The 252,557-nt window shown below is 36.1% G+C and overlaps 1 protein-coding gene across 1 annotated transcript; it reads right to left on the bottom strand.

Annotated features, from left to right (window-relative positions):
• Positions 1 to 60,068: 60,068 nt before the first annotated feature.
• On the bottom strand, positions 60,069 to 235,034 carry KCNH8 (potassium voltage-gated channel subfamily H member 8). Its single transcript, XM_053979069.1, has 16 exons — positions 234,959 to 235,034; positions 178,383 to 178,616; positions 164,502 to 164,633; positions 149,527 to 149,654; positions 147,393 to 147,633; positions 132,474 to 132,631; positions 127,265 to 127,472; positions 105,035 to 105,232; positions 100,192 to 100,391; positions 98,244 to 98,493; positions 93,636 to 93,850; positions 79,583 to 79,621; positions 77,533 to 77,888; positions 73,522 to 73,628; positions 72,350 to 72,426; positions 60,069 to 61,601 (listed from the first exon to the last, which is right to left on the bottom strand). The coding sequence occupies exons 1-16, from the start codon at positions 235,032 to 235,034 to the stop codon at positions 60,891 to 60,893; spliced, it is 3,330 nt and encodes a 1,109-aa protein (XP_053835044.1). The 3' UTR covers positions 60,069 to 60,890.
• Positions 235,035 to 252,557: the final 17,523 nt, after the last annotated feature.

Raw genomic sequence — 252,557 nt, 5'->3', positions numbered from 1 at the left:
GTGTTTTAAAATTCCTACTCAAAAAAGAAAATCTACCTGATATTTCAAAGGTGGAAATGGTTGGTGTATTGGGTTTGTGTGGCCAAGCTTTTGTGGTTGGAGGGGCTACAGGGATGGCTTCTGTGGAAAGCTGCCAGAAGTTTCCTTCATGGAACAACTCTGCAGACAAAAGTCAGTGGAACAGAAGGCACAGGAGGTGCTCCAGGCACTGGAGCGGAGATTCCACTGCAGGCTGTGGTGCAGCTGTGCCCCTGCAATGCATGGAGGTCAGTGGGAGTGCAGAGATCCACCTGCAGCCCATGGAGGAGCCCATGCTAGAGCAGGTGGATGCCTGAGAGGAGGCTGTGACTCCATGGGAAGGAAGCCCATGCTGGACCAGGGTCCTGGCAGGGATCTACAGACCTGTGGAGAGACAAGCCCACGCTGGAGCAGGTTTCCTGGAAGAACTGGTGACCCTATGGGGAGCCCATGCTGAAGCAGCCTAAATGTCTGTACCCCGTGGAAAAGTGATCCACGTTGAAGCAGTTTGGGGGGAACTGTTGCTGATGAAATGAACTCACGTTGGAGAAGTTCATAGAGAACTGTCTCCTGTGGAAGGAACCCCATGCTGAAGCAGGGGAAAAATAATACAGAATGGATTGACCACAACCCCCATTCCCATCTCCCTGCTCTGCTGGAGAGGAGGAGGTAGAACTGGGAAGGAGCAGGGGGTGGGGGAGAAGTGTTTTTAAGAGTTTATTTTACTTCTCATTATTCTGCTCTGATGTTGTCAGTACTAAATTCAGTTAATATCCCAAACTCAAGTCTGTGTTGCCTGTGATGGTATTTGGTGGGTGATCTTTCCTGGTCCTTAAGTCGTGAATCTTTTATTTTCTCTCCCATCCTGCTATGGAGAAGAGTGATAGAGAGGCCTTGGTGGGTCTGGCATCCAGCCAGGATCAGCCCACTACAGTTGCAAAAGGCCTTTAAGATCAGCAAATCCAACTGGAAGACTAATTGCTCATCCAAGAGTATAAAGATGCTAGAAATCACAAAATATTAGAGTGAGACGGGGATTGTCAGTCTCTAGTTTATATTAAATTTTTCTCTTTCTTTCATGTACTGTACTCTGTCACTGAGAAATAACTTGTAAAAACAGAAACAAATGTAATTTTTGCTAGGGTTTTCAGCATCCAGCCACAAATTTTGTACAAAAGAAAAAAAGCAGCTGTAACTAAAGCATGTGCAAGCAATTTGCATTTGCTTAGTGATGCTCTTTTTAAAGGCAGAGGAATGGTGTTTGGGTTTTTGAATACACAATTCACCTGTAGTATCAAACTATTTAGGTTCCTTTAAGAGTTTGGCATTTTAACTTGCCTGTTTTACTTCCTCAGGCCAATATGGGATATAGGAAAAAAAATGAAAATTACCTGACTTTTTTGTAATAATACTTCGATGCTCCACTAAAGTCAAAATACAGACTTTAAATTTTATAAAAGGAAAAAAAAAAAAAAGTGTTTCACTGACAGCATTTGCAATAGGACAAACCAAAATGAACAAAATATCCAAATCAAAACAGGTGACAACTTACAGAACAACTTTCAGGGGGCAAATGGGGACCAAAAAGCTATTTGGCCATATGTAGCAGCTAGTGGTTTCAGAACACCATTTCTCTATTAAGCCTCTTACAAATGTCTTACAAAGTAAACATTTGTAGTAGTTGTGTTCCTCCGGCAATTCCCGTGCCCTCTCCAGTGTAAAAGGTGAAACTTGTGTAGTTGTGACTCCAGTGTTGCACTCAGGGTAAATGGATGTTAACTGCCTAAGACAATATGCTATGAACTGTGACAGCTGGGCTCTGGGAGCTGCTTCTGGGTTTTTGAGGTATGTTTTAACTCCTGCTATGAGGACTGCAACTGCAAGGAGTAAAATACAGAATGAAGAGCTGCAGAGAGTAACACAACAAGCTATCACAACCATATTTACCAGGTTGTTGCATCTGTAATATTCATGTTTCTACTATTCAGGAGTAAGTAGATGCATGTTAATGTATATCAAACTGAGATATTCACGGGGCTGTGAGGAATTTTCATTTACTATTATTAAAACTTTTCTGAATGTTCACAGAGAAATTCTACTAAGAACTGCCAAAAAAACTAATATTGGTTGCGATTTTCTTTATATAAAAAGTCTTGCAAGTCTGGAGAAGTTCCAGGAAATGGGAAGATCTCATCAGCACTTAAACAAAATAGACAAAATAACCTCGGCAACTGGGCTGGTTGCCTGGACACCACCACTAGACAAGATGATTGAGACTGATATGGGATGCAATCAGACAGTAATGTTAGCACAGCTAATGCCAATCAGCATGGTGTATGGAAAACAGGCTGCCTGTTGTATTTTCTGTTGAGTTGGATTGGAGGTGCTAAGTGAGACAGTCTTTGCTTACATTCACATGTGAAATGGAGCTTGTATGCAATGTGAATTTATTGAAGCAACATATGTACTGACAGCAGATATGAAACAAATTAGAATTATGTCAACGTATATAAAAATAAGATGTGGAAGCATCCAGTAATGTGGATATTTTTCAAATTAGAGTATTCAAGTAGGACTTGTTCCTTTAATTTTAATGGGTATTTTGTTGTGAAAGCATAAAGTCATTGCTGGCTTAAAGGGGGCAGGGAGAAAATGACAAAAGCTGGCCCTGTGTGCTTCTGAAATGGACAGTGAAATGGACTTGAAAGCAGTGAGGTTTTGGGATGCAGTGTATTAGCAATAATAATTACTTAAGAGAGTATTTTTGGACACTTAATACATGTGCTACACTGAAATAGAAGTCTCTAGGTACACCTATAAATGCGTTTATAAAAGCACCAGTGGCAAATATTTGATCAAAGTTTCTCCTTATAAAGACATCAATATGATATTACTGCATGCAATGTGATTTTCATTTTCCCATTTGTGTGGGCATGCAAGTCATAGAACACCAGCATTATTAAGAATGCCTTTGTTCATCAGACAATAATTAGTAGGTAACTCTTAATTCACTCACACCTACTCTCTAGTACCCTTTGTGGGCTAACCCAAGCTGGATGCCCAGAGGCTGCCAGACTCTAGAGACCTTGTTTCCAGCAGGCACACAAATATCCCTGTGGCTTTATCTCCACCTGGTCTGCTTTGCACAGCTCCTTGCTGGTGTTGGTGAGTGCTAGTGGCCTTGTACAGGTTGGGCTGAGCCTTGTGGTCTGATTTCTCCAGTCCTTGTCGATTCAATGGGGCCATCAGTCTCTGGAGCTTATCAGTCTTTGGGAGATGGTCTCACACTATCTTCCTGCAGAAGCCATGGAAACATGAGTTATTTGTTATTCAGAGCCTTCAGCTGCAGCATGTGTTTTATCTCTTTCTGAAAACATAACACTATTTTTCAAGACAATTTTTATTGTATTTAGAAAGACTCAAAAACAAACAACCCTGCTGCCCAAAGCTTAACTGATACTTTTCAGAAAAAAAAGGCGCCAACAGTTTTTTTGTGATTTTTACTAAACAACAGAAAATAATGTTTGCTGCTGACAAATTGGAGATCTAATTTATATAGTTACATTTGTGCAAGGAAGTACAAAAGCTTTCAGATATATTGAAGCCATAGTAGAGACATTTTTCCATTTCAGAGAATGAGCAAAAATAACTTTGGAGAAAGAAAAGCTGTGTGCTTACTGAAACTATTGACTCATTCTTTAAGAGAAAACATCTCTGTTATAAGTTACCTGTTAGTCCTTCCACTCTGTGGTTTGTTGGTCTGGGGATTTTTTTAATGTTTAAATTTTGCTTCAGATTCTCAGTCTCATCTCAAAATTGGGTTTTGAGTGGTTACTAGTTGTAGACTGCAAATTGTGATAATCCATCAAAAGCCATGTGGAAAAGGTTAGTAGTATCCTAAAATGAGACAGCCTGAAACAAATCTCTTCAAATTCTACTGTAGCTGCTTCAAGTAGGAGCAGCTTCCTCAGTTCTCTGTGGACTGAGTAAACCCTCCCCAAGGGTGGTGTCATGACTGCTTAAGAAGAGGTTAAACCCTTTTTTTAGCAGTTTGAATTACTTTGTTCTAAATATATTGTCAAACACAGGGCACTGAAACCCTGGCCAGAAAGAGACCTGTAAGGATATATATATATATATATATATAGAGAGAGAGAGAGAGAGAGAGAGATAATATCACAGAGAAGCTGCACAAAACAAAATATATGGTCAAAACAAGAGCTCTAGAAATGGCCCTTGGGAGAAAAAATTCAGAATGTCATTGGTGTAAGTGCTGTCTGGAAAGGTCCTTGTAATAAGGAAAACTAAATTATAGTATGCCTCTTTTTCCTGAATCTGGAAATATTTGGACTATGGTATTTTTTTTTTTTTTTTTGTAATGAATGCAGTGAATGTAGGAAATGGCTACATAAACATCTTCTTTTTGAGAGTGCTTTGAGGGAGGTAGGAATTATTTTCTGAAAACAACAGAAATAAACTTCTGTGTGGCTCTTAAATTGATCAGATATGCCTGAGCTTTTACAAAAATTGTGGAGAAAGGGTGAATGAGATTGTGTTACATATCTGAATTTACTTATTATATAATGTCCACAAACATCTTCAACTAAGCATTGACATTTTAAGCTTTCATAGGGATCAGGAAGTTTAATTATATATTTCTGAGATGTGGAGCCATGCTATAAAAGTGAGCCACAAGAGTCAGCTTAAAATATAGACAGCTTGCAAAAAAAAGTGAACATCACAAGGCATGATTTAACCTAGCTTGAAAATCCTTGCTTTGTTATAGCTTTAGGAAGATGACAAACTTTAAAGGTTAAAAACTGGATTTTACAGAAAACAGTTTTTTCCCAGTAAAGCTGATGTGGAAAATGCTGGTATTAATTGTGGTTGGTTGAATGCATCTTTGGTTATTTATGATTACTGTAATTATTAGCATCTCCAGAAGTATTTGCACATGATATGGTTCATAACAATAAATTGCAGATGCCAGTCTTCAGAGCAGTGTGAAACTCCTTGAACACATGTAAAGGTTACTACAGCCTGGAGAAGTCGTGGTTGAAGAAAATGGTCCCAGGGCCCTTCATTGCCTTGGGAAAGGCTGTGCTTTGCTGAGTCTGTCACCTATAAAGGAACTGTGGCCTTCAGATGGTAGCAAGAGCAGCTGCAGCATCAGTCACTGTCTCTTTCCACACCCCTTCTGGCCTACACCTGCAGTAAGGGAGAACACAACCCATCCCAGTGCCAGCTACTGCTGTGATAAAATGACAGCTGACAGTCACAAGCAGTGGGACAAATGGGAGCTACTACTTGTGAGCAGCGGTTCTCTGAGGCAGGAGAGAAAATTGGCAGGTGGGGTGCAGCAGGAGACAGGGCTGGCCTAATAGGAAACTTCCTAGAAAATGGACTTATGTCCACTTTTTCCCTCCTTAAATGCAAACCTCTGGCTTTGTCAACTACTGTAACAAGATTGATTATATTTTCTTCTACTCTTCTTTGTAGAAAGTGCCCAAATTTAAGCCTCTGTTCTCCTTTTTCCTGAACTTAACTGTAAACATAAATGATATTTTACTTCAGAAATGTGGTACTACTGTGAACAGAATTTTTCATAGAAACTGGTGAACAGGACCATATGTCTTCCTGTAGACAACTAAGTATTAGATGTTTAATTGAGAAAAATCCCCAGAATATCAACTGCATTCAGCTGCATTTCCAAAAGCAGTCTCCAAAAACCCTCAACATTTAGTATGAATGCTTTGTTTCCTTTTGTGATTTTATTCTGCCTTTTTTTTTAAATCAAAATTTTAAAAAGTGGCATAAAGAGTGGGAGATTTTGAGGAAGTGATTCATATCTAAATGACACCGAGGCAGATTAAATACCTACAGGGGTTCTTGCAGCTCAGGTTTTACACAAATAGCAGAGGTCAAACTTGTTAGAAGGATAAATGTGAGCGCTCCATGGCAATCACTTGGTTATCACATGGTTATCACTTGTAGTGTCCAGGATGGATTTAACTGTTAAGTGTATGAAGGTAAGGCTCTGTTACCCCCTGTTATCCCACACTGGGGAGCGTTAGTCATTCTGGGAACAGTGAATGGCTTTTGGTTTTTTATGAAATGAGGCGGGTGAGGGGACAGCTGTGGTTTGACTGTTGCACGGAAGTAGTGCACAGCATCAAGCAGGACCAGTGAGTAGGGGTGAGGGAAAGGGCCAGATCTATATTCCTCAGTAAATCCATGTCTGCATAAAAGAAATTCTCTGAAATCCTGTGGACTAGAACTGCTGCCAACAGGCAAGATCTGGTGATTAAAGAAAATAATCCTTGTCTTTTGATGGCTTGTTCAGAATTTGTGGAGAGGATGAAACAGAGCATCAAGTGCACCTAAAAGGCAAAATAGATATTTTCTGTTGGCTGACATTTATTCTTATTTTCTTTCATTAGAATGGCTTTAAGCATCCATTTGCTCAGGATTTTGTGTGACATTATGTGTGTGCTTCACATGTCTGTAAAAAGAGAGGTAACCTTTAAATCCATCACTTTTGTACAATATTAACTCAGCAATATCCTCATGGGGGCAAAGGCTCTGGAATTTGTAAACAAAAAGGTTGTTGTTGAAACTCCATATGCTCTAACTTAATTCCTTCTGCATTGGAATTACATATGTTCCTAGCTTAAACCATGCTTTTCCAGTGGCTTAGAATGGTCTAGCTGATTTTAATAACTCATTGAAGTGTTATGGGGATGTATAGCTACAAAATTAGCAGTATAATAGACTGTTCCAATTTTTCTTTCCATTGGAATGTGGCTATTTTCTACCATATTAAATGTTGCATCTACCTCACCTGAGGTGACACATTCTGTGTTTAAAAAATTATAGTTAGGCATTGAAAGAATAATTAATCATTTGTCATTGCTCTTATGATATTTATAACAAGGGTGATGTTTGTCTGCCTTTTGCTCTTTGTAATTTGAAGGTAGTAGTGTGGGGTTAAGGTTCTCAGACTACTGCTCCTTATAGATGTTAAGAAATTACCACTGGAGATACCCAATTCTACTAAAGAATGCTGCTTCTCTTGTATTGTGCTGTGGTTCAGATTACTGAACTTCTGCTGAGATCCAGGCCAGCCAGAAAACTAGCAGTCTCCATTATATGCTACAAGGCTTGGAGGGACATGAGAGGGATCTTTATTACCTGTCAGCTGGCTTGGTAGGGAATCCACTCAAATTAGCAGGTTGATTTTATGCACAGGACGATGGAATAAAATCTGGCTCTCTGTGCTGACATTTTATACCCCTCAGGTATTTGAGGGGTATTCGAGGGCTGAGTTGGCCCTACTGCATGTTCTGTTTTTCCACATGACTTTGGGAGTGCTTGTTGTTGTTGATTTTCTTTTTTTTTTTTTCTTTTTTTTTTTTTTTATTTCCAGACAACAGTTTTGAATAGGATTTGGCTGTCCCCACACTGTGTGAGGACAGTGTGAAGAGCACTCTACTTGCCATTCGAAAGATTTTTACTCTGTTCAGAAAATTTTTCAAGCTAAACAGTTTCTCTGCAATGACAATGCGTGAAACTGAAGAAAATGGTGGGCACAAATGGTACAGGACTGTTCCTGCATCCTGTTACTGCTTATCTGAATCCTACTGCACATCTCAGTACAAATTGCATTTCAATCTCTTTTCAGGCACTGCAACACAAGCCTCAGCTGTCTCAGTAGGAGTTCAGCCCTGAAAAGACTCTTGGTCCTAAGACCAGGGTCCTGGGGAGCCTATTTGTAGTCAAAGGCTTTCTGCAACAAAGGCAGCTGATCTTTGCAAATGTGTGGTAGGATTTCCTTCCCCTGCCCCTCCTTTTGAGAATGATGATTCCCTAGGATTAAAGGTGCTGCTTTCTGGTGTTCTTCAGAGGGGTAATGTTGATTTGTTTGGTTTTGTGTTAGGTTTTTTTGTTTGTTTTGTGTTTTTTTTCCTTGGTTTTGTTTATAAATTCCACCTTCCCCAGCCCCAGCTGTTTCCTCAGTCTGGAAAATAAAGGACTAGATGAATCATTGTTTCAGCTTTCCAATCCTTATTTTGCCTGTGATTTTTATAGCTCCTAATAAGCTGTAGGACTAAACTGTTGAGATTCCTAATAGGGAGACAAGACATTGGTATGACAAAGCAAATCAGTGGTGCTGTCTCTCATGGGGCAGGTTTCACTGACTCTAACTCCCAGAATAAGCATCAGTAATTTTATTGATATTGGCCATCAATAACTTAATTGGATTTAACTGCATACTAGTTAAATCCACTGCTATGTGCTTTGTGCTTGCTGTTTTTCATAGTATGTCTTGTTCAAAACAGTGTTGTTAGCTGTACAAATTTAATTTACTTTAAATGATATTTCAGCCTTGTGGATAGTTGCCTGCAGGAAATATCTGAGCAATTTTTTCCTTCTTTCTGTGAGAATGGAGTGGCAGTGTGGGTGGTAATGAATATTTAGAGTGTTTTTATTAAAAAAAAGAACAAAAGAAACAGCACCCACAACCAAACACACTTTCTAACAGCATTCATTAGAATTTAATTGGAATTTTATCAAGATGAACATGGTTAAGCACTACATTGCACTAAAGGCAAGGGGGAGCTTCCAATGGACCGTGGAACTATACCAAGAATGGATTTGGCATGTTTTCTATATATTTACTTAAGGTTGTTTGGGGCAAGGATACTCAAGAGTTAAAGGCATGAGTTTAGACAGCATTATGGAGAGAAAAGTACATCTGTCCTTGTGACACTTTATAGAATTCTTAGCTTCCATTTTGCATTTGTTTTCTGGATACACATGTAAACAAGCGAGTTCTTTTCTGGAAGCATTTTATAGGCATGGAAAACCTTACAGCAGCTGTGAAGGGACTGCACATAACCCTGGAGCAGTCATTCTGTACCAAGAAGTGCACAGTAGAGGAAGTGGTCTCCTAAGACTCTGAATCCATGGCAAAACTCCTTTGTGCTTAACCTTTGAAACAAATAATGGCTCCCTACATAGCAATAATATGCTCAGTAAAATTTTGATTTACATTCACAACTTTTATTCTAATCTGTAAAGCTGTGGGAGCCTTGTGAGGGGTGTAAGTGACCTAATGAAAGGCTGGAACTGTTTAAACAAAGCAGATCCTGTTCTTGTCAAGCAGTATGGTCTCAAAGTAGGGCACTTGGCTGCAATGCAGAAAAGTTTGGTTTCTTGCCATACAGCAATTCTGTGATGTTTGGGAAATGATCTCTCTTGTATCACCATGAGCTTCACAGCTTAAAATCTAGATAAAATAGGATATAATCTTCAGAAAACTTGCTTACAGAATTTCATGGAACAAGGGACTTTATGCATGGCAGCCTGTTGCTTTGGAGACAGACAAATATGTTCTGTATCCTGCTCAATTTCTTAAATTAGAAGAGTCAAATATTCTTATGGTTAAGAATCAATACTGTACATATTTGAACAAAACACTCCAATCTGAAGCTTGCAGGCTGTATGGTTTGTTTAAAAATTTATTTTGAATGGTTTTAGACAGTTTCTTTTTTCCTTTTTCTTTTCTGGGACTCCTCTTCTGAGAGATGCATTTTCTGACATCTCTTGAAATTTGATTCCAAATAAGAAGTTAACCTTTCATTCCAGAGCATCACAAATCCTAATGTTTAGCAAGGCCACCTTCCCTCCTGTCTACCTAACCCTTAATAGCCCTTGTTGTGTTAAGTTCTTTTAATGTTGCCTTTTAACATCCACTTATTTGAGGAGGTCCCAGGGACACCTTTTGTTTCCCTTCTCCAGCTAAGCCACCTGCTATTCTCTTTTGAAACTGTCTTGTCTTACCTCATTATCTAGAGCCTTCCTGAGCAAATGTTTAGCTAATGAGGCTCTGGCACTGCACAACAAAAAGGGGCTACTTAAGTCTTTTTAAACAAATGTTCAAATTTTTAGTAACTCCACAGAAAAGCTATTTTTCAGTGGAAGCAAACTCGTATCTTTTTGAGGAGGAGAGAATTAAAATTTGACACTAAAACAAGTAAAAGTCCTTTATGACATTGTGGTTGGATTCCAGCATCAGAATCCTAGAAACATCTACAGTATGATTATTGATAACTTATTTTTGTGCTAGATGCTACATGTGCCAGTAAACTTGTAAGCTTTTTAATCACATAAATATTGTCTGGATTAAATCTGGAAGAAGGGTAGCCGGAGGTTGATTCTTAGAGATTGCCTTATTTCCTTAAAAGTAACAACTCATAAGGAAAAACTCTTGCAAAATTCAGGTTTTTTTCAGCTGAATTGCTCAGCTACCCTTTAATAGAATAAAGTCTCTGAGTCATGGTTGTCCTCGGGGTTGCACTCAGCAGCTGTGTGCATATGTAATAGGTTGAGGAATTCCTTCTTGAAAAGTCAAATCGCTCAATTTTCTCATGAAACAGAATTAGTTCTGTGAGTTTTAAATAAAATGCAGTGAATACACTCTTACTGCAGTGGCAGCAGTGGTGTTGAACCCTCCCTTGTAGCCAGCATTGGAGAACACTCAAGATTAAGAGCAGATCAGCTTGGTTCACAGATTTTTGTTGTCTAAGTCAGAACACAGACCAAAATGCAAGTTTATTCAGATAAATGGGGACTAAAGCCCCATGTTCTCTTCCTGAATTTGACAAATATTTTATTCAAAATGAACTAGAGGGAGTTCAACACAGGAATACCATGTGTTTCATGCAGGAATGTGTGCTGAGATAGAGAGAGGTTACTTAATTTATCAGTTTAATTCTGTGAGTTCTGTAAATGTTACATGAAAGGATATCAGAAGGCATCTCCACATCACTGCATTTCTTTTCAACGAAATTATTCCCAAACTGGACTTGACAATTACTCTTGCAAAAACTCTGAATCAGCCATTTGTAGTTTTTGATGGATAAACTGTTTTCTAAAACAGGATGTCTATTCCTAGGTATCCTAATTTACAATCTAAACAGTTCTGTGCTAAGTACTAACAATTATATAATGTTTTATCACAGATGGAAGTTATATTTCGTACTGACGTGACCATGACATTGTGATTGATCACGTTGGTGATATTATAATTTTTAAGCTTTTGTGAAGTTTGTGCTCTTTTTTCAAGCTAATCAACTTTTCTTATTTCTTTGAGCTGTCAAAAACACTTGCAACCACAATTGGATCCCTTTTATGACACTAATTTTGTATTGCAGAAAACTACTACTCTTTAATAAGGTCTAAGATTTACTGAAATATAACTCTACTGTAGAATCACACAGAATCAGATATTAATACCTCCTTGTTACATATTACTTCCAAAAATATGCCACTGGAGAAAAGAGAATGCCCTACTCTCTGAAAATGAACATATTGTGGCATGTTTAACACATGCCAGAAATTAAATTCCAACTAAGCCACGTCTCTTTCCCCTGCTCCTTCTGGTAAGAGTGGGACCAAGGTAGAGACTACGGGTTGAGATAAAAATTTACTGAAAGCAAAACAGCAATGGGGTAAGAAACACACACTCTACCCCTTCTCTGCAACCAGGACAAGCTTGTAATACAGTTTCAGTCTTACACAGTGGCACAAAATCCCTCGAACATAAACCAACATCCTTTATGTGGTCCGAGTCACCTAAGCAAGTTTACTGTTGTCTCTGTTTTGCATATCCTCTTGTCTTCCCTGGTTTAATAATGATTAAAACTGTATGTTATAAAATTCTTCATACATCATGGATAAATTCCTGTGAGGCAAAGCTACTTGGCACATAAGATTAAAAAAAAATAAAGAAAAGAAAATAATAGGAAACACCAAGTCAAGGCTCTGGGAAATGCATGTTCAGTGGTGATATCAAAATAACTGTAAAGGGAGACTATGAGAGTAAAGTCTATTTATAGAAAGTATATGTCAGGAGCACAATGCACTGAATAGAAGAAGAAATCATTGAGTTAGCAATGTGCACAGTGGCAGTTATATATATATATATTGCAGTCTTCTGTGCTCTACAGAGATTTTGTGACTTTTGAGAAAGTTGGTATAACAACATCATTAGAAATAAAATTCTTTTGGTTACCTGCAAACAGAGGAAAGTATGAAGAAATGTCATGTTCAAGCTTTCTCTGTTAGTACTTGTTAATCCTTTTTTAAAGGTGCAGTATGACAGATTAAACCTTCTGAATTTTACACAATCATTTTACAATTCTAGAATTTCAGGGTGCCCATGGAGAATGACTTTGACCCAATGCCCTTCTATTTTCTTGGCTAGTGCCCATGGCTTTGGAGAAGGAACATTTTAGAGCATTTATATTGGTGACTGAAGAGAACTTTAAATCTGAAGTTTGTAATGATGACAGTGCTGTGAAGAAAGCATCTAAACAAACAAAAAGGCTTCAGAGGAATTGTGATGTCTATGGCTTACCAGGTGTATTCTTGCTTTTGGAGGTAGGAGAAGGCTAAAAAAAAAATCTAAATTTGATAATGAGTGTCTCTCCTCTTCCTTCAAAGGCCCTAATAAAGGAAAGAGACAGAGGGACAGAGGAGTCACTATGTCCTGTCTGTGAAGTAACTTGGAGGTATCCCATCCTGAAATGTTGAGACTAGGTCTCAAAATATTTTGGTCCCTTGACAAAATGACTTGGAGTGATCAAATTGAGGTCTTGGAGTAGCATATGGTCTGAACACTTCTGCTGGTTTGCCATACTTCTTCCGTCCCTGTCCTGATGGCTGTCACCTGCTAGGAACTGGATTATTTCTGAAACATTGTACTATGAAAACAATTGGGTTTGGCTTCAATGAGAAAAAACAAAACTTTTGCATTTAAAAGAAGTCAGTGAGCATTTTTATTTCACAGTTCTCTCCTCTTACGTGAACTACATCTTTGCATATTGGTTTGGTTACAAAATACAATCCATATTTTTCCTCTCTCTCTTTCAGCCAGGTTAATGCTCATGTTTGTCTTTTTACTGTGTTTGCTTCTAATTACTAGAGTTGCATGAATTAGTCTTAACGTTATATTTTTTACTATGCCTATTTTGATAGACTAGTAGAGAGCATTGTAGGGCAGTGTTCTGCACTGCAGTAAATATTGCAGTGAGTGTGTTTAGCATCAGTAGTACATCTGTACTCTAGAAGATGGTAGTGGAGTTGTTTTACAGCTGCAATTGCCAATGAAGTATGAGAATTACCCGTGAAAGCACCTGGATCCAGATGCTCCTCTTCTACTTTACGGATCCTTCCCTTCAAAGATGAAGTTTCAGTGTCTGAACTCACACGCTGTGTGGGAAGTTCTTGATTCAAGCAACCATCTTTGTACAAATTATTAACGAAATTGGTCTTTATGAGTGTGGCAAAGTAGGGGATATTTTCTCTGTCTCTTAATTAGTCCAAATGTAGCATTAACCCAATATGTTCTTAAATTTTGTGTTCAGGATATTCATCAGCAATTGAAGGAATCAAAAGGCTGGCTCTTTGTAGCAAGTTCATTTGGAGCGTTTACATTTCCATTGAGGAAAGTTGTTCCTGCACAAGCAGAATCAAGACAATCAGGACAATTCAGACAATCGGGAAAGATTAGTAAGTAGTAGCATTAAGACAGCAGTTCAAGAAAGAGCAGGCTCTAAAAGCCAGAGAAATAATTGAGAGTAGCTGAGCAAATCACAATTTCAAGTGTATTGGTGCCCAAGTCTTTTGAGATACTGTTTGAAAGGGAGAAAATGTAGCTGAAGAGCTTTAAGTCAAGAGCTTGGGACTGTTAAGAGTCTAGGTGACTTGGGGTGCTGGCAGTGGAGCCCAGAACGAGCCACTTAAACTGACTTTCCACAAGTGCCAGGAAGGCTTGGTCTCCTTGGTTCCTCTTCTATAAACCACAAATATCTAGAATTTGAGAGGACAGTAGAGATGGGTACCTTAAAGTTGGATAATGTAATATGTATATTCTATGAATGCTGTAGTTATAAAATTTGTAACATAAACTAGAAATCTGGTAGAAATGGAACTGTAAGTCTGGCCTGGGACTGAAGTTGAATATATGGAGTAAAAGAAATCTAGGACCTCACATTAACCAAACAACAAGAGAACAAAATATTGCAATGAACATGTGTCCATCTGTTGCACAGAATAATGTGTGGAGACTGTAGGAAGAAAAGAGAACAATGTGTTTTTGCTAGACACTGGAATTCAGGATTCCTTTCATTCTGGTGTTTCCCCAGTTCCCTTTCAGCTTCAGACTACTTCCAAACATAAGCGATTCAATTAATTTTTCTGGAATTGACATTGTTCAGTCTTCTGCTTTCAGAGGGAGGTCATTATATGAGGATAAAGGCTACACTTCAGTTGTCATAAGGGATACACAGGTTCCCAGGTTTCCTTGGTTTTGCACAGTTGAGTGGATTGTGCAGGTGTTGTGGAAATATGTTTTGAAGGGAATTTGCAGCTCATCATCACGGGAGTCAACCAGGTAGTAAAACCTGGTAAATGGAGCCTGAACAGGAAAAGAGATAATTTTCTAAGAATGAGAATAAAACCCATACTGCCTGGAAATAGGAGACAAATGAGCATGTAAAGGAGTTTTTGAGAAGCTGATAAAGATGAACCAAAGGAGAGAAGTATAGGAGGAGCAAGCTTTAAGTTAAGTTTATTAGATAGAGAGTGCAGGTAAAGGGATTAAGTAAGCAGGCACAAGGTTTGTCTGGCACGATCAGAGGTAACACAAAAGCAACACAAAAAAAGGTATGAAGGGGAAAACAGGTCAATTTAATCATCAGGTACTTTTTACCACTGACCAAATAGCAGAGAAATACCACTGCAGAATCCTTCACAAAGACATAATATGCTATAGCTTATAGCAATATGAAATTATATTATTTGAGTACCACTGCTCTTGTTTGAATTGTGAAGTAAAAAACTGTAAAAATTGTTAACCATCAGTACTGCTATAGTGTTTATGTTGTCCCCTGCCCTGTGAAGTTTTGTCTTCTACTCTGAGCCAGATGTACCCAGGGCAATCCACTTTTGCAATATACAAACTGCTCTGGCCACAGGGAGAAGAAGCGGGAAGAGAGCTGGAAGTTAATTGTGTTCACTCTCTTCTTGCTCTTTTTTCCTACTCCATCTTCTCCTTGTTTTATATCCAGCCAGAATCCCTCTCCCTGCCACCCCAGCAAAGTGAGAGAGCAGAGAAATGCTCTGCTCAAGGGATCTGAGTCGGAGAGAGAGTGGAAAGACAGGAGCTATGTGTTTCATGGAAGGATTGGGATCCAGGTGCTGCAGAGGGCAGTGTGCCTCTGGCAATGAAGACTTTTGGAGAACAAATTCCATCCTCTCTCTCCTCTCTTGTCCTTCCACCCACATTATTAGGTCAGATGTCAAGCAGGGCATTTGAAGTCACAAAAGGAAAAACTTACATTTTCACCTTCTTCCAATCCTCAGTTATCCTAAACGTTAAATGGTATTACAAAAGGGTTTTTGGTATCCATGTGGCAGAAGATTTAAGTATTGGTCTTGGGCAACTGCCTTGATGAACTGAGACTCTTGGAATAAATAATTTCTTGCTCATGTTAAGTTTCCTTGTGTATCATTTGTATGAGCAATGCATCTATCTTATAAACTGGCCTCTTTCTGACTGGAGAATTTCGAGGAAATGCTGCATTGGCAGGATAGGGAACAAGTGGTGGGTAGGAGCCTTGTGCCCTGCTGGTAACAAATGTTTTCTACTATGTGTTTTTGGCTGTTGTCTGTCCTATCCTTTGTTCTTCCTTTCAGGCCAATGAAGCAGAAGTGAGAGAAAGAAATACATGTGCAGCTCAGAAAGCTGCATTAAAAATAAAGAGGTTGAAATGAAATAATGTTGAAGTTATTTCCTTTTTTATTTGCTGAACTAATAACTTTTCTTGAGAAAAGTTACTTGAATAACCAATATAAAAGATAGACATGAACACTAAATCTATACTCCCATAAAAAACTGAAGTGTTTAGTGACTGGAAAATATCTTTTGATTTACCTAGGGTATTTTACTTCCATAAAATACCTTGCCTTCTCTAGTTTCTATGGGTCCTGGATTGTTTCTCTCTTTTGTTTTTGTAGCAAACCTGACTTTTAAACTTCCATATGGAGGAAATCAAAATTAATTCAAGCTTCCAGGCCTGATACTGTCCACTTGTTCTCATACAAGCACTATAATTTATACATATTAAAGCAGTTCAGCTCATAGGTGAAAAAAATCAGATTACAGTTTCAGAGTGTTTTATCACAATATGAAAAACTCATTTTATTGCCATCCCTTTTGTTTTTTTTTCTTAACATTTTTTGAAATTTAATTTCAGGTACTCTTTATTTCCTTTCCCTTGAAGAGAATGTAATAGGTATTTGTCAACTTTTGATGCTGGCATTAGAAAAGCACAGACAATTGCATGTCTATCTCAGACCTCCGTCTTCATCTGAATAAGACACATTGATTACAGTAAAATATTTATCTGTGTCATGTAAAGCATGATAAACTCCCTGGGAATCTGAACTGTAGGATATGGTATGAGACATGAGGAGCTATCTGCTCCTTTCTCTTAAACAGCTTTTCTCTTCCAGTACATTGCTAGTTTCAGATGAGAAATCTGCTTTAGGTGTTGAATGATGAAATCTCAGGTGTTCAGGTCAGTGAGGATTCATTTTTCTCGCCAGTTCACAAGGAAATGTGCATGTATACATATAGATGAGTCAAATTCGTCTCCTAAACAACTGTTGATGTAAGGTGTGTACAATCAAACCACTGTGAATTTTCTGATCCAGGTTAATATGTTTAATTCTCTTTAATTTATAATGACTTTCTATCATACAGGCAGGCAGACAGGAAACATGGTAATTTTGACTGGCAAAATCAAATGAGATTTTTCCTAACTGTGAGTTACAAAAACTTCTAGTTGTGAATTTCAGTAGATTTTCTGTTTGAATCATATTAAATAGCATATAGAGATAACAAGGTAAAAGAATGTTAAATGGTTTATTAGTTTTGGGATTAATTTTGATTGTTTAAAAGTGTGCTTCAATTCTCTTTTCTGGTACCTCAGAAACTACAACTACTGTGGGCTTCATACTGTGTTTGATGTGGACAGTGACAAAAAATAGATAAGGTTTGTTGGTATTTGTTTGGTTTTATGTTTTTTTTTTTAAAGTAACCAGCTAAAAAGTACTGAATTCTGAATGGAGTTGAGATCACAGCTTTCCCCATGGTGGGCCGCACATATATTGCCTTTATGGGATGGTTGCTGTTAGACAGAGATTGGATGCTCCTAGAATAAGAGCTGGATTCCAGCAGAGAATTGTAAAGTTTCCTCCGGAAGAAAATGTAGACACTGATGGTGGCCTGTGGATGTTACCAGCCCACCAGTCAGTCAGGACCAGATCTCCCTTTCTGTGACTCTTGTAGGCTTTGCAGTGAGTGGGGAAAAATGAGACGGATGGGATAGGCACAGACAGGAAAACTGTCTTCAGTGTTATCACACAGCATGCCTGGGTCTGCTGCTGACACACCAGATCTTTGATCTCCAGAGTAAGGCTGCTTTGCTTTTCTTTCTTATTAGAGCCATACTTGAGTCTGAATATGGCTCAAATACTTCTGATCTTCCTTGGATAGAAGGGGATTAAATGGCATCCAGGCAAATGGTTTGGTTTTAGAGCCACATGTCTGTGTACTTCAGTATTTAAGCAGGTATTAGCTAAGTATTCTTCCAAAGCCCTGAGATGGTGACGTAAAATTACCTAAATGTATGCAGTTTTGGAATGTCACAATATTCTGTGTGGTCTGTTCAACTCTATACGTGCTGTGTGGGAGTGGTACAGATGGAGCTAGATAAAGATCTTGCTTTTTATTTTATGGGCTCTTCCATCTGAAATGCATAACTATTTTTTTCATCCTGTTTATGTGAATTATTAAACTACTCTTAGAAAAGTTTGTTGATTTTTGACTTACGACATGACAGATTCTGTGTGTGTGAGTGTGTATGCGTATTTTTTGTTTCTTTATTCCTTTCCTGAAATAAAAAACTGCTGTCAGAATTTTATATTCAGAAAAATAATTTTGTATTTCTTAAGAACATAAACCTTTAGCCTCTTATTTTGTGAATTGTTATGCTGAATGTATCAAACTCTTTTTGGGGTAAATCTTATATTTCAATGTGCATATCAGACTTCAACACAGACTAAATAATCTGTTCTGATCTGTACTATATAAGGCTTTTACCACTAAAAAATCTAGTTCTGTATATTTTTGGGAGGGAGTTAATGTATTTGTGTTTTGTGAAAGAGTACAACGTCTTTAAAGTTTTTGCAATTTTATTGCTAAAGTGTTTGCATAAAACTAATGCAAATGGCTCAACAGAATTTATATTTTGAAACTGCTTCTAGGGTAGACATTGTATCCTTATTATTAATATTTCAGCCTTGTTTTTAAAATGTTCTATTACATTTTTTTCCTTAAGAAGCATAAAATATAATTGTCATACTCTCAAAATACAAAAAACACCCCCCCTCAGACACTTTCAATCTTCAGGGGTTTTTATTTTATTTTTAATGGATTTCTTTGAATGCTTCAGAGGATAAAGAATTAAGAATAGAAGTTTTCATTGCAAAGATTGTAAAGCTATCTGGCATTTTAACAAAGCAATTGTTAGTGCTTTGGAAAGGCTTTTCTTTAATCAGATATTTAATGCTGCAGCAATCAGAAATCAGGATAATAGTGAGTCTTTAGCAGCTTGGAAAATTGGGACAATGGCTATTGTAGTGTGTAGCAGTGGTCCTTAACTGTCTGTCTAACACAGCTAAACACCTATTGAGAGCAAAGGAAAATGTGTTTTTCTCCCATTTTGAAGAGTTTCCATCCTCTATTACATTTTGATGTAATACATGACAAGAATTTACTTGTTATTGCAATGATGAACATCTTATCTTGCTGTGATGGCTGAAATCTTTCCTATTTAATGGGGTAAAACCTAGAAGGGCTGTGAAAATCGCCAAATCCTTTTATGACTGGGGACCATATGCCCCTTTTTTTTTAATAACTACATATTGAATGTCCACTTCAAACTACTTAGCTATTTGAATTACAGGTTGCAGTCTGACCCTAGAATTTTCCCAGGGAAAATTTGATTAAAGTGATTTCTACGTTTTCTGGTTTACATAATATCTTCTTTGTTTGTAACTTAAGAAGTAACAGAGTACAGCCAAACTGTTTTTGCCTTCAGCAAGCACATTACAGAAGATCTTCACTGAAATCATGTACTTTTGTCTGAAGTTCTAACTTTGTATGGTTCTATGAATAGCCACAGAAATAAGATGCCTGTGGCCATGAGGGACATAGTGAATACAGGTTTCTAAGTATTTAATAATTGCATAGAAAGGAACAAATTAAAAACATGTTGTTGAAGGAGATACACCACAGAATATCTTAGAGCCAAATCAGGACAAGAATTTCTTCTGAGAGTAGAAAATTAATTTTCAAATGCTTACTCTAAATAAAACATGAACTTTGGGGACCTAATTTAGATTTTTAACTAGTAGTAAGTAATGGAAAGATTACATTTAATGGAAAGACTACATTTAATCGATTTTTATTTCCAAATTTCCTTCAGCTTTTTTAGTTGTCTCATTTCAAAATGCAGTAAGTAAAAAGTGGTGTTAGATTCACTTTTCACTTAGGCTAACAAAAATAACCAATGAAAAATCCCAATTCTTTTTGGAACTGAAAGTGAATGGAGGAATACATTGCTTACAGGCAAGGCATTCCACTCTCTGCTACTGGGTTAAAGATCAACACAGACAAATCTTCCAGCAGTGAAAGTCTCTTGGGATCTTCTGCAAAAATTGGAAATTGTATGGCACTAGTTTGTTAAAGGGGAAGGAAATCTAATTAATGCTCTTGAATGACAGAAGATAATTCAATTTAATCTTTGCTATACTTTAAAGACCTGGACATGATCTACACATATTGTATCATGTCTCCCTTTTTAACATTGGAACAAGGAGAAACAGCAGAGAACTTCAGACCAGTAACTAAGGAGGGATTTTTTTTGCAAGTATTTGACTTGCTTTATACCTTTATTAGCACTAGGATAAATAAAAAAGGTCAGGTGCTTTGTAAATGGGAGACAAATATTATCCCAACTGTGATCTTCCCCTATGGGAATAATTGAGTCTCCTCTGTATGATGGCTGTCAGCTGTCATGTGGGATAATGGTCAGTCAGAGCAACATTCTGGTAAAACTAACTGGATCCTGTTGGAACAAGAGTTGTAAAGATTACAACAGCAGAATTTTCATACGCTGAATTGATGAGTTTCCCTGGCTGAGAGTGGAAACTTGATTCAGTATTTAAGAAGAGATCTGTGTTTTAAGTAAAAAGAAGGCTGGCTGATGATGAACTCTTTCAGTTTTGTGTAAAAGTTTTCTTTTTTCAAACAGAATATCACCTTTTCCTCAAATGAGACATTTGAGACATACTTTTGTGCGTTCAATAGAGGATTCAAGCAGGCAGGGAAGTATCTATCAAATCACTAATAATGTTATAGATAAGGTCAAAAACAGTGATTCACATGTTGAACATAAAAGAAAGCATCAAGGTAATAGGAACCTGTCTATTAATGCTGTCTGTATGAACTTTTCAGTAATAGAAGCAGTAACTTCATCCTAAAACTTTGGCTACAGGAACAGGAAACCTGGTGTTTCTCCTTTGCCCACGCTTCTAGAATCTCAGATTGAACAGCTCCCTTGCCATAAAATATGCACTAGATTGGGTAGCTCTGTTAAAAAGAAGTGTGGAAAATGTCTTTATTACCTCTGGGGTGGATTAGTGACTGTTACATATGTGAAAAAATACTTATATGTAGAGTGATATTATTAGTGCATATGTGCTGTAAACCACACGCAGACAATGGTGCAAAGGATCCTGTGAGTGGACAGAGTGGGTGTCTAAAGTGAGCTTATCAGGTGTTCCTTCCTCAGTAAAGTACTGAGATACCTTCATAGCCAGAACATACTGTCAAAACTCTTGTTGCTCCCTTTCCTGAACCAGTTGCATGGCATCTTGAGCAAGTTTATATGATGGTACACAAAGCATTGCAAACCTAAAAATCCACAGAAGGAAGGATATTTAGACTAATGTTTTTTAAAGGAATGTCAAGCAGAGAAAATAACTGCTTCAGTCTGGATGGGCTAAAGAAGAGATTATTGCCCTTTAATGTAAGATCTCTGAAAGTCAAGCTAGCAAACACATTGTAAGAAAACATAAGGACAGCTGGACAGCTGGGTTAGAGCATGAATAAAAAAGACTTAACCTCTAGTTTTGTGCTTAGCTAAATCTAAAGAAAGCCTTAAAAGAGAAGAAAAAAAAAAAGTCAGCATTACTGTGCACATCAATTCTGTCCTTCTTTTGTGCAGGTTTGATGGGCTGTAATTGTATTCCTGGCATTCACAGTGAATCACATTAATTTTGCTTTTAACTCTTTTGAAATTCAATAGAAAAATATGCAAATTGTTCAGAAGAAAGCATGTAATTCAAAAGAAGTGTTATATGCTGGGTTTTTTTTCCCTAACTGAAAGAACAGTAGCTTCATTGTCTTTTCAGGACTCCTTTATTTATCTTGATAAATCAGGAGTCGGTTTCCTCCACAAAATTTGAAATTAATTTTTCCAGCTTCTGATTCTATTCTACTGTTTCTAGTGTGTGTGGAAGGAAGAAGGGGTTCTTGTTACCATTATTATGTAATTGCATTCATTACTCTATGACAAAATGAGTTGTTCCCTTATGGATTTTCTTAAAAATGAAATCATCACAGTGATATTAACTGATTTAGTCGGCAACATAGAGACGAGATTAACTCTGCTCTTAGAGTCTCGTTGTGAATAAACTTGCTACTGTAACTTTGAGATGTCAGGGCTCCAGTGTGACATCAAGTGCATCTTATGGAAGTAGGGTTTATGGGGAGTCACAGGCATAACAGAAAGACTATAACCCCAGAGCAGTGGGATGGTTTAACAATGCTCCCATAACTAACCATCAGATAATTTCTAGCCCTCAGATAATTTCCGACAATTTCTCTCACATATGGTCCCCCAGCAGTCCAGTAGCCTCTGCTCAAATACTGATTCCAAACCCAAATGAGGACTTTTCCTCCCACCCCATTTTGAGCAGGATGGGATATGGATGAGATAAGGAATAGAAAAACACTCTGCCAAACAAACCAATTCACAAAACCTTTCCCTGTGCATGAATATTACCTCCGGAGGGGTGGTATGCATCTATTCAAACTCTAATATTTAGCTTGATGTCAATGCAAATATCTATTGAAATCTATTGCTTGCTGCTGAGCGGGAACAGCAGAACAGGAGATCAGGCCACACAGAAAGGCATTGGCCTCTCATTCTACGTGACCTTCTAGAAGGTACTCAGTACTATATGGACACATTTGCTTTGCTTTTCCAGCTTAATTCCAACAGCTGCCTTTGCCAGAATATCTTGTGAGCTGGAAAGAGAGAACAGTCTTACTGCCCCCCACTTCCTGCCAGAGAGTGTCCCCCTGGAACACTTGTGTATTTTTCTCTTATGAAATGAAGCGAGGAAGGACGGTAAAGACACAGAAGCACAGTAAATGGCTATTGATAGTCATTTTAATATCTCAGCTTTGACCTAGGAGCAAGCTATTACCCATCAGCTGTACTGCACTAAGGACAAAATAGAAACAAGAAGTTACTGTGGAGAAAACACCTTGTGCTAACCCTCCATCCTGTGGGAACTTCTGTTCTTAAAGCTTTGAGAAGAATGAAGCAATTAATGTCTGAGAGGCTAAAGTGGATATTGCTCATTAAGGTGTACTTCATGTGTATTTCTCCTGTTTGTATTTGTGACTAGCACTGGCCCCTGGGGGCTACCTGAGGGATAGTGTTGCTGCTTTACGCACACTGCAGAGTAACGGCTGCTGTGGATGCCACAGGAAGCTGGTAATGAAGGGGAACGTAGGCACTGAGTGGGGGAAAGGAAGGAGATGAGGGATAAATTGGCAGTGTGCCTACTGAATAGGGAGGGAAGCAAGAGACATTTCTGCTTGGCAGGTGTGTTTAGTGTACCAAATCCCCCCAGACTGCATCACCTAGAACCTTTTGTTTTAGCTCTGTTCCCACATTTTGAGTTGCTTTTACTTACGAGAAAGGTATGTCTGGTGTTTTTGTGCACTTGGGGATAGGTGTATGTTTCCGATAAAGTCTGCAAGTGAGGTGTGTGTGGGAAATACTGAAAAATTACTGATGCTTCTAAAAGGTTTTTAGCCTTAACGCTCTTTCAGTCTGTTTCTGCTCACACCTGAGGTTCTGGGTTTGGTTGTAGAAAAGGCCTAAGTGTTGCCTTTCCCACCCATTTTCTGAAGCTATACAAGAATAGCAGGAGGGGTGTAGGGGGGCATATGCAAACTGAACTGACTCAAATTTAGAAGCTATTTAAAAGTATTTTCGTGCTATGAAGGGAAGAGAGGCAATATATTACTCCACTGACAAAATTGTTTCTGTTTTATTTGGGGAGTGGACAGTGAGCAGCAATATAAGGTTGACATCTCTCCAAGTTAGCATTCAAAACAAAACATTTCTGCTTAAATTTGTTCTTTATTTGTGTGAGAAGCCTTTGCTGTTTGTGCTGGAATTTTTAATTTACAGTGTATCACTACCTTCAGCCCTTCATCCTAACTACAAGTATGTTCCTTTAAGCTTACTGTTGTGTCTTCAACCATTTGTATAAATTGAAAAAATAGATTCATTGGCTTGCATCATATGGTGGCTTGTTGGTTCCTGCATGCTGCACTTATGCGCAGGTGTATTTGCAAGTACATTAGTCTGAACACTTAGATCCTACAATTTTCCATAGCTAAAATTGAAATTTAATGTTTGATACTTCAAGGGATTTTTGTTTTGTTTGGTTTCATTAAAAAAAAAAAACAAACAGATAAAACCCAGTTGTATATAATAGCTACAGTGCATAAAACTCTTTGTAATGTGCAGTTATGTTCAGAGTCTTTCAGGTGGTATTTTAAGATGGAAAGGTTTCTCAGAATACATTTCCAAACGTGACCAAGAAGCACAGCAGCTTCAACTTTGATATTGTAATTCAATGTGTATAAGAGTGCCATGGAAGCAAAGTCAGTTCTCTGGCATCTTCATGGCCATTTTCACACACATTTTTCTATCACAGCTATTAAAATGGAACAATAACAGTTAGGATGAATGAAAATTGCAAAATTTTATTAAATATGTCAGTCAACTTCTGCAATTGGCTACCTGACTTGTTGCTGTCTGTGGAAAGTTTCTACACACCTGAACAGTTTATGAAGCTTTACCATGGTTGCCATTTTATGTAAGCAGTGTAAAAGCTGCAGATTAAGGCCACAGTTATTGTTTTGGTGAAGGCAAAGAAACCTTGAATGAGAGCAAGGTGATAGCTTTTACAGGGAAGTGAGGAGATGGGAAAGGAGAGAAAAACGTCACAAACTGGGCTATCATTTTCCAGAAAAACAAACATACTTGTGCATGGAATTTAAAAGCAGAGAATTCACACCTGATTTAAGTGAAAGAGCGGAGTCTTAAAATTCGGCTCCATCCTTTCTTGATACATTCTTTTTTCACTGTCTTTCTCTCTTTGCTCATTCCCATACATTCCTGTTTTCAATAGCCCATCTCAGGAAGGGATTTCCTTTGGCATTCTCCTTTATTAAAATAAAAATCGAAGTTTCTGAGTTTACATAAATTTATTGTCAGCCTCCAGGCTTGTCTTGCTGAACCTGTAGTTCAAAATGATTTGCCATACACTACTAGCAGATGGAGAATACTCTTGTGTTTTATTTTTCTTTTTTTATCTGCTGCAATATAATCTGATAAAGAAACTTTATCTTTTCCATGCATAGTCATGGAAGTAAAGGAGGATTTATCCTTTCTCCTGACATGGAGAAAAGTCAGAGAGAGAAGAATGAAAGTGGAAAAACTGCTTTGGCCCCCTGCAGAAACTGAAATTTTATGTCACTCATAATTACATTCAAGCCCCTAGAAAAGGTACACTTGCTGAAGCTTTGGCATTCTGCAATATAGCAACATCCAATGCAGATTTCTCTTCACTTTTGTTCCTTCTAAGAATATCACTCACATTTGATCTCCGCTTTGTAAGCAGTGTGAGTCAAGGCCACTGTCTGGAATTCTTGGAGTTTTACTAAAAATCTCTTTATCTGATGGTGCCTTCCCTGGGAGGAACATGAGCTAGCAAAGAGCAAGAAAAGTATATTCTACACCTAAAAGAATATGTAGGATTTATGCCTCTAAACAGAAACACAGCAATGCAAATACCCCACAAGAACTAAAAGAAAAGAACCTCTCCACAGTGTCAGTCTTGTTTTTGCTGTATTTCATCTGTGGTTGCTGGTTTGACCTGTGTGTGATGAATCCAGGGTTCAATTCCTTCTACCTTGAGTGCAGTGTTGGTTACCAGGAGGACTTGGAGAGGTCCTTTCCATTTTTCCTTCAAGGATTAAAAGTTCCAATTCTTTACATATACAAAGTCCTCAGGCTGGTATAATTTAAGCATAATTTTTGCCAACTCCCTAGTTGTATGACAGGGAAAGGCCTCTGCCCATCCAGAAGATGTACCTACCAATACCAGAAGATACCCGTACCTTTTTGTCTAGGTATTTCAGAGAAACCTATTTGCCAGTAATCTCCAGGTGAATTTCCCTGTTTACTGTTGCAGGAGGTGACCTTTTCTGATTTATAGGATGTTTTTTTAAAAAATTGGACATTTCACTGTTATTGATTTTGCTATTTCAGTCATTCACACACAAAGTACAAAATTTTGGAGACTAGAGATCATGGACTCAATGCCCCAGTGGGTTTTGTTGTATTTTTTTTCCATTATTTTCCTCATTACAGTAGGTGGAACTATAACCTGTTGGCTGTCCACCATCCCTATTGATTCTTAGTGGGTTTTAATATATTCTGAGTTATGTTGTCCTCTGCAGGTGCTCAATACTGAATAAGTTGTTTCTGTATAAATGAAAAAAAAAAAAAAAAAACGAAAACCAAACCTTTTAATTCCCCAGCAGTAATGTAACCAGGGAGTCAGCTGAGGAAGATTCCCCTGGACCCCTTCAGGGTGATTTTTCATCTTCATTAAAGGTCATGGGTTTAATTGCTTGAAGATCTGGGTTTAGGTTTCCTGTCTAACTTTCCCCCAGCTTGGAGACACTCCCTTTTCCAATATTCCTTATTTGGCTGGATGCACAAGGGAGTATCAGGCCTGCTAAGTACAGAAAAAGGTCCTGTTTGTATATTTTACATGCATATTCATAGGTTTTTCTGAATGCATTAACACATGTTCCCTGCCCTCTGTGCATGTGTTCTTCTGTCCTGGGGGTCTCTTGGGTAGTCCCTGGTGGTTGGTGACTCCAAAGTCATACCTGATTGCCTGGTGAAGTGGTAAAAGTTGGCATAACTGGGCTGGTTGCTTTCCAGTTCTTCCTACAGAATGAGTATTGTGTGGCTTCAGTGGTTTTTGAAGAATAAGCATTGTATTAACCCACCAGGTGCAAATAATTTTTCATCTGGCATCAGCTGAGGAGTGGAAAAAATATGCTCATGGAGGGAAACTTAAAAAGATGGGTTGGATGTCTCTTTCTGTATTAACAGTCTGAAAGCAGATTGCTCTCCCTCAGCCCTATAATATCCCATGAGTATGTTTCCTAAACCAGTCTAGTGAATTTAGATGAATTAATCTCAGTTCTTGAGCAGATGGATTTATAATGTGATCTTGCAGAGGAATACATAGTCTAAAAATACAGAGGTGTCTAAATAGATTGCATGGCTTTTACACAATTCTGCTTTTTAGTGCAAGGAATGCAGAGTCAGATGCATTCAGGAGCACAGCACAGGTATAACAGACCTGTACACCTACACAGATCTACACCACAGGTGTGACAGCCTTCTCCTAAGATGGCTTTAAGTCTTCCTCTTGTTCATCCAGCTCTAAATGCTCTTTTGTCTCTGACGAGAAAAGAAAGTTGTTTGTACTGTGAGATTTGCTGCATCTAACTGAGCCTTGGTTTTAATTTACACACCTACATAATCCCTGCAGAGAAGGAGGTGCTCTGAATTGCTCTCCTGGGATGCTTATCTTCCTGTATTGACTGAGAGACGAGATGTCAAAGGCAATCTTCCTTTATATTTAGTTGCGAAGACATGAATATATCCCCTTCTCTCCCACTACCCATGCTGATAAATCTTTTATTCAAGCAAAATAATTCCCAGAACTGAAAAAAATATATGAGAAACCATGTGGTAATTTAAAAACCAAGAAAAAGAGAAATGTCATGGAGAACAGGCAAAATGCCATATGTGTTGGTTGCAGCAGTAAACCCTATGGAGAGAGCAGTGGGGACTAGAATTAAACAGCTTTGGAAGCCATTTCACTACTGGTGTATAAGCTGCAAGGTGGAGGGAGAGCCAATTCTCTTATCTCAACAGCATGAGCCTTACAATCAAAACTGTCTGGGTTTTTAGTTGTCACCTGGACTGTCAGCCAGTTTAGTGCTCTCACACAGAAAAGTGTTTGGATTTACCTCCATGGTTGCATCTGGAGAAAAAGGTGCTAATGCACACCTCTGACAGCAGGCTCCTCTGCAATGCTCAGATGTGCTTCCACAGGGATCATCAGGAGTGCTTTGCACTCAAGAAACTGCTTAATTTTTGTTTAGATCCTCACCTCCCACTTTTTTAACCTCTATCAAGGCCACTGTTGATCTTTGAATCAAGGGGGATTTGTTAGTAGGACTTTTTGGTGGTATGATTGGAAAAAAAAAAACTGTTTGGTTCTAGAAATGGAAATCTGGCCCTGTAAATTTTCTTGAAAATTCAGATATTTCAGTTACATCAGAAGAATTAAGTCTTCAATTGCTTGATTGGTTGATATATGTGTGCTTTAGGAGAGCACATAGTATTTACCTCAACCTCCCCACTGTTACTCTGGAATTCTGTGAAAAACAAAGGAAGAAATTACTATCTCATAAAGAAACATAAATGTCTTCTCTCACTCTTTAATATTAATATTAGCCAAAAATGGCTTGAGTAAAACTTTTTGATACAGTTAATATAAAAATCAGTGCTAAGTAATCCAGAGGACAATCAAGTCCATTATAAAATCAAGTTACAAATCCCCATGAGATCGTTGATATCAATGGAAGCCACTGCTGATTTAAAATTTGGATAAGTTTAGTGACTTTGAGTAGCAGAGGTGATGCTTGTCAGAATAAAAGCTAGGGTTCACTGTGGTGAAGTGGTAGCATTCAGATTTCAAATAGCTTCTTTCTGTTTGAAAAGAACATGTATATTTTTTCCTCTGCTCAAGAAAGAGTTGCATGCCCTAAAATCTGGACATTTTTGTTAAAATCACTGTTGTTTATGGGTACTATTTAAAATTCTGAGAATACTTGAGCTTAGTTCTCTTAATCTCTGTCTTCCTACAGACTTTTCTTTCATGTGCTTGTTTGGAACCATTTGAAAAGCTATTTAAAATGCAACGCGAGTAAGGTGCTACCTCCATAATACCAAGGAAACGTCTTTAATTACCTTTTATCTAAAAGCTAAAGGTCTTGATGTCATTTTTTCACAGGCACCTTATTAGCCTGTGTGACATGTGTGGGAAAAATCTGGCTTGTAACACTCTGTGTATTTGTTGAAAACAGTCATGTCAAACCAATCTAGTTTCTTCCCGTGATGAGTTAACTGGCCTTTGCATAGAAAAAAGAAACAGATGTTGAATATCTTTAGTAAAGCTGTCTTGTTGATATGCACTATATTTCCATGAGCAAACTAGATTAATACAATTCAATTGTAACTAGTAAAAAAGAATTTCAGTAGTCATTGGACAAAAAGACAGACTGAATGAGTAAACAAAGTAGAATGCTTAAGGGATCCATCCTTTCAGAAATACAATTCAATGTTTTTATCCGTTGCTATGATGACAAAATTGAGGATGCTCCCTCGATTTTAACCTGAGGAACAACTGTGTAGGTAGCAGTTCACTAAAAAATCTGGGAGGTAGTGTGGATCAGAACCTGAACGGAAGCTGACAATGTCACAAATTAGCAGAAAGAAAAAGGTAAATTAAATGGAAGAGTTGGAAAAAATATGAGATTCTGAACATTGGTAAAAACATAGTTGGAATGTGGTGGCAAGTTTTGGTTTGGAAGAGAATTGTGGCCCACAACAATCACGTGCCCAGCATGTGACAATCATGTGGCAGTTGCACATGATGATACTTGGTGTATGATGATAACAAGAACTACTATGCTGACTTTCACTCAGCACAATGTAACATAGGGATAGTCCAGAGCAGGAATCCTAGGAATGCACTGATTTCTTATCCTTGTTTTTTACAAAACTGAGGTCACTGGTGGCTAGAACTGACATTTTTCACTCACTCTTCACAGCTGTAAAGCAAGAAAAATTACTTGAAATCACAGCAGCCTACAAAATAGTACAGTTAGGCTAAAAACCACAGTAATTCAAAATAAATAGAACAATAATTCAAAATAGTACAATCAAGAGTGTTCACTATCTAATATCCACTTAGACTTCAGCAGCTCCAGAATTCTGGATTCTGCTGTTTTACTGAACTAAATGTTCAGGATAGAGGGCGTAAGTGACTCCACAACATTTATCTCTGTTCACTATGGTCAGGTTTTAAAGTAACCTAATGATTTTAGATCCAATACCTCTTAAGTAATGAGCACTGAAGGACTTAGTTTTCCCTTTACCTGCTGTTCCTCCTTCCCTTAGGACTACTGCTTGCCATGAAAACACCCACATTTTTAACTGTGTCACCAAAAAAATAGTGACTTGCCTTAAAAACGTAGACTTTAAACATCAGGAATTTAGCACACAGGTGAACTTGGGATATGGCAAAATAACCCAAAACAGTGGAAAATAATAAAAGTTATTTGTGGTAACAGCCACTGGGGAGTTCAGTGTTTGGGTCAGCAGAAGCCCAGCAGATGGATCTGTCTGTCACGTGATGAGGGAAATAAATGAAGTTAAACTTCCCAGTGCTCTGTGCTTGTGCCTCATCCTCATCATCCCAATAACCTGGCTAACCCTCAGAGCTGCTTCTGATGTGAAACTGGAGGATTGGGCAGTCTACCAGCTGGATCAGGGAATCACTTTCACCAGGAACTGTGACTTTCATTTGTTGCCAAAGAGCAACGAAATTCTTCTTTCTTAATGAGTGCCAGCAGCACTTGAACCTGCAGTGGGTAACAAGTCCACAGGAAAGGATGTGCTGGGGTTTCGCTGCTGCTCAGAAAGATGTGAATGATTAAAATTTTTTTTTGTTGAGCAACTTGCTTTCTTGTTTAGTAAACACTAAGCTAGCCAGGCTGTGCAGCATCACAGTTCACAGTTTAATTGCAGAGGAAACACCATGGGTGTGCTGTACCTGCACTGAGGGAAAGCAGCAACTAGCAAAGAAGAACAGTTGAGGCAGAGAAAAAAAATGCTGGTAAAACAGAATAAGGAAAAGAGATAGCAAGGGACTGGAAGAAATTAAACTCAGGGATAAGCGAGATGTACTCAATGATTTCCACCGGGGATTCTATACCCAAGCTTTGGCTTGGCGCCTTAAGTCTAGGTGCATGAAATTCTTGCTTGATGTAGATAAATTAAAGCTGCTTTGCAATTTGGAATATGTGAAATCTCTCAGCACCTTTTGATACTTCTGAGAGTGAAGATGGAGAAAAGTGAAGAACAGGCTTGAGTTCTCATCCCACCCCCTGAAGAAGAGAGCTTGGGCAGCCTTGCTCATGCTGATCTTACATGAATGCCCATCAGTGGCCTCAGTTGCTAGGCATGCAGAGCAGCATAACCTGTCTCCCCAACTGTCAAAGATGCAGGAAGCTGCACTCAGCTGTCCAGGTGCCGGGCACAGGCAATTTTATGTTAGCAGTGCCACGTGAGCTAAAATCTTTCTTTCCTTTGAGGCAGTAGCGACCACTGGGGAGAGACACCTGTTTTCATACTCTCTGAAAACATGTTTGACTTTGCTAGTTCTTTCAGCTCTCATTGCTGGAAGGTCATTATGAAGAAGGGCATTATCTCCTTCACATTAGTGTAATCCATGCTGCCATTGTGTTTACATTGTGTCAGGGCTTGAAGTATGAATTGTAAGATGGGTTTTTCAAGGTGTCAGATGTGTCTGCATCAAAAATTAGTTCCTTGCCTCTGTGTCTTTCTCTTCCTTAGCAAATTAAGAGAGAAGGTAAATAGGCAAAATATTTTACTTGTAGATACTTTATTATATGAATCTGAGTTGTTATGGGACTTGATCACAATTTTGTGTGTTTCCTTTCCACATGTACTCCCCCTTCATTTGAGTCTTTGAAGAATTGTGTCTCTGTATGTTTAAACCAGTTTTCAGCACCCGGGATCCCATTTGGTTAAATTATGTGCTGTGTTGCTGTTAAAGCTGTCACAGTGCTTTGTGGACCAAGTATAAGTTCAGTCTGTAACTTTTACAATGGTATCTGCCTTCTAGGATTTGCGAATTATAGCAATTCTTGTTAAATTTTTCCTTTACTCTTGGTGATGAGGAAAGTTTTATGAAGACAATTATTCTTCCATCTGTAGTTATATCATTCATCTTTGTTTTCTCTGTCCTGTGTTATTCCACCTACTACACTCAGCATCCCTGCTCCTGCTGGTACAAGCTGTTGTCCCAGTCTGTTCCAGACTTTTAATCTGTGAATCTTGGTGTTTATTCTAAGTCCTCCTTTGCTACAGTGTCCCTGTGAGTGAGCTCCTATTGCGTTCCTGCCCTGCCAATCCTCCAGATTAATTCCTTTCACTTCCATATTTCTATCTTTCTGCTGCTGCAAAGTAGATTGTGTTCCTAATACTATGATTTTTGTGAGTAACTTTATGCTTTTTATCAGTGAACCTCAGCATGGTTCCTGCTGCTTGATTGGATGCCTGTGCTGACCTAGCATGCAGCAGCAATTTCTTTCTCCCTCCTCCATTGTTATTTTTGTTTCTTGCCCTCTTGATCTTTGCTAAGTTTTTTTTTTTTTTTTTTTTTTTTTAATCAGCTAGTGCCCATTCATATAATTTTCTTTACCTCATCCCTGTCCAATAAACCTGCTATGTTTGATTTGCTCTGCCATTTATTTGACTCCTTTGGCTGTAAGTGTTCACATGCACCTGTTTTATGTGGACTTGTTTTCACTTTTTCTCAAATGGCTTTTGCAAATATGGCCTATTGCAGCCATACCTTAGAGAAGTAAAGCTATCCAGGAAAATTAAGCTTCTACTCTTTCTGTGAAAACTAGAGCACTGGAATGGGTTCCCCAGGGAAGTGGTCACAGCACCAGCCTGAAAGAGTTCAAGAAGCATTTGGACAGCACTCTCTGGCACATGTTGTGATTCTTGGGAATGGTCCTCTGCAGGTAGAGGAGTTGGATTCAATGATCCTTGTGGGTCCCTTCCAGCTTAGCAAATTCTGTGATTCGTTGTGATTCTGTTACTGTAGCAGAAGGCAAATTTTAAAGAAGTTTTGCTAATGTATGTCTTTCTCAGTTGCCAGTATATATGGAATTTGTGTAAAATTGCTGTGAAAAATTATTCAGGTTTAATTATACACAGCTGTTTAAAAAAAATTACATTCTTTACCATATAAACAAATTATTTCTTTTTCTCTGAAGGCTTGTTCAATTGACAGACTGGTGTTTCTGTCTTTTTTGCATGTACTTGACAGCTGCTTTTGACACCCTTCTTGTTTTCTCCTTTATGGGCTACACAGGCTGCTGTTGAACAATTTCCCATACTTAAGTATTCTGTGTGACTTTTTTTTTTTTAACTGCATTTATCATATGAATTTCTTTTTAACCCTTTTAATTTTTTCTCCTGCAAAAAATTGCTGGTTGAATGGAATCTCTTTTCTTTGGCTCCATCTTGCCAGAGGTTATTCTACTGAGACTGTCAGTGGAAATGCATAAAGCTGAAAACTCTGCAACAGTAAAGAGTAGTTGTAATCCTTTAATGTCATTCTAGAAGCAGTGAGGTCTTTCAGGGGTAAAATAAGTTCACAGTTCAAGCTATAGCTATATTATGTCTCATCCCTGGGATACATTAAAAAATGACTTCTGTTTCAGTACAGATTTCCTGGCATGGAGAATAGTGTTGGCATGGGTGACAGCATCTGTTTGGATGACTGTATTTCTGATTTCCAGAGCTCTTCAGAAAAGCTCTGTTACTCTGACAGTTTCTGCTAAAGCAATTCTTATTTTGCTTTGCTCCATCCAAAGGTAATTTTCTTGATCATCCATTAATTTCAGTAGTGATTTTCTAAACGGAAACTGTAAGATCTGCAGTGGGGTGATTTGAATCGAATACAGTTGAATGAAATAAAACAAGAGGCATCAGGGTAAGGCTGTGCAAGGAAAAGGCTATACAATACAGGCCTTTTGCAAATGGAGGTGAGGATGGTTGGCACAGGCTATAATGTTTATGAGGGGCAAAGCTTATCTCTACTACTAGATTTTTCCATTTTCAAATGGTCTGTCATGTACATCTTCCATCTCCTTGTCTGTAACCTCAAATGTAGATACCTTTCACCCAAAATTTCCCACCTGACATTTCAGGCAAGAGTGAACAGTTCAGCATGTTACGTGTGGGGACATGCTTAACTGTCATTCCCTGCCTAAGTTCTGTCAGGTACTTTCCTCAACACTGCCTCTTTGGTGAAAAATTATCCTTCATTGCTGAAGGTCCGACTTCAGCTATCTGTTCCAGATATTGTGAAATAGCACTTAGGTATTTCCTGTTGTCTGTATTGTCATAGAATCGCAAGGATCCTTTTCATCTGATGTCACAATGCTTTCTGAAACTAGAGATTCACAAAATATGTTCTTCAAAATTATCATATTGGAGAGGAATAAATTTCATTGAGTGACTTGCCTAACTAAAGTTCACTTGCCTAACTTGTCTTTGCTATCTTTTGTCAGTGACGGAAAGACTCAAAACCAAATATAACTGAAGTTAAGCTCTCTTTCTTTAGAAGAGTGAATAAATAAAAGAATGGAAATTTATAGTATCTAGCAGTGTGACTTCAGAATCTCTGAGAGGGATGTTTAAACACTTCCTTGCATGGTAATAATTTTTATCACTGCTGACTCCTGTGTTTCTTAAATTACCTCTAAATATGTCTATAGCAGTGCAAAACCATGCACATGCTTACAAAGCATTTCTTACACAACCCAAAGGAGAATGGGGGAAGAGATCCAGGTCTGGGTTATCTAAGGAAGGAGGAAGAAGATTTTTTTAGTGCAATGCCCCAGAAAAGGACTACAAGAAGAATAAAATTTGATATGAGAAAGTTTTAAAGATTTACATTGAACCTAGCTACAATTTTAATATCCTGTTTTATCCAGATGAGCAGTCATATTGGCAGAGTACTGTAGAGAGAAAAGATGTGGAAAAAAAAAAAAAAAAAAGACTTAATAGCATGGGCGAGACTCATGTTTATGACAGTTTCTGAAAGCTCTGTTCCCGTACCCGGTCAAAATAAAATTTCCATGCTAAGTTGCCTGAGATACATTCACGTACAATATAAATCTGAGATGAAGAGTGCCATAAACACAGTACAAGTTTGGCTTCTGTAGGAGAGAAATTCTTTAATCTGTAATGCAAATATCAAAAGCTGTATAATGAACATAAAGAGCAATACAAGAAAATCATATAACTTAAAATTGCTTTGGAGGAAATTATTTTTAGAATGGTGCAAGTAGGAACAATTTAAAATTACTGCATAGTGTAAAAGATGCTTTTCCATTAGAGTGAAAATGGTGGAATACTTACATTACAGTTTCTGAGAGGAGACTAGAAAGAAAATCTGTGTAGTGAGTCTCTGGAACAGGGACCTTCAGCCTTTCAGCAACCTTCTCGACCTCCATGGCAGAGATCTGAAGGGACTGATTATTTCAGGGGCACCCTAAAACACCTAACTCAGTCTCAGACAACTAACAAGAAACAGAGCATTTTCCATTAGCAGAGTGTAAATGAATCGGTCTGTTTTATAGCATGTCCTCTAGTAGTTAGCCTGTGAAAGCTTTCCTAATATAGTGTAAGTAAAAGTAGCACTTTTTTTTTACAGTAATCAACTATAGTGGGCTTTGTTTTTCCATACAGAATAGAAAATTTTATTTACAGCAACTTATTGCAATAATAATAATATTTCATTCAGTATTGCACATTCTGGCTACCAAGTTATAGGCTAGGATCTAACAGATACCTTGATCACAATATGTCCTTTTCACCTAAAATCATCATCTAGCTGCATCTAAGTTTTTGCTGTCACAACAGACAGCTTCCACTGCTGCTGCATTGGCATCCCCAGCAACTCATTTTGGGCATGAAGCTCCACTGCCAGTAGTGCTGGAAAGGGTAGTAACTCAGAGCCAAGCCAGCAGGCTCATAGGCCTTCCATGAGACTGAACACAAGCATGTGTTCCACCAGAGCTCCTGTCTAGCTGTACCATAAGGATGAGCTCATTTATGTTGGGAATCACAGAGGGAAGAATGCTTGGAGTATTAAGCAGCAAAAAAACTGTTGATATTTCAACGGAGGATCTGTTGAAGGAGACCAACTGTGTGCCACAAGTACTCCTGGTTTAGAGGGAATAATTTTTGTCATATGCTTTAGTAAGTAAGCTTTTGGTTTAGGTCCTGACGCAAATTTTGCTGAGAGTAAAATCAGCAGCATTGACCCAGCTGCAGATAGAATTTTTTTCTGGTTCAGTGAAAGAAAGCGAGGATGCTGAGATATGGCAAATTGTTCCCTTTCCTCCCATCGAGTGTACTAGAAGTGCTGTGAAGTGCTCAGGTATTGCCACTAGGTGTTACTCTCTCAAAAAGGAGCAGACTGACTGTGTCTTTGGTAAACCAAAAGAACATGTGGGAACCTAAGTTGACAAATTATTGCTGGAAACATTCAGATTTAAAAAAAAAATATTTGTAGCCTAATATGTATAATTTGAAAATAAGTAATTTTCAGGATTTTCACTGCACTGTGATTTGGGAGATAGCCAGATTGATAATTGAGGGAGAGATGCTATATAGTTGCAAGGATGAAGATAGGAAGTAGATTTGGCTGAAGTGAAAAATCTCATGGGGCATGGAAGTAACCCTGCAGCATGCAGCTCTTAACCCTTTTGACCTATGATGGACAGTTTTTGTGGCTGATACAGAAGGAAGTTAAATGATCTAATGGAGTTTTTAAGTGGTAAATAAAACTCGGGTGAAATCTAAAGACTGTGATACCTGAGCAAATTATGTATTTGTGGTTCAACAAAAAGTTATTTTTGAATACAGGACAACTCTTTTGGCAAATACAAGGTGGTCTAAAGTCACAGATTTTTCTCCTTGCTCTGATGAAAAACTGGGGAAGAACAGGCTCGTGGATAACTGATTTGATGTAGCTGATATACTGCAGCTATCTATAATTGCACTACAATTTTTATGGTAGTGTCTAAGCCCTATCAGTCTAATTCAAATATTTTACTTGCATGTGTGACCTAAAAGAATTTTAAGCAAGTGCGTTAAATTATTTTAGGGGGTTGATATTAGTAATTTGTAATGTCTTTACAACAGTTTTGGTTTTGACAAATTAATATTTTCTAACACTTTGCCCTCATCTGTACCAAAAATAAAAGGAACCAAGACCTAAAATATTTTGTCAAAAAGTTCATGACCAAACCAATCTGACACTGTTTGTGTTCGGAAACTGATATGTATAAACAACCATTGATTCCATGTCACGGATCTGTTTGAAAGCTGGCTCAACATCTGTTACTGTTTGGCAGAGGAGAACAGAATGTACAGATTTTTAAAGCCTTATAAAATGCTTTAATATTTATTCAATGATTGATATTTCATTGCAATTAATAACCTGATAAAATTCTTTATCAGAGATAGGAGGATGAGAGAAGTTAACAGACAAGAAGTTAACACATCTGCTAGTCTTTTGGAGATCCAAAAAACTTTTAAATGAGATTCAGACTTGGAACTCCTTTCAAATTTATTTTCACCCTGAAATCTAGAGAGGAGAGTAATGGGCTGAAAGGAAGCACACTGTATTGCCGTGAAATGCGTCCCAGAGGAGCCTTTACAATTGGTCTATCACCAGTTTCATTAGTCAAATGTTTTCACTTGAGAAATAATGAGAAGCTGGCTGTTTTCCTTGCAAGTGAATACCACCATCAATGACACTTCTATGCTTTAAAATATTCCATCTCACAAATGATAGTAATCATGTAGTCATAATCAGAGTGGATAAAGACTTCTGAAAATACTGTTTAGAAATTCTGTGAGCAAGAAAGATGTTAAATATATATATATATATATATATATATATATATATATTTCATTAAATGGCAGAAAAGTGAAATTTTGAAATGAAGAAGGATAATAGTTGCTATCTTTAATGTTCAAGTGTTCCATTCAAGACATTTTTGTTTACATTTGAGGTAAATTTAAATCAGATATTCAAACTTTAATGTAATTAGATGTTATCCTCAATAAGTTCCGTAGTATCAAAATGTCCTGTAAATGATAAGTAGATATCTCCAAGCTGATGTTAAAAGAACTCAAAACAGAGTGGTACAGTCACTCCACTAGTCTCATCCAGTCTGTTGCTTAGCCCGGAAGCAGCTGGTGGAGCTGAGATTACAGCTGGAATCATTAGCAGTATTTTGCATTGTTCCATGGATGACTGCCCGCTCTGCCTGGGGTCAGGCTGAGATCCCCTGCAAGAAACACAGAGCCGAGAGCTCCTGCACTTCCCTGTGGAGCCTGCAGTGAAGTTGCTTTGTCTTTTCCAAGGCCAACTGGCTGAACATGGCTAGATGTTGGCTAAACATCAGGTTCACGTCTGTGAATGGGGCAATTCAGAGGGCTACACAGCTATGTTCTCAGGCAACTGAATTTACAAAACTAGGGATTTAAAATTAATTTCTCATTTAACTTAGCTAGAACTATAGCAGCCACTGCTGAAAAAAAAAAAAAAGTGAAAGGATAAAGGCAGCTGGCAAATCTTGAAAAGTACATGCGTAGGTAAAAAGATGTTTCTATGATCATATTTTAGGAAAAAACCCTTAACTTTGCTACAATATAATGGTATGCAATTTAAGCTGAAATTTAAGCAGTGAAAATGGGAAAAGGCCAAGATTTAGGTTGCATATGAACTCTCGTGAGTATGCATCATGGCACAATATTTGCTTTCCTTAAGTTCTCTCAGTCTCTATTACTCCCAGTATATTTTGTAGTGGTTTTTGAGCTTGAATCATTGAGCAAGCAGCAGAGAGTGAGTTGTTTTGGGTTTAATTTCTTCCACAGAACAAATACAGGGGAAACTGTAAAAATCTGCACTAGAACAAGTCCAGTATAAAAAGAACTTACTGAGAACACATACACAACAGCCTCTGTTGATCATACATGAAGTTATTTTCCTAGAATGCTTATAGTTGTACCTGTTTGTTTAACTATTATGTGCATTGCCTCTGCTTTAAATAATAAAAGTTTTACTCAGTTGTGATAAAAAGCTTTCCAATCTGAGAAAGCCATAGAAACATGGCTTCCCAATCTTGTTCTGAACAATCACAGAACTTGTTTCATGGTATTGTCTTAAGTTAACAAATACATTTTATTTGAAACACAAACAAGGCTTTGAAAATTTTGGCACTGACACAAATTTTTATTAGATCAGTGAAGGAAAATGGGGTTGGATCCTATTACCAAATGATTGAATGGAATGTTTTTCAGAATGATATCCTCACTATTTCAACCCTTGAGTAAAATTGCTACTAGAAAACCTATTTTATCTGTCATTCTCTTCCACAATAAAATTTTTTAGTAGAAGACAAATGAATGTTTACTAGATATTTGCAGTCCATAATGAAAGAAAAAAAAATTAAATTGGAATATTTTGATTTCAAAAGCACAAACAGTTGATGCTAAAAAGTAAAAATCATTTTCCCCAAACATGGCATACATCAATTTAATTTTAATTAAAAGTAACAGCATCAATACCATCTTGATGCTTGTCAGAATATTGAAGAGTTGCTGGCAGATGCTGGCAATACAGCAGTAAGTATGAATCTTTCCCTGTTGTATCATTTAATTTTTTAATGAAATCATACCGCTTATAGACTCTTCAGGTACGTTCAGGCCCACAGGGTATTGTTTACACACAGCACAGCATAAACCAACCTGTTTTCTTAGGTGAAATCTATGCAAGTGTAAAAATAACTCTATGAACATATGTGCTACAGTATTTTGAGGTAACCTTTGTTTTCTCACAACTTAATGTAATAAATCAAAACCGTCGAGCCAAGCACATGCTGTTTCAGCTCCTCTTGCACAGCCATACATCACTTCTCTGTGCAAGAAGGAAACTTCTGATTTGTATATCACATAAAATCTGTAGAAAGTTTTTCTGGTAGGGTTTTAAAAAGAAATAGTATTTGTAAAGCACTTACCTCTTTAAAAAACTCACATGTTAACAGAAGGGATGGCTGATAGGAGAGTAACTTTCTATTGAACTTTTTTACCACTTTAAGGGTTCTATACTTATAGATCACCTGCTGGGTGGTTACTAACTGTTCATTATCTTGTGGTTTGTATTAAATGAGACCAAGGTCTGTTCACCACAAGTCTGTCTCAGAGCAACTTGAATAATATATGGGCCTTTCACATTCTTGTGGGTTTTCTTCATGGTCCAGCACTTAGCGACTGGAGCTGCTTTCATCGTCTGAGGAGTAAAGCAAATGGGGATTGAAGATGAAGATATGTTGCTCTATTCTGGCAAGTCTAACTTGTACTCTCTAAGTGTACTCTTTTCAGTAGGAAAAAGTTTGTCAGGTTATCACTCATGATTATTAAATTGGCTCAAGCATTTAAAATGTGAAAGCAAATTGCTTGTGGAAAACAAACTAAGCTTGCGAGACTGAAAAAACAAACAGCTGTTGTGCTTGACAATGAAGGGCTGTGGGTGCCAAAGAGAGGCTGTTGCTGATCAGCCTGACAGACGGACTGAAGGGAAGCAAGAAGATGCAAGGAAGCTGATACCAATGTCAGCAGTACGGAGAAACATCAAGGAGGCAAAACGAAGGGCTGTGTAGGGAAGCGTAATGCGTGTGCAAAGTCGACAAAGGCACCACCCATGCCCTCAAAGGCCTGCATCCACCTAATTAATGAGTATTAACAGCTCTTAGAACAGTAACAATGAGTAGTGCAGGAAGAGTGCTTTCAGTTTTCTGGTTTGTGTGTCTTGTATCTTGACATGGTGGAACTAAGTCAAGATGGGAGTTCAGATGTTTAGTTGTTTCAGCAGGGTTTTGCCTTTTTGTTTGGAACTGCAATAGCCTCATGCAATGTCCTTTCTTATGACAGCATGCCTTTGTCAATTAAATATATCTAAATCTGCAATCTAATATTTGTCTGCAGGTGAATGAAAGAGCAGTCATGTAATTTAGGGTTATATCTTTTAGCTGGTTTTCCTCAAACCAGCTGAATGAGCTACTACAAGTCCTCTTAAATTTCTTGAAGAAGTTCTCAATGTATTTTTTTTCAAAAAAGATATTTTAATATTACTGTTACAAATATGAACTGCTGTTAGAAGTATGCTTTATAGAGATAAAATACATGTAGCTAAAAAGGTATCAAATTCAGTTTTGGATAAAATAATTGCTAACAGTCTATAATAAATTTAAATGAAGGCATGACTTACATTCTTTATAAAATGATCTGCTTGTAAATTCAAAGTTTGGATTATGATGCATATATCAAATTAATGATATGGAGTCATTGGTAGAAGACTGATTCAGCAGCTCATTGTGTGGGACTGACATTGTGCAGGTATTTTTGGCTTGTCTTCTAGTTAAGTTTTTCAATTTTTCTCTGCATTTGGCCTTCAAATATTCCTAAAATCTGTGGAATGTGATCTTTCATATAGTAGTAGCCCCCCTGTGTGTTGTTTTCTCTTCGTTAGGGTGGATTCTGAACTTGATGTGTTCTCTGCAGTTGGAGTTTACTGCTAGTCTGAGAGGAGGACAGTGCCATGAGGCCAGGCCAGAACAAAACATGCTCATTTACTTCTGGTTTAATGGGTGCACAAAAAGCAGAAATATTATTGTGTGAGGCTGACTTTTTATCTGTCTTTAACAGCAACTGAAGGGTGTCAGGAGATCAGTCTTTTGCCTCACCAAGAACTCTGACTGAAGGCTTCAGCTTCTCCAAACAAAGTAAAACACTCCACCTGGTCCTGGGACATTTTTTTTTACTAAGTGCTGGTCAGCGAGTAAATATTGAAGTTCATGGTATAATAAGGAAGGGAGGAACAAGGGGATTCTTAGCTTTATTGTTCACCTTTTGGAAAAGAAGAGTTACTTGAAGGGAGATGAGAGCTAAGAACCCTTGTGTGACCTCTTGGGCAGCACTGGTGCTGGTTGCAGATGAGGAAGACAGGTCATCACTGTGGGGGGTACCAAAGTTGGCAGATTTTTTTGTCTCCTATCAGAAGGTCACAACATAGTGGGGTGATGCATTACATACAAATGCCATATGGCACCTCCTGACTTCTGTAGTTAAAAATAACATCTGAACACCATAAGAATACTGTGGATTTCAAGAATGTGTTTTTTTCTATCTATCCTATTAGCAAATTTTCCGTTGCGTTTAGTCTGATTACATTCATTGAAAGGAGACAAGATATACTTTTTAAAAACATGTTTTCTAATGTATGTCACTAGACATTCTTGAATACAGAAGGTAAATAAACAAACACATCTGTTTTAAGACAGTCAGTAATCGCTTTACTGCAAATGATGTCAAGCACAAAAAGAGACAAGGTATTCCACTCAGAGTATTCAATCCCTTTCAAGATAACTTTCTTAGATTAGGCTTAAATGCAGCATGTAAAATGTTAATGCAAGTAATTCTGCTTTGTTGCCCATGAATTATTCAGATCTGAGTATCTGCTATGTGTAGTCTGCAAGTTCACAGAAGAATCTTATCTAACTACTCTGACAATCAATCATAAGAAGCTTTAAGAAAGTATAATGTGCTCAAGTACTGTAACTCAGCTGATTGCACTAACACAGCTCAAAGAGATATATTTATACTATAAAGATTATTAAGAAAAAGGTAGTTATGTGTCATGAAGGCAGGTGTTTTCAAACCACAATTACATCCAATAAAGAACTGTCATGCAAAAGTCAGAGTTTTCTCTAAGTTATAGTTGTCTTTGCCTCTGCTGAAGCATATGCTTCCTTTGAATGTTTGGCACGTCTTGCAGCTATAAAAACAATTCATCAATAAGTGGCCCTTTAACAATTATTTCAAAATATCTAGATGCAGCACAAATTGATTAAAAAAGTGTAATGATCCAAGACTTGGCTTGGAACACGAAAAATTGGTTGAATGGAAACAGCAGTGAGGTGGAAGGGGCTGGACCTCTACTGCTCTCCTAGACAGCACTTTTCACCTTTCCTGTCTTGTCCTCCTTTTGTCTGCTTGTCACTTTCTTCATGACAGAGACAACCTACATGACCTGCATGTCTGCTGTGGTACATTACATTGCACACTGGGTCTTGTGACAGGGGAAGTGTTAAATCATGTCTCTGCAATATGGAAACATAGAGTACGATGGAGATAAGGGTCCCAGGAGGAGATGGGTGTCATCATGGTGTTCTGGCTTTTTTCTTATATCTTGTAACAGTCGTTTGTGTAATGTGATGACAGAAATAATTTGGCATGTGGAGTGCACATGGGTGGATGGGTTTCTAAGAGAAAGATGTAAAGGGGAAAGAAAACATATACGGAGGGAAATGTAGGAAGTTCTAAAAAAGAGAATGGATACAAGTCTGAATTTTCCAAGGAAGGAAAAATGACTGTGATTTTTTTAAGGAAATTGGCTTCAAAACTTTTTCATAACTTTACTCCTTATTAAAGATGGGAGAGTTGTCAGGGAAAGCAGAAACAAGTTTGGCACAGAATTCAAAAGGCAACAAATGTTTTGATTCACTTTCATGACTAGCTTTATTTTGAATGCAGCACTGCACATGGCACATTTATGAATGAGTGTGGTCATATGACTTTTCTCAGCATGGGGAAGAAGATTTTTGGGCAGACATCTAGAGGTCCTGTGTTCAAGGTGGCCCAGCAGTCTGGTTTGGTGCTCCCTTGATCTGACTCTGCATTCCAGCCTGCTGCAGTAAGCTCCACTATAGCAGAGTTCACCTTAATATGAAGGCCAAAATGCATTTACTTTTCAAACAAATGAAAACCTCAGTATTTTCAAAAGGTATCAAACAATGCAAACAGCTTCATGGCCTGCAACCAAGCCTGTCTCTGGTCCTTGGAAGCATTTTCTTGTTTGCTGTATCTAAATACTGTGTTCAGCTGATTTCTATGTCTTGGGTGTGACCTTAAAAAAATCTCTTTATGTATGCAGGCCCAGGTTGTTTACCTGCTTCTGGTTTCTCTGTATCTGAATTTCTCTGAATAATTTCATAAGGCAGAAAAAGGGTAAGAGGACATCACAATTCGGTTTCTAAGCTCTTTTTTTTTTTTTTTTTTTATTTTTTTTTTTTTTATTCATATGCTAACCTGGATATGTTTTCTGGATGTTCCTTGTTATCACAGAATCAACTAGGTTGAGGTCAAAAAGTCCAACCTACGACCAAATACCACCCTGTCAATTATAATACGGCAGTAAGTGCCACATCCAACGGCAGTAAGTGTCACATCCAGTCTTTCCCTTAACACTTCCAAGCACAGAGACTCTACCACATCCTTGGGCAGCTCATTCCAAAGACCAGTTGCTTTTTCTGTGAAGAAAAAGCCTTGGCACGTCTTCTACTGTGCCTTTATGGTTCATGTAGTGATTTTATGTGGTGTTTCTCTTGATAATTGGAATAGATTTTCAGCAGCAGATTAAAGATAAGTAAAATTGTCAGAGGCAATATGCAGTAATTGCTTTGTTCTTCAGAGAGCTTAAGAGAAGTGGCAAACATTCAAATGAGAATTTTCTTATCCAGGATTTTCTATGAAAGTGAGAGATGATAAATAGACATGTTCCTTTTGAAAACCACTCAAAAACGCTTCAATACACAGTATTATTACAAACCACTATTACAAGTCATTTGCTAGTGATGCATGAGTGAGTTAAAAGTGGCTTTGGACATGACTTATTCCTCTTGGTAACATCTGCTATTCAAATAAATATCAGACAGCATTTGGGCATAAAAAATGTGAAGGAAGAAAAATGGAAACGTGTGAAAGAAATACTATATATATTTATATTATCATTTATATTTATAAATACTATATATACTATACTAATATTTGAATACTATAACTATATAATAAAACTGCAGTAAGGGTGTGGCAAGAAGGAGGGTACTAAAGAGAGGAAAAGTCATAGAGAAGATGGTCATTATTTTTGTTCATTTGCTGAAGTTTATGTGCCTCTCAAGGGACATGACAGAAATGTGAAACTTCTTTGAACCTCAGCATTATCCCTCTAGTACAAAAGAAGCAAAGGTTTCTTGTGAAAATGAAAGTTCAGTTGTGTAAATAAAAGTCACGTGGATGTTCAGATTGCAAATGACTCCAGTAATGCAGTGCATCACGGCTTTCAGAGAGTGCCAGTCTGGAGGCTGTGAAGAGGGCACAGTGCTCACAGCATCAGCCAGGAGAGAAGCAGAGGCTGGAAACTTGTGTTAGGAAGAGTAAATGCTCATCCTAAGCTATGATATGTGTGCAAATTTTCTTCTGCCATGTTAAAGAGTGCTACCTGGATTTAACTCTGTGTTCATGTCAGGCTGAAAAAGAATTGTCAGTGATGGCTTTAATTAACTTGGTCTTTGCTTACAAACCCCCAAAAGGTTTGAAGTTACACTACAAATGTGATATCACCTGTTTTCACACTGCATATACTCATGTAAGTTTCTGCATATGCTTTTCATCTATGTATATCAGAACCAGATACCTTGTGAAACAGGGTCCTGTAATATTATGAATTATGTGGTATTAAAAAAAAATATCTGAATATCTAGATATATATGACTCTGTTAAATACCCTTATTTTATTTCAGGCTTTCTTATCGCTCTAACATTTCTTCCTGTTATCCATATATTGATAGAGACACTCATAACATTTTTTGTCCTTCTAGGCACATGTGTATTTTGACTGTTTTTGCCTTTTAAAATTTTACCTGCTGCTTTCTGTGTGGTAGGGTTTGGGTGTTACTAGCATACAAAATTACATTCAGGAAATGTGCAAATTGCCTGGAGAGCAGTAGAGAGAGGTTGCATCCATTTCTTACTGTAATTGAGTAAGATAACGAAGCCACAGTTTTCACCTTGAGTGTCACCAGGAACTCGGGGATAGGTACAATTTTCATATGAGTCATTTAATTCTTCAGCATTTGAATGGCTTGTGCAAGCTGTCAAGGGACTGTCTTGTTGGTGTTGGTGGCCAGCCTGTTGCTAAACAAATGCAGGATGTGCACTGGTACCAAGGCGGGTTGAATGTAAGCTGGCATGTGAACTGCTTAGCAATGTCTGGGAGATGGTATGGGCTGTTTGGAGGGGGTCTGTCCTGTGAATCCAGAGAATTTATGCCTACTTCTGCTTTCCTTGCCAGACTGCTGGGTATCTCTCATTGGCAAGTTGCTTTTCCTGTCTGTGCTGTTGCTGCTTTAGCAGTTTATGTATCTTTACTAAAAAGGAAGCTTTTGGTGGTATAGATTGTCACAGACTGTCCAGTCATGGACTATGCATTGTCACAGAGTATGCACTACGTGTTTGTGCCTTGCTGTCACAAGGCACTGCTGTGACCTGTCAAAAATCCCAGGGAATTTTCAGCTGTCAAAACCTTTTGTAATTTCTCTGGCAGAATGTTTTGCTGTGGCCATTCTGTCCATTACTGTTTTGGGATTTTTGCCTGCTTCTTTCCATTCCCCACAATTACCAGCTCCACTGACATAATTTTTTACTTATTGATTCTCATGGGGTTTTCTTTGTTCCTCTCCTCTTTGCAGTAGAAGTTCCTCCCTCCCTGGAGGTTCATGGCTGGTGCTTCTTACCTACTGCTGTGACTTTGCTTTTGAAGGATTATCACAATTCACAATTCACTAAAAATCTTTTGGGTAGGAATCAAATTAAAATGGCAGCCAAAGAATGCTCAGAGTCCTTTATATCCTGGACACTGGAGTACTAAGATGAGAATGACAAGACTTGCTCTGTGGGCAAAGGAGCCATTGAGTCTGAGTTAACTTGATGGGAGCTGATCCAGTTGTTAATGGGCTTCCTTAAGAAAGCTTAATTTGGGGGCTGTTTGTTTCCTTCTTGTGAAATGGAGTGTGGAGTAAAAGTGAAATGAAGCTGAGGGAAGATAGGTAGGAAGAATAAGAAAGCAGGAAGAAATTTCAGCTCCAGCTGAAAGAGGGAGGGTTTTTGCTTTTGAATTTTGTTTTCTTTTTTTTTCCTAGGTTGGCTTGACTTTCCAGACACAGATTTTAGTCTAATCCTGAATTATTTGTAATTTAAATGTATTTTAGTTATCATCAGCTGCAGAAGTACATAGAAGACAAAAAATAAGAAACATGCTTTTAGTTCACTGAAAATGTAAATGCTGGGTTGGGGACTATCTCACTTCGAACAAAAACAAATTAGTTTTGAAATTTTTGCTGAACTGGAAGTTTGAAAATAGTTGACTTTTAAGTAGATGTGCAATGTTCTGCTTTCAGGCTTTCTACACTTGGTTTTAAAATGAATGGAAATAAATGGTTGAAACACCACACAACTTGTCTTAACAGCACAGCTATATGTTTGATACAGCACTGGAATCTTAGAACTCCTGTTTCTCTTTCTGGAAACTGTTACTTAGTGATTTTACCTGAAGTGGAGCCTACCTCAGATAATTTTAGCTTTCAGTTATAATGACATTTACTAGCTATTCAAGTAACTGCTTTCTCCATGTGATGCTTAGTGGTTCCTTAGAAAGTTCAGAGACAGAGGTGAGGGAGGTGAAGTTTTTTATTGTTGTTGTATGGGTCTGGCCAGGGTGGAATCTGATTCTTTCCTTAGCTGAACAAATACTCTGCTGTGACAGTTCAGGCTTCTCAGGGAACTGCACCTGATGACAAAAGTATTGTACAAATAGACAAACAGAAAACTACCTGCAGGTTGGAAATTTGTGTTCCCATCCCTACAGCACATCACTTGTTAAGTGAAAGGCAAGGAATTATCAAAGGAAAGGAAATTGTTAATAACACACAATGTATTAGAAATTTATCTAAAAACAGTTTTAGAAAATCATGTGAAAAAGCTTTTTCTGGTAGCATGCTGATTGTATATGTAGAGGAGAGAGAGATTGATTACATATTATAAAGACTTACTTGGCAGCCATCTGAGTGAAGTATTCTCTTTGGATCTAAGGTCTGTAAAAAATGTTCCTCCCTAGACAATGGGTTAATATAATTTTTCAGGTGTCCTCAAAAAGTTGTTGCTTAAAGAGTGAGCTGTTCTGACTCCTGTAATAGATGAGAAATGCATGCTCCTGCTTGGGCCAGAAGACAATAGGAAAGTGGTATCTGTGGTTTGCAGACTGGCTCTGCTTGCAGAGAGAACGCACCTGTCTCTGACCTTCACACACCCAGCTAGCTGAAAGCACTGGCAGAAAGAAAATGGTCTCTTCACTATAGATCAAGAAAGGAAGGGGTAGGGGCTTTTCAGTATTCTTTAGTAGTTACTAATGGAAAAATAACAGCTCAAAATAATTTTCTGAAATGTTCAGATAGAATGAGCATAACAGAGAAGGATACTTATTTGGTGAGGCAGCATCAATAAAGTACACCTTAGCAAGATACCTGAGATGTGGTGGTCCAAAGCTGGAACTTCTGTTCAATGTGAAATATCAGCAGCTGGTGTTTTAGCTATATCTGAAGCAAACAGGAGATTTTTTTAAAAGCTTTTCAAAATATTTTCTTATGTAGTTATTTGAAATGGAATTATTTACTAGTGTGCATGTGACATAGTTTCTGAAACTTCAAAGCTGAGTTCTCAAAGTCCTTGAGATTAGAGATTATGGTTTAGGGTTCTTTAATATACATGATCTAAATTTTCAGTGCACCCACAGTTTGGTATCACACAGGTGAAATTCTCTGGTGCTGTGTATAGCATGGGCTAACCTGGAAAAGCAGACTTGGAAAGCCCAAAGACTATCAGGCTTATTGTCTGGGACCTCTCTTGGTTTTGTAAAACATCAGTGGAAACTTAGATATTTTTAGAAAGCATTTCAGGCTCAGTGATTCTAAATTTTCCAGTTAAATTTGTTTCACCTGAAAATTCCCAATGTAGCAAGTGTATTTGACAGACTTTAATGATTTATGAGCACATACAATACATTGCTGTATGTGTATTTAAGTTATTAGTCTACAGCTTTTGGCCCACCAGTTTGAGTGGACACCTAATTCTGGTGGTTTTGAGAGTTTCATATGATTGCTGTTGAGTCACATCAATGCCAATGCTAGTTCAGCCTTGCACCCTAAAAAAAAGAATAAGTAGAAAGCAGAAGAAAGATCAATTTTTCTCATTATGTGAAGCAGAGGCTATGTTAGCTTTAATATGATGGATACGGATGTTCCATCTTTGATTAGCTGGAGAATATACAAAATTTTTTGGTTTTTTTTATGGGCAACAACCAGCATGAAAGGGAGATATGCCCTGAAGGTACAAAAATGGAATAACCAAACATATAGAGAAAAAAATAGAAAACCTCCAGAAATGCTTTTATGAAAACATAAGCTAACAAACTGGACTGTAGATTAAGAACCTGTGTGTAAAAATAAAACAAGGACCCAAGATTAAGAAAACAGTGTCTAGTGGGAAAAAGTCTTTCTGAGTAGTTGCAGTCTGATGTACCCTAAACAACCAGACAACTTAAGGCAGGTCCTGGGTTTCTGTTATTGCCTTCCTTGGGTCATTAGCTGAAAACAAGGGCATCAGAATTTTTGTCTGATTCTTATTATTGACACTAACAAGAGAATACTTCAGCACTAAAAACTTAAGTCCTGAGGTTCCTCATTTATTTCAGATACCTCTTGTATCCATCCCAACTTCAGGATAATGCCACAGATTTCTGATGAACATCATATTTATAGGCTTTTGCAATCCCCTTCCCGTGTGTTGGTGATTCTTTCCCCTCCCTTGCAGATAGTCTGTCTTTGGTTGTTGTTTTACAGCTTTTTCTTGTTAAATGTTTTCCAGCTGGCAGTGAATAATTTTGTGCTACTTTATCTGCTTTCCACTGCTCTGAGAGTTTCTTTATTTATTAATAAGAACAATAGCAAACTGAAATGCATGTCCTTTTCATAGTCATTATTTGCAAAGTACATTGTTCCAGGCCACCTTGCACCTCTGTCATAAATAAAGCCTGTAACAGCCACTGAACCCACATACAATGAATATTAAAACCAGCATTCATTTGGCACCAATGTAAAAAGAATAGATTTAGACTCTGTGTAGATCAGCAGTTTTAATATTTGGCTGAATCTGAACAGGACAATTAATTCCTTTTATCTTGCAATTAAGCCATTTATTTTATACCAATGTTGCTCACATGACAGAGTTTACACAAGATAAAACAAAACTCAGGAGCTCTCCCTGTGGAGAGGAAAAAGGTTATTTCTAAGTCACCACATTCTGGTTTAAACCAAACAATAGGGGGAAAGTAGGAAGTGAGAATGGATTCACATCAATATTAAGAATTAAGAGTTCACTCAGGAAAGCTCAGGCTGTATGAGAGTCATACCCTGGCTGAAGAAATACAATAAAGCTGTAGTTAAGAAAAAAAAAAGATTAATTTCTACCACTGCCATTTATGACTGCAAAAACCCCTTAAATGTTCTTCCACCCTGCAGAACTCAGCTTAGAGCTGGTAAGGGACCCTAGAAACATTAGGGTCATAAAGCCATAAAGTCTCTAGGCTAGACTTGGATGTGTCTGGAAAGTTCAGTGCTGTTATTTGTGAGAGAGAAAGAGAACTGGGACCTGTTTCACTGTTGGAAACTTTCACTTCTCAAATATAGTTTGGAGAACAAATGCCACTAACAGTGGTAGGCAAAAAACATGTTGGAGAGACGACAGCTTGCAGATTTAATCACCAAATGGTCACTGAAAAAAACCAAGAGGAAGGTCCTGTACCTAGGTCTATTTTGGTCTTCGAACCAGGGCATTGCAGAAGGTAATCTTGGACCAACTGACCATATGTAGAGAGTTTAAATTAAATGCAAAATAAAAATCTGAAATTATATGCATATGACAATCTGAAGTTAGTTGAACCTAATTGCTTAAGGATATGAATGCTGAGGAGGCTTTGCTTTTCTTCAAATCAAAGATACTACAAAATATCTAAACTCCCTATTCCTAGAAAAAAAACATTTTTTTCGTGGCAGGTTCCAATCTTCATCCACACAAGAATTTGTCTCTTCATCAGCCTATTCAGCATCACCTGGCAAATTAGTTAAACATTGAATTATCCAACTGTGTTAACAATACGGAATTTGTTCAAATTTTAAATTTTAAGTTTGGCTGCAAATAACTGTAAAGGACCTAGTTGTTGCTGATGTGCAGAGAGCCTGTTCCCATTCCCAAAGCTGTCAGTTTTTCCTTACCTTGTTGAATGTCTCAATGGTTATTAAGTCATACAATGACTATGCTGAGAGGCAATACTGAACATAATTTTTTCTTTTTTTTCCCCCCGTTTGTTCAATTTTTTTATTACAGTGTTATAGTTTATTTGTGGTATCAGATAGGGCCTGGGGTTCTTCTGACTACTGCATGCACAATGACTGGGGGAAAAGGTGTAGAAGAGGTGAAAGCACAGGATATAAAATGCCTCTCAAGGACTTGGCTGCCTGTGGTTGCAAGGTTGACTGTAGCAGCAGTATGGCTTGCACAGCTGTGCGTGCAGAGTCAGCAGATGTGCTGCATATTGCTGGAACACACTGTCTGCCTTCTTGCCCCTGAAAATACTTGACTGAGGCAAACTTTATCCTCATGGGTTGGTATTTTTCAGATGTGATTTTTGTGTCTGATGGCAGGTTAAGGAAAGGGGCTGCTGTGCTGCTCTTGCTAACCTGGGATTGCAGGTGCAATCTAAACCTTACACAAGGCCTTCAGAGACTTCCTTTCTTTCTACCTTGCACACACAAAGCTAATTAATTATCAAACTGGCTGGCACAATTCAAGCACCTGCTCTCAGAAACTTAAGTTTGGTTACAGAAACTGCTGTTGCTATACAACCCTCACCACAGACAACCCTCCCATATGTGTTGTTTGTAGGTACTCTATTTTTTACAGAGCATAGTCCTGGGAATCCTTTAGCGTTTATGCTTGGAAACATAGTCTGCTCTCCCAGGGCTCTGTTTCTTGGTGCTCCTCCACTGCTGGGCAGGAGGGCAGGCAGGGAGTCCACCCCTGCCTGCTGCCTCCAGGCTGGGCAGAGGGACCCATGCTCAGGCAGCCAGCTGTTCTGTTCCTGCCTCCCTGCAAGCCATTGTGGGACCTTGGATAAATTTTTAATGCTCCTTTGTCTCTTTGTGCAACTCCTTTTTTTTTTTTTTTTTTTTTTTTTTTTTTTTTTTTTTTTTTTTTTTTTTTTGTTAGGTTGAAAGCCCTCTGAACTTTGTATTATCTCCATATACTGTGATGAATACAACAGACCCCTGAACTCTTTTAGGTGCTCCAGTTTCTACCACAATGTGAATAATTGCTAAACTAAGCTCCATATGATGCCATTTATTTTCAAATACAATTTTCTTATTGAAGCAAAGGGCGACCAATGCTTCAAAAGACTCTGTGCTGTGCTATGGCTCTGGTAAGGATATTGTCAAATGTCCCTGAGAGTTTTTACAATTCTTCTGTTTCATTTTTCTGCTAGTAAGTAGCTATATAGACACCAGCTTTTCATAACAGCTGGTTGCTCGAAGACTCTGTTCTTACCAATATTTGAAAGAACACAACATTTACATATTGGTATGCATCAGGAATAGGCAGCTTATCACCTTGGATGCCCTATACTTGTTACTGATGAGAATTTGTTCCTGAAGGAGAATATTAAGGATTGCATTGGGTCTGGCTGAAGCAGAACTCCTTTTTGCCTCTCCCAGTTACCATCCTTTTCTGAAAACCCTTATGTTCCTGGGTTTCAGGCCCCAAAAGTCTAGTGGGGTGAACCTCTATGCCAAACATCCTCCAAAGCTTCTCTGTCTCTCCCCTCTGGATCTGGACAGGGGAAAGAAAACATAATGAAGGGCTCACAGATTGAGATAAGGTCTGAGATCACTCAGCAAATACTGTCAGGGCAAAAGACACTCAATTTTCGGATATTATTTGAATTTCTTACTATGAAAATCAGAGTAGTGTAATGAGAAGTAAAATCAGACCTTAAAACATCTTCCCAGCTCTACCTCCTCCCCCTCAGCAGTGCAGGGAAGCAGGGTTATGGTTAGTTCACCACATATTGTTCCTGCTGCTGCTCAGGGAAAGGAATCTTTCCCTTGCTCCAGCGTGCACTCCCTTATGGGAGACAGTTCTCCTTGAACTTCTCCAAAGTGAGTCCATCTCACAAGCAACAATTCTCCATGAACTGCTATAATGTGGGTAATATTTCCACGGAGTACGTTTCCTCAGGCATAGCTGGGTACAGCCTGGGTTCTCCACAGGGTCATAAGTCCTACCTGGAAACCTTGTCCATTGTGGGTTCCTCTGTCCTGGGGTCTGCAGGTCCCTGCCAGGAGCTTATTCCAGTGTGGGTCTCCCCCATAGCTGCAGGTGGATCTCTGCATCCTTGTTGACCTCCATGGGCTGCAGGGGTACAGCTGCTTCACCATGGTCTTCACCACAGGCTTCAGGGGAATCTCAGCTATGGTGCCTGGAGCACCTCCACTGACCTTGGTCTCGCAGAGTTGTTCCTCTCACATATCCTTACCCTGCTTTTCTTTGGACACAATTCCCTCTATGCCAGAATTTTTTTATTCCTTCTTTTTTGATCTGTTATCACAGAGGTATTCCCACCATTTCTGGTTGTGGCAGCTCCATCCTGGAGCTGGTTGGCATTGGCTCAGCTGGACATGGAGGAAGCTTCTGGTAGTTCTCACAGAAGCCACCCCTTGCTACCAAAACCTGGCCATGCAAACCTAATACATGTGTAATGTTTTACAGAAGACCAAGCAGCAATTTTCTATTTTTTTTTTTTTTTAAAAAAAGCTTTTCATGTTGTTGGAAATATTGGTAATAAGGAATTTTTGCCTTCTCTGTGATTGTGGTACAAGTGCCAGTAACTATTTTTACGCTCTATATATACATTCATCAGAGATTCTCTGGCACAATCTGTAACACAAACTGGTAATTCTGTATGGGAAAAATAAGCAGGTGATTGCATGTCTTTGAACACATTTAAGCTGCTTGACAGTCATGACTCAGTAACATTTAAAAATGATGTTATGAGATAGTGTAGCATTCAGAGAATGTGTGTGTTGCTGGCATTGTTCCTGTCTATCCTGTGTCATGTCCTTTCTTCCCACAATTTCATGGCAAGCAAAGGCACAGAAGAGGCTTTTGCTGTTTACTTTTGGAAAATTTCAGACTATTGTGGGTGAGATGAAAAATATTTTCTATTAAGGGGTTAACATTTTCCTTTCCTATAAACAAGTATAATGCAAGAAACCCCTTCATTCATTTGCATACTACAGTCTAAAATTCTACTTAGAAGCTATTTGCATGGTTACAGAAGTAATGTTGGCATTTTTCTGGTGAGAATACCAGCTGTATTTCTGTGGATCAGTGCTGTGTAGGGGTGGGGAAATGAAATCCAGCAGCACTAGATATATGTGTTAAGTTAAAAAAATAATGTAAGGAAAGGAAGTAAATGATTGACAACGCTGGCCTTTAAAAAGGTATAATTAGCTTGTAATATTACTGCCTGTTGATGCTTGTGCTTCCAGTTTGTCTCAGGGTGCTGCTGTTTTTGTCCTGTGTCTGACTGCAGAGTCAAGAAGGGACTGGCACGTGGGATTTGATTGTTTGTACTTAGGGAGGTTAACACTGCGTGGGTTTTTAAAAATCTCCTTCTTGAAGGAAGCTTTGTTTTTTTTGAACAGGAAGCAAACTCTTTAAAGTGCCTTGTGAAGGCAAAACCCCTCCAAATATGTGGATTTTTAGCCACTACAGTTATTTTGCATTGTATTAGGGTAAGCCGAAGAAGAACATAGTCTAATTCCATGAAGAAGTCAGAGGTAGACTACACTAAAAATAAAGAATTAGAATAGCTACTATGTAGGCCAGGACAGGGTGAATACATACATATAACATTTCCCACTACATATGAAATGTGAAATTTAAGTGCAGATAAAGTGCACTTAGACATTTGGAAATTTGCATTGACTGTCCTAAAAATCCTTAGGATTTGTGGATGTTAAATGTGAAGGCCTATGAGATTTTAATTAAAAAAAAATTTCCTCAACATATTTGCACATTTCCCTGAGAAGTCTTCTATTGCTCTTTGATTTACTTAAAACTTCCACCATTGTTTTCGAAGACCCTAGGGTTCTTCTGCACAAAGGTCCCTGAGGCATCATAAGAGTTACAAAGAAAATGTTTGGCAACAGGCAAAACTGCAAGTTTATGCAGCTGTTCCTACAGCTGTCATTTATGACAGTGTTAGCTCTTGCACCACTTTGCATTTTGAGAGAAATCAATGCAATAGATCAAAGGCATTTGAAAAAGAGAATGAATTCAAATAGTTGTCTGAAGTTGTAGCTCTTTTAAGGACCCTATCAGAGACCTTTGAGTGTGTGAGGTTGATAACACAGCATCTAGGATAAAATAAAATTTGAAAACTGAAGAAATATTTCTCAGAGGCCTGTTGGTGGAAGCATTTATTGCATGTCATATTAATTCTGTTGGTATTTTATTCTATGGTTAAATACATACTAGCCATTTACAATTGTAATGCATAATTTGTAAAATTCAGTGTCATTGAAGATAAAGACCTTCACTATTTTCTTTTCTACCTTTCCATTTCTTGGTCATGTATAAGACCTTTGGATTTACCACAGCAAAAAAATCAGTGAGTTCCAGAAGATCTGTGAAGAGAGAACAAATTCAAGTGTTAATCTCTTGGAAATAAATGCACAGACTTAAAACACACCTCAAGGCACAAATGTAAGGATCCCTACTAAATCTTAAAATTTAAAACTATTTGAAACAGGAAGGTACTGCTTTTCCTCCTGCACAACTTTTGTGGTTCCAAGTGCTTATTGACACGAGTCTTTCAACTCTTAAACATTATTAACTTGCTTCTTTGAGAGATTTCCAAAGACTTGGAAATTCCAGTATTAAGGTACATAGATAAAATTTTCTTTTCATAATCCAGTTTCTCTAAATGAAAGGATCAGATCTGTGGCATTTCTTTGTGGTTTTGAAACCAGAAATTGCTGTTTTCTGTCATTGTTGTCGCCACTGACAGTGTATGATAGGAGAAATGAAGAGACCCTGGGAAGAGAATTTTATAAAATACACAGATCGGTGGTTGGTCTGGGAATGATGATGTGATTTTTATGCTCATCTTGAAATGAGTAAAACTGATTTTGTATGTGGCATTATCTAACAAACCTGCAGCTGTGAATTGTTTTTTACTAGTATCTAACTATTTTGACAGTTTGCAGATAATGAATGAGATGAGCTTAGATTTCTTGAGATAAGCTACTTGATTTTCTGAGTGAAACAAAGACTCAGTACCATGTAGACTGCTGGAATTGATGACAGCTGGGCAAATTCCTGTTACTGAGATAGGAGAGTGATCCAGAAAATCAAGCACCAGCCCTTTTCTTGTTTCTTGCTCCATTGCTGCCTAAATTATCAGCTAAAACCTCTTTCTTTTAAAGATAAGGTAAATTGTTAGAAATGTTTTTCTAGAACATGGGAATGTGACTGTCACTTTTTGTGGTAGTCACAGCAGCAGAAAATATCTAAAGTGTGTCCCACTGAGAGGACCATGTGCTTTTAGGTTAAGGAAAGAAGATGAAGAAAATGTTGAGATCAGTTTGTTTCAACTCAAGGCTTCATTTGTGAAACACCAGGTAGTTTGTGAAGCTACCAGGTAGGTTATTGACACAGCATGTTACAAAACTGCCTCACAAAGGGGAATGTATTGAAATCTCATGTGCAGATAGCAGATGGACTGATTAGAGTGAGTTATTTGTGGTAGATAACCAGCCAACAGTCAAAGCAAGGTTATCACAAGAGCTGGTTATGATTTGTGAAAAAATGATAAGTGATAAGCTGTGTTTCTTAAATTGAATCTAGTAGGTGCCATGGGCACAGGACAAATACATATCTATAATGATGTATCTGAAGCAGAGGACAAATTACCTGCTTTTGGTATTTTGATTTGTTTTCCAGTGCATCTTTTTCATGTTTTCCATTCTTTTTCCCATTCCCAGTGAAAGCAACTACAGCATTGTGAGAATATAACAGTGCAGGAGATTTTGGTTAAAGTCCAGTGGTTTGCTGCCTGAGTCTTGACAGAGAACAAATATGGTGTCCTATTGCACAACAGAGTTCAGTAACCATTTAGTTTATTAGTGGCAGATTTAGTATGATTCTTAATAGAAAAATTACCAGGAAATGAAAGACATGGTTGAGTTTCTGGTGAAGTTAGAAAGAGATTCTAATACTGAATAAGTGAGAGAAGAAGATGGGGAAATAAATAGAGAGGGGAAAAAATTACAGTTACTCTACAGAAGAAGAAAAGGACAGTGATGGTAAATGCAAGAAAGGAAGGAAATGTAGCAAATTTAGGAAGTAAACTGATGCAGAATTAGATAAGAATCTTTAACTTTTTTTTATTATTATTTTTGTAAAGCTTAGTGTAAAAAAGAATAAATTCGCTTGTCTGAACTGGGTGGTTGGATATTAGGGTGTGGGATGCTTGTATTGATTTTCATACTGAGAGTCTTTTGAAGCTCACATGTAAATATTACAGTGGTTGTTGCTTTAATCCCAGATATCCTCAATGGCCACTCTGTGTATAGAATTATGTCCATGGTAATCTTGCTTGGATATTGTTCCATTTCAAAAGTATATGCCTTCACATTTGTCCCTATGAATTGTCATTTCACCTTCAAAAGTGACATTTTTTGCACTGGTTGCAGATACTTTGCAACAAAAGCTGCTTGGGGAATGCTTTCCCTGGGACTTTCATACTATGATGGTGTCAAGAAGTTTAAAATAGTACCACCCTTCAAGACCTTCCTCTTTACTTGATTTTGGCCAGGTGTGCTGGTCTTGACTGGGATTTTTAATTTGCTTCACACAGCTCTTCATACCAGCTCTTCACAGCAGCTGGTATGGGGCAATGGTTTGAATTCGTGCTGAAACAGGGTGATGAAAGAGTTTTTGCTACTGCTGAGCAAGGCTTACACAGAGCCAAGGCTTTTTCTATTCCTCCCCCCACCCACCAGTGAGGGGTGCTCAGGAAGTTGGAGGGGACACAGCCAGGACAGCTGACTCCAACTTATCCAAGGGACATTCCATACCATATGGTGCCATGCTGAGCATATTAAAGCTGGAGGAAGAGGAAGGCAGGGAGGGACATTTGGAGTGATGGCATTTGTCTTCCCAAGTCACAGTTACGCATGACTGAGTCCTGGTCTCCTGGAGATGGCTGAACACCTGCTGCCCACAGGAAGCAGTGAATTCATTCCTTGCTTTGCTTTGCTTGCATGCACAGCTTTTGCTTTCCCTGTTAAACTGTCTTTATCTCAGCCCATGAGTTTTCTGGCTTTTACTTTTCCAACTTTGTTGCTTATTCTGACAGGAAGGAAATGAGTGGGTGGTGGCATGGGGCTGGCTGCTGGCTGGGGTTAAACCACAACACCTGGTGATGTTCTTGCCTTCTCTGCAGTTCCTTGAGCTTTTCCCTGGAAGGCAGTGCACCCACCTGTGTGATGCCCATCTTACAGAATCTCTGCAATTCTGGTGTGTTCCTTGAAACTATGGCCAATACAAAGATTAGAATGTTTGCCAGCTTTGTTTGGGATGTGCTTGACAGTTGCAGAAACAAGGAACAACTTAGGACAGATATCCTGGTGCTATTTCTTCATAATTACTGCACATGCTTTTTAAAAATTTTTATTTGAGAATAAAATGTACAACACTAAAGCTAAGGCTGTGTATGCAAAGAGGTTTTTTATGTTTCCACTGACCTTTTTAAACTTTTGTACAAAACTGACATAAAAACTCCAGGAAAAAACATCTGGTTTTAATCTCACGACACCAGTGTTTATACTGGAAATAAAAAAAAAAAAAAACAAAAAAAAAAACAAAAAAAAAAACAAAACCACCAAACAAAACAAAACAAAACAAAACCCCAAAAAAAAAACAAAAAAAAAAAAAAAAAACAAAACCAAAAAACAAACCCCAATGCCAAAACCTTAATGCATATACATAATGGTTTATATGTCATAAAATGAGAAAGCAAATGCTTCTCCCAGTTTATATGGGCAATGGAAATTGTTAAGTGATATTAGGAGCTAGGCATGGTGTGTTTGTGCATTCTCAGTCAATAACTGGAATACAGTAGGATGAGGAATCAGGATTTGTGGACAGCTGTACAGCATGTATCCATGCATCCCAAGGAGCTGCACCTTGGGAGAACAGGAGAAGACAGTGGCTGTAGGGTGCTGAGGTGAGGTGGGGCTCCTGCCCTGGGAGTGGGGAGCAGGCAGCCTCCCCCAGCCTCCTGCCCAGTGCTGAAGTGGGGTGGGCGATAGCAGATGGCCAAAGGTGAACCAGGACTGTTTGCAGAAATACCACAGAACTGTACTTGCTACTGTATTTGCTACTATTATTATTTTATTGGTTTTTTAAATTTCTGGGATATTCTTTATTTAATCAGTACTTCTCCATTTAACCTTAAACTAAGTAAAAACTGGAAGAGAGGGAAAGTAAGAAACCCTATATAAACACTCGCATTGAGGGGTAGACACACTGGCAAAATTCATGTAGCCCAAAATGGGAGATGACACTTCATCCCTAATTTGTACCAGTAGGAAAATGGCTGTGAAAGGATGTAGGTTGGACACAGAGTATCAGCTGGGGTTTGTATTCCCACACACAGCTAAATGTTAAAATATATTCCATCTTTGAAGTTGCCATTAAAAATCCCACCAAAACAACCTGTTAAGGAAGTTAAACCTAAATCTGCTCTCTGTAAAAATTTTAATTTGATAACCACCAGTTTGCATGAATTATTAAATATAACTTAGTTTACTTATCCATTTTAGGACATTTATTTTGGCTTGTAAGCATTTTTTTTTAGAAAGCCTGTTAAAGGATATGTAAATTTGATGCTCACTGCACATCTTTATATATAAAAATCAAAATTCCAATGCAAATCTGTAGCCTTGGTTGCACTGTAGCAATATGTTTCTAGTACATTATATACCAGAAAAAAAAAAATGTTGGGAGGGGCATTAAGTCAGATTCCGAGTTAAATAATTCACCAAACCTCTTTTTAAAAATCTTCTGACTAAAAATCAAAGCTAGTTTTTAGAGATGAAACAAAAAGATCAATTAATAAATAACTAATCTTAACTTTTTGATTCAGACTTACTAAAATTGTAATTTTTTCCTTTAATATTCCTCAGTTTGCTCATTGGTTTTCATCCCTTTTAATGTTTTTAACCAGATATATAGCCCCTAAACAGTAATGTATTTTAAAATGTTGACTTGGTCTTGCAAATGACAATGCAATACTAAGACACAAACCAAGAGTACTTAATGTTATCAGTATAACAGCTCACTTTTTAAGTAGTGATACCTTATTAGTGATACCTTATTATACGATACAACATTCCAGCTCTTTTATTTTTTTAAATAAAATAATACCTTAATTTATTTGTATTCCACCAGAATGAGTACATTCATTGAAATTGCATGCACATAAAAGGGAAGCCATTTGTAAACTACATGATATCTTAACAATAAATAGTATTTGATCTAATACACGATGGTAGTGCATTTCTTCTTAAAACTGCAAGCTTTTACCAAAATGAAGCCCAACTCTTATTCTCTTTATAAATATTTTAAGTAATTTTTAGGTACATGTTTCATACCAAGTATATAAAAATAGTATTTTTAGATAAATTAAGAAGTTTCATTTACATGACAAATAACGTGCAACATCTAAGCACTCTCTAGCAGCTCTATTTGGTTGATTGTCTAGATGACATGCAGCAAATGTCCTTTGCCTTCACAGAACTGACAAAAAGACCAGCAGGACCCACAATCACCTGAAGCAAATAGTGCCATAGATATTGTTTAGGAACAACAGTCAGACACTCAGGGAAAACCTTTGCTTTGATGAACAAAAGCCACCCATGACAGTTCTTTGTGCTAAACTTCCAGCTGCTCTGACCCTCAGGGTCTTTGGACTATCACAAAAGTCTGTCAAACAGACAAGTTATATCTGTATTCAAAATGTTTTTTCAACATGCTTCTAGAATCTAGAAATTTATTGGTTTTCCTATAGTATGAACCATTACCTTTTCTTACTTTCTATGAATCTGAATTTTCATGTTTGTAAGTCTCCATGATCGCCAAAACAGGAATCAAATAAAGCAGTCATGCAGTACTCTCTAAATTTAAAACTGACAGCTGTGGAACATGCTTTGAGTACCACTTTCCTGTTTCTCATACATCTATGGCTTGGCAGTCTTTATCTTTAACATCCCTTGTGCTTGTCACAATGTCTGTTGGGAAATCTGGGGTCAGTGCAGTAGTTATGCCGGCTGTTCCTTCCAGGTCCCACGATCCTGGCAGGTTCTCAAGGCTTAGTGAGCTGATTGCTCCTTGGCTAAAGCTCCCTTCCTCTGATCTGCTGGGCAGCACTAGGTGTAGTGATGTCTCTGATGAAGAGCATACTGAAGGAGAAAGGGTTGCTGAAATAGACTGAAGAGGAGTCAGGGTAGTGTCTGAGTGGGGAGAGGTGCATCTCAAAAATTGCAGATTGTCTTTCTGAATTACCTGATACTGGGAAGGGGAATTTTGAAGGCCTGTTGTATAATAAAGTTCACCATCCATAGAATTTTGCAGGTTGGGTTCAGTCCTTTGGGGACTGCTGCCTACAGAAGACAGACCTGTATTCCAAATGTCACATAGTGTGTTTCCACGACAAAGTTGTGCTTTGGTGCAAGTGAAATTCCCAGCTTGCATGTGCGAGCAAGGTTGATGTGCAGTCCAAGCCACTCGAGACTGCAGACTATCCAGTGTGGGACTTCGAGATATGCTGTGCACAGCACAGAATCCTGGAGGCTTCTGGGACGTGAGCAGGTTTTCCAGAAGATGCATCACACTCTTCATATCCTTACGTAATTGTGAGACTTCTTGACTTAAAGATGTCATCTGTTGTGAAAAGGCAAAATATCACAGTATTTATTTATGCACCATGCCTATAATATGTACATACATCCCTCTTTTCTTTCTAGCAATAGCAAATTTTATCTTTGGCACAGTGTCTCTACACTAAAGAGATGCATTTTGCTAGTGTATATGCGGGAAATAGTCCTTCCAGCTACTTTAATCCACCTGATTTCAAATTATTCTCTGTATATAAAAAATGGTCATAGGGTCAGAACTGAGGTGATTTCCAGATGCAGTATGACATCAATATTTTCTTGATCAATCACTAAATGTTTTAAATCATAAAAGTTTTTTATTAAACAATTTCATGCTGATGAATTACATAAAAATGAGGTCTTGTAAAATCTTGTTTAGAAATATGTGTGAAATGTACTGCCGTCTTCATAGCAAAATAAAAGAAAGCCATACTCTCAGTTGTTGGATGCAAATAGTAGCTATATGAAAATCCTGTGGACTACTGCTAAAAACAAAAAAAAAAAAGGAGGGAAAACTGAAAACTCTGAAACCCACTTGTTACCTCTAATTATTTTAAAAATATAAAAGAATGTGAAACAGTTTGTTTCCATGCACTTTTGTGTATGCTTGAAAGGTACTACATATAACAGATGTTAATCCATTGCATAGATTTCTCTGGTGCATGTGTGAAAGGAAGAATCAGATTTTTTATTAGACCTTTTCTCTTAAATGCTGAAACTTCTGATAGTATCCATTTGGTTTCATAAAGTACGTGAAGTCTTTCCTTAACACTGCTGTTTTGGGTGGGGATCAGATTGGCAAGTTCTGAACTTGTGTTTTAAAGTTGACTGACATTTGAACATTAATGGGGACATTTTTTAGGCCTTTATAAGGATGTTCTGGGGAAAGAAATGTCTGGCTCAAACATAAAAGTAAACCACTCATCATTTCAAAGGGTAGAAAGTAAATTGATCTCCATGATTGTTATCAATCTATTTTAGGTCAAAGCACCATCATTATCATTAAAACAGAGTTTCTCATACTGGTGCTACTCTGTTGAAAAAAAAGACATGACTGCACATTCATCTTCAAGCCACGTGTCAAAAAGAAAATAGCTAATTCAGGGAACCTTTCTTTGACCTCAAGTAGATGACTTAGACTAATTTTCATTGTTCTGTCAGGATAGTTCTGAAGAAATCTGCTGGAAACATATTTCAGTCTGAGTTTGATTGCATTATTACGGGCACAATAATAATAAAGAAATTCAGAGAAGAAAGTAGGAAGTTCCTATAGATCTATTTACTTTTCTCTGAGCTTAGAGGTCAAACCTCTGTTTAAAAATTTTGTAATGATCACACTGCCTCTGGAGATAAAATCCTTAAAGGGAGAAGAGTCTTGAGTGGCAGGTGACAGGATCTCTGTCATCTCTGCACTTCTCTTTTTTTCTGCCTTGTTGTCTAATTGAGTCACGGTAGATAGAAAATACCATGAGATCCTCTTCTGCCAGCAGAGATTAAGCCATGAATGCCTGGTAACTTCAGTTAATGTGAGAAATTAAAATATGCTGCCAAAGTGTTCTGTGAACAGGCTTCCTGTGGGGTCAGAGCAGCCAGTGAAGGTTCTTGGTACCATCAGAGTGTGAGAAAACGCAGTGAGATTTCTGGACAAATCAGCTTCACAAGAACTCCTATGTTCTGACCCTAGGAGATGATACTGCAAAACCTTCAAAAGCGTTTTTGGGAAGGATAGGGGAAGACAGACAATCAAAGTTATGGCTATATAGATTCACTGGTCATCAGTTCTTTTTAGAATCGTCACTGGCCCCTGCACCTAGTGAATACAGTAATGATTTTCTATGCCTGATTTCCTAACTTGCATCATTTTTTCAGGGCTTTCTGCAGGTGTGCAAATAGAAATATTGACACTACATTATGAGATGTACCTTACCTAAACTATGAATGCTGTGTGAAAATATCCACGATTTTAAAATGTCATTTGTTTTGATCCATGTTTTTGTTTTCCATTTCTCATCACTTATGAACTTTTTAGAAGTTTAATCATCATTTAGCATGTTTATTTTGTCAAATCATTAAGAAAATACAGCAAAAATCAATCCCATCAACAGCACTTGTGACAGCCCTGAATTTCTGTTCATTGCAACTTGCTCTAGTGCCCAGATACTCTATTTTTGATATATCAGCTAGCTCATAGAGTGTTTTCTTCTCACAAACTTGCTCTTGAACCAACATAGGAATTTACCTGATAAACTCTTAAAAAGTAGGCTTTAATGGTTTCCAGTAATATGATAGTCAGAGTAGTTATGCCAAACTTAATTCACCACTACCAGTGAGTAAGATCTGTTTGGACCTATTCTGGATGTTACATACACAAAAAAATATGTAGCTTTCAGGATTTTACAATGATAAGATTACAAGATTAAACCTCCAGTATCTATATCACTATTAATTATCACCTGTCTCCATATTATTATAGTTCTATACAAGCATAGCATATTATTAGTATTCCCACCAATGTTACACTGTTTATACTATTATATTTATACCCTGCAGAGATCTTTGAGCAGATGCAAATAAAAAAGTGTAACGGGGCAAAAAATGTACTATTTTTATAATAAAGGTACTATTAACAATTTCACAGTGTTTGAGAAAGTGCAAAAGAGCAGGGATTAAAAGCCAAAGGAATTTTAAGTCTATGAAAGAGAAATTGAAAGCAGTATGGTTTCTTCCTGAGGAAAAAGGACTAATTCCTGGCATGCCAGTAAGGCTGCACTCTTTTCAGGACCTCACTGATTATTGTTAGGTAAAACAGCTACTGGTACAAATGGTTCCTGCTGTGCTAGCAGACAGCTTTAAAATTATCTCTGAGATCCCAAATATACTCGAAATGCTTCCTTAACACTTCCTAGGACTTGAAAAAGATACTGCAATATTTCCGGATGTAGAAACTGGGTTTTATACAGATTTAGCTTCAAGCAGCAAGAGGTGCTTCTCAAAGTGGTTGAAAGCTGTGCCTTTTTAGTAGACTATGTTATCAGGAAAGAATATATTCAAAATAGAGGTTAAAATAAAAATTTTTGTAGATGTATTTTGTATTTTAAAATTACTTTGACAGTTTCAGAAGAAAGAGTGTTTTTCTTTACTACCAGTATTAATCTTTTTGCAGTGTATTTTGTTCCATGTAGTTAGGTAGGAATGCTGTGATGTAAGATGATGCTGCTGCTTGTTGCTTTATTTAAATGGCTAAACACATTTCTTTTTTTTTTTTTCCCATTATATATTCTAATATCTAATTTTTTTAAAGACAAATTTTCAACTGGAATGCCTAGCTCTCACCATTGTTCCTGGATAAATCTGAATGTCCTGGGGTGACTTTAATAATGAACTCTAAATTTAAATAATGGATAAGTTTTTTTCTGATTAGAAGCTGATTAGATTCTTATTTGTACATATTTTTCTCTCCCTGTGTTTAGTTCCTTTTGAAATTCAAACTTCAGACCCATATATCTTCCTGCTTTGACTCTTTCTGAACACCCAAAGAAGTGAAGATGAATTTTGGCTTCTTGAGAAATGGAAGCTACATTTTGGCAAAGTGGAGGAGCTGCCTGGCTTGCACTGCATATGACACCTTCTCTATTGCTTTCTTTGGTCTTTCATTGCTTCTTCTATTCTGGTTTTTCATTAAGTCAGGGAGATTTTCAGCTAGATGAGTCTTTGAAGGCTCAGATTGACTAACTGCTTGTATTCTGTTTCTTACTGACTGCATTGTTTAATGAATGAAATGAGAATTGAGCAGAGATAGACTCTTCACGATCATGTATCAGCCACTCTGTGGCCATTGGTATTGTGGTGACAGACATTTCTGATCTAATGGCTTTAGAAACAAAGCTAGTTGCAGAAAGAAAAAAAAAAAAAATCCAGTGCAGCTAATCTGACTTCAGATTAAATCTATAGGATTTGTGCAATGATATGATGATTCACAGTTTCAGTGAAATAAATCCAGGAATCTGGAAGGCTGTGAAATTGGCTTTACTGAGTAAGAGTAGGAAATTTGGTCATTTGTCTGTTGAATCTCTAGCCAGCTCTTTGTTAGTTCCAGTGACCAGTTTGCAGTTTGTCTGGATAAATTAGGACACCAAGATTATTGCTATTAAACACATTAGGATAAATGAGGGAAGTATAAAGGATTAGAGTATTTAAATATATTCATGTTAACAGGGGTCCCATTAAATTCAATCTAGAAAAGGGGTTCCCAAACTGCAGTTTTAATAATAATTTGTGGCTCTTCACTGGGAGTGAATCTGGAGGGGAGGAGAGGGGAGACAGAGTGGTATGAGAGGAAAGTTGGTTAGGAGTACAAGGAAAGGCTAAGATAATTGGGATTTTTCAGCCTGGAAAAGAGAAGGCTTTGAAATAACCTTCCAGTACCTAAAGGGAGGCTACAAGAAAGATGGAGAGGGATCATTTACAAGAGGATGTAGTGACAGGACAAGGGGTAATGGCTTCAAACTGAAAGGCAGTAGGTTTAGTTTAAATATTAGGAAGAAATTCTTTACAGTGAGTATGGTGAGGCACTGGTACAGATTGCACAGGGAAGCTGTGGATGCCCCCATCTCTCGAGGCATTCAAGGCCAGACTGGATGGGGCTCTGAGCAACCTAGTCTAGTGGAAGGTGTCCCTGCACATGGCAGGGGGTTGGAACTGGATGATCTTTAAGGACCCTTCCAACCCAAACCATTTCATGATTCTATGATTTTTGGACGTGAACTCTGCCTTGAGATTGGCAAAGAATCAGGACGGTGTCAGCATAATGGTGGCAATAAGAAAGTCAGGTTTGGAAATTACTGCTTCAAGGAATTAAAAACTACCAGGGACAAACTGACTGACTAGCTAGTGATTGAGAGAAAATGGAGGATTGTGGAAATACCAGGTGGCTGGGAGAGGAGAAGCTGGCAATATGTACTGGTGAAAGAAAGCCTGAGGTAGTATACATGATATTGGGCAAAAATATTAAGCAGACAATTTCTATAAGTATCTAAAGGAATAGTTAAAAGAGAACAGGCAATATTATGATTCTTAAGAATAAACCATTGCAAAACTATAATTCTCTTCTTTAACTGAAAAGCTATTTTAAAATATAAGAAGAAACTTTAAACATAATATACATCTTGTCAGAAGACTTCTATGATGTTACCATCCACCTGACATTCTTCTAGAACTACATGAAAATATGAAGGGGACATAATCACCATAAGCTAGATTCTTACATGGTTGGAATGATTTATGACCAATAGCTAGCTGTTATCCATGGACATTTTAAGGTGTTCTTTTTAGCACCCTATCCTGATCTGTTTTTATGTAATGTTTATTTTTAATGTCTAAATGGAATTCATGTTCACTTTTAAATATCAGTAATATGAAATTCAAGAAAGATAAATGTTAAACATTATATCTGAAAAGAAAATGTCAGAGGCATGAATATAATATTCTGCCTATGCATAGTATTACAGAAAAATGTCTATAGAGATCTGCTAAATGACACTTTGTGGGCATTAATCATATTCCCAGGGTATACAAACAGCGTATCTTCTTTAATTGAACTCCAGAAGGGGGTTTTCTTCACAAGAAATGACTAAGGTTGCTTGACATTGTGTACTTTGTCAGTGACTTCAAAGATGTAAAGACAATTCAAAAGAAAATTATACCAGTGTAGGACTTTTAGCAAATGTAATGGGCAAAGAAAGTCAAGAGGAATTTGGTTTGCTGAGATCTGCTGGAATAGCATGTTTCCAGAATAAACTGACTTTAGAAGGAGAACACCAATCAACTTTTTCTTATGATCTTCTAGGCAAAAAAGAAAAAGCAGTGAATTTATGAACTTGCCATATCCGTAGGCATTGACATCTAGATGTTGGGAAAATAGATCTTATGACTACTGAAACTTTTTGAAATTCTTGTTAGATATTAACTAGACAATTGTCATAATCTATCATGGCAATAATATTTGTATTCAAATTTGAAGTCAGCTTTTGGTGTCCAGTTGATTTGTATATTGCATGGCTGCCTCTTGGTTAATTCTTTTGTCTTAGGTGCCTTTCCACCAAGAAAAAGTGCCAGGGACACACCATAGCATATGGGACTTATGCCATGTATGTGCAGTGTGTTCTGCTTAAAAAAATATAATCTAAGCTTCAGAGCATCAACTATTTTTGTTACCTTCATCAGCCAATACCTATTAAATTAACATTAAAAGAAGGAAAAATTAGCTGGAACGGCTTCTCTACAGCTATCAAAGTATGACAGTAGAGAGACAAAACAACAACATTCTTTGGAAACATGAATGTCAGTGCTAAAAGAGAAGATGTATTTTTAAAAATCTCAGTAGGCAAAGTGAATTTAGTCTGCATGTATTGTTTAGAAAGCTTTTATTTCTTCATACAAATGATATTTGGTTTTATGTTTTTGCTTTAATGTGAAATTTACATGGCTAGAATCCAAAATGGATAGATTACTTTTAATAGTTTTCATCATCTATAAATGTCATTAGTTCATTTTTTGCCACATTTTTCTTGATTGAAAGATGTTTTACAAACCAAATCACTGGGATACCCTTGCTGCAAAGTAATTTCTCTTGTGTGATGATATAGTTATGAACTTCTTAAGAAGAGCATGTATGTAATTACTCTAACTCAAGCGAGTTCATTATATGAACTCTCAAGTCACAAATTGAACTTTAACAATATATCCCCTATGTAAAACTAGAAGCCTGACTGGCTTCACCAAATTTTCTTTAGTGGCCTTGATTATCATTTGCACATATTTTTAATATTAAAAATGCATTATTTCTGTACTGAGAGGAGAATGGGATTGATTTTTGGCAGCTGGAATTGAAATACATCTTAAAATAATATATACACAAAATTTATGATTTGGAAAACAAACATATTTGTTTAGGATTGTTCCTTTTGTTAGATGAAAGTTAAATATCCCCGTGAATATATTTTCTCTGTTCTGCATAAGTGCCAGATGCTTACTTTAAGTACTTGCATTTAAAAACCCTAAAATTAAAAATAGCTGAATTTCCACTAAGTGCTCCAATGTGGAGCTAAATAGAAGGCAATTATCTAGCTCAAAACCTGACCCTGTTCATATTTCCTCATGTTTGTTTGTTTTTCAGTTGAATGGGAGAAATGTGAGTACTGTGTTCATTATACTGTTTTAGTCCTGTAATTGTGTGATCTACTAATGTGGTAAAACATGGAACAGCCCCCAGATTTCTGAAACTGACGGAGGCTGCGCTGAAGCTGGGTTGCATATGAGGAAACCAGGGGACATGACAAAACAATCTGAATTTGTCTTCATGCACTGTATGAGATGACCTTTTTATCTGGGCTCAAAATCATGTACCAATGTTTTTGAGTGGAGAATGTGCACATGTAATTAGGGGGAAAAATATGACTAAATATTGGGTATTTTTCTTATTTTAACTAATCTGTTTTAAATAATTCAGGTTTGGGTTTTTCAAACTGAATCAAAGTAAAAGTATTTCTTTGCTCTTTTCATACAGTGGCATTCAAATGATAGAGAGTTAAAAGCCTGATAGGATACAGGCAATGGGACAGTGATAGGCAGGTGCTTTAATCTAAATGTCTTGTCCGTCTGTATACCTCAGAAAATCTGCTTAGTGGTTTTCTATTTTTACTTTGTGTGCTCCTTATCTATGATTGCATCAGGTAAATGATGCTTCTGAAAATATGCTAAATGTTCAGATACACTCATTTGATCAGCCTTTGCAGACAAATGCATTGGAAAGACCAGATCACGTGTAGAGATCTCTGCAAAGGAAGGACACAGACTTGTAAGGCAGAATACTCTTCCTGAATTCTTGCTCTTCCTAGTTTGGAGCAGGTCTTTGAATCAAGCTTTTCCCAGCTCAGAAAATGTACAATGCTAGTAAATATCCAGTAACCTAATCTTGAAAGTGTTGCTTAAATAACTGTGATTTTACCAGAGCAAGAACCTGAACCTTAGCTCTTGCCTGCCATATACTGAAGTTACTGAACTATAATGGATATCATGCCTGCTTTATTCAGTGATTATTTATTCTAAGAGGAAGGGACAAACACAGTAGGAGATAAAGTCATCCTATTCCACTCTACCTTGCAATACTGAACTGGAAGGAAATTCCTGTATCAGCTTGAATGCTCAATGAGCAGTGAAGTTAGGTGAGGAAGTGAAGCAGGTGCTTAACTGGCTGAGCAGCCAAACCATGGAGCTGTACAACAGCAGTTGTGTGTGTTCAAGTTTGTTTCACATCCATTGTGCTGACTCTGGAGACTACTCTCCTTAGAGGAAGTCTGTGCATCCATTACTACTAAAGTTAACAAATCTGAGAAGTGAAACCAAGGCACTGACTTCTGTTGGTAATGTAGGTAAATGAAATGGCCTTTGGATTATGAAGTGAATGCCATATACCTAAAATATTGCCAAAAGCTCAGCTGTATTTCTAAACTCGCTATAGCTAATTTCGTAGATTTTTCTCTGGGGTAACTTTTTGCTTTGCTAACAAGAGGCTGTATTGAAAGTCTGAATGGAAAGACACATGTGTTTTCTGCCCCCCCAAGAACAGCTGAAATGTTTCTAAGCTAACTAGTGAACTGTTGTAATACAATTGCCTTTCATGAAAGCAGTTATTTTTGTATTCATTCATTGATTTTTGAACTCCACTGGAAAATGTATTAATTACAGTGTTTACTGCTGCTGGCTACTTGTGACCTGTTTTCTCATCTTTTCTTTACTAGGAGGAGACTGCATGTCTTTAAAAGAGAACTTTGTTTTTGACTCTGCTGGCATTTTAACTAATTAGTAGACTGCTGCAGCATCAGCGCTAAGTTCTCATTAACTGGTCATCATTGAATGATGGAATGATGAAAGCACTGGGTCTAAAAATATTCTAACAACAAAAAACTCCAAGCAGCAGCTACTGTGGATCAGCAAGGCTACCCAGAGGCTCATTTGGGTAAGCACCAACTCTGTACTATCACTTCAGAAACTCCAGCTGGGGCATGTTTGAGTACACGTAGAATATGCAATTAAGCAGCCTTTCAGTCATGCAGTTTTTCCAATGTAAATTTTGATCCATGGGAGGACTTGGAGGATACCCATCCACCTCTGGGATTTGAGCTCAGAATATTACCTATGAAATCTAAATCTAGTCCTACTGCCTGTGTTGTGTTAATGTGAACAAACAAGTTGCATAACATTTTGTTCAAATAGTATTCTTAGGGTAAAATTAAAATTATATGCAGAGAGAAATGACCTTGAACATGTGGAGGTTTTTTTTTTCTTTTTTTGATTAACATATTACCCTGCTCCAAGATTTATTTATTTATCACTTTTCACTAGAAAAGCAATAAGAAGCCCAGAACTGTTCCAGTTGAAATGTTTGTTTAATCCACAAGATGTCTGCCATGGAACATCTGTCACCGTGATCTATTTTCCAATTGCCTCTTGCGGATAGCCACATAATACATCCTCCTATTTTAAAAATTACTGTCCTCAAAAGGGATGAATCAATATGACTTATGTGTTTCAAAAGCATATATAGGAAATATAATTTTCTGTCATGATGGTGGTGTCAATGAACATCTTGAAGATTTTTTTTTGAGTTCTTTGACCAAATCCTATAAAACCCCATAGTTTTTCATAACCCATAGTCAATGGGCCATGAGACTTTTGTCTGAACTCTGCAGTTTGACATACAAATGAGATGATGCATTCATAGTATCTAACCACACATGCACTCTTAGCTTAGGATATTTAAGTTACTTAATTAACTTAAGCTGACTCAGGATGAAGGAGGTTTACAGGCCCAATACTTTGTAAGTGGGAAATAATAACTAGATTAAATATACACAATAAAGAGGGAAAAATTAAAAAAAAAAAAAAAGGCATTTCTGATAACCACAGAGCTCAGGGAAGAAGTGAACCTGTGTGGTGGAACTTATTTAAATGTTTCCTCATGTGGAAGTATAAGGAATTGTCTCCAATCTTTTCACATTGAAAGACAGAGTAGGCTGGGAGCAGATTTTGGTCTTTCAGTACAACTGTGAAGTTAGTCTGACGCTTTAATCATGTTAGCTAAAGTACTGCCAGGGCTGCGTAAATGAAACAGTTTAGCCACAGAACATCTCCTTAGTGTTGGATTGATAGTTGATTACAGGTTTGAAGTTATTGAAAGGGAGGAATAGAAAGTGCAACTGAACACTATTGGCCCTGCATTCCTCAGATCATATTGCTTGAGCAGGAAGGGATGAAGTTCTCTTTCTTCCTAAGTAGAACACAGATAAAGTGATTTGAATAATTTTATGAAAATTTGAACATGAATGAATTTGCATTTCTTTCAAGGAAATTCTTTAAAAGCACAACAGGCATCAAGACAAGAAAATCTGGGAGAAGGAGCTTGGGGAAATAATGAAATGAATGAAACAAATAGAGGCATACCCAGAAGATACTAAATCCTAATAAAATCAGATATACTAACCTCACTCTGTTTTTAGCCCTAGCATGACACAAACTTTTATGTAGGTTTCCTGTAGAAAATTAATCTGAGAAGGAGTTAAAAGCCCCAAACTACCCTACATGTAGGAGCCTCATCCAGTTTTTTAAACTCATTTATAACACATTTATCATATTCCTGAGTTTTCACCAGCATTTCTTGAATCATAATATCCTTTAACCCCCACAAAATCTTGTTACCTCATTATTAAGCCTGCTGATCTGCTGTTTGGTCTCTTCTGCTTTGATAACAAGCACAGCAGCACCAATTTCAGCCTCTGAAAATAATTCAAATTCATGTAAATGAGAAGAGTATAATCACTTAGAAATGATAATACTGTTCTTGCACTTAACCAATCCTTTAAATTTAAACCTGTATTTCAGTTGGCTAGAATGAAAATTAAACCATATATTTAATGCTCATTTTTTAATGTTTGAGAGAAGTGCAATTAATGAAGTCCATACTGCTCACTTCACACTGGACCTGAAAGGAAGGAAGATGATAATGAAAGGAAGGAAGATGATAACCTTGGTGCCATCCACATGACAGCTTGACACTTTTTATAAATCATAAATATGACTAAACTTTAATTATTATTTTCCTGCTTGGCTTTAAGAGAAACAATATGTGTCCTAGTTGCCCCCATGATAAAGGCACTTAGCTATGTGGGAGCTGTTTACTTCTAAAAGAGGGGATATTGCAAACAGTCCCTCTGTCTCTTTTAAAATCTTTTTTCCCCCCTATCTTGACAAGTTCCATTGCTTTGTGGTGCTACTTCACCAACCTTTTCAGGGTGTAGGCCATTTAAGGCATCCTAAAACCCCTTGTTATTCAAGGTTTTCACTCTTTTAAAAATTGCTATACTTCCATACCCTTCCACTTCTCTAAATATCTTAAAAAATGTTAAGAGTCCACTTTACATATGGCTCTGAATGAATAGGGTGTGGGGTTTTTTTTGGTGGTGTTTTTGGTTTTGTTTTCTTCTTTTTTATGGCTTGTATTTTTTTCAGTTTTGTATTAGAATGTTTTTATGTTCAATTTTGCCTGTTTGTTTAGTACCTTCCATGACCAAAAGTTTGGGAGCATGAGGCAGATTCTACAATTCTTCTGGTAAAGCATAATGCATGAAAAACCAGTTCCCTCCACAAAATGTTTTATCATGACTGTCTGTTGGTCGGAAAACAACAAATTACCTTTGGGGCCTTGTTGTATTTTTTTTTTTTTTACAATTGTGCACTGAAATGAGACTCAGAGTACAACTATATGTTTAATCTATTTATGCCACTAGTGAGGATAAAAGAAATAAAGGGGAACAAAAAGCAGTTATGAAAACTGTTTTCTCTAAAAAGTGATTTTCCCAGGCAACACTCACCTCCAGTTGTAGGAGATAACCTGGATTCCTGCCTGAGCTGATCAGAGCTGAAGTCAAAGGTTTGGCTTTCTTCGTTATGGTTTCCATCCTCAATGCCATCGACAATTCTGTTGAGAAAAATTGGAGTAATGGAGCAGTTTCATAAACATCATGTTCATGTTAGTTGTAAAAATTAAATCCAAAAGGCACATTTTTAAACAATGGTAAATTTTTCACAACATTAAGTTTAGAGAAAAGCAGAACCTATTATATTGGCATAACTTCTTGTGAGTCACTAAAAATTAAAATTACTGATAATGGAAGGAATGTGAGGCCAAGTATAATTAACTGATGTTTCAAAATTTTCATGACTTTTACAGTATATTCTGGGTCCAATCCAAAACTACATGGACTATAGTTTGCTTTTCATATCTACAATAATCTGTTGCCATTCTTTCTTCTGCACAACCTAAAGAGGCTTCATTATGCTCTTGTGAAGCTAAAATCTCCCTGCACATAATCAAGCTCTTATATTAGGTTTACCTAGACAGAGACTAAGCCTGAACAGAATATATTTATGAAACCATCTCTGTAAACTTCAGTCAAAAGTGTCATTTCCATGCAAATAATTATTCTAAATTTTTTTTTAACTGGTTCAGGCAGGGAAATCTTCTTGGCAAATTTCATATAGGAAGATGTGCAGACCAGTCTCCAGTGTCCCAGTTACATTAATAATGGTATTGGATCTGACTACTAGAAAAGGTATTTTTGCCAGTTATTTCTACCTATGCATAGCAGTTATCTCTAAATTGCAGTATCAAGAAAGCCAAAGGGAAAAAAAAAAAATGTGGTATTTTATACAATAATCAAGTTCTGAATTCAAAAAAACAGGTATTGGAAGAATGAATACACAGTATTAAAAATATATATAATTATGAATATTTTCTGTTTCAGATAAAATAAATTGTGATATAAAGAGAACTATATTAAAGTCAATAAAAGAGAATCATGCAACTGCCAGTTGATTGATATGAAGCATCAATTTCTTGTTTTGTCTCAGAAAAAGGTTCATTCTGTCTTACAGCAGACATATGAGTTAAATACTAATCTGGAAGGGCTAAGATAGAAAGTTATTAACCTCTCAGTCATTGGGGATAAATTTGTGATGATAGACATTAGAATTTTTATCTAATAAAGATGTTTTCAGGAAAGCTTCTTGACTGGAAATGCCTAGGGAAGGAAAGAACAGAGAACACAAAGATATCTGTGATGTATTGGGCTTGAAAGACCCACGTAACTGAGACCTCTGTATCCATACCATGTGTTCTCATCCTTTTTGGCTCTTTGTGTGGGTTTAGATCTCTATGTCATGTCTCTCTATGTTCATGATGCCAGTTGGATGTTACTAGACTTGACTCTAATCTTAATCAGCCTCTGGTAGAAGAGGAGACTCAAATGTGCTGCTTGAGCAGCCTTGGCCTATACTGCTATCTGCAGCTGAAAACCAGAATGATTACTTTGTTTGAAATTTGCTATAAAACCTGTTTAGTGTCATTTGGCCTCACTGCTTCAAAAGGCAAATTTTAAACACCAATATCACTTTTGTAGAAGTTTCTAATTATATAAAATGCTAACATTTTTACTGCCTTTAAAGCACACAGGAAAAAGCTTACTCAGATGTGACTTGGAATTTATAGATGCTACATTCTTTATAGTGTTTAAAGATTCAGACTCAAAGGAAATTATATTAGCACAAATACCTAGTTGGGAGTGCCAGGCTTCTATGTGGAAAATACATAATGTGCAATATGCTTATTCATATACAGTGATCTGGCTGGGGAACTACATAACCTAGTAAATTGAAAACATGAGGGGACAAAAGTAATTGGTAAGCCTTACCCCTCTCTGAATCAGCTATTGTACAGCCCTGAATTTTCTCCTGAAGACAGAAAACTCCACTCTTAGAAGCCAAAAAAGTCAGAAAAGATTAACATGTGACCTCTTCTATCCATTTGCTTAGGGATTAGACCCTACTCCTCTGTGTGGTTCTAAGGAGATTCAATTACATCAAACCTCCTTCTAGGGCTGCCTTTATTATCACTAACATTTTCTTCCTTCTGGTGCTCTTCCACTGCATAGGCAGAACCCAAAAAGCAATTGACCAGGGCTCTATTCTAGAAACTACACTTTTAGCCTCTGTTCCTCACACTAAGAGCTCTTTAAAAACTTGACCCAGTCTCTAGGCTTTACTGCTTTCACTGTGGGGCATAATGAAAGAACCTGAAGTACCAGTAAAGAATTCTAGTTAATTTCCTCTCAGAAACATCCACAGCAGAAGTTTCTGAAGAAACTGTGGTTATACACCTCAGAACAGCACTGACTGGATATTTCAACCAGAGTCTTGTCTTTCCTTTGCCTTCCCTTGCCAACACCAAATGTAAATGAGAATTTTAATTGAGGTCTTATTTTATCCTTAATGCTTACAAGGAAACACTTAAGACTATTTTTTTAAGTGGTATTAACTTGTCAGTTAAAATATCCCAATAATATAAACTCCTTCTAGGAGATAACATGAAAATGTTTTGTCCGGAAAAAAAGAAGGACTGAAAAGCATACATCTTGGGCCAGTTTTCCAGCCTATTAACAGGATTAGTCTACAGTTATAAAATTATGAATGGAAACAGGAAATATTATATGTAAACATACATTTTCATATTTCCTTTTATAGCCTTGGGTGCCAATGTCTGGCTGCATACATTCAGAGCAATAATGAGCAAGACTACATTTCAGCAGAAAATATAAAAAGTAGTTTTTCCCTGAATTACCACTTATTATGTGAATGATAATGACCTTTACTCATAGCTGACTGAACCAAATGCATATGAGAGCTAGAAAACAAATGAGAAAATATCACATAGTGCTATGGTTTTGTTGGCATAGTGGTGTTTCATCAAAGGTTAGACTTGATTTTGGAGTTATTTTCCAACCTAAATGGTTCTGTGATTTCTCTGATTTTATGAAAAACTAAAATTGTTTTGTATCCTCATACTATTTGAAACGTGTCCGTACTGATAAAATATGATGAGGGGGAAAGAGTTCTATATAATCTTCCATGTCCTTTTTATGATGGCATCTCTAGAGACTGGTGCTTTGACAGAGTCAAACAAATATTGTTCAAACTGTGGCTATTTCACATTTGCAATGGCAAGTTCCTGAAACTTCCACTTTGCCTCTAATGAATAAAGGAAGTGCTTTAACATGTAAACCACTTCAATTTATAGGAGATAAAACTTGAACTGGAAGATGAACTACTGCATCTCCTTGTATATATGTCTGTGATTTTTCTAAAGAACTGGTACTAAAACTAAGATTGCACTGCAGCAATTTAGCAACAGATTACATAAATCACTTTTAAGTAGTGTACAAATTAAAAAATTGAAATATTTTAAATTTTACACTAGCAATACCTCAATAAACTATCACACAATGCTTCTTTGTGTTAAAAGATACAGCAAAACAGATTTGCTAAACTCTGTGTTTAATGTCTATCTAACTTCCATTATCAGATTTCCTGTCTCTAATGAAAAAACCCTCTAAATATTTTCCAAAATCGCTTGGCAATTGCTTTCCATTATAGTTCTATACTCCAGTAATTTTTTTGTATTTTCTTGGCTATGCTATAATTTCATTCACTTGCTTTTGAAATTTTTGTATCTCTGATGGGCTCAGAATGTTTCATAATGCTACTGGGGGAATGAATATTATAGACAAAATGATACCATAAGGCCAGACTATTTAAATAGCCATTTTTGCAGTTGCTCACTTTTTTTACTAGCCTTTTTATGGGTAAAAATACTTTACTTTGCAATAAACCTCTAAAGCCATAACATTCTGCATCGTGTGCAATGGTTCCTACAATAATGTGAGATGAACAAAAGTATAAACTATTAAAGAATAATTCTTATAGTGTCAAAATAATGGTATTTTTAATAGGAGTCACATGATAGGAAAATGACCATTCATAGCTATTACCTTGGGCTCAGATCTGGGGGGCCGCTGGTGGTCAGCGCTGACAGGTACAATTTAAGGTTTTTCTCCTTCCTTCTGGAGTAGTAATGGAGCTCTGTTTCATGTTTGGCTCTTGAGGGATTTGAACTGCAAGCACGGATGGGGGAATGAAAGGGCACAGTTCCTGAGGCCAGCTGCTTCAAGTTTCTCCCTAGGTGGCTTTTACTGCTTGCAGTCTTCTTCTGCTGAGAGCTATTTGTGCTTCGTGTATCAACTGGCGAAAGAGTGCTGCTTTCTTCTTCTCCCTCCTCTTCTTCATCTTCATCTTCCACAATTGAAGGGAGTCTCTTCTTTATATTTCCATTTCCCTTGAGCTCTGTCTAAAATAACAAATAATACATACTAGCATAAAATTCAGAGCCTGATGTTGCAGAAAACCATTTTTTCTGCTGTTCATTCTGGAACAAAACCAGACCTAACACAGCTTTCATTTCTCATTAGAGAGAGCTGTTTTGGAACTTATCCATAGCCTCAGCTATATGTGCAGACACAAGAAAAACACAAACAAATTAAAAAAGGTCACTTGTGACATGGTCAGCAAACTCACTGCAATATGTTTTGTTACCAAGAAAGGGTACATGACTAGTTCTTACAAGCCATTTGCCATCTGTACACTTGAGAAGATTAATTTTGTTTAGCTGAGGCATTATTTCTTGAATGTTATGCTACCAGAATCCAGGTGGTCCACAGAAGAGATTTGAGGCTGGTAATTCAAATAATACCACTTTTTCACATGGAACCTTTTATAAGGTATAAATGGCATTTACACCAGTTCAGCTCAAGCCCAATGATCTCTGTGTCCTTCTAAATTTTTGTAACTGTAGTAATTGCCAGGATGGTAGACAGACTTTTCAGTTCATTCCAAGTCCCATTAATGCACCAATGGTGTGATGGTTTTGGCTTCAGGACTGAGTCATCAGAAAGCAGAGCTATGTCTGGTTTTGAAAAAAATGCAATTTAGATGCTTGATGTTGGAACCATGGAAATTTAGAGGCAACAGACCTGGGCTCTGTAATTTATGTACTAATTAAAGCACGGTGTAGGAGATCAATGTTATTTTTTTGTGGTAAAAAAGTATGCTGATCATGAGTGCTGACACGTGCCAACATAGACAGGATCAGACCTTAACTCAGAAATAGTTCTATTTATTCCCATGGTACAACTTACTTTATTGGTAGTAGGTGAATGGCCTAAGGCAGACTCAGGTTCCAGGTAAAATTAACAAACCAAATGCAAATGCAACTTCATAGTTTCAAAGAGAGTTGTTGCCTTTTTTTTTTTTTTTTTTTTTTTTTTTTTACAGGCTACTCTTCTCAATCAAGCTTGATTAAAGCACTGTTAGCTTTAGATAGAAACCTCAGATGACCCTGCATAGTCAGATATCCCACATTCAGGCCAAGTCAGATTGGCCATGTGGAAATACAGATTTGGGGAATTTATCCAAATATTCTAAGCCCCTAATAGCATCTGTCTAATGTTCTCCAGGACAGGTTTAATTTTGTTACAACACACTTTCATTGAATGTATGCTTTCCTCTTGGTATGTGTTGACAGATTTAGTGAACTGGTATCTTTTAATTTGAGGTATATATGAAGAGGTAAAAATTCCAAGTTGTGACAGAAGGCATGTCTTTATAAAATAGGAAAGCCTTGTTGTCAACTGTAGTAGACACTCAAAAGCTGTCATGATGATTAAATTGTACAGGACCTGGCACTGATACTGCCTATACTCTATAGAGAATGAGTGTTACCTATATTCAAAACTTTGGCTTGGGTAGCCATGTATCTAAAATGTAGTTGCTATATATATTCAAATTTAGCACCTGAGAAAAAAGATTATAAGCTGTTACTCATAAAATGGACAGTGGCAGAACTATCTGCAGGATGCAATTTGAATTCTCATTCTGAAAAAATTGAAGTCTACTTTCAAGAAGGAATGGAAGGAGTTTGTTGTGGTTATAATTACGTGCATGTTCAAAGTGAAGCTTGGCATAATTAAAATGTGATCAACATACCTGGGATAATGTAGGCTTGTTGGATAATTTTGATATTACCTGCAAAAAACAAACCAAAGAGGTAGGAAGTATGTACATCTGCACAGTTTGGCTTCCAAAGGGATACAAACATCTAAACCAAAACATTTATGTCAATAAAAGAAAAGACACTCATGATAAAATGGCTATATTAAATTAAATGGTGACAAAACACTGAACTAAGGATAATCCTTGCAAACAGGTGCTGTGAGAGTAAAAAAAAATAGTTGTTTTATCTTAAATAAAAAGTGAGTTAATGAAAAAAAAAATATATTTTCCTTTAATAAAAAAGTAGATCAAGATTCCAAACCTGTGAATAAATGTAGATGTGTGTGAAAGCATGCCCGGCAGATTTCAGTGCTTTCACGTTTCAGGTTTGGTGGAAATGCAGGAACAAGTGCTCTACTTTGGCCCTGCTTAGCTTTAGCTCCTGTGCCAGCCTAGTCTGTATGTAAAGATGAGCTAAGTAGCTCCAGCATCTTTGAGAAATTTGCAAAAGCAGAGCAAGTAGGAGCAAGGTAGTCCTGAGGGAGAGGTGTTTAACTTGAATTGAAATACACAGAAAGTAAAACAAAAGAAAAGGAAAAAGAAAAAAAATTATGCCACTTTCAAGAGTAACTACTTCTAATAAAATCCACTGAACTGCTATGAAAATTCTGCTGTTTATTTGAATGTCCACATCTTGACCATGGGCAAGTCTCCGGCAGCTTATATACTGTATTTATATGAATATTTTAGTCTGCCAGGTAAAACTTTGAGAGATTTTTTTCAGCTTTCCTAAACCCACATATCAAGGCAAAAAGTGCTTAACCCATCAGTCAATTTATTTTTCTCCAAACATAGGTAGAAGTTAGGCATTTCTGAAAGTCATTTGAACTTCTCAGTTTGACAAACTTCTTCAGAACTGCTAAATATTTAAATTTTAGGCACAGATTTGAAAATAATAATTGTGTGTTGTTTTATAGTTTTTTATTTTGTTCCAAGTCTTTCAGGTTAACCTAAAAACTGTTCTGTAGTGAGGGTACTAGTAGCGGTATAATATACAAATACAGAATATTTAAGTTTTTGTTAGCAGAAATCCTACTGCACAACAGCCAAGCCAGTAGCAGTTGTATCATTAAATGTAGCAATAACACTCTAATAACTACCGAACAGAGCAACTGCAATAATGAGGCTATGTAAACAAAATAACTGCTCTGTACTTACTGAGTTAGATAGAGTACTAGATGATATTAGCAGAGAATGAGATATCAAATACTGAAGTCTCATAATTGCATTGTAATCTATGCCAACTGAAAAATCAGTATCTTCAAGATTAAGGATGAGAAGAAACTTGAAATGTGCTAAGATATTAGAATTAGGAAGTACTACTGGCCTGCTTTGCACAAATGTTTAAAATATTAGTTTAAAATTGTGCCCAGAATTTTGCTTGGCTTCTAGGCACAGTAGGAATGTTAAATAGCAGTCTTAACTAAAATTCCAGGCAAATCCAAAATATTAGCAACTTCACAAAAAACATCTCAGAAAGTATGCATTTTCCTGCTGAAGGCTTTAGAAATGACTTGTCATTTGTAATTCATAACATGGGTGAAGATTTCCCTCACTTTTTGTTTTAATGTTGCTGTTTTTCCCTCCTGAATACTTGTTAATCCTGACTGTACATCTTGAAAACACAAACAAAGAAATCATTATGTGGGTTTTAAACTGCAGGATCAATTGCCAGCACTGTGCCCTTGCTTCTGGACCTCCCTGCTGCTCCTCAGCACAGGAGCCACAGCCACCCATTGATCCCTCGCTGCTCTGTTTTATTATTATTATCCCTGGCTTGGTCACTGCAGCAGGGGGAACCTGGCTGCACAGCAAATGGGTGAGTGGCAGCACTTTGTTGCCTTGGGACCTTCCCAAGAGAAGGGTAAAGGAATTTTTGAAAGCAGGTTGCTTTTTGCAAGGAGGGGAGGGAGTGTTCTCAGGAGGCCATGCAGCAGAAATGAAAGGTAAGTATGAACACAGAGCACATGATGTGAGAAGCTGCTTCTCAGACTCCTCCTGTTCCCCCAGACTACCTCCTTTAATCCACTGGGGACTATTTCAGTCTGAAAATATTGATATTTTAAAATAAACTATGGACCTATAAGCTATCTTTCCTATAGAACAAAATCCACAGTAAAGAGCCTTGTAATTGCTTCTGTATAATTACACTGCAATACTCATTGTCTGTCCTGCACACACAACAGGGGGCTGGGTTTATAGCTTAGTAGTTGAAAAAGAAACTAATAGTTGGCAAAAGAAACTAATCTGTGCCCAGAGAGAATTCTCAAGAATTTTGCTTCTAAACTTGTTCCAGCACCTCCTCTCTGTCTCTCCCTCCGGTCCCAAAGAGAAAAGATGAAAAAGAACTTGGACAAAGCCAGTCAAAGTGCAGTAAATTAGAAGTCCTCATTATGCACATAGCTTTATCTTTACAAAAATTTAGTATCAGAGTAAATAATTAGGAGGTGTTGCCCTAGTTTCTAGGATGCTAAAACCTTTTATTTAGGACAACACACTAGTGCAGTCTTCTATGAAATGCTCTATTTTTTCCTTATGCAAAGAGTGTGTCAAATACCTCATATGCCTGCCTTTTAAAATAAGTACAGCTCTTAAAGTATAAGGGCTGCTGAAAGAAAAAATACAGATATTTAACTTACTACGCATTGAGAAAAAAAACAGAAAGATTGATGCTAGCATGGATTATGTGAAATACAGTCAAAGAGTCTAATTAAAGTTTTGATTTCAGCCTTGGTGTCTCTTTATGTCTTGTGAAACCAGCTATTAAATTTAATTATACAAGGCAAAAGAATAATAGATTATGTACCAAAAGCAGACTTATATAAAATTCTTACACGTATGGAATAATAAATCTACAATCTTCCATTTTTTAATATCTTAATACACAGATAAAAAAATTCAATAATCCTTAACATTGTTTATTAGAAGCACAAAAAGAATATTTCTCCATCTGAAAACTAGTGGTTTGCTGTTGAAAGCTGAGGATGTGAAAATTTTTTCAGTGTCAAGAGGCAGAAGTCATTTATAAACAATTTCTACGAGGAACTGGGACCAACTCAGGTAATAAGATGAACTCCAATGATAAAACCCTAAAAAGAAAAATGTAGAGACACAGCTAAATTGGAGGCTAATATATTATATGCCCAGTCAGTAAATTTACATGCTGGGCCTCAATAGAATGTTACCAGTGTTTGCTGGTCTGATTCTTGTAGCCTTCACAAAAAGTAGGAATAAAAATAAAAACATAATTTCACTTATTTTCGTGTAATCTTTGGTACTAAAATACATGAATAATTCTTTATATTGAGTCAAAAGGATAAAATATATTTTCAGGAAAGGATTTGAAATCAAACTGGAGTATTAATGTTCTTAGTCAGCATTTGGAAATGGGAAAAGTCCATTTAGGAACACCATCAGTGTGGGAAAAAAAAAAAAAACAAACCAAGAATGCATGCCAGATGTTCCATTCTTTGCAAACCTACTGTATGGTAATGGAAAAGATACAAGTACATAACAAGTGATTATTGTACTGCTGCAGAACTTAATGCCTCACATGTACTCAGGCCTCAGTTTTCTGTAATTAGGAAATTTTTAAAGAAATATCACAAGTCTTCTAAATCACAAAAGACTCAATCACTCACAAAGAGCTTGTTAGATATAATTGTTTTATACTGAACAATTTGCCATCCCCACCCTCTGTGTTTTTTTCTTGTTTTGTTTTTCTTTTTAAGACTTTCTATTGTTCATTGGCTTGTTCCTGTATTTTCTCAGGGTTATTCTTATCTCTCTTCCTCCCTTAATGAACAGATAAAGAATGAGTATTTTGTAGAAGCAGATGTTTTCAGCATTCTCTGATGCTTCTTACAATACAGAGTACATTTAAATAGCAGCAAAACTTGAACAACAGATCTGTCACAGGTATTTTGTCCTAGGAAGACAGTAATTGTGAATTGCCAGGAGCTCTACCGTCTCCTGTTAATTTGCTGTCCTGAGTGCTTTGTTTCTTTGTAATTAACTTGGTACTAATGTTCTATAACTGGCTGCTTGTGGTTAGCTTTCGATAGGTTTTTTTTTTTTTTTTGCAATTGAATACTTTATTGGTTGCAAAATTCTCACATAAGCTTTTATATTTGGTGTTAAAAGTTTACTTTTCATATATTTCTTTAAAACCTGAATATTAAGCTTATTGCATTCATTTTTTTTAAATTATACTTTGTTTCATTAGCAATACAGGATGTATTGCATTTCTTGTTAAAAAAGATGCTACAGAAAGCAAAAACAAATATCTCTGCCACTTGTGCCATATTAAGACTAAATAACTGGGAAACGTGGATGGTATAATTAGTAATTTTTACTTTTATATGCTTACATCCCTTTTCCCCACCCCAAAGCAGGAGAAGAAATTAGGGTCTCAACTGCTCTGAAAATGCATCTTTCACAATAAATCTGTAGCACTGAAGCAGAAAGAATTAAAAAAAAAAGGGAAAAGAAAAAAAAAAGAACAGTCTATCAATAAGATGAAAAGAAAACAAAAGAAGGAATTGTTAAAACAGACAATAAACCTGGCACTGACTGTACTGTCTGGCAGGTTGTATTTTTGGAAAAGCTTTCAGATTACTGCAGAAAAAAGATATAGTGGAGAAAGCTTGTTAATACTCCTACAGTTTGATTACAGTCAAGTAAAGACTTACATAAACCAGAAACTACAAAAAAGGCTAACACCTTCCAAAGCAGTAAAACTTATGTGCTTAACTTCAAGCAGTTCTAAGGTTTTAAACAGGCTCATAAATATTTGCATGATTGGCCCTGGATTGATATTCTGTTAGACTCCTCAGTTTGAGGCTGTAGATACAGTGAAGGAGCAGTATTTGAAATGTTAGCTTTATCTTTAAATGAAACTTCATACTAGTATTTATGTAAATATGTATATCTAATTTCAGGGAGTCTCTTGAAAAGAATAGAGAGGGACAATGAAGTGGATATTGAAGAATATTCTCCAGTGAAATTTTTATCACTGCCAATTGCCTATTTGTACACATTCCCAATGTTGGCCAGGTGTTTTGTTGGCACTCACAGAAGAAATCAGTGGGATGAGTGATAGCAAGTGCCTCCCTGAGGGCAGCAATTTATCCATGGAGAATTTTTAAGAAAATGACTTGAATTCTTTGAATTCTTTCATTATTACAGTCATGTTATTATTTACGACATCATTGAAAGTTTTCAGTGATGTGGTAAATAATAACATGATTATAATAATATAATGTAATATATGTCTTGAGTATCAAACCTATTTTCAGCATAACTATATTTGCACTTCTATAGGCAGGTTTTGTAGCTCTGGTTTTACTGGATGAAAGTATAGATAATTAAAAAGAAAAATATGCATATATATTATTTTTTATATCAGTAAAAAATTTTGTATTTTTACATGAATAATTTTTGGTTTTACATGCTTTCATGTCTTTGAGCAGAGTAGTGGGTCTAGATAACCTTCAGAGGTCTTTTCCAAGGTCTGCTATTCTACTGCTCTATGATGTTTAAAGAAAAGTTGCACTAAAAACATTACTAGCTCAAAATTGAGAATGCACACTTGTATCAATGTAAAATGCCAGTTTGATACACAACTTGCACAGGTTATAGACAGTTTTCTCAAAGACTACACTACATTTAGTTTTAGACATTTCAGCGTTATTTCCTGAGGTTATAATCACGCTGCAAGTTGTGTAGAAACTTCACCACATAAGCCACTCTGACATGAACATTGTATATTAAGGTAGTCTATGTCCACAGAACTAATGTTTTTATACAAGACATTGTGGTACTATAATTTCCTTCACTAATTAGTCCTATATTACCCAGAATAATAAAAGGACAAGTTATTGTGAAAAAGCTTCTAAATTTAAGGTCCCCAAATGATCAGTGCTTTATCAATACAAAATAAAAGGAATAATAATATAAAAAAAATTAAAAATCAATCCACTTTCCAAATTATATCATTTAAAGTTTAGCTATATTAGGATTAATTCTATTTTCCATTTTTTACAGTGTAGAGACAAAGATAATATTAATATTGTAAAAGCAATATTATCATGTTCCCTAAGGCATGGTGAGACATATTGGAAAAAAGTTATCCTCTAGCATGCCTATCTAATTAAAATAGAAATATCGTTAGATTCCAAGGCAATACTCTAAAAGCCAGGAGCTTTTCCTGTCTAAAATTCTGTTTGACACAGTGTTTTATACCCTCCTCATACAACAGTCTAAAAAACATCAATAAGCTGCTTTGCTAGCCTGGATTTTTTTCAACGCGCTACCCTCGGGTTAAACTTTATAATCTGATGTAGAATGTAATAATCCCAGGAAGTGAAATAAATGGGAATGGAGAGTGTTCAAAAAGACTCAAAAGCTAAAATTAGAGTAAAATTTCATCATTTATTTAAACATGTTAATTCTAGTTACAATGAAAATTTTTTTGTATTTGTCAAGAAAGTGGTAAGGTCTACTCGTGAAAATATTTTAATAAATAATGCAAAGCTTTTAATAAATAATGTAGAACTCATAATTCCTGTCTCTTAATCCATTCACAAAAATAAGAGTTGGAATTTGGGGATGAGTCACGTATACCTTAAATCGTTCCAGACTAATGTAAATAGGTTAATTTCCTCCCCTCCTCTTTGTTCTTTTCCAGATCTTCTGTGATTCACCCTTACAGTGAATTGGCCACTTGTTTTAGGTGTAAATTGGGAAAGATTTATAGAAGTACAGAAATGAATGAAAAACAATATTAATAGAAAAGATTTCATAATTGCTCAAATAAGTTGTGGCGGGATGAATCTGCTACCTGGAAAATGACCACAAGTCAGAAGAATAAATTACTAGAGACAAAAGCAGACAGTATAGGTGTCTGTATCATTATTTTCATAAATATTAGAATAACTGAAGGCTACAGAAATGAAACAGGAGATTATCAGTGAAAAAAGATTCTTCGGGTAAAGATACTAGGAAAGAAAATAAAAAGGCCAACCAGCCTATCTTTTTTGAATTACGTTTCCTTGTTGCATTATTTCTCAGCAGTGTACCATATTGAAGAATATATTAGAAACAGAACAGTGAGGTGATTACCTTGAGGGGTACTGGCGGGGAGAGATGGCTCAGAGGCACCACACATCAGGCTTACCAGTAACTGCTAGTTAAAAAGCTTTATGAGCTACCAGACTAGAAATAAAGACATCAGACCTGGCCTACACTATAGCTCTAGGTCACCCTTGCTCCAGTAAGTGAAAAAGTTGTCAGGCTGAGGGTCTGGAGGAAGGACTGACTGTAACCCTACACAGGGAGGAGGCTCTTGCAGCAGATTTCCTTGTTTGAAGCTAGCATCCAACTTAATAGGCAAAGATCCACCAAAATATAATTACTGTCATGAACACAGGTAGGAAACCTGTGGAATATGTTGCAGAGAGCTACTGGACAGAGCTCATTCCCAAAATACACCTCATCCATTTAATATCGAAAATGAAGTGCAAAACAGGTGAATTAACGGCTTTGATTTTTGTTTGTTTTTGCCAGTGCTCACACCCATGTACAGCTGCATGACTTGTTCCATAGGAGCTGTGTGAATGACATTGTGTGAGCGCTGCCTTGTTCAGCAATAGAGTAACTTTTTTATGAAGAGGAAGAGACAGAGTGATGGAAAAAGGAAAAAAAAAATCCAGATCATCCCAGAAGTATAAATGAAAAATCTGAGTAGCTTGTAAAATGTAAGAGCCCTAAGTTATATTTGACAGCAACCCTAATTGGAGAGTAGTCCATGCACAGAGGCAGGCAAGAGACCCACTCCAATGAACATATCAGGAATCAAAGTTAATTATATACTTCCAGTTTTAAAATTAGTTTTTAACAGTATGAAGAGCACCTTCATTCCTACACTATAATCACTGAGAAGTTGAGAAGTTTATAGACTCCACTTTATATCAAGAGGCATAAAGGAAAAATTAATATATGGTGTCATTTGGGCAGTAGCAGTGGCTGTTCAGCCATCAGTCACCTAGGGCTTCTACCAGAACAATTAGAGCAAAGGGAACCATGTGCACATGGAGTGCTTAAAAATTAGTTTAGTTGGGTTTTTTTTGGTTTTTTTTTTTTTTTTGACTAATCATTCAGATAAAGTACTAGACTTCCATTGCTTCAGGTGATTTATTCAATTCTATGTTCTACCTGTTGTGATAATTGTATAGAAACACAAAAACTTATTTATTGGTCTCTTATTCTGCAAGTTTTATACTTACTGACAATAAACACCAGTGAGTTACACCTGGAATAATAATACATGATCCTCCACCAGACAAGCTACTGACAAAGATGGGTGTTTAATGTGCTCTAAGCATATTTAAAGATTACAAGTTTTCCTCAAATTTATCCAGCCCTACTGTTAAAGTATAATTGATTGACTTTAAGGTAAACTATTTCATTTTACATAACTGCTGGCATGAAAAAAACAACTCCTCTATTAAAACATTGGTTGGAATTATTTGGGAAATGTTCTATGAAAATTACTTACTAAAAATATTTTGCAACCTGCGATTGTCCTACGGTGTGCAGGATGAACAGTGGTCTAGGCTGGAGTAGAGGAATAGTGACTAAGTATGGTAGTGTAATAAGAACTGATTTGGAAATTAATTTTTTCAATGCATGACTTTTATTATAAACATGTAGGTAATACCCATGAAATAAGATTTTTCTTTTTTTTTTACTTTGAGGTTAATCTCATCAATAAGTAATTATGTGACTGTTACTATCAGGTTTTCTTATCTTACAAAACTTGCCATACTTAAAAACAACTCTTAAAAAAAGCGCTTTTTTTCCCTTAATATTTATAGAGTAGCAAATATGATAAGTTGTTTGCTTCTTTAAAGTGAAATACTATTTGCTATGCAGACAATCAATGCATTAAAAAAAACAGAAATTTCACACTACTTTCAATGCTGATTCATAATAGATAATCAAATATGTAATAGAAAGTGTTATTGTTATATTGGAAAGCAGCATTCAAATTCAGATGATCTATAGTAGAAATCTAGATCTAGAAAAAAGATGACTAAAAAGGGAAGAATGAATTCACGTCAAATATGTAATCTACTAGCTGAAAACCAAACAGTGCAAGGCAGGATTTAATCTGAATTTTGTACTTGCATTCAAAATATTTTTTGCTATTCATTTTATGACTACAAGGACAATGACAACAGTTAGAACAAAGAAAGATAAAAGTCTTCAAATAAGCAGTCAAAATGACATGAAGAAGAATGACTCATATGCTTTTAAAATACTTAAGGCTTAGCTCGAATGAACCAGAAAGCTCAGTATATTTTAGATTAGAATTTGTAGACATTTTTCCTCCTAAGCTGTGCCCTCTATTGTATGCTCCAGAGCTTTGAGCTACTTTCACCTTTACAAACAATTGATTTGGTCTGTTGTCAGATTTTCCAATAGAAAATGAGGAGCATTCCTTGTAATTTCTTAGGTATTGCTAATAACAACCTGAGCTTTATGATATTAAAAATTCCTCACAACTCAGTCATTAAAATTTAATAAATTCTAAACACCAGCCTCTTCAAAGGACAAGAATTAATCCCTATTTTGTCAGACAATGCCTTCCAGAGGGAAGATGTGGGCAGTTTCTTCTGTTTTATTGCTTCTTGGTTGCTAGATTGCCTTTTAAAATGTATTTGTCTATTTATTTATTTTATTATCAAGGAGCCTGGCTAAGGTGCAGTAAGACTGCATGTTCTCTACTGGAGAAGGAATCTACCACATTTTCATGAAACCTTGTCCTTACATTTCACGTACACTGCGATGCACTGACGGACTCAACCCTTCCTTGTGTTTCACACTGAGTGTTTTCATTTTAGGGAGCAGCTTCTTCTTTGGGGAGAGGGGAAGGAAAGCTTCTGCAGGAGCCAGAACACTACTTTTAAGTCTACAAAAGGAAAAGTAGAGTCTTTTTAGTTACAAGTCCAATCTACAAACAGAGATTTTTGTCTTTTCAGGAATATAACCTCTTCTTTTTGAAAATGACTTATATCGATAGAGCTTTAGTGAGACAAAGATTGTGCCTGCATGTGCCTTGTCTTCCTTTGGGACTTAATTATAGCTTGATGGCATAGGATGACAAGGAGGCTTCTTGTTCTTTTTATCAGTGTGATTCTAACCAGCCTTTTTTTTTTAATCTGAAAAATGTTGTCTACACTGAAAATTCTTTTGTGCGTGTACATAAGAAATAATCAGAAACAATAAACTCTCCCAAAGCCTACAAAGATATTGTCCAAACATTTACTTATTCTGAGTTCTTCATAGGATAATTCAGAGTTATGAACAGCTGCTGCTACTCTCTAAATGCATCAAATAACACATTTTCCAGGGCTAGTGGATAACAAAATAATTTCCAGGTTCCTTCATATTAATGTAGGGGTATAGATGTATCCACATATGTTTTAAGAACCTTATTCTGAGTGCTCAGTTTTATCAAATCAGATATGGGACACTCTCACTGCCTAATACATATGCAATCTCTAATTCATAGTGAAAAATTATACAGATAGGGTGAGGCACATGTCAAATTCTGTGTCAGCAAACTATTTCTTTACTATGACAACATAGTCACAGACCTAGAAAAAATGGTTGAAATGCTGAATTGTTTTAATGTCAACTCCAGCTACCAGAAAAATTAGTATTTTTTAACTGTTTCTAATATTTGAATACATTTACAAATACAGTTATTGGTTTATTGATCAAAAGGGAGCAAGAAAAGCAAGGGGAAGAATATGCAAAATCAACAAAAAGTCTATTCTCCTAGTTCATATCTTCCTGTGATGAAAATGTATAAAAAGATGGCAAAGTAGCACTGCCAGTGTGGCTGAACACACATTAATGGTTTTAATAATAAATCATTTAGTAATTCCTGGTTTAAGAGTTATCATTAGGAATTGTTCAAACTCTATCTCTCTGGTTTTGAGTCTGTTTCTCCACCTTTTACTCATTAGAGCCTGAAATAGTTGTCTGCTCCTATACTTAAAATCTGGGCTTTTCTCTCAAGATTACTAAACAGCTCTTTCAATCAGTCTGTAACCAGACAGCTACATTTTCTGCTTGTTACTGGGAGAGCTGTATACATCTCCTCATTTTACTGGAAAGAGACACAACTATGGATGTCCTTGAGCCTTTTCCACAGTCATACCTTACTTGGAGTTTAATGCAGATGAACCACATCATTATATACCCTCTTAGACTTACAAATGAACCAAGAAAACAAATTTAAAATACTTCCTTTTTGTGTTTGTGTAGGTAGGGGAGAGATGTAATCTTCCAAGTATCCAATTTTGACATTTCAAGAGAAGGACACTACAGATGACTTCCTACCCCTGTTTTGTCCATGCGCTTCTAATTCAGTTCAAAACTCTGATTCAATTTTAATCAGAACAATGAAGGTGGAAAGGGGATAACGAACAACTAGGAATAAATTCTTATTCATCTCAGCTTTTTAATGCTGGCTTAAAGTTTTAATAAAACTTCAACCTACAGTAGATTTTGTGGACTTTGACTGAAAATGCAATAACATTTTAGGTCAAGACTGAGAGAGCTCACAAGTCGTAGTGGGAAAATTCATGTTATTTCACCCTGCAGTTCACCTGACCCTAAATACTGCTGTTATTCACAATCAGCTACAGATTTACAGTCATTTAGAACAGCCAAGAAATAGAGAGTGAGAAACAGACTTACTCAAATGAATAGATCTGCTGTTTAACTATGGAAAAGCTCTCCAAACCCAAAAATCCTATAAAACTGCAGAAGTCACAGAGACTCTCAAAAGTAAAATCTCCCTATACTAGGGAGAGGGAATCCAGATACAGTGACCTAGCTAACAAGCTCTCCCATAAAAACATTCCCAAGTGCTGTATTAAAAAAAAAAAAAAAAAAAACAAAACAAAAAAAACACCAAAAAGAAGCAAGAAGTCATATTAGCATACCCACAAACTGTACATCTGAAAACTTTCTTCTTACTTTTCTCAGAGCAACCATCAGATAATGCCAATTATTTCTGTTTGCAAGTATATTCCAGCTGCAGCAAAGACAGGGCATTTTCCTGCTGAAGCAAAGTGACTGACCAGGCACACGTGCTACTGACATAGATATCTGTCCTCATTTTTCAAACCCTGCTTTTGTGGTGGTACAATTTTTGGCTGCCTTATTTATGCTGTTTATCCTTACTGGTAAGTAAGATGGTTGGAAAATAAATGAGATGTTCTACTGCAAGAGAAATAGTAGCAGAGGGGATAGTTAAGCAGAGGATGTAGGCAAAAGTGACACTCGTAATCTGTCTTGGATTCTGTTTATCTGTGTGTGACACTGGATGCTATTCCATATCAGGATATTTTTTTCCGTTAATTTTAAGATAACATGAAAATATGGCATATATTCAAAAATGCTCAAAAATATTTTCTACTTTAAAGCAGAAGAGTTACTTGGATGTGTCCCACATTACTTTATCCCATCCTCCTCAGAGAGGCTGAGAAACACTCACCTTCAAGGCTGCTGTAGGCTTGCTCTCAGCAGAGTCTGTACAGCACCCAGCTGACTTTAATTGGGAAGAGTTGTCCCTGAATTTATAAAACCTGAATGCAGCTGAGAGGGTGATCCCCAGATTTGTCATCATAAAGAAAAGCATGAAGCAACACATTGTGGGGATCCATCAAGTTCCATAACAAAACTAGAGTGGGGAATGCAATCATCTTCAAACTCATGGAGTTTTGCTCCTTTTCAGATCAAACATTCCTCCCTGAGGGAAAAGTGTTATACAAACTGATCACCAGGCTCTCAGAACAGCTGTGTACTCTCAGCTGCTGTTTTCAGCAGCAGAAAGTTTGGAGACATTTCAAGAGACAAACAAATGAGAAATCCTGGTTATTTTCCTCTCCAGAAATACACACTTATATATGGACTCCTTTCTGCTGCAATGGTTTAACAGAGTGTTGCTGTGGAAACACTGGCACCAAATACACCTAATAGGAAGCTATGTAGAAAAATCAGCCCATATATCAAACTCATTGGGGTTTTGCACTGAAAAGTACTTTGGTGCATTCTTCCTTAGGATTATATTTGTCCCCTGTTTTGAGAGTATCCTAGTGAAAATTCATGCTTTCCCAATATTACTTCTCTCTATGTTAGGAGAAGAACAAAACAAACACCTGAACTGTTAACCACCAACTTGAAAGTTTGGCTATAACTCTCTTTGGGCATTCACACAATAAAGTCAGAAAATAGAGATATCATAAAAGCTTTTCACTATTAAAATCCAAATATACATATTTTCTATATAATATCAGTGAAAGTACTTTGGTGAGTCTGTACTGAAGCCTTTCAGGAGTGCTTTATTTGGAATTTCTTCTTGTTTTGTTTTTGCTTGGGGTTTTTGTTTGCTTTATTTTGTTTTCCAAAATAAAGTACTTGTTTAAGTGGAAAAGCACATTTTAATTGCAGTGTATGAGAAACAACTGCTTTTCATTTTCAGTGTGTGTGATGACATTCTTTACTAGAAGTGATAACCAATGATGTATGAAATGAATGTTCATTAGGCTGGCACATGAGCTTCTAGAAATGGTACAGTAAAACACCTTTATTTGGACACATAGCTTACATAACTATGAATTTTTTTTAGACATAAACAAAAAATATTAAAAAACCAAAGAATTTTTCTCTCATGGATGATGTTTGTTATGGAAAATTAGAAGCAGAGAGGTTGTTTGATATTTATGATCTGACCCACTGATAAAAAATTCATGTAGGTAATATCTGAATTATCAAACAAATGGAATCAGCAGTTCCTTTAACATAATTTACGTTATTTCTTTACTGCGACGAAATTATAGGAAATTACTGAGCTATGTGCAACACCTGAAAGATTACAATAACCGCGGAGACCTTTAAAGATACTTACATCACTTTCATGGCCTTCTCTTAGATTGTAAGTGAGATCATGCTGGATGTCTTCAACAAACTTGTGAGCATACTCTGGGTAAAGGTCGAGCACTTCAAAGAGACCTTTGAGTATAATACATTGGAGGTCACAGTATGTTAGAGCTTTAACATCTGCATTTGTTTTAATAACTTGATCCCTAATGGATAGGTTTGCTCCAATTAAATCTCCTTTACCTAAAAGAGAATACAAAAATAATTATCTTCAAAGTATGAATTCTTTACTTCTTTTTTGAATCATAAAGCTGTTTAATATAATTGCTATACCTGAACCTGAAATCTTATTGTTACTAATGACTTGTTTAATTAATAACATGCTAAAGGATCATAGACAGTTTTTTCCCTCTTTTTGCAGGTGCAAACTTATACACAATTAATTGAAGGTACAAAAACTAATTTCCAGACAGATAACTGGCTGATTGATTTAAAGAAGCAACAAAGTAAATATGTATAAAATGAAGATTTACACCAATAATTAGTAGCAGGTGCAATTATTTTTCAAAAAATATATTGTCAGGGGTTTTTGTGTGTGTCTTACAACATGCAGGTGTTAAGGTAGCACTTTAACATTTCTGTCAAGAAGAAAAAATGGCTTAAGAATCCTTGTGCTGTTTTGTTTTTTTTTTTTTTTTTTTCATTTGTGGGCATGACTGCTTTAGAGCACTGGCTGTATTAAAAACCTCAATTAACCATTGTGCTCCATATTGAGGAGCACAAAACTTTTATAATTAAAAGCTTGCATAAACATATGACCTGATCTATAAATTCCAAAGTGTAGTCATTGAACCAGAGGTTTTCCCCAAAAGTTATAGCAGTTGGTCTTCATTAAAGACCTGGACAGTATGATGGAGTGCATTGTCAGCAAGTTCATGGGCAATACCAGACTGGGGGAACTGGTTGTTTCGCTGAAGGACAAAGTTACCATTTAGGGGGACCTCAATCAAAGACAAAATAACTGCTAGGATTATCATGAAGTTCAACAAACCCAAATGCCAAGTCCTGTACCCCAGATGAAAACCCTCCCTACAGTAGTATGGACTGGGAACTGACCAACTGGGCAGCAGCTCTGCAGGAAAGGCCCTGGGAGTCCTTGTGGACAAGCTGAATGTGAGCCAACAATGTGTCCTTGCAGCAAAGAAGTTCAAGGACTTCCTGTGCAGCATTAGCAAGAGTGGAGCCAGCAAGTCCCAGGAAATGACTCTTTCCCTCTATTCCCTCATTTGGAGCACTGTGTCCGCTTTTGGGCTTCCCAGTAGAAGACATAATATTGACATATTAGAGTGAGTCAAAAAGAGACTACCAAGAATCAGGGACTAAAGAATATAATTTATGAGAAAAGGCTGAAAAAATGGGCTATTGCTCCTTCTTACAAAGAAAAGGCAAAGGAAGGATATTATTACTGTTTTCAACAGCCCAGCAGAAAATTGTAGAGAAAACAGGGTTAAACTTCTCTTCAGAGAGCACGGGGCAACAAGATGTACTGGGCACAGTGTGTAATAAATTAAATTCTCACTATAAATCAGGAAATGAAAGTCAATAAATGGCGGAACAGCCTGCCCAAAGAGGCTGTGGAATTGTGAGCATCCTTGGAGATGTTCAAAACTTGCCTGGATATAGCCTCTATGACTCCAAGATAAATTTGCCCTGTTTTAAGCAGGTTTACGTTGGGTAGCTTCTGAAGGTCTGAAGATCCCTTCAATCTTACATTATTCTGTGATTAATAAATAATAAGTTAAGACTGTCATGTTGGAAAATCCACCCAGCATGTGATTCCAACTGTATATTACACAGGAAATGGTCAGCTTGAAGAGTAAGTTAAAATAATCAGTAAACCATCCCTGAACCTTCTTAAATATATAATTTTTAGTACCTTAAAATATTTTTTTTTCTTATTTACTTGGAGTTTGAACAATTTTCTCAAAAGTACTTATCATAAACTCAAGGTATGGAGGGATTTTCTCTTATGCTAGGAATATACATAGATTAATGCTACTTTGTTGCCTCTTAAAAATCTCAGTTAGTATAAATGAGAATTGGTATGAGATTAGGTCAATCTGGGAAAGAGAAATTTAATAGGTAATAATAGCATCTGTCTTTGCTCAACATAACATGTATTGCTACATTATAAAATATAGCATAAAGTTAAGCGTAATACACTTTTACATTTTACTGTAAATATCAACAATTCCTTACATTTCTTCCATTATATTAAGCAAAGGTCTGTCAGTGTTAATTTATTGCTGGCTGTCTATGTGGACAAGGGAAAGAATATTTCAAATATACCAAAACTGACCCTTAAACATCTTAATTAGAAACATTTTAGATATATGAACAGTATTAGTATCCATACTGCATAAAGATTTTGGAAAAAAATGTTAGATTTTTATTAGATTGTAGTTAAAATTTTGAAGTATTTTCAGGCTTAAAATACTAAAATTGATCTGGTAGTGGTAATATATGTTTATTTTTCAAATGAAAATAATGAAATAAAGGCTGTAAGTAGTAACCTGAAGTTTCATGAAGAATTAATGAAGTGAGTAAATGATTCTACCTTGAATGTCAACATTTGTTACATAACAGGATCAATTCAGCTATTCTTAGTAGCTCTTTTCTTTTTTCTTTAATTGGATAACAAGCTTATATATACATGTTTCTCACAGACACATCTGTTTTTCAATAAATCAGGGACATGTAGTCAAAATTATGAATGTTCTAATTATGGATATTTTTCAAATAACTTATGGCTAATATTTTCAATAAATAAATAAAGATATATGCTCAAATAGTACATAAATCATATGAAAACATATTTTACATTAAAATGTATCCTAATCATCATTATTAGAGATAAAGTAATAGTCTCTAGAGGAAGCAGATGTATTTAATGAGAGCATTTCACTGACTTGTTGCTGCACTGCTTGTTAGTGAGAATGGTTCAGTAAACAAAAACTAATCCACTAGAATTAGAATCAGGACAGAATTATACAATATTCTGGGAACTGCAAGTAACTCAGCATTGTCAGGGAAAAAAAAACCTGCTGTCTTGAATTTACATGACATCAGCAACACAATTTCTCATAGGGACCTACATGTTTGATGCATTCACCTTCTGCTGGTGTTAATTAGGTTTAAATGATGAAGCTCCCATTCACTGTAATGAAATATTATTTCACTGTTATGTTTATGTTTTTTGCATTATGATTTCATTAACTTCTCTCAGAAACCCACTAATCTCTTTCTTATTGTTTTTTGACTGTCACCATTACACAATGATGCTTTAATTAGACCTTTCAGAAGTGCCTGAAGACGGAATCATTAATGAAATCATAGTTCCAATAGAACTACCTCTTGAACTTTTGCTGGCTTTTAGCTTATGTTTTATTATAAGTAATATTGTATATCTTTGATCTATGTGATCCAATGAAATCAAGACATTCTTAAACTTCCTAGAAACAAACAAGAGCTGGAGTGATGTGGACTGTCAATCTAATAGAATTAAAGAGTTCTGAAACAAATAGGACCTGTATCACATTTATATTCTAAAAAAGACCAATCAAATGCATTCTAGTAAAATAAAGGAAATTCAATTACAGAAGACCAGAAGCTTCCATTATCAACAGTCTAGTGTAATCCCACGAAACAGGAAGGAAAACAAAAAAGGAAATGTTCTTTTAAATTCTGTTTTATAAGAATATTAAAACTTATTAGAAACACATTTAAGTCTAAACAGATATTAAAATCATAATAAAATAATTCTATACTTTTAGAGTAAAATTTATATTTTATTTTGCTAAAAAACTTCATAAACATTAACTGAGACAGGTCTAATAATCCTTTAGCTGAAGATAAAGAGTTCCTTTTGTAGGACTTAGATTGAGGCAAAACACAGAAATTTATAGGTAGAGATGCTTAAACCTCAGTGAGTAAAAACAGTCACCTTGCAAAAAACAACTAAAAATTTATTAGAAGAGAATTTCTGGCCTTTCTCAGTTCCAATATACTCAGATAACTTCAGACAGCATCAGTTAGCATGAAGTAGCTTGGGGAGCAGAGCCAACAATTCATGTTTTTTACCACATGGCCTTTTTTGCAAGGGGTGTTCATAGGCAAGTGCCAAAGAATGAAAAAGTAGGCTCTTACTGCTTTCTTTCATTTGGGAGCATTAGTGGGAGCATTGCCCAACCACTAATTTTCATGAAAGATTTAGGAACTGATGACCAATGTTCTTTGAGCTGTCAGTACCACCACCAAATATAGCAGAAAGCAGCAAGTTGTGTCAAAAGTTTACAAGACATGAAAAGAAGAGAGAATAAGTATAAGGAAACCAGAAGTGAAATATTGCACAGCTAATGATCTGTCAATTGAAAGATCCTTATGTCAAAATATACGGAAGTTTAAATTTAAAACAAACAAACAAACAAAACACAAACAAACAAACAAACAAAAAAAACCCAGGAGTGTACATGGAATAGGTATTGCAGATTAAAACTAAACAGATTCTTTCTCATCAGACAATTAGGACACACTGGGGCACAATTCTTCCTCTTTGAGTCTATGATTGTGAACATACCAAGGATTGCCAGCACAGTGCTGTCCTTCAGGACTTCCATGGAACCTGAGCATACAAAGTAGATCGCTTGCAGGGCATCTCCCTGCCGGAGGAGGTATTCCCCAGGAGCACAGAAGGAGGTTTTGATGTGCAGAGACAGAGACCTGAGGCAACCACGACTGGCACACTCAAAAAGGGAAAGCTGCAAAATCTCCTTGTTCAAGTGCATGGTGATGTCTGAACGCAGCTCATCTGGGAAGTCTTTTAAAAGCTGTCCGAAAGAAGGAAAAAAAATAATGAAAAAGAGAAAATTTGTAAAATTATTTGTTTCCACTTTTGCAGAAGTGGCCTGATTTAGTGGAGCTGCACATTACTTTTGGAAATAATTCCCTTTGATTTTTCTTATCCCCTTGATGAGATGTGTTATTTTAACAAATTTTAACACCAATAAATTCCAGGAAAAACATGAATAAATATATGCCTTTTTACTACCAAAAAAAAAATCTCAGAAAGCCTCACCAAAAAAATAAAAAACCCAGGAACAAAAGGTCAACAATGCTGTTTGTATGAATTCCCTCTAATACACAATTTAATTTCATCCAAGTTCTTCTCTGTGATAGAACACAATAGGCTGCTTAGGTATATCATTGTATACAGTGACATATACAATGAAAACAGACAATTCTATAAAATTCACCACTATGTAATATTACTTCTTCTATAGTAAAACCACTGCAAGAGGGATAACTAAAAATTTTCATGTTATTTTCATTTTTTAATAATGTAACTGGACACTGAAGGAGGGGTGGGAAAGGAATGGAGACCAGGTGCATGTTCAATGGAAGAACCTATGGAAACTAAAAGACCATGAGGTCTCACTTTTTCCTTCCAAGCTGCAAGCCCACAAATATAATTTTGTTTGTAGTTTGAGGGGATGTGGCATCTGAACAGTGCAATCAGCCAATGCTTGACCAGGGGGGCTCAGACAAGGTGCTTTGTCCATAGGAGGGAAATAATGAAAGACTGATGGTCTCTCCAGGAGCTGTCGTTGTAGTACAGCAGTCACTCACTTTCAGTGTGACTAAAGGTACAGAGGTACAAAAGCTGAAGGTGATCATTAACCACATCTAGGAAAGCTTTGACATCTAAGTAATTTTTGTACCTTTGTAAATCTTACTAAGCTCCTTCTGTTGCTAAGATGCTGTTGAAAATCCCATTCTTTGTGCTGTGCACAACACAAAAAGAATTTACCAGGAAAAGAATGTTCCAAACCCTGAATCTTTCTGCTAATTTCCACATTATCTTTAGAGACCACTGAGTTTTATAACACAGATAACAAGAAACCTAAAGGGAGTGCTCCATTCAAGTAACACTCTAGCAGAGATAAGCCATTATTTTTCCTGCAGTACTGTAACACTGGATAAGTAATTTAAAACAAGCAAGCTCAGACACCACCAGAAATATGTCTTTTGATTTCACTCTCAAGTTACACTGTGAAATATTTAAAAATGCAGTGATATAAATAACATAAAAAAACAGCCTAAATAATTTGTTTACAGTATTGCAATGAATAAGATGAAGGAGGAAAGAAAGGTCATCATAGTCCCTCCTGAAATCCTAAAAAAGGACCTAAAATCCCCATGTAGATATTTAGTTTAGTGAAAGATAGAAATATTCATTATAGCATTTCTGCTGGCATCATCTAAAAGGTTTCTGGTGAATGCCTCTTCAGCATTTAAGAATCACAGACGACTGAATTTTACTATATTATTTGATGTTTTAAACCTGCTTTTTCAATTGTGTACCCTCTTCCTGGGATAATCCAGGTTTATTTTTAGGCATGGTTTTCTTTGCTATGTAACTTCACACAAAACACAGCACAACAAAAGAAAAATTACCCCCCTCCTTGACTCATAGTCATAGTTCATAGTCAAAACAATCAAACACAAATCCCCCCTCATTTGGTTACCTCATTGGAATCAATTCCATTATTGACAGACCACGTGGTTTGGAAATATTCAAGCATCCTTTGCTTTAGCTGCTGTGGCAGGTGATGGACCCGTATAAAGTCCTTCAAATCCTTGGTTCTTGTGTGATAAAGGGACCATCTGGAGTACATCCTCTGAATTATGGCAGTCACATTGCCAAACACCAAGGCGTGCATCAGAGCTAGGAAGCATAGAAAGTACATACAATGTGGAGTGATTTGTTGATCAACAAAATTTAACACAGAAAATAAACAGCATCTTCACAGAGCAAAAATTTCCTGATTGAGAGATATAAGAAAGCTTTTGAATATAAAACTCCTTGAGTAATGGTATATTAATACTGTAGTATTAATATGATTATTAATTTCTGGTGTTTGAGACACTACGAATCACCGTCGTGGGACAGGGTAGAACAACAACCTATTCTATCTAGTCAGGGTACCTAACAAAAGAATTAAGTCAAACAAAGTTCATAATCTAAGAGAAAAGGAAAACAGAACACAGAATCCTAGAATCAAAAATGGTTTGGGTTGGGAAGAACCTTCAAGATCATCTAGTTCCAATCACCCTGCCAAGGGCAGGGATGCCTTTCACTAGACCAGGTTGCTCAAAGCCTCACCCAACCTGGCCTTGGACACAGCCAGGGATGGGGCATCCACAACTTCCCTGAGCAACATCTTCCTGAGCCTCAGCACCCTCATAGTAAAGAATTTCTCCCAATATCTAATCTAAACCTACTCTCAGTTTGAACCATTCCCATTTGTGCTGTCACTACAGTTCTTTGCAAAAAGCACAGGAAGGAACACATGAAGGCAGGTATGCTCAGAAAATAATGAGATACTAATAATCAGTATGGAAACTAGACTCAAATGGGCAGTTGGAAACTACACAGAATGTAATAGATTTCAGAGAACTCATATACATAAAAGCAATTACTAATGGGGACCATGTGTAGCAGAATGAGGTTGTAAATAACATTTAAAAATGTATCATATTCTGGGGGAGATATTTTTAAAAAGTCAGAAAAAAGCCCTGTTGTAAAGCAGAAATTCAGGGTAAAAGAAATATTCAAAGAGACAATCTGATTTTTTTTATGTTGCTTGACAGGGTTAGTTATTGTTAAAATCATTCTGACATCCTGGAGTTTGTCTGCAATTAGTGATTGGCTTGGGAATAAAAAGACCGGAAGCAAAGTTGAAGAAATATTTACAGATATAGGTCACCTGGGTTCGTCTGTGCAGAAATGTGTTTGCTCATTTGAGTTGGAAGAATTACTGCTAAATTGTCTTCATGTGATATTGATCTGATGTATAAAACATACACATCTATAAATTGTTTATTAAAAAAATTACTGAAATCTCGATTGTTTCTCTAAAGGAACATCTGTCTTTATGGTGCTTGAAAGAAAGCAGATGGACTTCTCAGAGTGACAAAGGAAGTGGTTTATAAACAAGACAAACAAGTTGTTGACCTTGTATGTCACTTTACAGAAGTCAAATGTGAGTGAGAAGAGACAAGGGGTAACAGGAGGAGAAAATTATGCACTTTTAACTGGTAGCAATAGAAAATTCTGTAGTTTGGAGCGTTAGAAAACTTTTACAGGCTGAGAAAAATGCAAAGGAGCTAATAACAATACCTATGTCCTTATTGTGAAGGGAGTGCAGAAAAATAGATAAAGAACTGCAGTGTAGAAATAGCAGGAAAAAAAAAAGGATTATGGATGTAGTAAAAATAGTAAGCCTAACTGGAAATTTATTTCTAAAAATAATCAGCTATTTCAGCTAGGTGCTGCTCATGATGGTGCAGTGAATTGCTAAGTCATTAATGTCAGAAGCTAGAGCAACAAAATGTGAGGGACTGGTGTAATACTAGATATAGGATATTATATTAGAAATATGACAGCTAGGCCTGAAACAATTCAGCCAGACACAGATAAATAGGTTAAAGAAATAGTGTAACCTCTTTAAGGATGCAATAGTCAGTTTAAAAAGCGGGTGGAATAGAGCGTTAAGTGGTGTATGAATACAAATATAAGACTCACATGTGATGCAAGTCCCTCATCAGACTCCAAGGTTAGGAGCTGGACAGTGTAGAGATCTCAGTGACGTTATGACAGGCACAAATATCATCTAGAATTTTATTATTGTGGTAGAATCTGTCTTTGCCTATGTACATTGGAAGGCAACTGCCTCTCATAATGACAAGCTCTTCTTGGCTGTGACAGGCACTAGAATTCTTTATCAAATAATCATACACTTACCCTACTTTCTGTAAGAAACTGATTACGCCTCTGTCTAAACTCAAGTAGGACAAGTTCAAAACTTCTAGGAACTGTATTTCATGCAGTGGCCTTTATTTTAATAGATACTTTAAATCACATTTTGCTTAGGGAACAGAGGAACACCTCTGATCCCATATAAGACTGGAGCTACTAGAGTGGGCCTCCAATCTCTTAAATACAAAAATACACATTATTTGCTGAAAGAACATGGAGAGTATAAGAGAGAATATGGTATAATCACCTGCTAGAGGGCAGATCTGATCAATATTTTAGAGATGCTGGGTGTCCTCGGAATTCTGGTTACATTTTAATAAGTAATTTTTCTCTCAAACTTTAAGAAGACTTACTGTATTGAACAAGATCTTTTATCTTCAGAATACGACTTGTTAAAAATTTAAATTTCAAATTTATGCAAAAGAAAAATTAATGCGAAGAGGCCAGTAAATATGAAAAAGGTATTCTATATATAATTTATTTGTTAAGTTTACACTTTTTTTTTCTGTCTTTAACTTTTTCAAGGTTTAAGTAAATTTACTTCATTTTTTTTCAGTTTGTAGTGTCGTACATTAAAGAGATACAGAAAAAACTGCCATTAAACTAAGTCACCCTATCCATTACACCTGAAATTTCATTAACTAATGGCTTGATCAAAAAGTCTGAAAAACTTGCACCAGTTTTTCTCAGAACATCACTTTCTATTAGGAAATTCAAAAATTAAATATCAGCCAAAAAGATACACTAAAATAGGTTTTAAGAAGTGATGAGGCATAATGTCCCTAAGCATACAGATTGGCACTTTATTCCTAACTGAGTTTTCTAAGGCATGCTCACCAATCTTCACAGTATCATTCTACTCTTTCATGTTTCCTTGATTTTCCTCAATAGTATCTAAAATATAATTCCTCAAGAAAATAGCTGCAAATTGGCAGCTCTGCTCTGCTTTTTTTTACCTGGACATATCTTGTTCACTGGACCTTTGGAGATATAAATCCATTCTCCTACCTGCTTGCCTTTAAGCAACTTCACCTTTCAGTCATCAGTTCCTTCTTACTCCACTCACCTGACTAGTTCTTCACAATTTATTCAATGTACAAGCATATTACAAGAAATACATGTGAAATTGTTATAACTCGACTAAATAAATGTATAGGATACTTCTATATTCTACTCTATTATATTTATGAAAGCTCTGCCATATTAAAGTGAATTAAATATTCATCACTGCCTTATACAAGAGATCTCTTGATTTCTTGATAGAAATGAAAGCTTCTTGAAATCCCCAAAGAACAGAGACCACAGTGTATTTTAAAACTATAATTTTATGCAACCACCAAAAGAAATTAATGAGCTGCTTATGGTTTTGTGACATTGCAAAAACTAAAATTATTTCATTCTTGGATGGTTTGTTATATTATTGCCTCTCATTTTCAGGACTGAGGAAAATGAAAATGATTCATTGAAAAATTATTTTACCACTTGATGCTGCAAATATACAGCTTACAGGTAATTCATCATGTTCCCTGACTTTCAAGTGTCAAATTTCCAATTTATTGTTGCCAGGAGAATTTATTGTGCAAAGCTGACACCCAGGGCTTTACTGACTAGCCCTGGAGAAACACCTACTAGTATTTCCAGAAAAACTAAGCCAGCAGAAAGAAAAAGGGAGGACAGAGTACTCTAGCAGTGACTTGCTTTTACCCTTCATGGCCAGTGTGACATCTTTGAGCTGTGTTATATACACATCATGAAATAGCACATCCGATTTTTTATGGGAGGAAGAAGAACAAAAAGACAGAGCTTCTGGTACTTTCTCTAAAGGACTTGGCTCACAAATCTCTGCTTATTGTACCCAGGTGCCTCAGCAGAAGGAAGGGGATCATGAATGAGCGCATAGCTAACTCCAACAGTACAACTAGGCAATCAGCATAAATAAAAATGTTACTAAGAGCTCCAAATATAACAAAAAATTGCATTCTGATTCAATTCTGAATCAAGGTTTTATCAATGATAATTGAATGACCTTTTTTTAATGCTAAGGCTCACCAGTCTCCTGGCTCTGTCTTGTCCCTCTCTCTGGTCTGGTGCTTCAGATGAGGATACACACCAGCTCACAGACACTTTGTCTTGTGGGCTGCCCACCTCCCCTCATGACCATTCCCAGGGCTGCTGTGGGGATGGAGCTGCAGCTGGTGTGCTCATCATACCTGGCTGTCTGGAAAAGTGTTTGCCACAAGTGACTGAAATCCCCAACACATGGGTGGGCCACTTCCACTGTTAATAATGTGAACTTGCATTTCAGTGGGCAACACTGTCTTTCATCACCATAAGTGAACAAAAGGTTAGAAATATATCTGCTTGAGAGAGTTTATCTAGTGTAAACCAAACAAAGTTTTTTCCTTCTTTTGCCATTTTAAATTAAATTTATTAAGCTTTCCACTGTGTTTGTTTGTGGTTTCTTTAAAGAAACTTAGCAAAATTTCAGCTTTTATTTGACTTTTTCCTACTCCTTGAAAAGGTTTTAAATGACACTTAATTGTACCTACCCCCAATCAACATTGTGCAAATGGAGAAGATCTTTTCAGCATCGGTATTGGCTGAAACATTTCCAAAGCCAACACTGGTGAGGCTGCTGAGAGTGAAATATAGGGCAGCTATATAGGCACTTCTGATTGATGGGCCTCCAAGTGTATTATTCTCATAATAAGGAGATTCAATTCGTTTTCCTAGTTCATGAAGCCAACCTGCAAAAGAAAGCATAAAAAGAGTTACTTTTTAGTAATACTGACAACACCGTGAAGAATTTACATTATACTAAAAAAACAGTTCTAGAAACCCCCACAAATCTACTTAAAAACACTATATTCTCCACACAATTCCATGAGAACATTAAACTGTGGGAATTTATGCAGCACATTAAGTATTGTGTCTCTGGGATATTTATTTTTATGTGCAATTTTTTATGATAAGAATTGCATTTCTGCATTGAAATCAAGTGGTTTTGAATTGCATATTACAAGTCTAATGATATAATTTATAACCTCCATTAAGTCACTAAAAAGAAAAAAATCTTCACCTAATAGCACTGCAGTAACAATGCAACATCTTTTGATTCTTTCCATTAACTAATGCTTGGAAAGCTTTTTGACATTCTAAGACTAAATCATTATAATAGTAATTACATATTCAGAGCTTTTCACATGTTTCTTTTTACAGTAGAAAAGATTCAAAGAACTAAACATAACTTACAAACCAGAATTAATTTTCAAAACATGCTTCAGTAAGTATTTTCTAAATTGTTCATTAAATTTTTCCTTTCATTTTGATAAATGGGTCTATGTGTGCCAGAGAAAGCAGAATTAGCTACTGCCTTAGATATTTGAAAAAAACAACAAAACAACCCCAAAGCAATAATGCAGGAAAAGATATCCAGCTGGAAAACACAACCTGAATGAATTAGATAAATACAATGCTTCACAAAAATCAAGATTGGAGAAAAAAAGAAGGATAAAAATCTATTTGTGTGCCCAGTTTTGCCTGTTAAACAGCTTGCTTGGGAGATTTGGAATCTCCCAATTTTCAGGGAGAAATGCCAAAAGAAAATAATGCTGACAGAGTTATATTTTTATAAAAATTCTTTTGGGGCTCCCCCTTTTGTAAGCTGGGACCTGACAGATTGAATCACCTCCTGAAGATTATTCTCTCTCCACTTCAGTCAGCATCCATTTGGATGAATCCAAATATGAACTGGGGGAAATCTCATTGCACAGAATGTCTGCAAAAGTACGGGGTAGATTTAGAGTATCTGTCCCAGCACTTCCAATCAAGTTGGGAAAAAAGTCTGTAGGAATTTAACATCTAGAGTAGACCTGCTGAACCATGGTTGCTCCAGTGCTCAGTTCCATGCTTTCTGGCATGCTGTTCTCCAGAGAAAGCTCTGGAGAAGGGCTGGCTAATGGCACAGCAAGGTCTAGCCAATGGCCCTACTGATCCAGTCTGTGCAGGACAGGGAATTTGATCAAAAGCATAAATGAAAGCAATCTGCATTTTCATACAATGACAGTCCTGAGTAGGATGTTTTACCTTGCTAAGAGACAGGAAAGCATATGAAAATTCACTTGGTTTTGCCTGGATAGATAGTATTAATCAAGTGGGGCTATTCTATATTTGTGGCTCCCAATTATTTAAAATGAAAGTAGAGCAAAATGGGAAAAAAAAAAAAAAGAAAAAAAAAGAAGCCTAGCTGAGTCAATACCAGCATTCTGTGCACTACTGTTTTTCTGAGATTACATTACATTTCCCCAACAGTAGCATGGTCCTTTGTATGGCAGATTTAATTCCTATATTTTTATAGTAGGGAATGTAATCACAAACATTAAAGAACATAGAATAAAAACCTAAGAAAATCTCTGGCAGAGAGGAAACAAAGTTAAAAAAGGTCTATCTAAACCTAGTGTAAAGCAATACAATCATAAATTTCAAGATCAGCTCAAGATTGTTTCAGTTGCAAAACTGAAGTTTTTTTAAGTTATTTTAAAGAACTGTAGCTGATATGCCTTTTAGGAGAAAATCTCCTGCCTCTGAGTGTTCTAAAATCCACTGATTCTCAGCCTATTTCCATTTTTCTCACTTTTCATGCATTTCCAGTTCTATCCAGGAAAGGTGGATGACTGCATTCTTTAACTGAGAGATATATGTGAATTGGTTTCTTCTTTACAACTCACTTTATGTTCAAGGTTTTCATCCAACCCTACTGAAACATTATTGCTCTTAAAGGATTCAGACTCCTAGTAAAATAAGGTACAAAAATATGCAAAAATATTTTGTCAATCAGTAGAAGTCTCTATAATATTTCTACAAATATTCTACTACCAAAATACCAATATAATAATTTTACAATTTCTAGCAAACACTTCTGGCCAAGATACCAGTATTTGAGATGAGTTTAGTATTCAGTGTCTAGTTCTGTGGTATAACTGAAGGTCACACAATTCATCCCCTCAGTAGGATATATGGCTTATCACTGAGCTAAAACAGTAGCAGCTAGCAATGATTAGCAATTCTTAATGATTGCTAAAATAATGTCCACAATGTAAAGAAAAGCTGTGAAGTAAATTTATTTAGAGATTTAGACTTGGAAGAGAAAATGTATGTCTGAAAGGAAAAACCCCAAGAATGTATTTCTCTGACTTGTAGATAAGACCATGTTTGCACCTTCTCATTTCTATTTTGGCTGGCAGAGATTATCCTAATCAGGAACTTCTGAAAAAATTATATAAAGTGATGTTTCAGCCAGAGTATATAGAATGCTGCAATATCTGCCAGATCAACTGTACTTCCCATATTTGCTGATAGCACTGCATTATTTTTTTTTATTTTCAGTTTCAGGGTGGAGGCAAGGTAGGGTTGGGTGTAAATACTTCCATCAGCCAATGGAAATATTCATGAGGTAGCATCACTGACTAGTGCCTTTTCAGTTCCTGTTCTGCTCTCAGCAGATTCTCTGGCAAGCTTGAGTAATTAATTTCTGCCCTCAGGGAAGAAGAGAAAAGTAAATATACCTTGTAGTCAGAGGGAGCTTCCTAGAATTTAGCATTATGAATCTTGTCTGGTCCAGAATTAGCATTGTCTAGGCACAGCTCTCTGACTTTGAAAACATTTTAAAGCACCAATTAGCATAATTAAGAGGAAGGCCTTTCAAAGGGAAAAAGAGCACTTAAGTAATCAAGTCCCATTGGAAAAGTCAATAGGAATTGGATATCTAGCTCCATTAGGCTTCTTTGAAAATTGCTGTAAGAATCTGTATTGAGTTTCATTTACTTATATCTGGGAAGTGCTCAAGTATCAGCACAAGCCTAAAAAAGCATTTAAACCTCCATAGATGACATACTTTTAAACTGGATGTAAATAACATTATTTCATTTACTAGACATCCAGAAAATCAGTCCTTCCCCTGGCTTGGTGCTTTCTCTGCATTGAGTATGTACAATACTCCCTATAATTTATAGCTTCATTCTATGCTACTACTTAGATTTTCCTTTTATGCCAGACACTTAACCTACCAAAATATACTGTCTGGTACTTCAAAAACTTAGAAATTAATTGCATTTTCTAATGCATTAACTAACTATAGATAATAAGAGAAACATTTTCTTTTCCAGTTAAAAAAAGGCCCAAAGTCTTTAGTTTATTCTACACCACAGTGTCAGGAAGAATAAAGAGGTACCTCATAAGGAGTACCTCTGAGAGCATGCCTGAATGTCTGAAAGCAATAGCAGTGATGATGCTAAAAGAGAAAAGTATGAGACAAAGGCTGAGCTTCTCTCAGTATGATTCCATACCAAATTTAGGGACTTGAAGTATTCCTAGGGGAAATACGAAGGTATAAAAGCCTATCTGCTCTCACATAACCACTTTTTTGGATGTTTAAACAGCATTTCAACCTCATTCAGGGCCAGACCATACCTGGCCCTTTCATGTTAGTGAAGAGAGAGAGTAAGCAATACTAAGCTGATAGTAGAAAAAGAGAATATGTAGTGAGAAATGCTGGAGTTAACGAAAGGACACTGTGGATCGTATTTAGTGAGGATTATATTTAAGGAGTATGTCTGAGGCCGAGTTTTGTTTTTTCTGACTCAACTGAAAAGAAATAATAATAGAAAAATGTCTTGAACTGGAGCACATGCAGCCTTCTGATATAAACAGATTGTAAGTTTCAACACAGAAGTCACTGTCCTATGACTACTAATGTGTGTTGCAGTTAAGTGTCATTAAGGAGAAGATAAAAACTATACAAGAAAAATTAGATCCTTCATCACTGGAATGCATTTTTAAATTAAAATCACTGTGTAGCCTGAGAGCTGTGCTGGTTCCCACTGCAGTAGTCCCTGATCATTGCTGGTGGCTCCTAATTTCAGATCTAGAGTCAGGCAGCCAGGAGCTGTAGGTTTGCACAGCAAAGCACACCTCCTTTTCATCACATACCAGCACCCTCTGATCTGCAAATAAACATCTCATATTTCCATTTTAAATGGGGGAAAAATAGTCCAAGTTTCTATTGATCTCAATGAACCAAGATTCCCAGCTGTATCCATCTGTATGTTTCTTTGTATTAACCTCCACAAAATAAACCTTAAGGCAGAACAGTTGCTAAGAGAGAGTAAGTAGGTGAATTTCCTTCTTTTTAGGTAAAAGCACCTGTGATTACAGTTTCTGTGATTTTAGATGTCCAAATCACTTCCCTCAACTGTCTCTGTGGCTTCTTCAGAATGTTTCATAGCTAAAGTTCATTTGAAGAGGGAGGCCAGAGCTAATATTGTATTTGAGATGAGATTTTTTTACAACAGCAAAATGAATACATTTTACCATATCAAACCCTAATTATTATTCATTAGACATTAAAACAGTAGCTTCATTTTTAAGATTGCTTCCAAAGAATTTTGCACAAATACTCTCTAGATGTTGCTGACTGATATAATACATTCAGAATCTAAAGGTGTATAAGAAGATGAAATCATTTTACTTCTTCTTGTGTGTATGACTGCATTATTGAATAATCATTGCCTCTGTTCTCATGGTGATTACTCAGGTTCTTCACAAGAGCTTCAAAGCCTTTTTTATCCCTGTCTAGCCAAAATGTTTTTGACATGTGCAACTTCTCCCTGCTAAAACATTTGTAGTTTTCCCCCAGACTATTAATACACCAAACAGCATCATTCCTACTATTTCACCTTGTGGAATATTGCTGTTACTCTTTCATTGTCACAAAACCTGATCATTTGTTTACAGGTTTGATTTATGGTGGAGCTTTGCCTGTCATGTTAGGGGAGGCTCCCAGGTACCAGAGCAGATGGTTTTAGGATTAAAGAACCCCAGAGATGACAAGAGCAATCATACCACTGCTTCTGAAGGACAGTAAATGTGCCAGATCTTATTGAACTGGGTCAATAAGCAAAATAGGAATCAGGCTTTTCTTTCACATAAATTAGGAAAAAAAAAAAGGTACTAACCACACCCCCCACCAAACCTTTCCCTCCCCATCCAAAACAAACCGAAAAAAAGAAAGACCAAAACACAGTCCTGAACACATGACACAGTTGCATGTTGTGAGAGTGTGAAAACAAAGCTCCAGCACATGTGCTTAAATGACAGAATTGCACACTAGTAAAATACAGGACACAAATTTATGCTTTTTTCAAAATGAAGACAATAAATGAGCATGTAAGAGGAAACCAGAGGTGTATCTATATGATATGTCAACAGGGTACAAAGGGACAGCTCTGGCCAAGAGGATTATATTTGAAGAAAATTAGCTGGTATTCAAGATAAGTAAAAGTTAATTAGCAATGCATGAAATGTAAACTAGAGTAGAGAAATATTAGTACAACAGACATAACCATACTGGCTGCAGGACAATCAGGAACAATTAGCATTAATCTATTTCCCTTGATCTTTATTCTGCTAACACACTTTCCTGCAAAGAATGGACACCTAAAACGAGAAAGAAAACTAATATGCTAAAGAAAATAATATATTTCTCAAGTACTGAGACTGCTTAAAAATGTTAAAGTTTCAAAATAATTTATTCTAAATACCTCTTATTTTAGCTTTGAATTAGCTTATCAGAGTATATTCTTTACTATGATGAATTTAATGATTTTTTTTCCCTTAAACTAGAAAGATATAACATGGCTATGAATGAGACTGGTAGTGTTACAGAAGTAAAGGAACACTACTGCAGTATTCAAATTTTATGGAGGGAAATTTTTGCCATGACGTAGAAAAGAAACAGGTTTAACTTGGCGTATATAAAACATAATTTTATCTCAACTGCCTGTGAATGAAGTGCTTGTGGTAGAGACACTCTCAAGGCTGCCCTGTGTGACCCTGGGAGCAGAGCCCAGCTGTGCTGACTTGGAACTGCCATGCATGCAGCAAGGATGGGGATTAGTGCTTTGGATCGATGCATGGCAGGGGTATCTGCCCTCCACACTTCATAACATTGCCTTTCTCTTTCCTTTGAAACCCATTATCTGTATACTTTTAAATCTAATTTATGTCTATTTTAGTATTGTCCCCCATTTTTCTATGTCAAGGTCATAATCCCTGGCAACTTTCTGGTGCATTGTTACAACAGCTAACCCAGGTAACGAAAGGCTATGTTAAATTTGTACAAGCAGATTATACTTGACTTCTGGTTGCTAGGTTTTCAAGTGCCAAAATGTGAGACATGTGGATATTACTTTGATGGAAACTACACAAGACTTTCTACAGACATATATGGAAGTTTATATACATTTACTTGCTGAATGTGCCCATTACAGACAATATGTAAGAAAAAAAGCGAATACCTCAAAATCCCCTTGAATATGTAATCAAAGAGGAGAAAGATAACCCCTTTTGCATCAAGTACTCTATGCCTCTTTCTATTCATCAGATAAAATCTTCAGAGGCGAGAGGACAAATTTTATAAGACTTCATATTTCAGATCTCAGATGTTCACCTCTTGAAAGTCTAATCCATAAATAAAAATTCTATCCCTTCATGTAGGTGCTATATATATATGTATGTCATTTAAAGATCCCTGTGAAAATATTAACAGCATATTTTTGGGGAGCTTGCAAACACTGGAAATTACAAAATGGAATATTTTAAAATTACAAGTAAAATAGCTGAGAATTTCAGAGCTACATCATTCTCAGAAATGAACCATGATGAGATATCTCACTAAAATTATAGCTCCACCAGTAGCAACTTTGATGATCATTGTCATATTAGAATTCAGGTGAACATTAGGAATGGATAGATTCAATAAATATGCCATTTGATTTCCATTGCAGAGAAACTGGATGGAATTTTTATTATATCTCTTCCCAAATTAGCACATGAAGTGAGAAATGGTCATGAGCCAAAATCAAAGGCACAAACACACTCCTAATAAAGCTGGCAATTCAGACCCTTGCAACTACTTTTTTTTTTTTTTTATGGATCAAATTAAAAAAAACAAGTTTTGAACATCTATCAGATGAAATTGTAATCTTCTACCAAACTTTGGGAATTTTGCCACTGATTTTTGAGCATCTGCAACATCATCCAGGGAAAATTTGAACTTGGACATAATTCAGTCAGAAGAGAAAAACAAAGTTAAAAACTAAAGGTTTGTGTGCTGCTCATTGCTCTTGGACATTCAAGATGTACAAACCTCTGCAGTCAAAGGCAGGTAGGTGGCATTAATACCTTAATATCTGTTTCCTTTTGAATGTCTGCCTTACCCTTTGCAGGTACAATAATCTGGAGGAAACTCTATCATCCCCAAGATCCTTAGGGAAAGCTTTTGACTATCTAGAGACATACGTTGAGACAGATGTTTTTAAAATACTTTCAAAACCCATAGAACTTTCCAAACATGTGTACTCCTTGTTGTGTTAGAGCATTTTTAGATACAAGCTTAAACTCTGTCAGGTCTATAAAAAGTTAATTTGAGTTGAAAGGTGAATTCTTTTATAAGGCTAAAAAATACTTTTTGTAAATAAACTGGCTGTTGTATTTCTACTTGAATGTATACTTGGAAGGCACCATAAAAAACCCCCAACATTTTGCAGAGCTTTAACTCATCTAATTTGACAAAGTCATAACAAGATATTGACCCATTGTTTTCAATGAAAATTAAACTTTCATGGTGAAATAAATACTCCATGAATGAATCAGTTTCAGTAGGAAGAGGAGCTCAATCAAGGAATTAAAAAAGGAAAAAAAAATCTAACATCTAATTGCAATGTTCCTTATAACAAGAAAAACACAGCTGAGCCCACAGAAGTGCTGAAAACCTGAAAATTAGGCCTTAATTATCTGATAAAACTCAAGTCTAAATTGCAAGTATCTCTACTTAGAATAAAAAAGTAGCATTTCTCTTTTCTCATGGTAAAATTGCTGCCACCTTCGAGATATAGACAAAACTTCCTTGCAGGAAGTAATTTCTTGTCATTACCAAGGTGTGGTCTGTTAAATAATTTACATTTTCATTTTGGGAAGCCTTAAATGCAAGGAGAGGTACCTCTTATGAGAAGCTTGCAATCCACTCCAGTAAAGGCACCCTAAGAATTATAATGCAAAAAGCCTCTGATTAATCACTCCTGGGCATGTTCATGGCTTAAAAATAGTAGAGCAAAAGTCCTGATATTAAATATTTGCAATTATAGCATTTTATTAGAAAACAATGTTGGAAAGCTATATTTTAAAATATTTAGTTAGCAACAAGTTAGAACAGTGTGGAGTTTGGCATATCTTCCACCTAATGCAAAATGCTATATAAACGCTCTACAAAACACAGTGTACATGAATTACCAACAGCTTCACGCATTTCAAGTCCTGCACATTTCTAGCCAGAATCTAACTACAGTTGATGCATTAAATCTTAAAATTTCTAGATTATGTCCTATCTTTTTTTGTCTGCAAAATAAAATTTTGCATTTTTACTTTTTCTTCTACTTGAGAAATCCCTGAGGAAGAGCCCAGATAAGGTTTCACAGTCAGAGCCCACAGTCAGTATCTAACGCTGGTAGATAATTCATGTGAATTAGCTATTTACATTTCTTCTCCACCATTTGGCAAAATATTGTCTTTCAAGAGAAGTTACTTCATGCCTATAAGTCAGGTTTATTCTGATGACAGAAGAAAGAAAGGAGTGGTACTAGGGGGAGATATCCCTTTGGGCAGAGCTCCAAGACAGTCTCCAAAAAGCCAGCTAATGCTCTGCAGGAACACAGAGGTTATCACCTCCATAAGGCTCCGGGTGAGTTGTCCCCCTCACCCCTGCACTGCCTTGCTGTCTCATAATGCTGCAGATTGCTTCTCTGGAACATGCAGCTGGTATTCTGTGGATGGCTAAACAAATCAGACAGATCTGCTCCTCATATTTATGAGGAAGACTCCAATACACCTCCGTACCAGTCTCACAGTATAATGTAATAAAGATTCCCCTTACAGTGGAGATACATTTATTCCAAGGTAGAGACCTGTCTATATTACATATAAGAGCTATGTATAAGGATTTTAAGAGCTGACTCAGCAGACCTGAAAGGAACACATTCCTCTTGATATTTTATGACAGTTCTCTAAACATCTAGACTTATTGTTGCAAAGAAGCTCCAGCATACATGGTCAGTGCACCTGCATTCCTGCAGAACTAGGTCATAACTTCCTTCAGCCTCATTTATCAGAGTCAGTGCATTTAGGAAAGGAATGTTCTTGAAACTCTTCTCTGTGATAAGCTAGTACAGCTCTTCTCAATAGTAATTTGTTAGATGGCAGTGTTTGAATATGTGGGAGATTTAAATCCCTCTTGCTTTTGCAAGTCAGCAGTTTACTCTGCTTCCTCACATCATTGAATCACAGAATCACAGAACCAAATAGGTTGGAAAAGACCTTGGAGATCATGAGGTCCAAAGAAATTTTCAATATCAACTTTCTGCAATAGTAGAATGCAATACATGCAAAGCACTTAATATAGCTAACTATTTTTATTAAAAGTTTTATTTTTACTAGGAATAGTTTACAAACAGCTCTAATGCTCATATTTGGAGTAAAGAAAAACACTTTTTCATTTTTTGAAAATTATCTTGCTTTGTTCTACCCACTATATTTTCCTAGAGTTTTTACACTAAAAAAAAAAATCGTAGCATAAGTAAATTAACTACTTTTTTGGTAATATAGTATAATGTTAATTTAATTTTTAGATTATAGGTAAACAATACAAATCTAAACATATAGGTAATTTAAGAAATAAAATTGTAAGGTCATAATCAAAAGCATTTAAATCATGCAAATACCATCTTCTTTGAGGAAATGCTCATGGTGTCACTGCAGAAAGAGTTTCAGTATTTAATATTACTGCTCCTTAGGCATTCTGCCTGTTACTGTCTTTTTCCAGGCTATTAAATGCCTTGCAGCTAAGTTTGGAATTAGACACGTTTGTGCTGTCGTCCATTCAGTGCAAAGAGCAGGTCCATCTATGCCCTCTTTGCTTCCCTGTGCTCCATCAGTCTAAACCCATCTGTTGGAGCTTTTCTGATCTTATATTTAGACTGTAACATCCTCTTGGGCAAGAGCAGCCTTTTTATCCTTTGTTAATTCAGCAATGGAGACAAGAGGGCCTTGACCCATAAGTAGTACCCCAGGTGTTCCTGCAATAATATTTATGGTAATGAGGAGTTTTTTTATGGTGTCAGCTAAAACCTGTTTTGCAGCTTTATGTAATTGGAGTCCAAATCATGCCAAAAAGCTTTTGAGCTACTACAGGCAGGCTATTCATAACTTTTTAAAGAAATAAGTACTCTCCTCCATAAGCAATAGAGATGACTTTAAAATGAAATCTTTATTATCAAAATATGCCAAAATCTCCCACACAACACAGCCTTGCAGAATGTAAGTTTTAAAGTTGCTAGCAAAACTTTGAGTCTAAGTGTGCGCAGCATGGCATAGTTAGTAAATTAATCTTACCTCTGCCATGCTGTTCTCACCTGCTCAGGTCTTACCATCAGAGAAATACAAAATAAAGTCTTTCAGTTCTTATGACTCTTTCTCAGTCCTAAGAGTTAATATATTAAAGTTCTGACTCAGACTCTGCAAATAAATTCTCATGAAGGCAGCGACAGTGGTAATCAATATCTTAAAACCTTTTTTAAAAAAAAATATTGTTTATTTGCAAGAGCAAGATATCAAGAGGACTATATTTTTTAGAAAAGCGGTGTAATTTACTACACGTATTTTATATTTTCATTCTGTCTAATAAGCAGCAGCCTGCAAGAGTAGAACGGTTTACTTCCAGACTCCACTTTTTAAATCTGAGTAAAGCAAGAAGTGGTCCCTGACAGGTGGTACCTTCCCCTCTCCTGCCATCTTCCTCACTCCAGAAATTGAGCCAACTCTCAGCACCTACTACCTGCTCAAATGCATTCTCCCAGTTTTGCAAAATAGGGGCAGAAGCCTTAAAGCAGGGGCAGAAGCCTCAGCACAGAAACTGTTTCCTTTTGTAGGTCTAACTGCATATGAAAGGTTAATTGCAGAATTGCAATAAAACCATGCTAATTTCCATCTGAATGGCTTGCATGATCACACAGGAGATGGTAATGACAGTATGGAGTTCAGTTTGGGTCAGCATAGACTGCTGCAGCCTACATGACATCAATTTCTCCTTGTCTTCTTTATTGCTGACATCCATGCTGGTTAGATAACAGCTAAGTGTGCTAACCCTTGCTACAATCCTCTCCTTGCTTGCTCCATAGATTTTACAGCATTGTCTAAACATTCTCCTCTGTATTCTTAGCTAAGGAGCCACTGTGTTCTACAGGGACCTGCCTCTGACAGGCAGCCCTATGATAAATGGTATTAGCACTTTATGTGCCTTTGGTTTGCCTTAGCTTTTTTGTTTCTTGATTCTACAACATAAGTAACATTTTTCAATTATTTTTCTTTATTATGTGCCACTTGAATCAAGGAAGCTTAGATTCAAACATATTTGGCTTTTGTGAGGGAGAGATCAGCAACAAAAGATCTATTATTCTGGATTATATCTAAGGAAAATAAAAAAAAACCAAGAATTTGCAGTGTAATAAGGGCTTGATGTAAAGAAAGAGTAAAAAGTAAGGAAGAAAGTGGTGTCTTAATGGAAAAGTACACTACATTTTTAAAGCTGATGCAGTTCTGAAATAATACATCTGTGTCTGCAGAAGTGACAGGTCTTTTTGAAGTGTGTGACATAAGGGAATCCTAAGCATTAGCATTTTTATCTCCAGCTCTCTTAAACCTGACAATGAAAAACAATTTAAAATAATTAGGTATAATTACTTTTACAGAATGTGTCTTGTGAAAAATTTTACATGCTGCAGAATTCATTGACATATTCTCACAGCTTCACATTGGCTTCTTTGACTGAAAGTAAGTACTAGGTAACTTTAGGCACTGTCACCTGAAAGAACAAAATGAACAGAAACATTTTTTTGGGGTATAGGAAAATGGAAGAGAGACTGGAAAGAAAAGACTCTTGAATAATTTCTTCATTTCTGTACAGAAATGATTTCCTATTCTGGCAGCAGAGAACCCTTCTTTTATCAAGCACCTGCCCTGGAAAAGGGCAGGGGAAAAGGATAAATAAATAGAAAATAGGAATATATGAAAAGGACATTTCTACATTAAAAATGTAAGGCATTCTTGTGCTACAAAAGAAAAGAAAAGCTATTTTAGTCATTATGGGATGTCTTTGGAATGCAACATGGCATTCTAGCACCCTAAGATCTCTACGTATGTGATGGGGCTGAGAGGCAGTCCAATCACCTATTGAAGCAGCTGCTGGAGAGATTTCAAAATACATAGCAAAGGCTTTGTGGGTTTAAACTGGATTGAAAAGTTATAGTTTGAACAGCCAAGCCATAAGCTTTAAAACAGAAATAGAAATTTCCAAGTCCTAACAGAACTTCCTAATACACCAATGTGTAATAGACACTAATGTTTTACCAAAGCTCTCACAGGAGGGTAGTGTAACCCTAGTACAAGCTACCCAGCCAAGGTTTTCAGGACTTGGATGGAGCAAGCTGTGTTTGACCCAATTTAGTGCATGCGATAGTCCTGGTTCAACTATCTGACTGGTTTAAATAAACCCCAGAGGCTCTCTGCAGCCAAGAGATCTACAGTTCCAAGCACAGTTAAGGGTTAAAGACTCTGATGTAACTTCAGATTGATTGACCAGAGCTTCTATGCACAATATTTTCAACTTGCAATTAATTATACTCTGTTGTTCCCATTACAGAAGCCATGTGGAAAGATGCTGGTGTTATTTTACCTCCTGGGACCATCCCCTCCTCTGGGGTGTTTACGAGGCAGATTTTTCCCCTACGTGTGGCACTTAGAATTTCTATCATGCAGAAATTGGTCCAGATACATATTTTTTCTACTGAGATAAAAACTGCTTTGTAGATTTAATAAATGATACCCCGGTAATCTGTGGTTCAACACAGAAGGACACTTTGTCAAATCTCAGGGGCTTTGTCCGCACGCCAGATTTTTACCTTTGACTTAAAAACAGTCCAAAATTTCTTTTACTAGTTACAAAATCTTGGAAGTGTACTAATAATGATGTAAAAAATTCACACTCCATTTAATAAGCTACTTTCATGACTGCTTTTTTCTGAGCTACAAATACAATAGGGTATCTCAGTCCTGGGGTATTTGGTGATTGATTAAAATGGTTCAATCAGAAGGCAAAGTACGATGTGTAAAGGAAAATACAGTTTAATCAAGGAACTAAGCTTATAGGAAAGAACAGCAGGGAAAACTTACTAAGGCCCAGAACAGCTAAAATACAAATTGATGTTAATCTAAATGCAAAGGGAATGCTTCAGTTCAGCTCAATAAATGATATTTTAGTTTCATACACCTGCACCTCAAAAACACTGGTTTGGGTTTACAAATAGAATATTAATAATTTCCACAAACTTAATTTCTATGAATATTTTAAATCCTGGTAAGGTCTAGTATACACTGGTCTGAAAAGAGGGATTTTAATAAAGAAAACCTGTTGTAGAAAGTATATTGATATATGGTGTATATCTGTTTATATAATATGTATTTAATACATAAAATGCAAAGAAGCAGGGCCAGGGTTTTAGATATGCTCTTCCAAGACCTTAATTTATAAGTGTAGGTCTTTACCATGGGCAGATGGGTTTCCACACATACTTCCCACACTTTGTCTGGTGATTACAGTTTTGCTCATGAATCTCCCTTGCAGCAGTTACACTTCTCTGTGTCCAATCTAACCAACTGACAGACACAGAAAATACTATGTGCCTCTGCTTTTGTTGTACTAAAAATAATTAATAGCTATGTTTATCTGCAATTAGGATTTCTTCAAAAGCTAGATGAACTTTCTCTCATTTCTACCTTATTCAAAAGTCTAACCCAATTAGAGAAACAAAAATTCTTTCATTAATATTTCAGACCAAAAGCTTCTCCAAACTTGGCCTCAGATATAGTATTTTGCATAAAAAATTATTTTCACCATTCAGGTAAGATATCCAGAAGACTTTAAATAAAGATTCTTCGGTTGTTTTGAAATACATAGTACATTAATTCTAATTTCTTCATGATTTTAGTGATTTTATCTATATTTGTTCTAACAAGGCTAGATATCCTGAGGACTTTCACAGAGGACTAAAACTCATAAGGATTAAAAACTGCAATAAAATTAATTAAAAGTATTCCAATGTTAGATATTCTCCTGGGATTAAAATTTTCTGTTTGAATTGCTTTAGAGTGTTTCATTACTATGTAATGCTTAAGAATTTTGGTATATCCTTGTCTTTTTCAAAGTATGTGCAATGTAATAAGTACAGTTTGTAGTCATTCATAAGATGAATCCTTTGAAAACTTTCATAGCTTCAAAGTGATCATCTTGTTTTGGTTGTCTACTTTATTCCTATTTATTATTTCTGTATGACACTCCAGGGGCTAATTATTTTCTATAATACTGCAAGAAACCACCCAAACTAGTTGGCTGAGTCTCTCAGATATTGATACCCCTTCTTGCTTCACAAGAATGGTAACCATCAACCATTTCCTTCAAATATTAATTAAAAGTGATTTTTCAGCTCTGCTTCCTACAACAAAAAAACACCAAACAACTAGACAATTGAGTATACAGGTATTTCTATTTCACATAACAATGGGCCTTCAATACAGGTACCCAAGGTCAAGAGAGCATTAAAATTGATTTTACTAAATTGAAGATACCAGCACTCATGCATGACATAAGTATATTTTTAAAACACTTTTTCTTAAAGATGCATGTTCAAAACTAGAAAGGACCAGAGTTCCAGAGGAACAGGTTCTGTTATTACTAATGACTAAAAATGAAGAAAACCAATAATTGAGAACATAATGAAGCAGACTGGAAAAGAAATTAAAATCAAACATTCAGGTAGAGAGATGACAGACTGAAGTGAGCAATTGATCACCGCTAGCGAATGAGCTAGCACTGTAATATTTTATACACTATAATATCTGTGCAGTGCCGTGCAGTGTAGTCAGCATGATGTTCTTTCTTGTTCTGCACAAGGATTCATAAATCTACACGTGTCAGTTCTAACCTGATGGATGTGTGTTTGGAGCAGTGAAACCAGACCAATATTTTACAGTAGAACACAGTTCTCTTGGCTGAGATCCTTGGAAATTTACAAGTACCCTTTCTGGCAGTGAGGAGAATTCACTTAGTTCTTACAGTGCCACAAAACAAACCGAACTGATGTTCCCACTAAAGCAGACCAGGGCATGCTGGGCACCTGTGCCGAGCCTTGCCATCTGCCAGACAGCACCAGAGCAGGTGCCAGCTGCAGCCTTTCCCAAGACTCCAGTTGTAGCTCATTAGAACTACCTCTTCATAAGCTGAACATTTGTTGAAATTACTGCAAGCTGTTTTGATGTAGGTCCAGGCTCAAACTCCAGAAGGTAGGTCTGGAATACAGAAGTAGGTACATGTACCTGCATGCACCAAACATTTCCATCATCTGGGTCTTCTGTTAGCTGATTTTCCTGACAGCCCCACTACCCCACTACCTGGAGATTTGTGATCACACAAAATCTGTTTTGTTTTTTTTTTTGAAACTAAGCTCCTGGTTGGCATGTTGCTAAGAATCTGTTGTGAATATCAGTCTCAGAGGGTTCGAAAGCAGACTGATATTAACACATTTTAAAAATATCATTATTTTTCATATTTTTAAAATGTTTTTGTATGCTTAGATTTAGTAAAAAGTGCTCATGTCACATTCAAACCCAAGTTTTTAATCCTTTAGCAGAAGCAAATGTTTTACAGGGGCAAAGCTGGAATGATCTAAGATCATTAATAGTGAAGATAATTTATATATAAAAAAAGAAAAATAAACACCAAGCCTCTATCTTAACTTTCATACCAAGGCTTCTGTCATGTCTATCCATTTAAGTAATTTTTCTTTGCAAAAATACATTCATATTTACCTGCTTGTACAGTACATTCTGAGACTTACTATAATATGAAAACACTAGGATTCAAAAGTTAATTATTGCCTTGACAAATTATGTATTGTATTGATCAAGAATGGAAGTAATGGCACTGATTTTTCTGATAAAATCTCTACTGTTATTTACCTAATGGTTATGCTGGGTCTAAGAATACCAGAAATTTGTTAGTTCATTGACATGCAATATTTATGGAAGAACTAGCAGATGCATACATACCTAAAAATAGTCTTTCTTCTGAAAAGAGGATAGTCTGAGTTTTAACCTGAATAAATATACCAATGCCACAAGTATCTATTGTCAAGGATATGCTTAAATCCGTACCTTCAGAATTCCTGGCAAAATTGCTCAGGAACTTGTGAAAACTAAAACCAGCTGCCTCTGGTTTCTTAGCATAAACTAGGAAAAAGCTTTCTGGCACTAAAACTTCCCAGGCTGTTAAAACTCAAGAGAATTTCAGGTAAATGTCTCTCTTAATGGGTATTCCAGCATGATGCTGACTTACAAAACTCTGACAAGAGTGAAGCTACCTGGGGACCACAGAGGACTTAGGCAGAATTTAGAAACCTGAACTCAAGATTTTAACCTAAAGTTTGCATCTAAGATGTAGGACACCTGCACTTTGGAAAACCCATTTCAGCCAACTTCTGCATCGGGCCAGAAGCACCACAATCTTTACATTATTAAGAACTTCTTATTCCCTCCTATCTGCACCAGGTGGGGATCTTTCAGTCACCTTGTCTCTGCATCTAAATTTACTGAAGAATTCAGTGGGGAAGATAGTTTTTTGAATTCAGGCTGTTCACTTCAGTCCAACATGGGACATATAACACCTGAGTGAAAGGCACAGTCTTATTTTCAGCATTTCCTACTGGCACCATTCAGGTGCTGAGCACCTCTTTCTGTACCCTGCCACTGACAGCTAATTGTGGGTGTTCACTGGGAGTCAGCATCCAAGTCCTTTTAAAGGCTCTGACTGCAAGAGTGTGATAAACAAAATGTGTATGGTAAGTTTTACATTGCAGAGTATGTGGTTTAGTCACAATTGAGTTCTTGTTTTCAAAAGTGCTTTACATTAAAAAACTAATAGAAAAGGAGTAAAAACCTGAGATGGAACTTGAGGTATTCACCTGAAATAAAAATTTAAATAGCTGAAGAACAATGCCCTTTACAGGCCTAATTTTGAAGCTTATTCCAAAGAAAACATTTATTAACTATAAAAAACACAGGTTCTTTTTTAACTGTATTTTGCATTGATAACAACTCCTTCATAGCCAGAATGTTGTGCTACTGTAGGAATAACAAAAAGTTGCAGCTAAATTTCTGGTGGACAGGAAGGAATTTTTTTTGAGACAGTGGCACAAATTATACCTGACAGTTTTTACTATCTAAGGTAGCCAGCATCCTGACTCTTGGCCCTCTCCTAATCTCCTAGCTACACTCAAGACAGCTGGGTTTCAACAACTCACATGGTTCTCACAGAATGAATGCCTTCAGCAACAGGAAATGCTTTCAATATTACTTGTTTCTTGTAGAGACAGGTAGAAAAATCGTTTTCTCATGTTTAATAAGATCTTTAAAGGGTATAGTATATAGCTCAGTATATATTAATACAAAACAGCAAACTGCAAATAAAGAGCCCATGCCTAAATCTGACGCCAGTTGAACTATAGAAATGGGAGCCAGTGGAATTGGACTGTTAAGATCAGCCAGGAACTTAAACACAGTCTAGCCTCTACTCCATGTCAGTTAACAGAAAAATAACCTTATTTTTACAGGTTGGTGAAGATCATGCCCTATCTCAGGGAAACATTTTTTTCACCAATAAAAACAAATGGGAGGAAAAAGGTGAAATGTAACAGAGAGGTACCTGAAAATGCTAGAAGGGAAAAGCAGGATAAGAACTGTACCACCGTCTCCAGTGGGCGGGAATGATATGTCCAGGGGTCGCGGTTTTATCACACATTAGAGTCAAAATGCTGCACATGGAACAAATCTTTCCAAAGATGGGAGAACTTGCTGATGTAAAGGTTTCCAGCATCTAAAACCAATGCCCATGCTGTGTATCTTCCAAATCATGTAATCAGTTAAATCTAGTAATACTAGAGCTAAGCAAGAGATCCAGTTTTTAACATTATGTCCCAATGCCCCCACATCATGACAGTTCATCAATAATAGACCCAGACACTTCACCTTTCTCACTGTGCAACCAACGTGGCTAAATTTGTGAATGTAACCATGCTTTAAAATTATTTGCTATGGGAATGTTGCCTGAATAAAGACAAAAAGTGAAATAAAGGCTTACAATTAGGTCCAGTAAGAACAAAGCAAATGCCATTTTCTGTTCTGGGTATTTTCATAGGAACAATGTTATCACTCCCATTGCCCCAATTCAAATGCAAATTAAGCACCACATTTGTTTAAATTAGCTAAAGAAATAGATACACAGAAGCAAATGCTGCTAGATCTGGGCCATGGTGCATATCTGATGGCACAGCAAGGTTCAAAGTATTATGTTAACAGTACTGCAGCTTTAAAATGTTTGCTTTAAGTGTTAGCAAACCTCGGGGTTGAAATCTGTGCTACAGGCTTTCTGAGGAAGCACTAAATGGGGTAAGTAAAAGCTAATAGCCTTTTTCTCCCTCTGCCTCTACCCCCAAAAATAGCAGCAAACACAAAAAAGCAAATTAATCTTCTTTTCATTCCAGAGATAATTTTCCTTTCTTAGAACAAACCCATTCCTATATATCAGCTATTCCATGCATTGCAGCATCCATACTCAAGGTGCCATACTGTTTTCAAGTGGACATCACCTGAGACATTCCAGTGAAGAATAGAAAGTAGAATTTCCAAGGAAGAGATAAATTTCCTTTAATTAAAAAGTATAGGAATTATAATTTTTTGCATGGTATGTTTTTAATGTTTTCTGCTAGAAAGCCTCTCAATGGCTGGAATAAACTCTGTGTATGATGCAACTTGAGTCTCCAGTTCTGGTATTAATATATCAAAATTAAAAGTTAAAAAATTAAAATCTGTAAGTATAAGAGTAAGGATCATATTCTATTGCTTTGCCTGGAGTAATAAACCTCTTTTACATACTCTCCAAAACAGCACATATTTTTCAGTTGAGGTCTTCCTTTAGGAGAACAGAATATACTCAGTGCCTTACAGTAACATTACCTTAATTATACTCCAAGCAAGATTTCTCCTGTGTGCATTATTTGCTTATGATTTATTATGCTTTCCAAACCTCATTTTACTTTGCTTAATCACTAATACTCTAAATTATACCTACTATTCTCCCCTCAAAATATCCCCATGTGTGGATGCTATGAGGTGTAGTGAACTTGTCATTTGAAGTTTTCTTAAATGACAAAGAAAGGCTGGCTACATATAATCACCTGAATAGCAAAAAATACACAGAGGACTAAGACTTAATTTCATTGTGTTTCATGAGCAAGTAGTTTGCATGTGGAGAGCAATAGGATTTGTACTGATTGAAAAAATTGCATAATCTAAATTTTTGTGCTCATATATGTGACACATAAGCTTAACCAGAAATTTTGTCAGTGCTGGACTGGTCCTTGCAAAACAACAGCTTCATGACAGATATCTGGAATTTTCAGAGCTCTTTTCTTTCAACCGGTATCTAATACTTTAACTTTTTAAAACTTTAACATTTTAAAACCATTTCACTTAAAAAAATTTCAAACAAAACAATCCAAACAAATCCCCAAAGCTATAAATTATTTAACTTAGTTCTAGAACTAATATCTGTAGGAGCACTACAGGAGTCATTGCATAATATTTTTATTATAAATTTATAGCATCTAAATATTTTAGAGACTATCCACTAAGGTGGTGGAACAGCCTTCTAGGCAAAAATGCAGACTCACAACTTTAAGAAAGAAAATCCCCCAAAAATGCCTGTCTGTAAGTCCAATAGAAAAGCTCTTTTTCCATGTAGAAAGTGAAAGTCTGAGATCACACACCACTAAGTGCTTTGGCCCATCCAACATGGAAAAGCACTACCTACAGCTGTCCAGGGAATGGCCCTAATTGTCACAGGTTAAGGAAAGTTGGTGGTGAGGGGCTATTAAGGAACAGTTCTGGCCTGGGAAGCCCACTGGAAGATGATCAGTTTGTGATAACCCAGATCCAACCCCCTGCACTGAGATACAAATTGGACTTCTGGGGTATGTCTCCATTCCAGTTAAACTGGGATTGGTTCTTTGAGGTTGTTGGAACATTTGCTTATTACTTCTGTTGTCCAAGAAAGGATAAAACTGGTGGGTGAAGGTTAATGTTTTCATAGTAATAAATGTCAAGAGCCACAGGGTATATGAGAAGAGCTTTCTGAATGTGTCCTTGCCTCAGGGAAAAGGGAGCACGGGGAGCATGGCCAACAGCCCTACCCGGGGACCGAGGCTGCAGCCCACCATCATCATTTGGACTGCAATGCATGCTTGGAAAGCAGCTATTGTTTGTGGCCTACATAAGCTGACAAAGTGCCTTCTGAGCTGTTCCCAACAGAGAGCCATTATTATCATTATTATTATTATCTGGATTTGTTTCTCTGTTAGTGGTATTTGACCAATTTTTGCACAGTGGGCTTTCTTTGTATATTCTCCCCTAGAGCTGCAGTCTTTTCTGTCAGAAGTTTGCTCTCTATAAAGAGTCCAGCAGCAGGTCACAGACCTGGTTTGCAAAAGAAAAGACAGATCAACAATCAACTTAGAAGAATAAGAAGACTCCACAAATCTTTAAGTAACCTATTGAAAATCTAGAAACACGTATTTCTTGAACTTTCTTCTTTTTTCTTTTTCTCTTCCTGACCCAGCATCCTCACTTATCTGAGGTTAAGTATACCTTTATAAGATTGTCATTTTTCCCTTAGATTTCTCATAATTGGAAAATATTTAAACAGATGATAACAGGGATAAGAGAAAACAAAGAAATCAAAGGAGATAAGAATAGGGCAATCTGCAGTTTGAATGCAGATCACTGAGCCTTTGGTCACAGGTGTTTGCATTATTTCCCCCACACCAAACATTTTTTCCTCTTGGGGAACTATCTGATCTTTAGATAAACTTTGTTTATGGAAGATGTTTCATTACAAAAGATGAAAAGCTTGAACTCTGAAGAGTTAATGAAGAACACTCAGATCAGAATGAGGACTGGGGTAGAAACTAAAGACTGGACCAAAACTGAGCATTCCATTGATAAACACCTCATCTGCTCTGCAAAAATCTAAGCCTGCAGATCCTCTAAACAATAATTTCAAAGGGAGTTTTTAAATTGAAGACATTTCAGGGCCTATCTGTTTCAATGCATAGGAAGAAATAATCTGCACACTTGAGGGAATGTTTTGGTTGATGAATTTTCCTAATTTGCAAAACCAGGATGAGCTGTCTAATCTATTCTTCTGCGCAGTCTGTCTAGTCTTTTCCTATACAGATCCTGAATTTTCCAAACTTTGAATCACTCTTAAAAATCTAAAATTATTTTGTATTTTTTCCAACTGATTTTTATTTTAACCCTCTTCTTCAGATTGATTGGGAATTCAGAGTGCCAGTCTCTTCCTTTTCTCTACAAACAGCACTAAATAATGGTATAAGATTGAATAAAACCTGACCTTTTGAGCGACTTATACATGCACTTTTATATATTTACATACATTTATGGATATATACACGTGTGTGTATATGTCCATGTGGGGAGGAAGAACTTACCTATGTCCCAAGTAAGGGGGTTATTCTGCTCCATCTCCCTTTTCCCTATGACATACCAGATGCAGGCCATCCAGTGAGCAAGCAAGGCAAACATGGACATGAGAAGTGTGAGAACGATTGTGCTGTGCTGGGAGTAGCGATCCAGCTTCTGCAGGAGACGCAAGAGGCGCAGGAGCCGCACGGTTTTCAGAAGGTGGACAAGGGAAACCTGGGAGAACATGGAGAGAAAATCACTGGTCAGCACCTGAACAGCTTGGCAGCAGGTTACTTCTAGTTACTTCTACTTACTTTCTTGTTTCAAGAAAGGAAATTCTAAAGCTCTGTGAAATGTTGGCCACTCTTCATTCAGCTGCACAGCTGACTAGACTAAATCTTAAGACAGCATAGAACAGCAAAGAAGATGCTTTTAAAAAAAAGTGTGAAATTTTAATGTGTACATACACAATTACTATTTCTGATCTAAACCAAACAAACATGAAATACTAGGCGATCTTTCATGTTATCTTTTTTTTTTATGCAGTCTTCTTTCAGATTTAGCTTAAAAATTTGTGTTTGTGAGAAATTGATTATTTTCAGCTCTAGAAGAGAAACACAATTGTCAAACTGACCAAAGATCATTTGACTGCAATATGAAACCACAAAATAAGTATCTCCAAGCACATAATGATTTTTCAGTTTCAACTAACAGCAGACCTAATTTAACTATGTATGAGATGAAACCAGCCTATAATTTAGCCTTAACTAAAATATTATTGCCTTTCAAGTTTATGTGGCAAAAGCAGCGCCTAATCTGCTCAGCACCCTAAGTATACATCAGTTTATGAAGTATATGGCTCTGGCTTTAGAGGAGTTCCAGCATAAAATGAACAGATGACCCCAACCCTCCCAGAGCATCCTGCAGCCTACATCCATACCATATTTATTGTGCACAGCTTACATTTTTTCAGGGAATATGCTTGGCTTGTGTTTCAGCTGTTGAGTAGAGTTAGCAAACAATATATAGATTAGGATTCAAGCAGTTTTATGTATTTGTCTAAGGTTAAATAGCCATATTTTTTATTAACAGTAAGCTTTTTTTTTTTTCTTCTTTCATTAATGAGACAGTAGGATTAAGGCCTGGTTGATACAGGATACCCACATCAGCTGGAAAAGTAACATCAGACTTGATGTGTCTTGCCACAGCACTCCCAGAGCACAGTAAAGAGCTCTCTCAAAAGCAAGTCTAAAAACACAGCTCAATAAATATCCTTTTGCTTTTGTTAATCCAGAATATCCTGAAGCTCAGTTTTTATGTTACCAAAGCTAATAATCTGAAATATAAATTTTATTGGTGTGCCTTCACCAACAGCTAGATTTGAGGTGACTGATATATTCTATAACATCAGGTGGTTTTGATTTGTTCAAAGACTTAACAACTCATTGATTATATTCCACTCTCAGGAATTGAGTATGTGAGAAACCTGTAAAGAAGAAAATAAGAAATCTTCAACCATTATTTTTTTTTGTCACTACAGTTTTGGTAGTGCATAAGTAATTCTCCCATGAGCCTCTTCAAAGGGCAATATTTGCAGCCCATTATTTAGTGTGGGTTTTTTTTTCTCAAGAACCTTTACATTTTTTTTCACGTACATAGAAAGGAAGAAAAGAAAATCAACAAAAATATGGCATTTTTGAAAATACACTGCTAAAATAAGATCTGACATTTGAGCACACAAACATTTACAAGGTCGTTTCTTGCATTTCATTTCTATGTCATTCTCCATCTACAGAGCCAGAGAATTAGTTATGTCTGTGGCCTTAAGCCCAAGAATATCTGCAAATCTAGGGCAGAAGGCTGCAAAATATTTGAAGTAATTGCCATGTTTATATTGCTATAATAATTTAACTTTAATTTATATTTATTCTTTAATTGCCATGAAATTGTACCAACTGTCTCTGTTTCTGTGGTAATTAATTTCACAAAGTCTCCTTTCCTTCTCTCTCATCAGCTTGTTTGAACCAGACATGGTTCTGTTGCATTCATAACATAAATGGGTTCCTATTCATGACTGACTCTTCAAGGTGTAGCAGTAACATACAAACATTTGTATAATGATTTTGTATATAATGATTGTATATGTGCTATGGCCTACACATTGGAGCCTTCATCTTCCCATGGGAGCCTATGTTCTAAAACATCACAATTAAATAATGATAGCTTTGGTGAAACAATTTTTAAAATATTCCTACAAACAAGAAATTGCAAAAGGACTGTTATAATTCTCTGTGTGCCCTGCCAGTTTATCAGTCTAGCCTAAATTCTGACCATTTTTGTTAAGCTACAGATGTAAAGACAGTGAATCACATATTATAAATATTCTTTTTAATATGGAAGCAAGTTTCATTTTAAGGCTGAAGGACTGCCCCATTTCAAAATCATTTCTTCATAAAATTGAACACAGATGTAGTTAATCATGTATTATTGCACTGAATTTTCTCATTAGTCATGCCAAATGCTCTTCTGGTATTGTGCCCAACATGTCATTGGAAGATCTAAAATGCCATCAGGCAGCTACTTTTTCTATGTCACAAATTTAGAAAGACAAAATAAGGTGTCAGCACTCATACTTGTGCCTGCATAGATTTTTCTTTGCCCACAGGTATAAAATCATCAAAATTTTCCATTTTGTTAATTGTTTTAGACTAGCTGGGTTAACCTTTTTCTGTCAAAAGGACAGGGACAGAATTTTAACTGAGACTAACACAAACTCAGTCAGCATAGTTCTAAGAAGTACTGACAGAAATAAAGTTGCTGCAAACCAGTGATGAAATTCTCTGCTTGTAAGAATCATCTACATAAAAAATGAATTAATGAAAAAACAGGATACATTTTAAGAAATGACTAGTGGGAGAGATTTTTAATCATTTTTCTTCCACCTGGCTGTTTGCTTTTCCTGAAATGATGATACTCGTGCTCTACAACCATCGATAGCTACTCAAAAAGGAGCAATTCAATCATTATAGCTAGTGCTTAATGGCCTGGTTTTTATGGCAACTTTTGAAAACATATTTCCCCAAATTAAGGGAACTTTTATGTCAGATGAACACAAGTATGGAAGGAGCTGGGGTCTCAGCATGCACTGAGGATAAGCAGGAATGCCTGTGGTCTCAGATCTCCAAAGAGTCCCTGATTTTAACGGTAGGGCAGAATCCAGGTAAACTGTAAAGGCAGTAGAGCCAACTCATACAGTTTAACTTTTGTTTCTTTCAAAATATATACAAAACCAGCAAACGACTCCACAGCATTTACATGCACTCTGGCTCCACCAATCTCCAGCTGGGGTATGACATACATGTGCCATACATACCTATGTATGTATGGCACTATACCTATGGCTTGCAGAATTTAGAGCATCCCTAAAGATTTGGCCTTTGTGCCGGGGCCTGAGCAGCAAAGGGGTGAGATGCTCCCTGATGCCCTTTCTCACCGTTCTGTTGAGGCAACATCTGAAAGTCGATGAAGTGAAAATCTGAGAACAGACATGAGGAAATGGCTCATTAAATCATGAAGTCTGAAAACAGTGTAGTGTGATTAACACCTCCCCCCATTCTTGAGACAGCTGATACGTCATTGTTATCTTGAGGTTTATATTAACAGTTGCCAAGTCTTGTCACGACAGGAGATATGATACAGTAAGGCACTGTTTTCCCATCAAGGAATCATACAGAGGTCTTATTGAGGGAAGAAGTTTAAAAGTATGACAGGAGATGTGTATTAATCATATTACGGCAGCATTTTTAATAATGTGACATTTTACCTGTAAAAATAATCATTGGATAATACTTTCTTTTCCAGAATTAAGTACAGAAATCTTATCAGTCCTTCCAGTGGGGACAAAAATTTGTTTTCAGGTTTTTAAATTTTTTTCTTTGACAGAAAAAATAAACATGGTTAATTTAATGAAAATTATTAATAGAAAATAAACCAACAGCGCTATGCTGGCTGTTTGGTTTGAGTGTAAGGGATAAACTGAGATAGTAATATATTTAAATAGATTACCCAGCTCTTATAAAGAAACAGTGAACAATGTGAAACCAACAATCAGATTCTAAAAAGCATCTGCACTAGCATTAGATTGATAGTTCTTTATGAAATAAATGGCATGAAAAGGGTGTTCATTGAAGGAAATAGAACTAAATGACAAAATCAAACATGATACCTTATATGGAACCCTTCCTGACTAGTGTTTTCCTATGGTTTTTTTTTCTGATATGTGTTTATCCTATCATTTCTTTACTTGTCTGTGACTCACTTTCAATGAAATTGAGATTGAGTGCACCTGTTTATGAAAGATCAAAATTCTGGGAATTAGAAAGTGGATAGCTGAAAACCTTAGTCTTTTATGGCAAAAATCCACAAAATTAAGAAACCTCTGCTGACATTTTTTTCAAAAACTAAACTTTTTGATTCAGAGGGGTAGGAGCTGTTTGCATTTTGAGCGGGGGGGGGGATTATTTACTTGGCTGCTTATTGCAATTTTGCTTTGTAGATCCTTACTCTACAAAATCCAATAGGTCTAGCAGAATAAAAACCTTTGTCTTAGCATAGGTAAGCCAATGTAAATGTAATCCATCATGACTGTGACATCACCTAATTTTAGAACAAACATTTTCAAAGCAGATTAAGCTTTTTATCATTACATTCCTAAAAAAAAAAAAAAAAAAAAAAAAAAAAAAAAAGATGAGTTGAAACCAAAGTCACAGTAAGTAACAATTGTAAGCAATACGTGTTAGAACATACAAAAAATTAGTAGTCAGGCTGTAATTTTTGCATGAAAATTCCCACAAGTAAAGAGAAAGAGGATTCCTGGCTAAATAAAACATGCTGACCATAACAATGATTTACTTTACCACAGTAAAAACGTATGAGTCTTGAAAAATTAAGGACTGAATTTATGCACCATAAGAGAGCAAAAGTCATAGCAAAGTGTATTTGAGTAAAGTAAGTAAACATGAAGCTAACACAGGTGCAATCGTTTACAAAGCAAAGATAATTCAATTAAAAAATTGGTACATCCAGGGTGAAAATATACCACAAAGTTGTAAAAAACACCTAGTATTTTAGTTAATTCAGTTTTAGTCTCCAGATCTGGGGAAAAAAAACCCCACATCAACAAACCCCTCCTGAAAAAAAAAAAGAGAACAATTAAGAAGAGAGGTTAGTACTTACCACAGTGACGTTGAAAGCATAAAGAAGATCAAAAGGAAGTGCAGCAATTAAGTCAATGATAAACCATGTAGTCACATAGTGGATACAAATAGATCTTGCTTCAAATATCACTTGGCCAGACTTGCTGACATATGTTGTTCGGAAATTTAAAATAATATCTGCTTGACAAAGAATGAACAGAATCAGAGACAGTGATTTCTTAATTCCTGGGCACAACACCAGGAATCCAGAACAATGCTGATTGGTTTTCTTCTGCATCATAAATACCAGGTGAATAATCTAACACAGAAACAAAAAAACCATAGTAGTAAGAGATGCACATACACAGAGCTAATCCAATGGATGCATTATTCTTTTCAAGAAGTAAACAAAATGTCTAAAACATTTATCACTCACTGATTAAAAGAGGGTTTGAACTAAAAAACAACATCCACACACATTGATCTTTAAACTGCACAAATGTTGGTATTTTTCTAAATGAAAAAATAAGGAAATTATTTTTGTCCATAAAATTTAGTTACATTATTTTGAAATAAAAAAATCATTTATTATTTTATTTAAAAGATGTGATTTAAGCTCTTTTAGTGATAACTACTTAGCACAGATGACAAATGTCATCCTCAAGGATAACCAGTTTTTTATCAACTGAAAAATGCTGAACACGCTTGAATAAAAGGTTTTTTGGGCTATGGTGGAGATCAGAAAAGTCATATGAATTGCTTGGTGACTTGTGTATTTTGTATGCTCCCATCTAACATTCCAGGATTAGTGTCTTTCAGTATGAGATGCAATTTTGACGTGTCTTGCCAAAACACATTAGCACTCGAAGAAAAACTCAGGTCTTGACAATAAAGTCTCAATTATTTTCATGTCCTACAAGACAAAGGCCATAATCTGTCCTCAAGCTATGCACCCTGTTTCTACTAAGATTAGTGAGAACTAGTGCAACTTTTACAGTGTCAGAAAAGAATGCAGCCAACCATTAAGGCTGGTGTTTTACAGCAAGATAGCTTTAGGGGGAAAAAAAGAGATTGATTTGCATTTCTCCCTAGAAATTCTTTAGGTAGGCTAAACTAAGACTGCATAAAGCATGACCTTTTCTTCAAGCCTGCTAACCACAATATGTAAGAAGACAGGAAACAATCTTTTTCCTCCCCACTGGGGGCAAGGAGGAGAGGCTCAGCACTCAGAGAAAATCATCCTGGAACCCCATTCTTTTGGGGTATCAGAAAAGATTCATTTAGGATAAATTTTGCAAGTCCTAATGTTCTGGGTCTGAAAAATAATAATTTGCCAGGTTTCATTAGCAGAAAATTTTTATGTTGTCTTCTGCAGCTGGAAGCAAGACAGCCTGCTATGAACATTTGTCATACTGGTTAACCTGTACTTTGATAGTAATAAACCTATGACATTTCTAACAGTTTGACCTTGGTCACTCCCACCCTTTGACCCAGTACAGTCAAGCCTCTCAAACTAATGAAATCTTTGGGGAATTTCTCCATTTTTTGGCACAGTGTTGATTCTGCAATTTTTTCAGGATTTAGTGCAAAACCATAAGACAAAGTGACCTAGACACACATGGGCAGGTATCTGGTTCATGGACTGAGGGCTTGCAGGTTATAATTGGATCACGGTTTATGAACTAATGCTTTCCTTCAACCAGCTCCTCAAGATGAATAGAACATGTAAGGAAAATCAGGGATATAATAATTTCAGATTACCTCATGAAGTAGTGTCAGGTGTCCCTACATTCTTAAAGCCACAAAAATGTTTTGAAAGTTTCAATAATACAAATAAGATGGGAATATAGCATAATTTCACACAGTTCATAATGAGCAAGGCAGTGAGTTTAACTCCAGAGGTGCTTTGTAGAGACAGTTGGTTACTAGCCACATTTCCAGATCAGTATGGCAGCATCAGTCACATACAGAACACCTTCACGAAGATTTGTTTCATAGAGATAAGAAAGATAAAGATATTTGCATCACTAGTATGTTGAAACTGCTCATTGTCATTTGTGTCACAAACTCCAAAGTGTAGTTATCAAAGTCAGAAAAAGTATTTGCTTATTTATTGCCTATTAGCATCTGTGAAACAACTAAAGCTTTAACAGGAAAGGAGATAAATTCTTGCTTTAAATGTAAGTACATCCAGTACACCAAAGGCTTATCAATGTGCATATGCAATTCACTGTTCAAGATTGAAGAGATTAGAGGTTTTTCTGCACTGCATTCTTTTCTGCCATCCTATCAAAGCAATTTAAGGCTACAGCCCCAGATAATAGCTATATACAAAAAAAAAAAAAAAAAAAAAAAAAAAAAAAAAAAAAAAAAAAAAAAAAAAAGGGAAATGCTAAGTGCTTCTTCCTGCATCCAGCTTATTAGATAAAAGTCCAGAGGGTAGGAAGTAAGTGTGATCCATCTTGTATTTCTTAACAACTTTCTGAGCTATACTTGGGTGTAAACAGTTTCTTCATCTGGGCAATCTTATTTACAGCTTAACTGCTGTGCTAAAGTACTTATTGAGAAACCTGTAAGGGAAAACACAAGAAAAAGACTCCTGAGGCAAAAAACTTCTATGAGCACAATAAGATCTTTAACACAAGTTTAGAAATGACCATTTCTTCGGAGAGATTGTATTATTTCTAGGAATTATATCTTCCACAGTTTTTGGGGCCTTCTGTTAAAAAAAGTGAAGATTTACTTCTTCCTTTTTTAATAAATGTTTTCTTATCACTAATAGTATATTCACCAATGCAAAAATAGAAAATATGAATGCATTATTTAATATTTTAAAAATTAAATGTTAATCTTATTGTTCAGTAGCTTCTACAAACTGGTGACAATTAAAAGAACAATCTGAAATTCAACACAAGCATCAATAATGTAATGCTTTGGAGATTCCAGATAACTCAAGAGCTTCAAAATGAATGGTTTTCTCTAGTGCTGAGTTTGTTCTAAATGATCTGAGATGAGGTGAGCTTTAATCATTTCCTACAACATGAAGGGCAACAATTGTGAATTTACATCTATAAACCAGGCAAGAAGGATGTTTAATCTCTCAGTTGATTCTTAAATCATATATTAAGTGACCCCAATATATTTGGGTAATTAGTGGATTAAAATTTTTCTACAAGAGATACATTTGAATATACTATCTTTAAGTATGGTCTAACAAAAACTTCAGCCTGTGTGATCTTCATATTTAAAGCTGTGTTTGATTGTTTCAGGCTGGGACAAAGACTGCAATCTCCATTCTGCTTTAGCACCTCTCGGCAAACATTATAAACAAAGATTATTACTAAAGAAAAGAAATCTGAATGTATTTTATTGATTTTTTTTAAAATGTGAGATAGGAAAGGACCACTTTCACTGGTCTTGTGAGCCACACATGTCATGGGCTCAGGAAAGAAGAATAGAGAATTTAAATAATGTCTCTGACATGAGAAATATCATTACAAAGTTGCCTAAAACTAAAGCACGAGGAACAGCAGAAAATTTCAAACTGCTTAACTCATTACACCTGTCTTGAAGCACAGCACATGCATATCTAAAATACCATATTTTTTTTGATATAGAAAGGGAAAGAAGTGTGAAACGTCTTCATTTGGAAAAATTTGAATTCTTATTTTGTTACATAATTCAATTCCAGTTCAAATTAGACAGAAAAAAGGTCAGGATTCAAGCAAATTAAAGCTCAATATAAAATCTAGACTTTCCTATTGAGTTTAAGAAAGGTCCTTAAATAACGTTTAACTACATGACTTTTCCACAAGACTTATACTATGTTTAACACAGACACATGTTGTGTTAAAAAACACCAATGTGTCTTAAACCAGCCATGATCTCCTCCTTCCCCACTCATTTCTGCACACACTGCCGTGTGTGAACCTTGAGCAGTGTCAGCCTTCCAAGCAGTGAGGGGTTTTATTTGTCTGTTGAACACAAAGGTAAACTTGACCTGAAAGCACCCAACAGGGAGAACCCAAGATCTCCAATTTCAAGAGGCTTAGAACTAAGAAACATGTCATCCTTGCACACCGTGTAGGAAAATGGGCTTCTGCTCCACACAGCCTCTGTTCACAGTTCCCTGCTGATGCAATTACTTTCTGCTTTTTGAGTCCTGTTCCTCTGAGACCTCCTTCTCTCTACTCTGCAGACTGATCACCTTTCCCTACCAAGCCAACCCAACACAGACCAGAAGCCCCTTTAGGCACTATGTCCTTAAGGTGCATGCAGAGATAATAAACAGTGAATTTGTGAAACCATGACTGTGATTTTTCTCCTGGTTGGATCCCACGGCTAATTAGCTCCATCTGCATGGATTCTCTCAGTCTGTTATTTCCCCTACTGGTGGACACACATCCCTTAAAAAAAAAAAAAATCTTGTAATAAGTATGATATCGCTAAAACTCATGCAAAGATACACTGAAAGATTATAGAAAATGCATTTTCATAAAATAAACCTCAGCTTTTTCAGCCATGAAATGAATTTAAAATTGAAATCTATATACAGTTGCAGCTCCTCATTTATTTATATATTTTGCTCCCATTAAGCTCTTACACAGTATTTACAGGAATAAACACCAGAACACAGGGACCATTATTAACTGAATGTCTTCCATGTTTATAATTATCACATCTACATGGGTCTGTGATATTTTCATTCCAAATACCTCTAGCCAATAACAAGATATAACTGGAAAGTTCTAAACAATTACTTTCCTTATATGAGTGCTCTAATGGCTTTTACTCACCTATTGGTGACTATTTTTTTTTCACAAGATTCCAGTGTGAAATCCATGCCCTAGCAATGCTCAATTCCTAAGAAAGGGCAACTTATTTCATAGCTGGGCATAAAAGAGCTGGGAAATCTAAGCAAGCTCATAAGGTTTTGAAACTGGTGACCTCTCTTGGATTAAAGCTCTGTATGACATGCTACATCCTTGACCAAGTTGCCTCTTCCTAGATTTCTACTATGTGGCACATTCACACACACACATCCCCACAGTGAATAGCATGAAAACACCAATTCAGATGGGTGTTCAAAAAAGGGAAAAAAAATTATGTTAAAAGAATGGATGTTCTACTTAGGGCATAATGCAGATTGGTCTCCCAAATGATATAAAAGGAACAAAAGCCACAAACTGGTAGCCATCAAACTAACCTATTAATCATTAAGATTAATACAATTCCCCTTGTAAAATTTTAAAAGTGCAGTATGTGTTTTGTGTAATCTCAATTTCTAATCCCTGTAAAAAGAATCACTACCTGGAGGCCAGCTGACCTACTTTACTCATAAACAGGATTATTTTACCTGAAGCAGCTTATTTCCCTGTGACAACATTTTTTTCTCTCTTTAGGCTTGATTGTTTAAAAAATAAATCCTGCTGGGATTAAACATATGATCAAGTTATAGCAGAATAACATTTCAGGATTAGGCAGATGATTCAATAACTGCCCATGACATAGTCTTAAATTTCAGAAAATGCAATGTAATATACCTCAGTTTAACTGTCTTTCACTGGGAACTAAATGAAATTGAAAAACCCTGTGCCTTTAGGACAAGTAGCATACATATAAGCAATGATGTTTTGTTAGACCGCAGTCATTCAAACCTGTGCTTGAGAACTAGATGATTTAGGTATGTTAAGGCCACTGATATTCAGAGAAGACAGTTTTCTACATTATCTCCCTCTTCTTGATGGTATGACTGACTCATCTTTAATTTCTTGCATTTTTTTCACTTTCCTTTATGTGATTTTACATTGATTGTCCTTAGCTAGTAGTATTTTCCCCAAAGTCCAGGCTCTTTCATCTACCTGATTGATTTAGCAAATTTTATTTAATGATACAAGGATAATGATATTAGAATCTGGCCAGAGAGCTTTTAGGAAAGTTTCCAGGAAATATTAGTGCCATATTGTTTGAAGAACAATTTATCTGTCCCTATATAAACTCTTATTTTTTATTCTACTCCTGAGATAAACATAGAGATTCCCAGTAAATTGCCTAGGAAGATTTTATTCAAATGGAAGTGTGATTTTTCAATTCAGCATCTTCCTTCCAGACATTAATTACCACAATTAGCTTGATGATTTTCTTTCAGAGGCTGACATGATCAGGTGAGTGAGATAGAATTGGGTTCATGTAGGAAAAGAAAGTAATGCACATCTTATACCATTGTGTATACCATTGTGGATCATACTTGAGTCATTATGAAATCAAATAAAGCTTACAACAACAAAAAAAAAAAAGCACAGCAGAGGTCAAGTACCAATAAACTAAGTATTAAAATGTAGGAATTTTATGTAAAAAAATATATTAAATATAATAAAATACATACTATATAAATAATATAGTCAAAATTGTGTCTTAATAAAAACTTATTGCAGCTGGTGGAGGAACAATATTTTTTTCTTCTTTTTTAGAAAGTTATATCAAGCGATGAACAGATATTAAGTAACAACTGATATAAACTATAGAAAAATTGTAATGAAAACCTAGACCTGTTTGAGAAAAAGAAAGAAATCACTGGTGCCCATGATGAAGGAAAATGACAGTTTTAGGAAAGAAACAGAAATAGGAAACTTGAGTTCCTTTGTAAATAGTAAAGATAATGATAAATAGTTTCATGTAATCACAAGAGAAGCTAATAATAATCTTGCAGGAAATCCAGATGTATTCAATACATACTTCTTGTCTAATTTTGGAATGAAGCAGCAAAGCAAGGTTGTGTCATATCAGATGTCAAATTACAATCCAGTGTGCCCAAAATAAGAGTCAGGAAGTAGCAACATTTTAAAAGCCAAACACTTAAAGAGATATCACTTCTGCAGGTTGATGAAAAAAAACTCCAGAAATAGAAATATGTGGTTTACAAGCCACAAGTAAATAGAGTTATGGATTCTTTAAGAAGAGTTGAGGTCCTTCAGGAAAACATGCTTTATCCGAATACAGTGTCTTTAATACACAGGTTAAATATGACATCTTCTATTTAAGACTCAACTAGATGGTAAAAATTTCTAGTTCTTGTCAGAATCTTTGAGAACTGAAAGATCATACAAAACTACATATAACTGAAGTCTCAGGTATATTGTGTTGATGTAGGAAACAATGAGAAGGAAGAAGATGGACCAAATTGTCATTATCATTCATGAAAATTATGGAAAAGGATTAGAATTAGCCCTTAAGCAACTGTACATTTAAAAACATAAAATATGGCTATCAAGTATACCTCTCCCTCCTATTTTCCTTTGGGTGCAACCACAAATACCATTTTCTCCTGGTCACTATCAATTCAGAATATTGTGCAAACAACTGCATTTAGTTTGTGCGGGCAGTCACAGAGTCTGGAAAACACATTTTAGAGCCACATTACACCTCCATTGAAAGAAGCTCTTTTTTAGAAGTCTTGTGGCTTTAGCTGAATGACTAGAGTTCAGATGAACAGCAGGAACATGGTTAAAAGCTACAAATTCTTAAAATCTTTACCACAATTCACATGATATTATGTAACATGATGGACTTCTGAATAAGAGATTTCTGCTAGCATGGAATAACTATAATTCAGAGATTTTGCTGTTAAAGTCACGTTTGAATACACTGAGCTGTTTTACCAGGCAAACTTCTCCAGTGAGAAAAGTTTATTTACCATTTGACACCAAGTTGCTTATCACTGCACAGTACATGAGGAGTGGCACAGTCCCTGTCCTAAGGCAGTGCTTTGATGTATGTTTTCAGCCTTGATTCATTCAAGTTTGTCAAATAAACAACATTTTAAGTGATTTTAATGGAAGAAAATCCATTTTTTTGATGTGATGGATCATAGCAGAACTGACTCCCAAAATCCATCTGTAACTGACAGTCTGATTTGCTCTTCCTTACTATTTGTTCTTACAGTGGAAAGTATTGTAATATTGAAGTTACATCCAAGTGAAAATACTGTTTTTTTCTTGGGTAAATTACCCATTAGTATATATAAAAAAAGAAATCTGAAGGCATCTTCTGAGTGGGTATTTTTATTAATGAAAGTCACTCCCTCCAGAAGGACATGGTCAGCGATAATGCTCTAACATGATATGTTCTATCAAACTCCATCCTTTGGCTGCTGTAGACATGAATGACCATCACCCCAAAGGCAAGACAGGGGGTTTATTTCTTTTACCTGCTTCTTTGATTTTTAGCCTTTGAGGTTTCCCCTTTTTAGTTGCTTTCTTTGACTATGAGGGTGCCTAACTGTGATTAGTTAATCTTGGTCCCATAGTAGCTGAAACACCAGAAAAGCATCACATATCATGACCATTATAATAACACACTAAACTGGAAAGACCTTTTTCTTATAAACTATGCTGTATCGTTTGAAAACAGACTCAATCGCCGAACATATTGAATAGCTAAAATATGTTTTATTGACTTTTCTACGATGAAAGACTTTGGAGTCTTGAAAGAAAAGCAAAGAACTTGAAATATTTCTGAAAAATGAATTGTTAGCTCTGCTTTGAAAAGAAGCTAGTAGGTGTGACTGCAGAAGTGTGAAAATTTCTACATGGGCAATTTTCTTAATAGAACCTGCAGAAATATGGCAGAAGGAAGTAATTCCAAAGAGTGGAGAAACATCAATTATATGATGTAGCTTTTCACTAAATTCAACCTATGTGAAGAAGACATAGGTGTTGAGTATTTCATGAACAGATTTTTGTTCACACAAATGTTGCAGGAAACAAAGCAAAGATCAAATCAGTAAAATATTCAGTGAGCAGTGGCATAACAGCTTCATTCATTTCCAATTTTTGACCAGTTCCAAGGGAAAAACCTGGACTATTTTTCTCAGAACTTACCCTATTCAGTTTTACAGCAATTCACATGGATAATAGTCATAAATCATACCAAAACAAAAGGAAAAAAGACTACATGCTAATTCACAAAAAGTGTGGTAAACTACTAAGCATCAATAATTTCCATGGAAATTACCTGGATTAGATTAGCTAGAAAAGATTTGAAGACTTTAATCTTATTGAAAATACAATACTGCATTATCACTGTACTATTATAGGATAGTAAATGAAAAATACAACTTTTATCTGATTTTAGTTCTAATAAAGAGGAGTTAGTAGAGGCAATACAAGTAAAATTTTCAGGATGCCTCCATTACCATAACACTTATCTGCATCTACCTGAAGATACAGAAATACTTCCATGAAATAATCACTTGTGGCTTACACTTTTCTCCTTTAGGTTGAGGTTGATGTTTTTGTGCTTGGAAACAGCATCGTGTGTGCAGACAAGCATCTCTTCTCCTTACAAGTATCCAAGGAAGGTTATTGGAATATTTTTTAGCGTTATAGTGGTCTTGCCCACCTGAGTTTGATATTTTGAGAATCTTTAGGAAACTCTCTACTGCTTTTCAGCATAAATATTTTGCACTGTTTTTTCACATTACTAGGTAATCCATAGAGCACGAACATTTTCTTATGACCTCCTCTTTCAAACATTAGGTGTATCAACAATGTAACTCTATCTGAGTACATGCTCTATTCATATGCATTCACAGATGAGACCATTTGTTGCTTAGAAATAAATTCCCAGAGATAATTTCAAACCACTCCCTTGGTCCTTTCCTGAATTTTAGACTATTACAACCTGAAATATTTCAAGGCACTGCCATTTCATTTCAAAATGCAGTTTTCTTAGATATGAGGTCCTGCAGACACAGAAATTGTTTTAAATTACCTTCTATGCACTTGCAAAGATAGAAAATGATAATCATTATAATAATGAATAAGAAGATGAAAGAAAAGAGAAAATAAGCCTTCCATTTTAAGTCAATCTAATAAAATTTATAGCATTTAATACTTCCCCATCTTATTCCAATGAATTTCATTCAACATATGTCATTTTCAGTACAATATGTATACTTGAATTACTGTGAAGGACATGAATGATTATATTCATTTGTACAAGGTTTATACTATATTTTAAGTCTCTGCATATTAAACGTGTGAGATTCAAGGACTTCATATGATTTAAAACAGTTTTTGAAAGATTTTGAGTCATTTACATTTGTGATAGATAGCAATGGCCACACAAGTCCCCTTAGTCTAAAGCGTCATGCCACACAAATCAGAGCTTTAGCACTGTTAAACATACTGCTTTAAAACATATAAATTGCTGATAAAACACTTTGTTAAATAATATTTAATGGGAGAGAGAGAAATATACATACAAAGAGAGGAAATCTTAGTGTAAATTGAGATCAATTTTTTTCTCAAAAGTGTAAACCATAGATCAAATCTTCAGATGCCAGTGTGTATGTGAAGAGTGGAGGAAGGGATGGGTATGGGTTTTTCCCCCCACAGGTGGCAAAGTAGTATACTGCAGGAAATCACTTAAAATAACTCTGTCTGTTCATAAAAAGTATAATTTTATAGCCATAATTAGTATCCAGTGTTTGTCTTCCACTAAAAACAAAATGATCCACAAATAGAAAATTGAGCTCTTCTCTCTATAGTTGTTCCTGGCCACCTTAGATACAAAATACTCAGACCCTTCTGATCTTATTCAGCAAATAATGCATTACCATTACCTAGAAAGCCTGAGCATATTTTCACCAAACCATTGCACTGATCTCAACTCCTGTTGAAGGCCTCCTATTCAAATAGTCTTGTGAGTAGACAATAACGTACTGATAATTTTTCAGATATTATTGCTTTTGTCAATCAAGATGTTCAATAATTTAAAAAAAAACAAAATGGAAAAAGAAAGGCAATATCTGTAAACTAGAATGAAACTGTTGCAGAAATAAAAACACTGCACTGGATAGTTATGGAAGAGTAAAATTAAGCAATTGGAAAGTTATTGCTAATTAAATTGAATGAACTTGGTGAGAGGTTCTCCTGTCTTTTTTCCTCCGGAAGACAGAAAACTTTAAAAATATTATTGAAAAGTAACCAAGATCCATTATGCTTCTTAGAAGTATTTTCAGGCTCCCAGACATACCTATCCAGAAATGAAGGACCCAGTTACTATCTATGCAAATACAAGAGCATAAACTTTGAAGAAAATAGTGCATTAAAGCAGATAATAGTCCTCACCAGATAAAACACTTAGGATAATTTTAATGAATTTTTAAAATACATTAAGGCTAACAAGTTTTTCTGCACCTCTTCATAGTTTTTTAATACATATATCAATAAAAAAATCTAAAACTAAACTAACTCTATCTTTGGTGAGAGGAAGCAAAAAATTTATTTACAGGGGTATATTAGAGAAGGTTTGCACACATAACAAAGGGAAATAGATAATGGAAATACATTCAAATACAAAATCACACAAGTTATCACAGGAAATATCAAGTGAAAAATTTAGTTTCATGTGAGAAGACCTAATTACATTCTCCCTTCATCCTCTTCCCTGAAGATGTCACAAAATGGGCTGTTATTATTGTTTATCTCCTGTCTGTGTTTTAGAGAACTTTAAAGGCTAAAGCAGTTAAACCTCTAGCTAGATGCTTTTCTCATATATAATTTAATTCATAGCAATGCTCTTACTTGTAAGCACCCCAAGTCAGAAGAACAATTCCATATGTATTTTTATCATGCTTAAATATAGGTTGACACACATCACTGAATCACAGATTAAGCTGAATTGTAATGGACCTGCAAGGATCACCAGGTCCACTTCCTGGCCATCCACAGAACCATCCCTAAGAGTCACACCATATGCCTGAGAATATAGTCAGTCTTGGAAAACACAGCTAAAAACAAAGACCTTGTCAAGTCTAAATGACTGTTTATGCAAATCATGTTCATAAGAGGAATATTGTTCCATGTTCTCAGAAATATGAATAAAATCAAAGTAGATAGACTCTATTTCTTCAATCCATGACTACAAATCTGTAATACAACTGAAGATCCTCTATCAGACAGATCTCCCCACTGCATTTCTGAGGCAGTGGCATCATAAGAAGAATTTCTTTCAACATTTCTCATTGACTTTTCTCAGAGCACATAGATCATCCATCAAAGATATGCTTGTCAGAGCCACAGTGCAACAAATGCCCGGAAACTTATGCTTAAATTTAAGTATGTTGTCAATCTTACTACTTTCAATATAGTTATACATGTTCTGAGACACATTAATTCAACATTTTAACAGACAAGGGACCCTGGAGAGATGATCATAAACACACTATTTTCTTTAAATTCACTGCAGGGATTTAAATGCAGCATGACAATGTCCTGAAAATACTCCATAAACCTTTCTTCAGAGATGGAGATTTAAATCAGATAATAACTCTAGAAAAAAAAAAATTCTGGGGAAAATTGAACTATTATTCAAACTCTGTGGGAGGAATATCGGTATTCTACAGTACAGTGTTTGTGGTTACCAGTAACATGATTAGTCAAACTCTCTTCTAGTGCTCCATGCACATTTCATTGGATGCATTTAGTTACAACCATAGTGTAATTTCCTGGACTACAGACCTAAAAATCTAGAAAATATGAAATAAAATTTACAGAAAATCTTCTTTGCATTATTTTTCTTACTCAGCCATTCCATTGATCATAGCGATGTCTTTGCTTTTGACTTACTGATATAAAGACTCCATACTTCCAGCAAATATATAACTAGAAAAGTAACACTGAACAGTTCACCATCTTTCTTGTTTCAAATTAATACTACAGAAGATAAATCAGTTAGATACAGATTATACTCTCTTGTGCTTATATTCAAATAAACACATTTATAACACAAACCAGTTATTTACACCATTATCAAAATACTGTGACCTTGAGTCTACTCTTTTTACAAAGTCACCCAGGTACATCAAGTGGGTTTATTTGTTTTAGTATTCTTAATCTAACATTAACTTATGACTGACTAGAGTCATAACCTCACTCTTTTTACGCAAGACACAAGATGATCCTTGATGATCTGCATTGCAGAATGCAAGTTTCTTAATGCCCTGCTTGAGAATCTTTGAATGTGAATTGTTTGCATTAATGTGAAAGAGTCCACCAAGATAATATAGTGAGCATAAAATGGAAATTTAGACCTTAAGTCTAATGACAAAACAATGACAAAAGGAACATACAAATTGTTCATAACATCTGATTCTTCCATCAGCCATATCACCTACCAGTCTTACTGTCTACAATAAAGCTGACAGAGAAAAGGAATAAACTTTTCAAAATTTTTATAAGAAAATCTTCTGAGCTATTTATAAGTGTTTATGGTGTTTCAATTTTCTTCAGTTCTCCTAGAGAAGATTGTAATGTTGCTTTTAATGTTTGAGCTAAGCTGTATTTTTTAATGAAAAAATAAGGAAGATTGAAGTGAAAAGAAGTTTCAAAACCTGAAAATTATTTTATTGGGTTTTTTTTGTTCTCTTTCTGTCTTAGGTTGCAAATGCAAGATGTGGCCAGGGGTTTGTATTCTATTGCCATCTGTTAGAACCAGGTGAGGTAGTTTTTTTTTAATCTCTTCCACAACCAATCCTCCCTCCGGGGAGATATCTTCTGTTAATGGGTCATTGAATCTCACTGCACAACTGATAAAACTACATCATCCTGTTGTAAGATGCTCTGCCCAGAGGGAGGAGCCAAGCATTCATACCTGGATATAATCTGAGCTTTGGAACACCAGAGCAGCCTTTTCCACTGGATTCCCAGAGGAAGACCATCTACACCACCACTGAACCTTCAGAGGAAAACTACACCCTTCTAGAGGATCACTGCTTCAACAGAACCACACCTGTCACTCCAGTAGGATTGCAGCCACCATTTAATGGGACTGCTACCAACACCCTGACCAAGAGGGTGTCAGGTCATATTCTAACTTTGTCAGTGTTGTTTTGCATTACTGCATTTTTATTTTTATTTTTCATTTTATTTTTCCTAATAAAGAACTGTAATTCCCACTCTCATATCTTTATCTGAGAGCCCCTTCATTTTAAAATTGTAATCTGGAGGGAGGGAGTTTATGTTTTCCATTTCAAGAGAGGCTCCTGCCTTCCTTAGCAGACACCTGTCTTTTCAAACCAAGACACTTTCTCTCTCAGAACCCGTCCGAACCCTTTTCATGCTCAAAGACTGCTCAACTTGGCTTATTTCTTAAAAACAATAGCTTCTCCACCTGCAAGTAGCAACAGATCTGAGAGTGCTATAATACCACTCAGTGTGACAGCACTGAGTGGTATTAGAGCAGTAAAATCTTGGGGAAAAATCTGTCTGACTCTATTCAGGGATTGTTTTCAAACTTCAGAAATAAATTGAAAAAGATACTACCAAAAAAATTTAGAAACTTTGGTACAAAGCCATTATTAGATATGACCTTGTCTCCTTTTTGATTCTTAAGTCATATAAGAATTAAATGGATCACAGAAATAAAAAGTTTGGAGAATGGATCAGATGACAAACTCGAACCTCTCAAATTCTATCCTAGTTGTCAATATAGCATATTGACATTGTACATGTGTGCTATTGAAGTATGAGTTTAAATCTTACATTGATATTTAAAAAAATCTATTCAGCTTGTGGTCCATGACTCTTCTAAGTGTGAAATAAAAAAATAACCCCATAGATTGTGAAAAAAACATCCCCGTACTGGGAAGGTTTGAGGCATCCCCAGAGTGAAACAATGGGTTTCAATCTTCCGTGAAAACAAAAGTCCCTTTAGAATAACAGCAGAAATACCCAAATCAATTAAAAAAAAAAAAAAAAAAAAAAAAAAAAAAAAAAAAAAAAAAAAAGTGAAAAAGTGATCTAAAGTTCAGATAAAATATCATGCCATACAGCTAAAATTGATTTTCTTAAAGTCATGAAAGGGATGATTATATCCTTCTCTAAAATATTATTCATTCTCTGAAAATCCTAAACGTCAGAAAAGAGATCCCAAACAACCCCCAAACAAATCTTACCGATGATAAAGAGAATTTCCACTGCAATGTCACTGACAGTTGTGCTTCGAGTTGTAGACAGCTCATCATGGCCAATAAAGGAAACATTGTAAGGTACAGTCACAGCAACATAAAACGTTGCCAGTAAAATAAGCCAGTCCCAGCCAGCTTTAAAAGTGCTAAAATGCAGCAATATGAATTTGGATTTTTTTGCATCTGAAACTTTGTATTCTGGAAATGCTGGTTTATCTACGAAAACATTCTGAAAAAGAGAGAAAAAAATAAGACAAAATAATAATTCGGTGACACAGAAGCATTTCTTGCAACACAGCCCTTAGGTGGTTGATGTTATTGTAAAGAAAAACACATAATAACATATGCAGGCAAGAATAAATGTTACTTTTTTTCCTAGCCTAGACCTCACATTCATTTATACAGATGTTCATGGAATGAATTTTGTGAATATTGAGGCAGGAAGAAGACTAATAAGTTACAGATTAAATGGAGTGAGAGGGGACTGCATCTGGCAAATTATTTCTTCCTCTGTTGAACTAATTCTCACTGCAGAGCAATATTATTCTAGTAGACAGATAGGTGAGATCTTTGTATACACAAAGACATAGTACTGTAAATAGAAACATATGGAAAGAAGCAACTGGTATTGAAGAAAAACATCCTATACACAGAGCTGTGAGGAGGTTCTTTCAGACTATCTCTAGCCTGGTCCTATGGACTGAACAGCTCCAGTACTTGCAGCACCTCTCCTGATTTATTTCATCTGCAGGAATCCAGTTCATGTGAATGAAAGCACAATTAGTAGGAATAACTTTTTGTTTTTCTTTAAAATTGCACTCCTGATCTAAATCAAAATACCAATCTACCATAATATGGCTCCAGAACTGACTACCTTTCTCACTAGACTAGCTTTGTCTTGAGTCTGTGTCTTACCACTGTTTTATGCAACCAAGATTTTAGTGTCAAGCTGTAGAAATTCTTAGTTTTCACCTTTCATAGCTTTAACAAAAAATACCTACCCTCCCCAAAATCAGCATGTGGGACATGACCTGTCTTGCATTATTTGCTAACAAAATTCTTGCTCACTGTTACTGTGGTCCTGGTTAATGCTGTTCCAGTAACAAAGAGCCTCCCAAAACAATATTGTGCATTCAGCAAGCTAAGATTATTTCTGATCTTGAAGTTAGTCACTACAAAATTAAAAGGACAAAACCTGCATAACCATAGACTTAACTACATTTGCCTTGTCTGTCACAGCCTTTCTCTTTGTGCTTTGAAATGCTGATGTAATTGCCTTCTCTATTCTTGGTTCTTATTTATGAATTAAGCAGCTGAATTCTCACTGTTCTTAGAGTCAGCCCATTTTTTTAATCATGGAAAAGAAAGCATTCCTCATATTATTTCTAACCCATAGCTCCAAAAATACATGTACTAAAGCTAGTAAATTGGTTTCAGTATAAACGTTTTACCACGGTAAAATAACATCTGTGCTAGCATTTTGACAGTACAGGTAAGGCATCAAACACTATTTAAGAGTCATGCTCCTAAAAATATTATCATATTACTATTCAATGAAAATATCCCTGGAAGACCCATATTTTTCAGGGTTTTTAAAATATTATTACGCTTCTTCAACATGAAACACTGGTAAGTTTTTAAAAAATTTAATCATTTTTCAACATTTAATATTTAAATTCAATGGAAGTAGTTGTATGCCCTATGACAGATATGCCAGTTGTGTATTTTCATGCCCTAAATATATAGCAAGTCTTTTTCACTTTTAATTTGTACTGCAAAGCAGGAGAGTTATTTTTTCTCATTAACATTTCATTAGAAGTCATTCTGTTGCTATATTGTTGGTTTGTCTATGGTTTGATTTAGTGTTAGCAACATTCACAGCATGTTTTGGGAACTTACTCATTATTTATAGTTACTGGGGGAATACAGAATTAATTTGAAGACAGAAACATTACTACTTCAATTAGAAAATTAAAAGATTAATATCACAGCATAAAGTTGGAGAAATTTACATGAAAACATGCCTAAATGTAACAGGATTAAGAGTTTCAGCTAGAGGAAGTCCTTTTTTTTTTTTTTTTTTCCTGGGGTGGGTATAGGGGAAGAAAAGAATTTCACCTACATTATTAATTTTTAATTTGTTCTTTTCTCTTCTTTGTAGATGTCCAGAGATATGATAAAGGACAGCTCTACTCCGTCTGCGTGCCGACTCAAAATGTGATCCTGCCCTTCCTCTTCCTTTCCATTTTTCTGCAGAACAGAAGTGAGAGTGCATTAAAGATCAGGAAATAACACTTTAACCTTTGGGACCTGAACTACTGACATTTCACACATTGGTAGAAATGTAAATATTATGCACACCTTTTCTTTTGTTTAATCTTTTGCAGCAAAGAAACAAAACCCCCCTCTCCTGAAGGGCAAATAAAAACCACTGTAAAGTTTTAATTGTCAAATACCTTCACACAACTCAGAAGCAAGTAATTGCAACATTTGATTTCACAGATAAGATAAATGTACTCTCTACTGTTTCAGACCAGAGGAAAGAATGTCTAGAAGTAACCACTGAAAATATCCTTGAGGTGATCCTACTCTCACTTCACAGAACGAAAAAATTCCCTTGTAGTTTCGAAAAACACATAGTCTGACTTGTACTAGGCTTCCATTATGTCAGAATATGCTAATTTGTAAGCCTGCTCATTAGTAATAAGCAGTTCTTGCATTCATGTGTTTAGATTCTTTTTCCCACCACATGGCCACTGGCAAGACCGCGTGACATATTCCTTGGTGACATGAAACCCATTAAGAGTAAAGACTGAACATTATTTTGGAAAGGTTTGTGCTTTTTACCTCCATTCAGATGTCTGTAATTGTCAATCATGGGAACAAATTTTGTTCTAGCTTATAATGCAGTAAATTCAAAGTAATTCCAGTCACTCTGGGGAATTACAGTGAATTGATGCCAGAGTAAATGAAAGCAGACTTTTTGTGATGTGTCAGGATTAAGAAAAAAGAAATTATGGGACTAAAGGAAGAAGCCGTCTGTCAAGGAGGTTTAATTAAAGTCAATTGAATGCATGCAAATTAAGAGGAAAAAAAATTAACAAAACACAAAACTAATTAGCAGAGCCACAATTTAGAAGCAAGGAAAATAGCTACATTTTGAAACCTGCCTAGAAAAGCAAGAAAGATTTGTATTATACGAGACTGATGTATTTTTGGCTTAACAGCACAAAACCATACATAACAAAATGTGTAGGAGGAAAAATTTTCCAAACTTTCCAGTAAAGAAGTTTTCATGCAATTCATGCAAAAGTACTCTCTAGTTGAGGATTTTTTTTTAACTTGTCAGTAAGGAGAAGGGGGAAAAAGAAAAGTAAAAAAACAGGAAGGTAAAATCTTTGTACTGCAAAGCCAAATAGCTACTCAAAAGTTGAAGGGAGCAGATGGGGAAGCCTCATACTTTCCCATCTCCAACACATATTGGCATCAGCCATAATGAAGAGAGATAGAACAAAAAGTATTATTTCAGAAAAGACCCAACTAAATTAATGTTTTTTTAAAAAATCTCTCAATCATCAAACCGTTTAAAATCAAACTAAATTTTACGTCTTCTTAAATTCTGGGTACGAATAAAATGCTTATCTCTTTCTCTGAGGAAAAATGAATTTAAGTCAATTGAATTGGGTCTCCACTGTAGAATTGTTCAGCTATAGTGGCCTGGTTTTGTCATATGACTGAAATTCTCTTTAAAAGTATTTACAGACCTATCTTTTTTCCCTTTTTCAACCTAAACTGCCATGTTGTGTGAGGCCACTCGTTCACTCTACTGCATCCAAAATAAGTCAATAAAAGAGGCTTCAGATCTGCTAGGAGGCAGGCTGGGAAAGCACTTTTCTTGAGCTTCTGGCCAGCAATGCTTTTGAGATGCTTTAGGTAAAGGCTTCATCCTCATGCTATAAATATCTAAAACCTGTCCTTGTCCTTAGCCTATAGAGCCCGAGGTAGTCCATCCTGGCAGATGGCAGATAAAGCTGCCATGGTGACGTGATCTGTTGTGAGACCCACACTGAGCTGTGTTCAGAAGGCAGGCCTGGTACCTTCAGGTGGACTTTCCTTAAGTTCTTTCAGCATCCCCAGCAATACGAGGCCTTCCAGCGTGGAAATGGATCTTCTTACCTCTCTTTACCTTGGCTAGATCACTATGCCATTTAAAATATATTCTTTAAATGTATCCTTTCAGTAGCTATTTGCAGAACATGCAGCTTTCAAGCTATGCATACACCATTGCCTGGTACAATGGTGTAATACTGCCTTCAGGTTTTTTCTTTATAACTCCTAGCCTCAGATGTGCCTTTTTCTCATATGCTGAGCACTGAGCTGAAAGCTGTCCACAATTCCATCTCTTTCCAGAATGCCATGAGACTATGGAAACAGTCAATGTACACAAATTCAGTTATTGTTTCCTTTTTTCCCCATATATTTACTGACACAGAGTTTCACTTTCTATCCACTTTTAAATGAGGACAGGTTCCTTGTAAGGTTTTACATTTTATATGCCAGCAGCCTGATAATTTTTCACTTTACACAGATTCCATCTCTTCTACCTAGGTTCAGAGTTTCAGTCATTATGGATGTTGTACTCACTAACCTGCAGGCTGTGGGACTTGATATGGCACTTAGAATCACACCAATTGCATATTTTCACAGCAAGTGACTTCCATCACATGCTGATTACACTATTTGCAAAGGATTAATGCTACCTCTGTGTTAATATTTGGAGTCACTCAACTCCTAAAGACAGAAAAGCATGCATCAATAAGGAAAGCATTACATTAATTATGAAGTAGTAATTTTCTTACTAACCAGAAATGGCAAAAAAGTCTTTATGGTTGTTATTAGAAGTGAAAAAAAATTTATTGTAAAGATAAGATGCCATCAGAGTACGTCAGTAGCTTATAAATAAGTGAATGACATTTGTGAATTCTCCTGCTTCCTGGTTTGCCAAAGCCTTCAGGAAAGGAATCAATCCTGAGCTTTAGCAAACTACATTGTTCAGGTGTGCATCTACATGTGTGTGATTATTTTCTGTAACTTTCCTCTTTTCTTCTGTCATACTCAGTTCACAGCTCATTATTCTGAAGAGACAGCTCATTTTTTATAAACTCCCATCTGTTTCTCTCTGGTTCTTCAAAAATTTAGGTACCTGACAGACTCAATTTTTAATTTTTTTTCCATGGCTGATCTTAGGAAAAAAGATCCAAGAATAAAATCAAGAATAAGCAGAAAGTCGCTTTAATACAACTAGCTTATTTTTGCCCCATGCTTAAAATCAAAAGGATTTGTCATCTCCCCAAATACAGTGAGAAATCTTGTTCTAGAAAAATCCCAGATTTTGGAGTCTATTTCCTGGTGCTTCTACACACCCCTCCCTGTGTAATGATAAGCACCTCCCCAAGATAACTCTTAAAAAGGATGTTTGCAATTTAGTCTTATCTCCCCTTTATCAGAAAATTGATAATACATTTTTTTAATTCTTACTGCTTACCTTCCAGTTGTTCTTCTTTCAAATGAAGATAGTTATAGTACCACAACCATCAGACATGACAATTACAAAATATTTTCTAAGAAAATAAAATAATGCAACACCTCTTTGCTAAGCTTAACATTAGCCTCCTAACAGCTTAAGACTTCTTGTGAGGGAAGATTGCAGAAAAAGAAAGCACATGCAGACACAAATGTCTTTATAACTCTCGTCTTTTCTTGTGTTTTTATAAGAACATGAGGCTTCAATCATCCATTTAAGGTTAATAGAAAGGGGAGGCGTAACTCTTTTCTTGTCCCTTTGGTAAAACACAAAAGATCCACTTCTTAGGTATAAATCAGAAATATAAACCCTGACAACTTCTGACAAGCTTTCATAGGTATATGCTGCTCTAGCAATGCAGAAGAACTGGAAAGTCAGCTTTACTGACTAAATTGACACCAAATGTATGTTTGCTTTCCTTCTAAGAGTTAATTGAATCCTAGAATAATTTAGGTTAGAAAGACCCTTAGGATCACCAATTCGCAATCACTAATTTGTGAACTCCACCACTAAACCATGTCCCCAAGTGCCACTCTGATGCATCTTTCAAATATTTTCAGATGTGGTGACTCAACTGCTTCCTAGGCAGCCTGTTCCAAGCTTGATAACACTTTTGGTGAAGAATTATTTCCTAAAATCAGAATAGTCAGACCATAGCATTAGATAGAGTCCAGAATTCTTTATAATTCATAATGATCTCATTCTCCAGGTAAAGTCTGACATATTTATAGAATCATAGAATCATGGAATGGTTTGGGTTGGAAGAGACTTTTAAGATCATCTAGTTCCAACCTTTCTGCCATGGGCAGGGACACCTTCTGCTAGACCTGGTTGCTCAAAGCCCCATCAAACCTGGCCTTGGACACTTCCAGGGATGGAACATTCACCACTTCTCTGTGTGGTGCCTCTTCCAGTTCCAGTTGTTCAAGTGCCTCCCCACTCACTTAGTGAAGACTGAGTAACCCTGATATGACCCAGAAGCACTATGCTCACTCAATAGCAGACAACCTGTGGCATGAGAGAGACCATGAAATGCATTTTTTTTCCAAATACCAAAATTAACTAACCTGCTCTAGTCAGAAAGTTTGCACTTTATTTACAAAAAAAAGTCTCAGCCTTGGTAGTTTTTTGCCATTCTTCATAGCATTCATTTGTATCCCTTCAAAAGAACTGCTTTCACTTTTCTCATTCATGCATTAATTAAAACTGCTGCCTACAGTTCCCTCTGGTGTGATACATACCCAACATACTCTTGTATGGAAACATCTCCCAGTCTGATCATGGATCATTACCTATGATTTTGTATTGAAAATTTTCAATACAAGTGTGCATGGACACAAAACAGAAAATTAAGATAGATCATTTCATTCATATGACACAGGAAAATCCAAGAGATTTGCCTGTGTTTACTTAAAACATAGATAATGAATAAAAGCAACCTGCACCTGTCAAATTTAACCCAGAACTCAATATACTGGCAGTATGTGAATGAAATAGAGAGGGATGATGTAAAGTAGCCTGGGAGCTTAGCTATGGAAACACATGCACAATTGAGTAACTTTATTCAGAGATAGTATTTCTACCAATAACCAGTGTGACGGAGTTATCATAAAGGCTGTGAGGCTGCAGACCTGGATCTCTAAGCAGTATTTCTGCAGTACAGTAGCCAAGGAAAGACAAGCTCATCACTAGGAACAGGACTGTGACTCTTTGCTTCTTTTTTATATTTTCACAAGAATTTTAGCTCCATGCTCAAAATTATATTCCAGCCCCAACTACTTGATTGCCACCACTGTCCTGTTTGCTTGGCAGGAGGGGTTCTTAGGCTTAGGGAAAGATTGATTCAGGCATATTGACTATCCGCTTCAAAGAGTGTAAATATGACCATCTGAAGTCATGATGTTCCATAACCTTGACTGGGCAAAAGTAGGAAATGCAGTATAGATATAGATCTCTTAAAACACTTTCCACTAAGAGTCCTGAGGAAAAACAGTGAGTTCCAGATTTACATGGACTCTATAGGGGGTGTTCTTTGTGAAAATTCTAAATTTTAGGTTTATTTAATAAATAAACACTATTGTGGTGTACAACTTTATAAATATATTCCATAAAAAAATGAGATTACTCCATTTTAGCTATTTTGAAAGCTAAGCCAGGAGAGAGTATGAGGAATAAAAAGATAAAATTTTTGTTTTACTAGCATTTTACTCAAAGGACTAGGTAAGTTGGCATAATAGATAAGAACTTTTCATTTATTTTATTGTTTACAAAATTAAAGTAGATCATGAGATGAAACAGCAAGTAATGCCTACTCCCACCTAAGAAAATTTATCATAGAAATAACATAATTTTGAGTGTGTAAACTAGATTTCCTCTTGAACAATAACACCAACAAGAGAGTAGAACAGGACAAATGGACTCCATTGCTAAAAGGTATCCAGATTCAGACAGACTTGAAGAAATCCATGATGCTGCTCCATGCACACACTAGAAGGAACACTGTGAAAATGCATGGTAACCAGGTTAATGCTGTGATTTTTAATGCTGGTTGGACCCTTCCCTGCTCAAGACACAGTGGTATATTGTCGTATCTGTGTGGTCTCTCCTGCTGCTCTATTCTGAAATCAGGCAGGGAAATAAACCTCTCCCATTACCCTTCCTGTGCATATCTTTTTGCTGTCACAACCACACAGCCCAGTCACACAGAGAGATGTTTTTACCTGGAATATCTTACAAGTACTGAATTGTTCCTTTTTGAACCTGGGTTCAGTGAAAGATTTGTTAAAGAATTTGTCCATCATTTACTTGTCTTACAACTCCATTAATAAAAGGCTTCCTGTAAGAAATGCAATAAAGGGTTTTTTTGTCCTTTTAATACATGTCTTGAGAAACCCTCATCACTTGCATCATAAAGTAAGGAACAGCCCAACAGAAAGGATGATCTTTGAATAAGCCCCCACGAATAACCTATGTGCAATTAAATATATACAATGATGTCTACAGGAAACACAATGGTTTTCAAACATATCCAGTATCATTGACACAAAACACACTTCATAGGCAGTCCTCAGGAAAAGCAAACCACCGAGGAAATTCTGAAGGAGACAGCCGGGGTAAAGCAACTCTGAATGAACCCAAAAACCCCTTCTAAAACCAGATTATATGTAAAGTTGGTATGATTTTTTCCAGGCTTTTAAAAATATCTAGAAAATTTTTCATTTATTATTCAGGGGACAGCACACCAGCAGTTGCCAATAAATACAAAACCGATAAAAGTCTTCTAATGACAGAATAAAATCACTACCATGGGCAAAAGGCTGCAGGAGTTCTGTTGGTTGTATGACACATTCTCACTGTCAACAACAACCAACAATTCACAAAACTCTTTGCTGTATGGGGGATCCAGGCTAGCCTGGCTAGCCTCTAGCTGCTTCTTTAATTCTGTTAACTGATTAATTGATTCAATAAGAAGATGTACCTAACACATGTACCAGCTATACACTGTAAACATTATTACAGAACATTTTTTAAAGGGGCAAATTTTACACAGAATCAACGGTATGATTATCATAATTTTAGTCTTATGCCTTCAGAGAAAATTGAGCTTTGAACAGAAAAAGAAAAGGAATATTATACATAACTATTAAAGTTTTTATGAATTAGAAAGACCTTTAAATAGCTTATGAGATAAAAAACTTAACTACATTTTGGTCTGCTGCTTCTTCCACTACGAAGAAAAGAAAGGTGTGAGGAAAGAGACACACAAAGCCAAAAGAAGGGTTCTTTCCCCTCTTCCATTTTGCTGATTGATGGGAATATACCCCTAAATAAATAAATAAATTTTCCTTTTTAGATGCCTGTATTTGGGTCTATCTCATAAAACTCATTAAAATAATTGGGAAAAAAAATTCCAAAATACACACCTTTCTTCAACTGCTTCCAACAGGCTGAGTTTCACCAGAAGAATACTGAAAGTTAATTACTTTAAACTATTTTCTCATTTATTAATACTAATGCCAAAAGTTACAGAACTTTTGTAATGAAGTAAAATATTCCAACTCAAAAATAGCTATTTCATAATTGTGTAAAAATAGTTTATTTGCCAGCTTTCTACTGTTACTACTCTAGAATTGTCTCACAAACTGGAAAATTGTAATTTTTACAATGTCATCAAATTTGAGACATGTCTATTGATTCAACTGAAGTGATTAGTCATATGTTGTTTTTACAGAATAAAGTGTAGTGTTGAATTTACGGCTGGGTCATCACTCACTTCCAGCTGTTTTTAAAGTGACTGTTTTTTCCTGGAACAGTTTTCATTTCCCCCAGCAAATTCCCACAAAGCTCACAAGACAGTGATAGCCTCATATATCATTATGAACAAAAACTTAATTGTAATAATAAAGAGAATATTTGAAATATTTTTCAAGCACCCATAGAACCAAATAGTGCCAACTATTTAAGTCACCAAGAAATTTTTCATGCTCTTCAGCAAGTGTCACTATCTCTTCCTCTGAAAGTGTGTAGTATTTAAGGACATCATGTCACGGAACATGAGTGTTTTCTTTTTTCCTTTAGTTCCATACAATTTAACAATGTATTTTATCTATTGGTATTTTTTCTATTTTTTTATATTCAGAAAAAGATTACCATAATTTCAAAGTCATTAATTGCAAAAATAATTTAAAAAAATTTGCACAGCTGATGATGTTAGAGTACATCTTGCTTATTCAAGTGAAAATAGTAATACATGTACCTGAAAAAATCCTATCTTGTAATGAAAGTGTGTCTTTCGAGAATGAAGACTTGTGTTCTTAATAGATTTATGTACAATATAGAACCAGATAAGTCACCCATTAAAATATTTTATGGTCAATGTCAAAACAGCAGAGGGAGGGGGGGATATTTTAAAATATCCCCAATAGATATTTTAGAAAATAGCTTTTAAACTTAAGAAATATATAAGTTCAAAATCCTGTGATGTCTGTGTATATTTTTCATGTAGTCTTTTAAAGACCCAGCAAGTATCTCTGATTATCCCTCAAGGAATGAGATTCTCAGACTCTGAGAGTGACTGGCCCTAAGCCCAACCTGTTTTAATTGATTAAGTACGCAATTTAGGACGGATAGTTGTAAACCCATCTGTTCTACAGCTATGCAAAACTCACTTGTAATAGATCTTTACCTGCTGTGTCTTTACAGGACCTCAGAATTGCTCTGAGGAGCTACAGCATGAACTACATGCCCTATAACTGTAATTACAGTTAAATTTTGCAAATAGCCCAAGGCCTTCTAAATCTGTTTCTGAACACAAAGTACACATGAAATATGCATTCTAGTCCTCATGGTCTCTTAATAAAAAGTAAGATACCAGACTGTGTCAAGGCCAGTAAAAGTCTTTAAAGATATTTCTCCCTTTTCAGATTTTTTCCCCACAGAAATAAGAAAGCTTGTAAATTGTATAGGAAGGTTGTAAATTGTCTGACTTGTTAAAAAAAACACGTACCACACACACACAACTCTGAGAAGTTCTTCAGCAACAAATGTACTGAAGATATTCTCTGTTTCTTCCACGCTTTTCTTGTCTGTCTTACCTGGCTGAGTTTTCAAACTTTAAAAGTAATGTCTGAAGATACTTTTCAAGAATCTGCCAGCAAAATAAAAACAAAACAAAACAGAATCCGAAACAAACAACTTCTCCCTTCTCCCCGCATCTTGATAACCTTGTTTTCTTAGGAAAATCTGGAAGCAATTGCATAAATTTATCTAGGAACTGGTTTTGGTTGCAAATGTATATATGCTCTCAACCTTCCAGAATATCCCAGAATAGTCTGCTGCTCTGCATTTGCTCAAGAATCAGACTTTGCTTGTCTTTTTTCTCATTTTCATTCTGTATCTCTCACAAAGGACACTTTTCCCTCAGCTCCAGAACATGCCCTGTGCCTCTCTGAGAGCTGTTGGAATGGAACTGCCACTTGCATTTAACACTTGGTGCAAGGCTAAAGCAAGATCTACAAAGATAGATTGATGCGTCTCTAAAGATTCAGGGCTCAAATAAAACTTATTTGCTTGGATAAGAAGGTGAAAAGGTGAGAGGGAGAGCATCTACGTGCTCACAAATGCAAAAAGGAGCAGGAAGAGAAAGGCAGCTCTATTTTTGTCCTCTAATTATTTAAACTATAGTCCACAGACCAGGAGGAAAGGAGTTTTAATGATGGCAGAAGAGTATCAGACCCTTCTCACTTGGATGGTGAATGAGGGGCAAAGTCATCCTAGGGGGGATGTAACTGAGCAGAATAAAGGCTTCCTCAATATGCTCTTCCTTTGGGCAGCAGGAATATTGGGGTAAAACTCTGCTTCTGTCCCACCTCCTCCATTTATAGAACTGCATGATGCCTGTGCATCCTGAAAACAATTTCAACTGCTTTGGTTATTGTAGGTCTGGGTGACTGTATGGTTATGTTCACCATCCCAACATACTGCCTCCTGACAGGTATAAGAAGCTTTAAAATGAAAAATTGTCTCCTGAATATTCACTGCAGTAGCTTGAGCAATCATGAAGTAGCTGAGACATTAATTTAGCAGAATAAATCAAAGTGCACATTGCAGAATTTCTTACAAGAGAGACTAGTGCTGCTCCAAATAGACATTTTCAACATTAAAAATCTGGAATGTAAAATGTTTGGCACATGGTATTTCACTTCTGGCACACTGAAAAGAACAACTCCTTCCTCCAACAAACAATTTATAATCAAAATAAATCTGTCTCCTCAGAAATTCATATGGACCTAAGGATTGCTTAGAAGCCAGAAAAAGCCAGACAGTTGAACCATAACATGCATCTTAGTTGAATCTGTTGTGGCAGAAGGTGTAGTCCAACTTTTAATTCACATTATTTTGAGAGTGAAGGCATCTTTGCCAATAGGAAGACCAATCTAAACCATGAAATTCTGTTTAAGAAAACCTTTTTTCTTGCTTTATGAGGAGTCAAACACTGGAAAAGACTGCCCAGATAAGTTGTGGAGTCTCCATCCTTCATGCTATTGAGCACATATCTGCATGTGTTCCTGGGCAATTCATTCAATCTGACCCTGCTTTGAGAAGGGGACATTGGACCAGATAATCTCCAGAGATCCCACCTCAAATATTGTGTGATTCTGTGTTTACTATATATTGCACACATTTTTATAATTCTGGAATAAAGTTGAGAAAATCTGTCCTAAAATAACTGCTTTCAAACAAAGAGTTCAAAATTTTCACAATAAAAAACCAAAACAAAACAAAATCAAATGGATTACCAATAACTCTGTGAAATGAGTCAAATTAATCAGGGGAATTTTAGCAGTGACTATTGCAGTGGAACTCTACATTGACGTAATCTACGTTATTCCATTTTAGCACACAGAACAAAGGGCTAAAAGTAGTCACAGAATAATTTAATTGCTTATTTTCTTACCTGGATTCCTGTATTTCCACTAAATTCCTGCATATGGTCTAGTGTCATATGCAGAAGTGAAAAAGCACTGACCCAGCCATGCCACATTGGAGTCCATATTTGGAGAGTAGAATTTTCAGTTTAATCACTTTTCTTCCAAAAGGACAATGGAACTTCAAACTAGTTTACCAAAAAGTAGCTCATTGTAAGTTAGGATGCTAAAATAAAACTCCCATAAATCTACTTAAGAAACAGTTTAGAAAAAAGCAAACAAACATTTTCCTGTATATTGAAAAGACAATCAGTTTGCTTAAAGTGTACAGTTTTAGGAAGAAACGGTGGTGAGTTGCTTTGCACAACAGCAAAATTATTATAGATATTATTAAGCAGATGGAAAGCAGAGCATATTTCTACAGTAAACTAACAGGTAGAGCAAACATGTATTGTTGAAGGCAAATTAGCAACACTGAAAATCTGAAGCCTTTAAGAATATTGTCAAATTGACTTAAAAACTCAATCCAACCCAAACCAAAGTAGTGTGAAAGTTGCTGACAGTCACAGGACTTCTTAAAGACTGTCAAACTTCTCAGGCATGTGTTTTCCCATTTTTCTTATGTGAAAGTCTTAGAACAAAGTCTACTTCTCTCATTGGTTGATAGGGCTCTTTTCACTGGAAACTTTTATAGAGAGAAGAAAAGCAGGAAAAAACCCTGTTAAATTTGTATTTAGAATGACACATTCAAAAGAAAAGGTCACAGACGACATCTGACATTTGGGTTGGGTAAAGGAAAATAGGGTAAAAAAGTGGACTTTTGCAAAGTACATTGGCACAAAGAACCAACTGAAGTTGTGTGAAAAGATAATATAAAATTGATAAGAAAATGTCTGCAGAAAATCAGACAGTACTGGCTCCTGAGATTTGCAAAAGTAAATACACAATGCACAAGAAGAAAGAGGCTGTAAAATCAGAAGATAAAGTTCAGGAAGATGTCATTGTAAAAGTAGAAGGAGAACAAGATTTTACAGAAGAAACAGGTGATTTCAAAAGTAGGAAGGACCTGAGGAATTAGGAGTCTGGAGAAGGTTTTTGGAGGCAGAACCAGCGACAGTGTGCTACCATAAAGTGCTGGTGGGATGTCAAAGGGGCAGACTTAGGAGAAGAGGAACATGAAAGAAGTTTGTTAGATAAGTTTTCTAAGGAGTTTAGAAATTATAATGAGATGGAATATAACTATTAAAGACCCATACAAATTATAAAACTCAGTTCTGGGCAGAAAACAGAAGAGAGAGACTGAAACAAAAACATTGGTAAGGGGTCTTGCATGGGCAGAATAGTTTCACACTGAGAATGTTTGTATCCAAGTTCTCCTTCCATACACAGTCTAAGCTCAAGAGATATGCTAAAAAGGCAATAGAAGACTGTGCATAATGGCAATTACCCTGTAGCAATAGCTCAGTTTCAGTTACAAGTTTAAAAATTATTTGATTTTTGAAAGGAAAAATTCAGTAATCCTTGAAAAAGGAAATCAGTCTCTGAACATTAAAAAGGTTTTTTCATACATCCAAACAAAACACCAATTCAAGTTTTTGTTAACTCAAGGTGCATGGTACATTTCTGATAATAGCTGTGGTCTAAGTAAAGGAGCTTTTTTTTAAACCAATTACATCTAGAAGTTAAACATTCTGAAATTTCAGATACTGAATGAGTTGCACAGATTGTACTGGGAATTATTTTCTGAACATAATGAGATGATATTCACCACTGGAGGATTAGTAAATCACTCTGCAGAGGAAGAAATTTAATGTTATTTAAAAATAGCTAGTATACCCCTATATTTATTTTTATATAGTCAGGTGGATGTACACAAAATTAAAATGCTGAATTTAACAGAAAAAAAAAAGGATAAATAGTTAAATCCTGTTTATCTCACTCTATTTAATAAAACACTAAAATTGGTAAAGCCCCACACTTTCTGCTTTCTGCTTTCTGCTTCCATGATGCTCATAACATAAAAAGATTGTCATGGTTTTAAAATTAGGATGAAGGGACAGAACAACCAAGTTTCAGGATGGTGCTCAAAAAAATACATCATGGAAGAAAGCCTAGTGTCAATATTCATTCTTGTGGCAATTGAATGGGCATTTGCCGGTGTAGTGTAGTCCTGCACAAATGCATTCCTGTGTCAGCACACAGCAGAATCATATTAATTTGTAAATGTGCTACAGGAAACAGGAGTTAAAATCTGCTTAGATTTATAATTTGACATTAAACCACATCAAAAGACCATCTTAATCCATCCTAAAATAAACACGCAGCTACAAAATTTTTATCAGATAAACAATAGCTGTCATTTTGCAAGTAATCAGCAGCATACCTATTTCAAGTCATCACTGGCATACTTAATGTGATTTCTCACTGAGTCTATCCTGAAAATTTGCATCACTTGTAAGTAAATCATCAGCCTTTAGAGCACAGATGTTCTGCTATTCTCTCTCCTACACGGTTCTACATATCAGGTTTTAATAAATTACTTTCCTAAAACTTTTATAAGAGTAAGGTTTTCTGAGGCTTAAGGAGAAAAAAGGTAAAATATTTTTCATACTTTTAATTTTTTACTTCAAGAGGTAGCAATTAGTTGAAATTGAGTGTAAGGAAAAGCAGTAAAAGGTACTTGTGTACTACTTCAAAACCATTTTTCAGTCTTCCAGTTTTGAAATTTTCAAATATATTCAGTGCAAAAAGTGAAGAATGCAAAATTCCCCCCTCCAAAACCTTCTAATATTCAGAGATTGAAAAGTAAAGTAAAAGGTGAAATTATTTTTTCAAATGAACACAAGAGGCAGACATCATAAGCATAAGTGTTAATTTATAAGTATTAATCAGCACAAGAGGGCATAATATTTTACCATTTAAAGTACTAAAATTTCATAAAAGAATACTGAATCACACACCTCTGTAACTGAAATATAGCTTTTTTTTTGATAAATGAACATTTTAAACCCGAAAAAGTTGAATATTAATTGTTCCCCTACTTTAGAAATCCATGAGGAGTAAATGTGTTCTAAGGGCCATAACTATGTAGTTTTTGAGCTATGCAGAGATCAACGCTATCATGGGATGAAAAATTTAAATAGATCCCAGAGTAGTACCAGGTTGGAAAATTCAACATCAATGGCGTTTTTAAGAGTTCTGAGACCCACTCTTGGTGTCTACAGATAAACTCTTTCTAAGCAGTTCCTTAGAGACTGAAAAATTACAAAACTAAAGTGTTGGTTCATTATACCTTTACAAAATGCAAATTTGGAATAAATTCACTGCCTCTGATGCACAACTCAATGCTCACTGCATAGCCTTCATTCCCCTGCACTGACTTTGTTTTGTGTTAGCAAAATTTAGCAAACCTTAATTACACTATACAGTCAAAATTATTTTATGGCAGTTGTGAGCCATTACCATAAGACAATTTTCCAAATTCATGGAACAGAATCTTTGCAGTGTTTCCTTTCAGAAGCAAATAAAAGTGAGAAATTATTTCTTATACTATTGGATAATTCTGATGACATAATAAGTCTTATAACTTAAAGTGTAATGAAAATGAGATGACACAAGAAAATATATGCTTGTCAATAGGCAAAATAATTTCTAAAGCTGTTTTAAATTCTGCTTATTGGAAAACATGAAAAAACACATTCATTTATTCTCAGCCATACTGAAATCAGATTCATAGATGGAACTTTTGAAAAGGTCCAAAGCTTCTCCAAAATACCAAAATATATTTCTGTAAATCCAGAAAGTAAATACATTAAATCATGGTACATGAAAACAATTTTAATTTTTAGGACAAAATACTCTGTCTCCTAAATTCCATGTTTACAGAACCTGCAGCAGTATGTAAATAATAAAAAAACCCAAACACATTATTTATCATTCTATGTCATATATTAATTTCTTTTTTGGAAAAAAACTAGGAGGTCTCTATATTGAATAGTGTATGTGTGAGAGAATGCTCATGCAGGTGCAATTCTTAAAAGCATATAAATGTTGGTTCTTATCAAGTTTTTTGCAATTCTCACAAACCTTCCTTTTTGTCTTCTGCGGCAATCTTCGCTTTTGTGTCTGTTATATCTTTGAAAGAGGCCAGAAAGAGTACTACATCTCCTTTTTCATTCTTTATAGGAACAATATCCAGTAAGCACCAGAATGAAGACCCTGCAAGGATAAAGAATGAATTTAATTCAAACAGCTGTTTTTTAGCAGGGTGGGTGGGGTGGGGGGGGAAATGAACTACTGATTTAGGAGGTCAGTGGTCAGGGAATCACAGATGTTCAGCTCATGTAAATCACTTTGCATCATTGGTTGAAGCTCTATAATACTGCTTTCTTCAGGCACAAGACATTAATTTAAATGCAAAATTTATCTACAGGGATCATTAATAGAGTTTAATGAAGCTGCTTACTCCTCTGAAACCATGCTTTCCTTTGAACTCTCAACTGATGTTATTTCCTGGAATAGCTTTCACATTGTTAACTTGGCATCTGAAGCATTCATGTCTGCTATAGAATCATTCTGCCTTAATCATCTGAGTTGATACTCATTATAACCTCTTGACAGAAGACCTCATAGTCAGAGCATCATTTCAATAATTCAAAGAAATTTAAATTAATTAGATATCAGACTTAGAATAGAAACAAACTCATTGCACAGACAGTGAGATATATATAATACCACACATCAGCTCTAAAATTAATATTAGTTATCTTCTTAGCTTTCATAATGTTCACTTTTTTAAGACTGAAGTTGGACAAAACTGAGTTTGACAATATTTTTAATTCCTGTCAGCTTTCCTCTGTCCACACCTGCTTCATAATGATGCAGTTTTTAATCAATTCTCACTGTTTACATCGCATGTCCTGTTTGCGAGATATGTTGTTCAATTCCAATGATAAAATTCATAAGTTTCTTATCAACACCACTTGGAAGAAGAAAATATTTAATGCCTAGATGCAAGCATCCTAGATCTCACTCCCATCCATTCTGGGGTAACTCAGCCCAGTACCAGACTTTTGTCTCTTTCAGGTTTTAGGTATCAAGGCTAACTACTTCCATCCACCATCAGCCCACAAATATTATTTAAAAGAGATATAAGTACTGATAGAGGGTTTAAAATTTATTTTTGTACATCTTTACACTTCCACAATCTGCTGCTTCACAACATACTATTTTTAGCATTCATTTACAAACAAAAGTCTGTTTAAATTCATAGAAAGAAACAGGACTGGTTCCCTGGACCACTGCTGCCCCAGCTGACTACTGCCAAATGATCAGCTGAGCTTTGGAGGGCTCCTTGGGAACAGCAAGCAGACTAGCCACTTCCTGCTGTGCTGTCTTCTAAAGTTTCCAGTTTTGAAAAAGAACTGGGCACAGGAAGATCACAGTGAAGTTTATAATTTAGATTTTCAAGTGGAAGTTCCTTGGCTGCCTTTTGAACACTGTAGATGAGCATGATAGGTGAAAGAGCAGCTTTTCTTTTCAAGGACCATGGCAGTTAAAGGTAAAAAAATTTGCTTCAAAGGAAACTCATCTGGCCCTCTGTGCTCCAATCAAACTTTCCAAGAGTCATACAGGCACCTTTGAGACTAACATTACAAGTTCAGCAATCTAGCAGAACTTCCACTTAGGGTATTTGAAGAAGGGACATGGAGAAATTGGAACAAAATAAAAGAAAACTGGAGGACAGAAAAACCTGTGGAAAGAAGCAGACTGGATTTGTATTGGGTTTAAATATTCTTATTTTGAAGACAAAGCAAGAAAAGATTTCCTTTTAAAAGAAGGTAAAACACGTCAGAATCAGAAGCCAAGTATTTATATTGTTCTTTCTCCCACTTTAATTTTCCATTCTCTTTCTTCTTCTTTTTTTTTTTTTTTTTTTTACAGATTTGACTCTGTTAAAAATTCTGGGAAAAACTGCTCAGTGGCATTACTGTCAGAAATGTTTTAGAGAGTCACACTCTCCCAATGTGAAATGGTCCATTCAAGGAGAAGAAGCATTAAGAAATTTTGCAGCTTAAAAATAGAAACATAAGTCTTTACAAAATACCATCATAACTTCTAAACTGGCCAAACTCCTACTGGCAAAATTCCTTTATATCCAGCTGCATTCTAGCAGTAGTTTCAGCGGCAAGAAGTCTCTTTCAACTCCTTCTCCTAAAAACCACCAAGAGGGCCAATGGTCTTTTAAGAAGATGTTTCTATCTCCTCCAGAAGTGGAACAATATCTTTCTCTTTTCAATTGTTAAATGTCTTTCTTACACACACACACACACACACACACATACACACACACACACATATTAGCTATTAAGGTCTGAAAGAAAGTTGCAGACAGCAGGCATTTCAAACAAACCTAACTCAGTTACAGCAATATTGTCAGAAATGGTAATTTGTAGGTTTAAGGGAGTTATTACAACATGGTTAATCATCAGAGACAAATCAATTTAATATTTAATGGTTTAATGCATTAGCTCTTTTGTATAATCAAAATGCATTTAAATTCTTTAGAGGTTTGTGACTGAAATTGTTCCACATCCTGTCATCATTTAGTTTCTCTCAATCATATTTTCTTTTGTTTTCTTTTCTCATTCTCCTTCTCTGTAAATATATCTAAAAATATTTTGACTAAGCAAAGCAAACATATGTAAAATATGGTGTGTGCCACTAAAGAAAACACACATCCAATTCATGCACAGGCAACTTCTCTCCTGAAGAGTTCCAAGCTAATACCCTGTGTGGTGGGCTGTCAGTTCTGGCTGTATTTATACACTGAATCTTTGGAAGTTCTGAATCAGAGCTGGTTGATTTGGTGGGGTTTTTCTGTGTTTTAATTTTATTTGGTTTTCTTGCCTTTTCGCTGAAAGGAGCAAATGAATATTAAGTTTTTAGACTGGGTGAGATGTTTTAGGTCAGGATTAGGTCAATATAAGGTTGCATTCTGTCAAGAACAGAAGTGCTTTCTCTCTTTCACTATTGAGGAGCACCCTCGGAAAAATAAACTGCAATGCAAACTGTTACATAGCTTTTACTGAAAGCCACCATCACATAATTCTATAAATCAAAAGCAGAACTTTCTCCTCATCAAAAAAAGTATTGCCCTATTTTGTTACGCTTCTTTTGAATGCACTCGTCTGTGAGACGGAAATTCCTTCCCTGCTTCAGATGGTGCATACAAAGGTTTTCTGTATTTTCAAGAGTCGCCTATCAAAGAAATTTCTTTTGGAGGTTTATTTATACACAGACTATTTTTATTGCTTCAAGCCACCACTCTTGGAGAAGGAGTCTAATCTTTCTCTTGCATTATGAAGGGTCAAAATATATTTTAATATCCTCAAGGCTTATATAAGCACATCACAGGGAAGGAGAAAAGAAACCAAATGAAGCATAATCTTATCACAAAGCAATTTGGCTATAGTCCACCTTTTATATATATAAAAGAAAGACAGTGCTTTATGGTCACTCTCTCAAACAACCTTTCTACCTTTCCTCGTTTTGACAGCTAGAAGTCTGTCCTCAGACTGAAATCAAAACAAGGGTCAACAGACCAGGGCATTTAAAAGGGAGATTTTATACAAAACCCTGTCATTAGGATGCCAGTAGCCTTCAAAATCAAACACTCTTTTCACTAGAAAATAAAGCTTGCTTGAACCACGGGACAGACTGAGACCATTAACTCTGTTGATGAGCTCTGTGCACTCACCATATGATAATAGATAATCTGTAGTCATGCCCACCCCAGACAGAGCCCAATGAAATACTCAGAACAGAAATATCTTTGGTGGATATTTGGGTATTGCAGAGGTTTCATAATAGAGATATGATGTGGGATGATGGTCTGCAAAGTTTATTTAATTCTTTAATAAATAAATAAATAAACTCTACACCCATCTTGTTAAAATTTTACCTCATCCTTTTTTAGCGATACAAACATCTAAGAAATACTTGGAGTGAGTGCTTCTCATCCCAGGCTATGGCTTCCTTTTGCTCTTGACAGTCTGGGAGTAATTTTGTCCAGGAAGAAAAGCTTAAGGCTTCCTTTTAGCTTTTGATTGGTGTGGTTATATCCACTTCCAGACCCTCAATTCCTCAGGACTTTTCTTGCCACACTGCTTTCCAGAGGGACACTGAGACATTTTATGCAGTCCCTTCCATCATTCAGAGGTCAGAAATAAGAAACACACAATTTTCTGTGATCTATCTCCACTTTTCTGTGGCACAAGGAAGAGGGATCAAGCTCTTTTGAAAAGCACTGAATCTGCACATAATACATCAAATTAACTAAATGCAAGGGTTCCTAAACTAAGAGTCCAAATATCTGAAGAAAGAAAAAAGTTTAAATGGTTTGCATACTAGATATAAAAACAATATAAAAAAAAAAATAGCTCTTCAAGGAATAATTATACATATGCATAAGAGGGCAGAATTAGGCTTCACAAGCCATCATAAATCTGGAATATTTCTTTTTGTTTAAGTAGATGATTTAGTAAACTAAATGCTCTTGTAGGGAGATGCAAATCAAGCCTTAAAGAAAAAGATTAAAACACATCACCCTATTTCCAGGGATTTATGTAGAAGACAAACATAAAGATATTTTCATGTAGATGGCTGTAATAAATTGTCAACAAGATTGATGCTAAATCCTCAGCATTACAACAGTAGCTCATTGATGGTTACTAATTGTTAACAAAATAAACCTGCATCATAACACCAGAGATATTTGAGCCTGATCATTTCCACTTTTCCATCACAGAAAGTGTGCACTTCAAGACTGGCAGACTAGGATGCCAAAGACTATGTCTGAGGAAACCAAACTCTCTCTTTCATCAGCTTACCCAAAAATTCCCGGCCTCACTGATAACACATAATTTTGAAAGTTAAGTGGCTTTGACAAGTTGTCAACATTTTGTTGAGGAGAGCAAAGTGCAAAGAAAGCAATGCTTAAAAAAATTGCAATTGGACTGAACAGGAAAGGAAACGAGCTGCAAGAAAACTATAGCTATACATTCAAGTACTTTCTCTTTTGTAAATATCATAACCTTAACAATGATCAATTAATACAGCTAATGCAAAGTTCTGCTACTTTAAGCAAATGATCACCTCATTCTTCATTATCTCTGCAAAAATCAAATTTATAAGTTAACAAAATCTATAACTTATTTTTCTTGAATTCTGCTATTGCAGGTGCCAGCTTATCTGCTACACCTAGTGACATTCTTTGGTCAGAGAAAATTGCAAAATTAAGAGCTCATGTGGGCTATGATGAAGCTGACTTATATGGGAACAGGTGGTTGTATTAACATTGTCATATGAATGGTAAAGAAGACTCAAGAACTTGTTTCCCCTACTTCTGTGTGACCACAAGATCACACTTGTATCCTGGAAGTAAGCCTCCTTGCAAGTTTTAATAGTCAATGTAGGTCTATTCCAAAATATATTTGTAATCCATTAATGCAGCCAAATAGATCCATTCCAAAATTTATTCCTCAAAGCAGAATACAGTTGTGTCTCAAGAATTTGGTAGATGAAAGATGACAGTAAGATTCTGTAATAACAAAGCAAAAATTGTATTTCAGTATGATTAAGTAGGGAATTAATAATCCTGTGGAGTTGTTTTAAAACTTGTTAAAAATAGCTCCCCAATCCTCTATATACCCTATGGAGTACCATGTGCAATTGTTCAAATCTATTACATCTCATCAGAGATACACAAATCCATCCCTCCATGTCTTCCCAGCCTTTTCTGTGCCCAGCTTCAACTCATGCTCTGTCCCTTCTGCTCCCAGGTAATCCAGTGCCTCATATGTCATATGTCTTATATTGTGCAGCATGTCCAACTTTCTCTGCCATTGCTGCCATGATGGAGAGATGAAAAGAGGGAAAGGATGCCCTAAGAGAAGACCCTTTTCAACACAGCAATCTCCTATCCTTGCCTCTCCTGCAGACTGACAATGTTAAGCAGAGAGAAGCTTAATTCACAGCCCCAAAATTTCTGTTTGACACTTTTTGGACACAGACTGTCAGTGTTATGGCAGCTCCTAGTTTGAGTGTATGTCTTTTCCAGCCTAAATGGAACAATCTCTGCATGCAACAGCTAGTACAGTCTACAGTGATTGTTTTATACAAATGATTTATGAGCTCCAGCACATCTACATTTCAGCTTTGTTTACTCAGCTTTCTGGTCTTTTCTTGTATAGCTCCACTATCTTCCCTAATTAATAAAACCATTTCAAAATCCTCTAGTTACACTGAGTTTCCTTGAACAAAAGCAGAGAACTAAGCAATGCTTTTTAATGCCATGTGAGATACATTATCCTTAAGCGTACCACTTTCTTTTTGTCTGCCCTAATTTCCTTTTTCTATCTCCACCCAGATTAGAAAATAAAATGACATTTAGGGACATAAGTACTTCCCTGATGTAATACATTTACTGGGTTGCAGTTATAACAATTAGCAAAACACACAGGATTATCTAAAAACTAAGTTAAGTCAGTGAGATGCATTCTGTTTAAATAAAAGCTTCAGGGCAGACTCATAAACATTATCACTCTGCAGCTTACTTTCCCTCTCCCTCCAATGATAATTACTTTGTCACATTTATATTAGTACAGGGCATTCAGCATTTGTCAACTAACTCCTGGGAAAATACTAATTGAGACAATATTCTTATATAAACAAATATACAATATCTATGGCTAAAATGAAAAATAACCCAACCAAACAAAAGCAACAGAAAACAAAACAAAATACAATTTCTTCAATATCTTTATACAGACTGCTTCAGAAATAGTCAGGCTTGATCCTTCCTGATCAGTTTAATCTTTACTTCATTGCTTTCACTCAAGCAATTTCCAAATAAGCCAAATTTTCTTTCCATTGATTACTGTATTTTTGAAATCTATTGTTAAAACTGTGCTTATTCTTTTTGGACTTTCAGAGTCAACATGTAGATATAAAAACAGTGGTAAATATGATTTCTCAGCCTACTGAGGGATGCACTTCTGAAAAGAAGGCAAGAATTTTTTTTAAAACAGGATGATCCCTCATATACATTATGTATGTCTGGATATATATTTGCATATATATATATATATATATATATATATATATATATATATATATAAACGTATTTATTATTCTGAAATTTCATCTTATATTTTCACATCTGAAGGAGTTAAAGCACACATTCACCTAAACATAGCCATGTTTCCAAATTACATTCTTTTGCTTTTAAGCTCATTATTTTATAGTCTGAAAAGAGAGACTTCAAAGATGATGTGACATTACTGCAATCAAAAAACCCAGCAATCTCCAAACAGACCACTACACCTATGAAAAAAAAAAAAATCACATTTTCAGTTTTAAAAAACAAGTGATAATTATATAAACTAAAATATCTGCAAAATATTTTTGTGATTCTCACTTTAGTGCCTCTGGCAGTGGCAGCCCCTAGAAACAGAAGTCTGGAGTCTGCAGAATGGGAGATCTCCCAGCACTGGAAGAGGTGCTGGCTGCAATCTCATGCTTATTCATAAAGTTTTCTAAAGGCATGACATGGAGAAAAAGGGGATTCTGCTGGTTACTCATCCACTTACACTGAAAGACTACATTTTAGAAACTGATCGATTTATTTTACACTGCTTTTCCCACAGGGTTAGGTTACAGAATATTTTGCTTTATAATCCTTGTCTATAATCCTTGTCTTATCTGTTAATATTATTCAGAAGTTTTCATCAAGTTTAGAGATTTTCTGTTGAGGCTGTGATTCAAGAACTTGAACCTGTACTTCATATGCAGTCTGTGGGCACCTTTCTGGAAAGAGGGAGCTAAAGCTGGGACTTGAGATGGAGCTGAGTCATGGATATGAACTGATAATTCCATTTTGTCAGGTTTGAGGTTTTTATACAGAAGGGTTTTGAAACACATACTGAGCAATTATGTAACATGGTAGAGAGGATTAATCTTCCCAATTCACCACTTCAGTCCCTGTGAGCACCTGCTGTAAACAGTCTCTGAGCCTGTCCAATGAAACAAATTATAGTAACCCCACCAACTGGAAAGCAGCAGGTTTTAACCTTCTAGTTATTTAACTGCTCTATGAACTCAAGCTGCTTTTGCAATTCCCTACCCAAATCAGTGAGAGGGTTCAATAGACAGTGCTAACGTGAGCTCCCATTACCTTCCAAAAAACTATGGAGCTAAAGCAAGAACCCATCATGGTGGTCAGCCCAGGAGGTGGCAAATAGTCTGCATCATAATCCAGAACGTGGATTTAGGGATCAGGGACAAAATAAGGAAATGTCAGCAGAAGAGAGGTATATGGCCATCTGGAGAAATGACATCTTGAACTTTCTTTATCCAAAGAACAGCCTTAACTCATGGTGGAGCACAGGCACCCAAGTCAGCTTTTAGCCAAAGCTTGATTTAAATCTCATAAAAAAATAAAAGGCAGCAGACTCAGTGTGGCCATAAAATTGTGAGAAAAATTCGAAGAGAAAGCTGACTAGTCTGATGTCTTCTGAACATCCTACTCCAAAATTACTACTATCATCTCTTACTAAAAATGGAGGTATAAAAAGTAGCACAATGAATGTCTTTTAAAAATTTAAAAAAAAAAAAAAAAGCATCCAGCAGTACCAACAGCCATTCATATCAGGTGCAGCTGGAAGCCCAGGGTGCCTGTGTGGAAACACTAATTGCATCTGTTAGCAGTGAAGGGCATCAAGTTGTAGCAAAATAACAAGGAACAGGAAAATTTCACACGGATTTATTTACATATCAATGTGGTTCTAGAAGAACAAGTCTTTTCTCAGTGAATTATGCTTTTAATACATCATGTTGCTGCTGAAAGAAGCTATTAGCCAATATCACCGTGAATGCATCAGAACGAAGTATCAGCACTGTCAGTGAGCTGCAGTCTTGCTGATGTCTCATTAGATTCTAGAAAAAGATCTCAGATGGTTTAGATCACATTGGACATGGTATTTCGCTGCCTTTCTTTTTTACTTGTAACTGAAATTCATCCCCTTGTTTTGTCTTCTTTCAGGCTTTTGCTGACCACTTCACCCAGGCCTCTGTAAAGTCTTAGCCAGGGCACTAAAGAGGAGGACAAGCCTGCTCTATCTTCCTCTTCTGCTGCAGAAGCTGGGTCTGTCTCTAAAACATCAAAACATTTCAGAGGTACACATTGCCTCTCATCAGAAGCCATGGGTCAAGCAAACAAAGGGTTTGGAGAGAAGAGGAGAAAAATATTCCCTATTCAGTGAAACAGAGGAAAATAAGGACATGTCTTCTGTCTATATACTGTACTGCTTTTTAAAGAGGAAGACTTCCCAAAAAGCGGTGACATTTCCTAATGATTAATGAGTTATATGAAAGGGGGAAATGAAAAAGAACAAGAAAACAGAAAAAGAAAAAATGAAAAAAGAAAGAGAAGAGAAAAGAAAAGAAGAAAGAAAAGAGAAAAAGAAAGAAGAAAAAAAATTCTTTTATAAAGTTAAAAATTATTTTTTATGGCTCAGGTAATTGCAATTAGATATTACCTTCAGATTAATCTTTCAGTGTTGCTTGCTTTTTTTTATTTCCCTCCTCCTGTATTTCGTACTATAATTTAGTGAATGTGAGCAAGCCAACCACAAAAGCTTTTTAGCTTTCTTATTTTTAGATGATATTTTCAAGGCAGAGAAGCAGTGAAGCAGCAGTGAGGCCACATTGCTACAAACTGCTCTATCAAGCAACTTGTCAAGGGGCTTTCTCTACATTAGTAACTAGAAAAATCACTAAAATAGTAGAAAGTAGTCACAAAAAATTGAGGTGTCTGTGCAGATTTTTTTTTTTTTTACAGTCAGATAATTCTAATAAATGCCTCTTTTCTTACTGCTGGGCTTAACTTCCAAAAGACATGGTGTATTTCAGGAGTTTGTTAGAGAAGGTAGATACTTTCTGTAGAGAAGCTTGAGGAATTTTTTTTTCCTTTTAAAAGACATTAATTTCTCTTCAATTTCTTCATAATTATACAATTTTATATAACATTGAACTCTTTTTCTAAAAAAAACCCCTTTTTCTGTTTTCCTAACACATGGAGTGCATTAAATATAAATTATGTTGTGTAGCCTTTGCTATTCTCTAGCCACGTTATTCAACCACAAACATGGCAGAGGCAATGGATGATGTCTCATGGCCTGAGCCTTATTTCATTTACCTGTGTCTGTCATTGCTGTTCATGTGAGAACACCCAGACTTCAAACAGCCTTTTGCCTGATGAATCCAGGAGCTCAGTAAGAGGGTCTGACTTTCACTCTTTCTCTCCTCATATTCTGCCTATGTGAAATACCTTAATCCCGACCTTCCAGATATGGAGACAGCCTTATCAAAACAGATATTCTCATGCAGTGATGAGAAGAGATAAAATACTTTGATTTAATCTTACTGGCTTGTAATAAATGAAGAAATAAATACAGAAATTGAATACATCATATCTTCCTGACCTTATAATTTACTTACCAAACCTTTAGGGACCAAGAACATGCCTAAGACATAACCCAGAAGGTGTTTAAATCAGTGTTCACAGAGAAGCTGACAAAATGTCCCTTGAGTCCTGGTTAACTGTTACAGACAAAGCAAACTCTGCTTGCACCAAAGTCCTAAGGCACCTTGTAAAGATAGTCCCAGCAACACCCACTTGCTCCAGTCCTCTTACAGTGGGGATTTTAACTGTGCACAAAGGCTTGTGCAAACAGCCTTTTTTCTGGGGTGCACAGATATGATGGTCACCACAGTGGAGTCTCTCAAATGCCCATAAATCACAAGTGGCCCCTGATGATTACACTGTGTTTCACACAGCTTAAAACATACACAGAAAGAGGCCAATTTCCTTTCAGTGAAGGACGGCTGTGGAACTAGTGCATGTTTTAAAGGGTTGTGTGTAAGTACAGATCTCTTTTCAAATACTACAAACCTAATTTTGAGACAAAGGAAGTAAATCTGTTGGGGTCATAGGGGACCCAAGCTGTGACCTTCTCAGCAACTGAAGGTGGAGAGCTTAGACTAGACTAAGTCACTGATTATAGGGCTTATTGTAGCATTATCTTAGGCTGTAACAGAAAAGGAAAAATTCCACACAGCTACTTAATTGTACTTCAGTTTGAGGGAAAGTGAAGACCTCATTTAACTACTTGTACTTGCTATTGACAAATTTCAGAAGAGGTCTGACAGGGAGAAAAAGAGGGTTTTTTTAAATATAAATCCTCAGCATAGTGTCCAACTGCTTTTTAGATTGTTCTAAACAGGAGATCTAGGAGTGAGCATTTTTCTCACAACTCACTTGAATTCCAAAAGGTGAATTTGCATTTCTATTATCATAATTGACAACTTAATTTGTTGCAGATGTTTTAAAGAAAATGTAGAAATAGTAACAAAAAAAAAAAGTTAAAAAATCAGCTCCTAAGCAATATAATTTTAAAACTTTCTGAAGAAGGCAACAATCATAAAATTCCTTGTCTTTTAATAGTCTTCTTTTCTGATTGTCTTCAAGAAACTAATATAGCTCTGTCAAAGAAAAAGCAAGAAACTTTCTGAGGAACCAAAATAAATACTGAAACTATGATGAAAAGTATATTTTGAGTTGAATTTTCAAAAGACATCCCTCTCTGTAGCTGCTGTATCTGGTGCCATGGTTCTAATATTGCTCTGTTGCTAGCATGGCAGAAAATGTTCAGGATGAGGAGTTACAACCAGTTTATCCTATTTTAAGAATTCATTAAAATTCCCAAATGAGAACACACATACAAAAAAGTTCTTATCCATTTCTTGTGGTCTCAGAAGCATTGGTCAGAGCACAACTGCTTAAGATCATTCTTTTGAAATCCAAACCCGAATGACAAAGACAAGGAAATACTGTGGTTCATCCAGCACAGACAGACTTCACTCAGATTCCCATCCAACTCCTTGCACACCACTCTTGCTGCAGAATCAGCTCAGAGCAGTCTTGAATTTCCATGAAATTGCATGTGGACTGCTGGGGTTGCTTTAGTTATAGCAATCATTCCTTTAATTAACAATTACTGAGCAAAGGTGCTGTGTGAATTCTTTAATGATGGTTAAATAACTGTGAAAGGTCCATAGTCAAGTGTAATAAATTCAGATCAAAGCTGCTTGTTTAGAATGAACAGTCTAATTTAATGATAAAAACTGAATCAGCTTTGAAATAAGTTTAATTCAAATTTAAAATATTGGAAAATGTGACACTTGAGGAATAGATGCATGTTCAGTTTTGTAACCTTGAACGTCTGCCCCAAAAAACAGGACACTTATGATATACATTTTAGACCAAATCCAGAAGAACAAACGAAGAACAAATTATTGTATTCATACACCCATGTCCCACATAGTAATTTTTTATCATAATGTTTTACTAACTCTTAAGATTTCAAGAAGAATTCCATGAGCTCAGAATTACCCCTGAGGCTTGGAAGTGCTCGTTTGGTCTTGTAGTTAGGCCTACAAAGCAAGGCTGTGCTAAATAGCAGACTAAAGGCAGATGGGGGTTCCCCTCTGACACCCTAAAGCCTTAGCAGGACATTGAAATACGGCCCTGTGATAACTAGGCATTGTTAGCTACTTGTCTCCCACTGACCTGTGTTCCTGGCATTATACCAGCCCAAAAATCAGTGATTTTCCATATTGGATATACTGGAATGTATCCATACGATCTTTTCAGGGATATTATTCCCAGAGTTCTTATGTCTTAAAATATTTTTAAAACTTTTTTTTTTCTGGACAAAAACAAAGTTGAATAAGCTTAACAGCTTCAGAAGTTCAATTTTTCCTCTGAAAAAAAACCCAAACCCAACCTAAAAGACATTTAGCTAAAATGGCTGATTTGCCAAATTTGGAGCCTGCACTTTGCAGCTCTGTTGAAAAACCAAGATTATTTCTTAGTATAAATTTAGCTTTTATACAAGAAACTCTCATGTTATTTTAATACCTATTCATTTCTGTTTCCCAGTGGTACAGAAACACGTGGAAATGAAAAATATAATGGACAGTTGGGGAAATTTATTCCTATTCAGAAAATGTATTGGGGAAGCATCCAGTCAAATTATACAGAGGGATGCATGTGCAATATATAGTGGGAATTCTTTAGCCTCAACAATTTCTCTTTATCTATTTATTTGTGATTCAGCTACTTCTCTAATAATTGACCTGCAGTCTCTTTCTGCCCGTGTTAATCATACCTATTACAGATTTGAAGCACCCCTTCCAAATGTAAAGAATCACAATTTATCATTCAGGACAAAGGCAATGAAATTAATGTCTTAGCTTTACTTCTTTAATTTAAATACCTTGAAATATCTTCTTATCATTCCCAGTTATCACTATAGAATACTGGAAAGAAGCAGCTCTTATCCTTCCAGGTTAAAACAAATTTCCCCCTATATTCAGACATGTTTTACAACTTGGAACTACTTTATTTGAATAACCTTCCTGAGTACATTTCAAGAAATTGTGTGAGTCTCTTCTGTATGCCCAAAACCAAAACCAAACACACTCAGACACTCCCAAGCCTCCCCAAAAAGTCAAGACAAGGAAGCATTTAGCAGGAGCTTCCAGATAAAATTCAAACTTTCATACTATAAGGAGCAGCAATCATGAACACAAGCCAACTAAGGAACATTCTTCCTTTTCTTTGCTAGTGAAACTGAAGCTGCCTTCTCCTAACACGCCAAATCACTTTGTTGTCATTATGCAGTTATCACTTTTAGAAAATGTGTACCCTACTATCATCATTCAAATCTACTATTATAAGCTTTATTATAAGCTAAATTATTACTTAGAAATTATCATTATATATTATGTGCATTTATGCTGTTTCATTCTTTATGACTAACAGAACAGGAAAGACAGACTTACCATTCTTCTTATAGAACATGATTTCTCCTTTAAATTCTATCTTTTCCTCCAACGATTTCTCAATTTGAAGAATCATCTGCTCATTTGTTTCAGCACCAAGTAAGAATTTACAGCTGCAGCTTTTCTGCATGACTTCAGTCCGTGCAAATCCAGCAAGCTCACAGAAGCCATCAGAGCAGTAAACAATGGGGAATCCCTTAGCCACCTGAGCATTTGCAAGGATGAAGTTACTATCTGCAGAAGAACACAAAAGTAAAATATGAATTAAAGTCTAAGTTCTACACTGCTTGACACAGTACTGTCTTTAGCATCATAAGAAGGCACACCTGGACAGATATTAAAAAGCAAAGTCCCAGCTGCCTGAAAACCAGGATCTAACTTCTGATTTCAGACTAGTATTCTGAAATTAAGTCAAAGATCTAGTCCACAGATCATAATCAATAGTTCTTCATGGCTTTGTACAGTTTGCCTCATTGTCTCCTCAAGGAATACTTTATGATAGTTGCCTCTGAGATACATGCCAACACACTAAAACAGCCACTTGACCAAAGACTGGTGACAAATATCAAAATTTTGGAGAAACTTCAAATGTTATGCTGCCACTCAGACTACTCTGCAGTCTGAACAGACACAGCTACATCATAAAAACTCAAAAATCTCCATAGTCTCAATAAGATAATGTTGACCTATGTCAGCAAATTCATTTATTCTATATAATTATGCAAGAGAATCTTTAGAACACAGTTGAGTGACACACCAGGCTACGTGGAATTAGGGACATTGTAAACTACAAGGAATCATTTGTCCTTTATGGGAGGTGGAACTGATTTTGTTTGGTTTTTTTGTTTGTTTGTTTGTTTGTTTGTTTGTTTTGAGGTGGTTTTTTGTTCATTTGTTTGGATTTTGTTTTCTATGGACTTGAGGAAAAAAGATTTCATTCAAAATCAGTCACCTGCCTTTTGAAGCCCCACCAGACTTCTCCAATTCTCCCATATGAAACAGGGATTCACCATTCTGTTATACCTAATGCTCTTTATATTTTTTCAGTCTGTTTAAGTTGCACCTATCAGGTATGATACCTTCAAGAGAAGCATATTGACATGGACATCGATCAATTAAATGTGCTGTCCTAATTTTATTTCAAATGTTTGGCAAATCTAACAGTTTAACGTACTGGTAGCCTAATAGCTCATTCCCATCCCTCTCTGAAATGTTTTTGAAGGCTCTGTACCTCAGAACTTCATCTTCAACCCATGTCAACAGCTCTGACCCTTTACAGTATTTTTCAGTTTTCAGGGACACCCTTTCCAGATAACATATGAACTTCTCATACAGGTGTTTTGCCTGTGTTTCCTTATCTTGAAGTGAAAAAAAAAACAACCAAAAAACAAAAACAAACACACAAACAAAAAAAAAACTCCAAACAAATGAACAAAAAACAACAACAAAAAAAAAAGAAAACACAAACCAAACCAAACCAAAAAAAAAAAAACCAAAACCAAACACCCCCCCCCCCAAAAAAAAAAACCAAAACAAAAAACCAAAACCTTTTATGGGCAGAAACTGTCTACATTTCACATTGAGGGAGGAAAAACTATTTTTTGTCCATTGCTTGTTAAGGAATGTTTACCTTACAGCTTGCTAGCAGGAGCTCAGGAGAAGTCTAGTCCCAAGACAGACACCTCTCATTTTTCAGACTTATGTGCAAGTGAATTCATGTGTATGTATTAAGGGGAAATACTATTAACTAACCCATAATCCCTTGATAAATATTCATAAATTTAAAGAGAAAGAAATGAATTATTTTAATGGAAAACTCAGGTTGCTATACCTAATCCCCATACAGGGATATATTATTTATGATTGGGAAGGGAGAGACAGAATCCATACACTAAAATAGAGGAAAAATAAGTCTGTTTTTCAGTCTGAACTGTCACAGAGTTCTACATCTGTGAAACCCCCAAAACCAGCTATGTTACTCTAATTACCCAAGGGATAAAATACTATGTCTTATACTGCTTTCAGTATTTTAAAGACCATGGAGGTTTATTAAGTGATCAGTTTTCTCTCAAGACTTTCCTTTCGTTACCCACATTTTGTACCAATTTAATTAAATTCTTTCAATAAATGATTGTTATATTAAAACAGTCTTTTCCAATTTACCAAATAATGTGTTTCTAAAATGCATTCTGGTTCAGTGCAGTGCTTGACTTAGCCTGTCATTTTTATTTGCCTAACTGGGGAATAAGTATCATTACCATTCATGCACTAACATGCTGCTCCCCCTGTCAACAAAAAACTAAATCCCCACACTGCCAAAAGAATTAAAATCATATGCTTGCAGTGCATAATGGAAGTGTGAAGGTGCAAGACCAGCAGATCATTCATACCAAATATATTTGTAGCTAGCAAATTAATTTACTTCTCTGATTCTTGTTGCTTATGATACAATTATGGGATGTAAAGACTGCTGTGGGGTTTTGTTTTTCTTTATAATTCTAATTGTTGAGAGTTGTATGAAGCAGAATATGGAACACCAAAAGGACACAAAAGGTGGAGAAGATGTGCAGTAGTGAATGAATGTCATTATGAACAGGAACACACTGGAGCTTACTAAGCATAGCATGGTTTTATGAAAAATATAAGGTGGCCAAATTCAATTGTCAGTTACACCAAAATGAACCCAGAATAATTGTGGTTGCTTCAGCATTCATGGAATAAACCAGTTTACTTATAAATGTCAATCCAGTACTAGATAGAATAACAGCCAATCTTTCTCTTAATATCACGATGTGTCTGATAAGACTTGTAAGCCTAATTTAACTGAACTTTTTGAGTACAACAGCAAAGAAACAGGAAAATACAATCAGAATTATATTTGCTGCTCTTCTTGCACTTGAATTTCAAATAAAATAATGAGAGATGCACCTATAATCCCAAGATAAGGGACATCTCTAAATAATTTGTTGAAAAAATTCTTGTCATACTAAAAAGGACCTAGAAACATTATGCCCAGTAATTCCATGTATCATCCAATTCTTCAGTAACATTTATAAAGTAATTAATATTTACCTATTACATAAAGCAAATTAAAAAAAAAAAAAGCCCAACAAACCCATACCTTAAAATATTCTGGTCAAAAGTTTGTTTAGTTCTGTAATTTATTTTTATATCTTCAAATCTTTAATAACCCTTGCTTTTAATCATGTATGTAAAATGCTATAAAATATTTCAAAAAGTAAGATAAATAACATTTTCTTGAGAATAATTTATTAGAAACCTATGGACTGGAAGACAACACATTTTCTTATTTTTGAACTTGCAATAGGAAAGTTGCAGTGAGTGATACAAACCTGTTGGTTTGTATATTTTGGTATATGTTTGTGTGTAGATTGCAACACTTCCATAATAAAGAAGTTGTTGAATTCCACATTATGCTTTCAGCACATTGGCTTGAATATTAAGTTATTTTATTGATCAGGTTGGTTGATCAGCAGACAATATTAGATTACTGGTGAGTGTTTCTTTTTAATTTTATTTTTAGATAAGAAAATATATCCAAGCAAAATACTTGACCTATTGAGAAAGATGTAGAGCTGCTGAAAATCTGTGTAAGAAAGAACAGATTTGGAGCATCGAGTAATAAATCTACTGCAGGTAGCTCAGTTTTCCAACTGCACACTGAGATGCAGATTGAGCTCTGGGTGAGAGCTCGAGACAAGAGACTGTGAGCTGCCAACCCTTTGGTTAGCAAGGGAGCAAAGAAGGGTGGTGCCAGCTGGGTGGATGGACTCTGGGGGACACAGCGGGAGCAGAGGACTCAGGAGAGACTTGTGTGAGGAGAGACTGTGAGGGTATAAAATCCTTGGGTTTCCTTTGCTGAGGGTCCTCCCCAGAGGCACCAGCTGGGGCTGTTTCTGTGCTGCTGTGCCATAGGTAAATGGCTTTATGGAAAGAGTCATTTGAGCTCTGCTCTGGGAAACCTGGGGTGGATGTGGGAGGGAAACCTGTTCTGACTGTGTGAATGTGGGGTGTGCAGGGAGTCAAGCAGGCACCTGTCAGGTCACTGGAGCCACCCACAGGGAAGGGGCCTCGGTGCCAGCAGTGAAAGTCTCTGAGCTGGGAGTGAGACTGACAGAGATTCCAGAGAATGGGCAGATTGGATTTTTTTTAGCCACTCAACCCTAGGTTTCAGCTCAGAAATTAAGCGGTGTAAGTCTCTGCAAAATAAATTTTAAAAAATTCAAATTGGATATTTGTATATTAGCTTTGGTTAAAAATTCTTGATTGTTTGTCCAAGCCTGCGAGAGCTGTGTGAAGGATGATTTAAAAGTGCTTCTGCTAAGATGGTAAAAGAAGCCTAAGCACAAAATATCCAACATTCATGAGGTTTTCCTTTAGCAGCAAGTCAGCAGAGATGGAGGAATATGAGAGAGGTCCCTGGCTTGCCAATGCAATTTAAAAGCAGATTTCTTTCAATTGTGATTATTTTACTTTAAGCTCATTTTCCATGAAGATCAAGCTACTTTTTCACATGAAAGTTTGAAGGAAGACTATAAGGAGCTTGCATGCCTGCCTTCATTTCAGAAATAGAACATATTGGAGAGGATAGGACATTGAACAATGGAAGACTCGTGTGGTTTTCAGAAACCTCTGCCAAAAACACAGCATAAAGCCAGAGACAATCAAATAAGACAAACCTGAACCATGAAAACTATACCTTCAATCACAGGCTTAGACAATGTTGCCCTGTTTTAGTGATGTGATACCCAAAAATCGTAACTAGAGCAACAGAGATTTAAATCTCATGCCATCTGATACAGAGAATCTTATTCAGCAAACATCCTATGATAGAGTTTTAGAATTGAGATAATTAAAGAAAAATGCTTTATGCAATACTCTTCCACCTAATTAATGCCCACAATTTATCTGACTGTTTGTAATGACACTGTGTTACATTTGTACTCTGCACTCCCTTCATGAATCCTACTGTCACATCCAGCAAAAAATGACAAAAGGATTTTTGCTTCAATACTGCGCCTATGTCTGCTGTAAATCTCATCATTGTGCTTGCCCAGCTCTTTTCAGAGTTCTTTTCAATCAAAGTTCAGAAGTTTTCGTGAAGAGAACACCTGACTTCTTTTGCAACTGAGAAAAGCCAGCAACCATTCTAATTTTAAATGTTAAATTATTTAAGAATTAAAGAGGAAGAAAAAATCCTACAAAAGAAAAAATCTTTAGCAATCAAAGAATCTGCATTAAATAAGCAAGTGACTCACACAGTTACTCTACATATTGTAGAACAGTCCACAATTCTTCTAGATGAAAGGATGTACTACACTTAGATTTGATTCCACCGACTGTACACAGTCAACTTAACAAGGGAAATCTCATTCCAGGTTCATGCCAATTACCGTGATGGAGAACATGACCACATTAACAGTTAAGATTACTGACGAATTGAACAATTAAAGTGCATGAAAACATTTGGCTTTATGTCAGCACATTTAGATGCAAGTGAATTTAATTACAGCTGAAAATCATTTGCCAGCTAGTGTCCTTTGAATCTGATCAAGACCAAGATGATTTTTAAATTGCATACCCTTCCAGACATTAAAATTCCTCTTGAAAAATCTCAGTACAGTTGACTGGGTCACTAATATGAGGTGAAGATTTATCTAGATCTAAGTCAGAAAAAAAGCTGATTATACTGATATTTTCTCCCACTTTTCTCTGAAAATGAATTCATATTCCAATGAATTTATAGTAGTACAGTGAGAGGAAAAACTATTGCATTATAAAGTACAAGTATGAACTGATGAACAAAAGACCTACCACTGTAACTCATTGTAATCTTTATAATTGATTTAATTGGCCTACTCATTTCATTACAAGGATTCATAAAATTGGGTAACAGCTACAAATTTAGAGTTAAGAATCAGTATTTGAAGTACCCAAACTTATGGACTCAGCTAAAGGGGTGAGCTTCCATAGTTCCCACTTGACTTGAACTGACAGGAATAATTTACAGTAAGTAGAAAAGTTCTGAATTCAGCAGCTAAGAAATAAACCTTTCACTTTATATTTACAAAATAATATTTAGTCTGACAGTGATGCTTTACTGTATACCATATTTATAACTACAAGAGTTAATCTGCAATGCAGTTCAGCATGGAGATATCTAAGCGAACTTTGGGCATCTGGTTGCTAAATTATTTCCCAGTCTTATTGATAAACACAAGATCATAAGCCACTTAAGAGACTCAGTGTTTAATGATCTCCAACCCAGCTTCCATTGCCATTAGTGCATCAGGTCAATACTGGAATAATGACTGCAGATTTCTGCATGACCTGTAAAATTACCTACTCCTATAAGAAAGCAGACCAAAAAGGCAGACTGTATCAGAGAGAAACAAAGTGAAAAACAAAAGCAGTAGTGAACCTCATGGTGAAATGGTCTTCTGTCATCTTAGCAAGGAAAAAAAATAATTTGTTCCTCCATTAGAAATTTTTGTGCATGCTCCTATTGCTTTTCCAATCTCAGTATCATTTGAATCTACCTAAACTTTAAAATATAAGAATGAGAAGGACTTTGTTGAAATAGTAGTGCTGTTGTGGCTGCTCATTTATCATCACAGAGTACCTTTCAAATGAACAATTAGTGCAATTGTGAAGGGTGGACTATAGTAAGGGAGAAAAACTTTCAGTAGAGATGACTTTCAAATGCCTCAAAATTAAGCTCCACTAGCAGAAGCAAATAGCTACATCTTTTCCTCAGAAGGAAATATTAATTAGTCTAAAATAAATCTTTGCTTTTGATTTTATATTTACCTGGAATTGCAAACTTACATATGTCAGCTGAATCAAGGTTGCAACAAAATCTTTTCCCACCCTTAAGCTTTTTGGATATTAACAAAATTTTATTTTTCAGTAAAAAAAAAACTATTACATTATATTTGATGAACTTTATTTGTGTTATTGATTGTGCAATGACTGCCAGTGCAGAGTACAGATGTAACTTAAAAAGTTATATTGCAGCTGTCAAATATTTACATGCCAGTTTTATGGACATTGACATGTTGCAAGTAAAACAGCACATGGCACTGGGGAAAAAAATCAGAAATATGAAGACATTAGTAATCAAGAGACACTGCAACTCATGTGTCACCAGCATGTTTTGACAATGTGCCGTGTCATCCAGAAGTTACTCGCTGGGTGCTTGTTTTTCTGACAGAACTGAACCCTATCTCCCTCATGAGGGAATTCAGCTTCTCTTCAGTGCATTCTGTGAGTGCCCACTGCACAGCAGGGTGCACAGGTTCACATTTCCAAGGGAAACATGTTTTGTAATTTCTCCAATAAAATACATGGAAATTTTTAGTTCATCCACCAGGCACAAGAACCATTTGTTTAACCCAGCTATATTCGATTTGCTGTTTGGTTTTTTTCCCAACTGTTCCACTGATTTAAGATTTACCTGTAATTTAGAAATGGAATTGCTATAAATCAAATTAACACATAGGGTTCTCATAAGCGCAAATCATATAGCCCAATGATTTAAGAGCCTGGGACCGTGAGTTGCTTTCAAGTGTTCAACCGAGAAAAAGGTTTGCAGACAACACTCTTCCTGAATAGAAATATTTTCAAAGACAAGGGCCACATCATCAAGAAATATTTATTAATGTGATCATGTCCGTACCTTCCTTTGTCACTTGTCTGAAGTAGAAATGAAATAAGGAGTTGAAAGCTGTTTTGTTTACAGCTGTACTAAGCCCTGTGTCACCTACTCACAACTGGCGCTCGGTTTATGGGCATACTAAATTTTCACCATTTCAAAATATTTTGTGGGTTTAGTATTCTACGCTTGCCTTTACTACACACATGCCTGATGAACCTATTTATAATGCAATTGCAGTGGGTAACCCTTTGAATATGTGCACTCAATATATGCACAGCTACTGATCGTGCAATATATGAGCAGCCATATGTTACAGATTCTGCTAAGAGCTAGTGGAAGAATACAGGGAAAAAGATTTACCAGACATTATTCTTGCACAACTGAGAGGAAGGACATAAGCTAGACATTTTGAAGCCAGTGTGAAATGGCTTTGAAAGATCATGTTCCTGGCTCTTTGAAATCTAATGCTTCTTTCTTCTTATGAAACTGTGTTAATTATGGAGTGGTAGCTCAGGGACTTGGAAAATATCTTGATACCATCTATACTAGAAACAAGAAACTAAATTTCTTTATAATATGATGATGTGGAGTTCAAGGACTATTTACCTGTCATTGGGAAAGTTTCATCTTATCATTTGAAGTGTATATGGTCTGGAAGACTCAAAGTGTCCAGAACATTTTGCAGTAAAGAATCACATATATGAATACACAGCAAAATTGCCAGGGTTTTGAAATTAGTTTTGAGATTTCATGGAAATTTTTTTCCCCTTTAAAGTGACCATGTTAAAAAAAAGTGTGGCTTCTATAAATCCTATATAAAAGAATGTTATCAGTAAGTACATAAAGCAAATATTTTCAACACAAAAATATAAAAAGATATTAGTACAAAGAGAGTGGAAAATCTTTATGGTCTTTCCACTTGCTTCTACCATGCATGTCCAGAAGGTAGTTACTGTCCATATGTGGTAGCACATTCATATGCTGAGCTAAGAGAACTTTCAGCCACCATTCCCAAGAATGAAGGAGGAGAAATTCCACTTGTAGCATTGGAACTGACTGTAGAAGAAAGAGACCAAGCTATCCCCTGTGGAGGTACTCCAGTGAGTCACAAATCATAAACATACTAATTCTTCTCTGGTAACAGTGGGGCATTTTATACCAAGGTTCCTCACCTGAACAAAATTATGTATCCTCAGAACAAAACCTGACCCACATCTGGGTTTTAAATTGAAGGCAGAAAGGACAGTGGTCATCCTTCCTCAGCACCATCTGCCTAATGCATCAATGGGGCTCCAACAGAGGATGATGCAGGATCCTCAATTTTGCATATGACTTTCATTTTCACAGGTGAGATACCCAAATTAAAATGTCAAAACCACTATCTGTTCAGATAACACACGTCGCTATTATATTCTCTGAAAAAGAAACTTTTTTCCCTTTTATACAAGTGCTACACTAACCTGAAGTTGTTACTCAAAGAGGCTCAAAGCTGATTTGGATGTATACTAGCCCTTATACATAAGTTCTGGGCTTTTCACTGTCACTTTTATAATCCCCTATGACTCCCATGACAATTTCATGACAGCTAGTGGTGAGTTTTACTTATTGATTTTCCCTTATAAATATTGTACTTCAATATTAAGGTGTCAGAACTCTAAGAGTAACCGTTTTGAACCTTTGTAGTTTATATGCTCACCTCTCAATCCCTGAAATTAAAGGATAATCTTGATTTAATTTTAATGAGGAGAAATAGCAGACTCCCTTGTGCCTATTCCAGTGAAATGAGTTCTCTGTAAACAGCAAGGATTTCTGCACACAGTTTTCTTAGAGTAGGAACACTAATCTGAAATAATGCCGTGGAAAAGAAAGCCCATTCCAAGAATGTTATTCTGAAAAATTGAGACAAATTATATTAAAAATAGTACATAAAATAATGAACAGTGTCCAGGAAATGCCATTTCCAGAGGGGAGAGTTGTATACTGCATTATCTGCCATAATAAAGAATTACAAAGTATATCCCAAACTCATGCTTTCTGAATAAAAATATCCTAAGAATTTCAGTGTAGGGATCACTGGAATTGTCTTGAGCAAGATCTGTAAAAAAACAATATTTTTGAGGGTGGAAAATGATGAGAGGGAGGTTACAGGTAAGAATGTAATTAAGTTACCATATTCAAAGGAAAACTAATCATTTCTAGTGGATTTCTCAACTAAAAATGATCTCATAAAAAATCCAGAGGAAAAATGCTAAAAATATGTGTAAGGATGAGTTTTGCTGTAGAATCAACAAGTAGAATAACCTTAATGGAAAAGCAGATGTGGTAAGTAGACATGGGCTATTAATCCTCATGATAAAGTTTTGATGGACCTCCTGAAGGACTGGCATAGTTTGCATCAGGAGTACCTGAGCTTGGACCTCCTGATTTATGCAAGATATACAAATAACTACAGAAGAAGCTGCTTGGGGAACCAGAAAGGCTTGATGTGAACACTGCCATAAGATGGTCTTCTGGAGAAAAATCCAGATTTTGGCTGAAGAAATGAATATGATCTGAAGATATGAAACATCTGGAACTTCTTTGCAACAAAGGAGTACATATATAAATACACAGTGGAATTGTCAGGGTTTTGATTACCTTTGAAGAAGAAAAAAACAACTTTGGACTAAGTATTGTCTCAATGAAAGGAATCAGATGTAGGAAGAGATTGCTATAAAAAAACCCCGCTGAACTGAACCTCTAAGGGTTTAAACAGTCCAGATAAGAGAAGAAATACACCAAAATAATGACAGGACTGAAGATAGTTACCCAAATCTAGACCTTTTTGTGTCTTCTTTCTTTGTTCTATTTCTGGTTCTTTTTTACAGGAAATAAAGAGACTAAGTATCACAGAACCACCTTTGGCGTTTCTAAAGCAAAAGTTTTATTCTGCCATGGAACAAAACCAATACCCCTTCCCACCTCTTTTCCCCAAAGCACTACCTAAACATAAAAAACTCCAAACCTTACTTCTGAAAGAGACTCTCAGGAGAACAATAGGCCAGTGCTCAATAATTAATGCAAGTCTCAAACCTCCAAAATCCCAGGAAAATGTTACCTATTAACTGTACTGCAGTAAATCAGTATCATTAGGGAACCAGGTAATGTTTCTGAGAATTCTATCAGTCAAAACATACAAATTTCACTAGAGTTTTAAATTAAATTCTGCTAACTGGTTCACAATATTTTAAAGTAAAAAAAAAAAAAACCACAAAAACCCCAGAAAAAAAAACCAAAAAAAACCCCAAAACAAAACAAAAAAAAAACCAAAAAACAAAAACCAACCAACCAAACAAAAAAACAACAACAACAAAAAAAAACCAAAAACAAAACAACAACAACAACAAAAAAAAAAAAAAAAAAAAAAAAAACAAAAAAAAACAAACAGTTGCTGGAAGTATATTTGCTAGATAAAGGCAACACAACATTTTTGTTCTACAGGAATAAGGCATAAGAATGCTGCAGTCTAATTCCAGTGTTGTTATGGGAGGTAATTCAAAGTCTTGCTTAGTTTTTCTGGAGCCCAATCTGAAGAAAGTGATGAAAAGTATCTTTTCAAATGGCAGCAGGTGCTTGTATCTGGTTGCAAAGTTTTCATGCTAGAGAGAATAATCTTTTTCATTCTGAGAGTTTGGAAATAATTTGTAGAAAGACAGATATTTATATCTTTATCTCATCAAGTAAAAGTGGCACTGAGCAAACAGAGAAAAATACGAAAAATACGGAAATAAGGTTCCATAAATTACACTTACTGAAAACACCAAAAGCAGAAGAAAGCTATAAATTACAACATGATTATACTGCCACATTTCCTATGCAATCTGATGCTATAAATGTAGAAATTCATTGCTGCTCTGAATACTGTTTTGAAAGTAAAAAAATATTTCAGAGACTAAAAATCAGTTGGAGAATTCAACCAACAGCATCATATACATCAGCAAAAATACTATTTACAAAACAGGTGGCCAAACCATCTAAGCAGTGTAAAACCTCTCCTTTAACCTCAGTATTGGGGTCAGGAGGTTCAATTCCACTGGAATGGTAGGAAGTGACATCTTCAAGGCATTACTCAGCTTAAGGACTTATGTTTATCATATATGGAGGGTGTGATGCCCAAAATCCTTCAAGTCTGGCATCATCGTAAAGCACAGGAAGTGGGTAACATCAACATCAAGCCAGGACAGAAATCAGAACACTTCTGTACTACATTTACACAGCCAGGGCTCTAAATGTTGAGTAAATGCACCTGACTGTGCCCATGTCTTTCCTTCTTGAAAATAAAGGTCAAAGAACATATGTAGATTCATCTGTAGGTGAGATACTGTAGAACTAATTTCTTAATTTGAAATTACTCTGAGGAAAGATAAAAAAGGTACATTATTTTGTTGCTGGTTTTGGTGATTTTCTTTTTATACTAATTGAATAAGGTGCATGAAGTAGGAGTCTGAACTTGTGGATTGTACTGTGATGTAGGAAAATTATTCCCTTTCAGACCACTCCATATTTGTAAATATAAGTAAATAGGGTAATTATACAGACTGTAAAAAGCAGCATAAATTAACTTTCTCAAGTTACAATAGCAATAATGAAAACTCTGGGCAAAACTTTACAAAATCTAGAAGTCTTGGTCAAAAATAATAAACAAAAGGTATGAAGCATGACCTTTAAAGTCAAATAACCTTAACACAAGCATAGAAAACATGACACCGTGGATTTGCATCAGATATAAGAACAAATGTTTTGTGGTATCTTAGGTACCATAGTTGTAGCCTTGGCAATAACCATGGCTTTGTAACCCCTACCTGCATTATTGAGGCATTATTCAGCCTCTGTAGTATTATTTTAACTTTATTCTCCACATACTGAAATTCTTATATCACACTTCTCCCAGCCTGCAAGGATGAATAGTGATGGCCTCTTACAGTAAGCACCTAACAGTGGTTTAAGAACTACCCCTCCATTCCCACTACCTCCTTATCTCACTTTGTAAGATATCAGTTTATTAGGCATAACTGAAACTCTGTGTACATGCAAGTAATTCATACTGATCTATGTACCAATAAATGTTAACCTGCAAAATGTGCATGCACAAACTTAAGAAGTAATAAATACACATCACTGCTGGCTAATTCATCAATCAGCACTAATCCCATCACTTAATGAAAACCACTAGTGGTGAACAAAGGGAGGGTTAAAAAGGTTCTGATAAAAGTGAATAGCAATAGAGAAAAAAGAGGTGAAAAATCTACCTAACTGCCAACCACTGCACTAGAGAACTGCCCAGAGCTCTTCAATAAATCCTGTCACTGCTTTCCAAAGTGACTGCTTTGTCAGTGTTACTTACTACTTGCACTTTGTTAGATGCTTATGTTCTATGGTGCTTTATGAGCATATCTACACAAAAATTAAAAAAGTCCTCTAAGCAGCTTTAATCACGAACCAAAATTTTAATTAAGAGACACTAAAGAAGGAAACAGAGAGGGAAAACAGTTAGAAATATGGGAAAAAATGATTAAAAAATGAGGGAAATCAGGAAAGTTGTTAGTGACATAATTGGCTTGCCAATTCTAGAGGATATTCTGGGATACAGATGTCTGCACAGGTCAGATTGTTAACCTCTTGGCCTCACTTCCTCACTCCACTTCATTAAAGATATTCCAAAGAGAAAAGTGCAAAAACAGTGAGTTTTAGATATAATTAAGATATTCTTATTATTGAAGCCATCATAAGAGGTATTTTTTTTACAATAATACCTTGAAGTTTATTTTTCACTATATAAAAATATATGATTGATTAGAATCCTTCAAAATTAATTGGAATGCTGTCGTAGGATTAAATTTTGGGCCTGTCACAGAGCAGTGTTTCCCATGTTTCTAGCCCACCAACTAACTGACTATATTTCAAAGGGTTCTTCAGAAGCAGGAAGCGTATTATGCATTTTTCTGGAAGTACTACTAACTAGATTTTAATTAACATTTAAATTTACTTTTAAAAATACCTTGTCCATATAATCTCTACATTGCAAGAGCATGACTTCAAAAATTATTCAAATGCATCCATGTATTTTAAACTAAGACTAAAATGAAATTAAAATTTAATCAAAGTTTCAAGTAAATGAATTTTTATTATGAAAAACGGCTTTATGAAAAAAAAAGAAAAAGAATAAACCAAAGGTAATAAGGATAAGCTCTTTTTTCACCATTTCATGCACCATGGTAATGAAAATATAAAACAGCACATGGGGAAAAAATCAATTAAGAAAAGAAATAAAGAAATCCATTTCCCAAAGCTTTTGTTCTTCTCAGGATATAGCCTCAATAATGCATTAACCAACATTTTTGCAGCATGCAAGAAAAGCAAATATGCTTGGAGCTCTGGAAAGTAGTACACTGGTAATATTTCAGTAAAGGATTTTCAGTTTGGCTTTTTATGCCCACTTATTAATGAATGAGCAAATTGGCAATGCATGAATGTCTTTTAGAGGACCAAATTCAATGCCATGGACATTAAATTTCATTCTTCAGAGACCCTCAACAGTTTCTTTCCATTGTAGAGGTCGTCCAGGCCCTCTGCTTTAAACAATGGTCAAACTTGTTTCTCATCTCTTTACCCACCTATTCTGGCCTCCACTACCACTGCAATTCCCAGAACTATCACTATTTCTTTGGGTGGTCTGAATCCCTAGGAAAGGGGCTTTATGTTGATTATTATGGTATCTGTCTCTGACTGGATTTAGGAGACAGGAAATAACGAGAGTGGAACAGAAATAGCATTTGCCTCAAACTTGAATTTAGCAAGAATCTGAGAATCATACGTTCTTGATCTTCAATCTATGGTACTAAAAGGTTATAACACAAAGGTTAGTCAGGTGGACCTTTGCCTTTGCAGTATTTAGCAACTAATGTTCTTCCTGAGCAGTTTTCCCTTCCATTTTGGTTTTCCTAGAGAAGAATGAATAGCCTCATTCAGAGTTTGAGTCCCTTGATCTTATCCCAGCCCTCAAGAGATACAACTAAACCAGATTATTCTGTCAGCTACATACCCACAGTAGAAAAGTGAGTAACCTAACAATCTTCTGTAAATATTTCAGCTTCCACAAGAAGTGAAGGAAACTATAAAACTTTCACATCTTCCTTTGTAAAAACAGGCAATGTTAAGGATTTCACTTTACAAGTATATACCATGTTACGACATTTTCAATTAAATCCAGTGACATTCACATTTTTCAATATATTTTTATGCAATTATTTGAATATTCAATTTCTGATTATTAATTTCTCCATTTCTTACTGACATGCCAGACATTTTCAGGTACTGGTCTTAATTATGCTGAAGAAGAGGGAGCTGATGGTAATTAACTCAGTCCTATTCAGCTGCTGAAACTAAAGAGTAAGTTTTCACTTTCTGTAACTCAAACCAAACTAGAAGAGACAAGTGGCCCATTTATTTTATTTCACTTCCAAACCAGGTATGAATTGTTTCTAAAAAAAACTTAGAGAAAAATTAAAATCCATATCTAGCCAAACACTTCTGTTGCTATGTGGACATGTAAGCAAGATTTGTATTGATCATGACATCCTATTTTTGCAACTGAGGTGTTTCATTTCCGAAAGGACTTTTTTCTCTGCAAAGTCAAAAATAAACAGAGACCACATTCATAACAAGATTAATATGCAATCTATAAAACTTTTCAGGAACGTGATAATTCACAAGAAGCCTGTTTCTCAGCTGTGAGACAGATGTGCCCCATTGATGTTCCACTGCGTTCAGCATCCCATCTCAGAACACAGAATTACTGATGGTTGACTGGCACCATGCTTTCACCCAAACAATGTTTGTTTTAAAAGGAAAATGAGGTACATGCAAGCTTCCTGCTTTGCACTTGTGTTTCCTGGAGTTGATTTCAAATTTCAGGAATATTTGCAAGGGAAAAAAAAATCCTAAGGAGGCCTTTCACAATAGAGTTATAGCACGTGAGTTATAGACATTCCTTAATTATTAGCTGTGAAACAAAATTTTGGGTTTCTTTAATGGGATGTATAATAATAAAATCATAGAATTGCATAAATTGGAAAAGACCCCAGGATCATTAGGTATATGGATACACAGCTCCTACCCACAGACTTTGCAACTGCAGTACACTATGAAAAGAGCATCTTCCAAATTCCTTTCGTTATGCCATGGTACTTAAATCCTCTTCTTTCTCTGTTGCAGTCTTTCTTACATGCTCCCCTCACAATTCCCCCAGTTCCTCCCTGTCTTCTTGAGGTCCCTATCTCAAGGTTGAGCCAAGTTGAACTTCTCAGGTGCTGAGAGCCAAAAAAATGGCTCGGAATATTTTTTGTGGCTTCTGATTGTTTCTTCTGCAGGCCAGTTGCACAAACTTAATATTTTTAATTCATCCAGCAAGTTCCCAAGATTACTTCCTGGGAAAAAAGAACGGACAGAGAATAATACAGTACACATCTTGTTTTCTTGGAATCAAGGCAAAGAGAAGTGTTTGCATTATGATTTTAATTTTAATATTCAGAATTGTAAGATGATAAAATGGTATTTCATAATGAAAATTATGAAAGTGAAAATCTCTAAATAACATTGTTTTCTTGATATAGATTTAGGTCAATTCAGATTCAGTAAAGTAATTGATAAAGAGTATGCTTACTTATGGTTGGAATTGTTAAAATACACTAGTTTTGCTCATCCAGAGGTGTTAGCTTGATCACTGCTGTACCATGTTTTGCACAATATAATGTTCCAGTGTATATACTTTTGTAATTTTACTGGGCAGAAGAGCCCAAATCAAATGTGACTCTCCTATTTCAGTCACTGGGCTTTTTAGCCAAAAAAAAACCCTGCTTTTTTTGTAGTTGTTTGGTTTTGTGATTTTTGTCCTTTGTTTGTTTTGGGGTGGTTTTTCTTGTTTGTTTGTTGACGCTGTTGAGACAGGGATAGGCAAAATGACTCGTACGATTTCAGAAGGCAAATAAGCATTTATTCAAAAGCACTTGTCTCTTTTATAGAGAACACTGTGAACATTAATTCCATTGGTCTTAAAGTAAAAACATTTTACCCGATTGGTACACTGGGCTTAGGTCAGTGTAGTAGAATCTATCTATAAACACTATGAAAGGAAAGCAAGATAATAGATTGTTTACATTCCTCTCTGACTTTTTCCCAGGGTTAACCTGGCAGAAATCTTTCTCTTTTACTCTCTGACTGAGCTGAGAATATCCACAGTTCATTTTGGTTTTGTTTTTGTTTTTTTTTTATTTTTTAATTATGAAGTTTTGAACCTAATTCTTCCTTTGGGTGGTTAATCTGTTCAAAATTAAAAACCACTGGTCATAGTTCCAAGACACCATATCCATAACTAAAAAGTAGTAGCTAGAATAGAAACTCTCAAGCTTGCTATTGACTGGATATGTAAATTGTAGTTACAGTCCTTCATAAGATTCCTACAGGAGCTGTGAGAGCACTGAGGTCCTCTTTATTTCCCATTATCATTATTTCTCCCTCATTTTTTTCTTTTTCTTTACTTTGATTCCAAATGTATACAAAAGCTGTCTCATATAATCTTGTTTTTCTGTCACAATATACCTTAAAAAAGGTTGTTCTTGTGAATGTGATATTAGCAACTCAAGGTTAAAGTCTATACTTTTGCTTCCCACAGTTACTCTCCATTTAATAGATTCTGAATCTGTCTGAAAATACTCAGATGAATGGATCCCGATAAAACCTTGTTCAAGTGCAACATCTCTGGTTTTCCATTATGTCTCTTTGGAGTCATGAATGTGCAGACCAAAATCATATTATCAAAAAAAGAATAAAGCAAATTTGCTGATGACATCACGCTGTGGACTTGGCATACCTGAAGAGTGGGATGCCATCCAGAGAGAGGTGGACTGGCTCAAGAAATGGGCCCCTGGGAATCACATGAGATTTGACAGGACCAAGAGCCAGGCACTGCACCTGGGTCAGGACGTCGCTTGGTACCAACACAGGCTGGGGCATGGACAGATTGAGAGCAGCTCTGTCCAGAAGGACTTGGGGTGCTGTTGGATGAGAGGACATGACCCAGGAGGGTGCACTTACAGCCCAGAAAGCCAATTGTCTCCTGGGCCAGCAGGGTTAGGCAGGTGATTCTCTCCCTCTGCTCTGGTGACACCCCACCTGGAGTACTGCTCTAGGGTCTCCAGCACAGGAAGGATATCAACCTGTTGAGGAGGGCTACCAAGATGATTAGAAGGATGGAACACTCTCCTATAAATAAAGGCTGAAAGAATTGGGATTGTTCAACCTGGAAAATGAAGGATCCAAAGTGACCTAATTGTGGCCTTCCAGTAACTGTAGGGAGCCCACAGAAAGATGAAGAGAGAGTTTTTACATGGGCATGTAGTGACAGGACAAGTGGGACTGGCTCCAAACTGAAAGAATATAAGTTTCCATTAGATATTAGAAAGAAATTCTTTGCTAGGGTGGTGGTGAGATACTGGAATAGGTTTCCAAGAGAAATTGTAGATGCCTTGTTCCTGGATGTGCTTCAAGACCAGGTTGGATGGGACTCTGAGAACCTGGTCTAATGAAAGGTGCCAGAGGGGTTAGAACTAAATCAACTTTCCATTTGAGGTCCCATCCAACCTAAGCCATTCTGTGATCCTATGATTCCATGGTTCTGTGTACTACTTGAAAAGTACTTTACTACTTAATATAAAGGTAAGAAGCAAGGTGGGAGGGGACAACCGAATAAAAACCCTTTCCTGATAATGACCATAATTTCCTCTCCTTGATTCCCTAAAAACCAGTTCATAATGAGAAGGAATTAATGTCATTTTAATCAATATATATTTTTTCCACTTTCAAATCTTCATCTTTAGAGAGATATATATTTAAAATCACATTCTCTATGCTCTCAGTTACCCTGGTACATCTCCAGGGCAACTCATTTAACAGTAATAAATTTATCTTATTGTAGAAGAGATGGAAATCTGGAAACTTGGATTAAGTTTTAGTACTTTTGAAAGACATTTCATTTGAATCCAGCACTTTTACCCTGGCAGCTGGCAAATTAGATTCTGATTTCAATAATATTCATTTGCATTTTGTACAAAATATTTTCTCTGCATACTAAAGGAGAGACAATGATTTTAGGATCACAATCTAGCAATTAACCAATTTTACTGAATTGCAATATTGTAATAAAAGAGAACCAGTGAAACAGCAACTAAGGCAATAATCATTTTAGGTTACTGTTTTACTGTCAATAAATAGAATTTGTTTCTAAACTTCCACATTCTCTCTTTTATAAACCGTTTTGTTCCACTTTACAACAGATGTTACATTATTTATTCTCCTGCTATTCTCCTATTTGATGTTGTTTCATTTTTAAAATTCTTTCTCCCTGCAAAACAAGGGTGCCAAACAGCATTCAGCTGTCAATATGAAAATATGTGACAAGATTGGAACATGTATTGATAGGTTTTTCATCTTTATCTGTTAAAGAGAGAAATCACAATAGTATCAAAAGGACTAATTGCTTAATAAGTTAATAGGATTAGAATATTTATAAACTATAGAAGAAAAGCAATGTCAAGGACATCTCTCTAAAAGTGCATTAATAGATAGTGCAAAAGATTTTTCATAGAAAAGACATTCCAAAGATATTAAAAGTGTTCTGCAAATTTTGAAATTTAATTTATAACATGATTTTTCCAGTCATGAATGCACAGAGCATTATGTAAAGTTTGAAATGCAGTTTTTGTGTCTTCTGAGGTCTCCCCTGCAATTGCATACTGAGTATCTACTCCCTTGATTCAATCCCTTAAAAATCCCCATTTTTTTCTCTATAAGAACTGTAACAAAATCAATGTTTTCCCTGACACCAGATCAGAAGTTAATTCAAGATTCATTCATGTCAAAGGTCTGCAGTATTGCATCTGTCTGAAAATCACTAATAGAAATATGATGAGACTTCAGAGAACAAAACAATACCTTTATTACTACTTTTAAAAGAAAAAATGGATTTGTTATGCCTCTGCATGAAACTGCTGTCTGAGCTGATCCTGCTTCAGCATACAGGGCCTGCTGGAAGAAACTGCTGTTTAATACTCATTATACAAGTCTGGTTATTAAAGATTATTTTGCAATTTTAGCATCTCACCTTTCACCAGAAGTTAAGTAAAACAAAGCTGAAAAACATGAAATTCAAAATTGATCAAAACACAGAAACTATTATCATAGATTTTTTCATAAGAATCAGTGCCCAGACTGAATTATATAAAAACAGGTTTCAGTCTTCCCCAAAAACACTCCACTGGATTCATATGAATTATTATATTGGGGACAGTGATAGTTCTGGGTTTTTGTCACGTGTCTTATACTTCTTCTTTCCCTTTTATGTTTATTTTACTTCTCTGATTTCTCATATCTGCCCTTTCTCCTCTCTATTTTTTCTCATTTATGTTTTTCTGACTAATTTCTCTAGCTTAGTACAAGTCATTTCTAGTCTCACATTCCCAGTCAGAAGATTACTGGAAAAGGATGCAAAGGTGCTGCCTGCAACTAAGATGAAAGGTTGAAGATGGGAGTTAGTTTTTGTGTATTATTTTTGAGCTTGGAAATTAGTTGTTTGTGACCTGTTCACGCAGCCAGTTATAATGTGCAATATAACAATTTCAGAGAGCAAAGGGTAGGTAACCTTCCTGACAGCCAACTTTATAATCCACTAATATATCTCAATGGATCTGTGGTATAGACAAAGGACATGTGGCAGCTTTCCTTGCCAATACTAACCTCCTCCTCTGACTTGCAAAAAGATTGTCATCTTGAAGAGATTCACCAAGACTGGGAAAAGCTGACTGAAGTTTATAACTTACCTTAAGCTGAGACATTGTGCTCAGCCTCAAGATTAAAAACACACTATCTAGAATAAATGAAGTTGGCTTAAACTGAAAATGTGTACTTATATTTCTTCAAGCACATAGACAGAAATAAATATTAATTAAGCAGTCATTATGTCACTTGCAACAACTACTTACCAATTATTTAACAATATTTTCCAAGTCAGTTAATAAAAGCTTAGAATCATAGAACTGTTTCGGTTGGAAATGAGCTCTAAAATTTAGTTCAACCATTAACACATTACTGCCAAATCTACCACAAACCCAAGTCCCTGAGTACCACATCTACACGTCTTTTAAATACCTCCATGGATAGTTACTCCACCACCTCCCTGTGCAGCCCATTTAACTGCTTGTCAATCCTTTCTGTGAAGAAATTTTTCCTGACAACCAATCTAAACCTCCCTTGTTGTAACTTGAGTCCATTTCTGGTTGTTCTGTCACTTGTTACCCGGGAGAAGAAGCTGACCTCCATCTGGCTACAACCTCCTTTCAGGCAGTTGCAGAGAGTGATGAGGTCCCCCCACAGCCTCCTTTTCTCCAGGCTAAACAATCTTAGCTCCCTCTCTCCAGATCCTTCACTAGTGCTCCAGACCCTTCCCTAGCTTTATTGGCCTTCCTTGGATATACTCTAGACATATGTAGGAATGCAACAATAATCTGAAGTAAAACAAGGGATATAAGCAGAAATATCAATAAACTGAGTCTGACATGGCAGCATATTTCTAAATGAGCAGAATTCCCATTATGGATAAAGAGCTGTAGCAGACAAACAGGACTTCCCTACTCTAAAACTGACACTTATTTGTTCTGGATTTCATTCTATGAGTGAATGAAATCAGAGTATTTCCATCAACTAAGCATACATTTGTTATGTATTCTACTCTGCCAGTCCCAATTTAAAAGCAATGTTTATGGAGGGGCTGTGTTTATTAAGCATGCTTTGAAAGTGGTCCCTAGATACAGTGATTCAAGTTTATTACACTTAGGAGTATAAACTTGAGTGGCAACATGAGGCATACATAGAAGAGTCACAGCAGTATTTGTCAATTATAACTTCAGCAAGCTTGCAACAAGATTTAAACTTTAAACTCATAGCCCCATGGAACTGAGTACCCTGAGAACAGAGAACCAATTTAATCAGAAATGCTGTAGTCTGGAAATACAGATTTTGTTCAACATAAGGTGCCTCATCTTCCTAGTAGAAAAGGAGATTTGCATGCATCTTTGTCCTTGTTGCCTTCCTTCTTTTTAGCAGTAATCAGAAATTAAGAAGACTGGACACTTATCCAGCATGCAGGATTTGATCCCAAATGGGTTGAATCTGTAAATACCTGGATTATTGAATTACGTATTCAATTTCTGTCTCTCAGTCCTTTCTACCCCACATGAATGATAACATTCACTGAGTCAGAGAGTGACTGAGCTGGCCACAGTCACCAATATCCCAGGATTTTACACATTTTGGGTTTTCGTCACCCCTAACTCTTTCTCCAGAATTTTTTTTCTAATGCTAATAGACTGACTGAATTTCTTAAAGAGTACATGAGAAAAAGCTGCCTTCTTTGTAAGAAGACGGACACCACCATAGTTTCAAATGTACTATTAATTTGAACAAAGGAAAATTGTAGCCATCTTTCTTTTAAATTACCTCCTTCTGTGACATGGCTGCCACTATAGACTCCTATTTTTCCTTCACAGGTCTGACATCATAAAATCTATTGCAAGATCTAAGATAGAAACAGCAAATACTTAAGAGTTTATTAGTTTTGATATTAATTTTTTGCAATTCTTGTATTATGAAATAAGTATTATAAACAGAGACTTCAGGATTCCATGTCCTCGCCACCCACATGACAGTATGTTCTGACATATTTGTGTAGCAGAGTCTTTGAAGCTATTTTTTCCCCTGAGATACCTAGACAACAGATCACATACAGGAAACAAACAACATCCACATACAGGAAAGAAAAGGGAGCCTGTATGTACTTTCAAAAAAAGTCCATTCCTTAAACCTTGGTGAAGTCTCACCTGACAAGATATACTTCAAATCTGAACTAGACATCTAGTCTGGTAAAGACCTCTAGAGGGATGATGGGTGTTTCCTGTCACCATTCATCTGTTTTAATGTAGAGGTCGCAGAGAGATCAAATGAATCATGCCCTGAAGTTGTTTGTTTCTATCCACTAATTATAAAGGAAGAAGATGGCTTTGATTTAAGGTGGATATTTAGATAAGAGGAGCAACATATTTAATACAGTCCAAAAAGTAATGGAAATGCAGAGATCACCTCCCTTTTACTATTCCACTCTACTACTCTTTTAGAAGGTAAACCATGGTCTATGAAAATCTGGATAAGAAATTTTAGAAAGTGAAATGGTTTAAAAACTGTTGAAACTGAAAAACAATTTAAGTTCAATCCTTTGAAAGGTTAAGCTCCATTTTGTGCCTGCTTTTGTTTACAGAAGACACCTGCACAAACATTTCAGGATTCCTCTACTCCACTATAAACACAAAAATGGTTCAAACATCCTCTGACTTGAGGTCATCTGTGTCTTTGTCCTCGAACAAGCCTTCAATGCAGTCTATAGGGAAGCACCAGTTAATATGCATGGTCAAGCTTGCTGGTTCATAGTAATTTCCAGATATTTTGGAAGGAAAATGCCTGTCTGGCCTGGATACCTGATTTCTCTTGTCCAGCAGACTCCACACTGGCATAGCACACAGCTTCACATTGCCAAGGGAGCACATAAATAATCTACAAGTTAGGTTTTTTCCTTGAGCGAGAACCAGCAGCCTAATCTTACCCAGTACAGTCCCACACTTCTACATGCAGTTATTCTCATGAGTCATCTTGTATGATTCAGGTTGTTTATAAATAGGGTCAGAAATTCTGAATATGCCCTTTTGTAAAACTGTTTGTAGAACAGGTCCTATATGAAATGTTTTGTTATAGGCAGTATGAGGCCGAAAATGTAATGGACTCAATTTTAGCTATATATGGCCTTGTTTGCTATGTACTGTGATTTATCTTGACCAAGCTCTGTGAAAAGAATTTAATTTAAAAGATTGACTTTAAAGAACCTAGAGCTTTGGTACATAAACCAGGTAGATATGGCAAAAAGAAGACAGGGGAACAAAGAAAATATGCCTTAAATTTGTTTAGCATCACACATTCCACTAGCAACACAAGATCAGGTTTGTGCCTTGGCTTCCCACGGTCACCTACAGCATGCAATAAACTTCAGGTTGTGCTCACTGACAATATCTTAGCTTTCCCAACAGTCTAGGGAGTATATTTGCTATTGAGAATACACTTGAAACATGTTTCCTTTTCTGTTCTCAAATATTTTTAACATATAAGGCTATTTGTGAGATACACCAGCATCCTGAATTGAGACCTGTCTTCTCTGACAGAAAATCTCTACACCTAAAAGCCAAAGTGGAAGGAGAGCTTGGATGAATCATGCTCTGCAAACAGTTAGTTTGCAGACATTATGTACATTACATACAAACAGGACATTATGTACCATCCTCTGAAACCTCTCACTTTGCACTAATGACTAAACATAACACCTTTCAGGAATTTTAGTAAAATAAACTATATCTTAAAATACTAATGAGGAATAAAACTTGCAGTCTGGCTAAAATATAGGCAGGTTTTCTTGATGGTGTTTTTGTTTGTTTGTTTTGGGTTTGGTTTTGTTGGATTTATTTAATCTAGAACAAAAAAAATTAAAATAAATCAAGAACAAAAAAAAAAAAAAACAGTGAATTAATGATTCACACACATTTTCTTAGAGACAATACTTTACATCCATGAAATTAATATTGGAAAATTTCAAGGCAGTTCTAGTAGCTTGTGATATTATACTGAAAGATTGCAATGAAATAAAAATCTAAAATCTTACTTATTAGAAGTTACTCTTCTTTTAATGTCATCATGAGTCCAGATTTATAGGGAGGAAATTAAACCCACACTTGCTGACAATTATTTTTTCAATGTAAGAGTACAATAACAATAAGGATTTCAGAGAAAGACTATAAAGAATCCTCTAAAATGAAATGAAATGCCAGTGTAAGTTATATTACTGTTCAAAAATGAAAAGGAAATTAAAGCAAATAAAAGCCATGTAAAGCTTATTATTAGGATTTACAGGCATATCTGCATATATGTTCCATTCCTTTTTTCCTGGTTATATATCACAAAGCATAAGTTTACCATCAACCTAAGGAATATACATACACAAACTGAACAGAAAGCTTCTGCCTCAGCCCTCTGACTGTGGGCTGCACCCTTTCACAGGTGTGCTCTAGCCTGTGTTGTTTAACAATGTCATTTTTAAGATCAACTGGATTAGAAAGACTTCAGTGTTAAAAGAAAATCACTGAGAAGGCATTTCCTGGTTTATGACTGAGCCTAAGTGCAAACAGCTTTCAAAAATTAATTTCTCAGCTAAAACATTTATGGAAGATCATCACCTATTCATATTTGAATGAGATTCTCTTCCTGTTTACTTAACATGCAGCCTACAACAAGATACCAGATTTTGGCTGCTGATGGCCAGGCAAGTTTTCCTCTCTTGACTCTCAAGCAACTATTAACAGGGTCAGTAACGACAGGCTACAGGTTTCAACCCTGGACAGAAAGGTGTTTGAAGGGAGCATAAAGTGGAAGATTGCAGCTATGTGATGTTAATTTTCAGCAGGTGTTGAAAAGTTCACATAAACATCCTTTAAACTGCTTTAGTTTACATCAAGACCACAACAGCAGCACTTTCAGAATTAGAAGGTTGCATATGGCTTATAAATTGTGATTGCTCCATCTTCAGAATTAAACCACTCCCAGTGAAACAGACAAAAAAAGTGATAATTTATCTTAATTATCTGCAAAAGGTTCTATAACTGAATATGTCTGATATTTTCAGCTGTTTCTGGTTTATGTTAGCTTTGAGTATGTTCTTCCACCATTGTAGTAATTTCATATAATTTCTGTTGACATGAAAGGCCAATGCACTACTTATATGAAAAAGGCATTGCTATCCCTTTTCCCCCACAAATACATCAAAAATAGAGACATTCTAGGAAATAGTCTAAGAGGCTCAATGCCCCTGATGAACTTGATCAAGAGTAACCCAACAGAAGTTGAACTGGACCACAGTAGCAACAGAGGAAGGGACAGCAGGTACCTCAGCATCCTGTAACATTCTGACTCATTAATGGGTCACACCTGCCTTGAGCTCCTGCCCTCTGTCTGGATGCAATGGAATGACTGCCTACTTTTTTCCTCTGACAGGTCTGGGATAGTTCTGCATTTGCAGACTCACATAATTTTCTTAGCACATATTGTTTCAAAATAAGGAAGACCCACTATAAATAACACACTGAAAATTAATTGTAACAATGTAAATGACCTTGGAAAGTCAGCAGCATCTCATAAAATTCTCCAGTCTATGGCAATTATGATATGCATATGGAGAACATGCATTTCACATAAAAAAATGAAACATCACTAGAAAAAAGACAAGAAAGTTTAAGGTATTTTTTTAATACCACTTGATTTTTTTTTCAGTTCTTTGCCTGGTAAGTAAACTCAAAGTGTATTTGAGATGATGCTGTATTGAATGTGTCCAGTGGGAATTCGGCCATAAGCTTCAATGGGACAATACTATATGCTATCCTTTTAAATTAAGACATTTACTGTGAGCTTGATTATGAGAAAAGTCAACATGTAGCTTTCCTGAAACCATCTCCTTGGTCCTCAGCTCAGATGGTAGCCACAAGACCTAAGCAAAGTTCAGAAAAGTAGCAGCACCTATGTGGCAGCACAGAGCAACGCCTAAAGGAACGGGGACTTGATCTTGAAAAGAAAAATGACAAAAAAATATAATGAAAAAGTAACTTAGAAAAAACTCTAATGCATTCAAATGAATATGCTCAGATATTTTACTTCTTGCCCTTATGTTTCAAGAAAATTCAGATTTAAATGAGTGAAAAATTTTATTCAGCCTTATATTTTCCTGCAAAACACTACAAGATAATCAGGAAAACAGTAAGTGCACATAAAGGGACAAATAAAAAACAAAATAATCCTATTTTCTTCAACTCAGTGAAGTCATGATATAATTCATGTAAAAGCAGATGTAGATATGATTCTGTAAACAAGTACCTACAGACCTGTGTTCCAGTTCCTTGGCAGAAAATGGTCTGGAAACAAGAGCAGCAACATTAAAATCTAATGCTGAAAACTGAACATGGAACTTGTCAGGTGCTAAGAACTCAGAAACATCCTGCAGAATTTTCCACTCTATGGCACATGAAGTATGAAGGAGAGGTAGAAGTGTGCTCATTTCATATAAATACAGAATTCTTAACAGCAAATGTTATACCACTTACATGAAATACCTAACGCAGAATAACATTGAAGATAATTTCTATTTATTTTTAAAGGTTATTTATACTGTTCCTGAATTATTTTTAGTGAATTTTTGGTGAATGCAGCCAAACTGGCAAACCAAGACATGAAGACCCTCCACTGCTCCATTCTGATAATTATGACCAAATATTTTTTGAGATGACAAACATAGGTGATTTCAACTTATTATAATACCATTTCTTTTTCCTTCCAATTGCTTAAACTACGAGTTTCACAGGGGCATGCCAGTCTCATTTAAATATGCTTGGATTATATTTACCACAACGGATCTTTCCCATTTTATTGTGCTGCATTACTGAAATATATTGCTGGTATTTCTGTCCTGGAGACTCATTTGAAGATATAGCTGTGTCATAGATTCCTGAGTCTCCTATTTCAGAATACCAGTGTTATTTTATTTCTCTTAAGAGTTGGGAAAAAAAACTGTAACAATAATTATACTTTTGGAAATGCCTCTATAGTCACAAATTACCTCTTCATAAGAGTAGTTACTTACAAGCATATAAAATAAATACTTCATTGAAATAGATTATAATTTCATATTTATGAATTTACTTGCCTGCTTAGCTACTACTTATGTTAAAATAGATCAATTTTATGTAATGTTCTTCATGTATGACAAATCCTTACTTGCTACTAAGGACACATGAGCAGGAAAATTCATTATACTTATGATACTTTAAAAAAATTTAAATACTTTGAAGAGGGGTTTGATACATGATGGAAGATGAAAATTCCAAACTCTCATTCACAGTATCCTAATGAAATACAATTTTTTTTGAAGACGAAGAATTAGAAAAATCTTAACTATCTAGAAAGTAATTTAGCAAATGTATAAATCATAGTTTATACCAAGGGTCACAGTGAGTATTTTAACTTAGTGATTCCAAACTCAATATTTTTCCAGAGCTACTTTTTGGCTCATAGTAAGACACATTAATATCTCATATGTATAGACAGAAGGGATTTTGTCATCTACTTTAAACAAAAGTTTTGCTTCTAATATTTGTATTCATTAAATCTGACATTGACTTTCATACTTATATTTTCATTTTCACCCTCTTGACAAAAAGACAGACCCATTTCTATACTGACTTGCATAAACCCTCCTTATTCCTCTTTCTTAAAGGGAATGATTCTCTCTATCCCTGTGGCTCCTAAATTGATATTATCCAACATGACACACAAGCTCATCTTGCATACATGTACAGTCACAAGTTAATACTCAGCTGTTACACCACAGTGCCCTACCTTATTCTTTGTTACCTGATCATTATCATCAAAAGCTAAAGTTGAAAGAAGAAAAAAAACAAGTCCTTTAGCTGTGCAGTTTATTAATATATTTATTTCCTTTGCAAGTTATTTTACTTAAAACAATCACAAAAGATACCTTACACTTTGTCTATTTAATCTTCCACATTCTATAAAGAAGCAGCTAGTAACAGAAGAAGAAATGTGGCAGTTTGACAGACACCAGTAGATTAAACTGAATGTTTTCCTTAGTGAATTTTTGCTTATGAAAGAGGTGTGGATTCAGAAGCAATCTCATTTTATACCTTCAAGGAAAGAACCTCAAAGACATGACTTGAGATTTCTGTTGTAAATCTTTTGCCTAAACCCAGACCAAATTCTATTGCATATGGTCAAAAAATCCATTAGTAATAAGTGAAGCACAGTGAAAGGTTTGCCTGGAATGAACAAATTAATGAAAGATCTAATTAGGCAGCAATTTCCTGCAGATTTCTTCCCTCATGAGTTAGAACATTTTTCTGACTGGAACGTTCAATTAGCACGATCCAATTCTGTTCTCCATGTGTATTAAACACATACATTGGATTGTGCTCATGTTTCTCTCCCATATATATTTACTCAAATACACAGAGGAATAAACAAAAAATGCTTATAGCAAGTTGCATATTCAATCAGCTGAGCTGGTGGAGTATTGCCCTTGGTTCACAGCCTAATCTTATCTGTTTTTAGTGGTTTGTTACAGGCTGAATCACCAGCCACAGGACTTTTCAGAAGTAGTGTAATCTTGGACAGTCAAGCTATTAATTTTTCTTTTAGGAAGTCAGCACCTCTTTTCCAAATAGGTCTGCTACCCTAATAGAAGGAGATTAGGGAAAGGACTGACACTTAAAATGTGATGTAGATTTGTTGCTGTTGGGCTTTGTGTCTTTCTATTCAAACCTCTCCAAAAGCATTCGCATTTGCTTAATCACAGTTTTCCATAGCAGTTCAGAGTTTCCATGCCTTTACGTAAAATGCATCTTTTCCTGATCAACACCTAAAATTGATCAGTCTGTCAACACTTAAACTTTCTTAAAAAATTTCATTGGAACAAAGCCCCCACTTCTAAATATTTCACTGGACAATACTTTACTACATGTGTCACTAAATTACATGTAGATGAGAGGCAGAAACTGTTGCTTTCTAAACATTTCTCCTCCTTATAATGGTGAAAACCTTCCATCATCTCCAATCCATGTAATATTTTCTTTCTTCTGCATGATGTAATCTGTCAAAGTCACTCACAATTTTTTTTAAAAGAAAAGCATACTCTCCAAGTCAAACCCAAGACATTTTTATATAATATGAAAATATTTGAAGAGATTTTTCCTCCTTTTCAATATACTAAATCTTTCAAGACACTAGTTAATAACAAAGGTTATAATTATGGGATTTCTCAAAGGGTTAACTAGAATTCAAAGATATTTTTAAAAATGGATATACGAAGAGGGAGCAGTAAGGATAAAATCTCACAAATACACCTTTTAAAGACTGGTAGCAAAACTTATGTTTGCAAGACTCCTCATTCTTTGTATGGTTATTGTTTTGTCTCTTGTTTGTATAGCATTTTGTTATGTTAAATTAACTAGTCAACGCCAAAAAATAAAAAAAAAAAGGCAAAAAAGACATGGCATAAGAGCTGTAATGGAGTGATTATTAATGCATGCAGAACTGGAAAGGCAATGCTTGAGTCTACAGAACTACTGAAAAGACCTCTATAAACAAAACCCAGGTCGGCGTTGCCCATTGCTGTGTTCGGAACACAAGATCTCCTAGTGACACCATGACAAATTATCTGACACTATGATACAAAGTTCATCAAAAATAACATTCAGCATGTCTATTCACTGTCTCTCGTATCTCATCTGCTAAGAAAGACTATGCCCAAGAGCAAACATTAATCAATTTTAATTCTTTCTCTCCACCTGGTTCTAATAGCATGGTAGGAGATGTAGTAACTCAAATCTATGTGTTCAGTGTTCCTTGTGCCAGCACAACAGATTTTTTATATTAAGCTAAGTAATGTTTTTATGCCACAGAAGCAGCTGTGCAAGAATCGGCTGATGATGCTGTAGGTTGAAGATATGTGAATTTAGCAATTTCTGCTAAATAAAATCTGCCAAAATCCTTTGTACACAATTCAGTTGTCTAGTAAAACTTCCTAAAATTCAGCTAAAATGTAAAGCTTGTAGTTTTTAGAAAATCTCAACATAACACCTTAGAAAGTCTTTAAATCTAGTGCCCTATCTCAAAATCTCAAGGCACCACGCTGGTATTACCTTAGGCACCTCATGATGCTGTTTGGTGCTTTTACCAAGGCAGTTTCCAGTAGCTCTTTCCTCTCCTTGCCAGCAGGTGTATGACCATTTCAGTTGCTGCTCATCTCCCCTACTTATGGCAGGAGCACATGGTTTAACATTTGAAGAGAACAGAGACTGATACCACTGCCAACAAGAAATTAAATGAAATCTGAACAGGCTAAATCCTGCTGGTAACAGCAGACAGATTTCTCATTTTCTTCAATGGAACAGTGAATATCTGTGCTTTGTCTAGTACTTGCATTCATTATACTTGTAACCATAGCTGCATATGCTGTAATCCTACGAATATGTGTAGAGATGTTTACTTAAAGACACAAAATCTCGTTTGCGTGAACATCTTACATGCCAGCTTGCAGATTTAAGCACTTTACTCAGTACTCACAGAGACTTTTAAAATAAATTTTATTCTAATACTGTGTAAACAAGTTCCACTGAAAAATAATTAAGTTGTACCAAAATAAAACCGACATAAAAGAGTCACCAAAGCATGTAATTCATAATGTATTTTTCCATTGTTCTTCCTTCATCTTTTGCATCTACATCATTGCTGACAGTCTGCTGTTCAGCATAATAGATGTGTCAGTCCTTATTCCTACCTTTTTTGATTCAATAATTTTAGGACAGGTATAGAAGAATCTGTGCCTTAAATTTAGATTGTGTACTTCTCTGAAAAAAATCTGGGATGAAATAGAGAAGGAGCTAAAGGAGGTAATAAAGGCAATGGAAAGAAACATAGTTAGTTTCTGCATCAGAATGTCTACATTATGTAAAATAATTCTTTTCCCTTTTTACATAGCATTTTAGTCAGCTGAAAATGACACAACTAGCTTTGTTTTGCCCAATAGAATAATTTTCAGCAATACTATTTTAATGCTGAGCATGTCTTCAAGTTACAAAAGCAAGCAAAAAAAAAGTGCTAAGTTTTTTAAATACCATGTGGAATCTAAATAGGAAGAGTTCAGATAACTATATCATTCTACAGCTAGATTCTTCTCTGTGATGATACATCCAAACACTTGGAGGGAAAATGAGTAATTCCCTTGTTTAGCCTTTTAAAATGTATGTGTAACCAATATGTCTTTCATTTCACATTTTCAGCTTTCTTTAAAGAAAACTCTTACAAGATTAGCTCACTATTCTAGGACTACTTTCCTCAGAAACTCTTTCTTAACTACAGTCTTCAGTTATTAGTGATCATAATGACAGGTCACAGATTCATAACCTTTCTGCTCAAAACTGAAAAAGACAGAAGGAAATATTTTATGTACTTTCCTGTGACTTACAAGCATGATATGGAAAAGTAGTATCAAGTTCATAGATTAATATTTACCCATACATCACTCCAGGGACCACAACACTTCAGTTTTAGGCAACATATTATAGTAAGAAAATTAATACTGTATTCCATCTATTTTATGATCACTTTACATAGATCTTGTCAGATAATCAGGATGATTATTTTAATTTACACTGAATATGCAAAAAGATCTGGCAACAACTACATTTGAAGTGCTCTGTGTTGTAATTAAACTAGGGTGAAAACCACAACAAATTTACTTTAATTATTTCCCCAAATTTAAAAATCAGTGGGCCATATTCTGCATTTTTCCTTCTACACCAAATAAGTCAGAGAACTTAGTAAGTGCTCCTTCCAGTATATAAAACCTGGTTTCTATCCCCTCTTCTCTTCGGGATTTAGAAAAGGAAATGGAGGATAGGAAAGAAAGAGGAGTCAAACCCTTTGTTTCCCCCCCCCCCCCCCCAGCTACAGTTGACAATGTATGACAGAGAATGCAGCTCTCAAGGCTTCAGCTGCTCCTTACTATTTTTCTCCAACTACTTGCCTGCCTTTGCTGAAGAAGAGCAGCACCAGAGAAACAGCTGCTTTTCTTCCTTCAGGATTCTACTGAGAATAATGGAAGAGATCACAATGGGTAGAAACTGAGTCCCACATTGATAATTGACTACCATTGTCCATCCTTATAATTTCTGTCTTAGCGTATATCTGCCCTGAAAATGGCTGCACTGAAATTAAAGGAGTTCTTAGTGGCATAAGGTAGTAAACAGAGTCATTACAAGATGATCAGTACTGAGTTTCTGCCTTCCTCTTTGAATCTGTCTTCACCTGGTGAAACCACGATCCCTGGCCTCAGTTGCCATACTCCTGAGTATTCCTCACCACCCCTCTACAAAGTAGGCAGAAATTATATTAATCTATGTTGGCTGATTTTTGCACAAAAACATATCAAGAACACTAATAATATCCATTACACTGGCTGCACTGTGAAGATACTAATCACCCCCGAGAGAGTACAAACATTGTAAATCAACATGGCTGTTTGTGAAATAATCATTAGACCGTGGCTGAAGGGAATAATTGCAAACTCTGGCCCTGTTGTTATTATTAGTGAAACTGGAATTAATTTAAAACCATTCTCCAGCAGAGTTAGCTCACTGGGATTGTACATGAAATGCGGACTTGACCTGAAGAGTAGGTTTTGCTCTTTTCTATAGAAATGCCATGCATGCTTCAAGCTGAAACTGAAATTACAACCAGCAGTGTGCTGAGATAGCCCCTTTTACCACATATTGACAGGGAAAGTTCTGCGAAGAAGCTTTAAAGAGCTAGCTTGCATGCTGAAGTAAATGACTTGCAGTGGCTAGTATACAACTCAAAAATCAGAACTGTATGGAAAGGGAATGAAAGAAAAAAAAAATTAAAATAATTTAAAGGAAATTTTGTTCCAAAAAGAGAAAATTTCATATATTCAGACAAAAAAGAAAATTGAAGTAAAATATAGACAGAGTAGAAAAGAAAATATTAATCCTTATCAGCATTTAGAACCTTCTTAAAGATACAAATTTATGACCACTATTCATGATTATATTTTAAAGTCTGTTTTCACAGACTTTTCACCTCCTTCTAAAGTTTACATACCAAATTAGAATATTTGTGACAGATTAGTGTCTATTAAATATGGGGTTTTAAGTAGATTTATAAAAATATAATCTAATCCAAGTTATATATTCATAAGTACACATGTTCATTTTCTCGACAAATCTTTGTATCTGCATCTAAATGAAACAAATAATCATACATCATGGACTAAACCAAATAATAATATTTTTTCCTGTTTGAGGAGTCTTTTGTCATTTAGGACTCTTTAGTTTCATATCTATTTAACACATCTGAAGCAGAAAATTACCATCATGTTATTGATTTATCTCCATTTTGACAGAGTTTCTTAAACTTTCTATAATTATTTGCATTTATTATGATCTGTCTACCATCTATGTAGCTCCCACAGAAATGCTAAAACATCATGCTGGGCTGCTGTGTCGATGGCAGGCTGCCTCCAATTTCCACCTGTTACACTGTATTAAAACAGATAAGAGAGTATGAAATACAGCGGCAACATTACTTAGTATAATTGCTGTGGGGATGTTATTCCATCATTACTGAGACACACCACAGTGCAGAAGATAACCCTAGGATGCAGCAAGTGCCAGGAAACTGGTTCTGACATGTTCTGTAACTGAAACCAATCCGAACAGGAACTAAACTACAAACAAGAATGTAAGTTAAGTAACAAGTGCCCCCTGAACCATGTTTTCATAAGTTTGAGATATCACCACTTATTGGTTGAATTTTGTTGTTGGTTTCATACCAGAGACTGTGACTGAAAAGGAAAAATTATTCAAAATATTGTGAAAGCATAGCTATAGTTCTGAAGCTTTTTCACAAAAGCCCCAAAATTCCTTTTTTGTTTAGTTTTATTAGGCTCCCCAAATTTAAAAATCTATTATTTACATAGGCTCATTTCTAGTGTTTCATATAAATTCCTTTATACAAAATGAAGTTAAGAAATGTACATATATGCTTATACATACACAAGAAATAGCATCAAATTGTGATCGTGGTCAAAGCAATACAAACACTGACTAACTGAGAAACACCCAAGGTTATTGAGTTCAATAATATGGAAAAGTTAAAAAAAGAAAAATCAGGCACTTATCTATTTTTCAGGACCATCTATTTTGTGGGGTAAAAAATAGAGACCTAATGGCCGCAAAAGTAATAGCTATCATTTTCTTGATTAAATAAAGGGATGCATTACCTATATTCTGAAGTTCCACATTTCAAAAAAACAAATGTAAAATGCTGAGTGGACATAATGTAGTAAACCAAAAGCTTGAGTCACAATCAGAAGAAAAAAGCCTATCACTTAATGTAATGTTCTTCTTTTTCCACTCAAGGAGAAATTAAAGAAAACAAAGAGAAAAGAAAAAAATAAAGACTCTAGATTAGGACATATATTTCCTCTCAAGTTTCTGCTTCAGTCCTTTCTTAAATCAGGGTTTTGGTAAGCAATTTAAACAAAAGAATGTGATTTATCGTCCCAAAGATGTCCCCTTTCCCTTGGGATCTAATATATATACAGAAACCTATTCTTAATCTCCCTACAGACAGAAGACTGGAAGATACCTTGTGTGATGATAAAGCATAAAGAACAAAAAGAAAAACAATTTTGTGAAAGAAGTCAGTGTGATAACAAGGCCACTTATCAAAGGGACCAAATCACTGAGCAGAATTTAAAACCAGCCACTGGGACACAGAACATAAGCAAAGAATTTGTTCTCTGACAAAATAATCAGAGCCCCACTTTTTTTTTTCCCCTAAAAATGCAGGATTTCACTGTGCTTTTCAGTTCAATCAATCCCAGATGAGTGTTCCCCCCAGCCCTGATTTTGCTCGCATAGCACTGTCTGGTAGAGAAATACTGTTTTATATTCAGGAGCCACATGTACATCTGGGTAACTTTTTCCTGCAACTTTTAGAAACACTTAGAAGGGTAATTTCACTTTTTGCTGGTTGTTGTTACTCTGTTCAGCATTTAAAAACTATTAATAAACAGAATATCTTTGTATTGCTTTTTTTACACTATAATTCATCTAAATGGATAATCTGACTGTACAGGAAAGTAGAAGGTGACTAGCGCTGTTTCACTTTTCAAAAGCACATCTGACCTACCACTTCTAAATCACATGTGAAAAAGGAAGAGGAATGATCCTGCAGTGATAAACAATTGGAGCATTTGGAGCCGTGCATGCCATTAAAGTATGTCATGATCATAGTCTTCCTCAGTATTATACCAGTTAGACATGTTATACAAGTTAGACATGACATCATTTGCTGGTAACTGCAATTGATTAAATAAAAGTGTAACACATGCCTACTTAACGACATGCATAATGCAAGATATTTAAACATTTCTTGTTCTCTACTAAAACCAGTTACCTCCATGTCATTTAATGGAGCTGAAAGACCCTAATACATAATCATATGTGATGTTTAGGAAAACGTAACTTACAACTCTGTTTATAATAAATTTCCCTCATATTTTTGCCTCTAGTTTTAAATTGTGTATTTTTTCAAAGCAAAAAAAATGCAAACATGAAGATATACTATTAAAATTATCAAAGGGTTTTCTGGGAGAAAGTGCTACAGTCTGCAAAATTTCACAAAACTGAATGGAACATATCATCACTGGAAGAGATAATAGGGAAAGGAATGGTTTTCATCAAGAAATTCTACATATAAAATATGCTTAAGAAATCAAAGTAGTTAATTACAAAGAAGTACTCAGGTCACACACACAAAGAAGAAAATTATTTTCTGTGATAAATCAATAACAGTAGGGAAAAAATGAAGCTGCATTTTTAATCAATAGTTGAGCAGAAATTTTTTTATTATACCTTTGCATTTTGATATGTTTATCATCTGATGATAATACACCCAAAAAAGTTTTCACAGACTTGTGCACAGAGCACCATTACTTAAGATGATGATTTTCTGAAGTGGGTATATATCAGCTTTTTTCCTTAGTTGATTTACTAATAGTGTAGTAATCTCACCTAGCACTGCAATGGCTTAAAAGAAAATTATAATCTGAATTCACAACTAACAGTGTCTGCAAATACTCTTTTTTTTCTGTGTATTAACCATTCACTTCATCTCTTTACTACATCATTGTGTAGCTGTTACAATTTGAGAATAAATTTTACAAATTTTTGTTGCATATATTTATCAGTGTTTCAAAAGGTTGCCTTAGAAGTTATGCTTGCTCATTCTTGTCACAGCCATACATTATTTATGAAATGTCTGTATAATGATAGATTATTTATACTCTGATATTTATGGCACATCCTGATCTGAAAGTCTGTATCAAATTGTTCAAGAAACAGCACAAACTCTAGCACATAATATGAAAACCTATTATTAAAAATGGATGGTATACAAGACCTATAATGTATTTTTTTAAAAAAATGTATTTTCTACTATCATCTTGAAAATAAAAATCTGCTTTAAGGTTCACCATCCATCATATATATTTTTTGAGTGCACAGAGACATAGGAGTTTTTTAAATATTTCAGTCTGAACAGTAAGCTACTGCTGAGTTATAGTGTCCTGTAGATACTTTTCCTTCCTCTGAGGTTTTAAAGGTTAAGATTTAAATAAATGTGAACTTCTGGAATTTATTCCCATGAAATAATTATTTACTTTACAATTCAGAAAATATTTTTCTTGCTAAGATTACGTAAGTCCTTGTTTTTATATGTTTCAAAGACTATTTTTGGTGAAATCTTAAAGAATGTATTAAGATCAAGTGCCACCACTCCTGTGATTTATACACAAACAGTTAAAGAGTGGGCCTGAAAAAGCTCATAGAGCACAAAAAAGGAGAAAGACTAAGCTCTGGCCCATGATAAGTCAGGAGTCAGCAGGGTTGAGTACACTTCTTTATGAGACAGTAGACAATTAAGTTCTTCCTAAACAAGAGTAGTGGATGTGATAACTGAACAACAGCTGGAGTGACAGCCAGCTGTGCAGCTGGAAAGGGTGAAGGCCATAGAGGAGGGCATTTGTGATCATGCTCTCCACTGCCCATGTACACCCAGTCTCTATGGGAAAGCAATAAAGGCATAATAAGAGTGTAAAAACAAACTGAATAGTATGAAATAGATGTTAAATAGATGTTTAAAAATGAAACAAAACAAAACAAACAAACAAAAAAACCAACAAAAACAAAAAACAGAAAACAAACCCAAAACAAACCAAAAGAAGAGACTTTCAGAAGTCAAGGAAAGGAAGAAAATGGAAATTCCAAGAACAGGCATTCTAATAGGTCCATGATAGTCGGATTTCTCTACAATGAATCTCGGAAAGAGTAATATATATGCATTTTTGGCTTAAGACTCAGCAGTCTTTAGCAAATAGAATCTCTGGTCTTCCAGCTATTAAGTTCTCTGATTTGTCCCATCTATGTGTCACTCTGACTCCTAGAAAGTGGGTGTGGAGTATTCACACACAGAAAGGAAGAAAATGTAAGCACTGTAACTTTAAAATCACAATGAGGTATCTAGAAGAAAAAAAAAAAAAAAGAAAAAGAAAAAGAAGAATCCTTTATAATTAATTTCTTATTGTGATGTTTTCAAAAAAATTACAGCACATTAAGAAAGATTGGATAACCCCAACTGAAAAAAATGTACAAGAAAACAGAGTATTTGAGGTACAAAATGATAAGGAGCAATAGCAACATTATATATTAACTTTGAAAAGAACATGGAAATAAACCTTTTTCTACAACATGTTTCTAATGTTTCTGTTTCAATTAATTTGCAATGATATCTGGAGAACATGAAACTGCACAGATATCATAAATCTTCTCAAAACAAAACTGGCATCATAACTAAGAAAGCCAAAGTTTTGCCTAAGCTGGAGTTAAACAAACAATATTATAGAGGCAGTATTGCTTGGTGAGCGACACCACAGCAGCAGCTGGAACTTCGCACAACCTTATTGCTTTGCCAAACAGGGATGAGACCTCCACGGAATTGGCCACTCACCCCAAAGGATGTTTAGGTTGGACCAGAATAAAAATAATTTTCTTTTCTAAGTTTAATTGATATCTTTTTTTAAAAAAAGTATTCATTCAGAGCAGTAATCAAAGACAAAATAATATTTGTAGATCATTGCACATCTCCAAGATGTTTTAAAAGCATTAAATATTCTTCAGAGCTTGCTTGCAAGTTAAGTGTACATGAAGTCTTATTTCAAGGATGGAAGAAAATTTATTTAAGGAATTTTGTTATTTACTCATCCTTGTAACTGTCTCAAGAGTCAGAATGAAGGTATAACTTAAATCATCCAAAATTTTACCTTTCTACTGAACTCTAGAACTATCAGATATCTTAATTTCCCCTCAGATTTATCCTCATACCACACTCAGTCTTCCTACTTGGAAATAATTTAATTTCCTATATTTTTGTGCAGTACATTCCCATGGACTTCTGAAGGAGCAAGATAGAAAGAAAGCATGACTGTGGGACATCCAGAAATAATGGGCAAAGCCTTTACTGAGGGACAGACCACCAAAGCAACATGTGGATGATCATCACCTTCAGAAAACTGCAGAAATGCAGTCTACTGTGCATATTACTGTGGTCTCACTGGATCTGGCATGTTGCTACAGGACATCATCGCACAGTGTCAGCGATGCTTTCTGCTATTCCAGACCAGGAATGAACCAGGTCTTCATGCCCACTCTACCTGTCTCACAGACTGTATGGAATTAGCAGGGCACTGTGGTTGGTGCAATGCATCCAGCAAATGTGAAACACGCTGCAGATACCATACAGGGATCACATATACAGGTTTTATCTAAATTAAAGGACAAATAGGAGACCTATTCTTAGAATCATATAATGATTAGGGTTCAAAAGGACCTTGAAGTTCCAGCCCCACTCTTATGAGCTATTTGGACCACACCTCATTTTTAATGTAAACTCATTAACAAGAGGCAATGGTGTATGTTTGAGTTAAAGTAATAATGTTACAAAGCAGAATCAAGTACTTCCTATGAACCTACTGCTTGTGTGTTTTCCTATTATGCAATGAAACACCTTGCATAGCTGCAAGCAGTATCAAGAGAGATGGAAATAACATTCCCATGGAAAATATTCTATCTGTGAATGATCTGATCTGTGGAGTGACATTTTCAGCCCTCTTTCCTTTTAGAAGTCTGGGCTTGCAAGTTCCTGAGGAACAGTGAAGGACAGCATACAGTGGCCAGCAGCCAGTGTTTCCAGCTTGAGAGGGCTTACTTTGAAAAGGCTTATGGTTTGGTGGTAAAGGTAAAGGTAAAGCTCCTTCCGTTTACTGGGAAACAGGTTTTTCCTGATTATTACCATGTGATGCATTGTTACAGGACTGCTATGTTCCACAGTAATCACCCAAAGGCCCTACAGGATTATGAACAAACATGAGGTAAGTAGCAAACAACCCAGTCGCTCCTGACTCACCTGTGTCCTTTTAACCTACAGCAGTCAGCTTCTCATGGTCATGCTTCTACATCTACTCTATTTACCTCAGCATTGAAAGCCAAGAGTTATACAGGTTTTAATTTGCAATTTAGCTTCATTAAAAACAGAATTAAGTTCAGACCTAGAGTAAAATCAGAGCAACCCTGTGAAATACCATTCCCAGTTTTAATTTGGCACACGGTTTTCAATACATTGCTCTGCAGATGTAACCTACTACTGATGATAAATTTAGCCAGCAGACTTAAGTTCAAATATCAATACTAACTTGGTTTCACTGCAGCAATAAGGACTTGCTGTAATACATATACATATATATATATATATATATATATATATATACAAACATATTTTAAATTAATTTATTTAAAATAATCAATATTCTTTAATTATTGAACTTCATAACTATGGCCATTATGGCCACTTAAACACAGTGGAACAAGACCACTAGTGGTCCCTTTTGTCTTGTCCAATTTCAGGCATATATTCTCTACTTCTGTATTATAATCAGTGGAGAAAAGGACACTTTTTAGATGGTGAAAACACCATCTGGACTTGCCTGTCCCCTTCCTATGTCTGGCAATCCATTTAGTAAGTGTGTTCCTAATAAAGACACTAAAACATTTGGTCCTCCAGAAGTTTCAAATTCTAGTTTAAAATTGACTTCATTCATTAGACTTATCTGAAAATTATATTTCCAAGAATGGAGTCACTTATAAAAAATAATGCACTGCAAGTTATATATAAAATGTTGACTCATCAGACATGAATGATTATGTACAAAATAATTTTGTATCTGTATTTTGAGATCTGTCAGGGGGACTTGTTCCTTATTACCCAGTTTCTACTCATGGAAATATGAATGCAGGCCAAGGCAACCCAACTGGAGAGTTATTTTTCATTGTTAATGATAAAGCTCTGGGCCTTTACAATCATTGATTCTGAAGGAATATTTAAAAGTATTTCTGTTCTGCTGATTTTTGTATTATAAATGCATAACTCATGACTCTTCTCTACCAGTGGATAAAATTATTTTGAAATACTTAATGGCATAAAATGTTATAAATCAATGGCTCTGATATAATCTTTACCATTGCATAGAACAACAGAAAACGTAGTAAGTACATGATGTTCAGAGACTGCATTCCAGATAATGCTGTTATTTTAGGGAGAAATTGTTTTCATGGGGAAAACCACAAAAGACTGCGTGAAAGATTTGGAGTATCATGCAATGTGTGATTCACTTGCAATTACATTAGTGATTATTTCAGTATATTAAAAAAACCCAAGCAAACAGTAACCAGACTTTGCTGGTTCAGACTTTGATTCTAATAGCAAAACCAGCTAAGTTCATACTCCTCAAGTACATTTTTAGGCAAAACCAAAACTCTATTCAGCAATATTAGAGATATTAAAGAACTAAATATATACTCAAATACTGGTTTAATTATCAGAAAATACATTATGTGCTTATTAAGACTGCTACCGATATTGCATATATCTAAAAAATATTCATCATACCCATATGGGTTAAATTTATGGCCAAAAACTTGGGTCTTTTCTCAAGTGTCAGAACTATCTCCAGCTGCTTCATTTGTGTACTAATATATGATTTAGCTGAAACAGTGTAAAAATGAATGTTGTTAGAAAACTCATTTAAGTGTCATTTATTTCTAAATTGTTTCAAGCAAATAAATTATTCCACTTAGGCAGTAATTTGTATAGATGAAATTAGTTCAAGTCCATCTGCATGGAAAAAAATGCAAGACAAGAAACTAGGTAGCTCTGCTTTTGACCACTCTTTCACTTTCTGCATCAATTCTCTTAAGAGATGTGCTTCTCAGGGTGTTATGCAAGATCCTTCCATAAAAGCAAAAAAAGGCAACTCTCAAACATAATTGGTTTCACTATTTCCAGATATGAGAGATTTGAGAGGAGCTATTACGAGATTCTTATAAGTTTTATGCAGTTATGAAGGGGAGTTATACAGTCTATTTTAGACCTCTAATTAGACTGCATCCAAGAAGCACTAAAGATTAGGAATGCAAGATTCCCTCTGCAGACAAAAGAAAGAAAAGCACTTTCCTGTACTCCATTCTGCAAATAACTTGAACCAGTTCAGCAAAGAAAAATAGTGCCATGTTCACCATACCTTTCGGAGGTATTCAGTGCTAAAAAAACCTCCTGTCTAAAATAGTAAGAAGGACAAATAGCATATATGACTATCTTCTGAGCATTTCAACTGATTTATTTTCTCCCTCACTGCAATAGACTCAGAATTAATGCATCACATTTATTTCAGGTTCCTGAAACCAAAAAAGCCTTAGACTGGAAAGCTTCAATACAGAATCAGTTAGGTGTCTGTTTCAGAGTATTCTAAAGGATGATATTTGAGCTGCTACAGATTGCCCATGCTTGCTGAATCTCTCAAGGATGTTTTAACGTACTGCTGCTTTTTGTAATAAAGCAAACAGGACTTAAGTGACTGTGTTTCCCATACAGCTCAGATTCTTCTCCCCATCTCCTCTCTTCTCAGCACTAAATCCCCTACCTATTTTCAGCAATATTTATCAGGGAAGAAGAGATACAATAAGCTTTATAAAACAGCCAGGAGAAAAATTACTTGTGCCCTAATTTCACAAAATTTCAGCGTCAGCTTGACAGTATTGGATTACAGAATATTCATATAGCAGCTCAACTGCAAGGGTAAACAAGGATTCTTTGACACATAGAATCATTTTTTACCCATTTCATATATTTGCAAGAGCTGAAGAGATTTTTTTTTTCTCTGATACTTTAGCAAATATTAAATGTTAGAATTTCAGCACTTTGTGAAAATAGGAAACAAAAATTATTAATTAAAAACAAAAAGAAAAGGACTATCCAAAGAAATTTTCTAGATGTCCATTTGAATTGGTACCACGTTCACTGCATACTAAAGGTGACCAGTCCAGGGCTAGGGTCTAAAGGTTTTCATTTCTCATCACTGATTTTATATTTCAGTTATGGAGAAAAACTTGGGTTTGTGCTGTTGTTCTCATAAAACAGTTTGGAACCTGTGAATTATTTATGGAAATAAAACCTCACAGAACTTTTACAGTTAGCCTGATGAATGAGGGAGCAACTGAATGCCCCCACACTTCAAGGACAACTCTCTCTCACTTGGCAAAAGAAATTTTCCAACTGATCTGAGCTGGGTCAAGAACTGTCTTGGGAGAAAGGTTGGGTCATTGGTATCCAGTTGGAATGGAAGGAATCAGGAAAGATACTACACTGAAGAAACAGCAAGTGCCAGAAGGTTCTGGTCTTGGTGATTTAGAAAGCAGGAAAACACACCGTGACACCTTAGAGTATTCAAGTAGTTCTATTTTTACTTTAAGTAGACTTAAAATAAACTCAGCTGTCCCTCAGAAAATGCAGTTAATACCAGTAAAAGCCACTCTGTTTATGAAGCTTCCCAAAATGTGGTAGAACTCAATATTGCAATCCTGAAGTTCTGCAATAAAAATATATCAGTGTGATAAAATACATAAATTAATTTTTGCCACATTTTCACCAATGTAAGTTTGTTTGGGTTCCTCTTTTAGTTTTAGGCATTTTTTTCTTTTTAAACATTTATGCAATTTGCTTCCTGATTTTGGTTTGAAAGCTATGTGAAAGATGTGTCATTAGAACAACTTTTTGGAAAGTAGAGTACATTTTTAGAGGAACATTTTTTTTCTTCCTAGACATTTAAAACCACATTTATATGAAAAGTTTTTGTCTTGCTGACTGAGTATTAATGTTCTGAAAGATATACATTGCAAGTAAAGATAGAATTGCCCTTTATAGACATGCTGTTTCATCATAGTGTAGGTTGTTACAAATCTCGTGTGGTGAAAAATCCTCTTCATTTCTTCAAAATCTGTGATCGAGACCATTACAAGATTAGAAAAAGCGAGATATTTTCTGTTTCTAATGCAAGATTAGTTTCTGTGGCCTAGACTATCTAGTTCCATGCTTTGTTCCTTCCTGTTTGTTATCAATATAGTTTCAGCCAAGTTTAACATTTCCAGCTAGTCTGGTCTTGTTAGGATATCATTTTATAAGAGTAATTTTGGAAACACAGGGTAAGGATGGAAATATGCTTCTCGTCTGCAACAATCCATTCATATAAAGGAACTATGCTGGAAGGATTAAGGGTGTGAAACATGTCCCTTTCATGGCAAGAATAAGATGGATAAGGTACAAGGGTGGTTTTTAGTGATGGAAGTCTTGTATCTGTAACTCTCATAGTAATTTGCACTTCTGAAAATAAGATACAGCCTTCACTTTCTTTACTTCTCCATTTCTCTTCTGCTGTAGCTATTATGTTCTGCAGCACTATATTTTAACATATAATACCTAGATGCTACAAGACATCTTGAAAATATTTTGGTCATCATGACATTTCTTGAGTAATAAAATGTAAAAGGCTACTGAAAATTACTTCTAAAGCTTAAAACTTGATAAAATTTCAGGATTGATCCAAAGTTTCAGATATTAAAAACTTAAGAGAAATTTTTTTGCTTCATAAATATGCTTTTGTTTATTTTCTATAATTACACCATGCATTTGATTTTAAGTGCAAGTATAAATTCATGTGGGCACTATTGAAGATTTAACAAATGTACAAACACATCCCTTAATGTGGAGCAGCAGTTCTGCCAGAAAGAATTTAAATTTTTGTAGAAAATTTGATTTATTTCTGGGGACTATTTTACTTCCTTGATAATACAGAGAACAGCTCTTGACTCTTGCCTCATAATCCTAGCACACAGGCCTGTGACGATCAGAGAGTGCTGTAATTTAGACCCTTTCCTGTCAGGGGTCCACATTATTCATGTAGATGCCAGCTCTGATACTTGATTTGTTATTCAAGGACTTATCTGGAAAGGAGGTTCCCAGAACAAGAGAAGTATTGGTGCTTCCTTGCAGCACAACAGTAAGCCCTACAGTTGGACAGAGCCTGGCTGGAAGACATATCCAAATTTTCATCACCACCCCCAGAGATATTCTGCGTCATGCGGCCCAAGATGGCATTGTATTATGTGCCAAAGAAAACGCTGGTCTGTCAAAAAGGAAGGATTCCTTTTTTTTGCACAGCCAAACTATTAGAACACTCACTGTGTTGTTTTGGTGCCACAAACTATGCTTGCTAAGCCTGAGAAACCTATCAGGAAGCACCTGCTTTCAAGAGCAAACTATTCTGTTATTACATTTAGTTTATTGTGCCATTCACAGATTCTCCCTGGAAGCCATGAATTAGCTATGATAAATGAGCACCAAACATTCAAGTGCTGTGCAAACTGCTACAATACTCTAAGCATTAAAGCAGATGAAATAAAATCACTGTTCTCAGCACAGCAATATGTCAAAATTTAATAGCTAGAAAAACAGCTACTATCAAACTAAGAAACACTATAACAAGGATTCTTTCTCATTAACTTCACTTTAGAAAAACAGTTCATTGAATAAATAGTTATGTATATCTTAATTAAATACAAACAATCAATTTTATAGACTTCTGAGCATCAAAAAGGTCAGAAGCCAATGCCTTCATTCTATGAATATAAAAAACTTCCTCCTTCTTCATTCTTGCTTCTCTCAGAAAATGATACCATAAAACAGAATATGTAAAGGTGGCAGAAGATGTCTCATAACCTTTAATAGAGCACCTGGAAACATTATTTTCAATGACAGTTCATATAAACTGACATATCATCCATATCAGGCTGGGGAAAAACCTAATAATATTCTCCCAATTAATTCTAACCTCTTAGCTTTACTTGCAATTATTTCACTCAGCTCCTAAAACTCAGCTTATTAAGATCCATCCATCATGGTGTGGGTCACTGTCAATTTCTACTGTTGGGCTTTCTGGCCTTTGTCTTCCTTGTGAGAGGAAGTGAGAGGACCTTGCCTACACTAAACTCATAAGAGGGAAACTTGCTTTAAAATGAAGAATAAAGCTAAACTGCAAAATAATTACTATAATTCCAAATTATTTATTTATTTCTATGACTTTTACTTCCCTGAACTTAGTCTGCTGCTTCCCTGGAAGAGAGAGACACTCCTCATGCTCATCACTTGTGAGAGTGCCAGCTGAACTATTTACCTGTACTGCATGTCTGACTTATTGATGCATAAAGTGGCTGGTTTTATTTCCACCTTTTTCTTTGAGTGATCATATCTATATATATAAAGTTATTGCTTCAGTAATTTGATATATTCCAGGTGAGATTGATACAATATCAGGTTGTGATTATTTATGTTTAAAAAGCATACACACAAAAAACCCAGCAGAAATTAGCAACATTAACATAATTCACTACAAAAGACATAAACAGAAGGTTCTGTAGCTCCCCTGACAGTTCAAGCAATCATTCCCAGGAGACACACATCAGCCGAAAAATTAATAAATGAACTTTTTATCCTATCTTAAGCATGATTTCTTCTGCAATTAAAACAGGTTATCGCCTGCCTATATGTTTCTCTATTTATAAAATTATTTGAAATACAAAGTGTTGCAATGTCCAGATAGATAATTGCTTTTCTGAAGATACTGTTGGTGTCAAAAGGAAGCATATTTTTGATACATAACTGTCTTATTTAATCAGAACAAAAGCAGGAGGAAAAAAACTGCAATTCAGATAGCTCCAACTAGATGCAGGCAGCAAAGTCTCTGCATTTCTCCAAGAGTTACTGCTCTCACTATCTAATTTGATGATTAGCACTGAGTTGTAATTGGAACCAAAATCCCAAATCTCCATCTGGATCCTGCTCACAGCAGTATAAACACAGTTCAACACCTGCCTGTCTTATTTATATAAGAATCATGACTGATGTGTTTAAATGTCTGCAGTAATTTCCACCTGTCCATCCTGACTCTTGTTGATCACTGCCTCTGCTGCAGGGATCGATCAGCAGAGTGGGGAAGCATTTGGTTCATTCCAGAGCAATACCTGCTGCTCACTCAGCAACCCCATCAGTCAATCCATCTCTGCTTCTTCACAGCTGCTCCCTCCTCTTTCCATTCTTGGCCAAACATCACTTGTGCACCACCCAGGACTATCCTTTACCTCTAAAAATCAATCACCTCTGCAGTTTGTTCTGTAAGTAAACTTTAAAAAAAATAATCAATTTTGTGTTTAAGGTTTCTTATAATCTGGGTTTTTTAAAGGTTCTTAAAGCATAAGAGACTGCTTTTTAAAATTCAGACATCACGTATGGCTACTGTCTACAGGTACCAAAATTTATTAATTAATAATTAACTGTAATTGCAGATGAATTAAAAAAAAAAAAAAACACTGATGCAGAAGGGAAAATGGCAAGCTTTTACAGGGAATTGAAAATGGTTGGATGCAAACCTCTACCCTATCAAAATTAAAACTGGAAGTATGCTTTAATCTGTAAGCATGTAAAGGATGAATCCTGGATGTGGTCCCATACTGCACTGCAGAGAGTTCACACAACTGATGTGGGCAGCCAAGCCTCCCACCCCTTTCCTTAGGGAAAGTTCTCAGTGCAGTACAATGGAAGAGCATCACCTGCCTAATTCCAGGCAAGAAGTTGTTGGCAACAGACCCATGGACCATGCCTTGCTCTAACCCCTCCCAAGTGCATGCTCTGCAAGGATTGTTGGCAGAGCCACTCTCCTCGTGAAATCTAAACATCTCATATGTGTCAACTAAAAACACCCCAAACAAACCAGCAGCATTGGGTAAATATTCCTGTAAATGTACAAAGAGGTAGCAAAGACAGTCAGGATTTCTAATGCATCCTGGTTTCTGTTTCCAGTGCAGAAGCAACTCTTGAGCATGACTAAGATAACTTAGTCATAGTTCAGCTTCAAAGAGGGCCATTAAAACCATGGCATTAAAATCCCAAACACTAATTTACAGTAAGACCTTGAAAGGCCCCCAAAATACAGTGCATAACCACATTATTCTCTCACCTTTTTCCTCCCATGCTGTCACCCAATTATTACAGCACTGAAGCAGACACAACTTACAGCTATATATATATTCCTCTGTAAATCAGTGATCCTGTTAATTTTCCTTAATCTTGGCAAATGTGTAGCTCAATACCTTTCATTAATATTTATTAACTATTCTTTGCTACATTGAACTTTTAATTATTTAAATCACTAACATATAATTCCATAACTACAGGTTTTATTAAGTGCATTCTTCTTACCACTGTTCTAGAAGTGAAAAAAACAAAATGTTAAGTCCAAATTCCAAACCTCAAGATCTTTCAATACAATAAAGAAACAATCCAGTTTAATAAATGTAGTGAATGTCTTATCATCTCACAAACATAATTCATACAGTAAAAAGAAATATGTAGATTAAAATACCGTGTATTTTGATTTCAACCATTAAAAAACACACAAAAAAGTAGAGAGAACAGCTTGTAACTGATACACTGTGATTATTATTGACTTTTGAGGGTTTTTTACTCGCCAAGAGTCCTTTTGATCGTCCACAAAGATTATTTTTTCTGAAAAAATATTTCCTTCTAAAACAATATCTTTTCCCTATTCTTTTTCATATCACTATAAATTCCTAAACTAAATTGTGAGAAATTCCTAACTAAAATGTGAGAAAAGGCAGAACTTTTGCAAAAACACTTGTCCAGTAGTTATCTGACATTTAGGGGGAAAAAATCAAGTTATTTGTCCAAGGACAATTTTCTCATTCTAAACGTCAAATAAATGACAAAAGGACCAGCTCAGAATTCTCTTTCATACCTTTGGAATAAGATTCCTAGTCATATATCATAACTAGCTATTGAGTGAGATGGAAGGCAAAAAGAAAATGCCACCAAAAAAAAAGCTGTAACAATGAATTTCAGGTCTATTCGGCTCAGATGAATCCTTCTGTATTTCTATAGGTTTAAAAAAGAGAAAAAAGCAAAATAATCATAGACTCCTAGTCATCAGAAATAAGGCCTGAGGAGAAAGTGAATTGAGTGCTGGCACACTGGAAGCTGTTTCCTCTTCAAAAGATCAACAGGGAAGACAACATATTTCTCCATAACACAATTGTCTTCAGCTGTCCCTGAAATGATTGACAGCCAGCATTAAGCTTTAGGGATGCTCAGACGATATTTAATGTCAAGTTCAACATTGAATGCGCTTATATTTTAAGAACAACACCTGTTCCAAAGTCTTTGAATACTACTATCAGTCCCAGAAAACAGAAGGAGCCAGAAACTCTTGGCAAGATAAAGCCCAAAAGAAGACTTTTTTTTTTTACTGTTTAGAAAGTCTCTCTGCTCTCTGGGATTCGAGAATGTTGTGTTTGTTTCTTTATTTCACTGTGCCTCCCCTTCCTCCACTCCTTTCTCTTGCCACCCTTTCTTTTTTTCCTTATTTCTTATTTATTTATTTTTAGATTGAGTGGGCAAGAAACAAAATTACTCTGTGAGCAGGTTGTTCCTTACCTGCTTTTTTCTTTTAGTCACTTTAACACAAGGTAAGATGAGCTTGCTTGTGATAATGCAAAACTGCTGTAGAAACTGCCTTTGCTAACCTTTTCCAGGCTACAGCATATGTAATATATGTACTGTGTTTTCCCTTTAAAAATTCATTTTCTCAGACTAGTACTAGGAGCAGCAAATGCTCCGTAAACCCACATCTTGCCTGATTTATTTTAATATATTCATGTACATCTATTTGCTTACACTTCTACATGTGCTTGAGTCAGTGTTTTTGTTGTATTTCTATTCTTTATTGCCCCGAAAAATACTCCAAGCATCTTTCCTTTACATCCAAAAAGGCTGGGAATGCGTATAAAATTGCTACCTGCACAAATAAAATAAAAATTGATAAAATAGAAGTTGAATGTACAAATGTAGTGATAACAATAAAAGAAATTTGTTTTCAGGATAAACCTATTTACTCATTGAAATGCGTAGACAGAGAAAAACATAATATATATTTGGGGAAAGGAATAAAGGGACATTTACAGAAACTCTCCAGTGGGAGTCCATATAATCATCCATGGTTTAGAAATACTAAAAAATTTCTTCCACTCACACAAAGTACATGCACATTCAAATATATGTAACTTCAAATATACAGACTTGATTTGATCACTGTACTGTGTATCAGGTTTCTACCCAAAAACAATACAGAAGATAATATTCTTTTGTGACTCAGGAAAAAAAAAAGTCCCTTGTTTAATGAATATTTTCACTCTTAAATCTCAAATGCTTGCCTTGAATACAAATACAGAGTTTATTTCTCAAGTAATGATGTGTGCTATTAGTCCAACTTTATATTTATAATACTAACCTAAGACTGGTGTGATTACTGATTTATATAGCCTCTGAATGGAAGAACTACAGAATTATCATCCTGTCTTATTTTTGTCTAGCAAAAAATAAGAGAACATCACCCAAAAATTTGAATACATCAGTATTTTCTCTAGCAATAACATGGACTCTGAATAAAACATACAGAAATTACTATTTTTCATTATTTTAAAGTGATTGCACATTAAAAATAATGGCTGAATACATTTTTGTTTGCTTGAATCAAATCCTTAGGACTAGAACTCAAAAAATTAAGCAAAACATAGTCTTAAGATGCCTCGAAACCCTTCCAATTCCATCTTTCAGGTCCAATTTCAGCTTAAGTTAGAATCAGAAGTTACTCTAACTGCTGAAAGTGAAGAAAACCAGATGAAATGACCTTAAATTATGAAGTTCTACACCCCCAAAACTTGTGCCAAAAGAAGAGGAAAAGATTTTCCAGTTATCTGCCTAATCCAGCCATTTGGTTACTTCCAGCAAAGAGCAACAATACAACATAGGTTCCAACATCCAATCCCTCGTTTATATTAAAACCCATATTTGCCTTTTTAAATAATGGAGCTACAGCAAGGTGCAGTGCTGGTCACATCTTACGGAGAAAAGTAGAGAGAGGCAAGGTCTGCTTTTCTGGGGCTGTGAGTTGAGAACAGGCAATATTCTTTCCAGTGTTGACTGTATATTTTTCCAGTGACAAATGATTAATTCACAGCACCCCATTATTTACTTGTTCAAGGATGTGAGTAAAAGCACTAAACAATTCTGCATTAACATAGGAGCAACAATAGAAGCATCTTTGGAAATTTCCCTCTGGCCGACTGACCCCATCTCTACAACAAAGAACTTGACCAGCTTCCCTGCTCTTATTCCTTCAGAGGGACAGTTTGACAGACCACCTGATTTTCCACTGTCACTGCTTTGAAATCTCATTGACTTTGATTAATGCTTATCATAGTTTGAGTCACCCTTCCTTGGTCACAGGATTTTACAGAATCTCAGAATCAACTCAGTTGGAAAAAACCTCTGAGACCATCAAGTGCAACCTATGACTGAACACCACCATGTTTACACCAAGGGCCATATCCAGTCTTTCCTTACACACCTCCAGGGACAGTGAAGAATTTCTTTCTAACGTCCAACCTAAGCTTCCCCTAGGACAGCTTGAGACTGTGTCCTCTCATCCTGTCACTGGTTGCCTGGAAGAAGAGACCAATCTCCACCTGGCTACACCCTCCTTTCAGGCAGTTGTAGACGTGATAAGGTCTCCCCTGAGCCTCCTTTTCTCCAGGCTAAACGACCCCAGCTGCCTCAGCTGCTCCTCATAGGACATTCTCTCCCGAATCTTCACCAGCTTCATTGTCCTGCTCTGTACACACTCCAGCACCTCAATGCCCTTCCTCATTTGGGGGCCCCAGAACTGGACACTGTATTTAAGGTGCAGCCTCACCAGTGCCATGTATGAGGCTATGATCACTGCCCTGGTCCTATTGGCCTCACAATTCCTAATACAGGCCAGGATGCCAGTGGCCTTCTTGGCCACCTGGGCACACACTGGCTTATGTTCAGCCAGCTGTCACCCAGCACCCCAAAGGACTTTTCTGCTGGGCAGCTTTCCAGTCACTCTGCTCCCGGTCTGTAATTGGTGCATATTTTGTCTTTGTCAAGTGGACCATTCTGATCCTGGAGTATGATGAAAAGCTTCCTCCCCCCAGAAACTCAGTTGTTGCTTCCCTACATCTGACACCACTGCAATTCCTTGAGCCTGTTTGAGGGATAACCCCCAGGCAGCCAAGAAGCACTTTTCTGCTTTCGAAGTTTCTGTGATACTATTAAGCAGCACATTGACTGGGGTAGAGAGGATAGGATTCACCCTGAATGAGACAGAATTTGACAACAAAGTTGCAGAAAGTGTTAGTTCATTGGCTCAACTTAGCAGACATCACCAGTTTGTTTGTGAGACAGAAAAGCAAGTGCTGAGGGTAGCTGGGAAAGAGTGGGGGAGGAATCTGACCCTGCAATCTGGAAAGATCACTGCATACAAAGGCTTTCAGTCTGTACCAACTGACAATGATGCAAAAGAGACAACCTGGTTCTACCCACAGTGCCAGCAGAAGTATGCTGACATCACATTTGGTATGCTTAAATCTGTATGTTCTCATCAGGTACTTTTCAATCACACCTCAAGGGTAACTAAAACAATCAGAAAACTGATTCCATTTTATCAGGAAGGAAAAAAACACCAAACAGTTATGAAAATTGCTGCTTAGGTGCAAAGATCCTTTTGATAGTACTTGAGCACGATTTTAATTGGAAAATATATTTGAATGTAGAAGTACATGCTTAATTTGGAATCTGATCACATATGACAGACAGGAGATAATTATAGAACTTCAGCTGTCATTTCATAGTATAACCATACACAAAATTGTTGTTCTTTTTTAAATACAAATTAATAAGGCTATTTGCTGAATCTTTGTTAACTTTACTCCCTGAGAAAGTCTCACAAATTTTCAGAAACCACCACCTTAGTGTGTATTTAATCTATTTAAATAAATAAATAGTTCATGCAGATTATTTATGTACGTGTGTATATACATATATATGAAAACAATAGAACATAATTTCCTACCATGCAACCATTTCTGAATGCTTTGCCTAATCCAAATAGGGTTAAGAAGCAACAATATGCAAATTTTCCATTCACAAGCTTGAAGTGAAATAACTCACTTCAGACATTCAGTTTCATAATATTTGGTGGTGGAGTTAATTATAGGTTTATATTTGAAATATTTTTACACTTGAAAATGCTATTTTGTCTCGAAAATATAAAAAGAAAAACAAAACTAAACCAAGCAAAACCCTTAAACCACACACCACTCACTTGAAAATGCTTCTGTTTGTTTTCCATGTATACAATAAACACATTGTTAGCAGAGGGGACAAAAAGTCTTTGGATGACTTGGTGTTTACATTTTGCATGGAGAGGAAACATTGTGAGAAACCATTAACTTAAATTAAGATGTCAGGAACACAAAAGATATTTTTGAGTTGGAAAAAGGTATCGGTATAAAAGCACATAGGCAGAGCCAAGAGCTCTGCCTTGGAAATCCAGAGAAGCAAACCCTTAATGCTCCTCTTCCACATGTGCAACACAGGTAGTGGAAAATTTTCAGGAGACTTCTGCAATCTCCTGCACAGATTATATACAATAGTAACCCCCAAATTAATCTAATTGCTTTCTTTAGCACATGTTATTGGTTTTATATGTAAAGAATACTTATGTGTAACATACTGCAAAAAAAAAAAAAAAAAAACTACTGGGAGAATTTTGAGCAGCTGAAGCACCTGCCAAGAACTTGTTTTATATGTTTTTTGAGAAATGTAGTATTTCATAGTGTAATTTATAACTGCTAATTAGACGTAAATAACTGCAATAGTATAGTTTAAAAAGTTCTGTCAATGAAATTTTGACAATTCCGTGCAAAGCAAAGCATATTTTCTAATATTATCTGGAATCCCTTCTTGCACTTTTGCCCGGAATTAGAATTATCCCTCTTCTGGATTAAAGATGCATTGGTGGATTAGTCTATCACTGATGACAACATAATATATCCTTCCCAGAGGCTTAAACTGAAAAGAGGTCTGTTAACTACAGACTGTATTAAAACAACAGGAAAGAAAAAGAAGAAAAAAAAGGACATTGGATATGAGACCGTGTTTTAACATTTAAATATCATCATGTGGGAAGTCAAAGTTAGTGAAACATAACCTCAGGTTCAGTGCCATGGATCAATCCTACTCTTTCTACAGGCTGTATCACCTGTAAAACTAGTAAAGCATGGGACTTATTCCTGCAAGGATTAGCCATGCCTACTACTTCTAGATTTATCCACCTGAGCAAGCTCAGGAATACCAGCCACACAGGGAATTTAAATAAAAAATAAATTGGTTTTAACTTTTCTACTTGAGGGTCAGATATGTACACACATTTTGAAAAATCATGCTTTTGGCCAGTTAAAGAAGTATTAATTTTATATTTAAATTTAGCATTTCCAAAGCAACAAAGCAGATGAGCTGTTTCTGAACTACTTTCTATTTCTGAAACTTTGTTTCAGATGACATGAAGTTGATTCACCACTTTAACACTCTAAAGGAGATGTTACGTTATTCTGTATTTTAAGAGACATGCCAGCAGTTTTCCATAGAATGGTATCTTCCTGCAATGTTTTTTTTTAGGTATAAAACCACATAGTATATAAAGCATCTTCCTGTGTGAACATCCTGGAATATTTCACATGCCAATAATTGTACAATGACAACTTCTAGAATACACCTGTTTAATATTTAAGCCAGATTCTGGAAAGCTAACTAAAAAGAAATATTTCAATGACTCTAATAAATAGATAATGTGCTGTACTTTCTGGTGAACTTAAACACCTAATTACATTCTTTTTCAATTATATCCCAGGAAAAAGTAGATGAGTTGCTAGCATTAAATTTCAATGTAAGACACTGGGGTCTGTTTTTTGTTTAAGAAAAGGTCAGTCCTTCACTTCATGAAAGTCAGTAATATCATTGGCTTAAAAAGGTTGTTCAATATGGGTGTAGAATCCAGCTAAGAAATAAGCTTTCTACCACACTCGCCTGTTGGTGTCACTGAGAAGATGGGAATTAGACATTTTTCTGGTGTTTTATTTAATGAGACACCTGGATGTCATCACTAATATTGCTTGCTAAATTGAATCTTTGAAGAACAGTATAGAATATGTGATGTGTTTGTGTGTACAGCTCACAGACTGTGTGCTACATCCTTTGAAAGGAAACCATTGTGAAAGGGGAGGGTCCTCAGCACAAAGAAGGGAATAATTGCTTTTCTGGGAAATGGCAGTATCAGCAACAAAACTCTAATAAGAGCCACATGCTTCAATACACAGTAAATAATACTCATACACTTTGTAGAAATAAAAGGTTGGAGGATGGGGGGAAAGGACTTTGAGTTCTGTAGTCAAAGGAATTTAAAGGTACATCTAAGTAGTCTTATGAGAGATTGCTTTATAGTGAAGTATCAGTTACACACAACCCTGGATCATAATTATCCTCAGACTAGCAGAGCAGTTATAATGCAGTTCTGTGCTTCTCTGCAATTGATCTCTGTGACTGCATCGTTTTCTTGACGTTTTACAACTTGCTGATTCAGTAATCACAGTTCAGCTGTCTTAATCACACAGTAATTGAACCATAGAGAGAATGCCAATAAACAAGAAGATACCAAAACAATTAGATAGCAATGTTTTCAGTCAAGAAACAGCTAACAGCAACTCAAATCTGAGTTTATTCTCCACTATCGATGTCTAGATATCTTGGAATTAAAGGGAAGGCAGTCCATTTTGGCCCAAATCCGCTATCTCCCTGCTCCTTTAATTATGCGCGAGCCCCGTTGAAAAAGAAACAAAAGTCAAGAAACAGGCGGGTCCTCCCGCACGGCCGGAGGGGGAGCACGCCAGCCGTGCCGGGAAGGCAGCGCGGGGCCGGGGGAGCTGCCCGGCGGGGCCGAGCGGGAGGAGCCGTGCGCGGCGGGGAGCGGAGCGGAGCCCGGGCCGGGACCCGCCCAGGCCGGGACCTGTCCGTGGTCCTGCAGCCGGGCAGCCAGCGCTGCCAGAGCCACTGCCCGGGGGTCCTTGGTCCCTTCCCGGCTGCCTGCCTCCGCCAACGCCCTGCAACAGCTGCTGTCACTGCTGAGCCCGATTTACAGAAATTCAGCTTTTGGGGATATTTCGAACCCCCTCAAGGCTGGGGGTACTTAACAAAAATAAATTCCCCAAACCTCCTACCAAAGCCCTGCCCAGGCTCTGAGGGTGCCTTTCCCTGGCGGTCTCTCGGCTGCCCAGGGCGCGGGGGAAGCCCCAGTCCAGCATGCAACTTTCCTGCAGGGAGCCGGGCTTCTGCCCCCTCGGAGCCCCCGCGAAGTGGATCGAAGACGGAGGGGACCTGGCGCCGTCCTCGCCTGCAAAGCTATGGAGAAGCCAGGCAGGAGAGCGGGAGAGGTTGGGAGCTCCCTCGCCTCGACTTCCTCATTGCCGGCTTCTGGTAGCAGGGAAATCCCCGGGGGGCGCAGGGAATAGGAAGCTGCCACCGTACGCGCAGTGCCCCCCGTGCATCCCCTTCTCCGTCAGTCCGGAGCCCCAGCCCGACTCACGTGTGCCGTCAAACCGGGTGGCGATGGTGTCGAGGAAGGTGTTCTGGGGTGCCAGTAATCCCTTCATAACCGGCATTTTTCCAGCGCGGTGCGAGGTTCCCCATCAAAGTTTGTCTACGAGGGTGGCTCGAGAAGAAAGTGCAGAGGGCGCCCGGGGGAAGGAGGGAGGGAGGAGGCGGAGGGATAGGGAGGAGAAGGAGGATGGGGATGCCGCCGCGCCGCCTCCGGCGCTGGGAGCCCCCCGCTCGTCAGCCGGGCCCCGCACAGCGCTCCCGCCCCGGGGAGCCGCGCACAGGTGCGGAGCCGCGCCCCCGGCCGGCAGCGCCAGCTCCCCCTCCCCGCACCCCTCCAAAGGCAAGGGGGAAGGGGGCGCCTGTGGAGAGCAGCCGTGAGGAAGGACGGGCGGGAGGAGAGCAGGGAGCTGGGGAAGAGCCACCTTTATCCACCTGTAGCCGAGCCGGGTGGGGCGGGGCAGCGCAGGGACCGGCGGCCCCGGGGGCGACGGAGCCTCCTCCGCCCCCGGCAGACCCAGACACGTTTCGGCTTTAGCACCTGAGAAGGGTCCCAGGCATCTCAGCTCACAGGCACCCTGTTATATGAGTAACGATATCGCAGGGTAAAGGACGGGCTTACTTTGCTGCAAGGAGAAGAAACACCCGTGGTAGATAGCAAATGCCTCTGGAGGTGCTCATTGGAGAGTGAGACTGGGACATGGATAATTCTCCACCAGTTGTGTGGCCTCAGACATTATTTGCATGGTTAGGCTATTTCATTTATTTAAGGAATAGGCATTTTTCTGTGACTGTCAGTACATCCTATAGCATTCTTTCAACATTCTTCCCTGAAAAATTCCTGAAATATTTTTTTTTCTGCCAGCCAAAGAGAGAATGAATACATATCCTAGCCCAGAAAGTCTAATGTATAAATTCCAATAAGTAAATAGGTAACAATAGTAATAAAGAAGTGGCATTCCATATTCAGATGAGTAACCTGCTCATACTGATACCATGGTTCTTTAAATGCTGCCAGATAACTCTCCATTACTACAGTCATTTCACTTACTGTAGCAGCAATGGCAAAACTTCCCCATGTTCTTTCAGGATTAAAAGTCCTTAGAGAAGAGAAGTAGGAGTACACTCCCTAACCTACAAAGTCACTGTGCAGAGGAAGCATTTTGGGTTCTTGATATTTTACAGTACTGCTATTTGTATATTTTACTATACCTATTTATTTAGGATTCTCTCTTTCTCCAGATGGTTAGAAGACTTTGATTTCCACTTTTTAGCGTAACAAAAGGGAGAGGTTACAAAAGGGAAAAAATGGTCTTTGTTTACAATAGATAATGAAACCTAAAAGCCCCCAAGAACCTCAGAAAATGCTGATGCACAGGGTTTCTAGTACAATATAAAGCCTACCCATGGTAACCTCACCTTGGCTCTGGAGAATGTAGCAGTATTTTGCTGACATCATGAATCTGTCCAGTTGCCCTTGTACTAGAAGCCTTTCACAAACTTGTTGATATAGCACTGCCAGAACAGTTTTCAGAAGGAGCACATGAACTGAGAGACTGCCTGTACAGTACTTTGGAAGTCCTCAAGGTCTCAGAGTACTATCAGCTTCTTGCAACCTGATAATCTTCAAATTCATGTTAGCCTTGTCCTGAAAGTATATAAGCAGCAGCCTTGTCCTTAAAATATACAATTTTTAATACCAGCAATTTTACATTTTCATTATTATTCTCATATCTTCCAGTCTGATATAAGCAGAGTCATAAAATTAATTTCTACTGATAGTTTTCCATTTATCCTCTCTGGCTAGTTGGGTTTGATGGTACATGTACTCATTAGTGAAATAAAGAAAATCCTGTTTCAGTACGTGGAAAACCCTGAAAAGCATGATCAGGTTTTCACTTCTGCCAAAGTGCTCAGCAACAGAGGTTGTTAAGATAAATCCAAACCTTTGAAACCTGACAAAAGAGTTGCCTATGTTGTAGGCTGTGGTGCTGCAATTGTGTTTCAGTTTGCATTTTTTTCCAGGGCCTGCCCAAACACCATTTAAGTAGGGATGCAGTGAAAGAGAAAGGAATGCATTCTCAGTCCTAGTACAGGCAGTCAGGAGAAGAAAACCCATATATACATTTAAACATATAAGTGTATTTCTCAATTTTGGTCATCACAAAAGGGAAAAGAGACAATTTTCCAGGGGAGTCAAGTTGTTGCCTGATAAGTCTGCAAGCCCATAAATGGCCACACCAAGTCTGAGCTGTAATCATAGTGTTTTAAGGGCTGTATGACATAACAGCTTCAGTAAGTTTAGAGTTTTATTAGAAGCTCATGGAAATTTCTTAATCACGAGACAAAAAAATCTTTTAATAAGGCCTTAGGACTTAACTTGGACAAAGAATGCCAAACAGTTGTGCAAACACACAGCTCAGAAAGGATGGATAAGTGCCAAAGTAGTTACATGGCATATTCCATGATGATGGGGTGAACACAAATTAGTTATTGAAATTCACCACTAGCCAGGGGGATGTGATAGCAACGGCAGTGAAAGCTTTACCAACAGGGAAATTCTGCTGATGCACAAGAGGGAAGTATACCAAATGCTGCTGAAAGCATCTTCATCTCTGAGAACTTCAGGAAAGAAGAAGAAAGTTTGCTGTTCTTTAGAAGTACCCACAATCATGCCATATGTTATAAATTGCTTATGGAAATGGCTACATACCATGAACAACTAGTAACAATTAAGGTCCTAAAAATTGTGTTTGTGCTCTATGTATCACAAAGCAACCACCCAAATGCCTCTGAAGTAGAATAAAATATATTACCAAAATAATGTACATAAAAGGGCTCAAAGTACAAAAGATGATAAATTGAAGTGCAGTATTCTATTTTGCACTTGTATTTAGCATATTCTAGAGACTTTTACTCATAAGAGTAAAATCCTCCTTAATCCAAACTGGTACTTCAGAGAGTTTACTGCAAAACACAGAAGCTTAAAGTTGCTCAAAGCAAACAAATTTAACAGGCTAAAATTTCAGTGAGCAATGAAGAAATAGTTAAGAAAAGCAGACAAGAGCTGAGTACAGGTAAAAGAGAGGTAAAGGGAGCAACTGAAAGTTTGCAGTCAAGTCCTAGAAAATGATTTTTCACCTTTAAACAAAAAGCAAGCTAGGGACTCTGAATAGTCACAGTCACAGACACAGACATATATATATATATATATATATATATATATATATATATATATATATATATATAAATGTTTCAGGAAAATTAAACTAAAAACCCAGGTGATTTTTGTCTTGTTTCAAGAAACCAGCTTTCAATTTTGCTGTATTAATTTCTAATATCTGGAATATCTGGACATAGTGCCTAATATAATACTTATTTTTGCTGGCAAGGACACGTAAGCAAGAGTTGGAATCTAACTTTGATTTTTTGAATATAAATCTATATCCAATTTATGTAAATAGCCCACTCCCCATATTCCTTTCTTTTTCACTGTCGAGCATTTGGCTGAATTCAAAAGCATAAATATATGTAAGAATATATGCATAAGAGCTACAGATAAACAGTACCAAAGCTGAGAAATTAAGTACTGATAGCACTGCTGCTACTCTTCAGGAACCCATTAGCACTGAGAGATTGCAAATGAAGTTTTCTCAGGGGCTTGGAGTTTAGACCAGAAGGACTATCTAAGAAAATAAGGTTTGCCACTTCAAATTACTCAACAGTATATAAATAAAATCTCAGCCATACATTTCCCCCTACTTTTCCACAGCTACTTGGGCACTCAACATAGCACATTACATTGTGAGGCATGGCATAAACTATATTATTGCTTGTTACCCAGAAATGTGGGCAGGGGCAGAGTTTTAAATAAAATATAAGCAAGGAGCACCATGTTGTAGCATTTTTGCTCATAACTTTTCTTCATTTACGATTTAGCCAACAGAACTTTTCCCAAATTTTGTTATTAATATTCCACAGTATCATGAAGCAAGAAGTCAGGAGTTGCTTCCCTGGCATAACCATTTGACCTCAACTTACCTGCTACAATTATGCAAATAAAAGCAGATAGTGAAAATCAAATTAACAAGGACTGCCTGCAGCTTACTTTTGTGCTTGAAATTGCCACCCACTTATTTGTTTGTTAACCCTGGCATCCAGTGGAAAAAGAAAGGAATTATGAAAAAGCCTGAAAATACTAGGAAATGGCAAAGAATGGCAACCTGCTGTTCTTCTGCAATTAACAGATTAAGTTAGTCTGAAATAGTGTGTGTTATGAATATTATCCTGATAAATGATTGTTGTGCTTCAAGAAATGCTGGCCCCTGCCTTTTGTTGTGCATAAGCCAACAAGAGAACTTTTCAAGAATAGAGCTGCATAATTAAAACTCTGACAAACAAGGGACGGTTTGGGTTGAAGTTTAAATGCAAAGCCAGTACATCTGGCTCAGGAGGAGACTAAGTTCCTACAAACCAGAAGTTGCAAGCAAACAGAAGAATCCATACATGGTGGTACTTTGAATGAAGTTAAAGATTCAAACCTCACTTTTCCTCTGCTCTTGGCCGACATCCATTAAACATTTTGGCAAAAGCCTAATTTCTCTTTAGTACTGGTGTTAAAGGATGAAAACCTGATGTTCAGAGACATGCCATTTACTAATATACTGAAAAAGCACTGTGGTAGATGCACAAGGTTCTAATTACACTGATATCACAATCGTATTAGGCTGCAATTTATGCATTTGTTTTATTTTGACATATATAGGTAATCATGGATAAGGTTTAATTCCATTATACATCTTGCTCAATTAAGTAGATTAAAGATGTATACAAAATTGATTTGTGTTCTGTATGGTTAGAAAGCTCTTCATACATTCACAGACCCAGGTTTCATGTGTCCATTGGATTTACAAGGAGAGAAGATGCTGTCTCTTGTTTTTTACAAAGTCGAAAATAAATTAAGATCTAAAGGTATCTCTGTTGTCAAATAAAAAAAAAAATGGTTCAATAGAATAGACTATCAGACCTCAAAATTAATAACATTATAAAATTTCTGTTTTCCACTTTCCTTTCTATAAAAGCAGAATCATAATTTCACCTCCAAGGATAGTGTGGATATGGTTAATGTTCACAAAACAAGAACATTTCACAAAAACCTCTGATAAAGCTCGAAACAAAATAGCAATTGTTATTGAAGAGATTGGATAGCATTCAGAAAGTTATTGAACCATATTTCAAACAAGAAGAAATTAAGAAGACACTCAATTGCTCTAACATTAATTGAGCACCATCATGTGGGGAAAAAATCATTGTTTATTGGAAAAAAGTACTGCATAAAGGAGAAATGTACCTCTATGCACAAAATTAGCATCCAAAGCTGAATAAACAATATCTGTTTTGAGTGGAGTTTGGTTTTCATTAGAAAACAAAACCAAAACCCCCAGCAAACTAAAACGAAAGCCCTCCAAAATAATACTACTATTATTAAATAAAAAGTAAAATTAAATCACTACACTACAGTTCTGGTAACAAACCTTATAGTTAACGAAATAGGAACAGAATTTTCTCCTTAAAACTGTTGCAATAAAATAAAGATAAAAAGAAAGTTGAATTCAGAAGAGACTGAGGCATTGTAATTGCTTATTTTGTATTTACTGGGTATGAAAGACATCATAAGCCTTTCACTGTGGCATTAGAGGCAATGTTGATGTTAAAGGATGTAGATTATTCCACATCTCAAAAAAGTGGCCAATTCAGTTCAGATTATTCCACATGTCAAAAAAGTGGCCAGTTCAGTTAATTTTGTTCCAAATTCTTTCTTTTGGAAAGGAATGAATTCACTTAGTGAATATCAAAATAGCTGTTGACAATATTCTTTATAGTAATATCAGAACTTCTCTTTTTTATGACCTAGAGTTTAAAATACTTTCATTATAAAATGTAATCCATTACCATTTATTTGCTTGAATTCAAAGAGTACAATACCAGAATGATTTGCAAGGCAAGACTGTGCTCAGAGAAAACCAAGGAGAACTCAGTCCAAAAGTTTAAGGGGTGATACTGATTGGATAAGAGACATGGAAGGATGCTTTGAATACAGAATAATCACAAGCACAGCTCTAGATATGGGATTTTCTCTTAAGCCTTAAACATCATCTTCCTACATGGAGGTGAAAAAAGTGATTCCTCCCACAGATCCCTCCAAGTTAATTAGAATTTGTGCTACCATACTTCTACACAGATATCCCCTGAACACTGGGAAATAGCTATCTAAATTTCATTATCACATTCTAAATACCATTATTGAAAAGCAGCTCCAAAGACAGAAAAAATCCCTTCATAAGTACACCCATTTTAAAATCTTTAAACCAGATCAGTCTAAAATAATTTCTTCTGTTCCTTACCCAATATTTTTTGAGCACAATTTATATTGTGTTTAAGCATCTTCAACATCTCCAAAATAACTTGCATGACTCAGCCATATTTTTCCTGATTTGCACCAGTGCAATAAAGAGCAAGATGAGACACACCAGCTGGTTTGACTTTATTAATTTTTCTGACCTGCAAAGCACTGTGGATAATGCTGAAAGAATTAAGCAGTACAGCTATGCTGGTCCCTAGCACTGTTGTAGTGCTGATGTGAATTAAGATTTTGGTGACCACCCATGAAGTGACAAGAGAGCAGGAAGTGAGAGCAACAGTGTTTGTTATAAATCACTGCAAGTCACGAAAGACTACCAAGACACAGAATACTCAAAAGGAAATAGAATAGTACTTCACTAGATGTCATCTTCAGATTTATCAGTGCAATTGCCTTGACAGAGAAATCATTAATAAGAAGCCTGGGTGGCATTATTAGGTCTTCTTCCTTCTTTTCTCTTAGATTTTACTGCATTTTAAAAAGTGAAAATCTAATATTAAAATATAAGGTTAATGTTTAAAACAAGTTAAAAGCATTGGAAAATTCCAAGCTCATAATGTACAAGTATTTTAATCACTTCATATCATAAAGACACAGAAATTAGTGCTGCGATGTATGTACTTTTAATAGACTTTTATATTAATATATATATTAGACCTGACATCTAATTTATCTACCAAAAACGTCCTCCTAGAGAGACATAGATGAAAATTCTCTTATATTTAAGGGTTTTGATGGTAAATATGAATACCACTCAATTACGTGGCTTGTTTGGGTGTTAAGAGTAATAGCACATTTTCTCTAAGGTGCAATTGGCAAGCTTTGCAGAAGTCAGCAATAACTTGAAGTCAGATATTAATTTTTGCTTCTGAAAGTTCCCAACAGAGAAAACTGAAGTTTTCCCCATTATGTAACTATAATCAGCATATTTTTTTAGTACCTTTCATAATATCTGAGCAATAACTGGATGATGTGAACTTAATTCTTTTAGCACTGTTTTACACTGAAATAATTCAGGATCAATACTTATGGCAGGTCAAATGTACCTTCTGCTTCAATACATATAGTAAGTGACCTTAATTGACATGTACTTTAAGGTACCTTGAGATGTTTAATCTTTGTCATAGAAGACTGTAAATACAACGATCACAGAGATAGAAAAGTATATTTGATGTATCATTAAAATGTCATGAGCAGTAGCTTAAGAAAATTCCCAAATTGTTAGAGAAAAATGTGTTTAACTCAAAGAGCTATTACTATAGTTCCAAAATACCTGTCTATAAAGTGTAAATGCACTTTAAAAACCCCAAGATGATTTATTAGTATAAGTACAGACTCACCAAGATCAAATGCTTTGCCAAGAGTTAGTAGAAGAAATAATGAATTTGTCAGACCAGTGAATGTAATACCTGTTCCTAATTGAAGAAAGAGTGAAGGAGATGAGGGAAAAAAAGAAGTACTGATTTAAAAAATATTTAAAGTGGATTAGAGTTTTTTCAAGAATCCTTGCATCAAGTAGACTAAGTAAAATTGGTAACAATACTGCAATACATACATTCTTTCAGAAATAGAAGAAAAGTGCCATTTTCCACAGATTTTAGATAAAACCTTTGTTAACGACAGTTCAGGTTACATGACTTCTCGATTATAACAGTGATAACTGAATTTTCTTCTACTTAAGTCAATTGCATGACTGTTTAAAAATAAATTGAAAACCCCTACAACACAAGAAATCCTCTACAACCTTTTGTTTTGCAGTAAATCTTACTTCTACATAACAAGTTCTTCAGAAGACAGCAGTTAAACAGCAAGTAATTAAGGAAAAAGAGTCTAACTTGATCCATCGAGGCTGTAACAGATCAGCCTTAATACTGATTGATTTGCTTTTTAATCTTCTCCAACTCATCAACTTCTTTTCCATCTTAATAAGAGTTTCATTAATTATTCTTCTCATGAGGCCATTTAAACAGAAGAACCAGTAGATACTTCAGTAGTCAGAAGAAATGTTTCTCTATCTGGAAGATAAGACAAGTCTCCAAAAATAAGTCATACAAACTACCCTGTTTTCACCCTTATTAGAAAAACATATATCTTACTCCCTTGTTTTGGAGAGATTTTCATCAATGTGTCTTCCCTGAATGTGTACTTTGAGTTAGACATTTGCAAAGAGGAACACTGCAAAAGGATAGAGGTAGACAAAGAAGACTGCAGGAAAGAAGTTTCACTGTTCAGAGAAGAAGAATCTCAATGACTAAGGCAAAGAATTGGAAAAGAAGTCCTGTGGAAGTAGACAGTTAAGGAAACATCTAACAGGCGAAAGTTACTATGTTTGGCACAGGACTGAGGTTTGGACTAAATCTGTTGTGCAGCACTCATGACAACAGGCAAAACAGGGTTTAAGTAGGAGGAGATGAAATCAAGGCAGAGGAAAGTGGGAAGAACACCAGGTCTAAGAATGAAGAGGAAGATTCAAGCAATGCTTAATCGTGCAGAGGCCAGGAAAAAAAAGAAGGAAAAAATAAAAATACAGCTTTTTTGTCTGTAACTGAAACAGTTGCGAGAACGTGGAAATCAGGATTAAGGGGAGTTTTATGCTGCAATCACATCCATCTAGTTTTTGTGTGCTCAGCAAACCCCCAACAGGGCAGAAACAGGTTCTTTTTGGACTTTGTCTGAAGAAATGAATCTTGAACTCCAGTCAGCTCCAAAATACACTGCAAAATAGTCTGCATGACACTTGAAACCTGAAGAATTCTTGGTTTTATTTCGATTTTGATCTGTCCCAATTTTTTTCAATATTTCAAAGAATTTGGGATTTCAGATGTGTCTGTCCTCTATTAGCTTACCTTCTACATAAAATCTTCCTTATACTTTATATATTCCATCTATAAGCAGTGCTCTGATGCTACAATGGATCCAAGCAAGTAAAGCCTCAGGTATGCACAGGAAAACTAGTATGGCATAATAGGTAGGTGTAAGGATTAGACTGAAGATCATATTATAGGATTAGGACACATATACATGCAATGGATTTTGTAGGAAATTACCAGCCTTGCAGTAGCTGCAGCCTCAGAGTCCTATTTATAGTATAATCTACTCCCTAGTCAGGTTGAATTAATATCCTTATCCTTTTTGCATAGACAAGTTGGTATATTCCTGGTACAATTTTGAAGACTAATCTTTTATCTAGGATGGCATTTGCTGTTACAGTGCAGTTTAAAGCTCAGTACAGAATTTGTGTCAGCACTTTTTGTCCCATGAAGAGCTGAAATTAAAACATTAAAGTAGATAATGTAGCCATGGTCCAGAAAAAAGCTCACAGCTTCTTCCAGGCTCATAATAACTGAACAATATAAAATCCATGGGTACTATATAAGTATTGTTTTGAGACTTCATGGCCATGGAAACGGTTTCCCAGGTGTTCTTCTGAAACACATTTATTTTCCAAGGAATAATATTTTATTCTGCTGCTTGTATTAAAAAACGTCTTTATATTAAGGTTTAAATTAATTAGTTTCATACTAAGGAACAGAAACCTGTGATCAGGTTCAAGTATTTGATCTAGTGTCAAACAGCAGAGGTGAGAATTATTCTATCTAGTGATTTAGTGGGATCAAATAATGTGGAATCAAATTCAAGGTGAGCTGAAACATTCAGGATTTGGACAGAATTCATTTTCCCACCTTTTGGTACTTAAGTTTTTCTACCAGGTTATCCAAAGGAAACAACAACCAAAAGCCTCACAAAAATAAGCATCACAAACTTCCTCAAGTGAACTAAGAAATATATAAACATTATGATCTGGCCTTTATGTATATCTCCACTATCTGATCATCTGTCAGAAGATTGAATGTGGAAAATTAAGGGAACCTCTACCATACAATTTGTTTGAAGCTATATATACACAGGTAAACATGCAGTTTATGGTGTTATCTCATTGGCATTAGCTTACAATTTTGCTAAGTAAATTTAATATTACTAAAATATACACTTCTAGGCTCCTGCAATCTAAACAGCTGTTTTTTTCATTAGAGATTTAGGTATTTATTAGACAGGTTAAGAAACAGATATTATCTATGCTCTGTAAATGGTTGGAAAGATAAATTTACAGCTGGAACATTCTAGAGTTCACTGCTGTGGGCAGAGAATTATCTTTTATTAACTGATCACAGTAGTTTTCGTTTGTTATAATGTTTTAGCAGTTGAGATAAGCACTTTGCTCTTTCCTCCCTAATTTTCAAAACATATAGTTTTTGTTTATATTTTATGATATGTGCAGACTAAACACTTGAATAACTTGTAAAGAACTGAAACGTGATCATAACTATTGCAGAAACCAGGGTTTAGGAGCTTTGTCTCAGTTACAAGACAAAAGGAATTACTATAATAAATAAGTGAAGAGTCCATGAAAATACCTGCTGAAAAATCCAAGGTTTGTAGTGATATAACTGATATAACATATGGCAAACAAGAAAAACAAGCATTTGGCAATCAACAGGCCATAGCAGGCTATTAAAAAAGTAAAAGGAGAGTCCTATTGCCTTATTCTATCATTTTCATTTAGTATTTTTCTTGGACAGAACTGAAAAAAACAGAATACAATGTCTAAGCTGTCACCTAATAACTGCCAACCTGCCTTTGGAATTAATTCTCTCCTCTTTGACAAGACACAGAAAGTTTATGAATTTATATTGTGGTTCTCAGATTTATTGTAATAACTTTTGACTAATCCTGTTGTTCTTCACAAACATTTAATTTCAAAACTCTGAACACGTCTTCCAAATTTGGAATATTTGCATATTTGAGTACACTTCCAGACACTGGAATGAATATTCTACATTTGTCAAGGCTGCTAAATATTGATGTCCTTCTCTTAAAAAATCATCTCATTCAATTTCACATAGTAACAAGCTTATTCTAACACCTCTGATATTTGGGCCTCTTATCCTACCTAAAATAGCACAAAATGTAAGATTGCATTTGGATTTTCACATTCTTTAAAGCAAAACATGGACAAGCATTGCAATTCACATTAATTATTACCACATTTTCTTCCTCTGAAGAAGACATTAAATAATTTTTGCAATTTACTTTTTGTTTATCTTTGGGATATTTTTATCTTTACTAAAGCATTTTGTGACTAATAGGTGAGAATTACAAGAATTACAGTAGAGAATCTTGCCATATCAGAGTTGAGATTGCAATATCATATTGAGTAAAATAAAGCGCAAGGATCAGCTTCAGCCTATTCAAACTTCAATTAGGGTCAGGTAAAACACTAAGTTCAAAGTACTAACAACTAAAGATCAAATTTTTAAAGGTTTTTAGGTGATTAAAGAAGAAGGTGGGAAAGGTACAGGATTTACAAAAATGATTATTTGCTTTGTGTAATTTTGCCTCCTGAGGACCACGTGTTTTTTTCTGTAAGTCCCAATGGAGGCATGAGAAGTTGTTCTCACTTTCTCCTCCACTGTGCATGAAGCAAATTATTTGCTTCAGGACCATATAGCCATCAGGACTCCAATTCTCCTTCTCCCCAGTCTTAATATTTCCCTGTAATCATTCCCTCACCTTTGCTTATGCAGCCCATTTTGATAAATATGAGTGAGGCAGGCTGCTCCAAGGACCACCATCCCAGGCAGTGCTGGACAAGTCAGCAGAGAGCAGAGATGAGTGATTAGGGGCAGGAACCTCTTCAGCCATCCAGCAGCAGCAGCTGAAGGAGGATGCAGTCAGACCCTGAACACTTTGGAAGTCTGGCCTTTGCATCATGCGTGATCTGGGCCCTTATCCTCCAGTGTAGTTACACCACTAAAAGAACAGCCTTACCACAAGGAACATGAAGCAATTTTAATGAGAATATAAGAAGCACATGAAAGATTCTGGAAAAAAATAACTTAGAAGAAAAGCTTTGAAATATTAATTTGGACCAGCTGCTTCCTCAGGTGAAAATACACGCTAACGACCTGCTGATTGATAACCAGTTCCATCATTCATGTGGTTTTGGGTTATAGAAGTGTGGTAGAAGAAATTGGATATTATTTTCACAGCTAGATGTGCCTCCATTTTCTTAGTTTAATTGGGCAATATGCTACTCTGAATATTATAACTAGCAGAAATTTGTTCAAATTAGTATTTTTACCGAATACAGGTTGAATTACAGGAAAGGAGCTTGTATGAGCATATTTTGGCACACTTCAATTCAGTAATATGCACAACTGTTGCAAATATTTTGAATACAACTTGTACTCAAGTAAGTACATGCTTTTTTTCTAAATTTACTTTTCTGAAAAAGAACTTGGAATCGATGCTCTAGTACTGTAAGCACAAGCTTAATGTTCTTCAGAGCTAATCCAGCAAAGCACTTAAAACATATACTAATATAGGACTGGTAATATGCTTAACATTAAGCTCTATTTAGTGAAATACCTTTAGCACTTGCTGCAGTGTATTTTGTAAGATAAGCATTCTCAAGCATTAAACTCTCAACATGCATTTTTCCAGGACTGTGGTCAATGTTTGCCTCCAGCCACAGCATGACCTGATTATTTATATGTTTTAAAGCCTGAATAGACAAAAAGCCAAGGTCTCTGCTGGTGTAATTATACTGATGGCACTGGAGATACAACACAGCTTCCAGTCCTTGGCTCTAAACATTATACAACATACACATTTTGTGAATTCCCACAGGATCTATTGCTTTCACTGCAGGTGTCATGGACCTAGATAAGATGAACACTTTAAAAAAAACCCTAAAAATTGAAATAATGCTACCCAGACATGATTAGTTAATTCACTTGGCTGTATTTGATGTGGCTTTAAAAATGAAGTTTTAGATGTACACAGAATTACCTTTATCAAATAAGGATCTTTTTTAGCAGCTTTATTTAGATGTTGTTGAGTCAGTAATCCATTCTCTTTCCTTAAAAACCTTAAGAAAGTGTTTCAACAACTGTTAGGTAACATTTGAAATTGACAAAAGATAAATATTATATCTCTAGCTATGGTTTAAACATAAAATTGATACTAAAATTGGGTGGGTTTTCTCCCTTATATGCTTTGCACATGTGTTGTCTCACAGCAACTCATTCTATATTTCCTTCTTTAGTATTCTCACTTTTTAAACAGCCTACACATACTGAAATCCCATGTCTCATTTCTAACTATATTTGCCTATTTTGTAATTAGATTATAGATGGTAAATTAGTAAGAGCAAAACAGGAAGATATTATTTTATTTGAGGAGTACCATTCCCATTCACCAAACACTGTTTTTAACATTAGCAAGGCTTCATCTACAATACAGAACCACACATGACTCAGTTTTATTGTTTATTATTAAATGTGCAAGTGATATATTTCAAAAATACATCAGTAATGAAGCAGGCTCTAGAGACAGCAATACCCAAGGTGCATTGGCCCAAGACCTATCATGTTACTGTAACATTTTCCTTTCAGAAATATAAATACTGAGGTGAAAGTGTGTGCCATAAAAATTCTTTCATAAACCTGTCTCTCACAGCCCACATTCAGGTGGTTACATAAGCACATGAATGATGTTAAGCAAATGAGTTATTATAATGAAGTTAAAGACACAATTCATATCAAACTAACGTTTAAACACCTTTTATGTCTCTGTACATTTTCATGGAACATTTAACAAAGCTTAAATCTTTTACCACTTATTAAAACAGAGCTGCTCTCTTATGCAAAATCTAAGTGATCAGCTTAAAGAGAAAAGATTAGACAATAAATGAAATATTTTTGTGTTGAGCACCCATGTGATTTTAAATATTACAAAAGCTGCTTATTTGCATCACAAGAGCCAGATAGACAAAAACATTTAAGCACTGAGTATTCTTCCTTTTCAGCATGATACAATTATCATATTAGAAAGAGAATGAGCAGCTGTTAGGTAAATCTGTCCTGGCCAAAATCCACACAAATAAATGTATACTAAAATAAAAGAGGTACCTCATCCAGTTTAGGACACTGAGTCTCAAATGTTACCTACTCCTGGTAGTTTCTATTCAAACTTGAGGACTGGTACTTCAAAGAATGCTCTCAGGGATACCTCAGCAATCTATACTTAAATTGTACTGAAAGTGTATTTCTGTACACAAAAACCTCAGGGTGGGGGAGGGGGATGGGGAGGAAGGAAAAGGAAGTTAGGAACCTTTTTGGATGCTGCTAAAGCAGTTCTGACGACCTTTTTTGAGTCTGAAAAGAGAATAGCTAATCCAAGTCACAGGGATTCTGGTGAAGCATATTAAGATCCCACAAAACCAGCTTCACTTACTGATTGATTTCCCTGTCATCCACCTCCCAAGACTCTTACCACTCCCAATTTCCTTCTGCATTATCACTTAGAGCCATCACTAACTCTTTTCCTTTCAAAACTTTGTTTTAGATTTTTTCCATTAAACACATCTGAGTTATATTTTTTCACTAGCTTCTACCTAAGCACATAATCTGACACTTTGTGATATTGAGTGAGATGACTTAAGGATAGTGTATCAATACTAGCAATTAATTTCCTTCCTTTTATTGCTTTGAACAGCCGTTCAATCTAATTTTCAGGATTAATTATTTTCACTTCCCACTGGTACTGCAGACAGAACACAATGAGCATCTGAGAAAGCTGAAACCAATCCAGCTTCTCATAAAAGCCTTTAATAATTTGATTTTGCTCATCTCTCCCGATTTAAAAAGGTCTCCTTCGAGTTTTGCAAAACAAATTCCAAATTCAATTTCAACTAGGACTTTCACTGCATGGTACTAGCAAGCTTCCACTATATAGTACTCACATCAGAACTCATACACATTCCTGTTTACTTTAAGCCAAAAAAAGTATTTCCTTTGTAATACCGTACATGAGTACAAATAGAAAAGAAATTCTAAGAACTTTCTAGACTGAGTGACAACACATGCTAGGAAGTCTACAGTTCACTCTAATCTTAAAGTAGGATGCCACCTACTGCTAAATAGCCTGAATTAAATATAAGAGAAACTCGTTTCCTAATGACATAAAGTAACCTGGAAGCAATCATGACTTATGTTTCATGATTCTGATGCAAAAGTCCAGTTCTCAAAAAAGAGCTTCACAAACAGCTTATCATATAAAAATTGGTGCTCTACTGCTGGAGGAGCAGAGTTCTTTACAGTTAATTGAAAGAGCACATGCACTCCAAAGTTAAGGTTATACCTACGGAAAGTAGCATAAACTTTGCCACATAAATTTAGTTTTTGCTTGCCAAGTTTGTTCTCCAGTTCACTGAAGTTAGCAGAGGAACTCTTTGGCTCAAAAGCTCTGGATTGGTTGCTCAGTGGGCAACTCGGTGATTCTTGCTTTGATATCTAAGTTTGTTACAATTTGGGGGGAAAAAAAGGAAAAGGATATAAGTCTACTCAGTGTAGGCAGTTTACTTTAAGCTTCAAACCTGGCTAGAAACATATCCAGAAATGTACATAAATGCTTCCAATGTTCCTACCTGCAGACCATTCTGTAAGTCTTTGCCTTCTCCCATATAATCTAAGAAAAAAATTTCATTACCACTACAACCAACAAACAAACAGAAAAGCAGCCTAAAGCAAACAAAACCAGCTTAACAAGTTCCTTCCTTGGTGCTCCTAACTTCCCTGGAGGAGTTTCCACCCTCTTACTTTTGGCAGTGGAATTTGTTTAATAGCTGCTCAATGAATCAAATCAGCAAATTCTTCTGGATTCAGAGTTACCTTCAAGAATCAAATTCCTTTTCCAGCCTGTATATTTCCTCTGATTCAGGTTATATTGTAGCCCTGCCAAAATCTCTGTCAGCACAATGTGTGGGACAAAGTTCCCTAGCACAAGGTCTGCTACAAGAAACAGCGCACAGTGCAGTTTCTTAAAGTTGTCCTTTGCGCACAAATTGAAATAAAACAGACATTTCTATCACATTTTAACTACAGGCAACCAATTCAAGAAAGAGCCTCGGTAATTGGACAAATGCTTTACATTTTTCACACAAGAGAGAAGTATTGAACAGAGAACACAAATAACGCAGGCACCCTGCACTTCCATTTGTGGTTCTGCGTGCAACTCCTCAGTGCAGCATTTGCATTTTCCAGATGTGATGGTTTATAATGGAAAAATATACTGATTTAGAGGATAGAGAATGAAATGATGATTTTCCTAGAGCGTTGAGACCATTTTGAGTTTCCTGCACACCTTAAGGCCAGCAGGAAAGTACTTTGTCACTACCCTCAACTAGTTTTAAACTAGGTTTGTGCTACTTTTGTAAAAAAATCAGACAACTTCTTTTATTTGAATTAAAATACAACAGTCAACAAATAATGGATCTTGAATGAATGTCTTTAATCCATCTAAAAGTCCTATCATTCACTGTAAAAGCTAACTTATGAGATACAACAGGATGAAGTTTTATTAACATACCATATATTAACATAATCATCTTGTTTTGTGTGATTGATCAAGACCTTAAAAGAAGAATGTAAAGCCTCTTTTGGGGGAAGAAAGGCACCAATTTACAGCCTGGCTGTAATGCCAAGTACTTCCTAGCCATCCAACAGCTTGGTTCAGAAAATCCAAACAATGTCTCATCTCCTACATTATACATAAACAGTGCATTAAGCATATGTCATAATCTTCCAGCTATTCCATACATTAATCACCAGGCAATCACACAAGTTTCAAAAGCACGCAGACAATTGTGTGAGGATCAAGCTGAACTGCAATGTCTAAGCAGTAGCATTTCACAACTTGAAAATGCAACAACAAACACAGTCATTCACTTTGCAATTACCAGCTCTCTAAGGAATCAAGACATGACCATGATTAGTCTAGCATCTAATCATCTACCCACCAAACCCCTAGTCCCCCAGGTCATTTAGAGAACTTTTTGTTTCAGGACTGTAATTGCAATAATTAAACTTCATATTTCTGGATCTTTACAGAATTACTTTAACCTACAGTGGTTTCCTTCAGAGATAAAGCGGGAACATTTGCATTATTCCATCTCTTACTGAGACACAGCCTGCTCACTTTTGTGTTGGATGGGGCTGGCCATATGTGTTTCCTCAGAATCTACTCAAAAATGTGACTACTGATGATATTATCAAGAACACACCATTATAAGCACATGCATAAAGGGACCAGAAGTGACCTACAG

The sequence above is a fragment of the Vidua macroura genome, chromosome 1 (assembly GCF_024509145.1).
Source record: "Vidua macroura isolate BioBank_ID:100142 chromosome 1, ASM2450914v1, whole genome shotgun sequence".
Taxonomy (NCBI): domain Eukaryota; kingdom Metazoa; phylum Chordata; class Aves; order Passeriformes; family Viduidae; genus Vidua; species Vidua macroura.
The sequence above is the reverse complement of the archived record's forward strand: the minus strand, read 5'-3'. Positions and strand labels throughout refer to the sequence as shown.

Bases quoted from the DNA above. Each gene is read 5' to 3' on its own strand.
- KCNH8 (XM_053979069.1), bottom strand. From the start codon at position 235,034: ATGCCGGTTATGAAGGGATTACTGGCACCCCAGAACACCTTCCTCGAC. The intron at 98,494-100,191 runs GTAACCAAATGA...TCTTTCGGACAG, and splicing joins ATGGAATTGATTCCAATGAG to CTTTTAAAAGACTTCCCAGA. The intron at 73,629-77,532 runs GTAATAGCTATG...TTTTCTCAACAG, and splicing joins CCCCCAGATCTGAGCCCAAG to AATTGTCGATGGCATTGAGG.